This window comes from Mesoplodon densirostris, chromosome 10, assembly GCF_025265405.1.
Source record: "Mesoplodon densirostris isolate mMesDen1 chromosome 10, mMesDen1 primary haplotype, whole genome shotgun sequence".
Taxonomy (NCBI): Eukaryota; Metazoa; Chordata; class Mammalia; order Artiodactyla; family Ziphiidae; genus Mesoplodon; species Mesoplodon densirostris.
Genome location: NC_082670.1, coordinates 5,671,854 through 5,915,650, shown reverse-complemented (window position 1 = coordinate 5,915,650; position 243,797 = coordinate 5,671,854). Strand labels below are relative to the sequence as shown.

Below are 243,797 nucleotides of genomic sequence, written 5' to 3'. Positions count from 1 at the left end.
ATGAGAGATTGTTCACACAAATGAGCTGTTTACCCGATCTAAAAATACAGCTTTGGGGCAGGGGTCGGGCAGTGCAGAGCTGTGTACGTTAATTAGTAGAATGAAAAATGAAGTTAGTGTCTGGTGAATTCAAGGCATGGCTTCACCACCTCACTGTTGTGTGACCTGGCCAAGTAAATTTTCCTTTCTCAGCCTTAGCTGAAATGATACTTGCTGCTGCCCTGGGAGGTTACAAACACGACAATTTAATGAGAGAATATTTTAAGGGCATGACGCTTGATAGCTTCTCAGTTATTGAGCTCTCTTTCTTCCTCTTCCCTCTGATCGTTGTACATTTCTTTGAGCTTCAGTGCACTACTCTGAGCCAAAATTTGGGGACATGAGTTTGCGATGTTCCTGATCCAACACAACCTTTATTCCTACTTCCTTTTAGCTAAAATTTGTTGCACACTAGCATTTTTTGAATGCTGGAAACCAAGCTAAGCATTTTTAGCAGTGATCACAAAGTGGTGGCCCATAGACTGTATCCACCTGAAGTTTTGTCTTTAATATTTGAATTTGAATATGGCACAAACTCTTCTTTGCTGTAACCTTTTCCACCCCACCTTGCCCCTTCAGACATCTGCTTTCTTACCATATTTGCTTGGCTTTCTCCTGTCTCACTGGAGGATGCTGTTCTTTCTCTGTCTTATTTGCTGGCTGCTTCTTCTCTACAAGACCTCTCAGTCAGGGAGTGAGTCATCAGCCCTCTTCTTAGTAGATCTCATCCCAGGCCAAACAAATATCCGTTTGCTTAAGCCTTCAAGATCAGAGACTCGATATGTCAGATGCCCTCTGCCTAATGTAGGGTAAGCCCTTAACAGGCACTCAAAAACTATTTGCTGATTTCCCAACCTGTCCTTGGAGGCATTTAAGTTGACCCTGCTTTTCATGGGTTATCTCATTCAATTCTTACACCATCTTTTACATTATCAGCCTTTTTTTTTTTAAACACAGAAAAACAGACTGAGGCTTAGAATTATTGAGTTTCTTGTCCAAAGTCAAGTGGTTAAGTGACAGAACTCAAATGGTTAAGTGACAGAGCTCAGATACAAACCCAAGTAGTCTGACTGTAATGCATGCACTTTTGACCCTTAGGTTATATTGGTACAAGTATCTTCATTCTTGTGGAATGTGGGTGCCACTGAAATATCTAGAGTTTCAATATTGTTGAGGATGTCTGATTGTTCTGGTGCCAGGTATAACAATTTGTCTAAAATTTGGATTTGTAAACTGACTAGGCTAAGAGCAGATGTACGTATAAGTATATAAGCATGTGTAGTTATTAATGTCCCAGTGATTATACTAATTTGTCCCAATAACAATTTATATACAAGTGTGAATCTATATGAATTCTTTCCACATAACCCTTTATTAGATGGCTTATGATGAGTAATTGAAGAATTGAGTTCAATATGATTTTATCTCCTTTTGTTTAGCCACTTATTTTGGAAGGGAGATTTATTTCATTTGTGTTCTTTCCTTCCGCCTTTTAGCTTTACTGATAACTTTTTAATATAGCTTCTCAAAATGTTACCCTTAGGACATCACCAATCCCGATGCTGAACATTTCAAAGAGAATGAGAAAGTTAATGATATCATGCTACAAAAATTAAAGAGTTTTCATCTTAAAAAGAAAAAGTTAGATAAAGAGGTACTGTATGTATTCTTCATTCTAAAAATTGTGTCATTTTTAGTGAAAAAAGATAAAGAAAAAGGTCATGTAAAAGTATAAAGAGGCTCCTAAAATTTTGGATTTTTTAAAATAATTATTTTGGGGGACAAGATTAGCTTTAATTTGGCCCTCACTAAGGAGATACACTGTTCAACATTTGACTTGTTTTATAACATAAGTATGTATTAGAAAATCTCATTCGTCTACCAAAAAATTGGTATTATTTTTTTCACTTGTGTATGGTACTACTGACTCCTGAAGAAGAGAGTATTTTGACATTTCTATAGTGATTACAAACTTTATCACTTGGAATAATGAATACATTGAAAACAAATTTTATTTCTCAAGTGGGACAAGGGTAAGGGAAGAGGCTCTTGGAATTTCTTCAATCATTCTTTTCTTGGTGTAGTGGTGCAGAGATGGAGAGAGAGAATGAAGAGAGTCAGTTATATAGAGAAAGTGATAACAGGATGTGAAGATGTGTGCTTTTAATCTGAAAGGAATACAGAAGTGACTAATTTATCTGGCTAAAGGAATAAAAACGTATTTAAATCTGGGATTCAATTTCAGTGCTGCATTATCAGGAAATGACTTCTCTGAACTGAGGTGGCTAGAAAATTTGTTGCAGGTATTCTGCGGAATCTCTTTGTCCCTTAGCTAACCTCTAGAGAAAAGGGACTAAGGAATAAACAGACATGCAGAGAAACTGCTGGCCTCCACTTCTTAAACCAGTCTTCAGAAATAAGCCCAGTTGAGGATTCGAGCAGGATGTTACAAAAATACCATTTCAGATATTTATGTTCTCTTGGTAAATTTGTGTCATTCCTGTAATACTGGCAGATGAAATATGATGTGTGTAATTTGATTCAGTGAAGGGAGCTGCAGGGAGGAGGAAGTGGCTGGGGTATTAATGATACAAGGCTGACTGTTAACTGTTAGTAGTTGAAACTGAGTAATAGTTACGTGGGCGTCCATTAAAGTTTTTCCTCTTTTTTGGAAAGTGTTCATAGTAAAAAAAAAAATATTCTGTGCAGCCCTCACTAATATTTGGAGGAGTTAGAATATTGAATGTTACTATTTATTGTTATTACATGGAACAAACAAAGAAGAAATGACTATAAATTGCATCTAGAAAAAGTTGGCTAATTTTTTTTCTTTGAAGAAGAATTTTAATAGCCTGGCTGTAAAAACAATTGAATATTAGGATAAGCTCTCTGGAGATCCCAAGCCCACGCTCAGGTTTAATGATTTACTGGACTCACAGGACTCAGCACATAGTTGTTCTCACAGCTCTGATGTATTATTACCGTGAGAGGATACAGAGCAAAATCAGTAAAGGGAAAAAGCATGTAGGGCAGTCCAGAGGAAACCAGATACAGGCTTCCAAGAGTCCTTTCCCAGTGAGTGACACATGGTGCACTTGCTTTCGCCAGCAGTGACCTGTGCAGCATGCGTGAAATTTTCCCAGGGATGCTTATTGGAGACTGAGTGTCCAGGGTTTTGATTGGAGGCTGGTTGGGTACGTGCCCTCTGCCTGCCACGTACCAAAATTCCAGACCCTCCTGAAGGAAAGGGGTATTCAGCATAAATGTTCTTTGTACAAATAGGTTAGGCACAGTGAGCCTTCATATCAGGAAATGATGGAAACCCTCCCACAATCTAGGTTCCTAGATGCCAGTCAGAGGGCAGTCTGGCAAGCAGGCCTTTCTAAGGACAGCAGTCTCAGGCCTGCTGTGTGAAAACTCTACTACACAAGAGCTTTAAAAACAAGACACCTTTGGAGACCAGGGATTGGACTGTGCGTGGTTTGGTGACTTATTAATGTTATGGAATGTAGTTTTATTTCCTCTCCTTCTCTGAAATAGAAAATGCTTTTTTCCTTAGCTACTGAAACATAAAGACAGAATCACAGCTTTCAGAGAGTTAATTGCTAATGAAAAATCATTTCAACATCAGGTTACTGAGATGAGTTAAACATTCACTGTGGGGCTTCCCTGGTGGCGCAGTGGTTGAGAGTCCACCTGCCGATGCAGGGGACACGGGTTCGTGACCCGGTCCGGGAAGATCCCACATGCCGCGGAGCGGCTGGGCCCGTGAGCCATGGCCACTGAGCCTGCATGTCCGGAGCCTGTGCTACGTAACGGGAGAGGCCACAACAGTGAGAGGCCTGCGTACCGCACAAAAAAAAAAAAAAAAAAAAATCCACCATCCAATGCAGGGGACGTGAGTTCAATCCCTGGTTGGGGAACAAAGATCCTACATGCCGCGGGGCAACTAAGCCTACACGCCACAACTAGAGAGAAGCCCGCGTACCACACGAAGAGCCCGTGTCCCGCAACGAAGGATCCCACGTACCGCAATGAAGATCCTGTGTGCTGCATCTAAGACCTGACACAGCCCCCACGCCAAAAACAAACAAACAAAAAAGATGGATAATGCAGCGTCTGGAATCTGCACACGAACATGGTGAAATCGTTGGACTGGAAGGATTAACACAGTTTGTCCACAAGCAGGGCTGTGTGCATAAGTGCTACATTTGCCACGTGCGCTATTAGACATTTATGATCTTTTACCTACAAGTTGTCTCACAGTGAACGTACCTCCTTTGGTGCACGGCTCAAGGATGCAGCATCTAAGCCAGTGCTTCTTGGAATAAACATTTAGCGACGTTCAATAAGCCATGTTGCAGCCTCTGTGTTAGAGGCCAAAGGTACAACGAAAAACCAGGCAGAGATCACCAAGGACCATGTAATCTAGTGGGGGAGGTAGATAAATGACTCTTTCCTAGACGGGTGCATGGGTCTAACTGTCGGAGTTGCTCTAGAAGCATAGATGAAATGGCCCTGGACTAGGTGAGAAAACCTCAGGGCAGATTTTACAGAAATAACGACACCTGAGCCAGATCTTCATCACTGACTAGGTATTCCCCAGGTAGCTAGAAGAGGAAGCTCTTCCCACACAGCACAGAGGCCTGAGGTATCCTGTGATACTCTCTGAACCACAAGTAAAATCTAAAACCCATGTTCTTCATATGGCAGGAGATGAAGGTGATCGTGAATTGTCTCATGTGCTTTGTGAAGAAGTGCGAACTTTGTCCTGAGAAGCTCTGAAGGCTTTTAAGTGGAGGAATGATGGGGTCCATTATGCATTTTGAGGGAATTCCCTGGCAGTCCAGTGGTTAGGATTCCAAGTTTTCACTGCCGGTGGCCTGGGTTCCATCCCTGGTCAGAGAATTGAGATCCTGCAAGCCACGTGGCAAAAAAAAAAAAATTATGGGACTTCCCTGGTGGCACAATGGTTGAGAATCTGCCTGCCAATGCAGGGGACACGGGTTCGAGCCCTGGTCCGGGAAGATCCCACATGCCGTGGAGCAACTAAGCCCGTGTGCTACAACTACTGAAGCGCGCCTAGAGCCTGTGTACTGCAACAAGAGAAGCCCCGGCTCGCCGCAACTAGAGAAAAGGCTGCACACAGCAATGAAGACCCAATGCAGCCAAAAATAAATACATAAAATAAATATAAAAAATTTAAATGCTGGGGAGCAATTAAGCCCGTGCGCCACAACTACTGAGCCCATGTGCCACAACTACTGAAGCCCACACACCTAGAGCCCGTGCTCCACAAGGAGAAGCCACCGCAATGAGAAGCCCACACACCACAACGAAGAGTAGCCCCCGCTCGCCGCAACTAGGGAAAGCCCGCGTGCAGCAATGAAGACCCAACGCAGCCAAAATAAATTAATTAATTAATTTAAAAAAATTATGCGTCTTGAAAGATCACCCTAATAGTGATATAAAGGGTAGGTTGATGGTGGGTGATGGTAGAATCAAAAGTTCCAGATAAGATACTGCTACAGTGCTCCATGCAAGAAAAACCGAGGCCAGAAACTAAAATAGTGACAGAGGAAATAATGAGGAAGTTATGGATGCACAGTGAATTCAAAGGCAACGTGAAAAGGATCGGTAACTGTTAGCTATGGGAGTGAAGGGGGAGGGGTCTAGGCAGCCTGGCACGGGTCTGGGTGGTCGTCTTGACAGAGGTAGAGAACACAGGAGGGATCGCTAGTTTGCGGGAAAGATAGGATGAGGGTGAGGTTGCTGTGAAACACCTGGGAATATTTAATAAGCAGTTAAATATACGCTGAGAAGGATCCAGTGGTCAGGGAGGTTCTGAAGACAAGGAGGAGAGAAGGGTCATTGATGACCGAGGTCTCAGAGGCAGAAAGAGGGCCTCGGGTCCCCAGAACAGCGTAGGCTCAGACACCCCTCCCTCTGAGACTGGAGGTTAGGAAGGCAGCTCTGAGCTGTGCACGGTGTTGGAGACCCTGGCAGAAAGCTGGGCCCTCTTCCTGCGGGAGGAGGCTGGCGTGGCAGGAGAGACGAGGGTCTGACGTAGCTGCAGCCCCTGCTCTCAGGCAGCAGAGCGTGGGCTCTTGCCACGGCGTACTAGGAGGAGGTGCAGTTTCCTCTCCACCTCACCGTTCCTCTATCTTTACCCACTTTCTTCTCCTCCCACCTTGTTCCGTGTTTTCCTGACTGTGACCCATTGCATCTTCTTGAGGACTTGCTCCACCAATCATTCTTACTCTCTCACACCTTTAATTTACAACTCTTTGTTGAATTCTTACCCTAGCCTTAAAAAATTCCTTCCTGCAACCCTCTTTTCCTCTAAAGCTATCATGTCTTGTCTTAACCAAGTCTTCATTGAATTTGTTACAATATCGCTTCTGTTTTAAGTTTTGGTTTTATGGCCCAGAGTCTTGTGGGATCTTAGCTCCCCGACCAGGGATCCAACTGGCACCCACTGCATTGGAAGGTGAGTCCCAACCACTGGACCGCCAGGGAAGTCCTGTGATTCATAGTGTTTCTGATAAATATTTTTCAATATTGCTGGTCTCAACTTGATGCTCTCATTTTTAAAGGCTGCATGATATTTCATTATATATAATTGAAATAACTTATTGAATTATATTTTGTGGACAGGGTTTCCAGTTCTTACTAATAGTCCAGAAGTCACTGCCTTACTGCTTTGGCCCCAAATTACATGCATTTGCCTTTGCCCGCATGATTTCCTTGTCCTAGAATGCCCTTTCCTGCACCAACTAAACTCTCTTCTCCACCTCCACCACCGAGCTCCTCATATTTGAAACGTGCATCTTTCAAGGCTTAATCGAAATGTCACCTTCATCCTTATCTGAAAGTAATATGTATCTCCTCTATCTATGACCTTCTAAGGGTTCTTAGCACGTTCTTCCCTAAATTATAGCTCGTGGGTGATAGCAGGCTGCAGCACAAAGAGCACTCGATATGGAATCATAAGACTTAGGTTCCAGGGCTTCCCTGGTGGTTCAGTGGTTGAGTCCACCTGCCAATGCAGGGGACACGGGTGTGAGCCCTGGTCCAGGAAGGTCCCACATGCCTTGGAGCAACTGGGCCTGTGCACCACAACAACTGGGCCTGCACTGTAGAGCCCATGCGCCACAACTACTGAGTCTGCGTGCTACAACTACTGAAGCCCGTGTGCCTAGAGCCTGTGCTCTGCAACAGAAGCGACTGCAATGAGAAGCCCGCGCACCGCAACGAAGAGTAGCCCCCACTCGCCGCAACTAGAGAAAGCCCACGCGCAGCAACGAAGACCCAACACAGCCAAAAATAAAATTTAAAAAAAATGACTTAGTTTCCAGGCTCCTCCATGCTAGCTGCTGTGAGAACTGAGTTCATTGTCACAGCATTTTAAGAAGAATTACAAGACTGCGCTTATATCAATGTCAAAATGTCAGTATTTTGTACATTATCTCTACAGTTAAAAGATTGTAACATTTGCCTGTGCAAATATAACTCTTGGGACGTGTGAGTGAGAGGTAAACTGTGAAACTGGACAGGGGTCTTCCCGTATTTCGGAAGCCCAAGCTTGCAACAGCAACTAGAATACACGTTTAAGAAATCCTAGTGAGCCCCCTATGGTGAAAACTCGACAGTTCTGTAGCACAGTTGGGGATTCCTATAGGGCCGAGGTCAAATATGTTACGAGAAGAGAATTTTCAAGATTTCACAGCACAGCTACCCCACTGATGGGTTCCACTTCAGTTTGGACTAGAGGAATTGAACATCCCTAATCGAAGACCTTGGCGCTGGAAGAATAGTGTTTTGGGAAACTCCGTTTTCTCCCTCCTGTGTTCCTCCCTACTCTCACTCCCCGACCACATTCACAACACCTCTGACGCGGGTGCGTGCTGGGTTTTCCCCCACAAGCTATTCTCTGCGACACCAGCTGGCGAGGTCCCACAATTTAACTCAATCCGGACACTACCTGAAGGTAGCATCAGATCCCACAAGACTGCTTCCTTCCACTTCAGATGCCAATGGAAAGTCCTGGTTGTCACCTGTGCCTCTAATAGATCGGCTGTAAATCAGAGGTTCCCATGACCCCTTCCTCCGAGTCCGTTAACTTGCTAGAGCAGCTCACAGAGCTCAGGGAAACACAGACATTTAACAGTTTATTAAAGGATACAGATGAACAGCCAGATAAAGAGAGACATAAGGCGAGGTCTGGGAGGGTCCTGAGGACAGGATCTTCTGTCCCCCTGGAGTTGGGGTGTGTCCCCCTTCCAATACTTGGATTCCGTTCACCAACCTAGAAGCTCCCTGAATTCTGTACTTTGAGAATTTCTACGGAGGCTTCCTGATATCATCATGATTAAGCATTAACTTTATTTCCAGCCTCTCTACCCTCTCTGGAGAATGCAGGGTGGGGATGAAAATTCTAAGCCAGCAGGGAGGTGGAAGGAAAACCAGGAGAGTATGTTGTCCTCCAGCCTCAAGAAACAGGTGTTTAAAAAGGGGGTGGAGGGACTTCCCTGGTGGTCCAGGGGATAAGACTCCGCACTCCCAATTCAGGGGGCCCAGGTTCGATCTCTGGTCGGTGAATTAGATCCCGCATGCACACCGCAACTAAGATCCTGCATGCTGCAACTAAGACCCAATGCAGCCAAAATAAATATTAAAAAAAAAACTTTTAAAAGCGGGGAGAGAGGCTCAGATGAGGACTTTCGGATTCAGCAAGATGAGATATGTTAGTGCAGTGGTGAAAATAACAGTCCAGTGGAATAAGTGGAGAAGAAAATCGAGAGGTGAGATAGGGAAGTTTTACTGTGTCTGAGGCAGAGAAGCGAGGCTGTTGCTGAGGGTACCAGCGGTCACGGGAGAATTTTTTTTGTGTGTGTGTTACTTTTTGGCCGCACCGCGAAGCATGTGGGATCTTAGTTCCCCAACCAGAAATTGAACCCATGCCCCCTGCAGTGGGAGCGCTGAGTCTTAACCACTGGACTGCCAGGGAAGTCCCAGAATTTTGTTTTTTAAGATGGGCAGTATTATAGTATATTTGTATGTGGACGGGAGTGATGAATTGGAGAAGTAGAAATTCATATGAGGTAGAGGAGAGATGGCTGTTTTCAAAATCACACGGTTTTGAGCAGGAGATGAGATCCAAACCACAAATGATGGCCGACCTTTGATAGGCCCATATAAGTTTTTTCTTGGAACAGAAAGTAGGGCAGAGCATGAGTGTACAGTTGGAGGAAAGCAGTGAATGTGATTTTGTCTGTTCTTTTCCGGGAAATACGAGCTGAGCAAGGGTGGGCAGGGGAGTCTGTGAGTTGTGAAGGAAGAGGACCAGGTTGGGGACAGTCTCCCCTCCAACCCCCCCATAGTATTCCTTTTACATAAAGATCACAAAAGAATTTTTTTCTTTCAGAAGTAAAGTACAAAAACCATAACTCTTTTCTTAGCCCTTGCTAGGTGAAAGAACACAGAAGTCTTTGCTGGCATATAATAAACACAACTTTTTTTTTTGCTTGACAGTTTTTCATTTCTTATTAGGTCTACAAATGAAGTTAGATTGCAAATTTGTGGGGAAAGATGTCACTTACAACAAATGCAACAGATATTTTCTGAGTCACCACTGGTGTCAGGCGCTGTTCTATAACATTGACTAAAGGCACAAAGATCCCTGAAGTGTGACAGACAGGAGATGTAATAAACTATATACTGTGTTAGAAGATAAAAAGTGCTATAAAAAGAACAGAGAGAAGAAATTGAGAGTACAAGGGAGGGGCTGGGGATTGTAATATTAAACTGGGAGTGAGGGTGAGCCTCATTGAGGAGGTGACTGTTGAGCAAAGGTTTAAGGACATGAGGAAGTTCCTTAGCTACTGGGTTACCTGGGGGAACGCCCAGAACAAAAACGGGCTTAATAGACACATTTGCTAATGGTGCTGAGGGAAATCTTAAGAAATTAAAGGAAAGGAAAGCTCTGCTCTTACAAATTCCAAGGAAGTAAAATGACAGAAGTGGAGAATCAAGTGAGGGTTTGCCTGAGCTGTAAGAATGAGAATAACCAGGATGTAGTATATTTCTGGAAAGCACAGATCTTCAAGGAGATAAGTGCAGAGGTGAGAGAGAAAAAACATGGAGAGGGGCACCCAGCAAGTGGGAGAGCTCTGGGTGGGCACCCAGAGAACGCTGTGCATTACAGGGAGAATGGGGATCACAGTAGTGCAGAGTTTGTGGGCACCAAGATCAGGGCAAGGATTTTACTTCCCTGGGCTACTGCTTTTGATTTTTGTACTAATGGGACAGTCACACAGGTCTCTCTCTGTTTTCTGTTCGTACGTTTTCATTTTCACATCAGTCCCGTCCTGAGCAGGCACACTTTGTTCCTGTTGCCCCTTTAGTGGCTGGCTGTCTAAAATTCAAGTCCCAAATAAAATCTATTAGTCATCATTTAATAATAAAACTGGAGTGAAAGTCCCAGTTTAAGCCTAAACTGGATTATCCTCATATGTTCAGGCTCTATCTAAACGTTCTGAGAATGGAAGAGACAGGCCTACTAGGAATCTCTTTAACACAAGGAATGAGAATCTTCTCTGCCAGAAACCTGCCCTCTGCAGGGAAAAGAGAGGGAGACAGCCCATGTCCAGTGAAAGAGAGAAGAGGTGATTCTGAGTCTACAGCACGATTCCATGTATGTGTCTCCTACTGCAGTCCACAGAAGATGCTTCCCGGTGCTGGGGGACAGCAGCAAGTTACATAGTAGGACGTGGTTTTCAGAAAAGACCTGTCAGGCATCAGGAGCTCAGAGCAGGTCTGATTTGAAACTCTTGGAAAAGAAAGTGCCTCAAAGTTGGGGAGGGAGAGTCTTCCCACGCCTGTAGAGAACTCAGCCAGGTTCAGCCACATCGAAGTGGTGTGCGCAGTCGTGATGTCTTTTCGCACAAAGTGGCAGCTTTGGTAGCCATGCGCAAGCGTGGAGGCGGCAGCTAAGTGGGAGGAGCCTTCTCAGGGAGCCCCTCCCCTTTTGCCAGGCGCCTTAGGAGCAGCAGCGGTGCCGGCACTGGTGGAGCGGAGCTGAGCTGGTTCAGCCCAGCACTGTCAGGTTTAGCAGACAGACTTAGATGGTGCTGCAGCAGCCACAAGCTGCCTTTCCAGGGGCCCCAGGGCAAGGAGGCCTTGAGCAGAGCCAGTGCGGGAGTAGAGCAGCAGAGGTCCTAGGCCAGTGGGGCACGCAGTCTGGAGTCAGACAGGTTCAAACCTTGCATCTGTCATAGACTAGTTTTAAGCCTTGGGGAAGTTACAGAACTTCCTATGTCTCAGTTTTCTTCCCAGTAAATAATACCCAGCTCATAAGGATTTTCAGAGATTAAATGACAGGAATTGGCAATAGTAAGCACATCATGTGTTAGCTTATTTGTTTCATCATTCGTATGACATCTCACGCTGGTCTAGCGCAACAGTACCTGGAATTCACATTGTTTGATTGCATGACCTACCAGATTACTGGCAGCAACCCGAAGTGCACACTAGATGAGAAGGAAAGTGTCCCGCCATTGCCGCCCCATTATGTGTTTCCTAAATGCTTACTCTATTCCAGGCCCTGTTCTAGGTGACTTATAGCTCTGGAATGTCATGTAAGAAGTTAAGAACTGGGCCTCCCTGGTGGCGCAAGTGGTTGAGAGTCCGCCTGCCGATGCAGGGGATACGGGTTCGTGCCCTGGTCTGGGAGGATCCCATATGCCGCGGAGCGGCTGGGCCCGTGAGCCATGGCCGCTGAGCCTGCGCGTCCGGAGCCTGCGCGTCCGGAGCCTGTGCTCCGCAACGGGGGAGGCCACAACAGTGAGAGGCCCGCATACCGCAAAAAAAAAAAAAAAAAAAGTTAAGAACTGTCACTGTTTAACTGTGGGTGAGGGTGTCTGCAGAGGGGGGACATGAGTTTCCACTGTATATTTTTTATATTTTGGGTTTTTTTTCTTTAACTGTTATATATATTCCAAAACATATGCTTGCTTTTCAGTGCCACACACGGGCAGTTCATGCTGCTTATAAGGCCACTATTTAAAATTACACGAAGACTTTATTGCGCTGGTCACCCGGCGGATCGTCATTCAAATAAAAGTAACCACTAACGACGCTAATTAATTGGAAGGGAGGGATGGAGGGCGGGGCGAGCGGCAAACCGCAGGTCACCAGCCCGAGACTGTAACGGAGGCGGACTCTCGCGGGAATCTCAGAGGCCCTAGCAACCGGCCACGTGACTCCCTGGGCTGTCCACGTGACTCCCGGGGCCGCCCGCGCTTCCCCAGGCTCCGAGCCCAGCAGCCACGTTGGCGGCGTTTCTCGGCCAGGGGAGGGGGCGTGGCGAAGGCCGTGCGTGGTACGTGCCCCACCCCTCCCTGCCCGGAGCCCGGATGAAGAGTAACGCCATTACCGCCGGAGCCGCCGAGAGCCGCTGCGGAGGGGGACCGGACGCCGGAGCGACCGCGCCATGAAGCCCCTCCCCCGCCTGCTGCTGCTTCTCCTGCTGGTGTTACCCGCCACTCTCTTGCTCCGAGGCCGCCCAGGAGGTGAGGCGAGGGGAGTGGGTGGCGGGGCTCGGGCTGGTGGGTGGGAGACGCCGCGACCGCAGGTTTGAAGCTGGAGGCGGCGGCGGCGGCGGCGGCGGCTCCTCCTCCTCCTGGGTCCGGCGTCCGCCTCTCCAGCCTTTCTCCGCGGCCCCCGACCTCCGGCTCGCAGGGCGGCCCCCCGCGCGCCAGAGCCTGCCTGGACCCCGCCTCCTGCACGCGAGCGCTGGACGCTGCCGGCGAGCTTGCTGGGGGGCGGCGGGCGGCTCGGGCTCGCACCTGCAGCCGCGGCCTCGTCCGGAGCGAGGGACGAGGGGCGGCGGGCAGGCTGTGCCCGAGCGCGCGGCGGCCCTTGGCGCTCCAGCGGCCGCCGCTCCACCCCGTCCCCGCCCCTCGGCGCTGGGCTGACGTGTCTTTAGCGTCCACGCCAGGAGTTCTCCATTCATTTGCTGAAAGCCTTGTTTTCTGCTAGCCTGAACTCTGAGCCGTGCTGCTGGTCCTCTCCTCTATTATCAGCACATCCCTCTGTGCTCCCAGGTGTCTTCATTTCCCCAGAACTCCCCATCCTCACCGGCCTGTCCAGGCGGGCTGAAGGATCCCTGGGCATGTCCGGTACTTGAGCCCTCCTTTTGCCCTCCTTTTTTTGTAATTATTTTTCCCGTTTTGTTTTGTGGAAGCATCGCATTGTACTGAAAAAAATGTAGTCTCCTTCGAGCTGTACGTGTTTTATCTAGGTTTATTCCAGCGGTTAACCTGGTGTGAGAATAGGTAGCAGGACGTCAGAAATGTGGAAACTTGGCTTCTTACCCTGGTTTTATCGTGAACTTCCATTTTCTCCTCTGTGGAATTCAGTCTGACTAAATGATTGCTAGAGTTCCTTTTACTCTGTAACTTTAAGCAAGCTGTGTGGCAAAATGAAAGATAGTGACAGGTATCCACGAGTTCTTTTGCAAAGAAAAGTGAACTGACTGGCTTCTATTTAACGGATAGAAAACCAAGTGGGAGAATTAACCAAAACCGTTAATTCATTTGCAGGTTTAAATAGGAATGCTTTTCCTTTAGGAGTTGCTTGCTGGTCGATGTTTTCATTTTCTTTGAGAAAATTTGGCAATCGTACTTGTCTAGAATCTAAAGTATATTTTTTCAGGCTTTCTTTTCTTAGGAAACATCAGTATCTAACTGGGTATCTTTGAACACTTTTTGTGCAGAATGGCCTGTCTTTCAAAAGATGTTTTAATTTTTCCAATGTAAAAGTGTTAGTTTTTTTTAGGCACAAAATTGTTACTGGTTAGCATTAAAACATTGTTTTATAAATGTAGAGTGAAAGCCATTGTATATATTGAGAAGTCTTGAAATTTAACTGAGTACAACTTTATTATGTCAGTTGTAGGTATTCTTAGCGGTTTTACAAAATGATTTGTAAATTATGAATGCACTGTTTAGTCTGTTCAGCAAGCAGTAGAAGCTGATTTTCAGTTCATAAAGTGTGGTTCAGTGTTCTTTAATATTTGGCATAAGTCTTAACGGGCAGTAAGAACTCAAGGATGTGGGAAAGACTTAAAATGCAGTCCCCTTAGTATATACTGTTTCTCCTGGGTATTACAGCATGTGCACGTGCTTCCTTTCCCATATTTTCTTCCCCTCTACTTAACTGCCACATCATCATTCTTTCTGAGACGTGTTGGAAGAGTCACTAGAACTTTGAAATTTCTTTTGAGGGTCTTGCCTGAAATAGATTTAATGTGACATGTACTTTTGCCTATAAAATTATGATGTATAGTTTCTTGGCGTTATAGTTATGCTTACTTTCACTATGATGTTAAGTGTAGGGGAAATAAAAAGTATCTTAAAACATGTTTGAAGTTGTATGCAAAAATAAATGCATGCTTTCTCAGCTCTCAAACTTGAAATTACCAATATAGTTTTTACTAAACCAAATGTGTTTCATGAGAGCTAGTTTTTACTATGGATGTCATACAGATATTTGTTCCTTGGAATTACATGCTCTCGAGTACTAAGAGTTTTGAGCTGTAGTCAACTCTAATAACAGGATTTCTTGCCTAGATATTTAGATTGCTGTTTTCCTTTAGACCTGGATTTTTTGGGTTTGTTTTATGTGGTTAATGATAGATTAAATTCTGGAGTTTCTTACTTTTAAAACAAACTTACTTTCTTTAATATGCTTAACAGAGTTGCTTGAATCTCTTTATTTGGGCTTTAAGGCATCTTTAGTTTTAGCAGTTCATTTTTCCAGCTGCTTTTTAAAATAGCATTTCCCACTAAAATTAATGTGCAGTTGATAAGACTAGCAGTAAGATAAAATCATATGAATATTCTTAGACACGTTGTAATTTGGCATCACTCGAGTGAGCTGGGAGATTGAGTTATTCCGAGGGAAAATTTTCGTTGCCTAAATACCTGAGATTTAGAAACATTGGTATTCCAGGGTAAAGGTTAACTGCTTGTTCTTTATTTTATTGTTAGGCTCATTGGCAGCGGCTCAAGATCTTACAGAAGATGAAGAAACGGTGGAAGATTCTGTAATTGAAGATGAAGATGATGAAGCAGAAGTGGAAGAAGATGAACCCACAGATTTGGTTAGTGCTGTATTTGATTTAATACATATATATAGTGTGCCTATATATATGTATTTACCCGTTATATAGACAAATTTGGTATTAAAATTCTTGCTTTTAGAGGTTTGTTGCTGGGATCAAAGTGGATTGAATTTGGGAGAATGGGGCTAGTCATTGAGGATGATCCGTAAAAATTTTCTGGCACAAGGAGGGAGTTGTGAAACAAAGAACAGTTCAAGGTGATATGAACATGAGTCTATGAGGGTAACATTATAGTAGGACCACTGGACCACTTGTTGGGTTTGGGATACATACTACTTAGCTTTCTGGTCTTGGGCAACTTATTTTTCTGGGTCAATTTCCTCTTTCTTCTTTTTTTCCTTCACTCAATAAGCAAGTATTTATTGAGTTCCTACTATGTGCCAGGCACTGTTTTGGATTCCCCTGGTGAACAAACCAGAGATTCTCTCTGCTCTCATGGAGTTTATGTTCTTGGGACAGTGTGTATGCATTTTGGTGGCAGGGGGTGGGGAGCAGACAATAAACAATATATAAAATATGTTCTGTGGAGATTCCGCTTAGAAGGAGGGCTTAGAGGAGATCTCTTAGAAGCTGTCTAACGCTGAAACTTCTACTACAAAATTATAGTATGACAGTAAGAATATTGGGCTAGGATCAAGATCATTGTGGCATGCTTCTAGCTAATTTTATTTTCTCTCTTAGACTACTGTAATTTATCCTACATAGAATTGGTTTTTAACCACTTTTAAACTCCAAAATCAGTCCTCTGAAATCTTAGCAACAATATTGTCTTTGATGTCAGAAGGTGAAGGCCATCAAGTGTGGACTCTGTCAGATTTTCTACATTCTACTTCTGAATATATTATTCACTCATCTTTTCTACATCTCTCCTTTAACAGTGAGTTGTCTTTACTCTCTTCTAAGGCCGGCCCTACCACCTTCTCCCCATCTGGTCTTGTGAGATCTTGTTTATTATCCTCTTTCTTTCTGTAAATTTAAGCATTGATCCTTCTTGGTGACTTAATTCTGTTAAGCTACAGATGTGCTCACATCCTCCACTTTGTGTTCCTCCACCTGAAGTTGCTACACGTTTTCATTTCTTGTTACCAGCACAGTTCTTGAAAGAGGAAATTGTACCACTTTCTCTTCTGCTCATTTCACATTTGTTCTCTGACAGTGGTTGGTCTGGTCCCATGTAGGTCCTGCTAAGTCACCAGTGACCTAACTGCCAAATTCCTGGCCTGTTTTCCATTCCTCCCCGTTTGACCTCTTTAGCATTTCCTGAGTACCCCTTCCTTGAGTCCCCTGGTTGACCTCTGTGGCACCCCCATCGGTTTTCTCTGTTCAGCGGCTGCTGCCTGGTCTCGGCTACCTTCTCCCCCCCTGCTCACTCCCTTATTGTTGATGACACCCGTGGCTTTAACAACCACCGCCTTACGTTAATGACTTCCAGATCTCGTTTCTAGCCGCCTACGTTACCGAGCTCCATTCCTCTGTTTCCAGCTCTTTGTGGGATAGCACATCTGGATGTTCCATAAGTACCTCACATTTTATGTCCAAAATGGAATTCAGCATTTACCATCCATCTTACTTCCATAAATTAATTCTGTTTTGATAAGGCTCCGGTGCTTCCGGCTTTTACCTTGTTGCTTTCATTTCTTTTTATTAGACAACCTGTTAATCAAATCTTAGGGATGATTTCTCTTGTTTCTCAAGTATATCCTTTTCTCCTTATTTGACAGCTTATGGTTCCTACCTTCCTGTTTCTGGTCTCTTTTCCTGCTTGTGGGTCTCTTTTCCCAAAAGTAGAAATTCACTAAGTCTTAGTAAATGAAGGTATCATTAAAGATAATTAAAATATAACTTATAATACAATTGAACGAATTGTACAACAGTCACTGAAGAAATATTTTGAGCGCCTTAAGCATATGAGGTGGGTGTGGAGAATTTTTAAAATGTAAGACAGGGGCCTCCCTGGTGGCGCAGTGGTTGAGAGTCCGCCTGCCGATGCAGGGGATACGGGTTCGTGCCCCGGTCTGGGAGGATCCCATATGCCGTGGAGCGGCTGGGCCCGTGAGCCGTGGCCGCTGGGCCTGCGCATCCGGAGCCTGTGCTCCGCAACGGGGGAGGCCACAACAGTGAGAGGCCCGCATACCACAAAAAAAATAAATAAATAAAATAAAATGTAAGACAGGCTTTGCTCTTGAGAGGTCTGTATTGGGGGGGGAGAGAGTATTTTCATAAATGAAAAGTTAAATGCCAGTAAACAGTGGTGCCCTTAAGCATCTCGATTTATTAAGGGCCTGGACACTTCAAATATATAAGTATCTGTAATTCTCATTGATGCCTGGAGAAATGCTGCACTGGGGTTTAAAATTTTCAGTTAAAATTTGTTGACATTTTTAAACAATTTTATTGAAATATAATGTACATATCATGATACTTGCTCATTTAAAGTATACAGTTCAATGATTAATAGTAAATGTACAAAGTTGTGCAGGTTTGAGTTTCAGGACATCTCCACCCCAGTATTTCCCTGGTCACATTTTTTTAAAAAAACATTTCTTCCCAGTTTTGTGATGACTTCTTACAGGGCAATTCTTTTTTGCGGTACGCGAGCCTCTCACTGCTGTGGCCTCTTCTGTTGCGGAGCACAGGCTCCGGACGCGCAGGCTCAGTGGCCATGGCTCACGGGCCCAGCCACTCCACGGCATGTGGGATCTTCCCGGACCGGGGCACGAACCCGCGTCCCCTGCATCGGCAGGCGGACTCTCAACCACTGCGCCACCAGGGGAGCCCATGGGGCAATTGTTAATTGGGATGGAAAGACCAATAACCAGGCCCTAGCAGGGCTCGGCAGAATGTGGATGTGGGACAGAGCCAGCTCTTCCCCGCCCCGTGTTGTCCCTGGCTGCTTTTGTGCTGCCCCCACAGCTGCATAGTTGCAGCAGGGACCTCATGGTCCCCAAAGCGGAAGACACTTGCTACCTGCATCCTCAGGCCAGCACCTCCTTTGGAGTCTCCTTCCCTTCGCCCTTTGTGGGGGAGGGGTGGCATGAAAAGTGTGTATGAGACGTCTTCTTTTCCCGGAAGGTTGTATTCCTGGCATTTAAACTAAAGGGAAAAGTAAGTACTACCCATTTTAACTAGAAACTAAATGTCCCTTTGAAAAGCAGTTTTTAAACTTCTTTCAAACTTCACAGAAAATTTACCAACCCACACTCTAGGACCTCGCAGTTCAGCGTGTGATCTAAGTACCAGCTTCATGGGCATTTTCTGGCATGGGCATTTCAGATTCATACAGAATCTCAGGCTTCACCCTATACCTGAGTCATAGCTGCAGAATCCCCAGGGGATCAGCATGCACATTATTCTTTGAGATGCACTGCTCTTGAAGTTTTATTTTCACTGATGAGTTACAATGAAATTCATTGCACTACTAATCCCAACACAGCCTTGGAGAAGCAATGTATATATTGTCCCAGATCTAGTGAAGTCATTATTCTTAAATGATGTTGTTTTTCCCCCATAGTAATCTGCTTTTAACATTTTTCTTAGGCTGAAGATAAAGAGGAAGAAGATGTATCTGGTGAACCTGAAGCTTCACCAAGTGCAGATACAACCATCCTGTTTGTGAAAGGAGAAGGTGAGAGGGGAATGTTGGTTGTAATTCAAATACAGGAATTTTTTAAAGGGCTAGCTCACTTTTTGGGGAAGCATTAATAATGATTAAGGTCTTTATTTTACAAGTATAGTGTAGACACATTTTGGGGAAAAACCCACTTACATGTATGAATACCCATATCTGTAAGGTAGCATTTCTGGCATTTAAACTACAGGGAAGAAATAAATATTGTCCATTTTAACTAGAAATCAAATGTCCCTTTGAAAGATACTGTTTTTAAACTTTTTTCAAACTGCCACAGTAAAATAACATTCATATTTTGAGTGTAAACGTTAGTGAAATATTAAATCTTTACAGTTAGGCCTTGATTGGAGCCTGTGTTGCATTAGAAGAAGATTAGCTAATGGCTTCTATTTATTGAGACTCTGGCCGGCACCGTTTTCAGTATTTTGCATGTATTATTCAATCCTAATAGGAACCCTAAGAGGAGAGTTATTGTTGTTGAACTGAGGCTTAGAGAGGTTACGACTTGAACAGGGCTACTCAGTTAGTAAACAGATTCTGAAGACAGGATTCAGACCCAGATGTGTCCGACCCCAGAACCTGTGCTTACTGGATGAAGCAGCTCTGTAGACCACAGGATAATTATCAAAGACTTATTATTTGAGGTTATTCATTCTCTTGGTCTTCTCAAGCTTTCTGTTTTATTCCCACGTACATTCTGGCTCTGTGCCTACAGAAAGTATGATTTGAGAGGTTTTTGTTGTTGGTGGTGGTTTTTCCCATTTATTTTTGTATCTGCCTCCTTGGGTCACGTTTGTTTGCATTTTGACTAACTGCAAATAAGGATTGCCTGATTGATTTTTTCTTTTTTATGTTTTAATAGATATTACAGTTTTCAGGTGAACCTCTTAGACTTTACCTTTCTGTCATTTTTCTCTCCGTTATCTGCACAGATTGCAGATACTGAGTTGGAGGTGAAGGTGACTTCACCAAGACATGTAGCCCCACTGCAAGATAATCTTACTCCTGAAAGTGTACAACTCCTTCTTAGACATACAACTTGGAAGTGATCTGCTCTGAAAGTGAGGTGCCCAGTTCAGCTCTTCAGTTGGAATGCTACCATGGGGACAAGGGTTTCAGCTTACACACGAGCTCCAAGTTGCTAGTTAGTGGATGGCTGGAGCGCTCTACTGAAAAGGGTTCTGAAACCAAATCCATACATAGCGGGAAAGGGTGCCAGAATCCATTTGTAATGTCTACTTATTTTGTACCCTTTGAATGTTTTTTAATCTTCCTGTCTCTTTTTTTGTTTCTTAGATTTTCCAGCAAATAACATTGTGAAGTTCCTGGTAGGCTTTACAAACAAGGGTACAGAAGATTTTGTCGTTGAATCTCTAGACGCCTCATTCCGTTATCCTCAGGACTACCAGTTTTACATCCAGAATTTCACGGCTCTTTCTCTCAACACTGTAGTGCCGCCCCAGAGGCAGGCAACTTTTGAGTACTCCTTCATTCCCGCAGAGCCCATGGGTGGCCGGCCCTTTGGTCTAGTCATCAATCTGAACTACAAAGATTTGAACGTAAGGCCCTCTAAACCTTCTTCTTCTTCTTCTTTTTTTTTAAGTTAAGAATGGATGAGGACAGTTGACATTGTCTAATGAATATTCTTATATTTATTCATTCAGGTGCCTATTTTGTGGTTGAAAATAGGCAGCAGGGAGGCAAAGATAAATTGTACACCTCTGTCTTCAAGTCTATAATCCAGTGGGGCAGATGGTTGGACAGACAACATCACAGCATGATAAGTGATACATACTAGAGACAAGTAAGTGTAGGGGTAGGAAAGTGAAAGTGACTCCAGCTGGATCTTAGAAGGAAAAGGAACAGTAAGCTGCACAGTGGAATCTGCTACTTCCTCAGATGTTAATATATATTAAGTAATTTTTGTACCTCCTTTTGTTGCTTGCATTTTTCCCATTTTACTGCTTCTGTTGGTAAGTTTTAAGGACTTTCTGTGACTATTCTGTCATTTTATACACTCACAGAGAATGTAACCAAATTATTTTTAGGATGCTAGTAAGGTTTATGGTTTATGAGAACCAAGTAGCCTAATATAAGCTCCGCCGTCTTTCTTAGGGTATGTTACCATATTTCTATAGTGTAGATGTATCCAGTGAATGAATGAGAGAAGCCCGCTAGAACGTTCCTGCTGGGAGCCGACCGCTAGATGCCAACCAACTGTCACGTCCTCCTTCAGATAGAAAGCACATGTAAACCATTCCCTTTTGAAAAAGTTTTCTGAGAAGGAAATGTCATCCTCTCTTGGAAGCTTATTCAACCTTTTCATCACCCCAGTATCAACATATTTACATCTGAGTTAAATTTCTCATGCTGCAGTTAAGTTCTCCTTTTGTGTCTTTTTTTAAAACTACTTAGTGGAAAGTGGGAAAGAGTTTTCATCTTTTCTCTTTTTGGGGGGGGGGGCGGTGCATACTGCACTGCTTGCGGGATCTTAGTTCCCCGACCAGGGGTTGAACCCAGGCCCCTGCACTGAGAGCCCCGAGTCCTAACCACTGGACCACCAGGGAATTCCCCATCCTTATTTTCAAAACAATTTATTAAGCCTCCTCAGCTTCATAGTTTAGTAGCTTGAAGGATTGTGTATTTCATCAAGTTTTCAAGCAGAATTAAACTTAATCCAACAAGCATATATGTAGCTTCAGTTCCATTTTGAATGTTTGTTTCATCTTGGAATTGTCACTAGAGGAATGCTAATTGAAAGATCTTGGAATAAGACTTAAATCGTCACAGTTCAGCAATAAGCAGTGGCTGTTTTGAAAAAGTACTACCTCTATGTTTCACATGAAACACTGAACACAGCTGTGTGTTGTCCCAGTGATTCTCATGTATTTGAAAACTGAAATTGTGTTGAGCTGACAGAATTATTTGGAGACCACCACAGAAAAAGGTTTTGATACTGAAAGTCATTAACCCATTTAATATAAACTGATTTCCAATCCATTGTCAATTTAAAACATGAATTTGACTTTTGTTCAAGTCTCGTTCTTAGAATGATGTTCTCTGGAGCTCCTGCTGTGCGTGTTCATGCTCTTCCTTCCTCCTTTGGAGGGTCACCTACAACAGAAGCCAGGGCTTCTAGCTGAAGAGTGTTCTGTGGGCTCTGTTTCTTTCTGCAAGTTACCGTGTTTTTACTTTACTTCCCTGGTTTCTCACACCTCCCCTCCCCGTCAAAGAAAGTGGGGACAACTTTTGCAAAGTTGGAGGCCTTTTCTATTTTTGAGGAGAAAGTAACATCATAACGTTGAGTCCCTGACATTGAATTGGTGCACTTACGTTCGACTCTGTTGAGTCTTACTGACCTTCTAAGCGATGAGAAAGCGGTATGGTATCGGTAGGGTATCTGTAGGATAACAGTTTTAAGAAATCTTATAAGCTTTCATTCTTTCAACACATTTCCGATTTTTGTGATTTATTTTTTTTAACAGGGCAATGTTTTCCAAGATGCTGTCTTCAATCAAACAGTTACAGTTATTGAGAGAGAAGATGGGCTCGATGGAGAAACGTAAGTGAAAGTCACAGAAGGTAGGGCTGGGAGGCTTGCTTCTGTCACTGTAGTTTTTAATGCTGAAAGATGAGGCGTAGATTGGGTGAAATCCTGACTACTTAAATTCATACTTTAGATGATTCTTACAACTGTTAATACCAAGTTAGGAAAGATAGTTAAAACTAACAAAAAATTGTTTTAGAAAGATAGTTTGCTTTTTGTTCTTCCCATCTTTAAATTGTTTTCCACCCCGTCCTCTTAAGTTGGTCATCAGCCTCATCTAAGCTTCGTGCCTCCAAAATTACTATTGAAAACGTAAACCAGAAGATTTTATCTTGAAAAATGTGTCCTTTGCGAGTGATGAATCATTTTTCACTGTATACTTATATAATTCACTAAAAGTAACTTTTAAATAAAATTGTGCGAAGTCTAATATTTGAGGAAGACAGCACCTAATGCAGCTGTTTTAACTGAGCTTTGACTATAACAAATTATGAAGTAATTCATTGTAGATCATATGCCTTTTTTGGGGGGTGGGGACTGACTGTTGTTAAAGGTAAATTTATAAAACTGTTACCTGGATCTATGTTGGATTTAAAATATTTTGTTCCTTTTCCCCACAAATTATTTGGAAAAATTATATTTTGTTAGAATTATTGTTGTAATTAACTCATACCTCTTAGGAGTTAAAGCACAATTATAGTTTTAATTAGCTGTGGTATTTCTTATGAACTAAAGCCAGTTTATATTTTCTCCTTTTATATCAGAATCTTTATGTATATGTTCCTTGCTGGTCTTGGGCTTTTGGTGGTGGTTGGCCTTCATCAACTCCTAGAATCTAGAAAGGTAAATATAGATAAACAGCTCTTATAGCCATACTTCAAAAGTGGTTACAGTACTGAGTACAGTCGAGTTATTTGTGCCTTCTTGCTCTCACTGTGGGTTTGTAGATTACAGGTTTGTTGTACCTTTTTAAAATAAAGCCTGAATGAAGTGAGAGTAGCACGGACATATATACACTACCGAGCGCAGGGTGGTTGGCTGGTGGGGGGCGTCAGCATAGCCCAGGGAGATGGGCTCTGTGCTTTGCGATGACCTGGAGGGTGGGGGGCCCGGGGAGTTGGGGCTGTGTGTGCATGTGGCTGATTTGCTTTGTTGTGCAGCAGAAACTAGCGCGCTATTGTGAAGTGGTTGCACTCCAGTGAAGACCTATTTTAAAAAAACGATGATAACAATAAAAGTAAATAAGGCCTGAAGAGGAGACCTTGGGTGTATGATTTGGATTTGTTGAGACTCTACTGCCAGTGCAGTTGGTGTCCTTTATCTGCATTCTCCAGGATGATATTTACCTTCTCACTGTTACGTAACTCTATATTCTAGAATTTTTATTCCTAAAACTAAGACATTAAATTTCATTCTTTTGTTTATCATACTCTTTCATGGATATGTATTTTATCTATAAGTAATGCAACTTTTATATATTTGCTTTAATACTCTTGACTATAGGACTTCTGATTAGCAATTAAATGAGTCTTAATTTGAAAAAGAACGAATGAATTTGGCTGTATTGAAGTCAGAATTCTGTTTTGTGTTAGAGTAGTAGAGTGGCAACATTGAAGCACCTGGTGTAACCATGGTTTCCTGTCTCTGAACATGGTAACTAATTCTGCCACTGTATCCTCATGTCCCTCTTCTCCTCTACCCTGCCAAAAAACAAAAAACCAACCCCAAAACAAAATAACCCATACTATTCCTTTCAGTATATAACATGATTTGTGTCAAATACACTGATATGAACTAGACCCTAAACAGTTGCTAGACATTTTGGTTAATCTTTATTTATTAAGCAGTAAGTCAGGCAATCAAATCTATGTAAAATTAGTAGTAAATGTTATTAATAAATCCTTACTTTTTAAAAGAAAAATACTTAGTGCTTGAATGTTAATTTTCATAACTTTCTTTACCTTGTTTTCATAATAGCATTTTTGCTATAAGTTTATGTATTAGGTATAAGCCAGTTTTTCAGTTATCTCTGTATTCAGAGTCCAATTTTTGGACTGTAAAATTAATATTCTGTTTCTTATGTAAATAATTAGGTGGGTTTTTTGTTCGTTTTGTTTTTTTAAAGGATAGGACCAAAGAGTGGAATTGAATTACTTTCTTAACTTTCTAGCAGTTTCGCTGTAAATACTCAAGGAACAAAGTTTGAGGTTGTTAGCTTAAATGGGATTATATGTTTTTGTTTTGTTTTATTTATGCCAGCTGTTTAAGTGTATTTAGCTAATAATGCAGGGATCTGCCTGCATGCAACATTTCAGTAATTATCCCAGCTTTTGTTTAATGTGGAAATAAGTTTATTCTTTAAGATTTGATTCCCAAAATGAAAGAAAATCATTGTAAAAGTATAAGTTCTTACTTGGTCTACCAATTATATAATAACATATGAAGCTTTATAGCAAAGGAAAAGGTCGTTAAAGACTGAAAATAAGTAATTGTGCAGATTTATTCCTTATTCTTTATAATTGGTGTAGACATGATTTTCCCGTCTCGTTAAATAAATATTTGAGGAATATGTTTTAGGATTAGAAGAGAACATGTTTATCTGTTAATATATTTAAGTGGGGAGCTTGATGGGCGGTTCTAAAATTATAGTAAATAATATAATGGAACTCCTTTACAATAATGTTTTTATGTTCTCTTAGCGCAAGAGACCCATACAGAAGGTAGAGACGGGTACCTCGAGTCAGAGTGATGTTGACATGAGCTGGATTCCTCAGGAAACTTTGAATCAGATCAGTAAGTATGCTTACAGACTTGCCTGGGAATCTTTTCTCTTAAATGGAAATTAAGTATCTTAGATTTGGCAAAAAATGCTTGGTCAACACTCATCTTTCCATGGCTTGTACGAATCTAATATGATGAGCAATGAATGCATCACATTTTTACTCTGTGCACTATATTTATGCTTTAATTTAGAAATGCTTCCACATCTGCAGTTTGTATACAAATGTGTGAATTCTCTATATTCCTAACCTTTTTCCTGTCTCTCTTCTTTCCTGTTGCTTCAGTGCAGAGTAGGAGAGGTGAGGCAATTCATCTTTTTAATGGTGTTTGTTGTGGTGTTGGGAGCTGTTGTATAGTTTGTGAATACTTTACAGTAAGTTTATGGAATAAGGGAACAGTTTTCTATCACCATATTTATTAGAAAAACTGCCAACTACCCACTATTTTTGAAGGAATAACCCACAGTACTGCCTGATAGTTTACCTAACGTATATTTCAGTTTTTATTATATATGCAGTTGGTTAAATATTAATCTTTATAGAAGAATATAGATTTTTTTTCTCCAGTTGTAATTGGACTTTTTAACATTTACCATGAAAGCAGTATGGCTTCACTGCTTTTTTTTAAACAACTTAAAATTTTTTATTTATTTATTTTTGGCTGCGTTGGGTCTTCGTTGCTGCGCTCGGGCTTTCTCTCTAGTTGCGGCGAGCGGGGGCTACTCTTCGTTGCGGTGATTGGGCTTCTCATTGCAGTGGCTTCTCTTGTTGTGGAGCACGGGCTCTAGGCACACGGGCTTCAGTAGTTGTGGCACACAGGCTCAGTAGTTGTGCCCCAGGGGCTTAGTTGCTCCGTGGCATGCAGGATCTTCCCGGTCCAGGGCTCAAACCCGTGTCCCCTGCATTGGCAGATGCATTCTTAACCACTGCGCCACCAGGAGATCCTGCCCTCTTTTGCGGGGGGGGGAGTTGAGGGGAAGAAAAAAAGTTCAGAGACAACCTCCTGGCTCCACTAGTCCCATTTTCCATAAATAATTGGTACTTATGTGTTAGTCTAAGTGTTTTCTATACGTGTACCAGCTCATATGTCATTGTGTCCGTGTGTGTTTACACAGATGGCATCATGTGGCACACAGTTCTACAACCTGAGTTCTTGTGCCTTGGATGTCTTTTTTTGATAATTACTTATATATTTACCTTATTCTTTTTAATAACTACATAGTATTCTTTTACAGTTCTTTTATATAAATGTGTCAGGATTAAGCCTATTCTATATTGAAGAATGTTTGTTATTTCCGGTTTTTGCTCTTAAAATTAATACTCTAATGAATATTCTTAATATATAAAATTCCGGGCTAATTTTAAAAATTAAGATGTAATTGACATATAACATTAGTTTTGCATGTACATAATGTACATAATGATTTGATATTTGTATAAAATGTGAAATGATCACATCATCTAACAAATTTAGATCCCCCCCAGTTAACAAATTTCATTTTTCTTGCGATGAGAACTCTTAAGATCTGTTCTCTTAGCAACTTTCAGATATACAATAGTGTTGTTAACTATAATCACCATGTTGTATATTAAATATTTGTGACTTATAACTAGAAGTTTGTACCTTTTGACCCCCTACTCCTATTTTGCCCACTGTCCTACCTGGGATAAATTTTTTAAAATTAATTAATTTATTTATTTTTGGCTGCGTTGGGTCTTCGTTGCTGTGCGTGGGCTTTCTCTAGTTGTGGCGAGCGGGGGCTACTCTTCATCGCGGTGCGTGGGCTTCTCATTGCGGTGGCTTCTCTTGTTGGGGAGCATGGGCTCTAGGCGCATGGGCTTCAGCAGTTGTGGCGCGTGGGTTCAGTAGTTGTGGCTCGCGGGCTCTAGAGCGCAGGCTTAGTAGTTGTGGCCCACGGGCTTAGTTGCTCCGTGGCACGTGGGATCTTCCTGGAACAGGGCTGGAAACCGTGTCCCCTGCACTGGCAGGCGGATTCTTAACCACTGCGCCACCAGGGAAGTCCCTAGTTTAATTTCTTAAAAGTAGAATAGCTAGGTCTAAGATTATGCACATTTTTTTATGGAAAGTGTTCCATTTCCTTCCCGAAAGGTGGTGCCAATTTATGTTCTCAGTAATGTATAATATTGCCTGTTTCTCCTCCTTTCATTAATCATTCTCATGTGTTAAGTATAATAAAATGTTTTAATCTGCCAGTATGTTAGAAAATGGTATCTCATTTTCATTTACAGTTAAGAATGAGGTTTGGCTTCTTTATGCATATTTATTGGCTACTTAGTATTTCTTTTCCTGTGAATTGGCTGTTCAGGTTCTTTCCAGGTTTATAAATTGACTTGTCTTTCTATGTTGAAATGCAAGTGCAGTCTGGTAGGTGCTTTAGTAAGAGCATAGGAGGGGCCTTCTCCAGGTAGGAGAGTAGGGAGATGATTCACAGAAGGGGTTGACATTGCCGATTCTTGAGTTCTGTGAGGGGGAGTCTTTTATGTGCTCTGCTACGGCCTTGACTTTCCTTCTAGCCAAATGGTAGCCATCAGATACTTTAAAGCAGAGAAATAACAAATTCATGTTTTTTTAAAAAAATCATGTGATAGTTTCATGGAGGCTGGCTAACAAGTGGGAGCTAGTGGACCCAGGGATACCAGCTAGGTGATTTCAGCCAAGCATACGAGGAACCATTAGGGCCTAAGCTAAGGCAGTAGTGAATGGGAATAAAAGGGAAGAGAAAGATATTTCAGAAGTGGAGCTGGTTGGGCTTTCAGTGGCTTTTTGGTAGTTGCAGGAAGGGAGGAGTCAGGGTGCTCTGAGTTTGGGCAGCTGGATGGAAGATGGTCCCATTAACAGCAGGGACTCTAGGAGGCGGAGTGTCTGTGCACAAGGAGAGATGGGTGTGCACTGGATGTGCTGGGTGCGAGGAGCCCGTGCAGCCCCAGTGAGCGTGTGGAAGCGTGTTCTGAGTGCAGGCGGGCCAGGGTGCGGAGACACTGGCGCACAGAGCCTAGGCGACAGCTGAGGGTCTCTGCAAGGACAGACTTTCCACACCATCCGGCATTCCGTGCGGTGGGAAATGGAATTGGGTGGAAGTGTAGACCATGGCCTCTACAGTGCAGCAGGATTGCTTGTGTAGACTGGGAGATTGGTTTCATAGTATCTTTCTCCCTGACCTGTTACTCATGAACTTAAAAGCTGAGAATTATTACACTTACAGAGCAAAATTCCAATCATGTATAACTGTATTTTCACTCAGTATTACCCTACAGTGTCGTAACACTATGCTAGGTTCTGAGTGGTGTGTTAAAAAGAAGCTAAGAATATATGTATTACTGTTTTTCAGACTTTACATTTCTGCTTGAGGAAAATAAAGCACATATGTGAAATAGTATGTGATTATGTGCTAGAATGAGTAATGGGGACAACTTAGAAGTTAGGAAAGGGGGATCATATTTAGAGTCAAAGGAAGTCTTGTTGAAGGAGAGACTATCACGTGTCTCAGGTGATGAGTCTCGTTCAGAGTGTAAAGGACGAAGGGTGGTTTGAAACAATTTGAGCCCATTACTAAGAAGTTTTTTCTTGTATGTTTGGCATTTTAGAGTAGGGTGCTTCAACTTCCCTGAGGTCTTTTAACTGTAAGTGACAGGTTAGCTGATTTTAATAGAAAAATTATAGGATCTTTGCTAAATGCTGTTTCATATGTGTACCTAGGAAAACCTTCATCAGAACCTGTAACTATGAAGTCTTCTGTGTAATGTGAGTTTAACTCAGGGATCTGTTAGAAGACTGTGACATGTATCTATCTCATTAAGTAAAAAGAAATACATCTGAAAGTTATTTATATAGTATTTCCCCACAGGTGAGGTAGGAAATTAGATTATGCAGTCCGAGAAAGTGGACAGGGACCAGCGTAACTTTCTAACATCTTGCCTTTCCCTTTTCTAATATGAAAAAAGTTGCAGTGAGTTGCCATTTTACTACAATTTAGTCTTTTTTTAAATGGGCAGGAGAGGCATTTTCGGGTCGGCCCCATTTATTCAACATGAGACATCATGTTTAAGGTTTTCTGTTGTTGTTTTTTAAGTTTTTTAGGGTTTTGGGGGGGTCAGGAGGTGGTCTCCTTTGATGACTGAGAAGCACCATTATACACATTTCGTTGTTCTTTGCTGAAGTGAAATGCCACTTTCTAGGCTGTTGAGGCGTTTGGAGCCATTTTCCCCAAAGCTGGATGACTCCAGGCTGCTCTCTGTCTGTCTCGTTTGTCTGCTGCTTAACTCTGATGTGCTAGACATGTGGGAGGGGAAGGTTTTAGACTCACTGTTAAGGTAAGTTGAATCGGCTGTCTTACTGATGGAGTCAAATTCATGTGTGTTGGACGAACAGGCTTTGCAGGTTCTCCGAGGCTCTTTTTTGTGTATTCCTGTATTTAAAACCCTGCTGCAGGGGGTTGACATTGTTGGGAGTCAGTCATGACCATTTCACATCCATAGTAACAGCTGTGTCCACACAGGTGGCTGTTAGATTCTGAAGCATTTTTTGAAAAAAAAAAGATGATTCAGCTGCTGCTTATATTTAAACATTATTTAGGAGTAGAAGACGCAGTAACTCGTAGTCTAACCTTTCTGAAAATTTCATGAAAGTTGTAGGCTTTCTTTGTCAGGAAAGTGCTTCTGTGTTCAGCTTTAGGCACTGGAGCCCCCGAAACACATCATTACCAACCTACTCAATAAAGCACTGAGGCCAGCTCTCACATGATATTTCAGTCATTAATTCTTAAGCAGTTCTTAAAAAAGAATTTTTAGCTTCTAAATATTCTTTGTAAACATTTACTGTATATTTTTTTAAGCTGGAAAAATAATTGTAATGTGTAACTTACTCCGCAAGGAACTTACGTTCCTAATAGGTTAGGTGCTCCTAGAAAATATGAAAAAGACAATGGTCAGAGAGAAGACAGTCTTTCACTTTAAAGAAACTTCTAGATGACTCCTTAATGGATAGAAGTGGAAGAAACTCACCACCAGTTTATTTTTTGCTTAATAGACCACACTAAGACTCTAACATAAGAGAAAAAAGTAAAAAGATACTGCTTACGTGTGTAGGATGCTTTTAGTATTGATGTACTGTATAATTTCTTTTAACCTGCTGCTCATTTCAGGTAAATTTATGAAATTACCAAAAATTATGCAAACTACATGGTGCTGCATTTATAAATATTAAGTCTTTAATTTGTAACCAATATAAAACTTTTATGCTATTTGTAAAGAGTTTACTTATGCATATATCATGTATAAACATGCTGAGCTGTAGAATTCAGGAAGATTTTGTATGGTAGCTTCAACATTACAGTGATCAAGATTAGATCTTTTCCCACCCTGATTGCAAAAAGATTTAACTGACATATAATGAATGACAGATTAGTTCCAGGTATACAACATAATGATAGATAACTTGTACACATTGGAAAGTGGTCACCACGGTAAGTCATCATCTGTCACCATACAACATTACCAAAGAATTTTGTGTGTGTGTGATGAGAACTTTTAAGATTTACTTAGCAACTTACAAGTATGTAGAGTTTCATTTTGAGTTACCTCTTGAAGGATTATTTTAAAGGTTAGTTAAAAAAACCTACGCTAGGTAAGAGGCATTTATTATTAGATGGTCTTCTTGCATGTGCATCGTTTTCTTAACTTAATGGTAAAGTTGAAGGAAAATGCTTTTGAATTGAACACATACATGATAGCAAGGCAAGTCAGAACTTTCTCTTTTCTTCCAGATAAAGCTTCACCAAGAAGGTTGCCCAGGAAACGGGCACAGAAGAGATCGGTGGGATCTGATGAGTAAATGTTCTTTGTGCAACAGTTCGGTCTTTACTTAACCCGCCCTAATGTTTTTCGGCCTGATGGGAATTAGTGCAGAGAAGCCATATCACCATAGAAGGCAACTACTACTTATGTGTGGACTGAGCAATCAGAGTCTGTGGCGATAACATTGCTGAAAATGCACTGCATTTATTTTTCTAAAGTAACAAATTTGGTTTTTTTAAAACCATTAAAATCTATGTGAGTGTGTGTGTATGTATGTGAGCAGTTGGTCTTACCAGAATCATTGTTGAACTACCTGAAGCATGCCTTTAGAATACTAAATATAATGCTATGGTCTCTTCCTTTTGGACATTTTCTGGCATTTTCCCCCCAAACTCAGCATTTGCCCGGTATGACTGTAGATGTCCTGCCTTGGACTGTTTTTTTTAAAAAAACAATGTTTCTTCTTTAGAATAGCACAAATCCCGCTTGATGGCACAAATTTGCATGTTGTTGCTGTTTTACAACTAGTATTCTAAAGGCAGGAGCAGGCGTAGCTGCTTAAGCAGAACTGTTTTGGTATTTTGCTGCTGTTTACTATAATGCGTACCTTCCGAGACCTTCCCAGACCTTCCCAAGTAAGTTCAAGGAATTTGGGGATCTCTAGCACCAAAATTGTGAAACATGAAAATTCTGGTTTTGATATATAAAACCAACTTCACTCTCTTTTTTTAAAAGAAAAAAGGTACATATGTGGAAACTGAGTGTGTCCACTGTTCTATTTCTGGCCCAAGAGATAGCTCTGGGATGATTTTTAGACCACTCTGTTTTGTTTTTTTAAGAGAGTATGCTTCTCTCCTTAATAGAAGCATCTTGCTTTAGAAAAGTTGCCTTGGTCTACAGACTAAGCAAAATTCCAACTCATCCTAACCTGTTAGAGTTGGATAATTTTTAATGGTTAACCAATTGTTTTTGATCTAATCTTTGGGGTATTTTGGTTGTTGATTTTTTTTTCAAGTTAAATCTGAAGAACTCCAAGATTTTAGGCACTTAAGATATCAGAACCAAAATTAATTGGGCTTCATAAAAATCCCTTAGTTACCCTTGCCCTAGGTAGTAAATTAAGTTTGGCGTTATTGTCAGGTTGGATAAGCAGCAGAGTAAAACAGTACGAACACATCCAAGGCTTTTCCCTCTGTCTTCAAGTTGTATTCTCCCACATACATCTTGTAAGGGAATGGTAAATGAAATTTTAGTAGCTGTTTAATTCCTGATCTGTCTTCATTATAATGAACTGATCCCTCTTTGCTATAATCCCCACCTGCACCCATGCCCACACAAAAAACAACGAAACACAAGTGAAAAACCTTTCCAAGTTGCTTAAGTCCTTAAACATCTGAGCCAAAGACAATGACAATAAAACAAGTTACTGTAGGGCTTACCTGGTGGCGCAGTGGTTGAGAGCCCGCCTGCCGATGCAGGGGACACGGGTTCGTGCCCCGGTCTGGGAAGATCCCACATGCCGCGGAGCGGCTGGTCCCGTGAGCCATGGCCGCTGAGCCTGCGCATCCGGAGCCTGTGCTCCGCAACGGGAGAGGCCACAGCAGTGAGAGGCCCGTGTACCGCAAAAAAAAAAAAAAAAAGTTACTGTAAAGCTGTTAACTGCTTTGCAAGTAGGGCTAAGGTGTCAAATTAACTATATTGGCACTGCTGAGCTATAAAGCTTTCTATACCTGTAATATAAAGTGTTTGAGTTTTTAATTGGGCTGTATGATCAGTAGTTTATTTTGGAAAGCTCTGTGAGCTCTAAGAAACTGCATGGTTTTTATTTGATGTAATATAGGAGACCCTCCACCTTCTCAAGGAATACTGATATATTTCAAAACATTTTTGTGACTGTCCAAATTTGTGAAATTACTAGGGCATAATGAAGTAAGGTGTAATCAAGAAATTTAAATGACCTCTACAGAGCATTTTATTGAATTCCTGGTGATACTTAGGCAATGGCAAAGCCACGCTGAGTTACAAGTGCCAGGCCTCTGACTCCTGAGTAATATGCCTTATATGCACTAGACCTTCCATATCTGAGGTTCAAATTAGCGCACGGAAATTATCTGTCATGTTGTATTTTTTAGCATAGATTGGGAACACTTAAATTCTTGAGTCCTCAGACGCCAGGGGTCTCTCTGTAGTGTCAGTGTTTAACAGAAACTAACTCCATAATGAATGGAATTCAATTCCACACATGGTTTGTTCAAGCACACTTACTTAATAAGTAGCCTGTTTTTTAAATGTCTTTTTAAAATGTAAATATTTGAAGTTTTTATTTGTTTTGATATATTAATTTGCCACACCAACTATGGTTTCAGAATTCATCTTTTGAACAACGTGGTTCCAGAGTCTGTAAAATGAACTGAGAATCTTGTGTATTAAGCCTGTCATTGGGACGTGTGAGAATAATGTGTTCATAAAGCATGGATCTCACCTTGGTTGTGCAGCTGCATCATTCATTTCGTGGTCTTACGTAGTAAGTGACTTGTAAGACTGTTCCTGCCCCCTTGAAGAGGGAAATGGTACCTCCAAGGTAGAAGCCTGAGAATAGAAATCAGAAGGAAAGGATCACTGACTTGACTCTAGTGAAGTTTTTCATTTTAAATAAGCTTCAGAAAATAGTGACTTTGATAGGAGGAAAAGGCAAATTTAGATCTTAAAAAAAAAAAATTAAAAAGCCACTGCCTTACAGGTGTATTTGCAGTTCATGAGCCTGGAATTGTGTTTTGGCTCTGTTGGGAAGAAGCAGACGGTGGTGATGTGATATTGAAGCCTTTCCTTAATGACTGGTGCTATTTTGGAGGTACAGGAGTAGATAAATGCAACAGTATGTGAGGCTCTTACATAGCATTCATCTTTTGTGGTACAATGATATCCGTACCCTTGGTATGAAGGAAAATTTATTTGGCTAGAGCATTTAAATAACATAATGTTTTTTTTTAACCAATGAACTTGGCAGTACACAACATTTCTGCCAGATTTTGATGAATTACACCCTTGCATTTAAAGACATTTCCAGATATACTTGAAGTAATTTACCACAGTTTTGGATGGCATCATTTATAGCTGTAAAATGAATAAATTTGCTCTAATTTTATTAAATAAAATCTTACTTTTCTTTGAACTACTATCTCCAGCTTAGTGAAGAGCAACCTGACACATAAACAAGCCCCTGGTTATCCAAGTGACTGGGATGTAGGCTCTGTTGTCAGGCTGGTCTGTGTTCGTAAGATCATCATCCTTAGGACAGGAGGGAAGACCAAACCTTGGGGACTGACTTGTGACCATCTAAAGAATTCCTTCAGGACTCTTACTCCTTTTTCATTTCCACAAAAGGCTGGACTTTGACAGTAGTGAATTACATAATCTGAAGTTTTAGAGTCTTTTTTCTTATAGATTTTGGAATCATATAGGAATATGATTAGGGTTTGGGTACCATTTAGCTGCTTTTTTTTTTTTAAGGCAGTAGGAAAGGAACTCATTTATTAAACGTCAGCCATGTACTGCGTTCCTTTGGGCCTTTCCATTTATCATCTCATAAACCTTCACAACAACCCACTGAAAGAAGGTGATTCTGTTCATTTTACACACATGGGAAAACCCGAAACCTCCGAGTTTAAGAAGCTTGTGCGAGGTTTTGTGCTGGCTGGATTCAGACCCGTCTTACACTGGATCTTACACATTCTCCTCCCTGCACCAGGCTTAAGATGGAGACTTTATGAAACCAGGCATTCGGGCAGCTTAAACAAACACTTGGTTTTCTAGAATCCAGCAGCTAGCAAGTTGAAATAACCTCATGGTTATTTCAAAATCATGGTTAAAAGCATTTTCTTCAAGGTGGCTTTTCTAGTTTGATTGAATTTTCAGGGACTGAAAGACTCACCTTCGTGTTAGAGGTGAGAGTGATGATCTCCCTGTTCTTGGGCTACACACACACGGAGGGATGGAGCTGGGAAGCGGGTTAGGCATCTGTCGTGTCTTCCTGTTCAGACAGCGGTTTCCCTCAGTAGGGCACAGTGGAGCATTAAAAAGGAAACCTAGCATCACCTGGAGAACACAGGAAGGACAGCCCTTATTTAAGGTTCAGAAATCACAGCCAGAGATGATTCGGCCAGGCCCTTCTGGATCCCCCGCTGTCCCTCACGTAGGTTTCTGTTACAGTACCTGTGAACGATTGATCACCTCCTCCTGTCTCATTGGCCTGTCTGCTGGGCTGTGATCTTTGTGTCTTGCTGGCCTTTTGTCCCTCCGGCTTCTAGTTCACAGCCCTCACGTGGAAACCTAACACAAGGGTTTGAAGAAGAAAATGTGGGCCAGTGTTTACTGGCCGCCTTCCAGAGGACTGTGCAGAAGGAGTCCCGCTGATAACCCAGTATCTACTGTTGGCAGTTCTGTGAGGTTGAACAGAGAGCTGGGGTCGTGTGTGGTGTGCCGGCCTGGGGATTAGGACGGAGTCGGCCCTGGCCAGGAACCAGTGGTGACAGTGAGAAGGCAGCTCATCTCTGGTGTCTCGGTGTGTTTTTTACATTGAGAAATACCTGGAAGTCCCAGTTTGATTCGTACCTTTGCCTAATACAACGTTAAGTGATTTTTCTCCTTAAATCTACTTTACTTAGCAAAAAGAAGTAGGACTGAGGTGTAGAATGGACTCGTGTTGGTCTGCTTGGGTTCAAATCCCAGCTCCCTCTTCTGCATTGGAGGCACTGGGCTTCAGCCTGGGGTGCCTGACCCCCGGGGTTACGAGGTGCCGAGGGCACGGCCTGGCACGTGGGTGAGAGCTGCCACAAACGCCGTGCTGCAGGAACAGCCTGTGAAGCGCGCGCAGGGCAGGTGCGGGTAGTGCTTTCTGGGCTTCGTTGTGGAGTGACGGTTAAACTCTACCGAATAGAAAAGTGAAACAGTATTGGTTTTTAATGAAAGAGTAAACGCCTTAAGATGGACACGTAAGGGGGCCAGCTCTAATGATGGGTCTACTAATGAACAGCATTACGGGGCTGCCCGGGGCGTTAGAGCCTCTGCACACGCAGCTCTCGGAACACTTGGGGAGGCCGCACATGTTGCAGGGATGCCATCGCCCGCCGTTCAAAAAACATTTCTGAAACGCCTCCCAATTTCTTACGGCCTCAGACTGAGCCACCCAAAGAGCATCGGTCTTGACGTTTTTTCAGAAACACATTGGTCCGATCATCCATCCGAGTCACATTTGTCACAATAGGTGCTCAAGCTCTAAGAGCGCATTAGGAAGGAGTGTGAGAGCGTGTTAGAGGGAGCGGAGGCGCCAGGTCGCCGCGCTTCCGCTTCCGCACGCCTTCTCGGTCATCCGCCCCGCCCGCCGTCTCCGGCCCGGATCCTGCACGTGGGCTGCGCCGCGGGGGACGCGCAAGATACCTTCCCGGGTTCTGGTCGCACCACGTAGGATTTGCTTGGTAGTTTCTCTCTCAGGTCGGCCCCTTCGGTGGAAGTCAGGGTACCTGTCAAGTGTACCGGAACGCCCGGCCGCCGGCTCCGGTCTCCCGAGGACGCGCCGCCATCGCCCGCGGGGCGGGGTCCTCGGCGCCCCGGAGAGCGGGCAGCAGGCCTGCGGCCCCTGCGGCGCCGGGCACGTGAGTGTCAGAGGTGCAGCACTTTCCGGTCTTGCGTGACTTTCTCATCCTGTTCACGACCGAGTGGCCGTCTCACAGGTAAAGCACCGCTACGTGTTTTTAAAATGTGCCCCAGCAAGGGCTGGCCTCTGTCCCCACAGAGCGGAAGCGTGACCCGGAGCAGCGGAGGCTGCTGTCCCGAAGCTGCAGGGCGCACGGTGGCGCGAGGGTGGCTCCAGCGGGGGACCTGCCTTCGTCGCATTCCTCCCGGACAGCACACCTGGTGGCGCCTGAAGACTCCTTTCAGGGACCAGCGGTGAGAGGCCATGGCCGCCCCGCCGTGTCTGTGCCTCGAGGGCTTTCCTGCGCCCGCTGCCCGGGGCGCCTCCGTTCCTGGCACCAAGTCCCGTCTCCAGATCCTCGGGAGACTTCTCTCCCGGCCTGGCCTCCGTCCCCTCGTCCTCCCGTGCCCCTGGGCGGCAACCTTCCCGTCCAGAGTCTGGCGTGTTCTCTTGACCCTCTGGCTATTCCGGTTCCGGTCCTCCTGGGCTTCGGGCTTCCCCGTCTTCGTGGGCCTTCAGTCTTCTAACTGCTTTTCAACCCAGCTTCTGCCCCAAAGGCCTCTCCTGGGATCTCCGCTCCCTCCTCGCCAGCCCGTGCGTGTCCGCTCCCCGGCCTTGACCTGTGCGTCTAGTCCCTGGACGCGGCCCTTGGGTTCCCCCTGCCCTTCTAACCGCCTGTGATTCACTTTCACTTCAGTGTCTTACTGTAGCCCCAGCCAACAGGTCACACGTGTTTATTTCCCTCCATAAACCTCTCGGCCTGTCTTGTTGTTCTTCAGTAACATGACTCCTGTTTATCCAACATTCAATCTTACAGAGGCCCACCAGGTACAGTGATTTGCCCTTAAGTAGTTAATACATTCTTACTAATTTACCTCTGCTATGAATTAAATTAGATTTCAGTTCTCTCCATTTCAAAATCTTAACAACTTAAGAACTTTAAAGAAATCCGAATCTATTCAGTATAGGCAAAAATACCTCTGGTTCAAAATACTTCCTTCTTTTTACATTTCCTACTGCACTGCAAGAGGTCTTGTGTGTTTGCTATTTTAATTCTAGCGGGCAGTGTATTTTAATCAGGCTATTTATGACAAAACGTTCTTCTGCAGTGTGGGTTTTATCTGGTAACTGTGAGAAAGTTATCTGGCCACCTTTAGGACTGACTAGTTAATGAAACATGTGAGAAAAGTTCCTGCTCAGTGAGTATCTGGAAATCACAGTTTTTCCAGTTTGGTAAACCCAAGAACGCCCTTTTTTCTTGGTTATTTCCATTGGTCCAAGCTACTGCCTAAACTCGTCTTCAAACGCATCTCTCTTTTTTAAAAAATTAATTTATTTTTGGCTGCATTGGGTCTTCGTTGCTGTGCGTGGGCTTTCTTTTTAGTTGCGGTGAGCGGGGGCTACTCTTCATTGCCGTGCGCGGGCCTCTCACTGCGGTGGCCTCTCTCGTCTTGGAGCACCGGCTCTAGGTGCGCGGGCTCTAGAGCGCAGGCTCAGTAGCTGGGGCGCACGGGCTTAGCTGCTCCACGGCACGTGGGATCTTCCTGAACCAGGGCTCAAACCCGTGTCCCCTGCATTGGCAGGCAGATTCCTAACCACTGCACTACCAGGGAAGCCCCTAAACGCATCTCTTTATTTGCATATCCCTAATTAAAGCTGATCTTGAAAGGATTTGCGTTCAATACAAAATGACTTGTAAAGTGCCAGGGCGTTTTACTGCTAGGTCTTCATCTTTGAGAAGCACAAAGTGCATCTAAAATATTAAGCAAAGAGAGGAAGCTATGATCTTGATCTTAATTTCCCTCTGGAATTTGTAAAAAGCTTTACATATTTTCAACATATAAAATTTAGACATTTCAAGTAACAAGTTTTGTTGTAGAACGAAGAAGATTTAAGATGAGCTTTACATGTGCTGTTTGGCTGTGAGCCCTTTGACTTTTCAAATGATGGTCATAAGACACCTCCCCCTGACACACATACACACACACATGTGTGCACATATTAAGTTTTGGTTCCCAGTAATTAGAGACTGCATACTCTGACGGTTTAAACGTTTTTATCTTTGGTTTAACTTCATCAGTATATCACTGAGTCAGTACTGAAAATTTCCTTCTTTTCATGATTTTGTTGTAAGTGGTAGAGCTGAGTTAATGTATTATTCTTCATAGAACAAGTAACTTTTGATTAGAAGCTGTGCATACTCTGGCGATTTAGTCTTTATAACTCTGTAATATTTTTAGCCTTCTCTGCTGAAAGGAAATGAATCAAATATTAGGGCAGTGAGAACCAGCATTTTAATTTCTTCTCTACAATGCTTGAAACGCTCAGTACTAAGTAAATTTCAGATTAGTCCAAAGTCTGAAAAGAAATACACAAAATGCTAAAGCAGTTTTTGTGGCAGAGTGGTGGATTTCTTTTTCCTTTTCAAAGTGTTTGTAATGTACTTATATTTTAGAATGGAAGAAATAAATATAAGTGTTAAATTTATTTGAGCCTCCTACGATGAGTATAATAATCGTGATGGTTGTGGGCAGCTTGGCTGTAGCCCAGAAAGAAAGTGAGCCCATTCGAAAACTTAGATGTTTCTGTCGCTTTACATACTCAGAGAAAATCAAGACAGATTGGTAGAAAAGCCTCGAAAGCTTTTTCCTTGGATGGCACCCAGGCTTGCTCCTCATCTGTTACGCCTTCACATTAAGAAACCACCTGCATCTCCATCTGGGCCTGTGCCAGCCTGTGCTCGGCACTGCCGGCCCTCCCAGCCCTGGTGCCCACACGGCCCCACCCCCCGCCGTGGCGGTGACTCCCTCTGCCCAGACGCCCCCCTGCATCGTCACCCCCCGCAGGCTTCCCTGGTCAAGGGCGCCTGCCTCCCGACGCCTCGACCACCCTGGGTGTCGGCCTCGTCCCTCACCGCTCCCTGGCCCTTCCGCTGCCCGTCCGTCACCCCCTTTTCGAAGCTTAAGCTTCGTGACAGCAAGAATTTCCAGTTACTGGGTCCCCAAGTCTTGGAATGGTACCTGGCATGTGGTAGGTGTGTAATAGATACGAGTTAACCTCACAGCCCTGCAGTGAAGTAGGTAACACCCCCCTCTTGCAGAGGAGGAAACGGAATGTACGAGTCCAATGACGTACTGAGACGCGGCTGACTGTGAAGTGGCAAAGCTGAGGCTGGAACTCAGGCTGGTCTGTGTCCGGAGCCTTCACACAATCCTGTTGCCTCCCTCGTAATGCGGAGGTTCTCCCGGTGGCCGCCCGGTCCCCATTCACTGAAAACCCTGGAGAAACGAGGTCCACTTGCCGGCCTCACGTGCGCGGTGAGGATTCTAGGGAGGGACCGGAGCTGCAGCTCCACCAGGAGGCATTTACCAAACAGCCAAGGAAACTGGCAGGCGAGTGCCCAGGAGCTGCCGGGAAGGTGGCCCAAGTGAAATCCCGTGGGTGAGTTCCAGAAGAAGGAAGTGAAACAATAGGGGCGTCACAGCCGAGCTTCACACAATCAAGTTGGTTCCCGAATCGTGACCGAACTGTAACCTTAAATAGTTTTCGTTAAACGTATAATCCAAGCTTGGCAGATGATATCAAGTTGAGACAATGAGATAAGCTATCAGAGGTGACTGCTCCAAAAGGAGAGCTGCAAGTCAGGAGGCTAGCTGTGACATTGAGACGTAAAAAAAAAGTTGCTAATTTTCTTATAAGGGAATAGTTTACTATTTGCATCATAACCTTAAATCAGTAGTATTCCTCCTCTGCAAGAATCCTCCAAACGACCGGGAAACATTTTAAAGCAGAACCCTAACTCCCAGGCCCCCTGAAGCCTGTCTGCACGGGTGTGTTCTGCTGCCCTCTGCTGCTCACAGGTGGTACAGCCGTGACGGTTCATTCCCAGGGCCGCCCCAAAGCATCGCCAGAAAGACTTAGGAGTTGTCCTCCCCTAAAGCAAGCCACCTACTCCAGACACTGCAACCCACCGGCCTGGGCATCCTGTGCTCCACCTCCGCCCCAAACCAAACGTGGGACTAAAGTGAAAATAACTGCTTTTGCTAAGACATCAGTGAAGTGACTTGGATTCAGCTGAGTGATCACATCACCTGGAGAGCTGGCCAAACACACACAGCACGTGCTCTCTGGAGCCTTGTCTCCCAAGAGAAACTTGGTCTCAGACAAAGCCACTGCCCGTCTGCTCTGCCTGCATCACGTCCACACACACACACACGTGTTTACTTTGGATGCACTCGTGAAATACTTTCTCTCATTGGACATGAGTATGATGGTTAACAGCCCTTGTTTGAATCCAGGCTCATCCACTTAGCAATCTTACACAAGTCACCTAATTGGTCCCACCTGTTTCTTCTTCTCTAAAATGGGGATAATCGTAACTGAAATTATTAGTTATTAACGTTCGATGAATGTAAAGCCCTCACTATACGCCAAGTGTTTGGTTGGATTTGTTAAAGATACTGCGTGTGAAAAGAAAGCTGGTCCCAGGGCCTGGCCCAGAGTAACCTAGTTTTCACTACTAGGAATGTATTTTTTCCTCATTCCATAAACAATGTTCATTTGTCAGCCAACTGAAAACCATCATTATCAACTTTTTTTCCCCAGAACTGTGAAATTCTGTTTAAAAGGTGTGGTCCTGATATTTTTCCTGTACTTAATAGAGCCTCATATGATATTAGAGCTGGAAAGAATCCACAGAGTCATCTAGGCCAGCTTTCTGGGCATCTGGCCTATCCCATCTCCGGACAGCTCAGCCAGTAGACGGTCCTTGCTGGGGCCCAGATCAGCTTCCCTGGGGTCCGTGTGCTGGTTCTGCTCTCCAGATCATCTTTAAGAAGTCTGCTTTCTCTCCCTTACAACTGTCGCGCGCGCGCGCGTGTGTGTGTGTGTGTGTGTGTAGACCTCTATCACTCCTTCCTTTGTCAAAAATCTTTTATCCAGGCTCAAGTAAAAAGTAATAGTAACTACCTCAACCTCATTTTTTCCTAAGGAAACAGTGCCTTTATTAAAATGATGGGAATTGTCTGCCCAGTTAAATCTTTACCTATTTTATTGAATAATGGAAATTAAAGGGTCCAAAGTGATTGCTTGAGATAAAGGAGGAAAATCATTGCCATTCCTTCTGCCTCCAAACGAATCACTTCAACCAGTATGTCTTGCTCTTAGGCGGCATTCATCAACCTCGCTGCCCGTAAGATGGGGGTGGAGGAGGGGAGGTTTTGCTGAGGGCGCCCTGGCCAGAGCTGCCGATTTCCACTCCGGGCTGGTGCCCCGGACTCTGCATTTTAATGCCCGCCATCGGTGCTCCCACAACGGCACTGCAAAGCAGTCGCCAGGAGAGTCTGGGTCTCGCCGGACGGTCCTGCTGGCTGCAGAGCAGTGAGCCAGCCGGCCCTGCTTGCCCTCGGGAAGCCCTGGACTCGCTTGTGGCAGGACGTCAGCCTGGACCTGAGTGGCCCCCCGTCCCTGTACAGAAGTGGGGCTGCTTCACTGCCCCCCGCCGTTGTCTCCTCTCGTGTTGGATGCCTGAGGCCAACTGAAAGTGGTGGTGGGACACGGCCCTGCCCTGGCCTGGCCCCCAGTGGGTGGGCTCCCCGCGGTCGGGGAGCAGGGGACACACGTAGCGCCCACGTGGTGGCCGTGCCTGCAGTGCCACTGCTGGACCAGCCCCCGCAGCCCCGGCCACGAGGCGCCACCGGGACCCTCGGCGATGGCCCGGGCCCTCCCAAGGCCTGCAGGAGCCAGACCGAAACCTCTGGTGCACGTCTCCGTGCGACCTCTGAACCCAAGCCCGCACCGCCCCCGCTGAGCTGCTCGGTCCGTCTCCGCCCCCAGCCTCACACGCCCGCCCTCTGCCTACACGGGGGCGCGGGTGCCCTGCCCTCACCTGCCCGTCCACACCGAGTCTGGGAGCAGCCTTTAATTTTCATACGGTTTGGAACTTGGAGAGAAGCTGCGAAACACTGCAATGGAATTCCGCACACCCTCCGCCTTCACCCACATCCTCAACTGCTGGCTTTCGCTACAGACACACCTGCACGAGACCCGCACCGTCCCTGACCCCTCCCGGGAACAGGCACGCTCTCTTGACCAGGGGACGAGCCACACTGTGGCAGTGACTGCCAAGCCACAGGCCACGGCCAGCGCTCAGCACCTGGCCCAGCACCGCCCCCGGCCCCTCCTCCTGCTTCGGGAGCCCTTCCGGGTTCACGCGTTCCGTGCACTTGTCACGTGTCCGTGGTCCCCTTGGGGCTGGACGATTCCTCGGCCTTTCGGGACACGGGCGCCTTGAGGGAGTGCGGGCCGGTAGCTCCGCGTGTCCCCGGCCGGGCCTTGTGTGCTGCATCCTCGTGACTGGGCTCAGGTTGCGCCCTTTCGGCAGAAGCCACGCGGCAGGGCACCCGGCCCTTCCTGTCTGTCCCTGGGACGTGGGTGCGCACCGCGGGCAAAGGTGGGGCCCTGCGTACCTTCCCGGCGCCTCCTCCGCAAGGGAAGCTTCCCCACGCCCGGCACCGGGGCTAGGTCGGAGGCCTGGCCCATCACGCCCCGGGCACAGAGGCTCCCAGTCCAGACCTGGCACAGAGCGGGTGCTCCACAAGTGTCCGCTGAGTGAATGGAAGAGTGAGTGAGACTCTCCGGGAGCCGCTCTAGCTACAGAGCAGAGCCTCCAGATCTCTGTGGACGGGCCTGGGTGCGCTTCTGCTTTACGCCTGGAGCATGGCTACGCTTTGGGCTTCGTTTCATGCCGGATTCTCACTCAGAGCATGAAAGTCTGACTAAATCCCAATAAAGATTTCTTCTGGGAGTCGCAGAATAGACTAATTTTAGAACCTGGACCCCAATCCGAGACTTTTCCATTTGTTTCTTCATGGGGGGCGGGGAGGGAGGATGGGGATTCTCTGGGGCTTTTGTCTTGAGAGGCATCTGGACCCCAAAGAGCAGCACGCAGTGTCCTTCCGCCCCGGCCTCCCCGCGCCCCCGACCCCGCACGGAGGCCGCCCAGGAGCTGACCCTCTCCCTTTGTTGTTTCAGACGCAGGAGGGGGGAGGCGCACTGATGTCACCGGCCCTCCCCCAGCACTGCCACCCCTCGCCAAGCGGGCAGGGCGCCGCCACCGAGGCTGCTTGCTGCAGAAAGACGCCGGCCTCCCTCCTGCACCCTCGGCAGGATCTGCGGAGGAGCCACCGCCGGGCTGGCTGCGTGGCGGGGCTCAGCGGCCTCCATGGAGCAGCTGCTGTGCGGTGTCGTCCTCTGCCCGCGGGAGGATGGGCCACCGTCCCCACCAGCGAGGACGCGTGAACCCGGGGACCCACGCCGCCGGGTCCTCCATCTGGCCTGCACTTCCCCATCACGCGGACGGTGACCCGGGCAGGATGCCAGCCCGTGACGTGGTGGCTGGAACACACACCTTAGCGGCTGCCGGTGTCGACTTAGGGGATGTTCAGAGACGAGCCGGGCAGGGAGGGCTTGGTGCCGAGATGAGTGATGCTTCATGTGGGCGCGCGTCCAGGTGACGGGGCCCTTCCCCCAAGCGGAGGCCCGCGTCTGTGTGTTGGGCTCACGACAGGCTCTTATGCTGACGTGAATTGAGTTGAACTGCACTGAATCGAATTGGATGGAAATAAATTCAACTGAAAGCCTACCGACAAGCATCCACCTCTTGCTAAGTGCCAGGCCCCGGGGGTCAGGGATGCACAGGACCGTCCCCCGGGCTGGGAGGGGGCACGAGAGGCGGCGGACTGCCGGGGGAGATGTTCTGAGCTGAGCCTGCAGGTGCAGAGCGGGGGGGACGTGCAGAGACACACTCGCGCAGAGGAAGCGCATCTCAGGGGTGGCCCGTGAACCCCACGTGTGCAATCACCTGGAACATCCCCCAGACCTACGTCAGAGTCTCGGGGAGCTGGCCCAGGAATCTGCATTTTCAAACAAACTACAGGTGGATTCAAAGTTTGAGACTCACTGCGGGGAGGGGGTGACAGGGGGCCAGGCAGTGCTTTTCAGGGGGTGGGTGAGTCGGGGTCATTCCCGAGCCAAGAGACACTTCAGAGCACGTCGGCCCCCCTGAGAGGCTGCTAACTCTCTCCCACCCCACGCCTCCGCCCTGGAGTCTAGGTGTTTGCTTTGCTGATAAGCTCCCAGGTGGGTAAGGCTGCAGCTGGGACACGGGTTTGGAAGATTCCAGCCAGAGCGAAGGAAGCCCCGCGGCTCTTCTCAGGCTCTGGGGAGCAGTCGTGATCTTTGGGGCACTCGGATCTGACCAGAGGCACCTTCCTTCTCTCCACACCCATCCTAGGCTTCAGGCCCAGCAGCGCGGTGCTTAATACAATCACGGAATGCCTGGTGCTCCCAGATCTGAAAGTGAGGCACCCGAGCCACGCTGCCCAGGGTTCCCAGCCGGGCAGGCTGGAGGTCTGAGATCCAGGCGCTGGTGGGTTGGTTCCTCCCGAGGCCTCCCCCTCCTTGGTGCGTAGATGGGCATCTTCTCCCCGTATCCTCACACGGACCGTGCACACACATCCCTGGTGTCTGGGTCCAAACTTCCCCTTCTTATAAGACCAGTCAGATCAGATTAGGGTCACCCTAACTGAATCACCCTTTGAAAGGCCCCTCTCCAAATACGGTCACATTCCGAGGTGCTGGGGGTTGACTCTGGGGGGACACAATTCAGCCCATAACAGGCAGTATTTCCTTAGCTATGACCTTGATAATATACATGGTTAAGGGCTTTGATCGTCTAAGTACCTTCTCTCAAGTTGAAGCTGCCCTTACTTTCCTCGTGGTCCAGTTAGCTCTATCTTCAGATAAACATGTAACATTTGCAGAAACTTTTAGATTTCTAAGCAGCGTTTTGCTGAGCCTCTATCTCTAGTATCAACACAAAATTAAACCCTGGGTCCAGAGCTTCCCAGCCGACGCCAACCTTGCAGTGTGACATAATGCAGAGGGCCTTGCCCAGCAACCCTGGGACTCCAAAGGCAAACCAGGACCCTCATCAGCAAGCGTCCCTCACCCACGCACTGGGCCTCTGGAGTCTCCCGCCTCCCTCGATGGCTCCTCGTGGACCGCAGAGGAGCCCAGGCCCCGCCAGGCCAGCGCTCGGGTGGGGAGCCACCGTCAGAGGGAGGGACGCGGCGCAGGCTTCGCAGCAGCAGTCCCAGCTGCGATGCACCCTCCCCAACTCAGGGTCCCCGCTGCCTTTCAGAAAAGGGAAAGTCTCCAAACGAATAGATGATAGATGACAATTTTGTGTAACATGGAAGCACGCACAGAGGTCACGTCAGGGAGACTATGAATCCTTTCCTCTATAATCGGAAGGAGAAGGAAGGCTTTTCTGTCCCCAGTTCCGTGTGACTACGGCTGCCACCCTCCCGGTCATGGCACCCTTGAAGGGGCCTCCCTCTCCCCACATGTCCCTGGAACAGAAGCTGAGGGTCTACTCGGTGAAGGCCTCCGGTCTCAGGGAGGCCCGGGGACTATTATTTTAGGCGGCTTCTATGTACTTGAGGCTCTGTACGTACTTGATGTTCTGGGAAACGGGCACTAACACCCATTCTGGAGATAAAGACATCAAATCCAGAGAAGCCGAGTCACCGTGGGGCTGGGATTTGAACCCAGGTCTGTCTGGCTCTGAATCCCATCAGCTGTTCCTGTGTCGCCCTCAGGACACCCTAGGCTGGGCAGGTCCAGCCTTCAGCACAGTAGGAAGCTCCGGGGAGCTTTAAAAACCCTCCGCGTGGAGCCCCACCCCGAGAGACCGTTTAATGGGCCTCAGGTGAGGCCCCATCGCCGGATGGAACAGTCCCCAGGTGACCGTAATGAGCCGCCCAGGGAGAAGCCCCGCCTGCCACGCGCAGCACCTGCGAAGGTCGGAGCCACAGCATACGCCCCCTGCCCCCCGCCAGCGGGTGGACTCATTCACTGAGAACTCGCATGTCCACGTGGCCCGGGCAGAAACCCCAGTCCTGACGCTGACCTGCTTGACGGATGAGACCCAAAACTGTGTCCCAGACCACATGGCCCGCAGGGCCTGCCCACCCGGGCTCTGTCCGCATCTGCAAAACGCACACCCCGAGTCGCTGCAACGTGCAGGCGCCGGGCTGAGGTTTGGAGGGGACACAGGATAACTGCCCCACGAGTCCTCCAGTCTAGCTGAGGAGACACAGCTCAGCTAAACAAAAGAAACGGGGAAAACGGACAAATACATTTCACCATATGAAAAGAACCAAGCAAGTGCCTAACTGGGGGTGCCCCATCGGGTGTGTGGGCCCGAGCGACGGGAGGCACAGGGAGGAAGAGACAGGTGTTTGCTATCGAGAGACGGCTGATTGTGAGCCCTGCCTGATCGCACACACGTGTGCACACACACCCAGGCTTCAGCGCAAAGTAGGTTAGTTAACCTTTCTGCAGGGGCAGAGAGAGTGCCCTCTGCAGGCACAGGGAGCGTGGTTTCTTTGCCCCAGGGGTAACCCCATAAAGCTGCTTGGAACCCCCTTTCTTCTCTCTCTCCCCCTCCCCACCCCCCGATGACCTCAGTGATCCCCAGAGCTTCAGCTCCTACACAACTCAAATCCGGCTGCAGCGCTCACCTGTCCCCTGAGCTGCAGACGCCCCACCTGGATGCCTGCTCACTGGACGCCCGCAGTGGGCCCCGCAAACTCCCCCTCCTCCTGGCGACAGCCCCACCCCCAAGTCCTCCTCTGCGGAACTTTCCATCCGGGCAGCTCAGGGACAGCCGACTGGCCCTCTGCTCCAAGACTGGCATGTGAGCCAGAGGTGGGCATGAGGCTCCGGCCAGAACGGGTCACTCCCGGGTCCCTGGTGAGAAGGAGCAGCGGAGTGGCTGCGCTGGGGAACAGGAGGGTGGGCGGCCGGGGAGGCAGAGCGCGGAGAAGGCGGCTCGAGCACCGGCCCTGCGGTGCCTGCACCCGCCCGAGCGCCAGGCGCCCTCCCGGCCTCCCGATGCAGCCACTAACACTGTCCCATGTCTGCATAAGCCGGTCCGAGCTGGCTTCTGTCCTTTTGCCATCAAAGGCTCCTCGAACAAGATGGGCCCACGGCCTCCAGGCCCAGCGACCAGCTCCTGGCCGGCCCCCCGGCTGCCCTGGTGGCAGCGCCGCCCGCGTCACCCAGTCCGCCGCCCCGACCCGCACCCCGGCGCCTCGTCCCCCCGCGGCGCCCGCGCCCCGCTGCACCCCGCCGCCCCCCTCCATCCCCCTCCAACCCCCTCACCTGGTCCCGGACGACTTCAGCCATTTCCTCCCTGGGCCTCCCGGCTCCGCTCCGCCCAGCGCTCCGCCGTGGGATGTTTCTAGAACCAGCTCTGATCCGACAATCGACCTTCATCGACCCCCTCCTGCCGCCAGGACCGAGCTCTCGACCACAGCTCTAATCCCCGGGCTCACGTGCGCTTCTCGCTGTCCCCGCCAGCGCCCCGGCCCGGGCCACTCAACGGCGTCGTCCCCTCCGAGGGCGACTGGCCTGCGCCTCCGCCCCCCAGACCCCGGGTCAGCGGAGTCTGCGCCTCCTTCACCCTGGGTTTCCTACCTGGCTCCGCAGGCCCCGGGCGCCCGCAGGTGACGCCTGAGCGAAGGAAGGAGGGACCCACCCACCACGTGCCTCCCGGGCCCTCCCCGCCCCGCACGCACGCCCCTCCCCGCACGCCCCTCCCCGCACGCCCCTCCCCGCACGCCCCTCCCCGCACGCCCCTCCCCGCACGCCCCGCCTCCAGCCTCCCTCCGGGGCTGGAGATCAGCGTGATATCTTTGGGAAGCTCACCTCCTGGAAGCCAATCCGCCCGCCTTTCTGGCTCCTTTCTTTCTCCCCCAATTAAGCAAAAGCTTAAAAAACCCCAGCGGTATGGGGGGGATGACAAGGTGGAGCACCAAGGACTTGGGGGAGTGAAACTAGTCTGTCGCCTACTGTGATGGCGGATCCACGTCGTGGACGTTTGTCCAAACCCACAGGACGTCCGCCACCGACAATGAGCCCTCGTGCCAACCGCGGACTCCGGGGAACAGGGACAGGGACCGGGACCGTGCAGGCTCATCCGTTGAGTAGACCCGCCCCGCCCCGGCGTGCTGGGGGTGTGAGGATGGGGCCGGTGGGGACAGAGAGTAAAACCTTCCTCTCCGTTTTGCTGTGAACCTAAAACTAGTCTTAAAGGTGGGGGGGGGGGGAAAGACAATACATAACAGGAAAAACTGGCTCGGGTGCAATTCAGTTTCAGTAAAGATGAGGTGCTTCCCTCCTTTCCTGTTCCCGCCACGCCTCCACCCACCTCTGCCCACAGCCCGCTGCCTCTGCTTCCACGCTCCTCTCCCACTGAGGCTGATGGGCCCCTTGTCCCTTCACTCAGGGTCACCATGTGGGCACCTTTAGCCCCACCTTCTCCGGCAGGATCCAAACCCTGGAGAGTCAGCACTTAGCCTCAGGGGGAGCAGGGCTGGGCCCTGGTGCTGGTGAGCGGGGAGGAAAAGCAGGTGGGAATGATCTGGAAGATTCCACGGCAGGACAGCGGGCAGCCCCCGGCCACTGCGACTGTGCAGAGCCCGGGGAGAAATAAGCGCGCGCTTGAGGCTGGGGGACAGCTGCCAGCGACCCGCGGCCAGTCGGCTGACACACAGCCCTGGGTTCTGGGCCCCTGAGGAGGGGTGGGGGGTGCTTAGGCAGGTGTTGCTTTAGGGCAGCGGGACTAGGCAGCAGTGGGGATGCCTCTAGCCATCTCCCGCCGTCGCGGTGGCTGCCGGCTCCCCACGGTCCCCAGGAGACCGCGGCCCCTTGGTCCTAGGGGAGGCCTGGTCGGGACGCGGGGTGTGTATTCGGTCCGCACAGGGGCTGCGGTGAGGCCCCGGGCGCCAGGGTGCACCTGCCCCCCGCCAGGGCCCCCATGCCCGAGGGAGTCGATCTTAAACAGCAAACAAGAAACACCATGGGGGTGGGGAGGAGAGAGAGAGAGGGAAGGAGAAAGGCTCTTCCTGCCTTTCGAACAAGGCCCCCCCCCGCCCCCCGTCTTCGTTTTGATCCAGGTCCCGCAATTGCCGGCCAGCTCTGGCGAAGGACAAGCAGGTATCAAAAGATGGGGGCCCAGAGGTCCAGGAGGGAGGCGCCTGCTCCCAGAACTCAGGGCTGCGGTCGGGCCCATGCAGCACTCACGCGCAGCTTTGCTTCCTGGGCCAGGGCCTGGTCCCGGGGTGCGGTGGGGTCCCTGTGCTGCTACAGGTGGGTGGGTAGCTACACGGGCTGGAGAAGAGGGCAGGCGGGGTGTTGGAAGGAAGGTCCTGGCGCATTTCCTAGATTTCAGAGTTATTCCAGCCCAGACGACGGCCTGGGTGTTCCTCACGGCACAGCTGACGGGCAGGAGCCTGGAACTGCCTGTCATTTCTGGGACAATGGTTTTCGAACTTTCCTGGGCTTCAGAATTCTCTGGGAATTCCCTCCTGAGAAAAATTCCTGAATCAGTAGGTCCGGAATTTTTAACGAGCAACCCAGGAACTCTCTTTTGTGGGTGTGGGTTGTCCACACCGAGGAGCTGAAGGGCCTGCCGTCTTGGAGGTTCGGCCCCGGCAGACGCCTTGTGGAGCAGAGATGAGCCAGCCCTGCAGAGCCCTGCCACCTACAGAATCCTGCCCCTAAGTTCTGGTGTCACTTGCTTTGCAGCAAAGAAGCTAGAACAGTCAGGAATGCACTGAGTAACCTTGGGAACACATGGGCAGCACCCACATCGCATCTGCTTCCACGTCTGAGAAGCAGGTGCTCCCAGTTTTCTGTAACTGCTGTTTCAGTGGACACCACACAGCATCACAGACCCCCATGGCACCCACCTTCCGCTTTAACATTTTTCTGGTGGGCAGTTTCATCCTAACAAGCCCACCCATTAGCCAGCTGACCTGGGCAAGTCATTTCACCCTCGTCTCTGCTCCAAGGCAATAAGGATTTTTTTTCCCTCCCAGTTCACTGGACGTGGGTGAAGATGAGAGACAAAACCCACGGGAAAACAAGTTGCAACGTGCAACGTGCTATATAAACACGTCCGAGAGTGAGGAAGGAGTGGAAGTCGGGCCCAACTAAAACAGCAGTATTCAAAACATAAAAACAGCGTTGAGAGGCAAGATGACTGCTTTCACTTTTTTCTCCATATTTTCCTGCAGCTCCCAAAGTTTCCAAACTTTTACTTAAAAGAGCCGCCCCCGTCCCTGGACGAAGGTGGGCTGGGGAGCTGCTGCAGCCGCGCTGGCCTCCCTGACTCTTGCGGGCGAGGTGGAGGCTGCCAGCAGCCAGGCAGGTGCCTCCCTCCCTCCTTGGGCTGTGGCTTCCTTCCCCGAAAAGCAAAACGGGAAAGGAGTGCCCGCTGGTTTCTTATTTAGGACACTGACTTGGCAGCCGAGAATTGGAGGGGCCTGTTTGGTCATTGTTAAAGAGTAACCTTCAATTTCAAGTTTAAAATAAACCCGGTCCTCTCCCCGGGTCCCAGCCCCCACGGGGAGCTGGTGGTGGAAAGGGGGCCCAGGCGGCCTGGCGGCGGGGCCGTGCGCTGGAGGGCCCTTCTCGCTCCTCGGCCGCTTCAAGGAGCTTTTGGAATCTGGGAGTCGGGCACCAATGCAGAAACTCAAGCAAGATTTCTGGGTGGCTTGTGTTCAGGCTGTGGCTGGAGCAGCGCCTGGTGGGAGGAGACGCCAGAAGGGCCCAGAATCCACACAGTCCAACACCCAGCCTGGGCTTCGCCTCCCTCCCGCTGAGATGGGGACCAGACCCGCCCACCCTCCCATGCAGGTGTCCACTCAGCAGGTCTGGGAGAGTGACTTCCTTGGTGCTGGATGTCCTGAGACCTGTCAGGTCACTGTGCCTGGCCCCTCGTGGCTCCTCTTCCCTTGGACTTGCCTTGATTCCGTATCTTCCTGGTCTAGTCCGTTTGTCTCCCACTGTTACAACCTTCGTTCCACAGGGAAAGGAGTCTTCTGTCTTTTTCCTCACTGTGTTCTCCATGCTGAGGACAGTGCCAGGTGCACAGCAGCGGCCCAGGCTACACCTTGTTGAATAAAGGCACTGTCGGGGTAACTGGATCCTGGGAAAAAACAAGCAAAACACCCCCAAAGCTCCATCCAGTTCAAGGCCTTATCCATGTTTTGACAGCTGCAAAAGTAAAACTGATTTTTAAACATAAACTCCTTTCATTTCCCCGTCTTCTAGTAGGGATGGTAAATCACGAAGGGGGTTTCTAACGGGAGCAAGCCGGAGGGGAAGCAGGGCCTCGGGGGAGATGGCCCTTGGTTCTCTGGGGTCACCTGTGCTTGACTGGGATTCTTTGAAGAGACAACAGAAGAGAAAACCCAAGCCCACGTGTTTACCTGATAAACGCATGACTCTTGGACTTCCCTGGCAGTCCAGCGGTTAAGACGTCGCCTTCCACTGCAGGGGGTGCGGGTTCGATCCCTGGTTGGGGAGCTAAGATCCCACATGCCTTGTGGCCAAAAAATCCAAAACCTAAAACAGAAGCGATATTGTAACAAATTCAATAAAGACTTTAAAAATGGTCCACATCCAAAAAAATCTTAAAAAACAACAAAAAAAGGAAGACCGGCCCCCGACCCCACCGCCCACCATTCTTGATGCTAAGGCTCCTCATGTAACTCGCCATCAGAGCCAAAATATAAACTCTGCCAGAAACGCCCACTCTGCATGTGCCCACAGCCTCCCTCTTCCAGGACAGCTGCCTGGGCAAGCGGATGCCAGCCAGCCCGAGCGTCCTCCCCGTCTGCCCGGGGTCAGCAGCCCAGGGCGGAGGTGGGTGCCTGGGGGTGACGTGGCCTGGGAGGAAGGGCCCGCAGCTCGCTCCCCAGGGGGAGGGGGCCCCGGTTGGCTCACAAGTCCAAGCACGGGAGGTGACAGGGTAGATGAACTTCATCTCCTCTTCCTAAGTAACAGGCTTATTACTCTTCTGATAAATTCCATCTTTCACCTCCTATGTGCTCTTCCAGCGTCACCCAGACCCCCAGGGGTTGCAGCAACACACGCAGACATCGGTGGGCGGAGGGGCATTTCCCTGGGGTCTGCACCCTGCGTCTTCGGCACCCTGTTCCACAGGGGCCGCCCCTTTGCCCTTCACACTGACCATGCGCAGTCCCAGTTCCCTGCCAGGAACGACCCCATCCACGGGGAAGGGGAGGGGCTGTTAAGTGTGGCTCCTGTGAGCTGCTTGTTTGTTACAACCATTCCTGAGTTATTTGGTTGTTTATTAACACCGGTCAGGACCCCTCACTGGACCTCACCAAAGCCAGTCTGTCTCCTGGGGCTGGTGTGTGTACGGGGGGCCCGGAGGCCTTAAGGGCCAGAGCAATCAACTCTTGTCCTGCTGGGCCCTGGCGCTCAGAACTGTAACAGGGTCCACTCGCTGGAAGCATTTTCTGCAGTCAGCTCCCCTGAACCCAGGTTCCTCCAGGGCTGCTTTGAGATCCACTCCCAGCTTAGAGGATTCGGGACTTTGTCCTCTTGCTGCTTTACGATGGCAGATCCCCCAAACACGGGTTCTGACCTGCTGTCCCCCAGCCCTGGGGTCACCATCCTTTCCAGGCCACTCCCCTGTCCAGACCAACTCAGGACTCCCCTGAGTTACAGCAGTTCTCCACCCAGGGACAACTCAATCCCGTGTAACCAGGTTGGAGGAGGAGGGAAGACAAAGTGGATCCCGGGAGCGGCTGGCCAGAAACACAGCCCCTGGCGTCAGCGGTCGTGAGCAAGGACCGAGCTGCTGCTGCCGCGGCCCCGGAAGAGACCACCCTGGGCGAGCCAAGATTAGGGCACGAGGCAGCTTTTGAGAGATGCCACCCGGGCGAAGGCTCTCATGGCTGCCACGGGTGCCAAGCTGGCAGCGAGCAGGCCTGAGGTTCCCCCCGATGGCCACGGACACCAATGACCCGTCCCCAGCAGGCTGCAGCCTGGGGGTGGGACAAGCTGACAGGATCACAGCAAATCAGAGGACGGGCCATGTGACCGGCAACCTGCCGTTTTTAAAATATAACATTTATTGCTTAGATGGTTTGATACAGAACAGCTTTTCTTCTCATTTTGAATTTGGAAGTACTAGACAACTGAATACAGAGAGGAGCGAGAAGTACCAAAACCAAATGTGATTCTCTGTTCCTGTGGCATAAACCAGTTTTGTACATAACACGTAGCAGCAGTTTTTAAGTTCCCTTTAGAAAAATATGAATTCTACACACTTATTATTGTTTCCTGTTTAATGCATGGGCTGAAATCACTAGGATCAACTTCCTTCTGGAGGAAAGAGAGGAACAGAGGGTGGAAAGAACGGTGAAACTTCCTGAAACCGGCGTCCGGCTGTCACGTAGCTTCCCCAGGGCTGGTGGAAAAAACAGCCCTTTGGGTTTTTTGTTTTGTTTTCACAGCCGGGAGTTTCATGTAGTGATTGAATCTCAGCATCGTGTCCATAAATCAAAGAGAAAAACAAAAGAGAGAAACTTGCACCTCAAAAAACTTTTCAGAAGATCCATATATATATATTTTTTTGTAAAAGCCCTGAGAGAAGGAGAAAGAGAATCAAACAAATGTATAGAAACAAATTAGCTGGACATGCAAACTAAGCTATGATTCACCCAGAGTTTAAACAAATCACAAATTTCACAGTTTAATATTGGGGGAGGGGACAGGACATCAAACAAATGATACATCTCTCAGCCTCACTAGTAAAATGTGGCAAGACCTCATCGACTACGAGGGTGCAGACAAGGCTAAATAAAGCTTTCAGTCGACGGCAACCACTGCGGGCGGCGGCCCCGGCTGGGCTGCGGCCTGGTGCCTGCTCCGTCTCGCCCCAGCGCAGAGTTAAGTCGTGGCCGCTCCCCACAACGTTCCGAGTTTTAGTGTGGAGAGCTGCGAAGAAAAACAAAACACAAGCAACCCCAAGTAATAGCAACAACAAAAATAACAACAACAATCGTCATCAGAAATCAAGGGATGAATGAACTGGTTTTAACTAAGCACACCACGCTTGGTAGGAAGTGATACAGGGTGGGGGAATCATTGGTTCTGATTCGTGCTCACGTAGAGTGAAGAAAACCTTTTGAAACTGGTTCACACATCCCTAATACAGTTAAAAGTCATATATACCTCAACCTTTTTCCTTTCACATGCAAAGAGATCACTTTTTCATCATGTCAAGAACACATATAGCTTCCTTTGAGGCCCGGTGGTTGGCTTTTGGCTACCAGGAGTTGGTGAGGAAGTGGAGAGGAAGGGGGTCCCTGCGGTGGACGCAGGTGTAAGGACAGAGGAGCCCTGGGGGCCAGAAAGGGCGAGGGTCCCGGGAGGGGTGGCACGGGAGGCCTGAGGCACTGAGGCTGGGGCGTCCCGGGCGTCTGGCGGGAGGACAGGATGCTGAGCACAGCCCAACTACAGTAGGATCTGTTTCTTTTCACTGCTGGCAGCTACAGTAAGGGGGTCTATTGCCTGCATACGATGCTCACGCAAGAAAATCCCGCCTCTGTGCACCCAGGGGTTCAGGCAATTCAGAAACTAGACACAACATGTTTATCTTCGAGCACCAACCCCAAATCACAGGAAGGTAAACATACACCTATTTTTCCTCTTCAGTCTCGCATGTGCAGTTTTATTACCAGTAGTAGTATTTCATCGCTCCGCGAAGGACAGGGCCACAGGCGGGTGAGGCCCGGGCTGGGCTTGGCAGGAAGACCGCGAGTGACAGGTCCTGCTGCCCGGCTTTCCCGGAAGCCCAGGCGTGCACCTCACCTCCTCTCCCCTCCCCGGCTGCCCCTCGGCCCCGCGGGCGGGCGGGAGGACCACACGGCCCCTGCTGGGTTCTGCAGTCACGGAAGAAAGGCTTGTCTAAGTACAGTAGAAGAGCCACTGCCCGGAGAGCCAAGGACAGCTGCGGGCAGACGCTCACGCGGGGACCTGGGGGCGGCCCAGGTCTCCCAGGACAAATATTGCCCATTTGTTTCTGCTGACTGCAGAGACCAGCAAACTGATGAACTACAAATAATAATAATAATAATAATAATATTATTAATACATATACCGAAAGGGGGGGGAAATCAGATACATGACACCTATGCATGTTTTCCATCAGTTCAGTTGCCAGGGGAACTCTTCTCTGTCTTGAAACTTGAACAGTAATGGCATATCTAACGCTGAGAGAGTGGAAACATGTACGAGGTCGAAGCTAGAATCTTTCCTGGTTTTGGCTTGAACCAAACTGGAAACCTTCATCAACCACATCCTGCAATATATTGAGGACCAAATTACAGCTCCACCATGTAGCAAACAGAAAAAAAAAAAAAAAAGTCTAGTTGAGAAATGAGCATCTTATCCACATTTCCTCTGGGAATTTACATGAAATTCACATCACTTTCTTCCAGTTATTGGCCATGGGTATCCAAGGGCATGTTTTTTTTTTTTTCCTTCTGTTTCCAGCTCACAGAACAAACGTTACTATCACAGAATTGCAAAAACAAGTTAACACACACCAAAACAGAAGGTAACGTTAATGCTTAAAAGAAAAGGTCCTCTCCAAATAATTCATTAAAATATTTGCTTTGTTTTTTAAGAAGTCATTTTGGGAAAACACAACACCCAAGACGACACCAAAGGGCTGGTAAGTAGTTAAGGCACTCGAGTCGCACGTGCTGCATCTCCGCATGGGTCTGTAAGGCTATGGCACTGAGCGAGGCGCCCGCCTCTCTCCCCACCCCCCCTCCCCCTCCCTCCCCCACCCCGAGAGCTGAAGGGCACTGAGGAAACCTCGGGAAATATAGACTCAGGACATTTTGCTCTGCTGGCTTTCGTCTGTGTGCTGGGGGGCAGGACGGGCTGTCATTCCAGGCCCAGGAGCGAGGCGCTGTCGGCAGCGGCCAGGAGGGGGTGGGCGGGCCTCCTGCCGGGCAGCTCCAGCAGGTCCTGCACGAGGGCCGCCGGGCTCTCCCGCTCAGGGTCATCCAGGGACGCCTGCTCCTTGGGGCTGCCCGTGGCAGCGGCCCTGGGAGCACTCCTGCCGGCCTCAGCCTGGCCGGCACCCGCCGTCCGGGCCGCCGCCCTCTCCTCCCTGCGGCTGGCGTCCTTGGGGGCCAGGCTCTCCTTCCGGCTGCGGGTGACGGCCACGTGGTTGCTGGCGAGCAGGGCCGAGTCCGCCTCGCTCTCCGACACGGGGTTGGTGCCGCTGTGGGTGGACTCGCTCTCGCTGTCCTCCTCGCCTCGTTCCTCCTTGTCGCTGTCCTTCCCATGCTGCTTGGGGTGCCGGGCTTTCTGGTGGACCCGCTGGTGGCGAACCAGGCTGTGCTTCAAGGTGAAGGTTCGCTCGCAGGTCTGGCATTTGTACGGCCTCTCTCCTGGGGGATGAAGAGAGATTCACGGCTGTCGGCGAGGCCACCGGCACCCACCTCCCTGCTCCGCACGAGAGCAGGCGAAGGCCCGAGGGGGCGGGCCCGGGCCCGGCCGGGCCTCCCTCCCGTTCACAGGAAACCTAATCTGTCTGAACTGGCAAAACGGGGAGGGAGGAGAGCGGAGGCCCACACAGCCCTGTCTCCTCGTCCTTCAGCCCAGGCTTCGCACATCTGATCCAGGAACCAGAGTCCCAGAAGCGGAACCTCAGGGACAACGAGACCGGCCTGGAAGAACCCAGCAGCGGCGTCCTTCCCAGGGTCGGGCACCATCGCCAGGGACCCTGCAGGGCGGCAGCTCCCAAGTCGAAGCTGCAGATATGCTGTGCTCTGACTCAGAGCAGCTGGGGCTTCCCCTCTCGCCTGCAAACACGGAGCTGAGAGCACCACCTGCCAGTACCCCAAGAATCGCCCTCTGCTGGGAGCCAAGCTCCGGTGCCCTCAAGTCCCAGCACAGGGCCGTGGGTGTGTGTGGGGGCCACGTGTGAACCTTGGCCGCTGGGAGGAGAGGGAAGCTGAAACCAAGACACAGAGGAGCTTTTCTGTTTGGTGGGGGAAGAATCGCGTGTATCTTCTGGCTTCATGAGGACATCCAGGCGGCCTTTCTACCAAAACAACAGGCGCTGCCTTGGGGTTTGCAGCCTCAAGCCCAGAGGCGGTGGGCTCCAGGAGGAGCAAGGACGTGCCCAGGCAGCAGCCAGGTGACCGCCCCACTCGGCCCATCAGCCCCGCTGCTGCAGAGCCAAGAACAGACAAGGTTCTCGCTGCACGGCCGACCTAGCACCTGCTGGCTGACGACGAATCCCGGGTGCCTCCCAACACAGGCCCCGGGCCGCGAGCCCCACGGAGCCCCGCCGCACCGCCTGCTCCGCCGGCCACACCCCCAGCCCCCCCTCCCCGGGCCAAACCCACATTCTTCTAGATGCTTCTACCAGACAGGGCAGCCATCATCCCCATTCTAGAGACAGGACGACGGAGGCTCAGAGGGCTAAGAGGCCGATCAAAACGCGCTGGCAAACACCACTCGGCCGTCCACTGCACCAGCCTGTGCCCTCCGAGTGCTAAGAGCTGGACAAGCCCTTAGAATTCCTAGCTCACCCGGGCTCTCTCCCCGCTCGGCAAGGGCGCCCTGCTGCCCACGGCGGCTGGAGGACGGGAACCTGGCCGGCTCGCCGCCCCCTCGCCCCCGCCCCCCCCCCCGCAGCCTCCGCCAGCAGCCCTCCCTCGGCCCCGCCCCCTCACCTGTGTGTGACCTCATGTGCCGGGTCAGGTCCTGCAGGGACCAGAACCGCTTGCTGCACACACTGCACACCTTCTTCCTCTTGTCCGCCTTGCTGGCCACGCTCCTGGGGGAGTCTGTCTTTGGCTTCTTGTCGTCCTCACTCTTCTCCGAGGGCTTCTTCTCGGCCAGGCCCTCCCCATCCCCGTCCGAGGGGCCCTCGGCCTCCTCGCTCTGCTTCTCCGCGGGGGCTTCGGACACGGCCTCCACCTGGTCGGGGGGCTCGGCGGGCCTCTGCGGCAGCTCGGGGGCCGTGGGCGGTGGCGCTTCCGGCTCCCGGGGGACCGCGCTCCTGTCCCTGGGCTCCTCGCGGCCGTGGGCCTTGCGGTGGCGGTTGAGGGTCCCGAGGAACTTGAAACTCTTGCCGCAGACATGGCAGGTGTGGCGGGCGTGCCTGTGGTCCTGCGCCGCCGGGTCCCCGCCGCCGCCCGCGCCGGCCTCGCCCTCGGCCAGCTTGAAGCCCATCAGCTTGCTGGCGAGGTTGAGGTCCAGGCTCTTGTTGCTGACCGTGTCCTCCTCCGGGCTGTCTGCGTCCTCGTCCCACTCCTCCTCCGCGCGCTCCTCCTCGGGCTCCACGTCCTCCTCGGCGCCCCTCTCCTCCCCGGCCATCGGCGTGGCTGCCGCCGGCTCCGCCTCCTCCGCCGCAGACTCGTCCGGGACCGGGCTGGGCTCGGCTGCTCCTTCCGGAGTCGGCAGCTCACTCTCCCGGGAGGTGAGGTCCAGCACTTCGCCGCCCGCCGATGCCTCAGTGTCCGACTGGCTGTCTGCGGAGCAAGCACGGGGCAGGCTGAGACCCGGGCCACCAGACACGCCCCTTCCGAGGGCTCGCTCGTGACCCACCCCCAGGGGGCCTGTCTCCCAACCCCCGCCAGGACTTCTCTCACCCAAATCCCCCTCACCCCTTATGTCCCTCAAGGGCCAAGACGAATCTGGGGTTAATTTTTAAAAGGCAGAAGGAGCAGCCGCACACAGGCTGGGGTCACAGGGTAGCTGCGCCTGCAGCTCCCGGCCTCCCTTCCCTCCCCTCCCCGCACCATGCCGAGCCAGCCCCCTCCACGGGCACACACACGGATGCTCGGGGCCCCCAGGGGCAGCCAGACAGAGCGACGGCGAGAGAGGACAGCTGGCACATTCCAGAGACTCGCAGCACGAGGGAGGTTGAGGAAGCTGAGCCGTAGAAGTTATTTTCCAGTGCAAAGAGGTTGTGTACACATGCAGCCTACACAGGCCCGCCCCCGCAAACACGGTATCTGGGAGCGCCTCACAGGAAGTGGCCCAAAGCGAGTATTCTGTGTATGTGGTACATACACATGCTCCCGCCTGATGGGTGGTTTCCAGTAGAGGTCCCAGGCAACAGGAGACGCATGCACATCTGTATGCACACCTGCAGGCCCCCCTGGCAGCTGTCAGGACCCCATGTAGGGAGTGGAAACATTTCCTGTCTCTCAAGTGGTTCCTACCTGTCCAGTCTCCACAGCAAAACCAGATGTGGTCAGGCCACCAGTTTCTATCAGCCTTCTTAAGGGCTGGCCTGGTGGTAACAGTATCAACACCAAAGAGATGACGGTATTTATCAAAAGCACCATCTCCTCTCTATTCTGGTTGAACAAAGTCTTAGCCAGTATTTTATTATGTGCTCTGATAGTGAAGCTAAAGCTTGCTGAACCCGACTATTAACTACAGATGCAACGGCCAATGGACTACTGTGGCATCAGGCTGATAAAATTCGTTATTTCATGGCACATATGTGACATGCATCTCCCTCATCACGCCAGGTCTCCGATCACAAGTTCACACATCTAACCTGAAGTCTCACCTGATGAGAGCAGACCACCGCCACACCGACCCAGGCCCGTGGCTCTGAGTCACAGGCTCCACGACTCGCCACCAACGCAGCCCTGGGCTGGGGGCGAAGGAGCTGCACCAGCCCTGCCATGGTTACACTGCCTGGGGCTCTCGGCTCACCTACAGCAGTCTACACGGCTCTCCCACTTTCCTTCTCTTCACTGGTTTTATTCTGACTACTTTTTGGCAACCACTATTTGAGTATCTTAAAAGGTTTCAGAAGGAAACAAGTAATTGTGGGGTGAATATAAAATTTCTGAATGAAATTCTGACAATTTAAATGATTTCTGACAATTATCCAAAAGATGAAAGGTGATGACCCCTGAGACATGCACACCAACATCAAGGCCATATTCCAGGGGAAAAACCAGCTGCTCGTTTTCTTGAATCACGCAAATGGAGAGCACCTATTAAATGGCTTTTGGTATAAACTCCACAATAAAAAAAATACAGAATGCTTGGTTTCCTATTTGTTGGTTCCGTGGGTAGTTACATTAAAAGCAAAAAAAAAAAAGACAAAAAACCCCCCACAAAACGGCGAGGGGAGGGTTGATCTCTGGTTACTCCCTATTTGTCCCAGTATACTCTAGGCTGTTTCACTTAATTATTAATTTTTTTCCACCAAAGAGCATGGATTATTTAAAATTTCAACTGTAGTAGGATATATTTAAGATGATAAACTTTGGGGGGAAAATTCACAGTGAATTCTGAAATTAAACCCAAGTAAAAATACTATGATAATACACTAAGATCAGATCGTTCTGACTCCTGGGCCCTCCCTAAGTGTGGATAATGGAGAGCTCACCCTAAAGGCAATGGGAGGCCAACTCGCTTCCTCTGAGGAGTGGAGAGGGCTTGCTGCGTTCTACCCAACGTCCACTAGGGGGCGTGTTTTAGCAGGGCAGCTGGTGCCCTTCAAGTTCCCAGCAGCACCAAGGGCTCTTCTCAGCAATTCTTGGGAACAACGCACTTAGCCCCCTCTGTCTCGTGAACACCCGCCTTACAGTGCCAGGTCCTATCTTGACCTCGTCCTCCGCAGCTGCTCACCCTTCTGAGTGCAGGTGGCGGAGCTGATGACTTTTGTAAGCAATGCGGCTTTAAAAATGTGTTGATTTGGGGACTTCCCTGGCGGTCCAGTGGTTAGGACTCTGCTCTTCCACTGCAGGGGGCCTGGGTTCGATCCCTGGCCAGGGAACTAAGATCCTGCAAGCTGTGAGGTGCAGCCAAAAAAAGAAAAGAAAAGAAAAGAAAAAGGGAGGAGGGAGGGGGGAGGGGGGAGGTGGAGGGGGGAGGTGGAGGGGAGGTGGAGGGGGAGGGTGGAGGGGAGGGGGAGGGGGAGGGTGGAGGGGGAGGGTGGAGGTGGAGGGTGGAGGGTGGAGGGGAGAGGGTGGAGGTGGAGGGGGGAGGGTGGAGGTGGAGGGGGGAGGGTGGAGGTGGAGGGGGGAGGTGGGAGGTGGAGGGGAGGTGGGGGAGGGGAGGTGGGAGGTGGGAGGTGGGGGAGGGGGAGGGGGAGGGGGAGGGGGAGGGGGAGGGGAGGGGAGGGGAGGGGGAGGGGAGGTGGGAGGTGGAAGAAAAATGTGGGTCCCTGTCAGCCAGTCCCCCATTTGTGATGCTCATCTAAGAAAACTGCTAAGAGGAAGCAGACAGAATCTGAAGGCACTAGTAGATAAGAAGCCCAAAGCTCCTCCGATGCAATGCGCAGTGGCGCAACAGTTAAGTATCTACTGCTTCCTAGAAATTTCGCGTCACCCAACTGAGGTGACAATGTACTGACCTCAACGCCTACCTGGCTGGGCAGGGGCACAGCCTCCACTTTGTCTAGACCAGCACTCCCCGTGGTGCAGTCCATGCCCGTATGTGGCCTTCAGGGACGGCAAGGGGGCCACCACTGAGGGACAGTCTTCAAGTGTCCACGTTGGGGAATTAATTCCCTGGTGGTCCAGTGGTTGGGACTCGGCGGTTTGACTGCTGTGGGCCCGGGTTCAATCCCTGGTTGGGGAAGTGAGATCCCAAAAGCCGTGCGGCGAGGCCAAAAAAAAAAGTCCATGTTTACACTGATTTGAAAAGTCACATGCAGGTGCCCACAGATAGGAAGGCTCCTACAGGCGTCGTCTGAGCAAGAACCAGGAGCATCCCCTGAGGGCAAAGTGGGCCAGGGCACCTCTGCCCACAAGAAAGTGAATCACAGTTTCAGCCTAGCTTTGACCTATCAATATGTCCCTTTCAGCTAAAACTGCCCCATCGGAGCATCTTCAGCATGCCTTTGGGGGAAAATCTAGGGCGCATTTTTGTGAGACCTTATGCGATCGAAAAAGTCAGACCTACGTTGCAAAACATGTGCTGGGATTTTAAGAAAATGCAACCTAGGCATATAAACCTAGAAATCCCTCAAGAACTGCCTTGGTCATTTCCTGCCTTTGTGTTTTTACGGTCTTTCTCCAAAGCCTCACTTTTAACTTCATGGGAAGGAGCCGGAAAGAAACCTTCACTCCATCCATCATGCTCACCTGGTTTAAAAAAGTTCCCGTTGAAAGCACTGAAATCCACCGCCCTGACCCTCCTTCTCCCCATCTTACCTCTCAGCCCTCTTTCTCACCATGGATTGTGACCACACTTAAACCAAACCTTTATTTTTCTCTTTGCTGGTTTCACATTACAACTCTCACTGAACTTTCTTTTTCCAGAGGCTTTGTCCCTTAAAGGAAACCTACACAACCTCCAGGCAGGGTCAGGGCAAGGAGGGCGCTGATGGGACTTGGACAAACAAAACTCATAACTGCAATTTAAAAAGTAAATCCACCCACCATGAAGATGTGGGCTGCACCGAAGCTAAGATGTAAGTTCTGTTCAGCTTTGCGCCTGCAGGAGCCCTGGTTTTGGTGTTCCTTGATCATACAGATCAAGATGCCGAACCCAAAGTATGCATCCAGCACGTGGCTGTTACACTTTAAGACTTGTCTGCCAGCGTGGGAAACCAAGGGCTCCCCGCGGCCACCTCGACTATCAGCTGCTTTCCCTCCTTTGAGACCGTGATGGGCTGTGAGGAGACGGGCTGGGTAGACGTGATGTGGCAGCTGACACTCAAACACTGAGACGGGTCATCCCGGTGAACGTGAGCTCTGCCAGCCTCGCTGCCAGTTTCCTGGGGTTGAACAGCAGACCACCCAGCAACCTCGGGCTCGAGGGCACCCAAGTCACGGCAAGATCCCGCGGGACCTGTACGTTTCTCTTCTGCAAGATCCTGGCAAGTCACGTGGACCTGGATGCTGGAGGGGGGGTGGCAAACTGGCCTATGCTTTTATACCCCGAGAGGGTCTGGGTACGCCACAACCGAGGGCCTGGCCGTTCAAGGGCTTGTTTCACTGGGCTCTGTGGGAGGTGTGGGGCAAGAGCACAGGGCTCTGCACCAGCTCCTCTTCCTGGAGAGGCTGCCCATTCACGGCACCCCTCTCCCCCGTAACTGGGACAAGGACAAGGGGGCCGGGGCTGGGGTTGAAGCCCGACCCTCCAGTCCACACTCACAGACAACACAGCCCCCAACCCACCCAAGTCTGAGGGGGAGAAGCCCGGACACAGTCACAACCCTAGAAAAGCACAGTTGGGGGGAATCTCCTCGGATTCAGAAAAGGGGGAAACATCAAGCTTTCAAGATTTGCCAGCCTGAACCCATACCTGCAATAGTTATTCAGCACTGGCCAACCAGCCCTGTGTCAGAGTAACCTGCAGCAGCCGATTTTCTGTTTTATTTGTTTTGGGGGGTGAGGGACACAAAACCCCAGCAGTTGGAGATAATGGAATATATTGAATAGAGGACACGAGTAAATACAGAAGCTGTAAGGAAAAAAAAGGTGGCAGGAGACGCACGGGGCAGCTGTTAATTGCTCTATAGGGGCCGGAGGAAGTAAGCACATATCAGCACATGAGAAGAATACCCGGATTCGGGTCAAGCAGAGATGTGATTAAAGAAAGGACATGCAGAGTGCTTTTTCAAACAAGACAAAGTTTTTTTTACTGGGAAAAGAGTAATTTAAAAGAAAAACACCCCACCCAGCCCGGCCCCTCCCTGTTGAGGGTGGAGCATCACTAGTTCCTGCAACATCCTGACATCCGAGTGGGCCCATCCCTGCTCTGTAGGATGCGGCAGACGCTGGGGTTTGAGAAAACAACACCCGAGTAGTTTCACATCCCTTTTAGATGTGTTCCTATGCAGAACTGGACTGTGCACCCTCCTGCACAGCCCAGCTCCACAGGGCAAAGGGCAGGAACAGGCATCGGGGGTGGGGGGGTGGGGAACAGATCTTCTCTAGCAGCTCAGAGAAGCAGCCTGGGGGCGCTTCCGTGGCCCCCATACCCGTCCTGCTGCTGGGAGGCCAGCAGGACGCCTCAGGGTCCTGCAGAGGAGGGGAGGCCGCCAGCCGCAGCGCAGAGGCCCGGGCGCGGCACTACCTGTGCTATCACGGGCTCCAACATCGCTCTCTTTTGACTGGGGGAGAAGCCCGTTTCTTCTCAGGGAACAGGCGGTAACTCCGTGTTTGCGCAACTGGTGGCGTTCACAGTTAGATTTGGTGGAAAAGAAGGCACCGCATGTTTGACAGGGGAAGGGTTTCTGACCTGAAGCGGGAAAAAAAATACATGTTTATCTGGCTTTCTACTGCAACGAAAAAGAAAAGTCGCTTTCCATTCATTCTCCTGGGACCGCTGGCATTTGTCCAACCTCCCCCCCACCACCGAACCCCTTTCTTTTAAGAAAATAAACAAAATACATTAAAAAAAACAAAAACAAAAAACACTGAGAACAGCAGCAACTCAAATGATCACCTTCCCTTATCCTGACTGGGATGAAAGATTTGTCTTCAAAATACTAAAAGTTAACAATGAAACCAAGATACATATCTGAAGTAAAACGGTATTACAGTTACAAATCTTACATAATAACTAAAACAACAAAGGTGAGTGAAGGGATCTGAGCACAGCAGGAGAACACCGATGTCCATCACAGAGAGAAGATGCCTGCGACAGTCTCCAGCCTGGCAAGTACCGTGCACGTGGGGAACCGAAGGGGATGGAGGGCAACGCCCGGGCCTCCTGGAGGGATCCTGAACCCTCTGGATGTCTCTGGGGTCCGGCCCTCCCTCCTGGACTGCAAGTGCTGAGTTCTGACTTCCCGGGATGCCTCCTGTCTGACCTCTGCCCAAGGTCACTGTGGTCCTAGCTGGCAAGACAGGGGAGGTCAGCTTGGCGCACGAAGGTTCTCTGTCCCCCTTGCTCTAAGCTCTTGCTGGTGGTGCGAGTCTAATCAAAGCCGCGTGCTCCACTCAGCAGCCCGCGTGTGACGCTGAGTCACTGAGCGGCCCCTAACCCCACCAGCCCCACAAGTGGGCCAGCTGCCTGTCCTTCCACGGCCTTTATCTGCTCTGACTGGCCTCCTCTCCCCTTCTTCCATTTCGATTCCTTTTGCAGGCTCCTCAGCACCCGGTCCGGTGTCTGCATGGAGGGACCAGGGGGCGAAGCCAGGGCAGACCACAAGGACAAAGAGAAGGCAAGAGGAGGGACCAGGGGAGGGAGTGGGAGGGCACCAGGATGGAGAAGGCGTGGTTATCGGCTACTGCATCACTGGAGTCTTCTATTTCCCCCCCACCCAGTGCCACATTCTAAGGTCCCGGTTTCTGATTTTACAGGGAAAAGGTTTCGTGCACCAACAAACAGGACTCATAGAGCTGCAGCCAGCACGGCTGTCTCATAACCCCAGGGCTGCCACGATCACACACACACCTCAAGACATGACAGGCAAGTCAATCAGCGCGGTTCCCTGGAAACACTAAGGGGGGGTGGGGCTGGGCTTCAGCCTTCCATTCAGGTTTAGACGAGCATTAACGGACCCCAGAACCAGCGCAGGCACACAAGTCCAGGCACCCAGGGAATGAGCAGCGTGGGCCTGGAGCCCAGAGTTCTCAGGACAAGAAGGACTGGCACTGCCAGCCGCACAACTCTGGGGCGTCATTCGCACAGAGCACACCACGGGTGACCCCGAATCCCCACACTCCAAGTATGAGCATCAGCAGTAACCAAAGAAAGGGGACATCCACTTCCACCTGAGCCATGGTTCCAGATCACTGGCAGAGGTTTTTAAGAACACAGATGCCTAGAACCATCAAACACCACGGAATTAGAAGCCTGGGAAGGTGGAATCAGACATGCAGAAACCGGGCCCGTGCACCTCTAAGGAGCTCCACTTGGGCCCGAGAGGATGAAGTGGAGAACCCGACTGCTTCACAAAGCTTGTAGGTGTTTTGTGCTAAATTTATAAAAATGCTCACATTAAAAAAAAAAAATCACATTTTGCGTGAAGACTAGTTGTAAACTATTTTAATGTTTTTTTTTTGTGCACCCTTCTCGCTTTTCACTACAAGTTGAACATAATGTTTAATAATTATTCAGGCTGTGTTAAGTAAGAAGAAACTACTTTTCCTTTAACATTTTATTGTCAAAAGGCAACATCACAGCTTCCCTGAGTCAGGCCAGTTTGAAAAACAAGAGAACCAGGCTCGAGAAGAAAACAAGTCAGAAGCTGCGACTATGACCTGTGATCTGGTTCTTGATTTCAAATAAAGCAGTTAGTTTCTTGCTTGTTCCCCTTACATGATTTACTCTGTAATTTTCACACTGGTAAAAGCTTCACTTTTACAGCTGGTTTGAATAGCCAGGCTGATGTCCCATGATGATGAGGAGTCATGCTAAGGTTAAATGTAGAAAAGGATTCAATGACCTGAAAGTAATGTATCCAGTTAGGAAGATTCCCGAAGTGACAACTAACAGCAGTCTTTAAAAGTTCCCATTTCACTGCATAAGTCGCACATTTTACATAGCAGTGTGCCCTCCAGACTGCATGGACAGGGGAAAACAAGAGCGCTTTGACTATTTTATGATCATACAGGTTTCAGAAAAACCTTGCTGGCTCGTAATCTATGTGGAAAGTATCCAGTGATTTTATTCATCTGGTCGCAGCCACAGAAGACTGTCCCGCAGCGGTGTTTCTAAGCGCACCTGTGAGCACGAGGAACCACCCCTGCACCGAAGGCCCATGATGTCCTTCCACCACACCCCGCGGTGCCAGCCCGCAGCGTTCACTCCCACAGGACAGTCAAGAAACGAAGAAAGAAACTCTTGAGGAGACGCCGCCGTCTGCAGGCACCGGGCAGGAAGGAATAAGGGCCGAACGACCAGAGCAAGTCTAACGGCCGCACACCCTCAGACGCCTCTCAGTACCCACCCCGCCCCCGCCCGGGGCACAGGCCTCCCTCTGTCTGTCTGTCTGTCTGTCTTTCAGGATTTGGCAGACGCAGGGCCGGCCAGGTAAACGCTTTCAGAGCTGCCCCTTAAGAAAGCTGGAAGCAGCCAAACACGGCTGGTGTCAGAAACGCTTCCACACTGAGGTGCGTACATCTCACGGGTCTCAGCTCCGCCGCTGGTTGCCTGTGAACAGTGGGTGGGAGAGGTGGGTGGGGAGGGCCCCAGGCTGGCAAAAAAGGGCAGCAAAGCCAACCATGAGAGAGTGAGCAAGGCAGGGGGCCAGGGATGTCAGAGCGGGAGGGCACCTCAACATCACAGGTGCCGACCCGTCCATTCCACGAGGAGGAAGATGAGGAAGGGGCTGAAACGGACCGTTTTCTGGCACTCTCGCCTCTACTTGTGGCCTCAAAAAACACACGGGACGCTCACGAGGGGGAAAGGCAGGAAGAGTGAGCCGTCCTCTCCTAAAGAGGCAGCACTCTTCAGGCCGAGAAGGGGAGGAGCCAGGATGGTCCTCCTCAACGGGATGCCGGGGGCTAGCAGAGGAGGGGACAGAGGAAACTCAGCTGTGTGTGGAGATCACGCCAGGATCTCGCACAGTACGCCAGCAGACGCCAGCTTCCTCCTAAGACGCGATTCCTAGAACCTGAGCCACGCAGAGGAAGGGCTGAAACCACGTGCCCCTTGCCTGAGCAACAGTGAACCCCCGGCTGGACACTTAACACCTGGGCTACTTAATGCTGCCCATTTACGGGGCGGGGTGCACTGGAAACATGTCTGTGAGACGATGTATAGACGCTAGAATTCTTTGCATTCGCTGAGAGGTTGGGAAGGCCAACTCTCAAGATGCACAGTTTGCTTCAATCCAGTTTAAAACTGGACACCACTCAAAAGCTTCTGTCTGGAATGCAGCTAGTGTTTAACACTACCACCCCGGCCCCCCCAGCCTCTTCCCTGTGTAACGAGGTTTTACAGGGTCATTTCAGAGTCCATGTTTAGTTTCTGTTACATGTGAGCCTCAGTCTAATTTCAGCATTACGGAGGGAGCACCTCATAGGAAGCCAAGAGCCGGGCACTTGGAGATCCCACAGCAGAGCCGTCTACCAGGAAAAGCTCAGTATGCAGGAAGGGTGGGCAGGTCACATGATTTCTCAGGCTCCGTCCAGCTCCAGCACTGTACCAGACGTAGCCGAGGGCGTTATAAAATTACTAAATGGAGCTAATGCTGAGATTGTGCTGGAAGCTGAGGCTATGAAAGAGCAAAGGAAGTTAACTGAGCCCCACGGGCACCAGCGTTCGACCAGGTCTAAGCGTGTGGTTAGCACCGTCCCACGGTCACAAAGTCTCTGGTCAACAGCTCGTGGTCCACAGCCGTGTTCCACCTTGTCTCAAAACACTTCCCAATCTTCTGCGTTGGCACGTGTCAGGATACAGGGGGGCAGAAGAGGCCCGCCCCCTCCATCCTCAGACGGAACCTGACCCTGGCTCCCACCCCCAGCGCTACTGTGCGTCCCCCGAATGCCCGCAGGCAAATTACTCAAGCCCCCCTAAACCTCAACTGCGTCATGGCAAGATGGGGACGACGTGGCCCTCGTGGCCCGGGGACCAATACTAGCTCTGGAAGGGTTCTCTATCCGCCCGAATGCGCCCCTCAAGAGAAAAAGCCTGCGACCCCCCGGCAAGGACACAGGATGTGAGGGACGGGGCGGCAGCAGACGCGGCCGTCAGGGGACAGTGACTGTGGGGGGAGAAGCGGCAGAACATGTTCACACCTACACCTGCCCCCGCCCCCCCGCACCCCCGTCTCAGACTAACTCCCATCTCCTGTGCTCCGTTCCGACGCCACCAAACTTTAAACCAACGAGGACGCTTCGGCGTTCAAAAGGAGCTTCTATCAGGCACCTGCAAAGACGCAGCACGGCCCTTGAGAGGAAGTACGGGCGGCTCCGTCCTCTCAGAGACTGCTGGCTGCAGGGCAGAGAACAGGGCGCGGAGAACCCGTGGTGCCCGCCAAGCACAGGGCTCCCGGTGGAGCAGCGGTGGGGAGGCGGGGCTGGCATCACACCCAGACCACCCGCTTGCTCAAAAGCGGTGACGGGAATACTCAGCAGGAGACAAGGGCGGCAAGAGGGACTGCTGTGCGGGGCACCTTCTGTCTGAGAAGCATCTTCTTTCTGAACTGCTTTCTTCCTTAGAACTGTTCCCTTACTTTGTCAGGCTTAAATGATTTCAGACGGAGAGAAAAATGACAGCCTGAAAATGCAGCACAGACTCTACGATTCTGGTTCTCTACGTTCTCTGGCTCTCTAGGAATTCTGGTTCCTGTTAAATGAGTCCTCCGTGGACGGACACTCCTAACTGATGCCTGGGTTTGAGGCCCCACCACGCCGGAAAGAGATGCCGTGCCCACGTGGCAGCCAGCCTCAGACAGACCCTGCAGTGCACCACCCCTCCCCTCCCCTGCCCTGCCCGTCTCCTCTGCACTCGCATTGCCCAGGACAGCTCTGCCATCCCCTCCCGATGTCCCAACTTTTTAGGAGAAACAGCCTTCCACGGAGGATCCACCCTGCGTGAAGCCTTTCCACCTGGATACAGAGCGTGGCTCCCACCCAGCCCCCGCCACCTTCCCCTCTCCACACCGTCATGAGCCTCTACCCTACCTGGGGTTGCCAGAGTTAGCAACTAAAAATACAGGACGGGGCTTCCCTGGTGGTGCAGTGGTTGGGAGTCTGCCTGCCGATGCAGGAGACGCGGGTTTGTGCCCTGGTCCGGGAAGATCCCACATGCCGCGGAGCGGCTGGGCCCGTGAGCCATGGCCACTGAGCCTGCGCATCCGGAGCCTATGCTCCGCAACGGGAGAGGCCCCAACAGTGAGAGGCCCGCGTACCGCAATAAATAAATAAGTAAATAAATAAAAATACAGGACACCCAGTTAAATCTGAATTTCAGATACACAACAAATAAGTTTTTAGTATATCCCAAACAGTGCACGGAAGATATTCATACTAAAAATTATTTGTTGCTTATTTGAAATTCAAAATTTAACTGGCATCCTGTATTTTATCGGGCAAGGCTGTACCATACAATTCTTTATTCTGTTTTAGGTCCTATCAATTAACATTTGGGTGGTGATCTCCAAAAGGTTAAGGATCTCACCCAATCTGTCCTTAGTTCAGAGATGTAAATTTTGAATATGCAGCTTGAATATTCAGTAACTCATAATTAAGATGACCTTAAGATGACACTAAGTTGTAGGGTCAACTGACTACTAAGTCCCTGGTATATAAAATTATTTAAAGTGTATTTCTTATCCCAAACTTCTCTTTAAAAGTCAATGTACGAAAACATTTGAAAAATACTTTGGGGATATCTTTTTGGCAACTTAAGTCTGTTACTTAGAATAATTATATTTGCGTGTTTCTCTCTGCAACAGCCAACGACTTTAGTATAGATACAAAATTCTTTAAATTCTAAAGCTACTCTGTCACTGACGCTCACGATGGACAGGGGAAGAGGTAATCGCCTTAGTGAACTGGAAGGTAACTGCAGAATTTGCACTATTTCCCTTTATGAATACACAGCAGTCAAAAGAACTTCACAGAACGTCTGCAATTTTAAAAGCTGCCTTGAATGCAAATTCTTCTGCCAAAGTCCCGGTTCCCCTAGCTGCCTCCTGTGCATAACCAAGTAGATGATAATGCCTCAACCAAGCAGATAATGCCTCGACCACGTGAGGGATGCGATGGCCCAAGACCATCTCACCTAAAAACACCCTGCCTGACCCTTCCCTTCACCAGCAGCCCTCGGAGGCCCAGCCAACGGAAACAGGCCATTCTGGTTATACGAGCACACAGGGAAAAACTCTTGGCTCCAGCAGGCAAGCCCCTGCTTCTGAGACTGAGGAGGAAGAGAAGCTAGGAATGGGGAGGCGGGAAGAGGGCCCCTCCTTCGACCCCGCCCGTGGCTGCCCCTCAGCCCGGCGGCTGGGCCACAGCCTGCCCGGCCCTCTTACCCGTGTGCGTGAGCATGTGCCTCTGCAGGGAGCTGGCCCAGGGGAAGACCCGGGGGCAGTGGGGGCAGTTGATCTTCTGCAGGCAGCTGGCATAGGAGTTGCGCTTTGCCCTCGGCAACTTGTCCTCCGGGGGGCTGCCCTGCTCCTCATCGCTGGGCCCGCTGTGGTCTGCGGCCACCTCGTCCTGAGCGTCGTCCTCTGCGCTCTGCAGGAACGGACTGAACTTGTTGGTGTCCGTCGTAGCCAGCATCTTCTCGATGCTGGCGAACTCCCCGCTGGAGTCCAGGTCCACCCCGCCGCTGGTGCGCGGCCGGCTCCTCGTCCCCCTTTTCCGGCCCCTCTTCTTTGACACGCCAGCTGGTCCCTGCTCAGGGGGCGAGGCTGCCTCTGGGCTGGGGGCAGCAGGGGGGGAGTCACTGGATCTCTTCCTGCTGGCGACATCGGTGGTGGCTTTGGAGACGGCGCCCCCTACAACGTCTGCAGCTGCAGCGTTACTGCCAGTGCTCGTGGGCCCCGGGTCAGCCACCTTGGTTTTCAGCAAGGTGGGGGCCGAGGACACGGATGAGATGATCTGGGCGATGGAGGCCAGCGGGGGCAGCTCTTCTGTCACGGGGGGCTTTGGCAAAAGCAGGGGGGGCTTGGGGCGCAGCGGCCGCAGCAAGGCTGGGCTGCTTATGAGGGTGGAGTTGCCCAAGAGTGGGGAGCTGTTGACCAGGGCTGAGGAATAGATGGGCACAGCGAGTTGAACGGAGCCCTGCAGGGGCGGAGCCGGGGCTTCCGGAGTGCTGGCGGCAGAGGCCGCCGCTACGGGGGCCACGGGCTTTTCCAGGACCCCGCTGGGGCCCAGGGTCACCGGCAGGCTGGGGCAGGCTGGTGGACAGGGAGAGGCCTGCTCGTTGCTCGCGGGTTCCTGCTCAGGCTTCTTGGCTTCCCCGGGAGCGGCCGCGTCCTCGTCTCCTCTCCTGAAGCTCTTGGGGATGGACAGGTCGATGGGCTCCATGGAGCAGTCGTACGGGGCCGAGGCGGAAGGGTTCAGGAAGGAGGCCGAGTTCTCCTGCTTCACTTGGACCAGGGCCAGGCCCTTCTGGGAGAAGTCCAGGGGCTCGTTGAAGTCCCCCGCGAAGTTGCTGGCGGGCTCCACTTTGACCGCGACGTGCGGGGGCAGCGGCTGGGCGGGGGCCCCGTGACGGAAGCCGTTCTGGGGCTCCAGGAAGGCGGCCAGGGGCTTGCGCTCGCCCAGGGCGGCGCCGCCCTCCTCCACCCTGCCCGGGGCCTCGGTGGGCGCGTCGGCGGGGCCCAGGCCGTCGGCCGCCAGGACGTAGCTCTCGATGTCACGCTCCGGCACGTGCAGGTGCTGCTTGAGGACGTGGTGGATGCAGTTGCGCTTGGCCGAGAAGGCGGCGCTGCACTCCTTGCACTCGAAGGGCTTGCGGGCCTTGGGGCAGCCGCCCAGGCCGCGGCCGCAGTGCGTGCGCATGTGGATGCGGAGGGCGCGGTAGTGCTTGAGGTCCTCGCCGCACAGCCGGCACACCGTGTCTGGGGAGCAGAAGGCGTCCACCATCTCGGCCGCGCTGCTGGTCACGTACTCGATGTTCTTCTCGATGTCCTTGCGTGTGGCCTTGAGGTGCTTCTTGCGCAGGTGCCGCTCGCAGTTGGCCTTGACTGTGAAGGGGTAATGGCAGATCTTGCAGATGTAGGGCCGCTCGCCGCTATGCGTGCGCAGGTGGCGGATGAGCGCGGCCTTGTCGGCGGCGATGTAGTCGCAGATGTTGCACTGATAGGGCGAGATGCCCAGGTGCGAGCGCACGTGTGCGCGCAGCACCCCCGAGAAGGCGAACACCTGGTTGCAGAAGCGGCAGGGGTACAGCACCTTGCGCATGGCCGGCGTCTTCTTGCCGCCGGGGGCCGTCATGATGGCCTTGAGGTCCCCCTCCGTGATCTCCTGCTTGACTTTGGCCTCCACGCTCAGGGGCAGGAGGGCCTCGAGGATGCTGTCCTGCTCCAGCCGCGTCTTCATCTCGGCCTGGCCCGGCAGCTCAAGGCGCGGCTGCTGCAGGAAGAGCTGTGCGGCTGTGTTTGGCTGCGCCCCCGACTGGGACTGCGGCAGGTGGGCGTCGGAGGCCGCCTCCACGGAGCCCCTGAGGAGCTTCAGCGGCGGCGGGGGCAGGCTGGGGCTGATGCAGCCCGGGGAGGCCTGCTGCGCGTTGACGAGGGGTGGAGGCGTGGAGGTGGCCACCACCGTCCGCGGTGTGACCAGGGGCTTTGGCTTCAAAGGGGGCATGTGTTTGAAAATGGCCTGTAGAGGGGCAGCGGGGGCCTTGGACAGAGGCGGAAGACTGATCTGAGGGGGGGCCGAGGCTGCCATCTTCAGGATCTGCTGGATGTCCGCCAGCTCGATGGCCGACTCCCCAGAGATGGGCTTGACCACAATACTGCTGTCAGGTTGGATGATGAAGCCCTTCTGGAAGGGCTGCAGGGACAGATGCTTCATGCTCTCCTTGGTGGCCGGGAGGACGGTAAGAGACCCGCCCAGGGAAGCAGCTTCGAAAGGAGACAGACTCAGCAAGTTGGTGCAGCCAGGGTCCTGAGGTAGCTGACACTTGAGTGCCTGGAGCTGTATTGCTTGGTTGTCATCCGGCAGTGGCTCCTCGGCCAGTGCAGGCCTGGCGTCTTCGATGTGCTGCAGGCCCAGCATGGCCAGGAAGACCTTCTGGTCGGGGGCGTCACCAGGCAGGGCCCTGGCCTGCAGCTGTTCCCGTCCCTGGTCGGCAGATACATGGGTCTGCTTGTGCAGGGTGAGCGAGGAGAGCATGGGGAAGGCCTTGTCGCACGTGTCGCAGACGAAGCGGTGCTGCTCACTGATGCACCTGCGCAGGTTCGTTTCACACCAGGCCTGCATGGAAGCCGGGCGGGCGAAAGCAGGGGAACAGAGAGGAGCATTTAGAAATGATCACCAAGCGGCACAGCTGCCCCGGCACCCGGCCCTTCTCCATGGCACATAGGGTGCCCACCTTCCCCTGCTCGCCAACTCCCGGGCTGAGTAAGGAAACCAGCTAAGCATCTTACGAATTCATCTGCTCGATGAATGATGCCAATCCCCAGGATGTCTCGGCAGAGCAGCCCTGAAGTACGGTTAAGTAATAACGCCACAGAGGTAGCATTAATCCTCTCTTTAAAAATGGGGGCCTTGCAAGCCTAACTGATGGCAACTACCACCATCAGTGAAGAACTGGCTTCCGCTGTGACTGTGGGGGAGGAGGCTGCCTGGGAAGGGGCACCATGGGGGAGGGGGCTACATGAGCGTACACACATGGGTGCGTACACACATGGACATGTGCATATGCACGTGCACACATGGACGTGTGCACATGGTCATGTACACGTGGAATAAGTCACTGAGTCTGGGGCTTCTGTGATGGAAGAATTTCACTGTTGATATCTTCTACCTCAATTTTTTTTAAATTTGGAAAAAAAGTGGGTTCCAAAGTAGTTTTAGCAGGTGTTTTATAAGCAGAGCACAAATACAGCTCAGGCTAACACTGACCCAAAATATTTGAATAGAAGCTACAACACTAGAAATATTTAGCTGTGATGTCAATATTAAAGAAATATTTTAAAAATACAAATTCAATTCACCTAGGGCTGTGTGGGGTAATGAACAATTCACAACTTTAAACCCAAATGCCCCCAAATGGCAAAGTACCAATGAGCTACACTCATACGCCAGTTCACATGAAATTCAGCACACAAAATAAAAGGCCGCCAACCCTCATCAACTCAACAACTCAATGAAATGGGAAGGGCCAAGCTGAATGTCAAGAGAAAGGTACTATTAAACAGAAGAAAACCAAGTGACAGCATTTTAAGGAAAGGAAGCCTCAGGTGAGGAAATTCAGTCCAGCTGTGTGGACTATGGAGGTGGCTGCCACTCATGGGCCAGTCGGAATACCTGAGAAATGCGAGGAAACTTCCTACAGGAGAAGTCGGTGAAGCCTAAGTCGTGGAAGCCGGCAGGGATGGAGGGGTTGTTCTGGATGAAGGGCCTTCCCACTGCGTCCCTGGGAAGCTGCTTGTGGACCAGTGCGTTGTGGCGCAGCAGTCCTCGGTGTGTGCGGAAGGTGACGCAGCAAATGTCACATCTGCGGGAAGAAGACACAGGACGTAAGGAGGCGGCCATGCCGGGGCGTCCACCTGTCCGTTAGCCGTATTGTGTTTTCTGTTGCTTCATTTCAATGGAGCAAAATAAAAAGGATGTGACACAAGAAGCCAGCCACCTCATGGTGAGCAAGAAAAGACTCTCCCTTAAAAAAAAAAAGTATGTCCTACCAGCCTCTGGATACCCAGTCTTTGCAGGCGGCCCAAGTGTGAACAGAGCAGAGAGGTGGGAACCTGAGGCTACTTGCTCTTACCTGCGTTCCACGATGTGGAGGGAACACTTCCCTCCCCCAGCTCCATGGATTCTGATTATCAAAACGTTTAGAAGCCAAAAAGCACAGATTTCACAGCAGCTGGAGCAGTCACGTCAGCATCCCTGATATGTGACTGGGATAAAATGATAATCAAATCCTCCAACTGAATTGGTAGCACGTGACAGCGATTATGTATTCAATTCTGCTATTACTACCATCTATCTAAGAAATAACCAGAGCTCCCGAATGCTGAGCCCACGCTAGGTGCGAGGGCACCCCACAGGGGTAGCGCACAACCCGGCAGGTGGGTGGGCATTCTCGTCTTCATTTTCCAGAGGAAAATACCGAGGCTCGAAAATGTTCAGCAACGTGTGGAGGTCACACAGCCAGGAAGAAGCAAAGACAAAATGTGAGCTCTGTTCATACTCCCACCCTCACCTACCATGAAGCCATCTCCCTATCCTAGAAAGACTCTTACAAATGTGGTCCACGGAAAGATGAAAGACTATCACGCTTCACTTCAGAGATGACTGCATACACCTGACCCGTCCTGGGCCACATGGATGTGTGACAAACACCACTTTCTAACAGTGGCTCCGTTTTCTCCATGTTTCACACCAGTGCCGCCTTCTAGGTCTTCACTGAGAGCCATCTTAAAAACCAACAATCAGGGGCTTCCCTGGTGGTACAGTGGTTGAGAGTCCGCCTGCCGATGCAGGGGACACGGGTTTGTGCCCCGGTCCAGGAAGATCCCACATGCCGCGGAGCGGCTGGGCCCGTGAGCCATGGCCGCTGAGCCTGCGCGTCCAGAGCCTGTGCTCCGCAACGGGAGAGGCCACAACAATGATAGGCCTGCGTACCGCAAAAAACAAACAAACAAACAAAAAAAACCCAACAATCATTAGGACATCACCCACATCCTTTAGACCTGCACTGAATACAGCGGCCATGAAAGCCCTATTTAAATGAATTAAAATGTCCTTAGTCACAGGAGCCCCGTCTCACGGGCTCAGCCGCGTCAGGCAGTGCAGGCCTGGCGCATTCTCAGGATCGCAGGAAATCCCACTGGACAGCGCCTCTTTCCAACTACTTTACACATACACGCCTCTTTCCAACTACTTTACACGTACAAACACATCTGCCCCTCACAAAAGCTCTACGGCAGGTTTATCCCTGTCTCACAGAGAAGGAATCTGGGGCACAGACGGGTACAGCGACCTGACTGCGCTTACACTGCACACACCTTAATGGAAACTTTTTTTGCTTTGAAATTCTTCTCTAGAAATCAAAGAGATAATGGCATCACCCATGAAGCAGCTGGGCTTCACGTGTAGCGCTGAAAGACCAGTGCCAAGTATGTGCAGCCGTGCTCCCTGTGCCGGGCCGTGGCTGGCATAGAGGCGTGCTCCTGTGTCCCCACCTCCTCGACACCCTGCCTCCCCCTGCTGACGCGCCCGCATCTCGCCGCCACCGAGATTCCTGTCATCATTCAATTAAATTTAGCATGCTGGGTTCCCACAAGCCACTCAAAACACAAACCCCTTTTGAGGGACTTCTGGTTAAGCTCACAGACTGTGATAAAGGCTCTGGGCAGGGATGGCCGCAGAGAACCCAGACGCCTATAGGTTTGGAAAGTTCTCATGCCGTGGGCCTGCACAGCGCACCTTCCGTCTCTCCCCGGCCCTGCTTCCCGCAATCCCTTGCACTGTTCAGATTTTCTCTCCCTGCACCTCTTCCTCTTCCCCTCTGTCCTGTCTGGGCCACAAGCAGGTGAAGTTCGGGGAACTGTCTGGAAGCTGGTCTGTGCCTTCCCTGAAAGGTGAGGCTGAGAGGAGGTTAAGAAAGAAAGGACAAGTGCAAAGGCAGCAGGGAGCTGCCACCCAGTGGGCCCTCAGGCATTTCCCACCTGATGTCCGTGACGACTCACTCTTCTCGAGTTAACAACTAGCACTGACGACATATATTTTGTGCAGAATATTTGCAAAGTGTTTATAATTAATTTTTACCAGCATTGGGACATTGCAACAAATACTTAAGCTCAATTCATCCTAGCAACCCAGCCAGTGTGTGATCACCCCATCACAATGGAAGCGGAGGCCTGGTTCTCGCTCGCCCTCAGAAGACAGCAGGGCTCACTCCGCCTGGCAGAGAAAGGGTCGTTCATCAAAGGTGGGTAAAGGGGTGGGGTGGGGGGGCCCCCTCATTAAAAATAAAATCACGCACATTTAATATTTTACTCAACCTAAAACATATTCAGTTGATCCTCATTATCTGCGGAGTCTGTGTTTGTGAATTTGCCTACTTGCCAAAATTTATTTGTAAACCCAAGTCAATACTCGCGGTGTGTTCCTGGACAGGCAACGCAACAGAGAACAGAGCGGGAAGAATCCGAGTTGCCTGACGCACGCGTTCCCTGCTGGGGCTGGACAAGGAGACGCTCTGCCCTCTCGCTTCAGCTCTATGGTCAACAAGTGTCCTTTTCGCTGTCTCTTTAGTGCTGCCACATTTCTAGCATTTTAGTGCTGCTTCTTGATGAGTCTGCTATTTAACATGGTCCCCAAGGGCTTCCCTGGTGGTGCAGTGGTTAAGAATCCGTCTGCCAATGCAGGGGACACGGGTTCGATCCCTGGGTCGGGAAGATCCCACATGCGGCGGAGCATCTAAGCCCGTGCGCCACAACTACTGAGCCTGCGCTCTAGAGCCCGTGAGCCACAACTACTGAAGCCCGCGCGCCTAGAGCCCGTGCTCCACAACAAGAGAAGCCACCGCAGTGAGAAGCCTGCGCACATCGCAACGAAGAGTAGCCCCCACTCCCCACCACTAGAGAAAAGCCCACGCAGCAACGAAGACCCAACGCAGCCAAAAATAAATAAATAAAATAAATAAATTTAAAAAATAAAATAAAATGGTCCCCAAGTGTAATGCTGAAGTGCCACCCAGTGTCACCAAGAGCAAGAAGGCTGTGACGTGCTTTGCGGAGAAAATACGCGTGTTAGGTGAGCTCCGTTCAGGCGTGAGCTAGAGTGCTGTCGGCTGTGAGTTCAATGTTGATGAGTCAACAGTATATACTACATAGAGTGTCTTTAAACAGAAACACACTTAATAAAACAAGGTTATGTATCAATTAGTTCATGAAAATGTGACCAGAGGCTTGCAGGAAACTAACCCTGTGTTTCCTCTAGGAACAATGGTTCAGTGCCCACTGACTCTCTGTCTGTGGGGACTTCACGGAACGTACCTACTGTGTAACAAGACTCCACTGCACATTCAACTCGCCCGTCTTTTCTGGGGGCCAAGGACTTAGGTTTGAGTCTAGCTCCACTGAGTGAAGATCCATGTCGTCATCACTGTGTGACTCACACTCATAACACAGCATCTTTGATTTCTGATTTTAGATGCTTTCAGGTAGAGCAAGAACTTAGATTTTTGCAAACCAAACTAAAGCAGCATCCTAGGTTCTTATGATTGTTTCTTCAACTGTTCACAGCTGTCTTGCCCACCTTAAATTTGACAGCAAAACAAACAAACAAACAACAGCAACAACAAAACCCCATCCAATCTGGGTTATGTGCAAGTATGCCCAACTTAGTTTTCACAGACTGTTCTTTAAAAAAAAAAAAAAAAAAAAACCAATATTTCGCTGGCTTACAGAAAATTTAATTAAATTACAGCAAATAATTACAAGTATTACTGACATAAACAGGTTGGGGAGAAATAATACTGACCGTCGGCAGCCTGCATGCCAACTGCAGAAGGTGAGCAGGTGGGCCTGAGCAGTGGGCTGCACGCTTCTTGAGCTTTTAACCTTGAGCTTCTAACTTTAGAGTTAAAACGTTTTTGAGCCTTTATCCCGTATCGGCTTGCTGTTGGATAAATGTGTGTGTTATGTATCTTTATGTATTCATATGCACACATATATAATCTACCAGGTACATTATAAAATATAAAAATAGAAAATTTTAAAGGATGAGTGAAGAAAAGTCCCATTATTTTGCCTCTGTGCCCCAGGGATCCTTCTGAACACCCTCCTCTTTTGAGACTACAGCATCAGTGCAGAGTCTGCTGGCCATGAGTGTTCCACGTGAGGGCGTCACGCGTGGGTTGTACAAGGGGGTGGAGAGTGTCTCGGAAGGCGGCGATAAGGATTACTGCCTTTCTGTCGTAGCCATGAACTTTCAGTAACGCTGAGTTTGCACCATTTATCTAGACACATCGACCACCTCCTTCATTCTCTTATTCACCTTCAAACCCTTCCCATTGCTGGTATCTGGTACCAAGTTTGCGCTCCATACACACGTGGCAGAATTACCTGGCACCAACCACAGGCTGTGTCCTCCGAGCAAGGCAGGTGTGGAGCAGTGGGGGGAAGGGCGCAGGGACCAGGGAGTCCCAGCTGGGAATGGGGAGTCAGAGTGTGTGACCTTGGACAACTTGTTTCATCTGTATTTCAGCTGCCTGCTGCGTAAAATTTCCCAAACGTGCCTGAGATAAGGATCTCCTCATGACCTTGTTCAAAACCAGATGCCTGGGGCCACTGCAGATGGACTGGAATCAGAATAATGGGAGGAGGAACCCAGGAATCTGTCTGTGTGCAAGCACACCAGGTGCCTCTTACATCCGACAAGTGTGGAAAATAAATTAGTGAGAATCAAGCAAGAGGATCTCGAATTTATGAACAAATAAAGCTACAAGGCTGGGCGAGCTCCCTCCCTTCCTGCTATGAGGCTCCGTTTTCTTTCTCATCTGTATGTGGGGACCTTTAGAGTTACTGTGAATAACAGGTAACCAGATGCTCAGAGAACTGCAAGGTGCTAGACCAAATTTAACCATTATTTTATGGCACTAGGTACAAAAAGAAATCAGGAATAACCCACTTCCTGGCAATTACAGCAAACACAAAAATGCAGAAAAAATGGAATTTTAATTTCCAAAGGATGTATTCTCTCCTTTCGCTCTCGAGAACTCCACAGAACAGCAGAGCTTCTCCACTGCTGCCGTTTAATCTGGAGACTCACTGGGAGAGACGTGTGTTCCTTCTAGTGCTTCCTCGTCGCCCCCGTTCCCTTCTGGAGCCGCAGCCTGCGCGCACACGCACTCAAGAGCTTCCCAATGCCCTGAAACGAGCCCTCCATCCACCACATCACACCTCTGTTTCCACAGGGTTTCAATCAAGGCGCTCCTATTTCACTTCTGAAAGGATATAGACTATCATCTTACAAACAAACTTCTTGAAAAGTGGCAGAGAAAATAAAAATCTGCCTGGAACTCAGAAGCACATCAAGAGGCTGGTTAAAAAGAAGGAAAGAACCCTCATGGGAGAAAACACTGCCCCCCGTCTCACACTTGGACCTCTACCTGCGGACAGACGTTAAATGAAACCGTCGTGGAAAACCGTCACCCAGAGACGTTTAGATTGCCTTTGTCAGGCAGAGACACTCGGTTCCTCCTGAGGTCCAGTGGAGGTCACTGCAAATCTGCAGGTGATGCTGCTGGCTGCTGAGCTGGGGCTATCTGCTAACCTCGCTTCGGTCTGTCACCTTCATTAAGGCCACAGCCATGGATCGGGTGGTCCCCACCACTCTTCCCCTCGACCCCGGTTTGGGGGATCTTTCAACCCTGCCAGGAACTCGTGAACAGCACACTGTAAAATATTTAGACGGAGTGGAACTGTACTTAGAGTCACAGCAGAGTGACTGGAGGATGATTTCATTTTGCAAGTGATCTGACGACGTGCCAGGGGGAAATTTTACGGATCCGAGAGGCTGCTTTCGGATTTTCTGGCAATGGAGATGGCCTTAAGTTGCAAACTGAGGGTAACTTTTCCAAACGGCCTTAAGTTGCAAACTGAGGGTAACTTTTCCAAATGGAAACTAACTTTCGCTGTCAGTAAGATAAATGCATTTAATGGGGGAAAGTGTATCTAGCTGTAGGGTTTAAAGAAGCTAATAAGATTCCACCCACTCTTCTAAGAACAAAACTTTCTTTTTTTCTCTTTAAATCACGTACTCAAATAGATTACCGTAAAGAAAACAAACAGTCATCATTTGAAAAAACTCTAAAGGACATTTTAAGTAAAGGTGAGCTTACTTACGAAATGCAGGGATAAATGCCAATATGGACATCCTGCCTGCCCTTGGCTTACGGAAGGAGGATCACCTACATGTGAGCCCCAAATCGTTCTGCTCACAGAAACAGTGTTTCTGTACCCAAGGCAGTTCACCGGAGCCCACTTCACCCAGAAAACACTTGCATCCCAGCACGTGTTAGCAAGTGCTTCTATGAGAAAGGAAGCATGTTTAGTTCGGAGTGCTGGGAGAGCGTCCTGCTCCCCTAACTGCAGGGTTCCACCTCCCTCAGGGCGGCCCTATTCCCGGGGCAGGGGCTCCAGCACTTCAGTTTACTCGGGGTGGGTGGTAAGGGAAGAGCTGAGGTGTGGGGCCGTGCAGGGGTGGAACTTCTGGAAGCGGAGGGGAAAAGCAGCTGTCTGCAGCTTATCTGCTCTGCCTGCTGTGGCAGAACCTGCAGTGTCACTGAGAGGGCTTGGGGAGGTGTTTAGCAGAGACAGGAGGGGCTGGGCGGGGGGTCCCGGGGAGGGAAATGCCCCCCAGCAGCAGGCGGGGAAGTGAGCCAAGTTTCCACTGCAGCCCCCGGTATACAGAGGAACAGCTGGCAGGACTGGGGGCTGCCAGTGCTGGGGCTGGAGGGAGGCACTGTGAGCCCAGAGCACCTTCACCGTGTGCTTGCTCCTGTCCCTTCTCCTTCAGGAATCAAACAAGCTCACACAGTCTCTCAGCACACGGGCTCTGGCCTTGACGTTGGCCTCACCGGGAAGAGCACACTGCGAACGCGGTCAGAGAAGGCTGACTTCCCTGGGAGTGGCAAACCGCACTGATCTTGAAGCTACCCTGCCAGCCACAGCTCAGGCCAGGGATGGGCCAGGCAGCTCCGGGAGGTCCAGGAAGTACCCTCCTTTGGTTAGCTGGGGCTTTGTCCTTTCAGTTCTCAGAGGGCTTCAGTGCAAATGAATGATGTTCTTGTTGATGCCCAGATCCACGACTAGTCTCAAAAAAACAAACGTCAGGATCTTACAGTCACTGAATCGAGGGCTGACACGTACCTCGGCACACCCAGTGGGGCAGGGCACCACGGAAGCCGTTCTTTACAACACGTGCCCTTCCTTCTTATTTACTTTTTAGAAGACAACTGCAGAATTCTGGGCTGGGGTAGGAATGTGCTATGATACACGTGCTATAATGGCGTGGGCACTGTGCAGGAAGTCGGGGTACAGGAAGAAGCTGTCAACAGAGCAGCTCACAGTAGGGCTGACAGTGACTTAGCAGGACTAACTCTCACAATTAAAGGCATCAGCCATGAAACAAGGAACGTGTAACCACTAACCAGAGTGGGTTTCCCAACTAACCTTCCTGAAGGATCTACAATGGCGGGGAGCTCGCGCGCACACACACACAGAAGACTGAGTCAAACCAAGGTAAATGTGGAGGCAAAATCACCAGCAAAAGCATCTACAGAAATGGAAAACAAGGCCACCAAAAAGCTTAAAAAAATTTTTTTTTAAGCCTTGTGGCTAAGCAATTCTGGGAATAACTCCTCCCAGGGTTTGCTACAGTAATACTGTATCATCTGGTGACCCCTTACTTCCACATTGTTCTATCATGTCTCCCAGTTAAGGGACAGACAGACGACCCCCACTGCCACAAGAAAGGGTTAAAAAAATTTTTTTCACTATGCTAAACATATTTTTGAAAGACTGCTTTGGCAAATTTCAAACATCAGGAAACACATTTCTTTAGAATCTCAGGTTTCCCCAACAATCTAAGGGAAATGATGTGCGGTTCTATAATTTAAAGGTATCGGGACTTTTCAAGCTTCTAATCATCTGGGTTTCTGCACAGCTGGATCACAGCATTTGGGAGGCAGGACTCAAACCAAATGTAAACAGCCGTTCAGTTACCCGGTCTTTACAAAAGCAAAATCAGATAAAAGTGGCTATTTACAACGATAAAGACTAAAGGCCAAACTGCTTTCATGTTCTCTGTCAAGCAAATGGTACCTGGAGAAGCCCCGCAACGTGCTTCCTTCTCTATTTTACTGGAATGGGATTCCCAGAGAGCGACACGAACCCATAATTCTAAGTGTCGCAAGGGTTAAAATATTAAAAACAACACATGTTCTAAATAATAGTATCAGAAGTAAATGTTCATTGATTGTTTGTTACAGTCTGGGGACTGTGGGTGCTCCCTTCATCCTCACACAGCCCCTAAGTCCATTTTCCAGATGGGGAAACTGAGCTGCTGCGCTGTGTGTTCAGAGGATGGTTCCTGCAGGTGTCCCAGCTCCTTCTACAACCCGTGTCACACCCTTAATGCCTGGGCCCTGGACAGTGGCTCAACTGGGAGTCTTCCCAACACTCCCGGAGCAGCAGCAGGCCCGGCCCTGTCATCAGAACCTGGGAAATACCTTGCTGAGAAAGCGGCAGTCACCCTGGTTGCTTCCTTGAGATACTGAATTTCTTGCTCATTACAGTGTTTTATCAAGGGACTGACATTCCTTTTTAAAGGGATTTCAGGCTTCATTTTCTCTGTTCTGTCTATGGAGGCAAGAGGGGTGAGTGCAAACAGCTTCTCTTCAGAGCCCCGCCCGGTTCAGACACTCCTCTCCCCGGGTGCCCACCCTCCCTGCCCTCCCCCCGCTTCCCAGCCGCAGAGCTGACAGCCAACAGCTGCACTAATCTCTCCCAGTTGCTGGGAGCAACGGTGACGGCCTGTGAGAGGGCCCTGGCCAGGGGCAGCCTGCCCTCCCCACGCCCAGGAATCCGCCGGGCTGCACACTGCGTCCCGACGCCCTGCTAGGTCTGTTCGACCGAAGCAACGCAGCGGGAAGCCGGGCAGGTCCAGGGACTGCTCAACGGGCGGCTGGGGTGAGCCCAGAAGCCGGCGGCAGTGCCCACTCCACATGGCTGAGAGGCCCCTGGGCAGGGTGGGGAGGGGCCGCCCGGACAGAGGCCTCCAGCTTCCGGCCAGTCGGGGGGCGGATCTTCTCCTCCCTCAGCCCCCAGCATCGTTTTAAATCTGCCCTCCACCTGGCTGAGCCTCAGACCCCTGGGGCTCTTATACGAGATGCTGAAGAGTATTTTGTTATACCCTCTCCCTATTTTTAGGATGACATTTAACTAACAAGTGTGGGACCAGCGCCATGTCAGTCAGTCTCAGGGTCTCCCTGCAGGTGACGGGAGTGTCGAGGGGGGATGGGGTGCAGGGCAGGCAGTCGAACGTTCCCTGGAACACTTGAGAATCCAGAAGAAGGCGGTCCTGGTGACTCTCCCCACCTCTGGCAGCCCGCCCTCCATGCCTGTGGGCACCTGCCCTCCTCTCCGTGCCGCCCCGTGCCCGCAGAGCCCACTCAGGTCCCCACGTTCCAACTCCCCATGTAGATTTAAGGGCATTACCATAAGATTTTCCTCACAGACAACTAGGATGGGTAACTGGACTGGACTGAGGAGGGCCTGCCCCGGGCAAGGGCCCCAGCATCCAATGTAAAATGCCGTGGGAAGCTTTCCGCCAACCTATCCGGCTCCCTGGCTCCCTCTGCTTGGACAAGAGGCTGCTGGCCTGTCTGGCCCTGAACTGACCCACTTCACTCCATTATAATTGCTCTTACTCTTTTGCTGACAGCCCTCGAGGGGCCCTGTCTCCACTGTCACCGCTTTTTTCTTAAGTCTGGTCAAGGGCCTGGCACACAACAAGCACTCATTCATTTGCCGGATACATTTTAGCTGAACTAATTTAAAAATTATTTATTACCCTATCTCCTTTAATCAAGAAGACACATAAGATTATACAATAACTTTTGCCAAATTTCGCCCCCAGCTGCAGCCACAGTGCCACCGTGACTACCCAGAGGTCCCCCCAGCCCAGCCCAGCCCCCATTAGCCAGAGACTAGTCATTCAGACACAAAATGGGGGAGGCGGGGTCTGAGACAAAGCCCTCCCAGCTACAGGTGGGCTTGTCCTAGGCTCGCACCTACACATGGGCTGCTGGGGGCTTGGAATGTGCCTCTTCCAATTGAAATGGGCTGCGATCATGCCCCACACACCAGATGGCAAAGACTGTATGAGAATGAGAATGTAAGTCACATCACTGATGATTTCTGTACTGACATTATATTTTGGATATATTAGTAGACCAGCAAAGCATGATCAATTTCAGCAAAGCATGATCAATTTCGCTATTTCTTCTTCCTTTTTCAGAATGTGGCTTCTAGAAAACTTAAGGTGGCCCTTGTGGCTCTCCTCCTGTTTGCACTGGTGGGTGCTGACCTGGACTTCCCTCCCAGCTAACTTTACTCAGGGCAGCGGACAGCCTGTTACTCTGTTCTATTCTTATAACCAGGCACGATATTCAACACCCAGCCACCCTCACACAGGGATGTCCTCTCTGCATCCACCTGCTCACTGAACACTCTGTCACCTCCAGTCCCAAGTGCCAGCTCCCAAAAAGCCTCTGCTTCTCCTGTCTGGGGGGCTGTACGGAAGGGCCAAGTCACCGCGGGTCTGGGCACGCCAGGGCGAAAACGAACCCGACAGTCGGAGCCAGAATCACTACAGTGGTCTGTGTCTTCCTTTTGCTCTACGCTTACACTTCGTTAACTTGAAACACAAGGCACTGCAGGAGAAAGGCCTCGGCGTTTACATGAGTTTGGATTTCCAATGCTTTTTATTAAGGAACAACGGGCACCTTGCCAGCTTTGGGGGTGGGCGGTAAGGGCAGGAGAGGGAGAGAAAGAAGCCAACAGCTGTTTCGAGTTATAAACTTTCTGTCTAAACTGGTAGCATCCCACTGTGGTTCTGCTGCCTTTGGGGTTTGCAAATAGAGTTGGTGCCTATTTTAGCTCTGGGTTAACAAGCAGTCTCTCCCACTAGCTACTGTCACAGTTCACTGCCTGGCTGGGCCCTGCCGGCTCATGCCTGTCCCCATGGCATCCTCTGATAGCAGGCCATTATGTGGAGGGCAGAGCAGAGGGGAGAGAAGGGAAATTAACTATGTTCTGTAATTAACTCCTTTGGTTCCCAGACACAAGACCCACCCACACAGCAACAGCCACCAGACAGGGGATGGCATGCTTGCCCCCCATCATGGATGCAAGGCAACCTCTTCTCACGCCACTGCCGGGAGGGGCCGAGCCCTCCACCAGGCTCAGAACTCCTCCGGTCCACCCTCCCCAAACAAAGGATGCTGTTACCAAGTGGGCAAGGGTGGACCTGAGGTTTAACTTCACAGCCTTGGAGTCACGGCAAGTGAATTATGCACCAAATCATGTAAAACAGTGAACCAGTGTCCAAGGCGATTCCCGTCTCCATGTTCTCCAAGTAGCCAGCCCAGCCTGCCCCCAGATTAGGTGCTTGTCCAGAAGGCCCCGCTCCAGGAGCGCCCACGCCCTGGTGCCGGCCAGCACTAAAGAAGGGGACACCTGATCCTCCTCTATCACTGCTATACACTGTGCTGTGCAGGCTCCAGCTGCCCAGAAATCTCTCTTGAGAGTTAAGTGATTTTCCCTGTCGGACAGAATCATCTAGAAGAGGGCAAATGGGTAGTTCCTAAGATGGTATCTGATCACAGAATAAAACACAAAGTGAAAGAAAACCTAGGGAGGAACCCAGAGAGGAGCAGTGTGTGGACTCAGGCACCCCGCCGTGCCAGGTCAGAAGCGCCGACGGGGGTCGGAGGGTCGGGGGTCGCAGCAGCTATTCCTGCCTCTGCCCACGACTCACCACATGAGGTCTGTCTGGTAACTTCACCTCCGCTTGCTCAGGTCCTGCATCTAGAGAACTATTTCAATAGTTACCACCCACCACCAGCCCGCATCCTGGGATGCTGTGGACGTTAATGAAACCATGAAGTCAAGTTCCTGAATCTCTCAGAACGACAGGGCCTACAAAAGGAAGAGCCAAGTGCTTTTTCTTGGTAGACAGGAACAACTGTTAAGAGGCAGGTTTCAGAGTCACAGAATTTCAGGCCTGAAAGAGAACACAAGGACGATCTGGTCCAGCTCTCCTTCGAGGTTCAGATGCAGCTGGTCCAGGCCCCATGTGAGCAGAGGCGGGACAGGGACCCAGGGTCCTGACCACCAGTCCATGCCTGCCCGTCACATCCAGGAGTTTCCCAAGACGGGGCAGTCACCTAAAGACATGTTCTAGCACTTCAATTGCTCAGAGTTTAATCTCTCCATAAATTCTTTTTTCTCTCTAATGGAAAAATGTCAAGCTAATGTGATTAAGGATAATGATTATTTGACACGACTTTATGTTACTGGACAATTAGGCTTTTCCCCAAACACAAACATCTTCAGCTGCCTCAGACCTTTTCACTCCTAGGTCACAACCAAACATGTGCCCCCAAGAAGGAAATGTGGTCCATGTATTGGTGAGTAAGACAAACAGATGTCCAGATTTCTACACTCCCAAGCTGTCTTCTGAAACCCAAAGCTGCAACCACGTATGCACTGGCCTCTGCCTTGGGAACCTTCAGCTGTGCCTCCCAGGACGTGCTACTTTCAAGTCTCACAATACCAGAGGCTCCCCTACAGCACCTTAAAAATGATACAGCAGCAGCTTCAGAGAGAAAGAGGGTACCTGCTCAGCAGGAACAAAGGGCTTTCTGCCTGATAAAAACGGAGGGAAGAAAGTCAGGGAGGAAAGCTGAGCTCCCCCCACCCCAGGCCCAAATTCTGCCGGAGGTCCGCCTGGGACCAATGAGAATCAGAAAAACTATGTGGAGCCTGGACCAGCGGAACCACCACCTTTGCTGCTACTGCGACAGGCTTCATTCGGGTCCCGTGTCCTGCACAACAGAACTCTGTCTTGCCCCCAAATGCTTTCCTAGGTTTCTGTGCTACCAGCCCATTCCAGATGCCCACAAGCACCTGATCTGCCCTCCCCGTCCTTATCACACACACGGGCGCACCTAACGACCATTTGGGCTGCAACACCTTCTGTGAAGAAAACGTGTCTGCTGCCCAAAGCCCGGTGCTAGGAGGCTACCCGTGGGCGGGGGCTCATGGGGATCGCCCAGGGGCCCTGCCAGGAGTGCAGGAAGCACCGTGGCGCTGGTGAATCCTCCTGGGGCTGCAGCCACCTGCTCTGACCCCTCTCAGCCCCACTTCCACCCCCGCAAGCACTCTGATCGGCCTCACTAATGGCCTCACAGCCCAGGCTGGAGTAACAGGAGGTAAGTTGCATCACACATCACAAGGAGGCGCCCCCAGAGCACAAGACTGTCCCAGCCTCTCTCCTACCTTAGCGGGTTATCTGAGTGGGTCTCCATGTGGGTCTCCAGCCCGTACTTGCACACGAACTCCTTGAAACACAGTGGGCAGTGAAACACTTCATCAGCTTTCTTCTCCATGTCACCCGACTGCCTGTCCTCTACCATCTTAGGGGAAAGAAGAAACATTAAGTCACAAGGGAGGGCTCCCACGTGGTTTGTTTCAGAGAAGTCGACACTAAATCCAGAATCTGGGAGGAAAAGGACGCTTCCCTCCTAGGCATTAAGGATGCTACTGACCAACGTTTCATGTAACAAAACCTCACCAAACACCAGCACCCACCCACCCACCCTCAACTCACTCATCCATTCAACAAATATTCACGGAGCACCTAGTACCTGCCAGGCACCAGGAATAAAAGAGTGAGGACAAAAGAGTCCCTAATAATTAGTAGAACCTTCCATTCTAGCTGGAGAAACAAAAAACCCTGGGAACAATGAAACAAGCTCCTCAAATCATCAGTGGGCTCAGCCGGGGGGCTCTTCCTTTCACAAAGGAAGAGCAAACAGATACACTTTTCTACAGAGACCTTATGAAACAGTGCAGGGAAACAGAGATTAGAAGCTTGGGATGGGTGTCCGCCAAGCCCCCAGACTGCAAAAATAAAGGCTGGAGGGATTTCTGCCAAGAGTCCCTGGGGTAGGCACGTCTGTGCTGGGGGCAGAGAGGACCTTTTTAGCAGGCGCTGGGTCTTCCTTCTCTGACTCTGTATCATGACTCAGTTTCCTTTTGGAGGACAGCCGCCTGCGCTTCAGTGGGGACGGAGGGGCTGCAGCTGTAGCGCTGCTGGGGTCCTTCTCATGAATCTTCATATGTCTGGAAAGAACACACACACACACAATGTGATTTAGCAAAAACTGAGTTGGTTTATTTTAAATGTTTTATATTTTCTATTTGGGCACTGGTAGTTAAGTTTTCCTTAGTTAAGAGATACAGGGTATAATTTATACAGTGACTTCTTTTTAAAAACCTTATAATCTCCTTGAACCCCTCGTGAAGCTCTCACAACGAAGTGCTATCCAAAAACGTGGCTCAGTGCCTTGCTGTCTGTTGGAAGATATTCATGAACTTCACTGGCACTAATGAGATAAAAACAAACTATTTGATGATCGGTTCTGCTTATTCAGACAAGCTGTACTATTTTAGGGTATATAATTCTATATAGACAAAAGAAGTCCCAGGTACCACTAGTTCGTAAACCAAGAAACCACTCTGTGGTCCCAGAACCCACCCCCGTCTACCAGTAGAATGTGTTCTCTCTCTTCTGCCTCTTGGAAGCATGTTGGGGGTCAAATTTGAGAGGTGCGGACCGAGCACACGTCTGAAGTGCCTGAGACCTGAAAGCCTGCCCATGTTCTCCAAGGTCTTACATGGATTTGCAGATCATGAAAGTAGCTGGGACAATGGGATAAGTTACATGTTGCAACCCTGACATCTACAGGACTAGGAATACACATACAAGAAAGTATTATATTAGTATGCATATGTCTGTTCCAAAAAGAGAGTTTTATGGGTGACCTGACTTAAGTGACCTTACATTATCAAGTTCTGAAACAAACATTCTAGGAACCAGGTCCCAAGAGCTATAGGGAAAGAAAGAATGGCATTACAAAAAGATAGTCTCAATTTCCTTGCTTTGTGACATAAAAGGTTTACTTTTCCTAATGACAATCATCATCGGCATCGTCATCTCTGACCGGGGTTAAACTGTGCCAGATGTGGGAATGTAGCCACAGCTTTTTATAAATAACCCTCTGATGGGATTATCTTACTGGAGACGTTCTCAGGAATGGGAAAAGACAGCAAGTTTTCATAAACGATCCTGTCAGACTTCTAAAAAGAAGTTCTGCTCAGCTCAAGCTCACATTCTGCTGCACCTTCTGTACAGGAGACAGGCTAGGGATAAAAGGGCTGAGAAGCTCATGAACCACAAGCAGCAGCAATTCAGGCTCTCAGGCCAATGATTCAACGAGACGGCTAGGTAACACCTTGCCCACTCACAACCTCTGCCCCCAGACACCCGTGAGTCCTCCTTCTATGAGTGTGTGGAGCTAAGAGCTAGGATTTCCCTGGTTCTGGCCCTACAGACATACTCTAGAAGATGGAGGGGTCCCCAGGTCAGCCCGTGACCACACTAGCCTCTGCCCGAAGAGCACCAACCCAGTCATCCACCAGTAGGCGAGATGTGGCCTAACCTCTGAGAAATGGGATTCAGGGAAGGAGGCTCAGGCCAGCCCTCTGTTCTCTTAGGGGGAATCAGTGTGGTGAGTCAGAAAGATCTAGTGGGAGAAAATGGAAAAGAATCACAGACAACCATCATGCCCACATCCACATAATTCCTTGCTTAGATTATTAGAGGAGAATGCTTTATTATTAGTTCTTGGTCACCTCAAGCCTTGAGAAAGTTAACGGAGACAAAGAGCCTTGTTCTATGTACCGCCTCTATTTTAAGGCGATTGGGAGTTAAGGAGACCATCATTTAACATCAGTGTTTGGAGAAAAAAAGAAAGGCTGGCAAGTTTCTTTCGACATTTATTGTACGGCCCATTCCAATTTTAGAAATGTAAAAAAAAATTTAGGCATCTAAGAATTGAGGAAGTATGTTAATACTATGGGATGTAAATTAGTACCAAACCCATCCTTTCAAGAAATCACTCAAAATGAATTTTAAAAACGAATATACTGGAGGAGTTGAGGAAGATGGCGTTAGAGTAAGACGCGGAGATCACCTTCCTCCCCACACATACACCAGAAATTCATCTACACGTGGAACAGCTCCTACAGAACACCTACTGAACGCTGGCAGAAGACCTCAGACCTCCCAAAAGGCAAGAAAGTCCCCACGTACCTGGGTAGGGCAAAAGAAAAAAGAAAAAACAGAGACAAAAGCACAGGGACGGGGCCTGCACCAGTGGGAAGGAGCCGTGAAGGAGGAAAGGTTTCCACACACTAGGAGCCCCTTCGCGGGCGGAGACTGCGGGTGGCGGAGGGGGAAGCTTCGAAGCCGCGGAGGAGAGCGCAGCCACAGGGGTGCGGAGGGCAAAGCGGAGAGATAGTCGCACAGAGGATCGGTGCCGACCAGCACTCACCAGCCCGAGAGGCTTGTCTGCTTGCCTGCCGGGGAGGGCGGGGCTGGGAGCTGAGGCTCGAGCTTCGGTCCTAGCGCAGCGAGAGGACTGGGGTTGGCGGTGTGAACACAGCCTGAAGGGGGTTAGTGCGCCACGGCTGGCCGGGAGGGAGTCCGGGAAAAGTCTGGACCTGCCTAAGAGGCAAGAGACGTTTTCTTCCCTCTTTGTTTCCTGGTGCGCGAGGAGAGAGCATTCAGAGCGCTGCTTAAAGGAGCTCCAGAGACGGGCGCGAGCCGTGGCTAAAAGCGCAGACCCCAGAGACGGGCGTGGGACGCTGGGGCTGCTGCTGCCGCCGCCGAGAAGCCTGTGTGCGAGCGCAGGTCACTATCCACACCTCCCCTCCCGGGAGTCTGTGCAGCCCGCCACTGCCGGGGTCCCGGGATCCAGGGACAACTTCCCCCGTAGAACGCACGGGCGCGCCTCGTGCTGGTGCAACGTCACGCCGGCCTCTGCCGCCGCACGCTCGCCCCGCCTCCACACCCCTCCCTTCCCCGGGCCTGAGTGAGCCAGAGCCCCGGAATCAGTGGCTCCTTTAACCCCGTCCTGTCTGAGCGAAGAACAGACGCCCTCCGGCGACCTACACGCAGAGGCGGGGCCAAATCCAAAGCTGAACCCCGGGAGCTGTGCGAACAAAGAAGAGAAAGGGGAATCTCTCCCAGCAGCCTCAGGAGCAGCGGATTAAAGCTCCACAATCAACTTGATGTACCCTGCATCTGTGGAATACCTGAATAGACAACGAATCATCCCAAATGGAGGAGGTGGACTTTGGGAGCCAGTATATTATTTTTCCCCCTTTCCTCTTTCTGTGAGTGTGTATTTGTATGCTTTTGTGTGAGATTTTGTCTGTATAGCTTTGCTTTCACCATTTGTCCTAGGGTTCTGTCCCTCCGTTTTTTTTTTTTTTTTTTGAATACTTAAAAATTTTTTCTTAATAATTATTTTTTATTTTAATAACTTTATTTTATCTTTGTTTTATCTCCTTTCTTTCTCTCTTTCTTTCTTTCTCTTTCTCTTTCTCCTCTCTCTCTCTCTCTCTCTTTCTCTCTCTCTCTCTCTTTCTCTCTTTCTTTCCAACTTCAGGACACTGGTCCACAAGAGACCTCCCAGCTCTATGTAATATCAAACGGAGAAAATCTCCCAGATATCTCCATCTCAACGCCAAAACCCAGCTTCACTCAACGACCAGCAAGTGACAGTGCTGGACACCCTATGCCAAACAACTAGCAAGACAGGAACACAACCCAACCCATTAGCAGAGAGGCTGCCTAAAATCATAATAAGGCCACAGACACCCCAAAACACACCACCAGACCTGGACCTGCCCACCAGAAAGACAAGATCCAGCCTCATCCACCAGAACACAGGCACTAGTCCCCTCCACCAGGAAGCCTACACAACCCACTGAACCAACTTTAGCCACTGGGGACAGACACCAAAAACAACGGGAACTACGAACCTGCAGCCTGCAAAAAGGAGAACCCAAACACAGTAAGATAAGCAAAATGAGAAGACAGAAAAACACACAGCAGATGAAGGAGCAAGGTAAAAACCCAACAGACCTAACAAATGAAGAGGAAATAGGCAGTCTACCTGAAAAAGAATTCAGAATAATGATAGAAAAGATAATCCAAAATCTTGGAAATAGAATAGAGAAAATGCAAGAAACATTTAACAAGGGCCTAGAAAAACTAAAGAGGAAACAAGCAACGATGAACAACACAATAAATGATATTAAAAATACTCTAGAAGGGATCAATAGCAGAATAACTGAGGCAGAAGAACAGATAAGTGACCTGGAAGATAAAATAGTGGAAATAACTGCTGCAGAGCAGAATAAATAAAAAAGAATGAAAAGAACTGAGGACAGCCTCAGAGACCGCTGGGACAACACTAAATGCACCAACATACGAATTATAGGGGTCCCAGAAAAAGAGGAGAAAATGAAAGGGACTGAGAAAATATTTGAAGAGATTATAGTTGAAAACTTCCCTAATATGGGAAATGAAATAGTTAATCAAGCCCAGGAAGCACAGAGAGTCCCATACAGGATAAATCCAAGGAGAAACATGCCAAGACACATATTAATCAAACTATCAAAAATTAAATACAAAGAAAACATATTAAAAGCAGCAAGGGAAAAACAACAAATAACACACAAGGGAATCCCCATAAGGTTAACAGCTGATCTTTCAGCAGAAACTCTGCAAGCCAGAAGGGACTGGCAGGACATATTTAAAGTGATGAAGGTGAAAAACCTACAACCAAGATTACTCTACCCAGCAAGGATCTCATTGAGATTTGATGGAGAAATTAAAACCTTTCCAGACAAGCAAAAGCTGAGAGAGTTCAGCACTACCAAACCACCTTTACAATAAATGCTAAAGGAACTTCTCTAGGCAAGAAACACAAGAGAAGGAAAAGACCTACAATAACAAACCCAAAACAATTAAGAAAATGGGAATAGGAACATACATATAGATAATTACCTTAAATGTAAATGGGTTAAATGCTCCCACCAAAAGACACAGACTGGCTGAATGGATAGAAAAACAAGACCCATATATATGCTGTCTACAAGAGACCCACTTCAGACCTAGGGACACATACTGACTGAAAGTGAGGGGATGGAAAAAGATATTCCATGCAAATGGAAATCAAAAGAAAGCTGGAGTAGCAATTCTCATATCAGACAAAATAGACTTTAAAATAAAGACTATTACAAGAGACAAAGAAGGGCACTACATAATGATCAAGGGATCGATCCAAGAAGAAGATATAACAATTGTAAATATTTATGCACCCAACATAGGAGCACCTCAGTACATAAGGCAAAAACTAACAGCCATAAAAGGGGAAATTGACAGTAACACAATCATAGCAGGGGACTTTAACACCCCACTTTCACCAATGGACAGATCATCCAAAATGAAAATAAATAAGGAAACATAAGCTTTAAATGATACATTAAACAAGATGGACTTGATATTTATAGGACATTCCATCCAAAAACAACAGAATACACATTTTTCTCAAGTGCTCATGGAACATTCTCCAGGATAGATCATATCCTGGGTCACAAATCAAGCCTTGGTAAATTTAAGAAAATTGAAACCGTATCAAGTATCTTTTCCGACCACAACGCTATGAGACTAGATATCAATTACAGGAAAAGATCTGTAAAAAATACAAACACATGGAGGCTACACAATACACTACTTAATAACGAAGTGATCACTGAAGAAATCAAAGAGGAAATCAAAAAATACCTAGAAACAAATGACAATGGGGACACGACGACCCAAAGCCTATGGGATGCAGCAAAAGCAGTTCTAAGAGGGAAGATTATAGCAATACAATCCTACCTTAAGAAACAGGAAACATCTCAAATAAACAACCTAACCTTGCACCTTAAGCAATCAGAGAAAGAAGAACAAAAAAACCCCAAAGTTAGCAGAAGGAAAGAAATCATAAAGATCAGATCAGAAATAAATGAAAAAGAAATGAAGGAAATAATAGCAAAGATCAATAAAACTAAAAGCTGGTTCTTTGAGAAGATAAACAAAATTGATAAACCATTAGCCAGACTCATCAAGAAAAAAAAGGAGAAGACTCAAATCAATAGAATTAGAAATGAAAAAGGAGAAATAACAACCGACACTGCAGAAATACAAACGATCATGAGAGATTACTACAAGCAACTCTATGCCAATAAAATGGACAACCTGGAAAAAATGGACAAATTCTTAGAAATGCACAACCTGCCGAGACTGAACCAGGAAGAAATAGAAAATATGAACACACAATCACAAGCCCTGAAATTGAAACTGTGATTAAAAATCTTCCAACAAACAAAAGCCCAGGACCACATGGCTTCACAGGCGAATTCTATCAAACATTTAGAGAAGAGCTAACACCTATCCTTATCAAACTCTTCCAAAATATAGCAGAGGAAGGAACACTCCCAAACTCATTCTACGAAGCCACCATCACCCTGATACCAAAACCAGACAAAGATGTCACAAAGAAAGAAAACTACAGGCCAATATCACTGATGAACATAGATGCAAAAATGCTCAACAAAATACTAGCAAACAGAATCCAACAGCACATTAAAAGGATCATACACCATGATCAAGTGGGGTTTATTCCAGGAATGCAAGGATTCTTCAATATACGTGAATCAATCAACGTGATACACCATATTGACGAATTGAAGGAGAAAAACCATATGATCATCTCAATAGATGCAGAGGAAGCTTTTGACAAAATTCAACACCCATTTATGATAAAAACCCTGCAGAAAGTAGGCATAGAGGGAAATTTCCTTAACATAATAAAGGCCATATATGACAAACCCACAGCCAACACCGTCTTCAATGGTGAAAAAGTGAAACCATTTCCACTAAGATCAGGAACAAGACAAGGTTGCCCACTCTCACCACTCTTATTCAACATAGCTTTGGAAGTTTTAGCCACAGCAATCAGTGAAGAAAAGGAAATAAAAGGAATCCAAATTGGAAAAGAAGAAGTAAAGCTGTCACTGTTTGCAGATGACATGATGCTATACATAGAGAATCCTAAAGATGCTACCAGAAAACTACTAGAGCTAATCAATGAATTTGGTAAAGTAGCAGGATACAAAATTAATGCACAGAAATCTCTGGCATTCCTATACACTAAGGATGAAAAATCTGAAAGTGAAATTAAGAAAACACTCCCATTTACCACTGCAACAAAAAGAATAAAATATCTAGGAATAAACCTACCTAAGGAGACAAAAGACCTGTATGCAGAAAATTATAGGACACTAATGAAAGAAATTAAAGATGATACAAATAGATGGAGAGATATACCATGTTCTTGGATTGGAAGAATCAACATTGTGAAAATGACTCTACTACCCAAAGCAATCTACAGATTCAATCCCTATCAAACTACCACTGGCATTTTTCACAGAACTAGAACAAAAAATTTCACAATTTGTATGGAAACACAAAAGACCCCGAATAGCCAAAGCAATCTTGAGAATGAAAAGTGGAGCTGGAGGAATCGGGCTTCCTGACTTCAGACTATACTACAAAGCTACAGTAATCAAGACAGTATGGTACTGGCACAAAAACAGAAATATAGATCAATGGAACAGGATAGAAAGCCCAGAGATAAACCCACGCACATATGGTCACCTTATCTTTGATAAAGGAGGCAGGAATGTACAGTGGAGAAAGGACAGCCTCTTCAATAAGTGGTGCTGGGAAAACTGGACAGCTACATGTAAAAGTATGAAATTAGAACACTCCCTAACACCATACACAAAAATAAACTCAAAATGGATTAAAGACCTAAATGTAAGGCCAGACAGTATCAAACTCTTAGAGGAAAACATAGGCAGAACACTCTATGACATAAATCACAGCAAGATCCTTTTTGACCCACCTCCTAGAGAAATGGAAATAAAAACAAAAATTAACAAATGGGACCTAATGAAACTTCAAAGCTTTTGCACAGCAAAGGAAACCATAAACAAGAACAAAAGACAAACCTCAGAATGGGAGAAAATATTTGCAAGTGAAGCAACTGACAAAGGATTAATCTCCAAAATTTACAAGAAGCTCATGCAGCTCAATAACAAAAAAACAAACAACCCACAGCAAAAATGGGAAGAAGACCTAAACAGACATTTCTCCAAAGGTGATATACAGATTGCCAACAAACACATGAAAGAATGCTCAACATCATTAATCATTAGAGAAATGCAAATCAAAACTACAATGAGATATCATCTCACACCGGTCATAATGGCCATCATCAAAAAAACTAGAAACAATAAATGCTGCAGAGGGTGTGGAGAAAAGGGAACACTCTTGCACTGTTGGTGGGAATGTGAATTGATACAGCCACTATGGAGAACAGTATGGCGGTTCCTTAAAAAACTACAAATAGGGCTTCCCTGTTGGCGCAGTGGTTGAGAGTCCGCCTGCCGATGCAGGGGACACGGGTTCGTGTCCCGGTCCGGGAGGATCCCACGTGCCGCGGAGCGGCTGGGCCCGTGAGCCATGGCTGCTGAGCCTGCCCGTCCGGAGCCTGTGCTCCGCAACGAGAGAGGTCACAACAGTAAGAGGCCCGCGTACTGCAAAAAAAAAAAACAAAACTACAAATAGAACTACCATATGACCCAGCAATCCCACTACTGGGCATATACCCAGAGAAAACCATAATTCAAAAAGAGTCATGTACGAAAATGTTCATTGCAGCTCTATTTACGATAGCCAGGACATGGAAGCAACCTAAGTGTCCATCAACAGATGAATGGATAAAGAAGATGTGGCACATATATACAATGGGATATTACTCAGCCATAAAAAGAAACGAAATTGAGTTATTTGTAGTGAGGTGGATGGACCTAGAGTCTGTCATGCAGAGTGAAGTAAGTCAGAAAGAGAAAAACAAATATGGTAACACATATATATGGAATCTAAGAAAAAAAGAAAAAAAAAGGTCATGAAGTACCTAGGGGTAAGACGGGAATAAAGACACAGACCTACTAGAGCATGGACTTGAGGATATGGGGAGGGGGAAGGGTAAGCTGTGACAAAGTGAGAGAGTGGCATGGACATATATACACCACCAAACGTAAAACAGATAGCTAGTGGGAAGCAGCCGCATAGCCCAGGGAGATCAGCTCGGTGGTTTGTGACCACCTAGAGGGGTGGGCTAGGGAGGGTGGGAGGGAGGGAGATGCAAGAGGGAAGAGATATGGGAACATATGTATATGTATAACTGATACACTTTACTATGAAGCAGAAACTAACACACCATTGTAAAGCAATTATGCTCCAATAAAGATGTTAAAAAAAAACCCGAATATCCTTTTCTACAGCCAATAGGCTACTTGTGCAGATAAACATGAGGCTATGTTAACCCATGAGGATACTGGAAATCAGAGACTGACAACTGTAAGCAGTTCACTAGCTCATTTCAAGCTATCAGTACATCTTTCCTATCAATATGACACTAACAGCCACAAGATTGATGCTTTATGATCTAGCTCCTGGGATTTATGACAGAAGCTGTTTTCACAGAGCAGAGGAAGAGGGGAGACTGGAGCAAGCACTCAGTGAGGATCTGCTGGGAACTTCACCCACATTATGATGTCCATTTTGCAGATGAGGCCGTTGAGGTGTGGAGAGGCTGACATGCCAGGGCCTGACAGCTAGGATGGACCCAGGTGTGCCAACTCCAAGGTCTGTGCTGTTCCCCCAAATTGCCTTTAAAGGCCGAGCCTTTGCATCTCTGTTCTAGATCACGGATCACAGGCTGGACACTCAAGGCTATTCCCTGAACCCTGGACATTTCTCCTCTGAGTGACTGTGGCCCACAGTCTTGCAGTTGGTACCAAACTCTAATCTATGTTCAACAGGAGAATGAAGGGCCCACAGGTCAGGCCTGGACGCTCCCACCTCCAGTCTCGTGTCACTGCTAACAGCAGGGGGACGAGACCAGGTCAAGGCCGTCTCTGGGGCTTGGTGGCAAGCATGAGGCTTCTGAACATACCAGCCACTCCGGCTCCCCCACTGAGCCCAGCTGGAGCCTCAGTTCAAAGCTCAAGCAATGCTCCATTCTAGGGTTAAATCGTGCTTTTTGGCAAAGACACGGGGGGTTCCCAGTCTGTCCTTCCACCTATGGGATGGCCAACTTCTGGAGGCTCGTTTAAGAACTTGATTCGGTCAATAATTGAGCTGCCAGGCGCTGGGATCTCCGGGCATTTCTGAATTTGGATGTGATCTGCAGTTAAAGACACTCCCTACCCTGACCCCTTCTCGTCTTCCCTCCAATAGCAGGAGCAGCCACAGAAGTGTCGGTTTCCTCCCCGATGCTCACAGGAAGTGGGGCAAGTCACTATGATGAGCCACTAATGGCCTCTTCCCTGCAGAGTGTGGCCAAAAACAGAGAAGAGGGTGGGCAGGGAGGAGACAATCCAATTTCTCTTTAGAAGACCTGGGTCTGTTTTTCTTTCAGGTTTTATTTCAAGGGCTATTTCACCTAATTTCCATGTACCCTGAGATTCAACAAATTACAAAGAGCCTCAGGACTGGAAGGGAGGTGAGATGCTATCCCACCACCCACGCAGCACAGAATGTCCCTCAGCAGCGTGCACTGGAGACAACGTCACTCAGTTCGGATTGAATGCTTCCAGCAACAAGGGCATCTCCATTTTCAACAAGGCCAGCTGTTAAAACCATCCTCCCCATGTCGAGTCAAAACTTCCATCCTTCCTTTAAACGTCTGTCTGTCCTCAGGGGCGACAGAGAGTCAGTCCACCTTTTCTTCTGCAGGGCAGCCCTTCAGATAGTTCAAGGTGAGGTCTGCGTCTCTCCGAAGTTTCTCTTCCCAAAACTGAACAACTCGGGCTCCTTCAGCCAGCGCCCTCCAGCTCTACGCTCCAGTCTGCTGGTCGCTACTCATCCTGGAATACTCTCCAGTTTGCGAATATCCTTCATGAAATGTTGGATCAGAAGTGAACACCAATTTGGATGTGGTCTGAGTGCAGGGCACACACAGGGCTGGGACGACCACGTCCTGAGGTTGTGTAAACGGAGCTGGGGTTCCCAGGTGTGCGGGTTTGGTTTGGTTTGGTTTTACTCTTTGGCCACACTGCACAGCATGCGGGATCTCAGTTCCCTGACCAGGGATTGAACCCCCTGCAGTGGAAGCTCAGAGTCTTAACCACTGGACCCCAGGCAAGTCCCCCACCTTGTGTGTTTTAACAGCAACGTTACACCCTCAGCTCATGCTCAGACCCCCGTGATTCCTTTATTCAAACTGCTGTCAAGCCCTGCGTCCTCTATCCTGCGCCTAAACAGTGAACAGCTCTTCACTTTCCAGGTGGGCAAGGATGAGAAATATGCCGCATTGCTGTGGCACAGAAAGCTGGCTCTCAGCACTGTGGATGGCACTGAACACTGGTAACAACCTTTCTGCAAAGTGGCTGAGTGACAGGGATCTGAATTTTAAATACACATGCCCTTTATTCCAGTGATTCCACTTCTAGAAATTTGTCTCGAAAACTAATAAATGGACAAAAGTGCGAAGATTTATGCACAGGGGTTGATGTACCATTATACCCACAGATGGATATGCCGCAAAAACCACCACCACAGGATTCTGGACTGGCTGGTCGTAACATTTCACACTGGCCACCCTGCTTTCCCTTGCCCTCCTGTTGGTCATTCTCTACAAAGCAGCCAGAGTGAACTTCTGAAACACGGATCAAATCAGACACTCCTCCATGTAAATGCCTCTGATGGTCCCCGCTGAGATCTGCCTACTTCTTGGGCCTCCTTTCTTGGCACCCTACCCCGATCCAAGGTGCTTTCAGACGTAGTGCTCCCTCCGGGACCCTCAAAGGCATCCAACCAGTCGGACCCTAGGGCTGGTGCACTTGCTGCGCGCCCTCTACCCAGGCTGCTCCGCCCCCAGCCTTCCAGGGCTGGTGCCTGCCGTCACAGAAAGTGCCCCAGCCCACTCAACATAGATGCTCTCCAGCCTTCGACCCAGTTTTACTTTCTTCACAGCACATACCAGTAACTGGAAGTACCGGGTATTTACTCGTGTGACTGTCTCCTCGGCTCAGACTGAAAAGAAGTTTCATTATAATCTTGTCTCTCCTGTTCTGTGCACTTGCCCCTGGTGGTGCACAGTGAGTGGTTAATAAATATCGGTCAAATGGCTGGATGGATGAGTAGGCGAATGAATCAATAACTGCTGAATGGATGGATGGAGGGAGGGAATGGCTGGATGGATGAGTAGGCGAATGAATCAATAACTGCTGAATGGATGGGTGGAGGGAGGGAATGGCTGGATGGATGAGTAGGCGAATGAATCAATAACTGCTCAATGGATGGAGGAAGTGTATGCAGAAAACCTGTTACACCTGCAGCATCACTACCACATATGTCTTCAGGTTCCAAGATAACTTCTCACTCGCCTTACTAGGATTTAATGTGCATAAACTTGATACGAGATGATACAGAAAACAGTGTCACAGTGAAGGGACCTCGATGAGGAACACCCCAAAGATCAACACTTTTTTTCTCTTATTGGAATTCATCTGTATTTATGCGTTCAAAACTACACCTACATCCACAGTAGAGAGAAGTTGATGTAAAATCAAAGTAAACATCTGTTTTCTGCACATAATCCTAGAAATCTCCTTTGGAGGCATGCCACATCGACTGCAGAAATCCTGCCACATTGCGGTCTAAGGAAGGCATTTTATCAGAACTCTTTCAGGAGTCAAGGGAAATTTTCTCCCGTTCCTAACACTGCACCCCCGGCCCCCTCCTGGGAGGTGGGGGGACCCTTCCAGTAATGAATAATGACAAATACTGCAGATGTTTTTAAAACAAGGGGAAAAAAATCTAAATCTAAGTACTTTTTAGGAGTCCACTTTAAATTCTGGGGTGGATGTATATTTTCAGCTCAAAGTTTCTCTCCTGTAAATGTTATTATTTCACTTCTAAAATGTGAAAAGACCCATTTTAGCTAGGGTGAGATGTCTGTAAGAATACTGAATATATCACAGCTAAAACAACTACACCTGTGCAAGAGCTGAATGCCAGTCTAGTAACTCAGAGCAGACAGACCAATGCCTAAAGCACATCCCTCCCTCCTCCCCCAACTTCCTCACTTCCAGTTCCAAATACAAGAATTTTCTACTGACCTTTCTTAGGTGTGATTTGGAAATGGAGGTAAACCCTTAACCATTCAAGCACTGGCTCGCTCTGAGAACGAAGCAGGAATTTAGTAGGTGAAAAAGCAACTTCAGGTGGGAAGATGGTGTAGTAGGTGGAGAGGCCATGTGACGGCAGTGAAGCCTTGGGGTGGTCTCAGAGCATCGAGGCGTTTTAGACGGTGCCACCTAATAACCTAATAACATCTAGTAACCACGGAGACCCCACTAGTTACTTAGGATTCCGCACCTATAAAATGGGGAGAATACTGCCAGTCTTACAGAGCAGTGGTTTGCAAACTGTGGTCCTCCAACCAGAAGCACTGGTGTTTACCCAGGAGCTTGTTACAGACGTAAATTCAGGCCTGGCTGAAGACCTGCAGACTCAGAGACTCTGGGCCAGGGCTCGGTACCCTGGGTTTCACTCCACTGATACCCATGCCTGCTCAAGCGCGACGACCACTGGATCCCAGTTACATTCTTCAACCGTTCGCACTGTTCACAGGTCAGTTAGCTATCGGACTACGATGTTGACATTTCTTGGAGATAAGCATTAAACCTCTCCCAGGTTCACTCTGCAGTTTACCAGGTATAATAAATACGTAACAAAAACGGGGAAATTTAACCTTCTTATCTTGGGGGTAAAACCCCTTGAAAAACTTTCAACAAGTTTAAAGGACCACCTAGTAGAAGGTGTCCCCATGGCAGGTCTCAAACCTTCTTCAAGCTTTCCCGTGTCTAATTTATGAGTGAAGGTCAAAGTTCCGGCAACATCTAGACCCTTCTAGTGTCTGCTCACTTCTCAGCTTGAATTTCCACATAGGTTTTACTGATCTAGGGGCTGCATCCTCTGAGTGAATGGCATCATAACGAAGGTCACTCTCAGTAAACAGGACACAAACCGTACACAAAACCAGCACCCAGCATGGCTCAGGGCCCCGCCGGACTGAAGTCAACAGGTTCGCACAGGTTTTTACAGCCTCTGATTATAGACACCTCCCTGTCCATACCCCTTGCTAGCTTTGCTTTTACAACAAAGCCTTGTGATAACCAAAGAGGGAATAAACGAGATTAAGAGGCATCGGACCTCTACAACCTACTCTTTGGGCCAAAGCAAAGTAAGTCTCCAGAGAGATTTGTGTGCGTTTCCCTAACAGATGCTTAGGGGAGGCGTTTCAGGGTGCGGAGCCGAGAGTGATGCCTGTAAGTCAATCACGCCCTGTGCTGGCAGACGACGGGCTGGGGAGTGAAGACAGAGGTGGACAAGGGGCCGGCGGGGGAGCTCTTCCCCGTGTGGTGGCTCCACCTGTGAGCCCAAAGGCACCTTCTGATGATTCGGGTGCTGCTCAGGTTCAGTCATGCTTATCCAGAAGGCAGGTCACGCTGGCTGTGCCAGGGTGTGGAGGAAGGTTTGATGGTGGTGTAAGCAGCCTTGCAGACTGAAGGGACAGCACCCTCGGGAACATCCAGAAGTCAGGCCTGAGAGAGGCGCAGACCTCAGGGAGGCATCCCCCACTGTCCGCAGGCCGCCTGCGGGAACCCTCTGCCAGGAGCTCCTGGTGGCTGCCCCGGACAAAATGCCTGGAGGCTGCAGCCCACCCCCAGGCCTCGGCTGCCCCGGACAAAATGCCTGGAGGCTGCAGCCCGCCCCAGGCCTCTGCCACGTGGCTGGTGGAGGCTGCCACACAGGAGGTTCCCTCCTCCTGCCCCTGCCTCCACTCAGGGGCGCAGCATGGCACGTCGGCCTGTCTCCACAGCTCCTCTTTCCCTGACTCTAGGGAGGCGCATCCCAAAGCAGACAATCTCTCTCCTCGTGCTGGCTGCAGCCTTGCGCTGCTGCTGCCAGTGCGAGGATGGTTTGAAACTGTGGGAGAAGTTAGGGAATCTTCACGCGAGGCAGGATGTATCGGGGTTCAGGTCCGCGTTCCTCATTAACAAATAAATGCCTCTGCACTCTCCCCCTCCAGAGCTCCCCAGCCCAGAGAGGCTCTCCAGCCCGACTCAGGGCTCCAGCTCTGGCTGGACCTGATTTCCGCTCCCCTGTCTCTGGGTTCCTTCTCCATCTTAGTCTCGTGGGAGACCTTGGTGCAAACGCTTCCTCACTGACGGACAGGGCTGGGGTCACGACGCCTGAAGAACATTTCCCCTCCCGTCCTCGCTCTCCCGGCCGTCCTTCAGGCAGCAGTAAGGCCACCTTTGGCTGCTGCGTTCCTGCCCTACTTTCATGTTGACACTGGGAGCCACTGACTTCAGAACAGAATCGAGGGACACGCTCTCTTGTTATCGACTGTCTACTTAGACAACAGAGGGCCCGTGCTGCTCACTCTCAAGCCCCGGCCTCCTCTCCTGACGTTCAAATCCAGTGCAGGGAGCTTGGCAGTCGGCCCACGTCAATAAGTATCAACTTGTAAAAAAATTTTATTCTAGACCTTGTTCCTAACAGCCATGCCTTTGAATCCGAATACCCTGAACCCTCTTGTACTTTCCCCCCTTTGTCTGCCCTTGTTTTCCTAAAATAATCTTTCATTTGTTATAACACTCTCCATGCATTATTTGGCTGCTTCGCTTATAATACCCACAAAGACACTGAGTACCTATTTCCATGTAAAATTAAAGATTCTGAAAACAAACAAACAAACCAAAGACCCCAGAGGCTGGATGAGCTGACTGCACCCTTATGCACAGAGATCTCTCATTCACATAGAGTTGAACGAGCTGCTGGGCCCATCCTGTGTTAATCCAGAGAACGAGAATGACCGCTTTCCCCCTTGACAGCCCCTAGGTATTTCCGGGCAGCCGTCATGTTGTGCGGACTCTTCCCTTCCCTGGGCTAGACGCCTCCATTTCTTCAACCTTCCCATACAGCCCGGGGGCTGCCCCACACTCAGAGCTGGCCCTGTCCCAAGAGGGACTCGTATCTATGGTCTTGGGTGATGGAGGCCCTCCGCTGGGAGCCATCATCTCTGAGGGGGGCACCTGCTACTGCCCCCCCACAAGAAGGCCCTTTGGTGGCAAACAGCTACAAAGCCAGTCAAGCCAATTCCCAGATCAACGCTTCACGGTAGAATGGAAATGCGCAAGGCACCAGAGCTTTCCGCAGAGCCCAGTTATTCACATCCTTTCTGGGCAAGGAGGAAGAGAGGACTCCCTGGTAATAAGGGGGCGCCACGGCACCGTTTGCTGCCCCCCAGCCTTTTCCAAAAGAGGAACAAGCAGTGCCTGCGCCGGGCCGTTTGAGACGGCTTGCCAGGCACCACAGGGAGAAGGCAGGTGTGGGCGTGGGTGCAGGAGGTCACCACCACTGCGGGGACACCATCCTCTACACCTCAGGGGCCAGCAGAGACAGAGAGAAAATGAACAGGGCTCCAAAGACAAACTTCACCTGCGAAACGAACTAGATCACAGGGCCCCTGTCTGTGACTGCAGTCCCCGCTATCTAAGTGGGATAAAGGCTGGCCGGGGTGACACACAGGACCACATGATGGGCTGTGGGGGAAGGAGCCCAGGAAGGAGGGTCCAAGATGTGCTTGGACCTTGGCTAAACTCTGTGCCATTGCAGACCTCAGTCTTCTCACCTGCAAAACCGGCACAGCCTCCCGAGGGCGCTGTGTTATATAAGCTCAGAGAGTGAGACTGGAGTACAGTCGCGGCATCCCAGTGAACCCATTATGCAACCGCATCTCCGGTTTAAGGAAACACAAACTCTCTCCCCACTGAAGGCCAACAAGCTTTCCATCAACCCAGAGCCCTGAAGGAAGCAGAGAAGAAAGGCCACCAGCACACACACATGCCCCAAGAGAGAGAGTGGGTATCCAGTGCGGTAAATACACGTGCTAAGGTTTTTGTGCTACTTGTTCACCTTTTTTTTTGGGGGGGGGTGCGGGGTGCAGAATTTGCTGCTAACCACCTTCCTTAACAAATCAGAAAAACGTTGACAGTTTCGATGTTTGCTAGCACCAGCTTGTTCAGCCCAAACAGGTTGGACAGGTTGAATATTTAAACAAAGGCGGAAAAATGCAAGGTATAAAAAGCAGGACGTGCTGCGTGGCCTGCAGCCAGCACCCTGCAGGTTTAAGTTTGTGATCTAACCTGGCAGTCAGACTCGCCCTCTCCCGCGTTCCTCCTCACCTTGCTACTTTCACATTATAAAACTAAATGGGACCCACACTCATGATCTGCTCAAAGTTCTCGGGCCATCAGACGAGGGGCGTGTGCAGAGATGAAGAGGGCAGAGGGAAGCTCCCCGGGCTGCATCCCACCCCAGCAAACACACACCATGCCTCCCATGACCTGATTTCCAGCGTGCACAACTGCCAGGCTGCTCAAGTGTGGGCAAGCAAGGATGCTCCAGATTTTGATGCCATTTACCAGTTTTACCTGGTGCAACTGAGCTTTCGAAATAGTTTGACAAGATAGGTCAAAAATACCAAATCACGTGCACCCAACATTTCTTTTGCGTTTGCTTAATCTCCAAAAACAAACTAATAGACAAACACCACCTCTGCCAAAACAGAAGAAAAGCTAAGTTGTAAACCTCAGCATCCAGGTGGCCAAATGGTAAGAAACAATTTAATTAGGAAGCAGATCGTATGTGTGCGGAACAGTGATACAAGGAAAAACGCTTGGCTGGTGTTTACCACCTCCCTGCACTCCGACGGTCCTATGAATAAACTCTCTCCAGCATAAGTGAACTTGAACTGGTCCTTCAGAGGAAAATGCAGAATCAAAAGTGAGACACAGCACAAGGACATTTTTCTTTTTCGTTTTTTTTTTTTAAGGACATTTTTCAATTAGCCTTTCAAAAAAGATAAAATAAAATAAGCTGTGCTGGGGTGTCCCTGGTGGCACAGTGGTTAAGAATCTGTCTGCCAATGCAGGCGACACGGGTTCGAGCCCTGGTCCGGGAAGATCCCACATGCTGTGGAGCAACTAAGCCCATGAGCCACAACTACTGAGCCTGCACTCTAGAGCCTGCGAGCCACAACTACTGAAGCCCGCATGCCTAGAGCCCATGCTCCGCAACAAGAGAAGCCACCGCAATGAGAAGCCCGAGCACCGCAACAAAGAGTAGTCCCTGCTCGCCGCAACTAGAGAAAGCCTGCAAGCAGCAACAAAGACCCAACGCAGCCAAAAAATAAATAATTAAAAAAAAAAAAAAAGCTCTGCTGAAGGGGTTAAAGGGGTATTAGAATAGAGAAAACACAAAGTAGAAGGAAAAATATTTTGGAGGATGTCAGGCTAGCAAACACAAAGCAGGCTGCACAAGAGAGTGTCAACGGAAATGGGTCAACTTCCAGCTTTGCTATTTTCTTACACTTTGTATCTCATGTGAAGAATAAAATTCTGTGACAAATCACTCTGACCTGTTCTTTTTCTCAGAGTGGTAGCTTTCTACTACGTGCAGGTTTCTAAAATGTAAAGTAAGAATTCTGAAAAGGACCACAGACTCTCATCTAATAGTGTCAGTGCAAATCCACACAAAAAATGTAAAAACACAACAGAACAAGCAATCCAAAAAAAACCAGAAGTGTTCAAATAATAATGAGGCTGTGCACAATTCAGAAAAGCTGTATGGCACACAAAACCCCGCTCTCACACCGTCACGAACTTAGGACGCAGCCTGAAATCCTCATGGTCGAAGGGCACAGAGCCTGTTTTCTTGGTTTTGTAAATAGTCGGGCTTACCGGCACAGTGGGTTAAACTTTCCTCAGGGAGAAAAGAAAGGAAGGGAACTACAATTTGTCAAATATCTTATGTAAGCCAGAGGCTTGGGTGTATATCATATAGCATTTAATCCTCCTAACAACAACTTCTGTGAGCTAAACGTCACCCCCATTACCGATGAAGAAACGGAGGCCCTCTTCCCCATTCCGTGGAGCATCCTTTATCAGCCACAGCCAGAGAGGAAGGAAGAGCTCTCAGAGGACCCACAGAGAGTACGCCTTTATTTAAACAACTATTAAGTTAAAATAAATGCATACAAATTTCAATTCCAGCCAATGAGATGTGAAGAAAGGCTAAAAATGTTTAAATACAGTCAAACAAATAAACTCCTTTGGTGAAAAATTAATAATGCTACTGGGGGAAAGCGGTAACTTAGACATTTTGCTGTGATAAATAGATTTACAAATGTTTACTCTCGAGGGGAAAATTCTCAGCCTTTTAATAACGTAGACTCTCGAGAGAGTGAAAAGCATATTATGCGGAATGATCAGGGAATGGGGTATTATCCTTTAACGACTTTCTTTTTTCTGGTTAAAAAGAAAAACGTTTCATCCCTTGTAATAGAAAAGGCTTTCTAAACTGTACCCGAAGTATGTCCGACTATTGCAGTACAGAGTACTAAATATACCGAAAATGCCTTGATACCCAACTGCTATCGTGAAACTACCACACAGTCACCGAACACCCACCAGACGTGAGGGTCACATGCCCAGCACAGTTCATACTGTTGTGCTGACCGTGTACACGACATTAAAATCTCATTCACACAAACCCCTCAACAATCTTTAGAGGGCTGCAATGTTTATCATCTTCTAAGTGGACCTGAATGTGTAAAGACCTCTGAGCGTCCCAGAAAGGTTTTCTCTTCTGATTTGTCTTCCTCCCTAAGGAACAGATACTTAGTTATAGATAAGGAAAGTGTTATTACATGATCATTTTCCCCTTCTTTTTTATAGAAATATTTCCAAGGAAACAAAATTTTCAGTCCTGGGTAGGGTGACCCACAGATTTTTATCCTAAAATAATTTCTTCGCATGTGAGCTGACCCAATCCCTTCCTTCCCTCCAGGGAACATGTCAGGAAGCAGGCAACTGTGATGAAGACTCATTTCAAGTTGGGACTAGCTGAGCCTCTGTGTGCGCACCTCCACTCTTGAGAAGTAGCAGGTACAAAACTAGTGACAGGGTGCCCTCAGAAACTCGATTATTACCACGACTGATTTTCACAAGGCCCTTCCTCCTGCTGGGCTTGGAGGGTAAAGAAGTGACCCTCCCGAAACACTGTCCTACGTCTGCTCCTTCTGTCCTTCAATGCCGGCCACCTGTTCCGATACCCAAGTTCAGCTGTACATGCCAAGGGCTGGCTGTGCCTAAGCATCTGAGAGTAGTGTGCTAAATTCAGAGCCTCCGCGGTCTCAGTCGTCACGGAATAGGTCACATTTCTGTGCAGCGAATGTTTTTTTCCAGCATAATAGGAACACATAAGCCTCTGCTCCTGAAGACTGTCCATTATCCAGCGGCATCCTCAGGGCCTGTGTCTCCTGGACTTAGCAATGGACAAAGGCCCATTGCAGGAGGAAAGCCAAACAAGCAGATGACACTCCAGGGATGTCCCCGCCTCACCTTCTAAACACACAGCTGAAATGATAATACATCCCTGCTCTCCGGAGGATGTGTTATCCTCCAAAGGATATATCTTTCCAAAGAATGGAGAAGTTAGGAAAGCTTGCTTTGGTCAGGGTCTCTCTCCTGTGTGTCCTCAACATGATTCCATGACTCTCTTTACAGATTAAAAGTCTAGAGTTTGTAAGATGAGGAGCAAAGTGGAAATTAATTTCTTATTTTCCAAGGCAAAGTGGAAATTAATTTCCTATTTTCCAAGGCAAAAGAAAAATACCCATTTCAGAGGTCTGATTCTCTCCAAATAAGATCCATTGCAACCCTCTCAAGGATCATCACTTCTTCATAGCTCTGCCGTCCAGCACTTTTTGGAAAGTTTTGCATATTGCAAAGCTCAGTGCCCTTTTTCCTACACTGAGCTCTCCCAGAGGGCGTGCTCTGGCTCAGTTTCCCAAGTTTGTTTTGGAAGACAAGCACCTCTCAATCCAAATTTTCAACATGGGAGCAACTGATAAAGAGTTCTGGGAAGTTAAAAGCTGGAGCCACAGTGATGTTTCCGTGATACATGTTTTGCACTGTGATGGCAGCCTGTTATTCTGCGCAGGAACTAAGCTGTGGTTAGAAAGGTTTGGGATAAAGGATTTTCAAACCTCAAAGACATGAGAGTCCACAGTCAGGGAAGTGTTAACTTGAAAAACTGTACCAGATACGGTAATAAATTGGGATGGTCTCTCCCCCAACCTTCTTCAAAATGAGCTGGAATTTGCATCACTCTAGTGTCCCTAGTTACCAAATATACAATCAGTCTTAAATATCATTTAAATGTATTTACTGGAATTAAATTATAATAAGTTATGGGCTGCATCAGAGCTACGGTGCAACTATCAACATGACAGCACATAACAATTTAATCTGCCCTCTGATTCTGTGAAGTTTATTTTTCTTTTACTAATACGATCATTCTACTGGGTTATGTGTTGATGGTCCTCTCATGAAACTAAGGTAAAGGAAACTCTATAAAAAGGCCAATTAGCCTAATAAACAAAGATAACAAACACACTTATAAAATGACTAGTGGCCAAGGGAGATACAGTGAGTTGCTTTACAAAGTGGGTGACTGCAAAGAGTACCTCATTATCAGCTAGGAATAACCTGAAACTGAAAAGGACATAGTCCTGGGGGGCCATGTTGTGAAACGTATAATGAGGCCCTCTGGGTGCTGAAGCAACAAAAATATGGGGTGGAACCAGCATCTGCCTCCTACATGCGGTGCTCAGAGATAAACCTGGGCAAGGTGAGGCTTATCCAAGGGAATGTGCACACGGAGGTGTGCAGCATGCATGCATGTGCAGATGACCTTCGGAACAGGGTGAGCAGGAGGCCAAGGGAAGGGGCATTAGGGGTCCTCAGACCAGCCTTGTGGAATCTGGCCTTGGAGAATCGGATCTAGAAATCTGCATCACAGGGACTCATGTCACGGCAGGGGTCTTACTGAATCTGCACCCCCGAAGGGGGTGTACTGAAAACCAGAGCCCAGAGCCATGTCACACGAAACTGACACAGGAAAGGAGGCCCAGGGCAGGTTAGAAACAAGGCAGAACAGGCACTCGGGGGTGGGTGCACCGGCCCGGACTTAGCAGGGGCACCAGAGCCCCGACCTGTGAGCTCCTGGCTCTACTCTGCAGACCTTGAGAAGCAGCAGCCGCCGAAGAAAAATGAGAAACAGAACTTTGGTCTTGAGCACCACACACACAGTCCACTGACTTCCTTCCAGGCGTTGGAAGTCAAGCAAGGATGCAGCTAATCACAACTTGGGTTTTCACTCTTCTCTTTTAATCCCTGCACACACATCCCAGGGCAGCTCCAGCCCCTGATTAATGTAACACAAGTATGTGCTCAGGAGAGATCACAGCTCACCGTTCGACTATCAGATTCTGGAACAGATCCACCAGGACAAATAAATCTAACTCTACTCTTTCTGGCACATTTTTGTCAGTGTTTTCACATTTTTATAATTTTTGTTTTCAAAAGTAGATTCACCAACAAGTGAAGGTGGTAATGCCTATGACTGATTACCGAACACCAAATGTTCTTTTAACCCATTGTTTGCAATTGTCTACGGGGAAGACAAAAATAAACGCAGTGTGATAAACTCAAATGTTCTAAATAAATTTTGTGGTATTTAAATTACAGGGTTAGTATAGCAAAAGGCGAAAGAAAAGACAACCTTTCATTTATGTTCTGGCATCATATGCATAGTCAATCGCCATACCTCCCTTCAGTGGCACCACCACCATCACAACACTAGTGACCACTTATTTAAATTTATTTATAAGTAGTGATTAACTAACATTATCCTAAGTGCTTTGCATGTGTTAATTCATGAATCCCCACAATGCTCCCATTGGTACAGATATCCCTGCCTTCTACAGATGAAGTAACCAAGACACAGAGAGGTTAATTAACCTGCTAGGGTCACACAGCTAGGAGTGCGTACCTCTCAAAGATCATCACAAGGGTGCCTTCAGCTCTGAAAATACAAACTCAGGAACACCCCTCACCCAGGACATTTCTCTAGTACATGGTAAGCCTTCACAATGCTTTCACAAACACCGCATTTGAATACAAGTTCTAAGTGAGGTTTTACCATGCCATTTTGGTAAAGTATAGAAAAATCGAGAGATTTCTGAAACGTTCTGCAGAATTAGGACTAGAACTCAGCCCCCAACAATTAGTCCTCTCCTCCAAATCAAGATGACTCACAATAAAATCAGCACAAAATCCAAAATTAGCACAAACATCCCTAAGGCCTGCTTTAAAAAAATACTTATAAACAGTAATTTACAAACAACTCCAATATGCATTGTGTATAAATGAGAAATGCATCTTAGGGTAATATCAAGGGTTGGGCTATAAAAAATTCAATATAATTCACAAACAACACACTGTTAAAAAAATCAATAAAAAGCGATTCCATGCTCATGAAATAGAGTGTACTATGCTAGTAGGATGGCTCAAATAGTTTGACATTGAAAATAATACTCTACAACAACATGAAATTATTCCTAAAGGGGGTAGAGCTTGAAAGAGTGCTTTTTTTCTAATACGCAAAGTGACACGAAAGCTGTATCAATTATTCCTCATGGCCTCTAAGCCTGACAGCCTATGTTCAAACCTCGGCACTGACTTTGATCTTAAGCAAGTTTCCTTATCTGCAAAATGGGATGATAACTGTACAAACCTTACATGTAGAGCACATAAAGATAAATGAAAATCAATGAGGAAACAGAAGACTTAAACAGTGTATAAACCAGCTGGAACTGACAGTACATCGAGAAAACACTCCACCCAACAACAGCAGAATACATGCTCTTCTCAAACAGACGTGGGATGTTCTCCAGGACAGACCATATGCTAGGCCATAAAATCAGCCTCAATAAATTAAAAAAAAATTGAAATCACAGAAAGTATGTTCTCAACTACAATGGAATGAAATTAGACATTAATAATAGAAATAAATTTGAGAAGCTGTAAATATGTGGAAATTGAACATACTCCTAAATAACCAAAGAAGAGATCACAGGGAAATTAGAAAATACTTTGAGATGAATGAAAAAGAAGACACAACGTACAAATATTTATGGGATGTGATGAAAGCAATGCTTAAAGGGACATTGATAGCTGTAAGTGCCTCTACGAAAAAAAGTTCTCGAATAAATAGTCTAATCTTCTACCTTAAAACACCAGAAAGAGAAGAGCAAGCTAAAACCTAAAGCAAGCAGGAGGAAAAAAATCATGTTTAGAGTGGAAAATTAATGAAGTAGAGAACAGAAAAGCAACGGAGGAAAAATCAACAAAATCAAAAGTTCTTTGAAAAGACCAATAAAATCATCAAATGTTCAGCTGGATTGACTAAGGAAAAAAATTGAGAAGGCTCAAATTATTAAAATCAGGAATGAAAGGAGATATTACTATTGACCTTACAGAATAAAGAGGATTGTAAGGGGACACTATGAACAACTGTATGGCAACCAATTAGATAACTTAGACAAAATGGCTAAATTTCTAGAAAAGACATTAACTACTGAAACTGACTCAAGAAGAAACAGAAAATGTGAACAGACCTATCACAAGTAAAGAGACTGAATTAGTAATTTAAAAACTTCTCAGAAAGAAAAGCCCAGATGGCTTCACGGATGAATTCTACCACACATATATCTTATTTTTTCTAATTTATTTATTTATTTATTTATTTTGTGGTACACAGGCCTCTCACTGCTGTGGCCTCTTCCGCTGCGGAGCACAGGCTCCAGACGCGCAGGCCATGGCTCATGGACCCAGCCACTCCGCGGCACGTGGGATCCTCCCGGACCAGGGCAGGAACCCGCGTCCCCTGCATCGGCAGGCGGACCCCCAACCACTGCACCACCAGGGAAGCCCTCTACCACATATTTAATTAAAAAGAATTAATACCAACTCTTCACAAACTCTTCCAAAAAACAGAGGAGGAGAGACTATTTCCAAATTCACTCTCTGAGGCTAATATTACCCTGATATAAAAACCAGCAAAGGACATCACAAGAAAACTACAGACCAATATTTCTTTGCCTATAAATAGAGGCAAAAATCTTTAACAAAACACTAGCAAACCCAATCTATCAACATATGACAAAATGACTATACACTGTGCCCAAGTGGGATTTATCTCAGGAATAAGGTTAATTTAACATCCAAAACAGAATAAAAGACAAAAACAACTTGACCATCTTGATAGATGTAGAAGAAGCCTTTGACAAAATCTAACACCTTTTCATGATAAAAACACCAAGCAAACAAACTAGGAACAGAAAGGAAGTTCTTCAAACTGATAAAGGGCATTTATGAAAAACCTACAACTAATAGCATATTTAATGGGAAAAGACTGAATCTTTCCTCCATAAGATCAGAAATAAGACAAGGATGTCCATTCTTTTCACTTCTATGGAACATCACACTGGAGGGTCTAGCCCGGGCTAGCAGGCAAGAAAAATAAATAAAAGCTTTCAAAGGAAAAAGGAAAACTCTCTCTACTTGCAGATGACATGATCTTAGATATAGAAAATCCTAAGGAATCCACCAAATAACTATTAGAATGAATAAACAAGATCAGAAGGGTTGCAGGAAACAAAACCAATATAAAATTTGAATTGTTATTTTTATACATTAGCAACTGACAGTCAAAAAACAAAATTAGAAAACAATTCCATTTACAATACCACTAAAAAGAATAAAACACTTTGAAAAAAATTTAAAATAAATATAAATATATTTATTTATAAATAAATATAAAACTTGCACTCTTAAAAATGATAAAACATAGGGGAAAGAAGTCTATTAAGACTTAAATAAATGGACAATATCCCATGCTCAAAGATTTAATATTGTTAGATGGCGATGCCCCCAAACTGACCTACACATTTTGCAATCCCTATAATCTTCCCAGCTGCTTTTTTCTGCAGAATTGATAAGCTGACACTAAAATTCACACAGAAATGCAAGCAACCCAGAATAGTCAAAACAATCTAGGAAAAGATCTAAGTTTGAAGAGTCACACCTCCCAATTTCAAAACTTACCAAAAGCTACAGTAATCAATACAGTGTTAGGCCTCAGGATAGACATACCTATCAATGGAACAGAATTGAGAGTACAGAAATAAATCCTTACATTTATGGTTAACTGAAATTTGATAAAGCTGGTAAGATAATTCAATGAGGAAAGAAAAGTTTTTAAATAGTTCAAAAGACTGAACTTGGATTCCTTCCTTATACTATACACAAATATCAACTTAAAAGGAATTGTAGACTTAAATGTGAAAACTAAAATTATGAACGCATGGGGATTTCACTTCACACCTACTAGGGTGGCTGTGATGAAAAAGACAAGTGTTGGCAAGGATGTGTAAAGCTGCAACCGTCACACACTGCTGGTGGGAGGGTAAAATGATGGAGCTGCTCTGGAAAACAGCTTTGCTGTTCCTCAAAATGTTAAAACATGGAGTTACTACACGACTCAGCAATTCCCCTCCTAAGTATCTACCCAAGAGAAGTGGAAACACATGTCCACACAAAACTTGTACAACAATGTTCACAACAGCATTATACAGAATAGCCAAAAAGTGAAAACGACTCAAATGTCTACCAATTGATGAAGAGATGAATAAAATGTGGTATGTCCATACAATGGACTGTTATATGACAATAAAAAATAATAAAATACTGATAGATGCTACAACATAGATGAACCTTGAAAACATTAATGCTAAGTGAAAGAAGCTGGTCACAAAAGACCGCATGCTATATGAAAAGTCCAGAACAGGTGAATCAACAGAGGATAAGTAGATGAGTGTTCTCCTAGGCCTGGAGGGTGGGTAGTAATGAGGAGTGACTGATAATGGGTATGGGGTTTCTTTTTGGGGTAATGAAAATGATCTACAATTGGGTAGGAGAAAGCGGGGAAACCCCCCAGAAGGGAACAGGCTATACCTGTAGGACCGGATTTTGAGGGGTCAAATACACAAGCGACAGAGGACTTTTTTTTTTTTTTTTTTTTGCAGGTGGGATAAAAGGAGAAGGCAAAACAAAACGAATGGCAAACAGAAGGCAAAATGATACTAACAGGCTGATGTGGAGGTAAAAAAGTAAAAAGCTAAAATGTAAAATATGTTAAAAAACGATGACAGTGTTCACTTCCTCCTTTGTACCCAAAAACACTCCTAGGAGGAGATGAGGGGCAAAGGGGATTGGAACTTACATGGAAAAAAAAAAACACTTCATCAAAATTCTTTAAAATAGTGATACCTTTCATAATGTCATACTCTACCCTACTTCTAGGAGTTCCGACTGAGAAATCCATAGGATTCAAATTATTGCAGCATTACTCAGAAATGCAAATAAAAATAATAAATAGCACTGGTTGAGTGCCTGCCATGGGCTAAACTCATTATCTCCAAATCCTCATTAAAAATCTCATTTTGGGCTTCCCTGGTGGCGCAGTGGTTGAGAGTCCGCCTGCTGATGCTGGGGACGCGGGTTCGTGCCCCGGTCCGGGAAGATCCCACATGCCACGGAGCGGCTGGGCCCGTGAGCCATGGCCGCTGAGCCTGCGCGTCTGGAGCCTGTGTTCCACAACGGGAGAGGCCACAACAGTGAGAGGCCCGCGTACCGCCAAAAAAAAAAAAGAAAATCTCATTTTAAAGAGAAGGAAAGTGAGGTACCAAGGTTATGCAACTTGCTCAAGGATGGAAAATTTACAAGTAGCAGAGCTGAGATTTGAAATCAGGAGCCTAATTCCAAAAATCCAGAAATGTACCACTATACCAGCATGTCCCAAGTACACCATCAGTGGATCATAAAATGATTTCAGTTGGAATAAACTGGACCATCTCGTTTGAGTATTTATATATGATAAAATATCAATTTCACAACTATATAAAGTCTTCTTTTGAATAAATATGTAAAAAACAATGTTAGTCAACTCTTTAAAAGAAATCAACATAACGCTTAAAAGGGAATATGGAAAAATAACAACAGCCTGATTTTTTGGGGAAGTGAAATTCTGAGTCCCTTTAAAACGTTTTCCTGGATTTCCAACGTTCCTAAATGTGTGTGTAAAAAAAGAAAGCATTAAAAAAAGTCTGTTCTAACCCTTAAAATTAAGTAATCCTTCTGTAAAGTGCATTTTCCATTGGTTCCTCCCACATTTTAATATACCCACAACTGAGCTCCCTCCCACTTCTGAGGGAGCATCTTTCTCCCTCAGGAAGTAGATTCCTGACATTTATCAGATTTTCTTTCTCATTTTATCCTATCTTATCCTGAAGCTCTAGGACCAGCCCACTTAACTATTTATTCAACTGCTCCAGAAATTTTTCGCCCTGCAGGGTATCTGGTAGGCATATGCAAATAGTTTTAAAAAGGCAAAGGTTACTCTGCTAATCCTCTAGGGTTCCTCTGTGTCTGATAAGCTGCCCACCTCTGGCACCTAAGCAAAGAAACTCCAATTGGCAAAGGGTCACCCTGAAGATTCCCCCATCGGCCAAGGACCTAGCCCAGGTACTTCTGTTTCCTTGAGCAGACACCTCAGACACACTGGAGACTGTACACGGCAGGCAAACAAAACCACCTCTGGCTTTTCCATACAGTGAACAGAACTCTTTGTGCCTTTAGGTAAGATGGATGGAAGGCCACTTTGCTTTCTGTCAACCTCCAGGCTCTAGCCAGCAGGCAGAGGCTGCCCTCACTCACCTGTGCATGTTCCCGTTGGTGGTAAAAGACTGGCCACACACAGCGCACTTGTAAGGCCTCTCCCCAGAGTGCACCAGCATGTGGCGGTCCAGGGAGCTGGCTGAGCTCAGCGACTTCCCACAAATGCTGCATGAATGGTCGGCCCCTCCAGTGTCTGTGTTGTGCTGCAGAAAGCAATGATCGCAGTGGTCACTTAGGAAGACGGGTCAAAACAAGGTGACTATGAAATGCACATTCAGAGCTTTATTTTTAAAAAACTAACACTTCTCAGCAATTTTTTTTCTTTTTCATTTAAAATATCGTCCCGAACATCAAAATCTATTGAGACCATAGGCAAATAAATATTGTGTCCTATCAAACCCAAGTTACTAAATGATGCTACTATGCAGTACCATGTTATGATTTGAATATTGTCAGCCCTTCACTGTTCTAGATTCAATACTTGTCAGGAACCAGCCACAGCAGGCAAGGGAGAAGGATAAATCTTACTGTCAAGAAGAAAAGCCAAAAGAGATCCCAAATCAAGGAAATTCCCTGCTACACGATGTTAAGTTTATAGCAATATATAGAATTAGGGTCTACATCTATAATCTCACTGCACTGTGAGGAGATTTGGTTCACAATGACAAGTCACAGATGATGAAAAGTCTTCTGTTGTATGTGGTTAGTTAATTAGATGTTTGCTAAATTCCAAAAAGATATTCTGTATTGACCTGGGACTCTGTCACAATAACACGGACACACAAAAATTATTTCATAACTGCCCCTCAAAATTAAGAATACTAAATCTAAATTAAACAGCCACAATTCATCCGTTAAGATAAAATCCCATCCCCTCTCTTAACAAAGAAAATACAAAAGCAGCAGCAAACCTGGCGAATGTGCATAGTTAACTGGTGCTGTGTAGTGCAAATCTTCTCACACAGGGGACAGTTATAGGAAGACTTCTCCTCTTTTGTTTCCTGAAAAGAGAATAAAAGGGAGAATCCATCTCAGCTCACAGTGAACTAATGCCTCTCATCTGTGTTATAAACATCTGTGTCTGACGAGCTGTAGCAACAGAGCAGCTGAGAGCATAGGCCCTGGAGCCTGGCTGGGTATGAGCTTGGGAGAGTGGCCGTCCCGTCTGCCCTCAGTTTCCTCATCTGTAAAATGGGGAAAATAATAGCATCTATTGCATCACACGGTGATAAGGATTAAATCAATCAGCACACAGAAGACACCAGAACAGTGCCCCGTACAGGCTAAGTGCTCAATGAATACTAGTGTTCTTGTTAGACACCATTTAGTTAATCATCAGCGATGGCGAAAAATTAAGCATCAGGCCACAGCTGAGCTAGAAAAGGGATGTATTTCTCCTCAATTCTGACCCAGGCTCCAGTCACTAGTTTCTACCTGGTCTTGAGTCCACCAAGACACACAAGAGGGAACGGAGTTCTCACATCAAAAACCCACCCTCCCGAGGGTGGAAGGCCCCAGTACCCACCAGTGTGCCCATCGGACATCAACGGGATCCTTTTATTCGCTGCGAGCACCTGCTTACCACTGCTTATAAATAATAAAAAAGAGTGAGGCAGGGTGCAGTCGCTGGGAGGTGACAGGAGGGAGGGCTGGACCCTTGGGCATCTTTCAATAGACCTCTTTTTATGTGTACTCATTTGAATGCATTTCTGTTCCCTGAAATAATACCGATTATTGAACACTTACTATGTGCTAAACTCTGCACATACAGAATAGTGTTTTTTCACACAACCGTGAGAAACAGCCACTATTATGGATCCCATTTTCGGGATGAGGAAACGGGTACAGAGAGGCAAGTAACCTGCCCCCAAATCAAAGAACTATTTAATCCTGGCAGCAGAGCCAGGATTAAAACTCAGGCCAGCTGCTGCTCCACAGCCCGTGCCCTAAACCGCTAGGCTGTGTAAGTCTGACCCAGAAAGGATTAACCCCAAGGCACAGAAAGGAAACACCCTTGTGGTTGGCTCATGAGAGATGACGAAAATAAAAGTCACCCTGAAGACCATAAAAACAAATGGCACCAGACGGGGTGGAGTGAACGCGTGATGGGGTCTAGTACGCGGCTCCTACAGTGGGTTCCCTTCCCTATTCGGAGACTAACAAGCCTCATTTTAAGCACTATACACCTGCTCCCAGTCTGGGGCCTTGGGTCTGAGAAATAGGTATGCTACACATTTTTTCACTCTCAAATTTTAAAAAATCACAGATATGAATTCTAAGAAAGGTGATTAACCCAGAGACAATTTAAAAAACAAAACACAAAAACCCCTGCACCTTCGCCCAGTCATCATCCACTTCCACTCCTCCCCGAGGCAACGTGTGTGTCTGCGGGGAGGAGGGTGTCAGGCCTTCTCAGCCCCACTCTACGACAGTCAGAAAGGAGCTGGCCAAGAACCACCAGGCAGAAAAACCAAAACCAAAAGTAGTAACAACAAAGAGCTCTCGTATAAAAATGAGGGATGCCTCACAGCTGGGCCCAAACTCGGTCTTTCGGGTATTTTTGTTAAATTATTAGGTTAGTGATAATATATATTAAAAAGTTTTTTTGTGTGTTTTTTTTTAAAAAGAGATTCATCGGTAGGGTGGAAATATATGTTAAAAAGTCAGGCCTCCAAGTAGCCAGCCTCTTGAGGATTTTAAAATTCTTTTTAAAAAAAATCATCCTGCGTTCCCCTGAGGCAGATTTCAGACACGCTGAGTGGCCCCTGGGGCTAATGGGATTGATCCTGGGTTTACGGTTAACTGGAGCCTCACCATTCTCAGAGGCGGGCAGCGGCACGCTGCAGACCATAGCACAGGTCCAGGACATCCACAGGTCCAGGACATCCACGATGGTCTGGGAGAAGGAAGCCTCCAGACTCAGATTTAATTTTTAAAAACAAATCAAACAGAGAAGGGAGCATCGTGATGCTGGAAGAGGACCTGCTGGAGAGTGCTGAATCCAGCGGCTGTAGCCGTGCTGGTGGAAGGAGCACGCTTCCTGAGCTGACAGACAAAATTAGCAGCTAATGTGATAACTAACCACTCCATAATGAAACTATCTGGCACCCTTGTTGGCTTCCGGCTGTGGCTAATCTGCCCTGGAACTCTGCTAGCTGCTGGGCTTCTCCCCAGGCCTCCCTTCTCAGCCCTCCTGTCCGTCCCAGGTAAGGCCGACGCAGTCTGCACTCTCTCTCCCGCACTGCGCTTGGTTTTTTTAATGCACTGTCTTTCCCATCCTACCTCTAGCCCAGACCTCCTTTCAAAAACTCAGCCAGTGCCCTAAGGAACCCCAGAGGACACAGGAAGTGGGTGGGAAATGGCCCAGGCAGCCCTGTGGAGTCAGCTCCACTTACCATGCAGGGATGGAGGTGCCGTGGGGCCCCCTCTACGGCTCTACCTACTGTCTCTGAATCACTGGGAAGGGACCAGAACCTGGACTTGGGCCAGGTCTGCCTGTGTTGGGGTGACGCTGGGCTCTACAGAAGAGCTCGGCACCTGGCGCAGTACCTGGTTGGAGGGAGGAGGGGGGTGTATATTGTGAAATAGGGGGATGAATGGAGGGATGGACAGATAGATGGATGGATGGACAGTCACATGAGAGTAGAAATAAACCTTTTCTTCCCAGAGCTAGCATTCCTTCTCGGCTCAGGCCACAGTCAAACAGGCTGAGAATTTTCTCAGGTACCCATAGGAAGAGAGGCACGCAGAGACAAGGGAAAAAAGAGAGAAAAAGTATCAATGCCCCAACCCTAAAGCATCATTTAACTCTGCCAAGTCTTCAGCCTTGAGAAAGAGGTGGAGAAACGAACACTCCTGTGCTGCTGGAGGGATTTTAGGCAGGGACAGCTTTTCCTGGAGGGCACATCGTATCAAAAGCCGTAATTCATGTTGTACGTCTACAAATTTATAGAAAACCATCACACTATGCTCAGACGATTCTGTGTAGGGACAGTCACTGCGGGATTGTTAATAAAAAAAGAAAATTAACGCCTAGGAGCCCAACAGGCTTACCTGCCTGTCCACCCCCAGTCCCTGGACAAACTCAGAAGACTGCCTTCTCCCGAGGGTTTGGTGGGACCCCATTAGATCAGTGAAGCCAAACGTGGAACGTTCACATCACGTGACGCAGAGTGGAAAGGGGAACGGCTCACCTCACTCCTTGAGCTTCATGCACCGTCGAGCATGCTGCTGCAGGACAGCAACACCTTCCCAAGTGCCCGGTTTGTACATTCATTAAAAGACTCATCTGATTTCCCAAGGGAGGAGACACCGCCTTTCATAACATCCCTGCCCTCCCATGTACTCCTCTCCACCCCTCCTGATCTCTGAAAATTCAAGAGGAATAAATGGCATCTTGAGTGGAATTCTCAGGAGCCCCACTGTGTGCTCTGTCAAGGATGGAAGCTGAAGAGCAGCTCCAGCACAGCCAGGACTCATCACTACCTAATCTGGAGACACTTAAAAAAAAAATCAAGGAGGTGGCATCAGAAACCCAATTAACCAGCCGCATGAACGAGGAAACAAATCATGCCACAGGAGAGGAATAAGTCGAGTTCTCTGCCTTGCCTGTCCCGTGGAGAAAGCTCGCGTTCAAATCAAATCACACGGCAGAGAATAAGGGCGCTCTCACCAATACCGACACCACAGCATGGGAAATTTTCTCTACGAAGGGAAACTGACATAAGCTATGAGAAGTTAGCTCTTGAAAAAGGATTATGGCCTCTGGGTATGTCCACTCAGTTCTGACCACATCCGAGTTTCTGGCTTAGGAAGCTGGGGCTCACGGGGACATCCTTCTCCCAACACTCTCACGGACGCCACAGCCGGGCACACTAACGCTTACCTGGTTCCTTCGGCCAATCCGATTTGGTCCCGGAGGCTTCGTGGGGGACCTGATGCTCTGGGGGCTCCCACCATTCTCGGCAACCTTCCCTACGCTCATTACCGCTGACATCATGGTGTTGATGGAAGACAAATCTGAACCTTCCAAGCCAACGGGCGAACTTGACGTCATTGGGACAAAGGTTTAAGCTTCTAGGAAGCCTCGGCCACAGAACTGAAAGTCAGAAATTGCTGATGTGATCAATGGGAAGTTTAGGCTTCTGTCACAGCCAGGTGGCAGTGGCCATGCCTGCCACCGCTGCAGTGGGGTTAAAACTCCTTCTTCAATTCAAGCTGCCACTCATATGACTCCTATGACTTAAGCGTTCATCTAAACCAAGTGCTGTCATGCCAAACCGATAACCCTGCTTCCTTTCTGAGCATGTGCCACCGACGAAGCTGCCCGAGGCAGGTCTTTCTGCCTTTCCTAAGCTTTCATTAGGCAGAGTGGGAAAGGCTACAACAATTAGGAAGCCTGGGAGCTGCCATCTGGCCGGCACCCACCTAACAGCCTAACTCACTTACTGCTATGTGCATGTTCTAGACCTAACAACTAAGGATGAGAAACCCCGGCTTTCACTTAAACTCCAGGCTGCAATACCGTGATTTTAATGGGGAGCCCGAACTGTTAAGACAGCTGAGAAGCCAACACTATCACCGCATTTCAAATCAGCATAAAAAAGACTGTTTCTTAAAACATGCAAGTACATAATATAGCTGTACCCCAGGAAACGGACAGAAGAAAACCCAGCCCTCACTGCCAATCACCTCCATTCTCTGCCCCAACTGATATACTGTGAGACCTTCCCCTGCTGTAGCAATCGCCCACGTGGAGGAGGAAATGAGGCTGGGTTCACTTCTTTTTTTTTTCTTCTCTGGTATCACTCGCTGACACTGGAAGGGAAGCAAAGGCAAAAAGGTTCATTGAAGAAAAAACAGAAACCATTTGTTTACCCTAATCTCAGACCACTATATTCCCAAGACTACAGGGAACAGTGTGAGAGGCGGCGGCTAAGCCTTCTTTTTCTTCCAAAACCACGTTCTGTGGTTGTTTTTCACCCTTAACTGATGTTCCCTACAGTGCTGTCACCCTCCCTCCCAACAGCCAAAACGATTCTGTGGTATTGTATTTTCTGAAGCTCATATTCATATCCCTACAGCAAACTTTCTACTCCTGTCTCCCACAAGGACTCTCAAGACTCCCACTTGACCATCTCCCGCCTCCCCCTAAAACCGACCAAAGATAAGGCAGTAAAGGAGTCAGAGTCTGAAGGCTAAAGCCTCTAAAGGCTCAGAGTCTAGAAGGGATTAGGTCAGACCTTAAAGCAACTTGGTAATACAAATAGGTTGACTAAAGGGAAAACTACAGCCCAGGTACACATCACACTTTACTTCTCCAGGCCTTTTCTAGTTCTGCTTCTTCCACAGAAGTACTATGGCTATAGCTAGGGCCAGAAGGAAGTCTCCAGGTCCACTGTTTCCCTTATTTTATTGGGGGAGATACTCTCTAGCCACGTATCCTGTTATGCTCCAGTGTGCATTCAACTCTGCAAGTCCACAGCTTGCCTCAGAGATCAAGCTAATTATCTCAGGAGCAAAGTGGATACTTAGGAACAACACCAGAAAGAATGTGATGTCTTGCGGTTCCTCCTCCAACTCTAGGAGAAGCGACCTAGGATGTGACAAACGGTAACACCAGAGCAGCTGCAAACGTGTCCAGCAGCAGAGCAGGAGAGCCTGGGGACATAACTTTATTAAGTGATACTGACATCAGCTGAGAAGTCCCGGGCTAAACCCTCACCCAAGAGCCAAAGAGAACCTCAGGAACAGTGCTTTCCTTGTCAAGAGACAAAATGCGCCTTCCTTTTAGTAGACATTTTGAAGATGTGACTCTAATACTTTTCCAAATGGTAAGTAAGAGGACTAACGACCAAACATACAACTTAAAACCACTGATCCAGCCTCACCCCTCACATCTTTCCCATTAAAAGAGGAAATCTTGGGGCTTCCCTGGTGGCGCAGTGGTTGAAAGTCCGCCTGCCGATGCAGGGGACACGGGTTCGTGCCCCGGTCCGGGAAGATCCCACATGCCGCGGAACGGCTGGGCCCGTGAGCCATGGCCGCTGAGCCTGTGCATCCGGAGCCTGTGCTCCGCAACGGGAGAGGCCACAACAGTGAGAGGCCTGCGTACCGCAAAAAAAAAGAGGAAACCTTGAGCCGGCAAGTCACCTGCCGCAGCTAAGAACTGGTGCAACCAAATAAATAATAAATTAAAAATAAATTAAAATACACAGTAAATTAAAAAAAAAAAGAGGAAACCTTGGTCCAAAATTAAAACAAACAAGAAAACAACAAACAACCCCCCCAAACCCCAAAGCTGTTTTCCTTCCATGAAGTTTCCTCCATATATGGAAGACCATTTAAACTTATTAAAAATTGTGCTTTAAAACTTCCAATTTTGACTGTCTTTGAAAGTTTATTTGGGAGATTCCTCTCTAGGAAAAAACATTCAACACGAGTACACACATACGGAAGTATACACACACCTCATTTTCTTTCTTAAAGGATTTCTGACAAAAGTATCATCAGTTCCCCAGAACTGTTGTCATCAATCAGTATATGATTAGTCCCTCGATTCAAGTAAGGGGACACCTTCTATACCAAAACCATCTCATTCTTTTAAATATATATCCCCCATAGTTTTAATGTACATCAAATTATAAAATAAATGACTAGAAATCTTTATTGTAATTACATTATGTCAGTAAAAATAAAGTTAACCTTTCCACCAATTTATAGTGGGAGTTTAGATGATCTTGCTCTTGTCCTATTACTATACTTAGAGAAGAAAAGTGTGGTAGAGTTTTTCAGACCAGGAATAGATTAGAGAAAACACCTTTTAGATAAATATAAAATTATAAGTTACAGAAAACATATTCTAATTCTTTCACTGAGTAGGGAAAGAAAATGGAGAAAAGGGAAATAGTCAATATGAAAATTAACAAAAAATATATTCATCCAAAAGAGCCAAAGTGCCCGTAAGAATTTTTGTCACAATCATTATAACATCAAAGATACATCCTTGCAAACTACCTAAATGTCCTAAATATAGAAAACCCAGCAATAGTCGCAACAGTTAACCAACCTAAGGGCTGAAAGTTGCAGGGGCTTATATTCCAACTGGAAAAGGAGAAAAGTCATGCAAACTTGCTGTTTCCCATTTTGTCTGGACAGGAAGACATTTGCTAAATTTATTTCCCCTTTGGGATAAAGTGTGAAGTGTGACACTACCCACTGAGGACACCAAGATCACCTACATTCACTTCCTTTTCCTTGTTTAAATGTAAGTAAATAGTAATATTTTTTTAAAAATACAGACTTAAGAAAATGAAACTCCCAGTTACACTGTCTGACAAGAAGAACAGTCACTGGACTCGTCCCTGAAAAGCTGTTTCAGAAGCAACCCAAACCAGCCTCTCAGACCTGTTCTAAGATTTTCCTCCAGTTTGCGCTTGTGTGTTATGCGTGAGCTCTCCTTTAGGGAGGATAGAGCAGGAAGAAGGGAAGGGACCGGGTGTAAAACAATGCAGCCCATTGTTCCCGGTCAGAAAACACAAATCCACCTTAACGTTAAGGTGCGTTTATGCACTAATTTAACCAGAAGCCAGGAGCCAGAATTAGTCAATTCTACCTACCCAACGCCCGTCCGTGGACCACACTAGAGCAGTAATCCAAACTGGCCAACCTAAACCTTCTGATACTCAATCTCAGGGGGTGAAAGACAGGTTTAACAGTTTAAGGCCCATTCACAAAGCACACTTTCTTTGTCAATACTTAAGAGTCCGTATGTTTTCACTCTCTCCTCTGCTCTCTGACACCATCCTACACATCAGCTCTGTCACTGCAAATTAAAAAATAATAATAATAACCATAATAAACAAAATAAAAATAAAAATCACTGGCCCCATTCTAGTACAATCTCCTCCAGCTGCAACCAGAGAGGAGTGGGAACCCAGATGAGGCCCCCAAAGCAGACATGAAAGGAAATTGTCATCTCCATTGACATGGCCACGTGGACTGGCCTGGTGTTCCAGTTTTGAACCCAAAGAGTTCAAATCTGCAGGTGGGAAGGAAGAAGCAGGGAACGGGGGTGCCTGCAGCATTGCTTCCTGTGAGCCAGGCCCTCGGCATGCTTTCCGAGACTTCTCATCCCACACCCCCGGCTCTTAGGTGTGGAATAACTAGCAGTTCACAGTGAGAGTTTCACCTTGGTTTTGTATCAAAACGTCAGGAGGACCCCAAGCAGAGGGTGGACTGCTCGATGGGGACATGGGGAGGGGAGGGAGGACAACATTCAAAGTTACTGTGACTCAAGGAGTGTCCATAAAGTTTAACTGACCTCTTTATCTTCGTCTTATCAAGCTGGCTCTCCTTACTGAGGAGGTGGTGCTGGCTGGGTCCCAAGCGTGGGCAGGGTCACACCTCAAAGCCACCACCTCTGGAACAGATTGGAGCAACCTACAAAAACAAGAAAAGGTGACATGAAGAGGGAGTCCAGACCAGACAGGATCCTGTCTCTGTGCCATTTTCTCCACTTACAACACTGGGAGTCACAAATTAAGGACAACAAGCATTTCCCATCCCCTGCCTGCACTTATAAGCAAGCTTCCAGCAACTAGGTCAATTCCACCCGAGCAAGAGCAACTGGAATCGAGTGTGACGTGGACGGAAGGAACCCCCAAAGCATGCCCCAACAACATTGAGGGTGTCATCACGTGCAAATGGCCGAGACCAATGGCTCCAAATGAAGCTTTGAGCATCTGAATGGCATGCTGACAGCAGATGCTGATGGACTGCCACTTTAAAAAAAGAGAAGAAAAGACCACACTAAGTGCTATCAGAAACAGAAGGAGAAAAGAAGAGAGTTGAAAGTAAAACATATGGAACTAAACAGCCCCTTAAGTAAAGCAGTGACTATTATGCCTTCTCCTGAGTGATGGGGAAAATATCCACAACAGTTCAAACAAGACCAAAGGTGTATCTTTTCCTTTCTGCAGGGAAGATAGAGAAAACTCCTCAAGTTACACATGCCCTTCAAGAGTCTGAGAAAGTCTGCTCTGGGGTGCCAGGGGCCTCAAACCCCTGACCTGGGAGAAAGCTGTGTCTGGCCTTCTGCAAATTTAGAGAGACCTAGAACACAGCATTTCCCAGAACTACACGTCCAGAGAAGATGCAAGAAATGTTTAACGAAAACCTAGAAGAATTAAAGAACAAACACCTAGAAGAATTAAAGAACAAACAAACAGAGATGAACAATACAATAATTGAAATGAAAACTGCATTAGAAGGAATCAATAGCAGAATAACTGAGGCAGAAGAATGGATAAGTGACCTGGAAGACGGAATGGTGGAATTCACTGCCATGGAACAGAATAAAGAAAAAGAATGAAAAGAAATGAAGACATCCTAAGAGACCTCTGGGACAACATTAAATGCAACAACATTCGCATTATACGGGTCCCAGAAAGAGAGGAGAGAGAAAAAGGACCTGAGAAAATATTTGAAGAGATTACAGTCGAAAACTTCCCTAACATGGGAAAGGAAATAGCCACCCAAGTCCAGGAAGCACAGAGAGTCCCAGGCAGGATAAGCCCAAGGAGAAACATGCCAAGACACACAGTAATCAAACTGACATAAATTAAAGACAAAGAAAAATTACTGAAAGAAACAAGGGAAAAACGACAAATCCCATACAAGGGAACTCCCATAAGGTTAAGAGCCGATTTCTCAGCAGAAACTCTACAAGCCAGAAAGGAATGGCACAATATATTTAAAGTGATGAAAGGGAAGAACCTAACACCAAGATTACTCTACCTGTCAAGGATCTCATTCAGATTCGATGGAGAAATCAAAAGCTTTACAAACAAGCAAAAGCTAAGAGAATTCAGCACCATCAAACCAGCTCTACAACAAATGCTAAAGGAACTTCTCTAAGTGGGAAACACAAGAGTAGAAAAGGACCTACAAAACAAAATTAAGAAAATGGTAATAGGAACATACATATCGATAATTACCTTAAATGTAATTACCTTAAATGTAAATGGATTAAATGCTCCAACCAAAAGACAGGCTCACTGAATGGATACAAAAACAAGACCCATCTTCTCTACAAGAGACCCACTTCAGACCTAGGGACACATAAAGACTGAAAGTGAAGGGATGGAAAAAAGATATTCCATGCAAATGCAAATCAAAGGAAAGCTGAAGTAGCAATACTCATATCAGATAAACTAGACTTGAAAATAAAGAATGTTACAAGAGACAAGGAAGGACACTACATAACGATCAAGGGATCAATCCAAGAAGAAGATATAACAATTGTAAATATATATGCACCCAACATAGGAGCACCTCAATACATAAGGCAACTGCTGACAGCTATAAAAGAGGAAATCGACAGTAACACAGTAATAGTGGGGGACTCTAACACCTCACTTACACCAATGGACAGATCATCCAGACAGAAAATTAATAAGGAAACACAAGCTTTAAATGACAAAATAAAACAGATAGATTTAATTGATATTTATAGGACATTGCATCCAAAAACAGCAGATTACACTTTCTTCTTGAGTGCACAGGGAACATTCTCCAGGATAGATCACATCTTGGGTCACAAATCAAGCCTCAGTAAATTTAAGAAAACTGAAATCATATCAAGCATCTTTTCCGACCACAATGCTATGAGATTAGAAATCAATTACAGGGAAAAAAATGTAAAAAACACAAACACATGGAGGCTAAACAATACGTTACTAAATAACCAAGAGATCACTGAAGAAATCAAACAGGAAATCAAAAAATAGCTAGAGACAAATTACAGAGAAAACATGACAATCCCAAACCTATGGGATGCAGCAAAAGCAGTTCTAAGGGGGAAGTTTATAGCAATAGAAGCCTACCTTAAGAAACAAGAAAAATCTCAAATAAAGAATCAAACCTGACACCTAAAGGAACTAGAGAAAGAACAAACAAAACCCAAAGTTAGTAGAAGGAAAGAAATCATAAAGATCAGAGCAGAAATAAATCAACTAGAAACAAAGAAAACAATAGCAAAGATCAATAAAATTAAAAGCTGGTTCTTTGAGAAGATAAACCAAATTGATAAACTTTTAGACAAACTCATCAAGAAAAAGAGGGAGAGGATGTAAATCAATAAAATTAGAAATGAAAAAGGAGAACTTACAATGGACACCACAGAAATACAAAGCATCCTAAGAGACTACTACAAGCAACCCTATTCCAATAAAATGGACAACCTGGAAGAAATGGACAAGTTCTTAGAAAGGTATAACCTTCCAAGGCTGAACCAGGAAGAAACAGAAAATATAAACAGACCAATCAGAAATAATGAAATTGAAACTGTGATTAAAAATCTTCCAACAGGGCTTTCCTGGTGGCGCAGTGGTTAAGAATCTGCCTGCCAATGCAGGGGACATGGGTTCGAGCACTGGTCTGGAAAGATCCCACATGCCGCGGAGCAACTAAGCCTGTGCGCCACAACTACTGAGCCTGTGCTCTAGAGCCCACGAGCCACAACTACTGAAGCCCGCGCGCCTAGAGCCCATGCTCTGCAACAAGAGAAGCCACCGCAATAAGGTCACGCACCCCAATGAAGAGTAGCCCCTGCTCACTGCAACTAGAGAAAGCCCACATGGAGCAACAAAGACCCAACACAGCCAAAAATAAATCAATAAAATAGATAAATTTATATTAAAAAAAATCTTCCAACAAACAAAAGTCCAGGACCAGATGGCTTCACAGGTGAATGCTATCAAACATTTAAAGAAGAGCTAACACCCATGCTTCTCAAACTCTTCCAAAAAATTGCGGAGGAAGGAATACTCCCAAACTCATTCTATGAGGCCAGCATTACCCTGATACCAAAACCAGACAAAGATACTACAAAAAAAGAAAATTACAGGCCAATATCACTGATGAATATAGATGCAAAAATCCTCAACAAAATACTACCAAACAGAATCCAACAACACATTAAAAGGATCATACACCACGATCAAGTGGGATTTTTCCCAGGGATGCAAGGATTCTTCAACATATGCAAATCAATCAATGTGATACACCAGATTAACAAATTGAAGAAAAAAACCCATATGATCATCTCAATAGATGCAGAAAAGGCTTTTGACAAAATTCAACACCCATTTATGATAAAAACTCTCCAGAAAGTGGGCATAGAGGGAACCTACCTCAACATAATAAAGGCCATATACGACAAACCCACAGCAAACATCATTCTCAATGGTGAAAAACTGAAAACATTTCCTCTAACATCAGGAACAAGACAAGGATGTCCACTCTCACCACTATTATTCAACATAGTTTTGGAATTCCTAGCCACAGCAATGAGAGAAGAAAAAGAAATAAAAGGAATCCAAATTGGAAAAGAAGTAAAACTGTCATGTTTGCAGATGACATGATACCATACATAGAGAATCCTAAAGATTCCACCAGAAAACTACTGGAGCTAATCAATGAATTTGGTGAAATTGCAGGATACAAAATTAATGCTCACAAATCTCCTGCATTCCTATACACTAACAACGGAAGATCAGAAAGAGAAATTAAGGAAAGAATCCCATTCACCATTGCAACAAAAAGAATAGAATACCTAGGAATAAACCTACCTAAGGAGGGAAAAGACCTGTACTCAGAAAACTATAAGACACCGATGAAAGAAATCAAAGATGACACAAACAGATGGAGAGATATACCATGTTCTTGGATTGGAAGAATCAATATTGTGAAGGTGACTATACTACCCAAAGCAATCTACAGATTCAATGCAATCCCTATCAAACTACCACTGGCATTTTTTACAGAACCAGAACAAAAAATCTTAAACTTTGTATGGAGACACAAAAGACCCTGAGGAGGGCTCCCCTGGTGGCGCAGTGGTTGAGAGTCTGCCTGCCGATGCAGGGGATACGGGTTCATGCCCCAGTCCGGGAAGATCCCACATGCCGCGGAGCGGTTGGGCCCGTGAGCCATGGCCTGCGCGTCCGGAGCCTGTGCTCCGCAACAAGAGAGGCCACAACAGTGAGAGGCCCGCGTACTGCAAAAAAAATAAGAGACCCCGAAGAGCCAAAGCAGTCTTGAGGGAAAAAAAACGGAGCTGGAGGAATCAGACTCCCTGACTTCAGACTATACTACAAAGCTACAGTAATCAAGACAGTATGATACTGGCACAAAAATAGAAATATAGATCAATGGAACAGGCTAGAAAGCCCAGAGATAAACCCATGGACCTATGGTCAACTAATCTATGATAAAGGAGGCAAGGATATACAATGGAGAAAAGACAGTCTCTTCAATAAGTGGTGCTGGGAAAAACTGGACAGCTACATGTAAAAGAATGAAATTAGAACATTCCCTAACACCATACACAAAAATAAACTCAAAATGGATTAGAGACCTAAATGTAAGACCGGACACTACAAAACTCTTAGGGGAAAACATAGGAAGAACACTTTTTGACATAAATCACAGCAAGATCTTTTTTGATCCACCTCCCAGAGTATTAAAAATAAAAACCCAGTGGGACCTAGTGAAACTTAAAAGCTTTTGCAAAGCAAAGGAAACTACAAACAAGACAAAAGGACAACCCTCAGAATGGGAGAAAATATTTGCAAATGAATCAACAGACAAAGGATTAATCTCCAAAATATATAAACAGCTCATGCAGCTAATACTAAACAAACAAACAACCCAATCAAAAAGTGGGCAGAAGACCTAAACAGACATTTCTCCAAAGACACAGAGATAGCCAAGAAGCACATGAAAAGCACTGCTCAACATCACTAATTATTAGAGAAATGCAAATCAAAACTACAATGAGCTATCACCTCACACCAATGAGAATGGGCATCATAAGAAAATCTACAAACAACAAATGCTGGAGAGGGTGTGGAGAAAAGGAAACCTCTTGCACTGTTGGTGGGAATGCAAATTGATACAGCCACTATAGAGAATGGTATTGAGCTTCCTTAAAAAACTAAAAATAGAACTACCACACGACCCAGCAATCCCACTACTGGGCATATACCCTGAGAAAACCATAATTCAAAAAGAGTCATGTACCACAATGTTCATTGCAGCTCTATTTACAATAGCCAGGTCATGGAAGCAACCTAAGTGTCCATCGACAGATGAATGGATAAAGAAGATGTGGCACATATATACAATGGAATATTACTCAGCCATAAAAGGAAACGAAATTGAGTTATTTGTAGTGAGGTGGATGGACCTAGAGTCTGTCATACAGAGTGCAGTAAGTCAGAAAAAGAAAAACAAATACCATATGCTAACACATATATATGGAATCTAAAAAAAAAAAAAAAAAGGTGCTGAGGAACCTAGGGGCAGGACAGGAATAAAGACGCAGACGTAGAGAATGGACTTGAGGACACAGGGAGGGAGAAGGGGAAGCTGGGACGAAGTGAGAGAGTGGCATGGACATATATACACTACCAAACGTAAAATAGATAGCTAGTGGGAAGCAGCCGCATAGCACAGGGAGATCAGCTTGGTGCTTTGTGTCCACCTAGAGGGGTGGGATAGGGAGGGAGACATAAGAGGGAAGAGATGGGGATACATGTATATGTATAGCTAATTCACTTTCTTATAAAGCAGAAACACACCACTGTAAAGCAATTATACTCCAATAAAGATGTTAAAAAAAAAAAAAGACACATGCACCCCAATGTTCATTGCAGCACTATTTACAATAGCCAGGTCATGGAAGCAACCTAAATGCCCATTGACAGACGAAGGGATAAAGAAGATGTGGTACATATATACAATGGAATATTACTCAGCCATAAAAAGGAACAAAATTGGGTCATTTGTAGAGATGTGGATGGATCTAGAGGCTGTCATCCAGAGTGAAGTCAGAAAGAGAAAAACAAATATCGTATATTAACGCATGTATGTGGAACCTAGAAAAAAAAATGGTACAGATGAACCGGTTTGCAGGGCAGAAATAGAGACACAGATGTAGAGAACAAACGTATGGACACCAAGCGGGGAAAGTGGTGGGGGGGAGGGGTGGTGGTGGTGGGATGAGTTGGGAGATTGGGATTGACATATATACACCGATATGCATAAAACAGATAACTAATAAGAACCTGCTATATAAAAAAATAAATAAAATAAAATTCAAAAATTCAGAACTACACCTCCAGCCCATTCTGTCTCTGAAACAGCCGCCGAAGAGTGCAGAACTGGAGAGAGTAAAGTGACTGCCACACGGACAAAAACTTGTCCCTTTTGGAGTGTCTGCAGAGAAGCTGCCCGATACATCACACGCCCACTTATCACCCTGAATCTTACTTTGTCCACACAGTTACTGAGCACCTAAGGCGGGCAAGCTCCTCCCGGACCGGGTCTGCTGGGGGTGAGAATCTCCACCAGCCCTTCCTATCAGAAGCAGCTCCTCGGTGATTTCTCTCTCCACACCTCACTGCTTCAGTTCTCCTTCCTTTTCTTTGTGTCTTTCGCTTTTGAAAAGTTCTTTGGATTTTGAACAAAGTGTCAGGAAGCAAGGAATAACTCACAGGGACAGCCCCAGAAAGGCCAGAGACACCACCACCCCCTGCCTTTAACTTGGAGGAACCCTTATTACTACCCCAACAATTCCCGATGGTTCTTGAGGGCAAGACCCTCCTTGAGGATCTGATGAAAATTATGGACCCTCCCACAGATAAAAGGACATACTCTACACCCAACATTTTCCTTCAGTATCAAGGGGGTCAGGGGCCCCAGAAACCCATCCGGGATAAGTAGGATAAGAATCCCGGTTTTACTTGATATATAACCCACCTTCCTTGAAACCGCGAATCAAGACCATTTTACTAAAATTCCCATGAGGTTTCAGAAACGCACAAAGAAAACATCCTTTCAGATCATCTCCACCCATCTAAATTTAAAGATGCCTAAGGTGAAATTATATACTGTTTAAAAAAAAAAAGCAAGCAAAGTTTCCCTATATTGTTATTCATTTTTATATTAATGGCAAATATTAGGAAGAAAGTCCAGAGAAGAATAGCTCCATGGTTTTTTCCTAGAAACTGCCAAGATCTCCAAATAAGCAAAGTGAACTATAGTTCTATACATAATGAATAAAAACACAATCAGGGCTTCCCTGGTGGCGCAGTGGTTGAGAGTCCGCCTGCTGATGCAGAGGACGTGGGTTCGTGCCCCGGTCCAAGAAGATCCCACATGCCGCGGAACGGCTAGGCCCGTGAGCCATGGCTGCTGAGCCTGCGCATCCGGAGCCTGTGCTCCGCAACGGGAGAGGCCGCAACAGTGAGAGGCCCGCGTACCGCAAAAAAAAAACAAAAAAAAAAAAAACAAAAAAACCCCCACAATCAGAGAGACAAGTCTCTGGAATTAAAGATTTCCAGAATATAACTAAGACTCTCATTAAAATATGGACCCACTCCCTCCTCTCACTTAAAAAAGATACTTTACAAAGTCCACCAAGTAACCTCCTCAATCCACAAGGGGAACCAAGGAGAGGAGAGAGCCAACCTGACAGACTTGACCCTGAAACTTCCATCCTCTGATCTTGGATGTAAATGATCTGAATATCAAGAATGTCTTGTGATTAAGCTGAGTAACAAGAGTCACTACCCTGTTTGTTTGGGGTTCCACCAGGCCTGAGGGATTCACACAACTCCAGGAGTGGAAAAGTACAGGACGGTTCTTGGAAGAAAATTCAAGATACCCCTTAGCTCTATCACCACCGCCTCAAAAAAGAGAAAAGAGAAGAGAAGAGAAATGGACCCATGAGGAGGGGCTGTACCCTGGAGACAGAACCTCCAGGAAGCTGGAGGGGTGGGTCCCGGGCTCCTGAGGGAGGCTACTGCATTTCTGGATTTGCATTCCCACACAGGCTTTGCCCAGACCTGATGGAAGCAGGATGGCCTGAAGAGGGCAGAGGTCCCTCTGTGAGGATGATGGGGAGGGCAGGCCAGCCCCAGCCCCAGAGGAGATAAGGGACAATGCTATGCAAAGCCAGAAAGAAAAGATTAAGGATCGTGTCTCCAGGTCAATGAGATAGCAAAGAAGAGATGAAAGATAAAAGGGAAGATGGTCTAGAAACAAAGCTCCCCAGCTTGTGAAAACCCCGCAGGGTTCTTGAAGTGAAATCTAAAATCTGTCCTAAGGCCCCCAGGCAAAAGCTTGGATGCCTAGGATGACAGGAGAAGCTCACAAACCAGACGGTGGGGAGCTTTACAACACCGAAGCAGGACAGAGGCGGTGTGGAGCCTACACAGAGGTCCACAAATACTTGGGATGGTTGATCCCCTGATTGAAACAGCCGGTTCGGGCCAACCCAGGACCGGCTAACAGAGTGTGAGTTTAGAGGAGTTCAGCTACTAAAATGTTCTGGGCTACTCGGGGGCTTAACAAGCAGCAAGGACATCTCTCTTAGGATGGGCTGACTGATGCAGGAAGTCTTGGCTAGGCTGGGGATGAAACCCAAGCTGACTAGTGTGCACCATGGCCATGCCTGCAAAGCTCGGGGCAAAACCGTCTCCTCTAACCAGGACGGCCTCGCGTGTGCTCTGAAGGCTGACAGCTGTGACGACGGCCCTGAGTTCCAGGAAGTTGATGTGTTTCTTGGCTGAGAGTTCAGTCTATGCCTTGGGTAGGGCGGCAACCCATGCACGGCCCCCTCCCCCTCGCTAGCACGGGCTTTGCTCAAAGGGAGCCTTGGAGTGTCACGTAGAGCATTCGAGCGGTACAGCGGGGCACCGTGAGCTGCTCCAGCCAGCCCTGGATCCTACCCGCAGGGGGAGCGCGGACGCACCCCTCGGCACCGGCCACGTGCAAGAGAGCAGAGCCGGGAGGTGCGGGGAGGGCAGCAACCCTGGGTCCCACGGCCGTGTGTGTGGCCCCCGGGTGGTCTTCTGGGCTCTGCCTCCACAACACGCCCGCTCTGGACGGAGGACCTGCTGACCCACGTTCACAGCGCTCCGTGCTCTGGCCTCAGTGTTCCTCTGGCCTTCTTGCCCACCGGCCCTCACACTCTCTGCTCAGTTTCTTCCCCCAGAACATACACCTGCACCCCTCCCCTGATCCCGTCCCTCGGGGGCCACTGTTCACGTGAAGCCTCCCGGATTCCCAGCAGTCGAAGGCTCCCTGTTCCAAACTCTACCTCTGCAACACTCGCACTGAAAGCCTAGAACGAAGACCAATGATGAGAGCGGCTAACACCTTCTGAACACTGTCTGCCACAAGCTAAGTGCATCATCTTACTCGACCCCTGTAACAACAACCCTGTGAGGGATAGTCCCACTGCACAGCCCCCAAGACCACAGCGGGAGAGCAAAGTGAATCCAGATTCTAAACTCTGTTCAGTTTCTGTTGGACAACATTTCCAACTCCTAGCGCGGGGCTTGAGAGAACAGACGCACTCCCTCCGTCACATTCTCGGACTTCTAACGATCTCTGAGTCACCTCTGCCCCTCCAGGGCACGGCTTCCCATTTCCGCCTGTTTCTAGGCAGGAAGAAGGTGCTCTCTGCTCCCACCTTCACCTCTGGCAGGAGGAGGACTGGACTCCTGCCCCAGACTAACAAGTTCACTGCACGGAGTCTGCGTCCATGCACGGCCCCCGCTGCGAAAAGGGATGGGGGTCCACACTCCACACGCTGCGGCGCTCCAAGCAGGCAACTGCAAGGAAGCCACCAGGCTCCTGAAATCCCAAACACCCCAATACTGTGGGAGAGGCTGGATCCCACTGATCCACTGACAGGTGCTCGAGCTCAGAAGTGACTTGAGTCCTCCGGGGCCTTCCGCTTCCACACAAATCGATTGCAGACCTGGAGTCCACGCTTTGGGGTCCTCTCCTGGGGTGTGGAGGAGACGCGTGTGTAGGAAGTACTGGTGGGCAGGAGACAGGGAGCACAGATGGTGGAGAGTGAGTCACAGAACTGCACAGATCAAAATTAAGCCAACACCATGCGAAGGTTGGAGTCTTGCCTACAAGAAATGGAGGACAAAAAGGCCTCCGTGCCGGGGAGCCCCACAGGGCCCTGCTCAGCATCAGAAGGAAACCTTACGGTCTCACCTACTCAGTGAGGGGCTAACTGCTACTGACCCTCGCTCCAGCACGGCCACCCCAGAGTCGTCCCGTCCAGGGGCATCACAGACCTTGCTTTAGAAATGCAGTCTCAATAAATGTGAGTCAGTCATGATGCTGTACACCTTAAACCAACACAGTGCTGTACATCAATTATATCTCGATTAAACTGAGAGAAAGAAGAAATGCAGGTTCTCAGGCACCACCCAGAACTGCTGCACCAGAAACTCCCCTGGGGGCGGGCCCTGGAGTCTGTTTGTTGGCTCCCAGGGGATGAGATTCAGCTTTGAGGACCAGTGCTTTACATAGAATTCTGAAAGGAGGGTGACACAAAACCAAGGATCTCCCTGAAAAACGTTCCTTCTATGAGGATTTGGAAGAGGCCACTGGCTTATCATACTCCCAGGAGCAAAAATCAAGGCACTGGAGCAGAGACTCAGACCCCAGTTCTAACTTTAGCTTTATTTACCACAAAGAAGTTAAAAAATAAAAAAATTAAAACAATAAGGGCGGAGGGAGAGGGATAAATCTATGTGGGGCTATTTTAGCTTCCTCAGGAGCGGGCACATGTGGGATGTGAGCTTCAGACAGGGCAGGGCCAACCTGCAGTGCACAGAAAGCAGAACCACTCAGCCTGGGCACCCCCCCACCCCCAGGCAGCTCTGGATCCTCAAAGCCCCCTCTCCAGCATTCACCAAACTTGTCTCACTCACAGAAAAGCTCCTTCCAGGGTGCTGAGGCATGGTCTCCAAAGTTGAGGCCTTTGGCCGGGATGTCCAGTGGCCCTGGACACCCTCACGGTCCCCCCAGGTCCCTTCCCTTCTCTGCTGCTCCTGGCAGTAAGTGTGCTGCGGGGGCGGGAAGGCAACCCCAGAGCTCCCCCAGCCTCGGAACTAGCTCACTGTCTACTGCGGTTTCTCTCTTAATGTGACCCACCGTGGAGGGAGAAAAGTGGAACGGAGACTGTTCCTACAGCCTAGAGCGGCCGCCCCTTCCTGCTCAGGCTTCAGGGGCCTCAGCGGGTACCAGGAATAACACAGGCTGCTGATGCTACCTTTCAAAAGGAACGTCCAGGAACACTCTAATATTCAGTAAAGTGGGGGGGGAGGGGTGCCATAAGGGAGAGGGAAGTCTCTCTTTTAAAAATAAAAACCACTGGGACGTTTTAATTGCTACATTACCTACAACTTCAGCAGGGAGGCGAGTGCCGACCGGGAAGGCAGGGCTCTTGCTCACCAAGCCTATCTACGTGAGTCAGAGTCAATTCACTATTTAAAATAGGAACCGCTGGAGAGGTGGGGAGATTTCCTGGTACATGCTGGACGAAACCGTCCTGCGGTCCCCACTCTCCTTCCTGCATCCCTCTGTGAGGGCTCTTGGCTTCTCTGGAGGCAGGAAACGGGGCCAGGTCCCAATTACATGCTCTCCTGCGAAGAGCTGACTCCACCCCTGCAGCTCTGCCCCCGACCCCTATCTCATCGCCCCACCGGGATCTCATCTCACTGCTGCCAGACTCGGAGCCACGGCTTCTGCAGCGGCCGCATGGCAACCATTTGTTCTCAGTGGCCTCTCTTCAGGGAGGGGCCTGGCGGCCCATGGGCGCAGCCCTGTCCCTCTGCCCAGGTGAGCCAATCTTTTCCCGGCCACCAGGATCTGGTATTTCATCACCTTCTTGCCCAACTTGGCAGAAACCTGTATGGTTCTCTACTCTGCAAGGAAGCTGGTGAGAAAGGGGGTGAGGGAGCCCTCAGGCTGAGCAGAGGGGCAGAGGGCCCAGGGCACCCTCACCTCTCCCCGGGGCAGGGCAGGGCCTTCCCGAAGGCAGGAGATGTCTCACAGGAGCACCCTGCGGGGGATAAGGGTTAGGGGCCCCGCCCCACCTTTAGATCTGCTCTGCTGGCTTATCCGGAAGGGTGGGGAGAGGCCTCCACATCTTACCTTGGCTGAAGAATTTTTAAATGGAAAGGAAAGCTATTGCTACAAGAGAAAACAGGATTTTAGTCAGGGTATGTCACAAGTCTAGTGTTTATCCATTTACGTGTCTTTCAGAGTATCCCTTCTCTAATAACTACGGGGTATCATCTATTGGGGCATAAACTCTGGGCCAGAAAATGTGTTAGGCACGTTACATATATTTACTCCTCCCCCAAATCGGATCAGGTAACGATGAGGTTATCTGCTGGCTATTCCACAGCTCTGCGTGGGCAGAGCCAGGATTCTAGCCCAGATGCCACAAAAAGGAGCATGGAAAAATCATTCAGAGAGGGGCGATTAGCAAACTAGAGGACTGGGAAACCAAGCCGGGGGGAAACAAGAAATGGCGGAAGGAACAGTGGACACCTGCAGGCCTGGCGCGTGCAAGAGAGGGCCCACTCTTCCCCCGTGTCCACCATGACGGGAACGGGGTTTGGGCAGGAGGCACAAAGAAACTGGTCTGGGGCCCCATAATCCTTTACACCAGAGCTGTGAACGACTAGAGCTGCCCACAGAAGGAACGCGGCCCCGTGAGGTAATGAACTTGCTGTCTCTGGAAGTGCTCAAGCAGAGGGCGGATAACCACAACCCGGCCCTGCAGTGGGTGGGAGACCAAGTCCGGTCAGCCTTCTGACGTCCAGAGTCGGGACTTCTAAGAGGACAGCCCCTTTTTCGTCCTACTGTAAGATGCAGAAGGATGCACCGGGAGAATACACCACAGCAGCTCAGCCTAAAGAGCACACGACGTGGAGTCTTCTGTCTTGGACTGGAAACTCAGCTTGCCACCAGTGGAGCGACTTAAGTCTCTGAGTCTCAGTTCCCTCATCTGGAAAATGAAGCTAGTGATACCAGCCCTCCATACTTTACAGCACAGAAATCAATCAAAGGAACATTAACTAAAACACTTTACAAACGGCACGGCACGGCACGCCCAGTATGAGCTACTGATGCCACGCTATCCGCCTCCAGGTTAGCTGGGCCCTCGGCTGGCCCTCCCCCACAACCCCTCCATCCGCCTTCGGCATCCCCTCTTGGAGGGCAGGGCCCAGTTTGCTGATCTTAAAAAAAAATTCTGCTCCAGCCCCCAAGTTTAACAGTGAAATATAAATATAATTTAGCTTATCACAAATGCAATCCCATCGACAATTAGGAGTAAAACAGCTGCTGCCAGCTTGCAGGGCTGTATGGCCAGCAGGAAATAAAACGCCTCCGGCTCCAGGTCACCGCTGAAACAAATCCTGGTCAGCCTCACATGTGCTTAATCAAGGAAGTCTGAACCGCGGGCTCCCACAGGACCCGAGGGCTCTTCCCCACCCTCTCCTGCATCTCTCCCCTCCCGGCTCTAGAACCCGAGCACAGTGCAGCTGACACCCCGCAAGCTGCCCCAGCCTCTCAGCAGCTGGACTATAGCGACTGGGTTTGCTCTGGACACTCCTCTGACGTGGGCCTCAGCGCCTGCAGTCACATTTACAGCTTGGGGAGGAAGCTGGGGTAAAGTTCAGTAGCAGTTTGCAGAGAGTTTGAGGCAATATCCTGCAACTCTTTCACAGGCCCTGAGGTCGTGGGGCTGGTCTCTTCTCTCCAATAGGCTCGGTAAAGGGTCAGGCTGCAGAAACAGGATTCTCTCCTTTTCCCTTGAGGAGGAGCTGGATGCAAGCTGAGCACCCCCAGGACAGGTGGTTACCCCAGCATCTGGGCTGCACATTCCCAGAATTCAGGGCGGGTTCAGCACGACACCCCTTATAAAAGCAAAATGACTCTGTGGAAGATAAAAGTGTGGCTGGAAATGCTTCTAGCTCGGTGGAAGGAGGAGATCACATCTTTCCTCACCCAGCGCATCGGAAAGGCAGTCAGCTGGGGTCAAAATTTCACAGTGGGTGAGCAGACATTACAAACCGTCAGCTGAGAATGACTCTGAGTTTGCTGGGCCCAACGACCACGGGCTCCAAGGGCTGCCCGCTACGCCTCCTAACGGGTGACCCTCTTCCCCTCTATTTTGCCTCTAAGAACATTATTCACCACTCTATCTACGAAGAAAAACAAATACTCTGAGATACAAGACGTTGATAAGTGTTTACCACAAGCCAACCAACCAAAAACACTAGCAAGCAAATGGTGTTTCTTAAAGCAAACTGAGCACAAGCCCAAAGCTGCTACGGGCAGGATGGGGCGCTGGGAGGGAGGGGGCGCGTGCGGCCGAGGTCCCCCTCCCCGAGCTGTAAAGAGCTGCCAGGCAGAGGCACCTGGGGAGGAAGGCGGTAGTGGACCAGCCGGTCCTGGAGGAAGCCTGGGCTCTGTTTCTCCCCAACAGCCAGGAGGGTGTGGGGTGTGCCTCGCTGAACCAAGGGCCGCAGCCCGGCGGGTCTGAAACAAGTACACTGTGCCCAAAGCACGTCTGCTGTCTGCATCTGCCTGAGCTCACGCGGCGGCCCTGACCAGGCCCAGGCTCTTCAAGGTGGGGTCACGTTTTACAAGCCCCACCCTGAGAACGCGATTACCCCTTCGCCAGCCATTAAACTCACCCTAAAGTGACAAAGAACAGGAAGGAAACTCCAAAAGGGGAGATCCGCACCAGTCAGACAGATCCCCTCCCTTAGGCTCTCAGGCCTGAGCGAGAAGCCAGCCAGCGGCGGAGGGAACCTGAGAGGAGAGCACACGCCACGGAGAAATCAAGGAAACAGAGCCGGCCTCCTGCGCGCCCCACTGGCTAGGCCAGCCTGACACTTCCTCCCGGTCCCGAGGGTCACACACCTCCACAGGGAAACCTCTGGGGCACGAAGATCTGGAAACCCAAGCTAATGCCCATTTAACTTAAGCTGACATTACGCTACCAACATTACAGACATTCCTAGTCACACGGACCGCTGTGGTTGAAAAAGACTGGCCTCTACCAATATTTCCGTGGTACACAATTGATCTTGTGCATTTGGGAAACCACGCCGTGCTTCTCCAGGAGAGTTCTCTAAGACGCCTGCAACCATAAAGCTGAGGTTCTCCTGCTCACCCCCTTCACTCGACTTGAATGCCTGCGATAAAGGCCCCCTCGTGTTGTTCAAAAAGAACATCCCTGCTCTTCCCTTTTATCTTCCCTTAACAGTTTGCCATCCAGTGATAGAAGGGGCCTCGCCTCCAACAGTCCCGGCCTTTTATCTCCCGCTGACCTGACCACGCAACAACATGAAGCCAGGGGCTGGGTTTCCTGCAGCTCGCCTAGAGGGGCTGTTTGACTCGTTTAAAATATGACTGGCCTCCAAAACCTTGGAACGATGCCGAGCAACACCCACCCAGCATCCATTTCAGCTCAGGCTTTAAAAGCCTCCAGGTGCAGTGGACCAGCGCCCTCCCAACCCCACCCCCGCGCCTCCGTGTGGTAGAGGCTCACGGCTTCCAAGGAGAGCTCGCTTTCCAGGCTCACGCACATATCTACTTTCTGTCTGCAACAAACCTAAGAGCTCTCTTCATCAAAGTCCAGAAAACCCTAGAAGTTAGTTACGGTAGCTCCAGTTGAAGTCTGAGTTTATACTGCTATTATTAAAGTAATTCGGTAGCATTTAATAACATCCTTAACCACTGGAACGCAGGGAGCACACCACGTGCTTCCCTGCATAATAAGCAAGTGGCCTGGGATACACCGGACCCCTCGTCTGCAGAGTGAGGACAGGCCATGACCTCTGACGTCCTTCCCAGGCCTAACTCTCGTTTGAGACTCAGCTCTGCCGGGATGCCTGGGTGTTCTTAGGCCTGGTCTCTAAAGACCTCCACCTGCCTCATGCTACAGGCGTTCTCGTGGATATCCAGGACCAAACTCCACCTCTTAAGGAATCAAGGCAGATGTGGGGCTGTGTGCCACTTACGGGGTGGGACGACCAGAGGGCGTCGTCCACACACCAGAGCACAGAGGGCCCTGACTCCCCGCGTTCAAGGCCAGGACTTCCATTTTCTTGGCATCACATCAGCACATGTGAAGTTAATAGGTTCCGAGGATGATAAGATCAGATGTTTCAAACAGTCCCCCAGAGTTCCTTTCTGGGGTCTAAGGAATCTTTCCAAAGCCAATTAACGAAAAGAAAAAACTTCCTGGCCTAAACACACGTCCCCTAACCCCTCACAATCTCAGAGGCAAGAGAGAGGGGCGGGAGAGAGGTGATGGAGTGGTGACATACGCAAGGCAGTGGAGAAAACGGGGGCGAATGAGTGACAGAAGCCAGGTTACGCATTAAACCCACAACAATTCCTGTGCCAACACTCCAAAATGGAGCCGGTACTTCTAGGATCTTTTTTTATGAGGCGAGATACCAGAGTAAAAAAGAGTGTGCACAGCCCAGAGCGGCCGCGCTGCCCCCGTGCAACACCGAGCACGCTGCCTCCTGTACGGCCCCTCTCCTGGCGCCACAGGCCCGGGCTGGGTCACTGGCCCATCTGAGAACAGGAGCCAGCTAACCGGTTCAGCCCCACCGGCCAAACGGCAAGCGCTCCACGTCCCCAACTTCCTCCCAGCCACGAAGTCAGGAACAACCTGTACAGACAAAGAAAACAGAAACCTTGCGAAACAACGGCATCTACCGTGCTCCCTGAATATGCCCGAGGAAACTGTTTCAAAGCCCTTTAAGATGCTTCATTACAATTCTGGAAAGAAAACGCAGTCCACTGCACCCAGGCACGCACATGTTCACACAAACCCAATTTCATGCTCTGCCGGCCCCACGACGAAAATGCAGAAGTCAAAATATAACTCGAGAGAGTGGCCCTGGTTACTTAACAGATCGGAATTATAACTGACACTTTTCCAAAACTATATGAGAGGCCAGGGACATCCTGGCAGGTTTCCAATCTGGAAACAGAATTTGCCTAAGGGGGAAAAATATAAAGGTCTAACAGATTATACAATCTGCTACCTAGCCACAGTGAAAATGCTGTTTAGACGGGGGTGTGAGGACAAAAAAACCCTCACCGTCTCTTTATTCCTTGTAGTTAACCCCTAATGCTATGCCTTAGCCAAGGCAAGAATAACCCTCTCAGGGCTTCACCACCAAGAAACTACTAATCGTGGGGATGACTTTTTTTACCCTATCAGCCAAGATTCGTTTAATGGGATCACAGTTTGGAAGACGGATATGCCAAGTAATTCCTAGTTCCGCTGGCCTTAGGTGGAGATTTTGAAAGTACCATGCAGTCGGTGCCAGTCACATATTCTGTACAACCCAAATTTACAGTCAGATGTTATTATTTGCATTCACAACATCAGGCAAATGCTGTTTTAATGATTTTACCTTGAAGAAAGGGAAAACAAAGGGACACATTAATCCATCAAAGTTGCCAGGCCCTAAAACTTTCACAGCTTCTTCTCACTTATCATTTCGACGGCTTCAGCCACCAAACAGCTTTCATTTTAAAAAATGAGTGTCTTTAGTTTCCTGCAGTTTGAGTTCCAGGCCCATCCTTGCTGCTTTCAGTGTGCTAGAGCCAAAGCCTGGGCGAGTGCACAGAAAATGTGCGTTCTCTGCAGGGGTTAAAATGAGTTAAGAGGTTCTATACTATTTTTGTACCCTAGATGTAGGGCAAGATTTGGTATCATTGTGAAGCCCTGAAATGGGATGATGCTCATTCTCAGACATTAGTCTACTTCAAGTTCCAGATGTTAGAACCACCAAGAGCTGGAAGATAGAGCCCCCCGGCCTCAAAGGCTGACACTCAGGCTGGGGAGATAGAGTAGACAGGACACAAAGAGATAAATTCCAATCCAAGGGAAAATGGATTATGAACCACAAACTTGAAAGGCTGCAGGGCTCCCCAGAGGTAAGTCATCAAGCGTGAGGGAAGTGGGGCAAAAGCAAACCTGAGCTTGGAGGAAAGATCCGGCTTTCAGAAGACAGAGCATTCTAGTCAGAAGGAAATGCACGAGGGAAAAGCATGGAGACGCTAGAGGTACATCCGGATGGGACACCGTGGCATGAGAGCACTAGCTCCTAAATGCCTACACTTTCAACCTTCTCCAGCAAAATGAGGACTTACTGAGAGTCTCACAATGCTGAATGCATTCGTTTTTTTAGGTTAAAATGCCCCCTTTTAGGAGGCAATGATTAGTTTCCCTGGTGGTGCAGCAGTTAAGAATCCGCCTGCCAATGCAGGGGACACGGGTTCGAGCCCTGGTCCGGGAAGATCCCACATGTCGCGGAGCAACTAAGCCCACAAGCCGCAACTACTGAGCCTGTGCGCCTAGAGCCCGTACTCCGCAACAAGAGAAGCCTGCGCACCGCAACAGAGTAGCCCCTGCTCGCTACAACTAGAGAAAACCTGCACGCAGCAGCGAAGACCCAATGCAGCCAAAAATTAAATAAATGAATAAATATTTTTTTTTTAAAAAAAGAGGAAATGATAAAGACAGTAGATGGTTGGGACTGTTTTTTAACACCCTTACTTGGCAAAAGAAAAAAATGGCAATCCCCTGTGTAACTGCCAGAGCTTTGCCTTCGGTCTCTGGCCCATGCAAACAAAACCCTTGGGAGCCATCAGACTACACCAGCCCACTGTGCAAAAGGAGGAAGAGTGGAGTGGGGGAAACGGCAAAGATGGGGCTGGCAAAACGATGCTGAGGTCACGGCTCCACCTCAGAGGGGTAAACTTTATCCTGTGGCTGTGGGAACCCACTGAAGCCCCCACCACTCTTTTGGAAGAAAACCTCTGGGATGAAATAATCGTAACCATATTTTCAAAAACTCTTGGCAGCAGTTTAAAAATTTGACGATTAGAGGCACATAACCCAGATAGGAGGTTACTGCAATACAGTCTAAGGGACAGACATGAGGAGCACGGGGTCAGGAGAACATCACCGAGGGACCGACCAGGCTGCCAGGAGTGAGGGCGAAGGTCAGGGAGGCGCTGGGCTTCCTGCGCTGGCAACAGACTGGGCCACAAGGCAGTTAACTTCGATGCAGGAAAAATTCCCAGTACAGGAGAGAACAAAGAGAATACAGCAGGAAGGGACTGGTTACTGAGTAGCAGGATTAAGCAAGGAGTTCTGTTTAAAAGAAATCCAAAGACTGTCCCTAGCCAGAAAGGAGCAGATGGGAAAATGGAGAAGGTTCTGGAGGAGGTGGGAAAGGAGGGCCGGGGGGCTGTCAGGCACAGGAAGATGAAACACTTGCGGTTGGACGGAATACACAATATACGCAGACATATAAATGCACGTATTCACTGTCAAATGGGCTGCTGACGTGGGGGGAAAGTGCTTAAACAGCCTTAACTTACAGGTTACAAGTCCACACAAAACTGTACCAAACACAAAACAAGACAAAACCGAAATCCATCCTGCTCTCCCTTTCAAAGAGCCTAGCCTATAAAACGACCACGTTCGATGCTGGGTAAAACATTTTATTGAATCGATACGGTCTAGAGCGGCGCTGTCCAAAGACGAAAAGAATTTCTGTGCTGTCCAGTCTGGCAGTCTCGAGCCACGAGTGGCCGCTGAGCACCTGACATGAGGCTAATGTGGCTAAGGGACTGAATTTAAAATTTTCATTTCAGTTAAATTTCAATAGCCACATGTGCCTAGCCAGCTGTTGTACTGGACACTGTAGGTCTATGGTATTCTTTTTCTCCAGTAATCTTGAGTTACTAGATGGTGGTCCTTAATTCATTCATTTGCTTCCCACGGTTTTCAAGCCCTAAAGCAGGAGTTAAGATGATCTAGTATAGTTTTAACTGGAAGGCATGGGAGGGCAGTGAGTGAGCTGACCCCAGAAGTAACTTACTTTGCTATGATTCTTTATTCTTCCCCGGGTTTATCCGAGTTTCAATGTATAAAGGGAAATAACCCACGAAACCAACAACAGAGGGACATCTCTTAAGCTAGGCTCGCTTCTTCTAGGTGAGTCATCAGCTCCCTGCCCTGTCTACCCAAAACCTGCTCAGGCCTGGTCCCACCTCACTCATGAAGGTCGATGTGTGAAAACATGGGAAAATGCAAGTTAGACCAAGGTTAGAAAGCAATCTAGTACATTTAGGCATTCTATATTACAACGTGTTCATGGATAAGTCTGGCAGAGGCCACCTGAAATGAGATACACATCATGGGACTACAGTGATCCTTTAAAAATAAAAGTATAATTTAATGTCACTGTAAACTTGATTTTTGTAATTTAAAGTTATTTTTTTTTAAAGATACAAGAAAGAAAGTAATCAAACTGCATCCTTTTTAAGCTGATCAACTGTTCCCTCCTTCCTTCTCTCCCTTCTGGCCTTATCTTTCTTTAGTCACAGCCCAGTGCCCGGCACACAGTAGGTTTTTATATACTTCATCCTATAAATCTGGGCCACCTACTAGGGGTGATATGCTCGGGTTGATAAGCCCTGCTCTACAGACAAGCGCAAAACTCATACACTTGAAACTACGTATAATTTATGTGGTATCACTTCTTTTGGGGGGGGGGAGTCCATAAATTTGATCAGATTTTCAAACCTTCCTTTTTCTTATGAAGATGAGATTAACCATGTAATTCACTTCAAATAGTGTCTGATACATGGCAATAACTCAATAAAAGTTAGTGACATCAATTCCCCCAATAAGCTCCCAATGCCTGCTATAAACAGTTATAATTTTAGGCAGAATTCGTCCTCCAGAGGGGAGGTGGGGAGAGATCATTGTGAGCCCCCCGTCTATGTCACTGGGTTTACATGGTTTTGTTCTGTTCCCATTATTCCAGAAATAACTGATGGAACCAAGTTAGTTTCTTGATGATATTAGGTTAAAACAGTGCATATTATCACGATCTCTAGGCCATAGAAGGCACTGAGGAGGTCTTCTCTAAGATCCACATAATAGGTGTAAATGTGGCCCAAGCACTAGCAATTCCTGGGAATCTCAAAGGAGTCCTAGAATAGAGGGTGGTCTTGTGGAGGATGTTTGTTTTTTAATTAACAAAAGGTAATGGGGGCATTAGTGAGCCTTTTAAATAGGAGCCAAGAATTTAAGCTGATCCCCTCTATGCATTCCTCACTTAAATCGCAATGCATAAGTAAAATACATTGGCTGTAAAAGGGAGGATTACATCAACTGTAAAATTCAAGAGTCACAGCCAGGAGAGTGGGAAGAGTGACTGTGGTGACTGAGGTTAGAAGGTGCTGGGCTAGGGGGCGGCTAGCTTGGTCCTTGTTTTCTCATGTGTCCTTTGAAGGTGAAAACTCACCAATTTTTTCTGGCCTTCAAGCTGTCAGAGGATTAAAAAAAAACTCCGTCTGAAAAAATAAACGAATGAGACCTGCAATTTCCCTTCAAAAGGTGGCCGGGGGGGGGGGGGGGCGGGGAAATGCCCCACCTAAGGCCCTTAAATATTTCCTGATGATTGTTACCTCAATTAGTAACTATCCATCTACTACACGACTGGGCAGGGCAGGGGATGGCGGGAGTCGGAGGAAGGGGAGAAGAGATGTTCCAGGAGCTGACCACCTAGGTGAGAAAAGAAGGAACCGTGAGAAGGTAAGAGAACTTAGTGTTGTGTATGCAGTACTAATTTTAAGTCCAGAAAAACCACTGGCATGTAAGTGGAGGGGTGTCCGAGGTGGAAGAGAGCCTGGAGGAGCTGATACCCAGGGAGGACCACGAGAAGCCCCGGAGCCAGGCCCTGCTTGCCGAAGGTGTGCGGGGCAGCAGAGGGTGTCGGGGCAGCAGGGGGTGTAGGCTGGGCCTGGGGCACCACCAGAGGATGATGTCAGAGTTTTAAGGAAACCTGTTTGAACAAGGTATGGGACCCAGGGGGAGGGAGACCAGACTGAAATGGGAACAAAGGGAATAGAGAGGGAAAGATAAACCTGAATGCCTTTCAAAGAACTGCTGAGACCTGGAGGGAGCTGAGTAGGAAGTGGCTCCTGCCACAGGCTCGGTTTCCTGGGGCACTATTACAGTGATGGGAAGAAGTTTTCCACTGTTAAGGGGGTTGGGCTCAATGACTTTTGTAGACACTTGGCAAGTGAAGAAATGGAGTGGATGAGAAAGGAAGGTCTTGGTACCTTGGTGAGATACTGGGACTCATGAGTGCAGGGGGGAATCGACCCCTCCACCGAGAGGGGAGGCCTGAACTGGCTGAGTGGAAACTCGGAGATGAGAGGGTCCAGTACGGAGCATGAAGAACACCCGTTGTGAGCCACAGACCTAGGAACAAGGGCTGGTAGGAATGAGGTCCCCAGGAAGGGGGAGAATGTGGTGTCCAAACAGATGTGAAAGCACTAGCAACGGAGGGGCATGAAACCCCTCCAAGTCCCAAAGACGCGAGAGTAAAGCGAACACAAGGGGGAGCTGAAGGAAGTTCACAGTTGGATGGTCCTCATCTTGAGCACACAGTAGGCACTCAGTCTGCGGATTAGTAATCTCAAGAAAGTAGGCAGCGGGTCAGATGCTGTGAGTAGGAGGAAGAGAAAAGGGGAACCGATGGCTCCAGGAGCAGAAGACCCCAGGGAGCTGGCGGGAGGGAACGCAGGGGCTGACCGGGGGAGGGCGGGGAGAGGGGTGCTCTTGGCTTAGGTCTTTACAATCACATGACCCCAAGGTGCTGGGGAACAAGAATGGGCCCAGGGGAGGAGCCAGGAGGCCCTGTGGAACCCCCTCTTCCTACTCAGGGTAAGTCTGGCATCCTGTTTCCTACTCTGGATGGCTGGCTGAGGAGAAGGGAGTAAAACCGTGTTATTTCAAATGGTTGCATCTCTTATTCCTACTATTTGAGGCAAGCCTGGTACGTTTCTTTCAACAGATGCCCGATTCACACATGTAGCTGCTTTCCTCAGCAGTAAACAAGTGGATTCTATCTACAAACAGCAAGGACACCAGGTCTGCGAGGGGAGAGAAAACCTTTTCCAAACGCCCAACCCACCCCAAATGGCTTTCACGGTGTTTTTCTCACCAGGCTGAATTTTGCAGCTCTAAACCCATCAGATGCACCTTGATGTGGAATGCAGCCGGGAACCTGCTCAGGACCCAGGAGTTGTTCTTAAGAGGCATTCGGCCCACCCCGGGCATGGGCTGGGGCTTCCCGAGTTCTCAGGGTCAGCTGGTCCCGGCAAATCTGCACGCAGGGCCCGGTGATTCAATTAGTGTGAGTTCAGTTGCTCTTTTTTAGGTCAGTTCTTTCTTCTTTTGTTTAGATCTGACTCAAGATTTACTTCAATTATCTACACCTCTGTTAGAGCACCTAAACAAATTAAACTGTAGAAAGTGATGAAGGCAAAGGAAGGGATGAAGGGAAAGGAAAGGAAGAACCTGGATCTTTAAAAAAAACCACACAAATAGTCTCCTCCCTCCCCCTCCACCATCTCTGTTCTCTTAAATCACTCAAGTAGACAAGCAACTGTTTCTCACAGGAAAACGCTAGACTCCAAGTCTGAATGTGAAAACCCCGTGGTTAAGCCCTGGCTTGCAGAAAACTAAAAATTTCAGCAACCCTGGAATGAAATGTTATGTTCAGAGCTACACGAAGCATCGCAGCTGTTCCCAGCCAACATGAAAACTGAAAGGGGTGATGCTATCTTTACCCTCTACCTACAGGCAAAGCTGGTACCACCCTGGGCCGGGCTGCCCAGGAGCCGGCTCAGTTCTAGGCTGCTGAGCACAAGAGACAAAGAAGGCAAAGGAACACAGGGGCCAGCAGAGCGCACCTAAGCAACAACACACAACAGAGCCACCGGGAAGAAAGAAAATGCAGTTAATCATTAAAAATTTGAAAAGGATGCAAGGAAACGGAACTGCTTGAAAAGCCGTTCTCACTGCCATTTGGAAAATCTGTTTCAATCAGGTCAAAATTCAAAAGGTCAGATCGCATCTAACTTGACCTGAATCTCCCAAGTGGAAGGAGAACCCTTTAATCAATTTTCTTGGAAGAAAAAACACATTTCTCTACTCAAACTCAGAAAGCGTCTTTAGACCACCTCATGGAATCAGGCCCCAGACGCGCATCTCAGAGAGGGCAGGTGATGGAAAATGAACGACTCCAGAAGAATCAGGAGGCACGGGGACGAGAACAGGGCTTCGCTCACAGCTCGAAGCTGACACACAGGCTAACTGGAGGAAACGTTCTCCGGCGTGACTGGCCGCCTCACTCTGAGCACACGCTTCCCGCTAGCAACTGCATGCTGCCCCTGAGAGCCCCAGGCCGCCAGCCGCTCCGGCTCAGAGGACGGGCCGCCGCCCGGCCGTGCAACCCCCAGGCCCGGCCAGGCTGCCGGCAGCCCGCCACACACGTAAACCACCAACGAACGGAGCTGTGGTGAGGGGCTCAGCTCGCAACGTGAACTGCCACCGACACACCACACTTCCTGCTCATGCCGCCAGACCATCTCCATTCAAGAAAAAGTGAAAACGACAGGGTGGCAAACAGCAGGACGGCACAGCAGCCAAGGAGTGGGCTCGGGAGCCACGTCGCCCGGGTTCAAATCCTGCCTCTTCCACTTGCCAGCTGTGGCGGTACCACCCTTAGTTACAGAACCTTTCTCTGCCTTGGTTTCCTCAGCTGCAAGGAGGAGACAACGGTCACACCTACTTCACGCAGCTGCTGTGGGACGACACGGGAGTTATGTGTGCAAAGAGGGACGGAGAGCCCACGTGCGTATCAGCGCTTCAGCGCTGATTCACTAATTATCAGTCCAACAGGCGCTACAGATATTCTCTTTACCCAGGGCCGTGGTTCCCAAACTTCAGCAAGCAGCCCAAGAGCGCGCTGTAACAGATTTCTGGCTCAGAAGGTCTAGGGCGGGGCCTAAGGATGCGTGTTTCTAACAAGTCCCCAGGTGATGCTGAGGCTGCTGGTCTGAGGCTCACACTCCGAGAAGCACCGCACTACGCGCCGGTTAACTCCTGTGTTCTATGCTTCGGGCCTAAGCCTTGCCTGGTTTATTTACCGGCACAGTGAGTCTAGATGAGAGAGAGTAGGAGCGGCAAAGCGGTTTACTGCTCAGAGGACATCCAAGTGTCCTTCCACACTGCCGAGCACCTCTGCACGCGGCGGATCGCATGACAAGTTCCGGCCAATGGGCTGTGGGCAAAGATGACGCACATCACTTCCAGGCTGAAGCTTTTAGAAGCTGATGTGCGGCCTGCTGGCTCTCTCCTTACTGCCGCAACCTGGAAGCATGCGCGGTGGCGGGCAGGGGGCTATGGGACGACAGCAGCCTGGACCCTGGGTCACTGCTGGGAAGGGAGCTGCTGTAGAGAGCTGTTGGCCTGCAGCAGATTTCACATGAAAAGCAATGACATTTTGTGCGTTGAGCCACTCAGATTTTAAAGTTTGTTTGACAGCTTAGCTTAAGTCCACCAAAACACTTCCTGTCACCACTATAAAAAGGGCCTTCGCATCAGTCTTAAGTCCAACCTACGGACACAGGTGTGAGGTATTTTACACCACCATCAGTTAGCGAGGGTTTCTACCCTATTCTCATTCACTTCAGTTCATCAAATAGATGAGTTTTTTTTTTTTTAATCCCCCATTTTGGGTCTGTTTTTCACCAGATATAAAAATTCTTCACTGCAACATGATTATGTAACAGTTGCCTATAATTTAGAAAGCTGAATATGCTAAGAAGTATTGAAAATGTGAAAAATAAATACAATGAAGGACCCGGGTCAAAAGTCCCATGAAAAAAACTGTGCACGCGCACACACACACACACACACACACACACACACACAGAATCCGTTGACTCTAAAAGGCAGGCCAGAAGGAAAGGGTTTCCATTTTATTTACTAAATCATGTGCAAACTGATATCGTACTTTGCCCAAATAGGAGAAGGTGATCTCTTTAAGGTAAGAGCATCACCATCTAACCACCAAACTGCTCCTAAAAGAAAAAATCGTAATTTCTAGTTAACCTAGGAACATTTGCAACTTGACGTGCAGGTAATGAACTGTTCACAGTATATTACATTCCAGATTATGTGGAATAAAACATGATAAAGATTCTCCTGTTATAAAAATTACCACTAACCCCACACACACGGCCCAAACAAAATGTAACCTAGAACAACTCCTCAACTTGAACTAGAAAATTCATGAAATACACAAAATGAAAAGAATTGGGAGAACTTCCCTGGTGGTGCGGTGGTTAAGAATCCGCCTGCCAATGCAGGGGACACAGGTTCAAGCCCTGGTCCGGGAAGATCCCACATGCCACGGAGCAACTGAGCCCATGCGCCACAACTACTGAGCCTGTGCGCCACAATTACTGAGGCTGTGCGTTAGAGCCCACAAGCCACAACTACTGAAGCCTGTGTGCCACAACTACTGAAGCCTGTGTGCCACAACTACTGAAGCCTGCGCACTAGAGCCCACGAGCCACAACTACTGAAGCCCGTGAGCCACAACTACTGAAACCCATGCGCCTAGAGCCCGTGCTCTGCAACAAGAGAAGCCACCACAGTGAGAAGCCTGCACACCGAAACGAAGAGTAGCCCCCGCTGGCCGCAACTAGAGAAAGCCTGTGCGCTGCAACAAAGACCAAATGCCGCCAAAAATAAATAAATTAATGAATGAATTTTTAAAAAAGAATTGGGGAGAGAGAATTTTAAAATATGTAACAGAATCACATAGGTCCTTTGGGTCTATGGAGCAAACAGTACTTCTCAGAAGGGCCCTCTTTGTGAGAAGGACTTCAATTGAGTGGGATCTACAACGTCTCTCAAAGGTGGGGGCCTTTCTTGCTAGAATTCTCCCTAGCCCTTTCTACAGAGGGCAGGAGAACAAACCCCTTGTGAACACACACACACACACAGACACACACACATTTTAAAACGCATCTCCGAAGGAGCTCAGTGGCTCTCTGCTCCCCAGTTAGCACCGGCAGAGCTAAGCTGGAGATGAAGGGCCCTGCTGCCCTGGCCTTCTCAAGTTCCTAGGCCCTTGAGCGCCTCATTCTCTGGGTGTGTCACATTCCACCTCTTGAGGTACTTCCACGTGGCCAAAAAGAGGAAAAAAAAAAAAAAGGTAAACACTCAGGTAATGCATTTGGTCACATATTATAATTCAGCTGTAAAACCAGAGTTAAACTAATTAAAAAGGCCCCGACACTAATTTCTCTTAATATGCTTTATAGTTATTTGGCAACTGCTGGGTTTTACTGGTGAGTAGATTTTTTTTTTTCTTTTCTTTCAGGAGACATGAAAAAGTCATTAAAAAAAAAAAAGAAAACCTGAAAATTTAAACATCTCTATTTTTTAAAAAAATCTCATGCCATACTACCTTGAAGACACTGGTGAGAACAATAAAGTCTCCGTGTATACCCTAACACTGGGTTACTTCTCTACTGTTCATTAAGGAGCTAACCCTGGGGAACCTTCTCTTAGGATAACAGGAATAATGTGCAATCAGATAATAGGTGGATCCATTACTAATCACAGAGCTAAAGAAAGCTGGCAGTGCATCCTGCTAGCACCCTCCTGCAAGGCCCCTGAAAACTCCCTATTGTTCAGCCAGGTAGGGAATGTACACGTTATAGATGGCTCATAATGTATCCACACACCAGAGTCGCTGTGTGTACATCTGCAAGAGAGACATAATAGGAATGTCCACATTTAGAAGATGAAAGCCATAGAAAAAGCAATCTCGTGTGATTTTTGCAGTCTAACTTGCTCAGTTTTTATTTCTTCCGTAATCATGTCCCTAATGAGAGAATCAAGCTATAAGTAAAGTCCTAGGAGTTTATAATCATGATGCTTTTTATGCAGCCAAAAGGCCCTTTCCATTGCTTATACCCGAAGAGGTCTGTGGTGAAACAGACCACCACTGTGGTGGCGACTTCTTTCTACCCACAGTCCACGTGTCCTGGACTCACGCGAGAGCGTCACAGGATGGTTCTCTCCACCCGGCAGCCCCGCGGCCACCGTGTAGGCACAGGACTGCAGGGCACTCACTCCTGCCACCTCCTCCAACTTGCGCCAAGCAGTAAATCTCAGGCCATACAAATGTCACGTCCCCGTGGTGTGCAACTTTTATGCAGACCTAAGGCTACGACCAAAACCAGTCCTTGGCTACATGACTCCCGAGCCGGCACATCCCACGCACTCTGAAGCTAGCTCTCTCTGTGGACTCCTCAGCACAGAGACGGCCCGCGCTGCTGCTCGGGGGCTGGTCTGCAGATCATATGACAGCTGGAATCCCTCGGACACAAGCAGGCATTGTCCACTTTTCCTTGAAATCTCAAAATCCTGGATAAGACCAGCAGTCAAGTAACACTTCAATCCTCCAACAACCTTAAGTCAATTGACCAAATTCTTCTCTTTGGGTCTCAACCTCTCCCTTTACAAATAAAGCGATGATGTCCAATAAAAGCCATTTTCGTCAGCTTTTAAAGCAGACCCACAGCACTTACTTTAAATAAAAGGTTAGGATTACGTGATTGGGGGAAAGCATTTAAACAAACAATGAACATTATGGACGGAGCTGCTAATAACTGCCCCACAGTTTCTGTGGTGCCTTCAGAGTGCTCTGGGGGCATCAGAGCATTAACTGAACGCTCCCTTCCTTCTTCACGGCTGGCCTCCAGACCCACAGATGACTCATTGAGGCTGAGCTCCGGGCAGCCAGCAGCTGCTCAAACCCAGGCCTGGATGCTTCCCTCCCTACTCCTCCAGCCCCACCATCCCAACCTCTCAACAGGTGTCCCTGAGGCCAGCCCACTGGTGGATGCCATAAGCACATCATCTCAACCGAGCCGAGCAAGGAGCTGCAGGTCCTCACAGGCCATGACACAGAAGGAGGCCAAGCCCTTCCACCCTCCACCATGCCCCTTCCCTCCAGCAAGCCCTCTCTGCGTTGTCCACACTCCAAAAAGCCAGCACGAGACCTGCTCCTTGCTTCCTGGGAAGGAGTCGGTTTTATTGCTTTTCCATCTGCTGTGACCGTCTAACATCCAGAGAACTAATTCTTATTTCTCATACGCAATTCATATAGATTTCCCTCCCCTGACAGAGTCACAAACATCTAACCATAAGAGAATGCTTTCCACCTTCAGCATGGCAATCAGGAGGTATATAGTTTCCATGGATACCCAGAAGACCAAATTTCGAAACTAATTACATTTTCAAAAGGAACAATTTCTCTTAGTAAAAAACAAACAAACAAAACCAAAACACAGAACCTATTTGATTCAGGAGTAGGAAAGTCTATACCAACCATTTTATTTGTTAACTATGCATTACAGCTAATCTAAGTGCACAAAAAGCTTAAATTTAATACTATTAGAAGCTAGTATGTATTTAAAATACGTGTATGAGTATGATTATTAAAACTTAGGCCTAGGGCCTCCCTGGTGGCGCAGTGGTTAAGAGTCCGCCTGTCCGATGCAGGGGATACGGGTTCGTGCCCCGGTCTGGGAGGATCCCATATGCCGCGGAGCGGCTGGGCCCGTGAGCCATGGCCGCTGGGCCTGCGCATCCGGAGCCTGTGCTCCGCAACGGGAGAGGCCACAACAGTGAGAGGCCCACATACCGCAAAAAGAAAAAAAAAAAAAAAAAAACTTAGGCCTAGCAATGCTCTATGCTTAAGCAGATAAAATTAAAATTTTACAGCTTGCGGATTTTAGTAGCTTCAGAACTACTAGTATGTATTAGCTACCCTGGGAAGTTTTCAGCTCTGGGATTTCCATGAAAATGTCCGAAAATACTTAATGACGCCAAGGGAGATATTTGGTGTACCACCACAGAGTCCCGCAGGGTCTCCATCAGTAAAATGGAGCTACTGAGAATACAATTAACAAGAAACCTAAAAATATATAATCATCTCTGCCAGGTGAGCACATTTAATTTTTCAAGTTAGGATGAGCCCTCCTGCCAAAGAAGCCACATGGACGCTCCTCCAGGTGACACGTTCAATTCTGGGCACAGACAGGAATTGTGGAAGAATACACACTAAAACAAAGGCAAACTCATAAAAACAGGCCAAGTGATCTCTGAAGTCCCTTCCAGCTCTAAATCCTATGGTTCTTAGAATGAGCCTGTAAGTTGGGATGAGGGGAGAAAAACACTCCTTCCTTCCATTTGTCATTTGATGGCTTAGGATTAAATTTTTTTAGTATTTAAGTTTTCTGAGGCCTCCCTTACACTCAGAACTCCTTTTCTACAGAGACTCCGTCTCCCAGGGTATCTATGACTTCTATGGTACCCACCAGATAAAGGGTCTTCTCTAGCCCCTGATTTAAAAACTCCATGACAGGACTTCCCTGGTGGCACCGTGGTTAAGAATCCGCCTGCCAATGCAGGGGACACGGGTTCGATCTCTGGTCCAGGAAGACCCCACATACCATGGAGCAATGAGCCCATGCGCCACAACTACTGAGCCTGCGCTCTAGAGCCTGTGTGCGGCAACTACCGAGCCTACGAGCCACAACTACTGAAGCCCACGCGCCTAGAGCCCGTGCTCCGCAACAAGGGAAGTCACCGCAATGAGAAGCCCGCGCACCGCAATGAAGAGTAGCCCCCTGCTCGCCACAACTATAGAAAGCCCGTGCGCAGCAACGAAGACCCAATGCAGCCAAAAAAACAAAAAACAAAAAAACCTCCATGACATTCTGTGTATTATTTCAATTAAAAATACGAAAGAACAGGGCCTCCCTGGTGGCGCAAGTGGTTGAGAGTCCGCCTGCCGATGCAGGGGATACGGGTTCGTGCCCCGGTCTGGGAGGATCCCATATGCCGCGGAGCGGCTGAGCCTGCGCGTCCGGAGCCTGTGCTCCGCAACGGGGGAGGCCACAACAGTGAGAGGCCCGCATACCGCAAAAAAAAAAAAAAAAAAAAAAAATACGAAAGAACAATTCACATTAGGAATACAGAGAAACGACCCTCGTACCCTCGTGATGGTATTTGGACACCATTTGAACCTGTTAATGCATCACTTTTTTTTCCTGCAAATCTGGTCAAAATAAATAATATTTTGGTTATGTGTCTGGACCCACTGGAAGTCTGATTCTAATGCTTCACGTTAGCTCATAAAGCAGCTGCACATCACTGAGGAGAGCTGTGGGGGAAGTATCGAGACGTTATAAAACTCCTGGGTGTAAATCACTATAAAGTATCTTTCTAACTTGCCCACCTCCTTAAGCAGAGCATGGTGAATCAACATATGATTAACCTAACCTTTTTGGGCGATGACTCAGGATCACTACAATGAACAACTATTACACAAGGTGCCTTCGGAAACCAGTGTCATAACCCACCCCCTTCAGTTTTGCTCCTATACCACACGGGCCGCAGTCAGCCATGCTTTTTTAACTGAAATTTGTATTCCAGAGACGCACTGAGCGCATGTGGATGTACATGCAGTTGTAAGAACCAACACAGAAGTCCCCTCTGCTCACGCTGTCTGCGTTCTCCTGTCTCGTCCCCGGACACTCCTTCTTGCTGCTCTCAGCGCGTCTCCTTCTGATGGCTCTTCTCCACCCTCAACCACCAACTTTGGCCTCTGATTTCTTGTGGACTGGAAAATGGGAGACGAGGTGGTCAGGGCTGTATCTACAGTGAGGATAAATAGTGCTAAAGTGTGGGCCCAAGGACCATCATGAATCAAGGGTAAGTGTGTCAGCACCGGGTCTTCCTCCACCTGCCCGGCTTCCGAAAGCTTTATTCTGCATTCCCCCTCCGCCACCCCGCTGGTTCTCCCTCCTCCCAGGCTAAAGAGTCTGGACCTCAGAATGCCAAATAAGTGACCTCCACAGAAGTGATATATTACTTTTGAGTCAACTGAATACTAGCTAAGCAACTGCTGTTTCCATAACTGGTAACTGGTCCTCTGGCAGTACCCAGTGTCTTACCCTGAACATTACCAAGCACTGTTAACAGCCTGAAATGAAAACACAGAGCCTAAAAAAATTTTCACTTTTTTTTTTTCCTGGACTCACTGATATTTTTAAGGAAGTTTTAACTTTGGACTATTTGGAACAATTCAATTATATACGTTAAAGGAGTAAAGTTCTAAAAAAGATACGATAAAGAGCATAATGAATGTGTTTCAGAGACTCTTCAGTAAATAAGAAAACTGTCACTTTGTTCTTCTGCTGCATTAGGAACTTCTCAAACAAAGAGGCTTGATGGAGGCAGACAGAAAGGGGCTTATCAGCTTAAGAAACGGGAAGGATGGTACAATTAACTGTCACACGGTCAGATATAATTCACTCTGACGAGGCCAGTGAAAGACAACAAGGCAGTGAAGGCCCCCATCTTGTCTCTTTACATAATACCCAAACACCCCAGAGTGGCAAACCACCTTTTCTTTAAGGGCTATCAATACATGTGGCCTGAGAAGAAAAGCAGTAGCCTTTGGAGGGAGGGGGGAAGGAAGGAAAAGAAAAGAAGAGCAGGAAAAGGAAGAAGTCTCTTATCTGAACCGCAAATGCCTCGCGCAGCTCACTCACTCCAAGCTGAGGTGCTGTATCCTAGGTATTCCTGGGGAAAAAGAAAAAAAAACAAAAAACAACTGCATTTCTTTCTCAGTACAGTCTCCTCTCCGCTCCACAGACCCAGCCCCGCCAAGGGGAAAACGGGTGCGCTCAGCTCTGCGGACTCCGAGCTGATGCTCTGCCCTGGCGAGGCGCAGGTGAAGTGTTGTAAACACATGAGGACAGCTCGGGGAGGATGCGGCGGAGGAAACGTGAAAGCAACTTCTCCACCGGTCACCGACAGTGCAGGCTACGGGGCAGAGCTCACCCTCACAGGGTTAAAAGATGCTCCGAAACAAGCAGTTGAGAACCCCGGGGACCATAAAATGCGAAACGCGTGTGGTGTGAGAGATACTAAGAACAACAAGGGTTCTATTCTAAAACAGATGTACAAAGAGAATTCGGTCTCTCCTCACGTGAGGATACAGTTTCTTGAGTTTTCACAGTGCCAGACAGACTAGGATCAGAAACATGCTTCAAACAGTGTAAAGATGGAAAGAAAAAAAGCCTCCTGCCTCCTCCCTCCAAAAAAGAAAAAAGCAAGCAGCGACACACCAGAAATAGCCCGAGCCTGCTTCTAAGCACGGGGCTCTGTGCATCAGAAGAGGCTCCCCTGCAGTGTGTGTTATAGTGAGCTCCAGCATGACTATATATGGTATGTTTACGGAGGGATTAGACACAAACACCACGCAGAACTTACGTCAGACCAGAACTGGCTTTTAAAGAGCTCAGTTTCTCCGAGTTGACGGCCACAAGGCATCCCTAAGTCCGAGCAAACTGCAGATGCTTTACAAAGCAACATCTCATGACTTAGGGGCACTCGGAGCGCAGGGACTCCCCCTCGCTGCCCTCCACACCCCCATCCCGACCTCGCCTCCTCCTCTCCCCACCGCCCACCTCCCCCCCATGCAGGCCGTCCACCCTGCAGTCCCACAGAGGCATAAATGCACACTCAAGAATGTCTCTGTTGAATGGGGCCTATGTTACATGACTAAGGGCACAGACATGGATTTCTCCAGAAACAGCTGGCAAGGCTGAGGCCTCTTGCACAGGCTCCTCATTGCCACAAAGTATTTTCATCACATCAAATGTCCTGCCAGAGAGAGGGAGAGCCAGACACTGAAGTGGGGAGGGGGCGGGGGAGCAGGGGATAATGTGAAGATGTTTGAAAGTCCTGGGAGAGGACCAGGGGAATAGAGGAGGTCAGAGGGAGAGAGCGGGAGGGCCAGAGGGAGAGGGAGGGGGAGGGCCAGAGGAGAGGGCCAGAGAGAGAGAGGGACAGAGAGAGAGGGACAGAGAGAGAGGGAGGGAGAGGGACAGAGAGAGAGGGAGGGAGAGGGCCAGAGAGAGAGGGAGGGAGAGGGCCAGAGGAGAGGGCCAGAGAGAGGGAGAGGGCCAGAGGAGAGGGACAGAGAGAGAGGGAGGGAGAGGGCCAGAGGAGAGGGCCAGAGAGAGGGAGAGGGCCAGAGGAGAGGGACAGAGAGAGAGGGAGGGAGAGGGCCAGAGGAGAGGGCCAGAGAGAAGGAGAGGGCCAGAGAGAGAGGGCCAGAGAGAGAGGGAGGGAGAGGGCCAGAGGAGAGGGCCAGAGAGAGAGAGAGGGAGAGGGCCAGAGGAGAGGGACAGAGAGAGAGGGAGGGAGAGGGCCAGAGGAGAGGGCCAGAGAGAGAGGGAGGGAGAGGGCCAGAGGAGAGGGACAGAGAGAGAGGGAGGGAGAGGGCCAGAGGAGAGGGCCAGAGAGAGAGGGCCAGAGAGAGAGGGAGGGCCAGAGAGAGAGAGAGGGAGAGGGCCAGAGAGAGAGGGACAGAGGGAGAGGGAGGGAGAGGAGGAGAGGAGGAGAAGGGGGAGGCTTCATCACTGCTTTAACAGTCTTGCCCAACCTGTTCTGCGGTGTGCTCTGTTAACTCCTTTCTGGCAAATGGATGCGCACAGCAGCCCTTTCTTTCTTCTTCTTTCCCCCACAGCCAGGCTGCAACTGAAGGCAGACTTGCAGAGAAAAGTCCCAAAGAAAAAGGCTAAACCCATTCCTGACTGGACTCAAGCCCATAATTTGTATCCTGCAGCAGGAGACCTTCCCTGCCAGCTCCCAGGGCGTCTTCTCCACCAACTTCCCAGCCCTCTCCATCTCCTAACTCTCCTCCTCCCCTCGGAAATATGGAAATCGAGGTTGGGTCCTGAACACAGCTAAGTGGAGGTGAGGGTGAGGGAGGCCCGGTTTTTACCCTCCGGAACAAAGCACTACGGGAGAAGGAAGCAAAAGATGGTTTTTCTTCTTGCTGTTTTCTGCTTGCTATTAGGCATTTACGGGGTTAACAGACAGCCTGCAGACCAGAAATTTACCTGCTTAGCAACAGAAGCATCAACTAAGCCACACTGGTTGTTTTGACACAGAAAAAGCAGTTTCTACCTGGTGAAAATACCTGGTGATGTTTCAGTTGCCATTTTAAGCAACACACATATTAATCACATGAGAAGGGCGGTCAAGAAACCACGGTTAAAGGGAGAAAAAGTCCAAAGAGAGTTTACCCAGCTTAAAGGGGGAGATCAAAACCAGCATGAAAACGCTGGACCGAGTAAGGAAAACATGCTCTACAAGTTAACAGCAGACTCCAAGGTAGAAAACTGCTCTTGAAAACCCTGAAACTGGGGCTCACTTGCCCCCTAACTTGTTTGCAGCTGCTTAGTCTTTACATGGACCTTAAGGACTCTTCAGGTAGTGGGAGACAATACTCACAAAAAGACAGATTTCCCCCTTCTGAATGGTGAGATGAAAAGGAAAGCATGAATCTCACAAACGATTACACTTTCTTCCTTAAACATACCTGTACGTCTCAAAATGCAAGTGCAACCCGGGGCCTCCATATCTTCTTTTAAAGACGAGTGAATACAGTCCTTGAAACCTAAATGTCTACTTTAAAATTCAACTACAGAGAGCTTCTTCATTTTCAGCAAACGGCTGTTTCATTTTTGGAAGCTCCAGGATGCCAGGGTTTGTAGAGCTGGTTGCTGTAGGATGTTTACTGCTGTTTTAACAGAAATGTGTCTCCTTAGCCATAGCAAGGCCTAAAAGCAATTAGGACTAACGATTTGGTCCAGTTGTTGAATATGTAAAGCACAGTAGAAAAATATGTTAATATATTCTTTGACCTAAAATGCAATTAAATAAAACGTAAAGGAGGAATAATGCCAATGCATGCACACATGACACATAAATAATTACAAGGCCAAAGAATGAGAGAAACAAAACAGAAGTGAAATTCTGAATACTACTGGTATCATCTGGGGATGGAACCCCGATTCAAGAAACAATGATAAACAGTCATTTCTAATGATAATATTCAAATATTCTAGAAAACCACATTGTACTTGTAACGGCTTCCCTTAAGATCTAAACTGAAGAAGATACTGGATGACAAAGAGATTTTGTGTAAAGCTTAGGAGATGTAATGATCTAGGAAAAAACCCAACTTTCTAACTTCGACCCAGTTTAAAATAAAATTTCAAAGGCACATGGTTCTACGATATTGTAAAAAAAAAAGAGAGAGAGAGAGAAGGCACGTATGCAAAAACCAAGCCACAAAACTAATCTCTTCCTTTAATAAAGTAAAATACTTGCACTTATTCAGAACCTCTATACTAACAGTTGGAGCAAATTAAGCCTTATTTCTGAAACTTATATTTGAAAAATGTAAGCTGGGTCAAAGAAACTAGTGTGGACAAAATGGTGGTATTTAAAGCAAAAATCTGGCCTATGCAGAAGCAAAGAAGAAAAAAAAAAAAAAGGAAAAGGGGAAAAAAAGGCCGCAGTGATGTACTCTGGTCGCAGGCAGAGTGGGCTGCAAGGCCAGTTGTATCTAACAGTTGTGCACGGGACGACAAATGGTGCATTCATAAGCTGCGAGGGCAGAGGCTGTTCAGAGGCTGTAAAGTCTGCACTCGAAATGATGAGCATCCGACTCTCCTGTTTCACAGTCAAGGAGTGCAAAAAAAGATGGATTCAGTTAGAGGCACAGGCTGTCCCTTCAGCTGTGGCAAAATGGTGAGCAAGAGGGTCTAGATAAAGAGGCCCAAGTACCATTTACCCTCTTCTAACAAGAGCTGGGCCCGATGATAACTGAGTAAACACCTCTACAGAAGATAACACGGCAAGAGCGGTGGGGGGTGGCGGAGGCCTGGCAGAAACCAGAACTTAAGGACATCTTCTCCAGCCCTTTCTAAAGAAATTATTCAGCATCCCTAAATCCACAGCCTCCGACCAAGGGATTAAACGTCAGTAGCTTTATTACCTGTGTGTGACCTTACCTCTCCGTGGCCTTAACAAAAGAAACATCTGGTCCCAGTTATTCGGCATCCCTGATAATTCTGTCAAAGCGCCAATTTCTTAAAAAATTAATTAGTGGCATTTACACCTGCCAGTGCAGATGGCCTATCAGGGGTCTAGCACAGGTACCACACTATCTTGCTGAACAGGAAACTCAGGGTTGCAACAGACAAGCATCGGAGAATTTCAAGGTTTGTGTCATTTCCTAACTCTATTTTAAAAAGAAACAAAAATCCCAGTGGCTCAAGTGTATTCATTTGTCTCATCAGACATAAATGTACAAGTAACCTGTTTATAAATACAATTTTGAAAGCTGATTATTAGGGGTGTTCATTAAAATCGCCCTGGAAGCTTTTTCGAACGGACAAGGCCCAGCCTCACAACAGACCTACTGAACCTGAATCCCCTGGTCTGAAGAATCACTGGATGCTGCAGCCCAGCAAAGAGTGATCACCCAAGAAGGCACACCAAAAACGAGACAAGTCACAGGGCACAGGGCTCACCGGAAGTGCTCTAGGTACTGAGCTGCTCCTGGGGACGGACGAGGGCCCCGGGTGGGTGAACCAGCCTTATGATGGCACAGGGGTGCAGGCAGGGACCACCCGCACGCCCCGGTGCTAGCTCCGGGTAGGCCTGCGGGGACACAGGGCACACTGGGCAGGGCCCTGGTGGCAGGCGGCCTTCAGGCCCCAGGAGCAAAAGGCCCAGTGCTCCCACAGGCCCTGCCGTCCCCCGACCGGGTCGGGGGCGGGGTGGGGGGGCCTGAAGCGCAGAACGTGGAGCCGGCGCCCGGCGCAATGGGCTCATCGCTACGACGACCACGTGGACCACGGAAGGGCCTGGGGACAGAGGCCCGCGGTCTGCCGCCGCCGCCGCCGCCACTGCTGGGGGTGGGGGCCGGATTTAAAACCTGAGGCCACGGTGGCTTGTTTGGTTCCATGGTGCCCCTCGGCCTCCATCCGCAGAACGCGGGTCACATGGGAAAGAGGCAACAGCCGCCCAACACTGCGGAAGAGGACAGAAAGGACCCGGCGCCGCGCTGCCCCGGGCGTCCGGTCACACAGAAGCTGTCCCTGTCCTTCCTCCTCCACTCGTGCCTTCCCCCAGCCGGGCTGCATCCCCTCCTCGTCCTCCTCTTCATCCCCGGCCGCCTCCGCCTCCTCCTCCAAAAGGCTCTGCGGACACATTTTCAGCCACACGTTGTTCTCATTAAAACGGCCATCAGGTAAGCCAAACCTTTTAACGTGGACTCCTTCTGGGCAACAACTACAAGATGCGAGTGGGCACGCTCACGCCCATGCAAAACTTCGGGAAACTTAAGTGGTCACAGGCTAAATGGCCTCAAGCGAACACCAGGGGGGAAAAAAAAGAGGGAACACTTCACTCGAGGCGCACATGTGTTCAAATCTCTACCTAAGAGGAACCCATTTCTAAAAAACGAATTCAACTACTAGACGGTCTCTTCGAAGGCCTCCGGCCGCCCACGAGTTTGCCGCCCGTCCGCCGCGGCCTCAGGAGAGCGCGTCAAGGTCTTCGTGGAAACGACGCCGGCGCGGCCCACGGGAGGACGGCCGAGCCCCGCCCCCGTCCCGCCCCCGCCGGTCGGCCGGCCAATCGGCGCCCGCCACCCTGACTGACGGCCCCGCCGCCCGCTCAAGGGGCGGCCCCGAGCGGGCGCCGAGGTGGGCGGACGGCGCGGAGGCCCGGGCTGGACCGGCGCCCCACGACCCCGCCGTCCGGCCGTCGACTGCCCGCTTCCCACTGGCCGCCGCGGCGGGACGGGCACGGGCGAGTCCCGGGACGACGGCCGCCGCGCGCTCTGCTGTGCGAACGCACCAGCTTAGACGGTCCCAGTGCACGGAGGCTCCGCGGCCCGAGGAGGGCCGGCTGCCTGGCGGCCTGGCCGCCTTCCGCCGCGTCCTCCCAGGCCCCTCCCCGGCCCGGCCGCCAGGAGCCCAGAACCGAAATCCATACAGACAGCCTCGATTCGGTCGGTGCCTCCCTCCGGGAAGGAGACACGACCCTCGGGCGCGCTCCGCAGCCCCACCCTCCGTGTCTGCCACGGATGCCTAGGGGGCAGGCTGCAATGAAGGGCAGAAGAGGGTAGTTCTTACTGTCTCTGTAGTTTTTAAAACGTGTAGATACTTTTCACTGAAAAGAAGCACAAGTCACATTCCTATTTTCGGGAAGAAGACAGGCGAAAGTTTTAGAATATTACATGATTTCCGAGACGAGAACGTTTACTCTATATTTGGCGATATTTCATCTAGCAGACTTCACTGTGCTAACTCCGGAAATGAAATTAGTGCTCAGAGGGCAATCCCAAACAATCTCTGAGAAAGGAAAAAAAAGGAAATCCCTGTCATATCAGATCGTCAGAATTATCACGATATATGTTATAGTACTTCTTTGCTGGGACCTTGAGAACCTTTCATCCTAGAAAGCAGTCCTGAAAAAAATTTTCTTAAGGAAAGGAAAGAATAAACTTATAAAATCACTTGTCTGCCATTCAGAGGAAGCATCTGAAGAAAATCTCTTTTAACCCCAGGACAGAGAAAGGCCAGACCAAGTGGCATTGTCTTAGGCCCACAAAACCGAAGAGAGGATATTGAAAGTGTGAAACTTGACCCTAAATTCTCAATAATTAAAAAAAATTCAACATCCATGTGACCTTGGACTCTCTCATTTTCATCTGTCTCTTGCAGTACACTCTCTTTGCTAGCCATTCAGCACACTGCAAGCCCTGATAAAAGTAGTTAATGTTTACTGAAACCTGGGCATGAACTGTACTAAACCTGATAGGAGTGAAAAGGCAAAGTTCTGTTAACAGCATCCATGCACAATTTAAAAAAAAATTCTTTAATTAAAAAAGGGGGTGGAGGACGAGGAAAAGGGAATCTTTTTTTTTTCTTTCTAATTTGAACTTAAAAATCTCTCACTGATGAATACATCAATTATACATCCCCCAAAGAGGCTTTTTATCTTCGTTGTTATCTTTCTGGAAAATTTTCAACACAAATATAGTTCGATCGTTTAAGATTTTTCTTAATTTATAGACCTTAAGACTGAAACCAATCTGTTTATATCTCTTGTTCTCTGACTTTTTGGAAGGCCCAGGTACTTGATCAGTAACCAGTTTTAATGATACTACTCTCAAACTTTATTCATTTGAATAGCTGCTTACAAGTTACAGCTAAAGAACTGTAGTTCATGCAAAAATAACATTTCAATGGATATCATCTAAAATATTTTTTCTTCCCTTGACTTTTTACTTTTTCAAATGTAAAAACAGTTAATTTCAGTCTGATCAGACCTTTAAGTCTAACATTTCTTATACCATTACCTTCACTCTAAGTATATTGTTGTGTATCAGAACTTACTGATATTTTTAACTTACTGATAATCTATCTTTTCCTCCCATTTCCACACTATCCCTTTTTCTCCCATTACCTCAGTTAAAATAATATTTCAACTTACACACATACACACACACAGACTGTATCCTGAACAGGATGCTCTCAGGTGTTTAAAGCCAACTTTCTCTCTCCCCATCCCCCCTTGCTTAAAGGGCAGCAATAGAACCAGTCACCTTGGAAACAAACATCACCCAGTGTTTGCAGAACAAACAATGGTACCTTTTCAGCCAGTACCAGGCAGGCAGGCCAAGGGGCAGCCTAGCAATTCTGGGCCATACAGGAGTGTTAACATATTGCATTCATTCAGTGCACGAAAAAGTAGTTCAGTACTGAAAATGAAGCATTTGAACCTCTCAAACGTGTGAACCTTTGGCTAGAAACCACAGTCAAAGCCAGGGAGGTTGAAAAGTCCAGTAAGGCTACCCATAGTCAGAAGAAGATCTTTTCATTATTTTTGGAATTGTTTTTACATACCTCATGAATAAGGTAAATTACACTCTCGTCACTGAGAATTACCTTCTCTGGCAACGAGGAAGAAGTTGCTTAAGATCTTAAAAAAAAAAAAAAGCATGTTTTATCTAACTACTCCTACAAAACCATCATGTCATTTTTAAAAATGTGCTACTAAATATTGGTTCCTAAAACATGTATATTGCCTGGCACATAAACCCTCGTGAATTTCTAGTACTGACAAAGAAATCTGACTTTAAGCTAGAAAATTAATGATCAATTTTTTAAACAGTGCCAAACATACATGAATCTATAAGGGCCCTAGATAATAACACACCACTTTTTGACCTTGGATAACAACAGTTACTAAACTGTCATTTATTAAAGACTTACAAGGGCTAATCATGTGGGGTAGCTCAAGTGTGAGAGGAGATTCTGTTGTTATCGTTTTGAAAAAGCTCAACTGGAGAGTTAATTTAAAAGAACACACACAAGTGTTCTTCAGATCCTTCGGAATGAAATTTTTAAATGTTAAATGTAATTAACAATTTCCTCCTTATTCTGGGTGTGTGCCGAAGTTTTCCTTCCACCAATTAAAAGAGAAGGCTGGGCCCAACTGAATTATTTGGACAGGAGTTTGATGTCAGTTAAATACCACAGTAACTGGCATTTTCTGTCACCTCCAGACTGAGGGACAAATGCCTAATTAACATGGACCAACATGCAGCTCAAACTGGAAAAGTGCCTGTCCTTTTTCTTCTCTTTTTTCTCAGATTTAGGTCTTTAACATCCTTGAGTTAAAGTGCGCAATGCTATCTGACTGAGGTGTAAAAGTCTAATTAACTAATAATGCTTTTTCTGCAGTAAATCAGTTAACATTATTAATCTTCCTGACTGGGCCTGAGGGAGGGAGGGAGCCTTTTGAAAGGGAGCTGAACGATTAGACTGGATGCCCTTGAAAATGAAAAGGAACCCTGATAATCCTAAAAAACGACTGAGAAATACTTTAAAATACCACCGCTGGGCGCTGGGCGTAGCACCAGGCCATCCTCTGAAAACTGGAGCTGCGGCTCCAGGGCAGGGAGAGGAAGAGGAGGAGTCTTCTCCCGTCCTTTCCTTCCAGGACCACAGAGATCAGAACTGGAGCCTTGCACTCCCTTCTCGGATACTGCACCTTTCCAAATCATTGGTTTTTTTAGTAGACCAAACAAAAAGCACTACCTCGAGTAGCTTGGGTACACTGAGTCCTACACTTTGGCCGGTTCAGGCTAGTTTCAATTTATCAGGAAAACAACTAACTTAGCATTTGGCTGCTTAGCTTTAGCTGCCTTCGTTTTACTGCCTATTCAATACTCCAAAAATGTGCACGCGTGTCATACTCATGTTAGCAAACCATAAATGTATCGCATGCATGCCAGCCTCTGAAGAGGAAAAGCCAACAGCCAGACAACAACTTCCGAACCATAGCCTGGTCTGTACCGAAACAATGGCAGTGACTGCCGTCCACCTGTCCACCCTCTGCTCTGGATTCCCCCTCCCTGCACCCCATTCCAGAAGGCGGCTCCTTCCCCCGAGGCCCAGGGGACAGGGGAGGCAGTCTCTCAGCAACCCCCTGTTCCGGCCGCCTCCCAGGCCTTCTCTGGAAAGCCAGGGACAGGAAGAGTCAGCACTGAGCTTTGGGGAAGGATTCCCAGTGCCAAGCCACTCCCGCCCCCAGATCCAGAGGCGCAGGGAGACCCAGGGCGATGACCCCAGCCACACGCAGCTTCACAGAGGCAGAGTTAGGAAGAAAAAGAAGGAGACCCAGGTGCCGGGTGGCTTTATCTTCTCCCCTCCTCAGTATTTCTATTAAGTTTCTGTTTCACAGTCCCCTCTCCTACAGAGTATGTGAAGTGATGCACACCTTTCAATGAAATTCTGTGGGAAACACAAGAGATCTGATGAACAATGTGCTTTTTACAAGCCACCTGATAATAAAGCACCCTTGAAAGCATCAAGGTTCAGAACTCAATCCATTTTGAACTAACATATTTATGCTTTAATAGATTTAAACATCTTTAGAGAGTTAGTCGTTACTTTGTGCACCATTATGCCTAAAAATCATCTTTTCTCCTGTTCAAAAAGGAAGGTAAGTTCAGAGAAAACTTTACTTACGTATTCCTTAGTATGTACTCATGACCCCCGCCTCAAATAACATCTCTTACAAAAAGCTTGGTTATTTACTATTATCTCCATGTTGCCTAGTCACTGGGACCAGGCACCAAAGGGGGAAAACCCCAGCTGATTAAAAAATTCTTCAAGATAAACTAAACTAAAATCCTTAAGGAAGAATTTATAACTCACTTCTATTTTTTTCAAAAAGACAATTACTAACTTCCATAAAACGAAAGCAAGAGAAGGCGCTGATAGACTCCCCTTTCAAATCAAACCTCTCTTAGAATCAGAGTTGTGAAACTGCTTTGGAATTCTTGAAATGATGTTTGGAGGGTTTGTGCCCCGGGAAACCTTTGTGAGGTCATCATCCATCAAAAGTGACCATCATGCTGGTTGAGCGCTGGTCCCCCTGTACGGATGGCCACAGCCCTGGAACTGAGGTCAGCTGACTGTAATCACACTCTCACCAGGTCCACTTCATGGAAGTAATTCTTCCTCATCAGGCCCAGCTGATATGGGCTTACTGTGCACCCTGTTTGGCTAAGAAACCGTTGAAGATTTTCTAGAGCAACTTGGGAAGGCTATAGAAGCTTGAAATAAAGGTACCATTCAACATTTTTTGAAAATACACAGACACCACATAAAACTTGAGCAGAATACCTGCTCCCAGCCCTGACTCCTTAAAAAAGGTGAACCCTGGGATGATTGTCCTTCATCAGATAATACAGAGACATCAGAAATGAGGCGGCTTCTTCTGCCACCCATATCTTGGGGCACTAAGCAGTGCAAGAACTTTTTTCTCACAGCCCAAGACTAGTGTTATATGAGGCATCACTGTTGAATAACAATTACTGAGAGAAAAAAACAGGACTATAGGAGAATGAAGATAAGGTTTTTTGAGTAAGGTCACACTCCACTGGCAGGTCTTTTGGCTGCTGCCTTGCCATAAAGAAGCTTTTAGGATGCTTAGAATTTCTCTAGTTTTATGGTACTTTTCCTTTATATAAAAAGACAATAGCTTCTAGCCTCACAAAGATTTTTCTGTTTGCTTTCACTGATTAAAAAGAAAGAAAATGCAGCCTGGGGGTATCATTATGTCACCTCCCAAGAATATGATAAAAGAGATACTTCCCATTTTACAGATGGAAAAACCCGAGGCACAAGGTGTAACATCTTTCCATTAACCGTAATCAGGGTTGGGCTTGGGTTTGGGACCTTAGTCTCCTAGCTGACAAATCCAGCCCTCTCTGTAGCAGATCATATGAAATTCTTGAAAAGGACCAAGGGAGACAGATCATCAGGTGTGTTGAAATGTTCCTGACTCAGTTCGCTTCTCCAACAACATTCCTTCCTCTGAAATGATGAGGCAAGTGAGGTGGGGTGGGCCCCTCTGGAAACATCAGCAGTGAGCAGTTGGCAACAAACTGCACCTTCCTAACTTGTCATTTAATGGCCCTCGGACCCTCCGCCTACACAGCTGTCCCCGGAGTTAGAGAATCCCACCTGCCCTTCAGAAGGGGTCTGATTGTTGTCTTCCTCACATTAGACCTTTGAGTGATTCACAGGCAGGCTCTATCTTCCTGAGGGCAGGGGCCTCCTAGGGGCTATTTCAGAGGCTCCGCTTATTCACAGGCCCATCAGGCATCGACAAGTCTCATAAATCATACACATATATGTACTATTATTGGGCAAGTATATGAAGATGCTGTTGTAATTAATACAGAAAAATTCCACTAAAAGTGTTATTTTTAAGAACTTTTTGTTAGAGCTTCCCAACAGAGTCTAAAAATATACCTAAAATTATGTTTGCCCCAGAAACATTTTTTTACATTAAAAGAGGTCCTTATATTAGAAAAGACTGGGAATAACTGCACTAAAACGTCCAAATGACATGACACTGATTGAAGCAAAACATCCAATTAAAAATAAAACTACAGGTACGTAACATATCCCATCAGCCGTTAACATTCACCCCGGTGTCCTATACAAGATGGAAAACACCTCCTTCTCAAGAGAACTTGACCTTTTAGAAGGACTCTTTGAACTGCTCAATTTGCTTTTCACCAGTGATTCTTGTTTGTCTGGAGCAAAAGGATGGCAGATCACAGGCTAATCAAAAAATAAATACGTTTTGTCAGTTCAGCATTTTCCTCTTTAGAATAAATCAATTTCCAATTACCTATTCATAATTTACAGTAAAAATTTTAACCTTAGATTGGCTTCATTTAACATAGGACCAGCAAGTGCCCAGGGAGTGCAAAATAATTAAAACATTAACCTCTGACCCCCCCTCCTCAAATTATGCCACATCAAAATAAAGTGATTTTCATGGCAAAGAACATTTGAATATAACAGAAAATACTTATCCCATTAAATTTTTAATAGGTATGGTATAATTTAAAGGCATGTACAAAAATGGGCTTTTTATTGTCTACAAATGTAAAAAATCTCAGTTTTTGTAATAAGCGTATGTATCCAGAGGAAGCAGATAGACAACAAGGTGATTTATAACTCATGAAAGTAAGTAATTTTACTTTCTTATGTGCTTTACTAGCTTTCTCTTCCTTTAGAATTTTTCTATGGTGAATATGAGTTAAATGTGCAAAAAAAAAAAAGCTAATGGGAAAAACCTTTCTTAATACTTAGGGTTGTCGACATAATCCGCTTACTAACATCCTTGGCAAAAGAATAATGGTGGCTCCACCATACAAACGTTCAGAAACCCCCCACCCCACCAAATACAAAACACCAGGCATCTGGGCTTGGCAGGGTTGCTGACACTGAAGAGAACTGACCACGTAAGACGGAGGTTCCTGCAGCCCTGCCCCTCCATCTCTCCGGGCCTGATGTTCCTCACCTGTAAACTAAGGGGTGGAAGAAGACAATCTGGACAAGGACTCCGAGGCCCCTTCCAGTACAATGTTCTCACTGGAAACCAAGAAGACGAACATACAGCTTCATCAAAATCTTGCTAGTCGGGCTTCGCTGGTGGCGCAGTGGTTAAGAATCCGCCTGCCAATTCAGGGGACACGGGTTCGAGCCCTGGTCCGGGAAGATCCTACATGCTGTGGAGCCACTAAGCCCGTGCGCCACAACTACTGAGCCTGCGCTCTAGAGCCCACACGCCACAACTACTGAGCTCATGTGCCACAACTACTGAAGCCTGTGCACCTAGAGCCTGTGCTCTGCAACAAGAGAAGCCACCACAAGGAGAAGCCTGTGCACCGCAGCGAAGAGTAGCCCCTGCCTGCCGCAACTAGAGAAAGCCTGCACGCAGCAACGAAGACCCAACGCAGCCAAAAAAAAAAAAAAAAAAAACCCTTGCTAGTCGTGACACCACTTGCCCAGAGTAGCTTTAAACTGATTTCACCAACTTGACCAGCTTCAAACGCTTCATAGACAGCACAGCCAAGAGAGCAATGCTGGATGAATAAAAAAACACTTTTAAAATGTTTCGGTGGCCAGCACATTTTCGGTGGGGCTAATCGGTATGGCAACCCTGCCCCAAAGGAAGGCAAACATAGACAAGAGGCTTGAAACCACCAAGGCAATGCCACTCATCGAATGCTGGTGCGGTGCCAGACACTGGTAAGTATTTATAGTGTTTTATATCATGTCCTCCAATCCCATGACATAGATCTGATTACTCCTGAAATTTGACGTGTGTGAAAAAGGTCTGCTGAGGGCTTCCCTGGTGGCGCAGTGGATAAGAATCCGCCTGCCAATGCAGGGGACACGGGTTCGAGCCCTGGTCCGGGAAGATCCCACGTGCCGCGGAGCAACTAAGCCCGTGCACCACAACTACTGAGCCTGCGCTCTAGAGCCCGCAAGCCACAACTACTGAGCCCGTGTGCCACAACTACTGAAGCCCGCGCACCCTACAGCCTGTGCTCTGCAACAAGAGAAGCCACCACAATGAGAAGCCCGCGCACCGCAACGAAGAGTAGCCCCCCGCTTGCCGCGACTAGAGAAAGCCCGTGCGCAGCTACCAAGACCCAACGCAGCCAAAAATAAAATAAAATAAAAAAATTTTAAAAAAAGGTCTGCTGCAAAAACAAGAGATCTGAGGTGTGAGGTATTTGTGCCTGTGTGCCAAGTCACCCAACTGCTCTGTTGGAGGTGCCTTCACTAGGATGGGGCAAAATGACCCGCTCACTCCAGTCATTCCTTTATTCAATACTGACTGAGTGCCCAGGCTGGGCCAGGCACTGGGCTAGGTGCCTGGGATCCTGCGTGAACAGAGGGGAAAGGAACAAAAAGCCCTCATGGAGCTTACACTCCGGTAAGAGGAAAACAGATCGTAATGCCTAGATCAGAGTGGGTGCCTGATAAACATTAGCTCCTCCCCGCCATCTTTAGAAATGGGAAAAGCATTAGAACACAAATCCAACAGAAGCCATCAGCTCTAAGCCAGCCCCAAGCTAGAAAAGTTTTACTTAATCAACAAATATACCAGCCTGGGCTCAAAGTCCTTATACTGGAGTGGCCTCGGGCAAGTTATTTAAACTCTCTAAGCCTCAGCTTCCCCATCTGTAAGATGGAGATAACAGCAACCTCAGAAGGTCGATGCAAAGGTGAAATGCCACAAAGTACAAAAAGTGGAGGGCACAGTGCCTCCTGTACCTTAAGGGTACCAGGTACGATTAGGAGCATCTTCCAAACCTGCGAACTGTGGACAACGACACTTGTTTGCTTGGTGGGCTTGTTGTGAGGACTATGAAAATAAGGCACGGAAAGCATTTACAAAGACCACGTGTGATGGTACGCATTTGCTTCTTTAAAATGCCAGTGACACCAATGAATGGGGAGGTGGTCACAATGGCGTCGCCAGGCTAGAGCTCAAGAGAAAAGAGCTGGGGTGGGGATGGGGGCACACCGGGGGTAAGGGGGCGGGGTTAGGAGCCTCAGAAGGGCGTTTTGCTTCTAGCACAGGTGCTGAGTATGTCCCAGACCTCCCCTTGCCCAATTAGGGCAGGCGAGGGCAACTTTTGGGCTGTGGCAGTTACCACAGCGGAAAGCCAAAGACTTGGAAAACTGGATGCGAGGGAAGGGTCGGCAGTCTGGGCTCAGGCCCCACCCTCGGCTGTAACACCTGGACCAGGGCACGTACTCACTCTCATCTCAGGACACACACGTGCCACGAAAGCCTTTCCACCCTGGTTTCAGTAAGCCAGGGTTAACGTATAAACCAATATGCCGACACTATAAACGTGATCCAGGATTCCAGTGGACAAGTCAAGTCCCCAAAAGAGATAAGCCAGAACATAGAGGTCTGAACCCAAAGAAGTCTATGGCTGTAAAGAAAGAAAGTCCCTCTCCTGTGTGTGTATAGCACTCAGTGGGCTCTGGGCGATTCAGCGATCTGAGTGCTCCTTGGTTCACCCTGTACCAGCTGATGGGGATGCGCCCTCTGCCTCGGGCCAGAAATCAGCAGTGAAGGAACCCTAGCAGCCCCGCGAGGTACAACCGTGGCCTCACTGCCCCTCCCGAGGACATTTCCAAAGCCTCATCAGTCCACCTGGCTTCTCTGCTCAAAACCTCTCAGGAACAGAGGACAGCTCCAATTCGGCCCCACCCCCACCCCACCCCAGGGAGCCCTGCAACGCCAGCACCTTCCAGTATGCGGTCCTCAACCCCAAACCACACCTCCAAGCCCAGCCTGCCCCTTCCCGCTGGGACCGCAGCCTTCCCATGGGTGCACGGCTCGGGGGCCACACTGCACTGCATCCTTTCACGATGGAAACTCCCAAAGGCAAGAACCACCATGCTCCCCCGTGCCTAAACCTAGTATCCTGAACGTAGAGGCACTCAAGTAATGTGTGATGCTCAAATCCGCGCCGACTATTAAAGAATCAAGACGAATGAAATCAAGCTTCAGAGCTGCTGGGCTGGGAACTCTCCAGGTACCACGGTGTCATGAGGTCCCATGTAACCAAAGAACGTCCTTCAGACTGTGGATATGGCCTAAAGCTTCCTGGTAGTCTGACACTGGCTGCGTGATCTCAGAAAAAGGGAATTTCTCTAAGCCTCAGTCTCCTGTCTTTAAAAAGAGGAGGAGGATACCTATGCCCCATCCATGGGGTAACACATTCAAGCACTCCGCACAAGGCCTGGGCCTGAGTGGGGCTTTCCTTCCCCAGTGAGTCCACCCTGGCTGGTCACAGACAGAAGGAACCCACTCAGCACTTTGAGACACTCCCCCTCCCCCCTGACTCCCAGCCTGACCCCTCAAAACCCCACCCCAGCTCATAGCATCCCACCTCCTCCCGCACGATTCCAGCTCCAGTGAGAGAACTCGGTAAGAAACAAAACGAAACGAGAGGTTGCCAACAGTTCATAAAATCGTAACACATAAACATCAGTTTTAGGTGATGAAATTATTAACTTTAAGGTATGCGTTCCATCCAACCTGCCCACTCTGCAGGGACCTTCCCACATTTTTCACAGCCCTCTCAGCAAGGTCCCTCGGTCCCTGAGTACAGGCCTTGAAATGTATAAAGTCACACATATTAAAAATGGATCTGTCCTCCCCAGAGGAAAAGGCAGTGTGTGCCTCCACCATAATTAATAAACCACGAGCGTCTCTGGGGCCTGCTATCTGCCTTCACCACCCGCATCTCTGTGGGCACAGAGCGCCTTTCCTGGCCGACCTCACCCGTAGGAGGAGGTGGAATCCCAGCAGTGGACTGGGAACACGGGAGGGCAGATAGAGCATTACCTGGGCAAGGGCAGATGCTACCCAGGTGAGCAGAACAGGCACAAATCCACTCCACTCAAGGCAGCTTCGTCTTTGTGAGCAGATTCTTCTCCTACCCGCGGCTTCCAGAAGCCTCCATCCACAGGCTCGTCAAGACTGCACACTAGCTCACCCTCCCACCCCGCATTCGCTCCCCGGCTGACAAACTGAATAAGTAGCTCCCCCGACTCCCAGCATCCATCCTCAATATTTTCGAGGGGACAGAAATGAGTCTGTCTCTAATTCCCTAGCTGATGAGCTTAAGTAAGTACCAAGGAGTAAAACACAACCAAGGAAGTCATAAACATTGTTGAACTGAATTCTATCTGCTGAAGATAAAGGTCCCACCTCTCAGTGATCATCGAACACCAACACCACGTCAGACGGCAGCCCACATGTCCTGGGCTGAAAAAATCTCTTGGAAAAAAACGGGAAGAAATATTCGGTTCCATATGGCATCAACGTCCAAGTTCATTCTGCTGGACAAGTCTCCTCCGTGGCCTGATTTTTCTAAAGGTTTAGCAGCATTCTCTCCAGGGCAGAGATGCTCACGCCACGGTCCGGCTTCAAAGCACTTCCTGGCTCACAACTGCCTCCACAACTGGCCATCTACACTGCCAGAGACACATCTCAACACCCCTTCCACCCTAACTCGGCACAGCACCCCAACCGTACTCTCTTGGTCTCACCCCACTGCTTACCCATCCTGTCCCCAAAGAAGCCTTGTGTTACCATCCCCCAGGGCCTGTACTTAGACTGCTCTTCACCTACAAGTTCATTTTCCCTTTCCTACACGCTCCTCCACGTGGCCAGCCCTTCACATCTGAGAACATCATCACTACCTCTTTTCCCGACGGCTTCCCACTGCCAGGTCCTCAGCGTGTCCTGGTGTCTCTGCCGGTTGTGAGGCGCTGGTGAGTTTCAGGGCTGGACCACGTCTTACAGCATCCTTGCCTCCCTGGAGCCCAGTGACTGGGGGAGGTATCGAGAAGCATTCCAATGCAGGAAAGCTGATGGGATTCCAGTCACGAGAAAGAAAAAGCCGGGGATGCTGGTCTCCAACCCAGACTTCTTTCACTACTCTTCTGCTGGACCCATCAAACTGCCACAGGCAAAATAACAACGGTACAAATAACGGTAGTAGGAGATGGTAGCACACAAGGCTGAAATTTTCTATTTGTAACTAAATTTCAAAACAATCCTCCTCCACAGACCCACCGGAAACAGGAAACAGACCATCAGGCGCTCGGCGCAATTCAAGACCTGCTGGTTCCACAACTTGCTCGGGGGCTCCCACAAAAGGGTAGGAAGAGTGCACAACTGGACACCCTCACCCCAGAAACGTTCCACGGGAGACAGGGCATCCCCCGTCACTGTCCTCCAGTCCATGTAGCTCCTACTGCTTAAAAAGCAAAGCAAACAAACAAAACACCTCCTAGAGACTATCTCCCCTGAATATGGACAAATTCAAACATTAGGTTAGTAATTAGATCAATTCAATTGTTGCCCCTACGTCCCTGGTAACACAGACCACTGGGCCTCTTAGATGGCTGATCCTGACCCCCAGTACTAACTCTGAGGCAAAATCTTGATTTTATATATTAAATAAAATGATAATAGCCTATTATAACAGCAAACAAGTGACCTGTTTTCGAGGCATTGGCCCTCCAGAAACCCAAGGCAACCCTCACCCCCAGATGCTCAGAGCTTACAGCGTCCTGGCTTTTCCCAAAGTGGCCAACACACCATCCTTACTTTGAAACGGAGCTCAAGCACTTTTAGTGAGGTTAACAGTGGGTGTCTGCAAGAAAGAAGTTAAGGGGCAGGTGTGCGCCCCACCACCCACCACACAGAAGACGAGCAGAGGCCCCGAGTGCCGGCCCAACCTCTCCGCTCCCTGGAGCCTCTCATGGGAACTTAGGGAAAACTGTCCCCCAGCAGGATGTTCAGGGCCTCCCCCCACTCTCTGCAGGGTCTCCCGGGGCCCCGGGTGCTCTGGGGCAGCCACTCCCGCTGGCTGATTTGTCAGCCAACTGCACCTCCCCTCCCGCTTGATCTTCCACAGAATTGATGGTCTAACTCGCTTTGTCAAATACCAGCTAGAAGGAACTGTTTCACGGGTTAAGTTTTAATCTACTTCCAGAAGCCAGCGGCCCCGTCGCACACGTGCCCCTGTCTTTCCCCTTGCTGTGTGCCGCAGGGCTCTGCACACATCAGGTTCTCAGGGATATTTATTTGGTGACTATGTCATGTCATTGTGAAAGGAAGTTGAGCAGTGGCCACCAGCACAGGCTCTGGGGCCGGGCTGCACTGCTTGATGCCTACTAGCTGGCTGCCTCACTGGGTCTCAGTTTCCTCCTCTGAATAACGGGGATAATAATCACTGTACCTACATCACAGGGGCAAAGAGCTGTTGTGAGGAATGAATGAGATGACCCACGTCAAGAACTCAGGACAAGGACATAACTGGTACGTGCTCGATAACCTTAGTTCACATTACTGCTTCCTCCACCACTCTCGTGCTGACAGTTCTTCCAGATGAAAAGCCTAGCAACCTTCAGAGGGTGAAACGGGGCGATAACTTGAGATTTTTGACTTAAGAGTCATATATGGATGAAGTCTAACACGGGTAGAAAAGAAACTGAAAAGACAACATCTGGTTTATCTGATATAAAGCGAATACAGGTGGGCTTTGACTAGTGATGCTTTTCATCAAGGGCAGTCTGTAATTCAAAGGTCTGCTGATCGTATTTAATTGCACTCTCCGTAGAGTCATTTATCATATGAATAACCAGGTCATAGTTTCTGCGGTTTGCGGCTGGATTTCTGTGTCTTCCCTTTTCTGCAGATACAGGTGGAGCAGGAGCAACCTGACTTCCCAGAGACAAGCCGACCAAAGGAGCCCTCCCTGAATTCCATCTGCCATAGAGATAAAACAGTGAAATAAAGCTGCCAGGCCATTTTGGCTGCGTTCTCTAAGTGTAATCATTTGACCATCCCCGAGCCCTTCAAGAACCAACACCAGGGATTGAATACACAACCGTTTAAAGAAAAAAATTACCCAAAAGATAGCGTGAGTTCTCACCACTATCTAGCAGTTAGGGGTGGGTTATCTGCAAGTGAGCTTATATAACATACACCTTTGTCACCAGAAACTGACTACTGAACATACTACCCACACCAATTCTGGACACTCACTACAAGGCCATCCCTAGTAAGCTATTTTTTGCAACAAACGTTATTAGCTCTCCAAGTCCACGCTTCTGCTTGGGTCACGGTGAGGTGAGGGACTGCGTTGTGTGCATTGTACCTTAAGGTTTAAATTTTCCAAAAAGATGCGTAAACCCAGTTTCTTGAGTTCCCTTCCCACCATCCCCTCACCGAGCTGTTTCAGCTAGAAAGAAGCGGAGGGGCAAGGTCCCTGTTGAGCTTTTTTCCCCTCATCAGCTCATCTTATCAAATGTAGGGCTGGAATACAGCGTGCCATCTGTTACAAATGGGATGTGAGGCTGAGGTGATGCAGGAACATCCGTGCTTTTTCTACAAAAGATGTTAAATCATACTCTCCCCAAGGTGGGCAGCGCTCTCTGGGGGCCAGTGGTCGGGTTACCTGGGTCAGGATTGATCCCATATAAAAAGAGAAGCATCTGGGGAGCAGGCTGGGGCTCACCTGAAGTTTTGATGAGTCATTTGTATGACATCAGAGAAAAGCTCTACCTAAATCCGGGAGCACCGCTAATGCTTTCTTGCAAGATGATTTAAGGAAGGTGTCCCAGCTCACAAGGACAAGCGAGGCAGGACCTCTCCAGCCCCCTCCACGAAGCAGGAATTCCAGGACAGGAGGAAGTAAGGAGGGTGCCACTCCCCAGTGGACTCTCTGGGGATCAGATTGCACAAGGCAGCCGGCCTGCGCTCCAGCTCCAAGTTTTTACCAACTCAGCGGAAAACACGCCACTTTCTAGCTCATTCCACAAAGATTTTGTTTGCCTTGAGAAAAAAAAAAAAGTTAATTAACGCAGTAAAAAACCCAAGGACTGCCTTGGGGCGATGGGGAGCAGGTCGGCCATCACCAGAGATGTTCAAACATAGGCTGGACCGTGGCTCGGTGGAGACCATCCCCGTGGAAGGATGAAATCTCTCCCTTTGGCACCCAAAGGAGATACACAACACATTTTGTTTACTGAAGGAACTTTGTTTTCACACAGATTACTGGTCAAGCAAAACACTGCTGTCGTTCTAAGACATTCAGAGCATCAGTGAGCACTGAGAAACTAAGAAATAAGTTGGAAAATCAGGTCAGGAGAGGAGTTCTGACCCTCTTAAGCAGAAGGCGGGGGCAATTTTGAGAGTCCTACCTCGGTTCTTACCCCCAGCCACAGGCTCACAAGTCAAAGAGATAAAGCATCACTAAAACAAACAGAAACTTAAATACGCTTAAGGTTTTAGTTGTATGCCTCATCTGAAAACCATTCAGAAGCTCAGGCCATGGAGGAGAACTCTTCCATGTTCCTTTTGCCCTCAGGAAATTTAAAGGAGAGAAAGAAAGAAAGAAAGAGGAGGGGCGGGGAGGGGAGAAGGAAGCCATAAGCAAGAACCTAACTTCTGTTTCTCACTTTTATAGAAGTCCTTTCCATGTATTATCCATGCCCGGAATAGTAGGTTTTGACCAATGAAAGCAGTACAAGTAGAGAAAATGCTGATAAAATTCACAAACATAACTTCTTTGAAGGGGAGGGAACGTACCTGGTTCATAAACCTTGCTTTATCCCGTGATCTGATCTCAGAGAAAGGCACCCGCCAGCCACCAGCCACGGAAGCCTGAGACCTGGAAATCATCGGGCCCATCCTCCATCCCATTCCCCAGCCAGCCTCAGATCCTTCCTCCGGCCACCATCTCTGTCAAAGCCACCCAGGCTCGCCACCTCCACTGCCACCCACCCTGAGCCACCGCTGCTTTTCAAAAGTTGTGCAAAACCAACCTTCTCCACGATCTTGCAAACAGAAGGTAAAACAGTCACCTCCTTCTACTCTAGTTTACTCTCCACTCTGGGCAGGAGTGATCTTTAAAAATGCAAATCTCATCATGCCAGTCCTTGGCCTAACACCCTGCAAGGCTTCCCAGAGTTCTCAAGGGAAAACTCCAAATACCTGTGAGCTACAAGGAGCCCATCCACCTCGCCATGCATGTCACCCGCCCGGGTCTGTTCTTCCTCCACACTGCTCCCCTCCAACCTCAGGGCCTCAGCACCAGCTGCTTGTGCTCCAACTCTCCTTCTCTTCACGTTGTAGCTCAGGGGCCACTATGGGGGGATGCCCCCCCTCCACCTGCCTCCCAGCATCCTCCTCCCCTCCCCCACAGTGCATGTCACATGCTCTTGTCACACTTAACACCCAGCACAGATGGAAACGACTTAGTGGTCCTGTGTCTCTTTCCATGTCTGGGAAGCTAGCAACTGTCCCTCTTTCTCAAACTAGTACCCTTGGTGTTTATCACTGCCATCCCATCGTTGAAATTCAAATTTGTTGAATAAATAAAAATCTATAAATAAAGATCTATAAGTGGTTTAAAAAAAAAAAACCCACTATGAGGTTTTCAAACTTGGGGGTGGAAAAGTGCCTGTTTTCCAAAAGGAGAGCGAATCTGATACTGAATCCAATTGGATACAGTATTTTAGAAAAAGGAGGTTGTAAAGCTTTACTAAGCTCTCAAACAACAAATGGTTTTCAGAAACATTATTTTCATGATCTAAAAACAAACTTAATTTAGAGACGTGCAAGTTGAGCCTCCTTTAAATTATACTTGGTTTAAATTTTTAAGTAGGACAGTTTGATCCAATATAAGTTTAACTTACCAAGTCGTGAAAACCTGTTTGAGATGCTAACTAACCTATTTCATATAACTATCCCTCAAAACAATGAAAAGCCCTAAAGTGGAAGAGAAAATGGCTTTTTTAAAAAATTGGTTTTTCACATCAGAGAGGAACATATACAAGCCTCCTTAGAAATAAGATGAAGTTGGAATATTATATTTGAATGTATCTGCCAAATCTGAGCCTAAACTCTAGTTATCAGGTAAGCGCATCAAGGAATATTTAAAGGTAGCAATAATGTACTTTTAATCAACTAGGATTTTATCTCCTATAAAGGATACCAAGACCTTCCAATTTAAAAAGAAAAAAAATGGTAATTCCTTATTCGAAAAGGAAACCTATCCACATAGTTACAAACATAAAGGTATAAAAGGATCCAAAAGCAAAACGCCTCTCTCACCCCATCCTTATGTTATCTCCCCTATTTCTGAAGACATAGGTACCTCTTTTAGAAGAAAGTTAAGAAAAGATTTTGAGATGATTTTGTGTATTCAGGGTTTTTTGGGGTTTTTTTTAAACTATGAAGTCTCAGCATAAAGGAACCTCCCCTAAAACAGTGAAAATGATTCTTTCTGTAAATACGATCTATAATCAACTTCCAGCATGTACATACATATGTTGCGCGCACACACACAAATAAAGCAAGATCTGTACCCTGTAGGTTTCTGGTTTGCACTTTATTTTAAATCCAAGGAGTTACAGAAAAAAAGAAAAGTTAAATTATACACGGACCAACACTCCTATTAACTCATACCACTAATGAAACCAAAATCTAACTAAGCAGAGAAAGTGGGCCCACACATTGGAGCTCAGAAATGATTTTGGTCTTTGATCTGTGTGCCCATCTCTCCTATTTAATATAAACTTGAAACCAAGAGCCATGAAAAGTGGTTATAATTAGTAAGGGCCCCAGTGTGACAGCTTTTAGTGCAATCGGGCATTAACAACTTTTTTTTCCCTCTTTAATTTTGAGTAAATTAAGCTGAGCAAACTTTTATTTTAAAATTTCTGGAACTCACAATGCTTTCCCACCAGTGTGCACTTAGCATCCAATTTCTGCAGGATGGGTCTGCTGGAAAACGATAGTTTACTTCTGTTTCCTTCGCTTAATTTGTACTGATATTTAGGACTTGGCTTCCAAATTATATGTGCTATTCTCCAAAAATAACCTGCACCTCTTCAGAAAAAACTCTGGGCTTTTTATATTCGAAATGGATCCAACAATAATTATTGAATAAGCATCCACTATGCAACCCTTGAGCTAGGTACAGAAGATGGAAAAATATGATTTGAAGTTGCTGCCTATTCTCCAGGTGGGGAAAACATGCCAACAGGTAAATTACAACAGACAGACCGGCCAGATGGGGTGAGGGTTATTCTGGATGGAGGACCTGATTCTCCCTGCAAGAGGCGGTATTTGAGATGGGTCTTGAAAGAAGAGTTGAGAAATGCTGTGTGCAAGGAGAAAGGGATGGGGACAAAACAGAATGAACACTCCATGGAAAAGCAGAAGCAGGACGAACTCCTTCAGTGTGGCAGTGGCCTGCAGGGAGAGTAAGAAGGGCTAAAACTAGGAAGACAGTCTGGGAGCTGCCGGTGGAGGTCCTCGTGTGCCAAGTTGAGGAGTTTGGATTTCTTCCTGCGGACAACAGGGGGCCATGAGATGTTTTTCAGCAGCAGGCAAACCCCATGTGCAGCTATAGTGTTCAAGCCGAGTGGAGGGCAGACTGGAGGAGGGAGACAAAGGGGGCAGGAAATTGACTTGGGAGGTGCTTGTGACATGATGAGGGCCTGGGTCAGGACAGTGGGGCAGGCAACACCAGAGTCAGACTGGACCAGGGTTTCGAGGAGGGTCTGGTGACTGCTGGCAGCTGAGAGAGAGACCAGAGTCAGGGACTGGCCTGGGAGGCTGGGTGGATGGTGAGTTTCAGCTCACCTTCTAGAAGTGGGGGAGAGACTTTTCTTCCTGCAACTTCCCTCCAACACACCTGCAGGTGATGCCCAGCCTGGCAGAAGTTGTAAATGGAGAGGGGGAGCAGGGACCGCCCAGTTTACAGGTTGGAGGAGAGGGCAGCAAAGAACCAGAAGCACAGCTCTTACTACACCAGGCGTGGGCTGGCAAAGCCAGCTTCCAAACAGGTCACTGACACGATCAGCCCGGAGGGATGTGAACGGGACCCTGACAGTCTGTCCTCGGGTTAGGATGTAAAGAAAGCTGCCTGTAAGCGTTAAACATTTCTCTTAGGTAAGTGGGAGCCCAGACCGTTCTGGAATCATCCCCCTCTCTTCCTGCCTTTTCTTCTTGCCCCAAAGCTTCCTCCTGGCCTCCTGCCTGTAAGATGGGGGGTGGGGTGGACCAGGACAAGGGTCAGGCAAGTGGCACCTGTGGCTAAAAGATGGCTCCTGCCACTATCCTAGACATGTCTGGTCCAAGGAAATGCAGTTTAATGTTTGTATACCGCATTTTATTTTTCTTTCAATCAACCACCTTTCCATGCATCTGAGGTCCGCAAGTCCCCAAAACATAAAATCACCACCGTCTCTTCCCTTGATCCCTTCCCAACCTTCCCTGGTAAAGCAGCAGCCTGCCAGCCACCTGCTCAAGAGGACATATACGGACAGAAGACCGGGCTCCTATAAAAAGGGTGGAGAGGGCTTCCCTGGTGGCGCTGTGGTTAAGAATCCACCTGCCAATGCAGGACACACGGGTTCGAGCCCTGGGCCAGGAAGATCCCACATGCCGCAGAACAACGAAGCCCGTGTGCCACAACTACTGAGCCTGTGCTCTAGAGCCCATGAGCCACAACTACTGAGCCTGCGTGCCACAACTACTGAAGTCCGCACACCTAGAGCCCGTACTCCGCAACAAGAGAAGCCACCACCGTGAGAAGCCTGTGCTCTGCAACGAAGAATAGCCCCCACTCGCCACAACTAGAGAAAGCCTGCGTGCAGCAACAAAGACCCAACGCAGCCAAATAAATAAATAAATAAATAAATAAATAATTTTTTAAAAAAGGTGGAGAGTTATGTAAGAATTTTGCAAAAACTTAAGAAAACAAAATAAGGGAGACTACAAGGGCAAAAAACATTAACTGTCAAGCAAGTAAGGGCTAATTCAAACACTGAGCAAAAAAATAGGGGGGTATGGGGGTACCCTCCACATAACTTCAAACACGAGGGAGAAGTGGCAGATGACAGCGCCGGAGCTAGTTACCTAAACACGTGAAGAAGCGCCACCTACCAGAGCAGCTCCCCAGCGCCAGTGTATCTGGTTTGTTTCAGAAGCAGACGAGTTCTGGAACTTACATTTACTACAGCGTTTTTAAATATATGCAACGCCGCTTAACTGCTTTCCCCAACCCCCAATCTTCTGGGAAGACTTGAACTTGCCAACCACAGCACCTTACAGGCCTGTAAGGAGAGCTTACTCGCTCTACGAAATTCCAGATCCCCAAATATGCCACGTGCAGTACAGTGAGAACGCCAGGCTGCGTGCACACGTGACACAGGCCTTGACTCCTGTACCTTTAGAGCAGGCTTTCTTACCCTCCACCTACTGACATTCGGGACTGGATAATCCTTTAGCTGTGGGGCCTTCAGGTGCATTGTGGGATGGGCAGCAGCACCCCTGGCCTCGACCCACTAGAGGCCAGTCGCACCCCCACCCCCCCAGCAAGGCAATCAAAAGTGTCTCCAGACTTTGCCAGATGCCCCCAGGGCGGGGAACCACCAAGCTGAGAACTACTGCTTTAAAGGGGGCATCCAAAGCTTACCACCTGCCTTTCCCTTAAAATCCATCCCTAAGTGAACTCCATGAAGAAGAATTTGCTGGCCTGTTTGTCTCCAGGCGCTCGAAGCAAACATAAACTCTGCCTGAGTACTGGAGCTGTGCACAATTCTGGAAAGGAAATCCAGAGTGGATACCCACAAAGCTTCCTGAGCTTAAAATACACCACTTTCCTCCATATATAGATTTTGACTTTCTGGAACATTTATTTTATCCTTACAATGATCCCATGAGGTAGAAAACCTACTGAAAAAAAATGCCTATAAAACCTACTGAAAAGAATGCCTATAATCACATTCCTCAAGAGAAATGCTGGCAAAGGCTAAAAAGTTTCTTTTCCAATTGCCTTACATCTTCACGTTCAACCACAGCATTATTGTGAAAGGATCTGGTCTCATTTAAAAAGCACACACACAGATCAACAGGCCCTGTATATTTAATGCTCTGTCTTCTGAGGCCAAGCTGACTTGAAAAAGCAGGTGTTGTTTGGACTGAGGCTGGGGCTGGGCGTTCTGGGTCCTGGGCCTGATTTATTACCAGCCACCGGGTGGAAGTTGGCACAGCTGGAAAATGGGTTAATACACCCACCCAGCCCTCACCATGCTGCTCTGAGGATCAGATTCGAATCTTTGTTCAAGGCCTTCACAAAAGCAGGGTGCAGTTAACTTTGTCCAGAGTCTGCCCCAATGAAAAATGAAATTTCACAAGTAGTGAAACCACTAAAAGCCTCCAACATTCTTAAAGCCATCTTACCCCGCAGTCTCTGAAAGAGGGGGTGGAGAGATGAGATACCAAGCTAGGCAGGGGAAAAACAAATAGAGCCATTTAAAAGCTTTATCTAATTACCCCCACTGAGACTTTTTCTCTGCAGTCTGGCTGGCTGACAAAGAATGTGGTGGGGCTTTTGACTGGGCTTTCTCCACCCTATCGGGACCACCCGCCCTCCCCGAGTCTGAAAGGCCCGCAGGAGTAGCCCGTACCCAGACGCTGGGACTTTACAGAGGCTTTCAAGTTCTATTAGCACGGCTTGCTTGAATCACACTGAACAAACAGTCTCCACCCTCTCCCACTTCTTTTGTCTAAAGCACCTATTCACTGGCAGCCACCTTTATTGATGGGCAGACTGGCTCACCTGTGCCCGAAGTACCATCAGAAACAAGATGCACCAGTAGCTGGAAGGGAGAGCTCCCTGCGCCCTCCTCCCAGGCTCCCCCCCCCGCCCCCCCCCATCTCCACCAACCAACGCCAGCTACACTAGGACAGGGACACCCAGGGAAGGTGATGAGGGAAACAGAGACCAGCACAGTGGTGACCCTGTCCCAGAGGACAAGCTAACAGAAAAGGAAAAAGTCTGTCACCCTCGCGCCTCGTCTTCCTCACTCCCACCTCGGTCATCATGAAAACAACGCAGATGGTTTTCCTCTCTGTATTCTGCCTTCCATGGGAGCAGGGGAAATTAAAAAGAAGTGATGCATTTCAGAAAGCACATCGTATGCCTGCCTCTGCGTTTCAGATGGTACACCTTTTACCTCTGATTTATGGGGAGGCCCCCAAGGGCGTGGAAATCACAGGCTGACCCCTGCTTTTTGAAGACAGCCATAGCTATTTCTACTCAAAAACCACTTTCTAAGTCTAAAAGAGAGAGAGAAAACTCACTTACCCTGCCTCCTTCCCCCACACCCCAAAAAACCCCATCTAATTTCTTAATTATATTTGGCTATAAAAAACATTACTCAACTTTGCCTGTTCAGTAGGTCAGATGTACACAAGTAATCTTGAGGAAGGGAAACTTCTGAGTTAGAGTGAGCTTGCCCTTCAACCAAGAGAGGATGGTTAGCAACCATGGCTTCGGTTAGATTGCAACCCTTTTATCTCGCTGAAAAACCCCAAGATGCTTAAAGTGTTGCTTTCCAACACTTGGTTCCAAAGATACTCTACGCCTAATGTCATTATTTTCAAAAAGGTATCACGAAGTGTTCTGAAATAAACTGAGATGGGGAGGTGGAGTGCGAAGGAGGAGCCCTATCAAAACTTAATCTAATCTCAGTGAAGGGGGAAGAAGACCATTGTCCTGTGATCAGGGGACTATATTACCTCCGTTCTATTGATATTCTATTGCATTTCTATCTTTTGGATATGAACCTGCTTAATGAAGAGCAAAAGAAGACATCACTTCATGGATTAGGTAGGTTTTCCAAAACGAACTAGACAATCTGTTATTAATAAATGAAATAAGGTGGTGCCACACGCCATTTCCCTGGGAGGATTTAACCCGAACACACAGGTAGCAAGGGAAGAAGTCCACCCAGACAAGCTGCCATCTGACACCAGAGCTGGTCAGAGAGCATGAACTTCAATTAAAAGACACTTACAAAAGAGAGGCTATTTAAATGTGATAACAAAAACAAAACAAAATTAACATCCTACTTTCCTAGGTCAAAGGACATGGAGAACTCAGAAATTAATTAAATCTAGTTAAATAATGTAAAACAGGGAAGGACTCCCTTTCAAAAATGCTTTGGTTAATTTTAGCATCCTTCTGTTTAGCTGCTTAGCAACCCTTATCCTATGACCTTTTAAGCACCACCTACTTTTCAAAAGGATAATGAATAGAAACATCAAAAGGATTCACTTCTGACTACTTCTAGCGAGCACGTTTAATTAATTTCTGTAGGAGTTAAAATTTATATTAATTATGCCATACAAAACCCTAGAAGGGTAGAATTTTTTCTTAGTTTCATTAACCAGGAAATTTCCTTCACTGAAGATAATACATGATGTTAACAACTGAGCATAACACAGCTAGCAAAAACTTCCAAACTGATCTTAGCAAGTGGACCAGCACAGCAGTTCAAAACTGAGTAAAAATGCAAGCCACATAATGGCAACTACGTAGGGCCCGGCATACAGCAGGGAACCAACCAATCAATAACTGTGGATGGCATGCCGACTAAACGAGGTAGGTTTATTTTCCTCCTTCTAAAATAAAAGCCCCTTCCATCAAAAGGTCATTTGTTAGATGATGCAGATAGTTAGGAATGGATGCCCCACCTGTGCCAGCTGAGTCAGACCCATCTTCCCCATCACACAACAAACACTTGTCTGCCATAAGGGCTGAGGCTCTGAATTTCTGATGAGAAAAAAAGTGGTATCTAGAAAAACGCAGAGAATGATATGCCATAGCACAGTACACGTCAGCAGCATTTCTTAAGAGTATCACATAACCAGCAAATCCTCTTTAAAAACAAAACATCCTAAAATGCAACCTGTTTAGCAGTATTTTTAAGAGTTATAAAATAGTGCAAGTTCATTAACAACCTAAAATGGACCACAAGGTAAACAAATAACCAAATCAAAGGGCTCTCCCTTTCTTTTGTAAAAGTGGGGGGGAGCGGGAAGGAAGGTGTTTTTTCACACATTTAAAACTTGATAAAAGCCATTCAAATGTTTAATTCATCAGTGTAACCAAAGCTCAAAACACATCAAAGCAAGATCCATCAGCGGTACCCAGAAGCTCCCTGCAAAGGGTAGTGGCTCACCTTTACATAAATTGATTGAAGAATAATTTGAACCCATTCCTTCAAAAGTTCTGTGTGACTCTTGAAGGAAGAACTAAACGTTTAAAAAAAGAAAGCGAGAGAAAAAAAGAAGTTTCAGCCAAGACTTCAGCCTCTAACTTAAGACTTCCGGGTTACATTATGTCTTAGACCCATACCTGCCTACTCGAAAAGGCACCAGACCTAGAGGATGCTTTTAAGGGCCATGGGGAGAAGAAAAACAAAAACAAAACCAAAACCCCCAAAACAAAACAAAAACCATTCTTTTCTTTGCAGTTCCCTTTTCTCCACTTTCCACATCAATTAAATTTATTTCAGAATACACTCACGCGCATGCACACACCACTGCCTATCTAAAAGAAAACGACCTCAAAAATATGGGATGCACGTGAATAACTCAGCCTTTGCACAAATCACCTCAAGCCTCCTCTTCAAGACAGAAATACCTCGCTATTTCCAGCATCCCTATCCAACGGGCAAACTTTATTTCCACTGGCTTTTAAACCTAAACGCTAAAACAAGCACGGGGTGAATTTTTCTTCTGGTGAAAACCATCGGACAGGTTTTTCAGCATATCCCAAACCGATATTTTTTATTCACCTTCCTATCTCTCTCCACCACCACCATCCCCAAAAAAGAAGCCGAAAAAACTCCAAAGTGCCCCGAATGTGTCCTGCTGCTGGCTCTGAAGCCGTGTAGAATTTCGTAATGGAATGTGAACTGCTCGTCCGGATCTGGGCTCACGTTCTATCTTCTAACCAGTAAGGAGCGAGGGAGGGCAAATCTGCTGAGCAAGGAGAAATACTTTCCTGCTCCTTTATAACCCATCGCGGATGCACCGCGGACGAAGAACGCGAGCTGCACGCGGCGCCTGTCAACCCGCCCGCCCGCCGGCCGGTCCCCGCGCCCCTCCTCTGCCCTCCCCCCCCCACCCCGCCGGAAAAGCAAAGTGACCCCACCGAGAAGTGGGCTCGGCCGCCGCGCCCCTCACTCACGCGCCTCCCGGGCCCCGCGGGCGGCGGGGAGCGAGTCCCCACATCCTCGACGCGACCCTCGGCCCCGTCCAGAAAACACGCCGCTTCCAGGGAGGGGGCTGGCGACTGGAAGGACCTCCCCTGCTCCTTAGCAACCATTAAGGTCGCAGTTTCCTAAGAGACCGCGAGCGGGGAGGGGGCGCGGGGGACCGGGCCGAGGCGGGGGGCTGGGGGCTCACTGGGTCTTCAGCCCCTCGACGCCGCCCCCCCCCACCGCCCCTGCTCGGCTCTGCGGGCCGGGACGGGAGGAGACAGAGAAGACCCACAACTCGCAAAAAAAATTGGTCCAGCGGGCAGCGGACAAAAGTTTCCGAGCGCGCTCCACAGCTGGGCGGCGAAGCGGGCCCCGGCGGCCAGCCCCGCCTCGGATGCTCCCGGCCTCCTTCCTGTGCTCGTGACGGCGCCGGGCGCCGAGGTCCCCACCCCCCCGCCCCCGCGATGCAGGCTCCGCTCCACACCGATGGCTCCCACGAAAACACGTACACCGCCAACGGAAGGGCAAGGGAACAATACGCGCGGACGCGATCCCCCCCCCTGCCCAGTCACGCGGGGGCGGTGGTCGGCGTGACCACCAGCCACGAGCCGAGAACTGCGAGGGCGCTGGGCTGCCCGCGGCCCCCTCCCGGCCGGCGCCGTCCGCCCGGGAGGATCAAAGTCCGCAGAGCAGGGCGCGGCGGATGCTCCCACCGCGCGGCCCCGGCGGGCACCCCCGAGCCAGCACCCCAGGCGGGCACCCCGAGCGGGCACCCCCGGATACCTTGCGGCGGCGGGCGGGCGCCGTCATCTCCGTGCTCCTCGGCCCGAGAGGGACTCGAAAGTATGTAGGAGAAAAGTTTCCCCTCCCACATGGGGGGGAGGATGTCGGGGGAGAGAGGGCGGAAGATGGAGAGCAGCGCTGGTAAGATGTTTCTGGCCGGCGGTGCGCGCACCATCCGAGTCCCGGCGGTGCTGGTTAAAAATAAATTCCGCGGCGGGTGCGGCGGCGCGGGTCGGGCCGGATTCCTGCGCTCGGACGGCTAATATGGATGCGCATCAGGTCCTGGCGGCGGGGCGCTGCAGCGGCCGCGGCGGCTCGCGCTGGGAGCTGGTTGGCAGAGCCGGCAGCTCGGGAAGGGGAAAAGGAGCGGAGGAAGGGGAGGAGGAGGAGGAGGAGGAGGAGGAGGAGGGGGAAGAGGAGGAGGAGCGGCCCGGCGCGCAGCCGGAGGGGAGAGGGCTGCCCAGCTCATCCCAGGCCGGCCCCACCGCCCCGAGCGCACGTAGCGCGGCGTGGGGCGCTCGGGTCCTCGGCTCCGGGAAACGCTGAGTTTAAAAAGTACAACGCGCTCTGCAGACTTCACCCTCCCCATCCCCAAAAGTTCTTTAAAAGGTCGCTCCCGCTCAGCCCCAGACATCTCGCTGCCACCCAAGGACCGCGAGCCGGAACCTCGGGCGCGTACTTACGGCCGGGCAGGGCGCTTGGCTCCCAGGCATGATGCAGTGGGGACCGGTGGGCTTCGGGGAGAGAACGAGGAGAGATGCAAACTTGTTCCGGAAAAGGAATCAAAATGGCGTTTCTGGATGTGCAAAGTTCATCAACTCCGCAGTCACTTCCCCTCCTCCTCTTCTCCCACAGGGAGGGAGGTGGGCGAGGAGCAGGCGACCCCGGAGCCCCAGCCGTCGTCCCGGCCCCCGCCTCGGCCCCCCGCCCCGCTTCCTCGCCCGCACGCTCGGAGACTCGCTCTCCCCCTCTCACCCTGATAAGTAGACACATCACGTGTTGCTCCTGCGACTCTCCTGGGGACGTGTTACTGAGCGGCGGCGGCGGCGGCGCTCGGGCTGGGGTGGGGGGGGACCGCGGTACCCGCCGGTCCCCACCGCAGCCCCCGGCCCGATTTTAGCGGGGTGACCGCAGTTTCCATCCCGGGATGGATGGAGGTGCAGTCCCCCACCCCACCCCCACCGCAGCCCCAGGTTTGCCCCACGCCCTCCGCAGGCGCCCCGGGCCGGGGGAGGGCCGGGCAGCCCCGGGTGAAGTGTCCTGGCGGCCGCAGCTGAGCGCCGTCCGACCAGCACAGCGATCGCCGGCCGGCCACCCTCTTGGACCACCGCGCCCCCTCCCCTCCGGCCCCTCACTGCGGGCGACTCCCAGCCCCTGGCTTTCCATCACTTCGCTCAGTGGTTTGTTTCACTATTTTAACGGAGGACAGGGAAAGGCAGCGATGCCTGGGAAGCGCGAGAGGGGCGCCTCGGAGGCCGGGAGGGGGTGCCATGGGGGGCGGGGGTGCCTGGCCCGGCGCCGCCCCTCTTGCTCTCAGAGGCAGACGGGAGGGTGAACCCCACCCGTGCGGTTCCCTCTCCACGCGGTCCTCGCTCTGCATCCAGGTGGGACAAGCCGACGATGGGGCGGGAGATTAAGGAACTGGCGCTTCACCCCGCCCCCAACTTCGGGCTGTTTCTCTCCCAGGGCCGGTCCTTCTCGCTCTGGGGCTGCCGCCCCGGGAGCGTATTCTCCATCCAACAAATTCAACGCTGACTTGGCTTTTGTCACCTTCCCTTCCCCACACTCCACAGCTGATGCTGAAGCGGGGGCTGCCTTGCCCCCAACGGGCCGCCACTGTGTCCCCACCCCGCGATGGCACGGCTGATGCTGTGTCATCCACGTCGCCCTCCGAGGCATCAGGGAAGCCACATGCAATATCTCTTTCTCTCAGAGGGCTCCTGTTTCAACTCTGAAAAGCAGGGGCCCTCCTCCGAGCCGCGCTCCGTCTCCACGGCTCCAAACACCAGCTTCGCCCAGGCTGCGGCGGCCCAAGTTATCACGGAGCCCAGAGAAACCAGGCCTGGGCTTTGCTTCCTCCATAAGGCAGCTGACATGTTTCCAACTGTTAATACTTTTCCTACCGAGCTTCTGAAAGGGGCCTGTTGTCAGCCTTTGGAAACATCTTCAGACAGATAAGGGTGATTGTGGTTGCAGAAAACAAACACCACCCGCTCCCCAAATTCTAAAGATGGGGGGCCTCTTGTCTAGTTGCAGAGAATGCTACTGCAGAATCATGCGTTTGAGGCTTGTTAAGCAAGATGATGTTATACATACAGAAAGCTGGCCACTATATACTGGCTGTGACCTTTGACCCTCTTCCACGCCAGCTCCTCTGAATACCCTTGCACACCATACAAAGTTGTAAGCCCAATCACGGGCCTTTAATTTGAGGCCTTTAGTGGAACTCTGGTGTCAGGGCTGCAGATAGAAGTGTCTACTTAGGGATGGACTAAATGGATGGGTCCTGGCCAACACAGAACTCTCTAGAATCAAGCAAAAGCAGCTGGACCATTACCTATGACTTGAGATAATCAGCCACCCAAGAGGGAACTGATTCAGCTGGCTGTTTCTCTGACGTCCAGAGTCATCAAAATTAAGTTTTCAGAACCTGTTATGTTTCCCAGGGTCTACTGTTTACTGAGGAAAACTCAACCCAGGGAAACGTTAGCAGTTGCATTTTTCTAAGCCTCCCCTCCACCCCAACCCCATGTCCCCATTCAGGAGTTACCTTTCCTGGTCTCCCCATTGAGGGGTAGGTTTTGAGTAGTTACCATATCAAAGTTGGAATTTTGCTTGTAATTTAGCTTATTCTGTAAAATACATGCAAACCTGCAAAGCTACATGATTTTTCCTGACCTTGATAATGTCACCTAGGTAATACTGGCAACCTCTTAAGTTGAAAAAACAGTCTAAAAGTAACTTTTGAAAGTTGAATTCTAATGATACTGAGCTCTGTGTTCATCTTTTCTAGCTAATTCATAAACTTGGCAGCCAAACGAGCCCTCCAAAGGTCTGTTTGTTCATATTACATATAAATATCATTGACCCAACAAATAGCTATTGAACATCTAATAGGTAAAAGAGAGTCATGCTGTTAAAACCATGATGAGTTGCCACTGCACACCCACTAGGATGGCTGTAATAAAAAAGACAGATAATAACAAGTGTTGTCAGGGAAGTGGAGAGATGGAACTCTCACACACTGCTGGTGAAAATGTAAAATGCTACAGCCACTTTAAAAAACAGCTTGACAGTTCCTCAAAATGTTAAGCATAGAGTTACCATCTGACCTAGTCACTCCACTCCTAGGTACATAACACAACACATGAAAACATACATCCACACAAGAACTTGTATAAGAATGTTCATAGCAGCGTTATCCATAACAGCTAAAAAGTAGAAACAACCCAAATAGCCATCAACTGATGAGTGGATAAACAAAATGTGGTACATCCATACACGGAATATTATTCAGCCATAATATGAAAGAAGTACCTACTACAACACGGATCAATTTTGAAAACACACTAAATGAAATAAGCCAGACCCAAAAGGACATATATTGTTCTGATTCTGTTTATATGAAACGTCCAGAATAGGCAAAGCTTCGGAGACAGGAAGTAGATTAATAGTTACCTAGGGCTGAAGGTTTGGGGGGAAATAGGGATTGACTGCTAATGTGTGTGACATTTCTTTTGGGGGTGATAAAAATGTTTTAAAATTGATTGTGATAATGGTTGAACAACTCTGAATATACTAAAACCATTGAACTGTAAGCTTTAAATGGGTGAATTGCATTCTTTGTAAGTTATACCTCAACAAAGCTGATATATATATATATATTCCATATATATATATGGAATTGTGATATATATATATATATATATATATATATATATATATATATATATATAGGTTCTGTAGTGGAGAAGTGATACAAAAATGCATAACTTATAATCCATGCCTTAAAAGAGTTTATAGGCTAATCTCTGCATCCATAAGAAGTAATCATGAAATGCAAGCCAACATTTAATAAGAACCATTAAATAGGTACAAAATTCAGAGGTTCCAAGAAAAGAGAGCACTTCAAATAAGAGTCATTGGGGAAAATTTCACAGAAGAGAAAGCGATGGTGCTGAGCCATGAAGAATGGCTAGAAATTTCACATATGGAGATGGGGATTAGAGATAGTAGATGCAAAGGCACAGTGGCAGCAAGTTATGAGCCCTGTTCAGAGACCAGTAAGGATTCCAGTGTGTATGGATGATAACCCATACAGCAATAGCAGGTGATGAGAGTGAACGTCAACAGGCTGAGGCTATCCCACAGAGAACTCTGAACACCATCCATGGAAAACCTCAGGGACGAGGGCCTGAACTAGGGTGGAGCAGGGAAGGGATAGAGAATAGCTGATCGGGAGCCACTTCAGAGGAAGAACTGATAGAAAAGCAGCTGGTGGGCCGGGAATGGGGGGGTGAAGAAGTGAGGGCCAAGATGATGCCTGGGTCCCAGCCAGATGGAGAGAACGAACGACTCATGAGAAAGTCGGAGGTAGGAGCCCATTGGAGGTGGAAGGTGACAGAGCAGGTGACATTGAGCTGGAAGCAGAAATAATAGAAACCCCAGAGCTACGCCGTGGAAGAGAGTCGAGGAGAAAAAGGATGTGGATGTTGGAGAAGGCCCCTAGGATGAGGTGACACAATCCGCTGAATCTCATGAGATGTGTAGGTGTCCCAACCCCACCCAAAGGAGCGGGCAGGGCGCTCCAGACAGAGGGAGCGGTAAGTAGCGAGCACAAGGGCAGAGAGGTGTAAAACAAGGTCAGTTTCTGGAACTGCAAATACCTGACTCTGTGGCTGGACCAGAGGGAGGAAGGGACGCAGCCAGAGATGGAGCTGGAGAAATCGCCCGTGGGCCAGACGGCCGAGAGCTCCAGGCACACCGTGGAGCTGACCCGTGCTTTATCCGACGCCGAGCCCCTGAAAGGGCTTAAGGAAGAGGTAGACAGAGCCTCCCTCGTGGGACCATGGAGAAGGGTCTGGGAGACTTGGGATCGGAAGGCTAGTTAGGAGTTAATAGAAGAGCCCACCTAAGAAATAATAAGGACCCATGGGCTTACCTGGTGGCACAGTGGTTGAGAGTCCGCCTGCCGATGCAGGGGACACGGGTTCCTGCCCCGGTCCGGGAAGATCCCACATGCCGCGGAGCGGCTGGGCCCGTGAGCCATGGCCGCTGAGCCTGCGCGTCCGGAGCCTGTGCTCCGCGGCGGGAGAGGCCACAACAGTGAGAGGCCCACACACCGCAAAAAAAAAAAAAAAAAAAAAAAAAAAAAGAAGGACCCTGTCAGCCGCTGGCTATAGAGGTGGAGAAGAATGGATTGGTTTGAGACATAATTAGGACACAGATGCAATAGGATTTGACCAATTTGATATGGGAGAGAGAGAAAAAAAAATCCCTCTGGAGCACTGACCATGGGGCATGGCCTCAAAAGAAGGGAAACCACTCCAACATCGGCAGAATGATACAAGACAAAGCAGGGGTTAAAGTAAAAAGAGGGGGACAGACAGAGGGACTAGAGGTGAGAGGTGGTAAAGAAGATGAAATCCCCTGGGCTTGGTCCCAACTGCTTTGGAGCGAGAAGAGACTTGAAGAAGACAGCTTCCCTGGCCTTGGTTTGGGACCTGGGTTGGGGAGTGGGTCCATGCATCATGGCGGGGTGGGGGGAGTAGGGGGTGGTGTGTGGAAGACGAGAGGAGGCTGGACCCAGGGAAAAGGCCTGGGGAGATATCTGGGGGCCAGAGAGGATGTGAAGTAAAAGGCTAGAGGCTAACCCCAGGGAAATGCCTGCCATGAGGTGGATGCAGAGGAGGGGTGACAAGTGCTCTCGGTCTCTTTCCTCCAAAGGAGCAGAACGGCTGGGGTGGGGAGTGCTGCCATTAAAAAAAAAAAAAAGGCTGTCAATGGTGTTAAATCACAGAGACGTCAAAGCAAGTAGCTGAAAAGGGGGTGAGATCTGAGAAAGTAAATTGATTTGAGAGAGGAAGGCAAAGGCCAGAAAGCAAGGGTTAAGGAGTGACTGGCAGAAGAGGAAGTGAAGGCCTGAAGGCCTGAAGGCTGAGAAGTTAGGTGATAAGAGGAGGGGTGAGAAAGGAAAGTAACAACGGCAATATGATAGCAGCTAGTACGTACTGAACACCTACTATGTGCCAGGCGCTGCTCTGAGGGCCCCCTGTGAATCATCTTGCTTAACCCCCCTCCAACCTGGCAGGTGCCTTATCACCCCCATCCTACAACTGTCCCAAGGTCCCCAGGCCGGGATGGCTGGGACCTGGCAGAGCTGAGCTACACCCCGAGACCCACACTTTCCTTGCTGTCATCACCCCTGCTGCTGTTAGTCAATCGAGAATGAAATAGTTTGCTAACAAAAAATGCCTACTTGATTGTCTTGACTAATCTGAATAAAACACTCTTGACTGGAGTTTGGCAGAAGGACCAATGTTGTCTGTGCCGTCTTAACAAGGATTTAATTGGAAAGATAAGCAAATGGCCAGCTTTCAGTATTGCTAATTTGGTTTATAACCATCCCTCCCACACATAAACCTCGGGTACAAACCCCTTTCTGTTCTCCATAGACATTTATGTCAACAGGAAAGGAATGTACATCCAGAGAGAGAGAGAGAGAATACAGATCTATGAAACAGAACACAGCTTTTGAAGGAAGGTGTGTGTGCGTGTGTGTGTCTGCCTGCCTGTCTGTCTGTCTATAGCAGAGGAGAAATGGTAGGGAGATCAGCCTTGGGGAAAAAGAGGGATAATTAATATCCTGTGACAGGAGGGAAGGGGAAAAGATAGTAGAAACTTTACTACTGCTTCAGGTTGTGGCAGTTGCCATGCGATGGCTTTGACTACGGACAGCAGCAGGGCCGCAGAGCAAGGGCAGGGCGCTAAGGCCTGAAGCAAGAAGTCAGGAACTGGTGGTAGAAAAGTTCAGCTCTGCGTTCGCTTCAATGCCACAGAGCCACGGAGGGGACAAAACATATGGTAGGGATTACTGACAGCGGGAAGTTGAAATGAGTAAAATCCATCAAAAGGGGGATGACACCAGAAAGGGCCTGAGGCTGTGAGAATGGGGAGTGGCCAAGGGCCCTGAGGAAGAACGGCAGTTTCAGTGACCAGGAGGGTAAGGCAGGGGGTGAGAGGAAGAAGGGGGTCTGAGGGTGGGACATGGAGAGGGAGACCTCGGGGGAGACAGAGAAGCACATGACTCTTGTGAGCTGGAGGGAAATCCTACTCGTGGGGCTGAGGAAACGATGCAGGAAGGACAGGACACGAGTCCTTGACAAAGAGGGTCCTCCATTCACGGAGGGACCGAGAATGAGGACAGGAAGGAGGCTGAGAGGAAAACTGTGAAGTCGGTCCCTTCGGCTCTCGGGCAGGAGGACCTGCAGATGGCGGGGATGCAGATGAGAAGAGGCGGGCGGTGACAGGTGACACCCACATCAGAGGAGGTAGCGCGGGCTAAGCTGCGTCCCCTCAAATGCATATGCTTAAGTCCTAGCCCCCAGTCCCTCAGAGTATAACTGTAGGTGGAGGTATGGCCTTGACAGAGGTCATTAGGTGAAATGAAGTAATTGGGATGGTCCCTAATCCAGTAGGACTGGTGTCCTTCTAAGAAGAGGAGATCAAGACATACACACACACCAGAGGGACGACCAGGTGGGGACACAGGGAGAAGGTGGCATCTTCCAGCCCAGGAGAGAGACCTCAGAAGGCACCAACCCCACCAGCACCTCGATCTCGGCCTTCCAGCCTCCTCAACTGTGAGAAAATATGTTGCTGCTGTTCCAGCCCCCCAGCCTGTGTGGCTTAGTTACAGCAGCCCGAGCTGGCTGATACAGGAAGGAGGGACCCAAAGACGACGGGGGGCCTGGCGTGGAAGGAGAGCAGAATGCCCTCCAGAGACTCCACAGCCTCCCCGTGAACTGGGAGAACCAGTCTTCTTGAGGAAAGGCTTTGGGAGGAAGTGACATCTCTAGGGACAAATGAAGCTTCCATCGGGGTGCAGAAGTAGGGAATGTGCCGTGGAGAAGCCCAGGAATTTGAGTTTCTTAGGACAAGGGGTGCACAGTCTCAGTGGATGGGGCGGCTTGAAAGTCGGGGCCTGTCTTGGCTAATGACTCCTCTATCCCAGCCCTCAGCCCCAGGGCTGGCACAGCGCAGGTTCTCGATGAAGACGTTGGCACAGTATGCAGAGGTGGAATAGACATGAAGGAGGGGTGGAAATGGGCTGGAAACAGTGGGGAACGTAGGGGAAATTCCAATTGTGGGAGGAAGGTCTGCCTAGGATGGGCAAGGCGAGCAGAAGGCTTGAGAGGCAGTGGTGAGATGTCATTTCAAACGTCCAAATCCCGTTAGTTACGTAGCCAATTAGATGCTCCCTCTCAGACAAGCCGTGCAGCATCACCGGGATGGGCTACCTTCATACAACTTCTGTTACCCTCAATACATTATGACTTTAGCTACCCAGATACCTCGGGGAATGCATTGTTTCTGGTGTTTTTCCTTTTAAAGGGTAAACGTTCGGAGCAGAATCGTTTTCTAAAATGTATTACGCACTGCCTCACTTTTTCTCCCTTTTCTGAAAAGTCAGAAAGTTAATATCTGCACAAAATGATATTATAAACTTCAAATATTTTATTGGATTGTCAAATAAAGATAACTTTTTATAAGCAAGATTTATACTAGGCCACAAGATGGTCGCATCTTCAAGAAACTATTCATCTGAATAGGTAGGTACTAGATATTTCCTAGCATGCCCTAGGCCTCCGCAGTAGATCCCAGTTGGAGTTCTTTGTCTGCTTTTAGTTGTTTTTCCTCCCTCACTACCTGGTTGTGTCTTGTCACTTCTTTCTGAACTTAGTGTGCCTGCCAGTAGCAACCTCCTCTTCCCTTTCTAATAGATGGTTTCTAATCTATGTGGTTAGGAAACTGGATAACCAAGATTGTGAGAAATGTGTCAAAAATAAGTGTAAGGGGCTTCCCTGGTGGCGCAGTGGTTGAGAGTCCGCCTGCCGATGCAGGGGACACAGGTTCGTGCCCCGGTCCGGGAAGATCCCACATGCCGTGGAGCGGCTGGGCCCGTGAGCCACGGCCGCTGAGCCTGCGCGTCCGGAGCCTGTGCTCCGCAACGGGAGAGGCCGCGACAGTGAGAGGCCCGCGTACCACAAAAAAAAAAGAAAAAAAAAAAAAAAAAAAAAAAGTAAGTGTAAGGACCAGCATCTCCTTTTACTGCCCAGAAGCCAAAAGTTGCTGATGTCCTGATTCTCAGTTGGGTTTTAGATTGATGCATGTTTAGCATACTTCTAAACTATTAAAGTTGTTTCAAAGATATGAGAATATCAGGGAAGGTTAAATAACTCTTCTAAGTCAACCTTTCCTTCATGATGTAAGTTTATTGCTTATGGAATTTTTTTTTTTTTTTTTTTTTTGCACTACGTGGGCCTCTCACTGCTGTGGCCTCTCCCGCTGTGGAGCACAGGCTCCGGATGCGCAGGCTCAGCGGCCATGGCTCACGGGCCCAGCCGCTCCGCGGCATATGGGATCCTCCCGGACCGGGGCACGAACCCGTATCCCCTGCATAGGCAGGCGGATTCTCAACCACTGCGCCACCAGGGAAGCCCTGCTTATGGAATTTTTAAATGATTTAACTTCACCCCTCCACAGAAAGGGCCGGTCATCCCTCCTGCCTTCAGACAACGTGGCAGGTACTAGAAAAAAAAAAAAAACTGCTCTATTCTCACAGGATGCAGATTCTTTCTTTCCCTAAAAGATGTACTCAGAGTTCAACAGTTGTTTCTTTGCCGGATAGCGCTCTTTTGTCACGTACCAGAGTACAAATAAATGAAAGAAATACTTCCTCAATAAGTAGTAAGTATCTGTACCTTTGTGGGTTCAATTGAGGGTCGACAGAGGCAAAGTAAAATTCCTGCAGTTTCAGTTAAGTCTACCCTCAAACGGTACTTGTCAGTCGAGCTTACTGACAGTGCGGTAGTATTTCCAGTAACTCAGGCCACTGGTCCTCCTGCTCACAGACTAAGTCCACATGTTCCCAGGCCAAAGGATCAGAACAGAGTTTTTAACTGTAAAAAGTGCTCAAGAAGCTGCAGCAAATTACACAACTAGATAGCCATGAAAGATGCTGACAATTGCAAACACTGAAAACAATGTGTCTATCCTAATAGACAGAAGACTCTCTTTCTTTCCCTCAGGAAGAAATAAAGTCATATCTAGTGCTTGGGTGTCATTCCACAGTGACTAGGGCGTGGGGATGATTCTACCCACTGCCTCTAACTCCTACAAGGCAATGGACTTAGCAATTTCAGGCACTTTTTCATATGCTCACCTCAGCTAAGTAATGGAGTCCATGCTCAAAAAATAAGATATTTCAGAGTGTGTGGGCTGACTACGTTACTTCTTCATGTTACTAAAGAAACCTGACATTCATTACTCATTCATTCAACCAGTGATTGGCTGCACTGATGATGTTCCAGGCTCTGAGTACAATAAAGCACACAAGTTCCCTGCCCCAGTGGGTCTTTACAGGCTAAAGGGTTGTTATGTTTTAATGTCCCTATCTTTAACGTCTCTATCAGAGTCAAGGATCTGAAGCAATCATCTACAGAATGTGAAAGGCAATATAGGTAATTCAACTTTTAAAATGTGAGCTCTCTCCACGTCAGATCCATTCCTCTTCCCCACGATTTATCTTTACACTATAGTTGTATGAGTTCTTCATGTTTCCTGTGCCTTATAGCCATTCCATTGTGTATCAGATCATGCTTTATTCCTAAACTGAAACCAAAGTTTCAGGCTTCAACTACTTTCTTTTTTCTCCAATTTCTCAGAAATTGGACTTTACAAAGCAAAACAAGGACTGCAAATATACTTGGAAGTGGCCCATTACAGTGTAAGGAGCATGGACTGGGCTGTGAGACAGCCCTGGGTACCACCCCGGCACCGTCACTTACCAGCTGTCACTAGTACAGGTGTCCAACTCTGGAGAACTTCAGTTCCTTCAACTATGAAACGGATGTAATAATGAGGAGCAAAAGAGATGATATGCATGAAGCATTCAGAAAGGCATCTGGCCCATATTATGTATGCAGTAAACTGTGGCTCTTATTGTATATTTTAAAATTTGATGCTTAATATTTACATGCTGCAGCAAACATGTACCTCTTAATCCAATAAAACTGTTAAGGTTACATCAAGTTCCCTATGTAATCTTTTATTAAAAAAAAAAAAACAACAGAATAGTCCACATCAAGTTGATTACTTCTTGACTGCTACATGATAATCATCCATGTATCAATATGAGTATGTTTATATAGCTGGATTTACATATGTGAGCATGTATATACATAAAAGTACTTATAAAGCTGTTTAATGTTACTGAAATTATATTATGATGACAACAGGTAAGACAAAATTGTTATAACCGAAATACTGAGTTAGAAACGTTCTGCAGTCATTAAAACAATGGCTTATTTTATAGAAATAGATAGACCTCAGTGATGTGACACTCTGATTGGCCAAGTTGGTCCTATTATTTCAGATGAATTTGGGATAAGAGCTGATTTTCCCATGATTCCTTCAGTAGAGAACCCAAGGCACACAGAGAGTACATAATATGCCCGACTTAAACAGCTAGTGAGTGGAGCAAGGTTTGGAATCCACGTCCTCTGAGTCTATAGCCCAAGTTCTTTCTATTGCACTCTATAGGAGGACAGGAAAATTTATGTCCTGATCAGGCTGTAAGTCTAGAGTTGCACAGAGAAACAAACTTTCAGTTTTGGGGAAAAATAAAATAGGAGGGAGATGAGATAAGTACATGTAGATATTAAGCATGCAATACAGCTAGAATACACATAATGTACATATGTTCCATCCTATGCCATAGTGCCAATGCAATGCTAGATTGGTCAATGGAATCAAACAGGAAACCTAGAAGTATTTGCTATATGATAAAGGTGGCACTTCAAATCAGCAAGGGGAAAAGGATAGATGAGTCAACAGAACTGGAACAACTGAAAGGGAAAAAAAATCACACCAAATACCAACTTCACACTAACTGTACACCAAAGGCTAAAACCTATTCCAAATAGATTAAAGAATTGAATGTAAAATGTAAAAGGATAGAAGAATCAGAAGAAAAATATGTAAATATTTACCTGGTCTCTGGCCGGGCGGGGGTCGGGGGGTGGGGGCAGGTTTGAAGGGTTTTTAGGGCAAAGGAAGAAACCGTAAAGGAAAAGATGCACATTTCCATTTGCATAACAATTTTAGATTTAAATACATTTTTTAAAATCTATAGGCTAAATTGAAAGGAAAATGACAAACTAGGAAAAAAGCATATTTACAGGCAGAGTTGGTAATGAGCCTCAGTATAACAGTATAACAAAAGCTACACTTTAGTAGGTGTATAAGATGTGTTAGCTTTGCACACAATATCTCATCATAATCCTACAAGGGAATACAGTTAGTTCCACTTTTAAAATAGAGAAGTGGAGACAGTGAGTGGCTAAGAAGTAACACAGCCCTGGTCTCAGAGCTAATAAGCATCAGAACAGAGACATGAATGCAGACCTCTTTCTGAGTTTCATGCTTTTCCTCTTAATTTTTATGCTCTCCCGACTCTTACAAGTCAATATAAAAAGAGCACCTCAACTGCAAAATGGACAAAGGATATGAAAAAGCAATTCACAAAAGCACACATATAAATACTTAATAAACACATTTTAATGCCCAGCATCTGTAGTAATGAAAGAAATGCAAATCAAAGCTTGCAGTTAAGATTTTTTTCCCCTATCATATTGGCAAAAAATATTTTAAAATTTCAACATCTAATTTGGGCAAAGCTGAGGAAAATAGATATACACTGTTGTGGCAATGATAGTGTTTCAATGATCTTGAACAGAAATTTGAAAATTTACATCTTTGAAAATGTGTACTTCTTTCAGCCGGCCACTCCACTTCCAAAAAAAAAAAAAAAAGAATTCTAGAAGCTTTCTTAAAGAGATATATACAAAGTTATTTGTATAAAGATGGTTGTTATTAGATCACTTGCCATCATGAAAAACTGGAAACAAGTTAAATGTCTACTAATAGGGCTTTAGTACATAAATGGCAGAAGATTCATACGATAGAATAACAGGCTACCATTAGCAATCATGAAGTGTAAGTTTACTTAAGGTTGGAAAATGTTCAAAATACAGTAAGTGAAAAAATTATAAAGCGGTATGTGTTATTTTTAATTTTTGTTTTTGTGGTTGTCCACATTTTTCAAATTTTCCAGGATGAATATACATTACTTTTACATCAGGAAAACAATTATTATTAAAACACCAATAAACCTGAACCAGAAGAATATCTAGTTTAAGATTACAAAGTTTAAATATGATTTCTACTTAAAACTTGTTATGTTCCAAGTTTTGGTATATATGGGAATTCAAAGTAGGAATCAAAGATAAAAAGGTTCCTGTGGAACCCCAACCAGATATAAAAGCAAGGTACAGATTTCTATATATGAAGAAACTGGTGGTTAGGCCACTAAAGGGTAGATGCCCTCCCCGACCCCACCCCATCCCCAAGGAGGTTAACTGCTCTTCAGTATTCAAATCCATAAGAGGACTCATAAATACCTCATACAGAGACAGGTATTTTTACAGGAAATAATAACCTGTATGTTCAAGATAGGACTGACCCTTAATTTCTATCTTTCCTCTTAGGTAATATTAATATTGTAATTTGTATATAAAGTTGTTCAAATTGTATGAATCTTCCAAGATGACCAGTATGTGTATATATATATATATATATATATATATATATATATATATATATATATATATTTAAAATATTTTCTTGGCTGCACCATGCAACATGTGGGATCTTAGTTCCCTGACCAGGGATCGAACGTGTGCCCCTTGCATTGGAGGCATGGAGGCTTAACCACTGGACATCACGGTGGTCCCCAAGATAACTGACTTTTAATTTAAAAACACTTAAACAGTAAGAACTGAAATATACTTCTCCAACATATAAAGAGTATCCATTTCAAACCAGAGCCAACTAATATACTTCACAGGGAAATTATACTTCATACTGAGAAGCTAGAGGAACTTCTTTAAAAATAAGAACAAAAATCTCCAGGACAGAAAAAAATTATTTAGTATTGTTTAGCAAGTTTTTCTGGCCAATGCAATAAGACATGAAACAGATTAAGAGATTTAAATACTGGAAAGAAAAAGTTCACATTATCATTAATTGTAGGTATCACTGTGTAAATAGAAAACCCAAAGAAATAAATGGAAAACTATATTCAAGAGAAATCTAATCAAAGTAGCTATCATTATTGAAATCCTATATGATCAACACTGCAGTGCTATATTCGCAGAGTCAGGCATCTAGTAAGTAGTACAGCTGGGATTCAAACCAAGTCTGATCCATTCCAAACACTCCAACGACTGTGTTCTCTTCAATATGTAATTACTTTGCTCTGTAAGTGAATAGCTATAACGTATGCAAGTACACACAAACACACACACACACACTTCCTATATGGAAGCAATAACCATCAAAAAGTACAATTAAAAAAAATCCATTCACAAATCAACAAATTCAACAAAGTTTGTGTGTAATCAATAAAAGCAAAAAAAAAATCCACCTAGACATAGATATAACAAAAAGTAAAGAGAGATGAAGCAAGATTTAGATAGGAAGGCTAAAATTTTATTTTTAAAATGTATATTCTAAACTAATTTATATGTTAACTGCAATTCTGATCAAAACCCCAACTGGATAAAACATTTTATACAAAGAAACATAACAAAACAGTTCCCATGTGAGCCTAAAAGAAACAAACAGATGAGAATAGTAAAGAAAATTTTGCTACACAACTACAGGAAGAAGGCGTATTAGATATTTAAACAATTATCAGTCTATAATTAAAGCATGGGGACTGTGCAAGAAAAAACGAATGAACAGAACAGAGTAGATAAACTAGGAATAGATCTGTCTGATACACTTATTAAAAGTCAGTTTATGATACAGGAAGCACCAGTAATCACCAGAGAAGGACAGAATTACTCAGTAACTCATAATTGTTGGAACACTTGGTTAGCAAATATGGGGGAAAATATCAAGGTAAATTCTTACCTCAAACCATACACCCAAATAAATTCCTTGTGGGTTAACTAGTTAAATAGGGATGTAGTTTTAAAACCGAAAAATAAAATAAGAGCAAAATTGGTCACACTCCCAGAGAGAAAAAAATGTATCATACCACTGGAGGGGGAAGAAGTTTTAAAACTCGAATGCAAATAAGGAATAGACAAATATAAAATCAGAAATAAAAGGGACATTAAAAAAAAAAGACCATAGAGAACTTGACCACATAGAAATGTGAACCTTCGCTATGTCAAATTAAAAAAGCAAAAAGCAAACCAGGAAAAACATCATTTGTTTTTTACAAAAGAAATATAAATTAAGGTAAGTAGTTAAACTTTTTTTTTTTCTATTAAATTAGAGGGGGGGGAAATGCCCAAAGTCCACCAGGATATAATGAAATGAGTAGATGTTTCACATGCTGAATTGCTAATGGCATCAGCAAACTGGGCAAAACCTTTTGGAAAGCTTTATTTACACACTTTATGTACATATTATCACAATCATGTTTTTTCTTTAAGTAAGTAAAAAAGACTGGAAAGAAATGTACCAAAATGATAAAGAAATAATGTTAGAGTGATGGGAATGCGTTATATTTTTTCTGTCCCAAATTTTATGTAATTGCCTTACTTTATTATTGTACTAATTTAATTAGACTTATTCTTACTCATATGAACTTTATGTGTTATCTCCTCATATTACAGAATCTCAAAGCATTTTATAAAACCAGAAATCTGGGATCGGAGCCACAATTTTCAAAATCATCTAAAAACCAATCATTCCACTGGAAACATAAACCTGCAATAAACAGGTCTTGTATTTTTTCCATTTACCCTGGAAAACTAATGCTTTTGTGGTAGGTGAGCGTCTTTTTCAAAAGCTGTGGGAGGAGCAGGATATCTCTGTAAAACTAAAAAATGTGTCCGTGGTGAGTTTGCCTTCCAGTGAAAGCACACCCCCCAGCAAACTGATCAAAGTAAGTGCCTCTGCTCCTGCCCACGTGCTTGGAAGAAAGATCTTCAAGGAATCCCAACCCACCCCAAGCTGTTACAACCTCCTTCCTCCAGGATGGAGCTCAGAGCGGCCCAGATCACGTGTCTCTTATCTGCAGTTGCCCAAAGAGCCGCAGGGCTTAGCTAGAGCAGACCAGAGCAAGGGCTCAGATCTAGACCCCAGGCAACGGGGAAGGGGAAGGGGCCTTCTCCTAGAGTCTGTTCTCTCGCACAGAAACACAGCAGGGGGGTTCAGCTCTGCACGCCACCAAACACCAATACTAAAACCACCACTGTCCCAAACCACCATGGGACACCACCCCACACCCATTAGGAGACCTAGTACCAAAAACCTGGAAAACAACAACAGTCAGCAAGGGTGTGGAGAAGATGGAACCCTTGTGCACTGCTGGTGGGAATGCAAAATAGAAGAGCCTCTATGGAAAAACAGTATGGCAGTTCCTCAAAAAATTAAAAATAGAATTACCCCTATGATCCAGCAATTCCACTTCTGCATCTATACCCTAAAGAATTGAAACCAGAATCTCAAACATATTTGGACACCCATTATTCACAATAGCCAACAAGTGGAAGCAACCCAAGTGTTCACAGATGAAGAATGGATAAACAAAATGTGGTCTATATGTACAATGTCATTCAGCCTTAAAAAGGGATGAAGTACTGACACAGGCTACAGCATAGGCGAACCTTGAAAACATGATGCTGAGTGAAATAAGCCAGTCACAAAAGGACAAATACCGGATGACTCTACTTATATCATGTCCCTACAGTGACAAATCCATAGAGGCACACAAATGCTAAAGGCACCAGTCACCTTCAGTGAATCTTTTATTCGAAGATGCAGATTGCTCCTGGGAACATCCCCCGGGACACAGCACACACCTGTGGCTGGGGAAACGGGACGTACACGAGCCAGACCCAGGACAGGTGACAGAGGGTGGGGTCACACTCGCTTCTTAGGCCTTGCAGTACTCGAATCAAAGCGGCACATGGGAAACCACAGGAAACCGAGTGCTGGCACCATAAAACTGCAGAGCAATTTCCTTATCGCCATCTCCGCAACTCAGAATTTTTTTACAAAAGGCGTTTACAAAGGGCAAAGTTCTCAACCCACGGGACTCCCGGGGTTGGGCTCCCTGGGTGCTGGCAGAGTCCATCCGTGTCTCGCAGAGCAAGCCTTCCGGAGGGGCTCCCGGTGGGGCTGCAGGGGATGCCACCACATCATAAATCAGAGGCTGAAACAAGGCTGGCCGAGAGCTCTGGTCTGAGGACTTGCTTCAGCCATCCGAGTGCCAGGTTTGGGGATTATTTTGAGAACTTCATTTACCCATAGTCAGACTTGTCAATTTGTAACTTGCCTAATTTAAGTCACCTGTCCCCAAGCCGGGGTCCCATTCAGCTCCTCCTGCCTTGTTCTCTGGACAAAGCTCCAAGCACACTTTTCTTTTTAAAACCTGGTCCAATGGCTCTGTCTTCAGTCTTCTAAAGATTCTTTGGCCACCTACTGGATTTTTTCAGCGTGAGGGCTGGGCAGAAAAAGAGCAACTCACGGCCCTTGTTCAAAGGAAAGCGAGAACAGTCGCAGACTGGAGGCTAGTCAGACTTTACCGTTAAGTACCCAGGGGGATTTGCAAGAGAATAGCTCAGACACAGCCCATACTGCCCTCCTTTCAAGGAGAAAGCCAATTATTCCTCTTACCTAAAGAGTTGAGCAGGAGTGTGGTACCTAAAAGCTCCTATGACATCGTTATCCTGGGCACAGGAGGGAAAAATCGAAAGTGACAAATTCAAGTCCCTTGGCTGATTTTGTTCTAAGTTACCAGGAGGAAAAAGGTTTAAATGGCTTGTCAGTTTTTTCACATATAAAAAAAGGATATCAGCTACTTTCACTTTCTCACGAACAGCATCTTGTCTTCTAAATGAGTCCGGTGTAAGGCATTTAGGGTAAAGCAGCGTCGTTTGATTAACAGAGAAAGATGTTGAAAGAAAAACACACCCCTCCTTTTTTTAAACACAAGCATTCTGTCAGATGTGGCCCTTGAGATCAGAGAGCAAAGTTAGAAAAAAACCCAAGTGACGACTCATTCAGGAAGAGCACACTGAAAATGAAAGATTCATTGATGAGTTTCTAGCTCTCAGACCGTGTCGCAGAGGAGAAGCAGGTTCAAGGTGGAGGCTGAGAAAGGCTGGGCTGTGTGGGAAGCAGTGGGGTCACTGGGCTGTGCTGGGAACTGCTGAGTTGTTCCAGCAAACTTGGTCACGGGTATGTAGAACACGGTCCCCAAATGACAATTTCTCAAAGCTGCATGGGGGCTGCAGAGGTGCTGGTAGTTAGGGACCGCTCCCCAGGTGCTAATCTTGGCAGGTGGTAGTACCTCCGAGAAGGAGGCCTGGAGAGCTGGTTTCAAATGCATTCAGTCCCCGTGGGGAGGATCTCAGGGCCTGGAGGGTCTGGTCTATGCATGTGCACACATAACTCACAATCCTCATGCATGTGAGGAGACTGGGGTCAGAGAGTGACTGGCTGAAGGTCCAAAGCTACATGAAACCGGGACTGGCATTCAGGCCCCATCCCCCGCACCGGCTCCCAGAGCTGAGTATTCTCACTTCTTGAAATCTGAAAGCCCTCCCGGGTGCTCACAGCAGCCAGAAGGCACTTGATAAGGCCACGTGGCCGTGCAGGCACCACCAGCAGCTGCTGCATCATCGGGAGGTAGGGCCCGGATGCAGATTGCCCAGCGGCCTGATGGCAGCCTGTCCAGTGGTAGAAGACATCGGGGAAGGAGGAGAAAGCACCTCAGAGGTCACAGGCGGGAGTGCAAACACATGCAGATCCTCCCCAGCCTCCCTCTGCTTCCCCTCTGGCTCCAGCCTCTCAAAGTTCTCCTCGTGACTCAAGCTGCTGGAAGCATGGCTTGTCCTTGCCTCTGTTCTCTTCCCTTCCATTTCCCCAGCAGCTGAGGATACCCACCATCCCCCACCCGCCAGACAGGCTCTCCTTAGCTTTACTGCTTTAATGCTGGTTGTAGTGAGCTTCAGAGCTACAAAAGCTTGCACTGGAAACAGGTCTGGATCATGAAGCTGGAAACAAACCATAGTTAATGGGTCCCGAGAGCCTTGACTCCATCTTGAGCCACGGGGTTTGCCTGCAGGATCGCATCTAACGTTTGCCACCACCCCGGAGGCAGACGCCTGCCCCCATTTTGCAGAAGGGGCGGCTAGCAGGGCTTGAATCTCCCAAGGTCTCAGTGAGCCTGTCTCATCCCCACAGAGTCCCCGCTTTATCACTGCTGGTCCCGAAATCGCACCGCTGGGGTCCCTCTGACTGGCTTGGCTCTACTTGAAATAAGGATTCGGACTCTCTTTAAAGGGGCTGAGGTTAAAACAGACCAACAAATCAAAGTCGATGTGTTCAGACAACTCTGAACTGCCCCGATCTGCTGAAGGCCACTCGTCCTGTCTGCGTGCCTTGCCTTGAGGATGGGAAGTAACAGGACTACGAAATGCCAGGTGTTGCCAGGGAGAAGCTGGCAAACCGCCTTCCAAGATGCCAGCTGAAAACACCCTCAGCTGTAAAGACCCAACCGGAATGGCTCTTCCTTCTTTCCCCAAAGGCAAACCAGGACATCGAGAAAGCTGGGGAAGGGTCCTGATTTCTTTCTCTTTCCTTCCTTCCTTCCTTTCTTTCTTCTTTCTCCCCTTCCTTCCTTCCTTCCTTTTTCTTTTTTTAGATTTTTTATTTTTGGGCCGCACTGTGCAGCATGTGGGATCTTAGTTCCCCGACCAGGGATCGAACCCGCACTCCCTGCGTTGGAAGTGCGGAGTGTTTAACCACTGGACCTCCAGGGAAGTCCCATGGGCCCTGATTTAAACCACGGTGGAAAGTGTTACCAGCGGGTTGGAGGACCACTGCTCTGAGCACAGAGGTACTGTTTTCCTGCTGCACCACGAGTGCACCACAGCCCCATCAAGATAACGGGACAAAGGTTAAGGACGGCTGATCAGCTGGGCAAGAGGTGCGGGCTGAGACGTTTGAGGCTTGGCAACGCTGGGAGAAGCAGCCCCGGGAAAGAGAGGAATGAATGTGAGAAGCCCTCGCGCAGCGAGAGGGCTGAGCCGGCCAGCTAGCTGGAGCAAGTCGTCTTTCAAGAGAAGAAACCACCCAGAGGAAACTGGTCAAAACGCATGTTTTGAACTCAGACAGATGATCAACGTTGTTTCCCACGCACAGCCTGCCGCGACCCGCTACCTCTGCGGGCTTCGTCGGCTGCATGGACAATGGGTGTTTCAAATTATAGAGCGACATGAGCGGAGGTAAAATGCAACTCAAAAATCTGGCCAGCAGAGGCCCTGATTCCATCCTGAAATGAAGACTATTTGTGGGTGTGTATGCATGTGTGCTCTCCATTTAGAAGAGACTTATTTCCAGCTCTTATTTAGAAGAGACTTATTTCCACATCTGAAAGATTCCAGAATCGTGCACAGGTTTTTAGACTGCTTTCCAGAGAGGCTGATACACCAGGCAGTCACTATGCTGGGCCCTGACCGCAGGTCACAGGCCTTTCTGGCAGTTGATGGAGAAGGTTCTCTGGGAGGGTAGAAGGGGGAGGGGGGTGGTACCTCACATAGCTCAGAGGAAGCTCCTCTGGGACCAGAAATACCTACCATGGCGGCTGCCACGAAAACCCAAGTGGCCGAAACTGGCTTTGAATCCAAAGGTGCCCCTTAGGTTCGGCCCAGCACACCTACCAGGGTCTGAATTAAACTATTTACAGGCCCAGAAAGGTCACCTCTAGGAGACACTTAAGCAATAATCTGTCCTGGCAAAGAAAGAAGTGATTTGAAATCTTAACTGGCTGTGCAGAAAGAGGGTACAAGGAAACAGGCCTTGCCGTGGTTACTGTACTGGTGTCTAGTACCCTCTGGGTGGGCTCGGCCGGTTCAACAGGTTCCACACTGTCTGAAACTCCTTCGTAGATAATGTCAGCCCGACGCACCTGGATGCTACCACAGCGGAAGATTCCCAACCTGGATGTGAAGGTTTCCTCACCACCACTCTCCGCATCTGTGCAAGAACGTGATACACAAGACGCGCTGCAAGAGTGTGGCAAGGCCAGGCCCTTCCTCCAATGTGGATGTGGGGAGAGAGGGAGGGCGAACATACTGTCTCCTTAAAAGAGAAAGACCACCTAAAGCAAAGGTGCTACAGAAATGCACAAAGCCTGGTGCTATCCCTTACCAACTGAGAACGCAGACAAATGATCTAACCTCCCTGAGCTTCAGCGTGTGCACCATAAAGACATATGAGGACCTGTACCATACAAGACTGCGATAAAGTGAAGTAACACACAAGCACTCAGCGCAGGGCCTTGCCCACAGCGAAGAGTGATATTCATTCCCTCAGAGGTTCACTTTCTACCAATTCCAGAGTTGCAGTATACACTGACCTCCGGTATGCTGCAAATCCTTAACGGTTCTGATTGCTCGACACACTTTTATTAAAAATCAGTTCCATGAGGGTAGAGACCTTGTTTATTAATTGCCATAATCCCAGTGCTAACTAAATTTCTGTGGTAGGAACACGCTGATAAAGCGGAGATGCCACCACTATTTGGAACAATTCTGTGTATTTACTTGCAGGTTTGCGTCCAGGCAGTGAGGTATACGCCTCTTTGTGTACCACTATCAGCGCCTGGTATCAAAAGTCTATGGTAGGGACTTCCCTGGCAGTCCAGTGGTTAAGACTTTGCGCTCCCAACGCAGGAGGCGTGGGTTTGATCCCTGGTTGGGAAACTAATATCCCACATGCTGCATGGCATGGTAAAAAAAACAAACAAACAAAAAAAACGTCTATGGTAAGAATACTCCTAATACAGGAGTTCTCAAACTTTTTGGTCTTAAAATTATGGATGATCCCAAAGAGCTTTTGTCTGCGTAGGTTTACAGCTGTCAGTATTTTCCATATTAGAAATTAAAACCGAGGATAAAGTCAATTTATTATCTAAAATAATGATAAACCCATCATATCAGTATAAATACCATACTTTTATGAAAAATAACTGTTCCAAAAAAAATTTTTTAGAAGAATAAAAAGCTTTAGAAGAATACATAGCTTTACATTTTTGCAAATCTCTTTTAATGCCTGGATTTAGAAGGTGCTGGGGTTCTCTGCACTCTGTTTTTTGTTTTGGGTTTTTTTTAAATATTTATTTATTTATTTATTTGGTTGCACTGGGTCTTAGTCGCGGCAGGCAGGCTCCTTAGTTGCAGCATGCGAACTCTTAGTTGCGGCATGTGTGTGGGATCTAGTTCCTTGACCAGGGATTGAACCCAGGTCCCCTGAACTGGGAGTGTGGAGTCTTAACCACTGCACCACCAGGGAAGTCCCTCTGCGGTCTGTTGTGATATCACACATCACGTATCCTCTAAGTCCAGAGAGAAAAAGAGTGAAAAAAGTCAACCTTATTATTGTTATAAAAATAGTTTTGACCTCATGGACCCATGGAGAGGACATCAGGGATTCCTAAGGTCCCAAACTAGACTTTGAGACCCACTGTTTTACCAGTGACGGCAAGAAAACACCCTATTTGTTGCTACTATTAAGGGTGGTTTTATTTGACAAACATCTGAATTTCAAATTTCAAAACTAAACCCAATTTTTCATCATTTGCCTCTGTGTATATGCCCTCATTCAGCTGGAATCTGCCAGATACTCTACTTAACATAATGACAAGGATATATATCTGAGTGTGTGTGTGTAAAACATAACTTCCCAGGTAGGGGTGCTGAAAACCCGACCTCTCCCAAACTGACCTCTTTATCCTTCCCCCAGACCTGCTCCTCAGTGGTGAGGAACTATAATTTTTTCAATGAAGCATATTTTTCCTCTCCCCAAAGTCAAGTCCTGCAGGCCCAGGCCTGTACTGGCTCTCAGATCGCAGCTCACACCGAGAAAGCCCCCTTCCCTTCCGTTTCTCCGAGTCCCTTTTTCCCAGGCACATCCTAAAAACCATGCTTCCCCCTCAGAGTCTTCTTTAGAAGAATAGTCGAAAATTTTTCTTGTCCCATCCAGCTTAAACCACACTGCTGCTTGGTAGGTTTAGAAACTTCACAAGTGGATTTCTCTGTTACATGGAACCAGCCTGTATTAATTTTCATTGTATCATTGAAATAAATTAGAGAATAGAATTTCATCAGTTTATGGTCATTTATAAAACTGTTTCTATTAAATTAGATGTTGGCTTTGTGCCACCTGTATACAGAGAGGCAGAGGCTAAGACACAGCATTACAAAGCAGATGATTTGATCAATGACAGGGCATCTCACCACTTTGCATCAAATTCTCTTTGTGAAGACCCACAGAAGGAAGGTCTTGGTGCCAAGGAAAAAATCGTGTTTCTCCTGCACAACTGGTTTGTTTTCATATCACAAGGGCCTTATGAGTCTTATTATTAATCATTTCCCCTATTTGCTTTGTGCTAAGCAGACCAAAGCCAGCTCTGAGGCCCACATCTAGCAAATGATCTGGATTTCGTGACATTATTTTGTGTATCAACCTCACCCCAGCCTTTAGCTTACATTTCTACTTTAGCCTTGATTCATTTCCTTGTTTATTCACTCATTCATTCATTCATTTATATTTTCTTTTTGTTTTTAAATTATTTTTCCCCTCTCTTTTTAATTTTTCCCTCATTTATTTTAAATACTGCTGTACTATGCATATTTCTATGATCCCTTTTTGGAATGAAGTGGGGTATATATGAATAAGTAAACTGGGTAAAACTTGAACCTACTTCAAACCAAGCTTCTCCAGTGAGCCCTCGAAGAGACTGGGCCAAAATCCGTCGCAGGCATTTGTTTTCTATGATCCCTATTGTCAACTACATTTCTGGGTACACGTGAGTGGTTACTTAACATTACACACTTCCAACCACCACATACGTAACCCACTTTGAGGTTGTTAGTTTGCAGAGGCTCTCCTCAGATTAGAGGGGAGGAAGGTCAACCCTGGGTAAGTTACATATATTATCTTTACTCTCCACAAATACCTATGAAAAGCAACTGCCAGGTGAGAAAACTAAGATGCACAAAGGTCCCATAATCTGCCCAAGGTGACACAGATGGTCAATGGTGACACCAGATTATGAAACCAGGCCTGTGGTACTCAAAAGCTCTCGGGGGGGCCTCCCTGGTGGCGCAGTGGTTGAGAGTCCGCCTGCCGATGCAGGGGACGCGGGTTCGTGCCCCGGTCCGGGAAGATCCCACATGCCGCGGAGCGGCTGGGCCCGTGAGCCATGGCCGCTGGGCCTGCGCGTCCGGAGCCTGTGCTCCGCAGCGGGAGAGGCCACAACAGTGAGGGGCCCGCGTACTGCAAAAACAAAAAAAAAAAAAAGAAAGAAAAAAAAGCTCTCGGGGGTGGGTTCATCCGGTGAAAATTCAGGGAGCCGTCCCTTTATACTACGTGTACTTTTCTGTGAGCACGGTACACTTCAACACAATGTTCAAAAGACAGGAAACAGGCCGTGGGCTCTTCTGTATCTCAGTGTGAAGTCAGTGTGACAATGACAATGTGACAAAATTCGTATGGCGTAGGGCAGGAGACCAAGCAAGGAGTCACAGCGTGGGCCCTGATGTTACTGCCTTAACTGGCCCACGCTCGTGGGATTATTTTTAATGAAGGAAACAGTAACTTAATGAACAGATTCTTTCTTAGGTCTCCTCCACTCACATGCCCATTCTCCAAGGACACTGGGTCAGAGGGTACAACCCACATCTGTGTGTCTGAGGCCTCGATAATAAGGTCGGGGGCCTAGAAGATTAAAACGTGATAAAGACGTTCACAATGCGATGTACCTCTTCCTTTTATTACCTTTTTGTTAGGTTTTCTTCCTCTCCGTTGAAAACCTGTATAAGCAAATGGAACATCCATAAGGAGATTTTCCACTTTGCTGGATGTGAAGCTCTCCAGCAGGCCTGGTAATAGGTCAGAAGAGTTTCTCTCATCATCCACCGTTGTACATTTAGAAACATAATAATTTTATCACTAGCCTAAATAACATATAATAAGGAAGGTAAATCTGCCTTTAAAAACAAAGCCCTACCGGGACTTCCCCGGTGGCACAGTGGTTAAGCATCCGCCTGCCAACGCGGGTTCGACCCCTGGTCTGCGAAGATCCCACAAGCTGCGGAACAACTAAGCCTGCAAGCCACAACTACTGAGCCCGCATGCCGCAACTACTGAAGCCCGCACGCTCTAGGGCCCGCGTGCTGCAACTACTCTGGCCACATGCTCAACTACTGAGCCCGCGTGCCGCAAATACTGAGCCCGTGTGCTCAGAAAGCCCTACCACATGAAACATTTTGAAGTTGAAATTCTGAAATTCTTAGGGCTTATTCATGACATGATTCAGCTTGATGAGGGCAGTGCCGCCATAAAATCAGATCAAAGAGGTGGAAGGAAGGTACTATGCTGGGTGCTGGTAACTGTGTTCTAGACTTGCCACTAACCAGTTACCTGGAACAAGTCTCTTAATGTGCAGGTTTTTCCTTCCCTTTTCAGTAAGATGGAGAAATTGAGCTGGATGATTTCTAAGGTTTCTTCATGACCAAACACTACAATTCTGAAGTGGCTCAAAAATAATCATATTGAATTCCCTCTCACTCTCTCTCTCTTTTTTTATTAATTGCATAAAATTGCTTTACAATGTGGTGTTAGTTTCTTCTGTACAATGAAGTGAATCAGCTATATGTATACCCTCTTGGACCTCCCTCCCACCTCCCCCATCCCACCCATCTAGGCCATAACAGAGCACGGAGCTGAGCTCCCTGTGCTATACAGCAGGTTCCCACTAGCTATCTACTTTACACATGGTAGTGTATTTATGTCAAACCTAATCTCCCAATTCGTCCCACCCTCCCTTTCCCCCTGTGTCCACATGTCCGTTCTCTATGACTACATCTCTATTCCTGCCCTACAAATAGATTCACCTGCATATGGCACAATACCAGACACCAAACATCCTCTCATGAAAATTAAGGAGGCTGCTTAGAGCACAGAAGGCCAACCTGCCTCTGCGCAGTGGTAAGCAAATGGTGTACTTATGGGCAAAGCTAGGATGTTCCTTCAAAAACCAGTTCTGGAGGACTTCCGTCATGGCACAGTGGTTAAGAATCTGCTTGCCAATGCAGGGGACATGGGTTCGATCCTGGTCTGGGAAGATCCCACATGCCAGAGAGGAACTAAGGCCATGCGCCACAACTACTGAGCCCATGCGCCTAGAGCCCATGCTTGGCAACAAGAGAAGCCACCACAATGAGAAGCCTGTGCACCACAACAAAGAGTAGCCCCCGCTCGTCTCAACTAGAGAAAGCCCACGCACAGCAACGAAGACTCAACTCAGCCATAAATTAAAACAAACAAGCAAACAAAAAAAACAAAAAAAACCCAAAACAGTTCTGGGCCTCCTCCAGTCCCTAGACATCCGTCAATCTTGTTATTGGCCATGAACCTGGCCATCGTCATATCAGCTCTGAAGGATTCTTACCTGGCGGGCCAGGCAGGGGCAACAGAACCAGGGGGCAAAGTGGGGAGGCCAAGTAAGTGATGAATGATGTCATAAGCCATTGAGAAGATCTCTTTAAACCTCAGAGGGATCTTAGTGACTGGACTGTCTGGGTCACTATCAGATGGATAGTAATTCTCCTCTAGAAAACAGAAAATCCTATTTGATTGCATAGTCAAAAGCAGAACATAGAGTGGCTCAAAGCCAGGTTCTGGAGAGAGGCAGGCATTGTCTTCCTATCACAACCTGGACGCTGTATGACCACGGGTGAGCTTCTTTGTGTCTCTAAGTGTGTTCAGTCAATGATCGACAGAAGCCGATGAACAGGGTTCTTGTGAGGGATAAATGAAAAATTACCTGTAAACATGCAGCACACAGCCTGGCACAGGTTAACAATGCACAGAAGCCCCTCTATTCCACCCCACCATCCTTTCATCTATCCTCGGGCACCTGCTAAGAAGTTACAGGTTTGTCTGATACACTCTCATTTCCTGTATAAGCCCTCCTTTTGAGGAATCCCTACCTAAGCCACAGGGATTCTAAATGCTCCTAAGGCCTTGCTAAAGGAATGAACAATTTATAAGGCACAGGACACAATACCAAGGCACAATTCAGATCCAAATAGACCCTTTAGGTCCATTTCTGCTAGTGTCCAGCTTATTTTGTAATTAACAAAGGGCAGGATTTTGCTTTGAGGATCCACAAAGAAAATGACAGTTCCGCATCAGATGTTTGACTCTGGGCAAGTTATTTAACCTCTCTGCGCCTCCGTTTCCTCTTCTGTAAAATGGGGCTAATAATAGTGGTCTACTCATAGGTTTAAACGTAAAGGGCCTGACGCATGGCACCTAAGAGGTGTCAGCGATCCTATATTAAACCTCTCTGAAATTGTCCATTAAATGGTAGGTGATCGATGAAAATCTGAGCCTACCACACCATCAGCATTGTTACTAGGTCCCTGCCTGTGAGTACCGCCAGGGAATCATTTAAAATATGCAAATCCCTGCCTCCTCTTCCCCACCCCACCCGCCGCTTGTCTTCTTCCTTTGGTCTAGATCGGGTCCAGGAACCTGCATTTTCAATGAACCCCCTGAGTCCCAGCAGATAATCACTGAAGCAACAGACACTGCCTGGAACACGCTAGAGAAACTGGATCAGATGTTGGGTGATTCCCCTCTCCCTCCAAGAAACGGGTTTATGGTTTGGGTAAAAACCATTAACAACACATTGGTTTTCTCGTTGGTTTCACTTTGAGTTTCTGCCTTCTGCGACACAAAATGAAATCATACAGAGCTTGGGGCTTCACCTCCCACGTGGGGCAGAACTGCCACGTGACCAGAGGGGTGAGAACGGAAACCAGAGGCAGACAAGTTGAGGGAAACCTACACACAGAGAGAGAGAGACATATACGTATGTATACTCTTTTCCCTTTCCTTTCTTCTTTCAAAAATGATAATTCCTCAGAGATGTGTGTGACACGTGTGACAAATGAACGGCAAAGGAACAATGTGAGTTTTCACCCAGAGGACTGTCACTTACAGTGGATGCAAGTCAAGGTGTGAAGCTGTGACTCCAATCTCAAAGGGTGGGGCATCTTTAGGACAGAATTTCGGGGAAAGGAAGAGCATTGGAAATGAAATGCACGATCTCAAGCGCATGATCAAGTATGGAGCTAGAATGAGTTCATAAATTGAAAAGAAATAACGAACTGAAAGCAGCCTGATATGCAAGATAAAATGAACCAGGCTGCCAAAACTCTCGCATGGGTTTCCACAACAGATGTCAATAGGATACAACCGTTTAAAATTACGCAAAATGGGAACATGTTCAATCCCATGAAACCAAGTGTGATGGGCAATCACCCAGATGGAAGTGTCCACATTTCTTGTCTGCTCCAAGAAGTATCTTATGCAACACGAGCACTTAATAATTCTTCATCAAAGATAACCATAATCAGCTCACAAAACATACTAAAGAAAAATACAATAATACTGTACACCCCCCCAAAATTTTTTTAAATACCATTTACAATAGCATCAAAATGGTTAAGTTTCCCAGGAATATTATTACACATATTTCTGTATGGTATATGTATATGTAGCAATGTATTTTTTATATATTATATGTGGTTTTATACAGAACATTATAAAACTTTCTTGGGACAGTGAAAATGATATAAATAAGCATGAAGAAATCAGTGTTCATGTATAATACTTATATAGCATGTACTGACTATGTGCCAGACAGTATTTTAAGCACCCTCTACATATTATATGCAACACATTTAGTCATTTAATCCTCTCAATTATCCTGTAAGGTAGGTACTATTACGATCCCTATTTTACAAATAAGGAAACTGAGGCTCATGGAGCTTCTGCAGGGCCACGTGGCCAGTGAAGAGTGGGGTCGGGATCTGAACACAGGAAGTTGGGCGCCATTTTTTTTTTTTTTTTTTTTTTTGGTTTGTTATTTTGGGCACCATTCTTTAAAGACTACACCCCGCCTTTCGATGGGGTGAACTCGCTGTTGTAAACATGTCAGGCCTACAAATTCAGTGCAGTCCTAATAATAACTCCAACAGGTTCTGTTAGGGAATTTGTTCTGTTTCTAAAATTTATATAGAAGGGCAAAAAGCCAAGAACACCAAGACATGCTTAATGGAAGCACATGCCCTCCCAGCATCAGGACTCACTGTGAGGCTGTGATAATTAAGGGATCGACAAAGAGACCAGTGGAATCGAGTAGAGAGCACAGAAACAGACATAGCACAAATGGCCACGTGGTTGACGACACCGGTGCTAAGTATTCCAGGTTATGTGGATACATAAATAAATAGACAAATGGTGCCTAAATAGACAAAAAATGAAAATAGTCTCCTACCTTAGAACATTCACAAAAAGCAGTTTCAGATAAATAAAATACAATAAAATTACATGTGAAAGGCACAGCTCTAAAGAATACAGGAGAACAGCTTCATGAACCTGGGAGAGGGAAGAATTTCTTAAACAAGATAGAAGGGACTTCTCTGGTGGCATAGTGGTCAGGAGTCTGCCTGCCAACGCAGGGGACACGGGTTCGAGCCCTGGTCCGGGAGGATCCCACATGCCGCGGAGCAACTAAACCCGTGCGCCACTACTACTGAGCCCGCGCTCTACAGCCCATGAGCCACAACTACTGAGCCCGTGTGCCACAACTACGGAAGCCCACGTGCCTAGAGCCCATGCTCCCCAACAAGAGAAGCCACCGCAATGAGAAGCCCGCGCACCGCAACGAAGAGTAGCCCCCGCTCACCGCAACTAGAGAAAGCCTGCGTGCAGCAACAAAGACCCAACGCAGCCAAAAAGAAAGAGAGAAAGGAAGGAAGGAAGGAAGGAAGAAAGAAAGAAAGAAAGAAAAGTATTGACCATAAAGGAAAAAATAGATAAATCTAATAATATTAAGAGTTTGTGAGCATCCAAAGGCATCGTAAATGGAATAATAAGACAAGTCAAAGTGAAAGACGTTATTTGCAACACGTATAATCAACTAGAGACTCATTCCAAAATATATAAAGGAAGCCTACAAATTAGTAAGAAAAAGATAATCCATAGAAAAATGGGAAAGCACTTAAGAAAAAGGAGTATCAAAATGGCCAATAAGCCTTATTATTAATCGGGGAAAAGCAAATTAAAACCACAATACGATACCATTTCATATTCATCAGACCGGCAGAAATGACAAAGTCTAATAATACCAAGTTCTGGTGAAGATGTGGAGCAGTAAGACCTCCCAATCGTTGTTAGAAGGAGCACAAACTGAACCAAGCACTTCGGAAAATAGGCTGGAATTACAGTAAAGTTAAAAATACAAATACCCTGCGAACCAACAATCCACCGCCCACGCCACACCACATGCACCGTAGAAAAACTTCTGCACAACTGTACTAGAAGCCATATATATATATAAATGTTCTTGACAGCTTTTGTCATAGGAGCCAAAAGCTGGAAACAGTTCAAATGGCCATCAACAGGACAGGAACCCCAAACAATGACAATGACTGAACCACAGGTCCAGGCATCAGCGTGGCTAAGTCTTGTGATTATATCGTTGATGAAAACAAACAAGTAAAATGTAATATACACCAAACACTTGCAAAACTAAATGATGTCATTTAAGGATACCTACACAGCTGTAAACTTCCTATGGACGGAAGAGGGAGGTGGTTTTAAAGCGGAGAACATTCTAAGGCCATGTTCTATTGCTGAATCTGGAGGGGGTTACACGCATGTCCACTTGCTAATTAAAACATATATATATATTTTTAATACTCTTCTGCATATATGCTATATATCAAAATTTCTGACTATCCTCTTAAGAAGGTGCAATACCGCCTATGTCCTGATTAGGAAAGAGGCCTGCTTTTTAAAAAGAAAAGCACATCACAAGCAAACTTTCAAATGTAAAAAATTCAAAGACGTATTCCAAAAGATAGTCCATCAAAGACAGAAAGAATGTTCAATTACAAGGAACCCTAAGTAAAAGTAATAACAGCTCACCAAAGTCTGATTATACCACAATTTTTATAGAAGTCAAAAGATGAAGCCTGATAATTAACGTGGATGTTGGATTCTATGACACATTGGAGGAATTACCATCAAAATAATTAGAAAAGAGGTAACAAATGCAGAGTAAATACCTGATGATGGTTTAGTCACATTTCAAAGGCAAGCTATAAAATTTAAATATGCAAAACTAATACTTTTAATGATTCTTTTATAGTTCTTCATCTTATGCCTTAAAAATAAAATTCAGAGCCTTTACCCATACCTAAGACTTTCCACTCTGACTGAAACTAAGTACAGAACTCTACAGAAAGTACCAATTATTTCCCTGAAGGTCTAAACTCACACTCTAACAGCAAATAGATTTCTGCTCAGCTGAAGTTTTCTGAAAATGGTCTGCATTTGTTTTTACCAGGAGGCCACTTAAATCTTACCCACTTGTTTAGCTGCAAGGATTGAAACAAAATGTTTGCTTGCAAAACAAACACTGGTTTTAAAATTCTCCACTTGGGCTGCTGGGTAAAACACTTGTTTACTGAAACAAATGTTTTATTTGGAAAACGCCTGCCAGTGTGGACACTTTCCAAGAAATACACCAGGATGTGCTAGGATGGTGATGTCACACCCTTGATAGAAGCTGGCATTTTAGGGTAACTGCACATAGTTTACTTTCAGAGAATAGAACAACAATGGGAAAACCAATCTGTTTTTTAAAAAAATCCAAGGCCTAAAATGCTTTTACTGGGTCATTAAATAGGCCAGTTCAGTCCCCCCAAAGCTAATCTCTTTCTACAATCAAATTAGTTTTATAAATGACATAATAAGTATTATCATCATCATCATCATCATTATTATTTTAGAGCTAAGCCTCTTCCTTTAGATTCATTCTATGCCTTCTGGCTCCCCTATGTGACATGGCATGAAAAACCATTTCCATCTCTTAATAAGATACGCTAGAACCCTGAAATGCCATTATTAACCACAAAATAGGATTGAGCATAGCCAAGTCTAACTTGAAAACCATCCAAGGAGATTTACTTTCTTAAGTACGGAAAGAAAACATCCCAAAAGATATTCTTGGGACCTTGTGGTTAGTTTCATATGGAGGCTCCAGTAAACACATTACATTTGACCAAATAAGATTCCACCCCCACCCCCACCCCCGGCCCAGAAAGCTTAGGAATTTTCATCAGTATTTTCCTGCTAAGGTTAGGCACTAAGAAATAAAATAGATCATTTTTGTAGTCCATAATAATGGACTTTAAAAAAGTACATCCCAGGGCTTCCCAGGTGGTGCAGTGGTTGAGAGTCCGCCTGCCGATGCAGGGAACACGGGTTCATGCCCCGGTCCGGGAAGATCCCACATGCCGCGGAGCGGCTGGGCCCATGAGCCATGGCCGCTGAGCCTGCGCGTCCGGAGCCTGTGCTCCACAACGGGAGAGGCCACAACAGTGAGAGGCCCGCGTACCGCAAAAAAAAAAAAAAAACAAACAACAAAAACAAAGTACATCCCAAACTTTCAAAAGTACATCCCCCATCTTTAAAAAACACTTTCCATATATCCTAGCATATGTATATTTTAATTTATAAACTGTATACTACTCTTAGGCATTATGAAACACATAGAAGAATGCCCAATGCAAAGGACTTAATAGACATTTCTCTAAAGAAAACATACTACTGACCAATAAGCACATGAAAAGATGCTCAGTATCTATTAGTCATCAGGGAAATGGAAATCAAAGCCACAAGATACCACTTCAGATCCACTGGGGTGGCTATAATAAAAAAATGGAAAATAACAAGGGCTGGGAAAGATGTGGAGAAATTGGAACCTTCGTATATTGCTATTGGGAATATAAATTGGTACAGCCACTGGGGAGAATAGTTTGGCAGTTCTTCAAAATGTTAAACATGGAGCTGCCACATGACCCAGCAATTCCAGTGTTAGGCAAATATTCAACATATACCCAAAAGAACTGAACACAGGGATTTCCACTGACACTTTTATACCCATGTTCACAGCAGCATTATTCAAAATAGCCAGTGTGGAAACAACCCAAATGTCCATCAACTAATGAACAGATAAACAAAATGTACTATATACAGACAATATAATAGGATATTATCAGCCATAAAAAGAAATGAAGTACTAACACATGACATAGCATAGATGAGCTCTGAAAATATTATGTAAAAAAATAAGCCGGACCCCAAAGGACATACATTGTATGATTCCACTCATAAGAAATATCTAGAACAGGCATACGAGACAAAGTAGATTAGAGAGTCAAGATGGACGTGGGGAGTCATTGCTTAATGGGTGCAGGTTTCTGTTTGGGGTGATGACAAATTTTGGAACTAGACAGTGGTGATGGTTACACAACACTGTGAATGTAATTAATGCCACTGACTTGTACACTTAAAAATGATCACGATAGCAAATCTTATATCTTTTTTTTTTTTTTGCTGTATGTGGGCCTCTCACTGTTGTGGCCTCTCCCGTTGCGGAGCACAGGCTCCGGACGCGCAGGCTCAGCGGCCATGGTTCACGGGCCCAGCCACTCCACGGCACGTGGGATCCTCCCAGACCGGGGCACGAACCCGCGTCCCCTGCATCAGCAGGCGGACTCTCAACCACTGCGCCACCAGGGAAGCCCTTTGTTAAATCTTTTTTACCACAATTTTAACAAACTAAAAAAAAAAAAAAAAAAAAAAGGACAAGCTAAAAATACAATTGAGGTTCTAATATTTTCTTCTCAAATTCCAGTGGGTGACCTGGCATGCTCCAGGGCTGGGTAGAGGCAGAGCTTCCAAAGCCAAAGCAAGAATGAGTGAATTGAATGTGGGATGGAGGGAATATTGGGGAGAGAATATACGAGAAAGCCTACAGCTCAAAAAGAATTGTATTTTTAATTCCAAAGGAAAGAGGACCTCATTCTGTAGCCTTTGCATAGAACTAAATGCAACCCCCCTGGGAGTTCTCGCCATCCCTCACTCCACACACTTGCATGTCTGAGTCACTGCAAAAACACCAGGAAAACCCTCTTCACTTCTCCTGCAAAGCATCCATTCGAATCTAGCCCACTCGGTGTGAGGGCTGAGGTTCTGCCTTACAAAGCAGACTGTGCTTTTGCCATTGTTTTACCGTCTCAGGTAAGACCCAAGTCCAACATAAAATACTCCTTTTTAAAGCTGTTTTCAAAGTCATTTTCATCCCTTTCCCCCCCTTGGGCTCAAGAGGATCAATTATGGGGAAAAGTGACAGGAAACAATAAAAAGATTAACAGCTCAACATCAAGAAGCAACTCTACTGCCTGTGCTGGACGTGTCAAATATGAGGCTGGCCCAGAACCAAGGTAATCAAAAAGAAAACACACACGAGTCTGAGGCCTCGGCTGACATTTCAGGAGGCTGAAGGTCCTGTTCAACACAGAAATGACAAAGCGAAGGTCACGGTGATGGAGCAAGATGGTTCTGTGCTAACACACAGCACAGAAATGTCCTACACTCAGCATCACACGGTTTCACCGTAAGATGGGCACCTGTCGATTGCTGGATTGTTTACTTTAAAAGCTTGACTATTTTTCTAGTAAAATATAAGAACTCAGCTTTAAAAGAAAACTCAAAATTGAGATATGTTAGACTCCCAGGACCATCTGAACTTTCATTTTTCTGTAGATTAACGACGGAGCAACATGAATTAACTGCTGCTTTCCTTTGGCAAATCAGCTGAAGCTCGTGGCTTCAAGGACAAACATGTTCTAAACCTGCAATACAAAACTGTTGATTAATATCCTTCAAATCTCTCGAGTGACTGTACCTTATAAAAAATAACTCCGTGACTCTCAAAGTAATCCTTTAGACAGAGCTCTCCTCTGAAATCTGTATTTCAATACCATCAGAGTGCAAAGTATTCAAAAATCTACATAAAGACTGCTTCTAGGACCTCCCTGGTGGCGCAGTGGTTAAGAATCTGCCTGCATTGGCAGGGGACACAGGTTCGACCTCTGGTCCAGGAAGATCCCACATGCCGCGGAGCAACTCTGCCCGTGCGCCACAACTACCGAGCCTGCGCTGTAGAGCCCGCGAGCCACAACTACTAAAGCTCACGGGCCTGGAGCCCGTGCTCCACAACAAGAGAAGCCACCGCAATGAGAAGCCCGCGCACCGCAACGAAGAGTAGCCCCCGCTCGCCGCAGCTAGAGAAAAGCCTGCACGCAGCAACGAAAACCCAATGCAGCCAAAAATAAATAAATACTTAAAAAAAAAAAAGACTGCTTCTAAACAGAATTCAATAAATTATATTGGTGTCATGCGTGGGTGCAGGATTGTGAATATGTAGGTATCCATACAAAAGAAACTATCTTCCAAGTTCTTCGTGAAATTGTAATTGCCTCTGCCTGTTATTGCTACTGTAGGAAAAGCTTCCACTGGTAATTCAGTCCTACTATGAAATCTTGGCTTTGAAAAGATGAGTCCTCCAAACGCAGAGAAACATATGAGGATTCTTGTTTAAAAGCGTTCCGTTTTAGGTCCAATGCTGATATTGTTTCAAAACTCTTTTCTCAAGGCCCTCTAGCATGCTATATGAAAAAAAAGTTGCCAAGCTGGTTTTTAACACATCTTCACAGGACTGATAAGCAAAAGTTTACTAAAGCAGTTTGGAATAAGATAAACTCAGAGCCATTCTGTAAGTTTTCTCAAATTCAGCAGCACTTTTTAAATGGAGGGTTGTTAAACAAGCCATAAAGTCCCAAAGCTGTGAGAGAGAAATAAAGCATCTCTCCTTTGGTAAAACACGAACCCACAGCTTCTTTGGAACTGCAGCTGACATCCTGTTGGACTGAACAGCTTGAAACCTGTTTTGTGGGTATTATGAATGAGTGCAAACAGTAAGGGGTTGTGAAAATAAATTTTCTAATGGGGGAAAAAAAGTGAACAGCAATAATGTCTCCAATCTTTCTTGTGAATCTTACCTATTTAACCTTAAAAATCATTCTATTTACCATGCGATCATTGACACGCTCATAAATTTAGAGGTTCTTGCTCATTTAGAAGTTTTTTGGCTGTTAATACCCATAGTTTCATAAATAATAATAAGATACATGTCACTAGGAAAACTAGGACAACAGCAGTAAATACTACCTACCTCTCAGTGTGCATCAAGAGAATGCAAAACATGTACAAAACTCTATACACGCCACAGAATACACAAAACAAACTCTGGAGACGCTAGAAACTTGTGTAAATTAGATCCTGTAAATTCTCATTTGAGCTCTTTCATTTTACACTCAGAGCTTCAAGAAGACTTTAAAATCTGTGTATCAAGATGCTAACAATAATGGAAAAGACTATGAAAAAAATATATACATATATGTGTAACTGAGTCACTTTGCTATACAGAAGAAATTAATGCAACATTGTACATCAACTATATTTCAGTAACATTTTTAAAAATTAAAAGAAATGATGGGAGCCCAATTTCTGGCTTCTTAAAGAAATCTCAAGCACAAAATTGCCTTTTTCCCCCTGTACTCTAACTTCACAAATAGCTGCTGAAAAGGATGTTCTCAGACAAGCCCATCCCACAGACGGGGCCATCCATCTACCTGCCATCTCTCACCCCTCACATGAGTGCTCCAAGGGTCTGCATTTTATACCATCCTCTCTCACTCACAGTTTCTTGAGTACCTTGGGTTTCATTTTCTGATATTTTTAGAATATCCCTTATATTCTAGATGAAGTTCAAGGTCTAGATTCCATTGCATAACAACGTGAATGTACTTAACAGCACTGAACTGCACACTTAAAATTGCTGAAGATGGTCCATTTTATGTTATATGTACTTTACCACAACTTTAAAAAAACAACAACCCTGATTCCATCATTTTCTACTGTTGTTTGGTAGGAGTAAAGTAAAAGGTCCACGAGAAAAAAAACCCACCATTGGCTTCTGCAGGGAGAGGACGCTGCCCCCCCAACCTCCACCATCAATTTTTTTTTTTGCGGTACGCAGGCCTCTCACTGTTGTGGCCTCTCCCGTTGTGGAGCACAGGCTCCGGACGCGGCGGCTCAGCGGCCATGGCTCACGGGCCCAGCCGCTCCGCGGCACGTGGGATCTTCCCAGACCGGGGCACGAACCCGCGCCCCCTGCATCGGCAGGCGGACTCTCAACCACTGCGCCACCAGGGGAGTCCTCCACCATCAATTTTAATCATTAGTGTCTGCCTGCTAGTCCACCAGACATGTAACAATACGGACATGAGAATTTGTCTCTTTATAGCTTATAAACAGGAAAGGAAAAAAAAGAGCAAATGACAACTTGCAGCCGGATAATCAGCATCTGGTTAACTGAAAGTGACAAAATGTTTGCTGCTGCTCAAAAGGACAGACACTTGTTTTCTGTGACAATAAAGCAATGAGATACACAGATAGACAAGTATTCCTTGAAAAAGGTGTGAACGGTCATCATCTTTTAGAAATCCAACCCTGAATTTCTGACTATCCATTCTCTCTAAACTGGACTGGTTCTCTCTAAACTCTAGGCTGCTGTTTAGAGCCTACAGCGTGCCTTGCCTCACCTCTGACTACTCAGCTCCCTGGAAGAGGATCAGCCAAAGAGTCTCTTCCCGAGAATACCGCTAAATCCCATGCCCGGGGTCTGCGTACCCAAAGGTACAGGAAGTGGTCTGCCCAGGGCCCGGTTTATTGCATCATCTCGACATACTTTGATGGACAGAGTGTGAGTCAGCGCCGAACATAGCGCTTCAACCCCAAACCTCCTTCCTACCTAGCAGGGCAGAGTTCTTCTGACACATCCATCCAGGCTTGCAAACCCGTGTTAAATTTGTAAAGCAGCAGGTCCTCTGGATATAAAAACAACTTCCAGCATTGCCTATCCATAGCTATCCATCAGATACAAAAGCACAAGAACAGGTTGAAACCAACACGTGAAAAGGAAGAACTCTTGCTCTCCTGGGGAGAGACGGGAGGCTCCCGGGAGGTCTCAGGTTGTAGAACAAACTGACGGAGGCACTGGTTCCCCAAGAGGAATCTGTGTCAGAATGGCCTGTAACACTTATATGACACACAGCCTGCCAGCCCAGGAGATTCTGATTCAGTGCCTATGGGGTGGTACCCCTTAATCTGTTGAGCCGGGTTTGGGAGCTACTGAGTAAAGTACTTGGGTTACCACAATGCTGACTCAGTAGATTGGCTCTAACTAAAGCCTCAGGAATGACTACCTTCTTGTGCTTTACAAGGAAGGAGGAGAATCTTTTTTTTTTTTTTTTTTTTTTTTTTTTTTTGCTGCACGGCTTGAGGGATCTTAGTTCCCCCACCAGGGATCGAACTTGTACCCCCTGTAGTGGAAGCACAGAGTCCTGACCACTGGACCACCAGGGAATTCCTAGGAGAATTTTGGAATGTATACATATGTATATAGGTATATATATAAATTCTAATCATGAATGTACCCTAAAATTCGTCCTTTGCCACCAAGTTCAAATTTAGGACCAATAATCACTTCTATGTAGATGACTCTCATCTCTACTTTCAGCCAAGACCCATCCATCTTCCCTAAATCACCTAAACCCAGCTGCCAATCACGGCTTCCAATTCCACTTCTGAAATCAACCCTTCAATTTACCTTAAACACTGGCTTTCCGTTCCAATTTCTGTTGATAGTACCACCTGCCAAGGCATCTAGATTTAAATCCTCAGTCATCTTGGATGCTTCAGGTCCACATCCAAACACTATAAAGTACTGTCAATTTTCCGTTTATAACAACTCACGGGGCTTCCCTGGTGGTGCCGTGGTAAGAATCCGCCTGCCAACGCAGGGGACACGGGTTCGAGCCCTGGTCTGAGAAGATCCCACATGCCTCAGAGCAACTAAGCCCTGGCGCCACAACTACTGAGCCTGTGCTCCAGAGCCCGTGAGCCACAACTACTGAGCCCGCGCGTCACAACTACTGAAGCCCGCGCACCTAGAGCCGGTGCTCCGCAACAAGAGAAGCCACTGCAATGAGAAGCCCAGGCACCGCAATGAAGAGTAGCCCCCGCTCGTCGCAACTAGAGAAAAGCCCACGCACAGCAACGAAGACCCCATGCAGCCAAAAATAAATAAATAAGATAAATAAATGTTTAAAAGAAAAGAAATAACTCTCCAAGCATCGCCTTCCAACCAAGTCCCACTGATACAACCCTTGTCCAGGCCCTTGGGTCCCAGTGGCAATAGCCGCTCATGGTCCCTGACCTCCCACTCCAACCGAACTCACAAGATTAACCTTCCCCAAATCCAACAGTGACCGTGTATTTTCCTCGCTCAAAATCCTGTCACAATTCCCCGTTACCTGCTGATGAAGTCCTAACACCAAAAGTGGCCCAGGCATTCAAGGTCCCTAACTGGTCTGTCCCTAAACCTATCATTCAAATGACAAATTTCATACTTGATCCATCTCCAGTAGCAAAGCTGATCCATTCAAATTCCCCAAATGTTCCCTGCAACTTCCTGCCTCGTGGCTTATCTTCCTTCTACCACTAGGAACGTCTTTCTTTCTTTAGCTATTAAAATCATTTACACCCTGTACGGCCTAAGTTCAAGTTCTACCAACTCCCTCGGGAGCACTTCCTGATGGCTGCCACCTCACAGCTACCCAGGACACGCCCAGCACTGCCACATCTGCGCCTTTGCTAGGTAAGGGTCTGCCCTCTCCCTTTTACCTTCCCTTTCACCCCCTGCCCTCTGCACCTCCCTGGAAGCTCCTGAGCACTTAGCAACTGACTTTTCATTGAGAGCCCATTGTACACTAGCTGTCTGGCGACATCTCCCTAAAAAAGAGCAAACCCTCATTCTTACACAGAAGCAATACAGGTTCACTGCTAATATTTCAGAGAATAAATAGAAGGAAAAGAATGTTTTTAATCTCTCATTCTACTTCTCAACTCATTTTACCTTTCATCTATGAATCCATCATCTCTTCTTATGCATACAGGCACATATTTTTTCCTGGTGTTTTAATTTAACTCCTAAACTGTTAAACTTCTTATATTTATCATCTAGCTGTAACCACCCCCAACTAAAACATATTGGACTTCAGTCTTTTTAGGAACATGAACATGCCTCTCTCCACTGTGTAATCTCTACAGTGCTTAAATTAACACGGTTCTAGACAAAATAGGTGGCTAAAATGTTTAAAGCACATGTTCACTGAAACAAATATTTTGGGGGTAGCAGTGAGTAAACAGTTACAAATGCATTGTCCAAAATAATCTATGTGAAAACCTGCTACACATAGGCGATTTCTTGAAAAGTGCCCCCCAAATTATGTAATACATGTTTTAAATATACAAGAACACACAATATTAAGGGCTCTATTGTTAATCCTTTCTTAACAGATATTTATTCCTTAATTTAACTTGCTTTATAGATCTGATTTATAACTAAAATGAAGATCACCCTATATAGAAATGTTTCATGAATGCAGAAGAAATTGAGGCGTGGGGAGAAGGGATGTGAGGAGAAAGGAAGTCTGCCACTTCATTTTCTACTTAAATTTGCAATTCATTTCTATAGCAACAATGCTGGTTTGAACCAAGATGTGACGGCCTCATTATCTCACACAGAAGGAAATCATGCTCCCTAACAGGGTGACCAAATCTAAGATCATGAACGTCTTCATTTTCTTTCAAGTTTCCAGAAAAGTTCTGCATAACTCTGCCATTTTCATTCAAATGCAAGACTATCCAGCGTATGGAATTGGTCCGTTTCCAGCTTCAGCTGTTGTACAGTTCAGGAAAACACCATAAGTGAAAATAAAGACTTTTGCCAGTTGAACTGAAGATCCTCTATCTAGAAAGTAATAGAAAAAGTCCAGTCTGCTACCCCAAAGCAGATCAAGCACTATTATTCTTACTCCCATTTTACTGAGAAAACACAGCAAAGTTAAAAAATAAAATAAGAATAGACTAGGGATGGTTAGATCTCCACAAAAGTTTTCATCACAAAATAACCTCCTCTTTTATATATAAATGTAGACTATGATTCAATTTACCGAAATTCAACTGACCAGTTTTTGCTTCCTATGAATATAGACTCTTTAATGCAAAATGCATCTCAATTTAGTTTTCTTTATCTAGGGTTGCTTTGGAAACAGAAATTTACATTAACTGCTAAGTCAGCTAGCTTTTCTTCGGCTAACTCTTAGGATCTCTCTAGAGGATAACACAACCCTCCTGGCTTCTTGAGTAAAACTCCAGCAGTTTCTTCGGAGCCTGAAGCTTCATGGCTTTCTGGGCCTTGGTTCCACAGCCCTAGCCTGCACTCTGTAACTGAGGTCTCCTGGACCAAACCAGCAGAAGGAAAAATGTGACAACTCTCTGGAAGGGTGCTCCAGAAGGGTTTGGGCTGCAGTGCTTCGCAATCTCACTGTTTACTGTTATTTCTTCCTTGACTCTGCTTGTGTCACCAGCATCCAAACCCAAAGCCCATCACTTTAAAATCTGGACCCTCACTCTCCTAATCACATGCTTGGGGTGTGAGGTGCCACTGGGCTCCGGAGGGAACTAACTGGACTGCTCTCATTTCTCCTGCTTTGAGGAGGGTTGAGTTTGGGGGCTTTTGCGCTGATTTTTTTCTTCTCCTTTTAATACAGGCCTTTCCATGTTTGTTTCTCAGGCCTTCCTCAAATGCAAAACTGTCCCTGTCCCTGTCCCCTGCTTCTTCCGACTCGAAGATACCAACTTCAAAGGGAGCGTTTGTTAATAACTCTGGTAAACTTATGGCAGCCCGGGCCTGCATTTGGGAGACTCGAACTCTAACGCAAAGATGTTGAATTTATGTTCTCTGAGACGGTAGAAAAACAAACAAACAAACAAACACGAAGCAGGGCAAAAACCCACCTCCTCTCCAGCTTTCCTTTCACGTCTTGGTTCAGTGACAAGAAAAGTTACTCCGTTCCCTAGTGCAACTGCCGCCTCTTCACCGTCACGCTCACCTAGAACATTCACTGCATCCTCGCATCCAAGCCAAGCTCGGTTACTGAGGCAACTAAGTTTTTCTTCCCAAAGGGTCACAGGGAAACACATCCCTCGGGATCCCCTGGTAACCGTCCACCGATAACGCTGGGGAACCACAACGGCAAAAGATTCGCTTTCCAAGGCTCGCGCGGGCCGCCGCTGCCGGCATGGGGGCGGGGGAGGAGGTGCGTGCGGGTGCGCAGCGTCCAGTTACATTCCTGACCCACTTTCGCATCCCCTCCCTCCCCCTCCTCTTCCTCCTCCTCCCGGGCAGGCCGCGAGGGCACCAGCGCCCCGGAGAGCCACCCGCGAGCTCTCCCTAGGCCGCCGCGGGCGGGGTGCGCGCGGCGTCGGGCTCCGCGGGGGACCGGGAGGGAGGGGGAGAAGAGAGGGAGGGAGGGAGCCCGCCGCCACCCCCACCCCACCCCCACCCCGGCTTCCCCTGCGCGGCCCCTCCCCCGTCACATGGGCTCGCGAGCACCTGTTGGCGACCTCAGCCCCTAGCGGAGCCCCTCCCGCCTGCCTGGCGAAAACCCCCGCGGGAGGCGATGGGAACACTGCCCGGTTCTCGCTCTGCAAACCCCGCTTCGCCCGGGGAGGGCGCGGGGATCGGGGGGCGACCCCTACCCAGCTGCTCAGCTTTGCAAACTGCGAAAGCGCCCTGGTCGCGCGGCGATCGGCTGGAGGGGATCCTACCCGCCCCCCCCACCGCCCGCTTCCCCCTCCCTCGGACGGAGCGGGGAGGTGGGGTGCGCCCGCCCCCAACCCGACTCCGCTGGAAACCTGGGCTCCTGGCGGGCGCCGGGCGGGGATGCTGCCGAGTCCGGGCCGGGGCGGCGGGGGCGAGGGCAGGTGGCGGGTGGCGACGGGTGGGGTGTGTGTTTCGAGTCGCCGACTCCAGGAAGGGGGCGGGAAGCTGCCGTCTCAGCTGCAACTTCTGAGCGTGCAAAGCAACTCAGCAACTTTGCCTGCGCCGCGCCCCTCCCCCGCGCCGCCGGCCGGGCCGGGGGCTGCGCTGCGCCTGGGGCCCCGGCGACGGGCCCGGCGGGGAGCAGATCTGGGTGCAGGCGAGCGGGCCGGGGCCCGGGCCCGGGCCCGGGCTGCAGAAGTGGCCCGGCCGCCCCGGGGGTAAGAATGGGGAGCGCCGCCAGGTCCCGGCGCCGCGCACGCCCCCCGCCGCCCCCACCGGGCCCGTCGCGCCCGCCGCCGGACTGTGCGCCGGGAAGGGGGCGGAGGATGGCGGCGGAGCCATGGAAACTGCCGGGTGGATAAATAAGGAGAGGGCCGCGCGGGGCCGTCCCGAGCTGCCAGCATCTCGGCGGCGGATGCGGCGCCCCGGGAAGCGCGGCCGAGCTCGCACAAGTGTCCCTCCCGCCCGGAGGGAGGCCAGCGGTGGAGACCGGCCCCCGGAGGGGAGAGGGCTGCGAGGTGGAGGGCAAGGCGAGGGTGAAGGTGACCCGGGCCTCCCGGGGTCAACGGCTGTTTGTTCCGGTCCCGAAGGACGGTGCGAGGCCCCTGCCGGTCCTGCCAGCCCGGAGGCCCGGGGAAAGCCCCAACTTCGCGTCCAGAAAGATGGACTCGCCCGGCTCAGGCATTCGGAGGGGCTGAACTTGGGCATCAGGGGAAGATGGAGTGCGTGGGCCAGCCTGGGGTGGGACACCCGGGGCCTGAAGCCCTGCTCGCACCCCGTCCGGAGGCGGATTGGCAAGATGGGGAAGGATGGAAACGGGCTGACTTGTGTCGGGCCCTTGCGCTCCTGCACGGGGAGCCTGCAGCAACCGGCCCGGCGCCGCCCCCTTTCTCTGGAAGCTGATTTACGAATCCTCCAACCTCCCCCCAAACTCAACAAACTTCATCTGACTCACTGTGGAGTTACTGATGCTTTACGCCCAAACCTATTGCTTGGGAAGTGCTAGGGATTTTAATCGTGGGTTAGGAAATTGAGTCACTTCAGGGTGTGGGGCTCTTTTTTTAAAAATTTATTTATTTAGCTGTGCCGGGTCTTAGTTGCGGCATGTGGGATTTGTTCCCTGACCAGGGATGCAACCCGGGTCCCCTGCATTGGGAGCACGGAGTCTTAGCCACTGGACCGCCGGGGAAGCCCCATGGTGTGGGGCTCTTGAGAGGCAAAGGGGTGGCTTCTGGTGAAAGTCAGCTACCTGTCACCCCGCGGGATGATTTAATTACATGACTTCTTAATTTAAAGAACTTTACAAGCTCATTGAGGGCAGCTGGACAGTTAGATTCTGATGTGAACCTGGAAGTTACTTTTTAACTGAACAAGGTCTATTTTGCACCGAAAACGAGTGAGCAGTACACTGGTCCCTTGGTATCAGGGGTATTGGCTCCAGGAACCCCTGCCAATACCAAAATCCAGGGATCCTCAAGACTCATGTAAAATGGTGTGATATTTGCATATAACGGATGCACATCCTCCCCTGTACTTCAGATCACCTCTGGATTACTTATAATACCTAATGTAATATAATTATAAATAAAATAAGTGTTCTGTAGATAGTTGTTGGCCTTCAGCAAATTCAAATTTTGCTTTTTGGAACTTCCTGGAATTTTTTTTGCAAGTATTTTCTATTCGAGGTTGGTTGACTCCAAAGGTTACAGGGAGGGCCAATTATCTTTTTTTTTAACTTCAAAATTTTGAGTTCTTTTACTTCTTAATGGGAAAAAAATAACCTTTTACTGTCTTCCTCTGGAATAATTGTAAAAGCTCTAGGCTAAAGCATAGCTTCCAGAGTGTTCCAGAGAACACTAGATCCTCAGTATGTCCATAGGTGATGTTTGAAAAAAGGTTCAACATTTCATCTATTCCAAGATGGACATATTTTCAAATTTTGACATCTCTAATGTTCTATTTGGTAGCATCACTGAGTCCTAGTTTAACTGGAACTGTTTTTTTAGTGGGACATGAAATTAGGAAGTTTGAGAAATGCTGAGTTTAACAACTATATTTGTTATGCAACCAAGAAATGCAACACATAGCTTTATAGCAAGGCCTTTCCGAGTCTTCCATGTGCTAAGGTGTTTGTGAATCACCAAGAAGAGGTTATGCAGACTTTCCTAAATGTATCTGTCCGGTCACTGGTTTTGTGAGCATCACTGCAGAGGACTCATTTTCCTTTCAGGAAATGATGCTCTAGGGGTTTGTCCCAGATTGGAACACAGTGAAGGGAAATGTTCACATTTCAAAACTGTGCCTGCGGATCATCTGGAATCTTTAAATGCTAAACTAAACTTAGTGACATAACAAAAAAGAAAGAGCCCATTTAAGGAAATCATAGGCAGAACTGTTCCCATTCAGCTGTAGTAGAAACTGAATCAGGAGCATCTTTTCATCTAATTCAGGGGACATTTAGTTCATCAGAAAATTCATGTAGCTGATACATACAGTTGCTGTTACACTACCTCCTGCAAAATTTTGATTTGTGGAAGTTAATAAAGATGCCTTATTTAAATTAGACTGGCACTAAGCTACTAACCAATTACTCCAAAAAATTCCCCTAAAATATCATGACTGAAAAACTAAAAAGTGGTGATGGGTACCTAGAGGTGTAATTTTAATTTTTAAAAAAAGAAGAAGAAGGAAAGAAAGGCATATAAAAATTTCCAAAGAGAGGAAATTTAACATAGGAAAGAAAAAAAATGCCTATCGTTCATCCCTTAACAAAGGTTAGAGGCAAGGTTGGACTTTCATCAGTGAATAAAATATTCTACTTGGAATGTTTCAAATACAAATAATAACACTGAATATTTTTCAGTATGTAATATAAAAGTAACATTTTCATATACTAACGCATTCGCCATACAATAATCCTGCAAGGTAGGTGGAGCAGTCACTTACCCTCAGATTGCAAACCCAAACATTCATTTATGTAACAAGTGTCTATCAAGTTCCTATCAGGTTCTAGACACTAGGCTTTGATTATAGAAAGATGAATGTGAGAAATTCCCACTCTGTGGAAGTTTACGTCTGGTAGAAGAGATGAATAAGTAAAATAAATAATTGTAATACAGTATAGCATTGAGGCTTGGAAACTAGGTTAATGACTTACCCAAGGAAACTAAGGTCAGCATTTGAGTGGTTTTATGATTTCATGCTCTCTCCTGTAATAGACATGCTCTCATCCTTGCAAACAACATCATGAAGTTAGAGTATTCAAAATGAATTAAACATAAAATCAAATATGTTCAACCTTAAGACCCAGAAAGAAATGTAGGGATTACGTAGGCTGACCCACTCATTCCACAGACTGAGAAACTGAGACAGAGAAGAAAATGGATTTGCTCAAAGTTGTATAGTTATGTGATGACCGAATTAAGACTACAATCAAGGTTTTCTGACTCCCAGGTCTTTGCACTATAAGGTGCTGCTCTCCAGTAAGAGGTGGCAAGACAGGTCTTAGTAGAGCCTGTCTACACCGTTGAACACAGTGCGTGGGCCCATCTCAATAAAGGCCCAGGGCGACTGATTGTTGAATCTGTGATAAAATACCCCATGGCTAAGCACTTATTTAAAGAAATATTTCTCAGAGGAACTGCAAGGGGATTTCAGCTATGTGAGTTCCTTTAAAAACAGCCACGATCCTTAAAAGTTGAAGATGTATTTGATAAAAAGTAAATATGGGACATTTGGGGAAATTTGAACACTGGCTGACTACGTATTAGAGAATCTCAAGGGATTATTGTCACTGGTTTAACCATGAGTGGATTTGTGATTGTGCTATTTCAAAAAAAGGAGTTCTCGTGTCTTAGGTGTGTATTGTGAAATACTTGCACTGAAATTATATGATGTCTGGGATTAAAATAATCCAGTTTTTTGGGGGTAGGGGCGGAGAGTAAATGAAAACTCTAAATCCATATGCTGAAACTAGGAAGTATATATGTGAGAGTTTATATTACTGTTATCTCCACTTGTGTGTCTCTTCAAAATTTTCCAAAATAAATAGATTTTTTGGTCTCTACAAAAGAAAAATTAGTTAGTCCTCCTCCCCCAACCTCCACCCCCAAGAAAAAAATCTCCTCCTAATGTTGAAATACCTTCTTGTTGTAAGTTTCACAGTTATTTTTCCTAACAATTGAGTCAAGGTTAGGGAGAAACATGATCAGTAATTTTAATTGCTGACATTTGCATAGGCTAGCACCTTACAGTTTACAGATGAGTTACATCTACACAGATCTTCCCTCACATTCATGATTAGTTTAGGCCTGAAGTTGAAAGGCAAAGGATCTCAACTCTGTTCTCCTCAGAACAATGCCTGAAGCCCTGTCTGAAAATGAAATTTTCTTAACAATTGTAAACGGTAGTAAAAATTCGAAGGGTTTCCAGGAACACTGAAGCCAGGCACATGCTTGAGCTGCTTCTGCCTTGCAAGAAGACTCTTTTCCTTTTCATTTTAGGTACACAGAAGGGGATGTGCTCCGATGTATTTCAGCCAGTTAACGTTCTTCCCAGGGAATATTAAGTCAATCCCAAAACCACATCACCATGGAATCTATAGTATTATGAAGGGCCTCTCTGTGGCTAAGAGTGTGTTACTGTTTTTATTATAAGATTTATAGAGCTGGTTTATAATACTCTATTCTTAATTGTATGGGTAATATATTTAAAACATATGTGGTAACTGCAGTTTTGGTTCTATTTTGAGCGGCTTTGGGTTCTTTCCCCGTTCTATTAGACAACACAACAAATGTGGTTAATTAAAGGGGGTGGACACCATGGAGGTTATAAGCAAGATCACTATCATTCAATAAATATTTTATTGGCAATACTTCTTGTTTTGTAGAGAGCTGAAAAACTGTAACATGGGTGGGATTTCCAAGCACATCGAAATGAAACTAATTTCAGGGTGAGACAAACTTCATGTGTTCAGATGTTTAGGGGAAAGTAGTTTCATCTCATCTTGCTTAAATTCCAAAAACACTCTAAGGAGGTACTGAGCATCCCGTCCTGCTCTTGGCTCTAAGTCAATGGTTACAAGTTGGTGGCTGAATATGCCCTCGGGGATACTGAATTATTGCAAGGGATGCTTTATGTGCGTTAGATGTTTTCCATAGACTGAATAAGAAAATGATTGGCATAGAAAAGTACTCTGTCCAAATGTACGTGCTTGTCATTAATCAACTACAAATTTATTTTAAAAGCTTTTCTAAACTGACAGTATCACTTCGTTCTTATGTATCTTTTAAATGAATGAGTAATAAAAGTACAACTACTATCTTATATTTGGAAGGGGGCTAAAAAGGAGAACCAGCTCTCTAGGTGAGAGGCTCTTTGTCAGTTTGATAAAGCAAATTCTCCCTCTAGCCTTTCTCTGTGTAACACATAATACTTTTTTGTTGTTGTTTAATTATATAGTATATGACACAAGAGAGGAAAAGGCACCCAGGATGATTCAATGCACTCATCCAATTTGTTTTATCATTTGGTATCAGAACAGGAAGTTCTAGGCATACCTTCTTTGCCACTTTTGTGTGTGTGTGTGTGTGTGTGTGGTACGCGGGCCTCTCACTGTTGTGGCCTCTCCCGTTGCGGAGCACAGGCTCCAGACACGCAGGCTCAGCAGCCATGGCTCACGGGCCCAGCCGCTCCACGGCATGTGGGATCTTCCCAGACCGGGGCACGAACCCACGTCCCCTGCATCGGCAGGCGGACCTTCAACCACTGCGCCACCAGGGAAGCCCAACTTTCTTTGCCACTTTTTTATACTTACCTAATAAACTCACTTTTGTGTCCAAAGCCAAGAAAAGTTTTCACAATCTGTGCACACCACCAGACCTGAATTACCTAGGATATAGTTCTCTGCAGGAAATTTTTACAGTAACGGAAACTGCACATTGAGTGGTTCTTGTCAGAAATACAAATGTTGCTCAGAGTGTCTTGGAAGGCTCTTAATACAGAGTAAATTTTTATGTTCCACATTTCTCTACTTGCTTTTTATCACTTTCCCTCCCTTTGTTTCTTCCTTGGACTTTATTATAGCAAGCAAGCAGATGGCATCGTTGCTGCGTGGGGTTCCAGGGTGAAGGATGATACACTGAGCTCCCAAATCATAATTGGAGGTGGGATTAGTTGGAAGAGTCTTATTTATTAACAAATCCTCCTCATTTCATTTATTCTCCCATAATTATTTGCCACTTACTAAGCCCTTACTCTGCACCTGGCCTGTTAGGCTAATCTTCACAACAACCCTACCCAGCGAATACTCTTATTCTTTCATTTTGAAGATGAGGAATTTGACACTTAAAGAGGTTACTTTATTTAAGTGACGGAATTAAGATTTAAACCTAGGTCTGTGACTCCAAACCCTTAACCAGCACAGACTACTCACTTCCCTCCTCAGAGGAGTTTAAACTCTTGTGGGGCCTCCTTACCAGCTCTTGGGTCTAAAGCCTTAAGCACCTGCCTCTTCTTATCTTTAGAAAGGCAAGAATTGCTGTAAACTGAACCAAAATAACGACAGCTGTTTCCTTGGACCATCCATCATTAGTCACTTCTTCCTTCATCCCTTCCCTAAGAGTAGGTTAGTAAGTGGCTTAACTGTTACCAAGATCATCTCCACATTCTATGCACAGATGGCACTGGGCTAGTTATGACTTAACCTAATTATTCTGGCCTTTCTAACTTTTCACTTCGAGAAACAGTCATTAAAAAGGGGGGAGATTTTGAAAGACTTATTTAGGTCTTACTACCTTAAAGGAGAAGGAAATTATTTTCGAGGCAAATGAGTCCTCGATTTCCTGCAGGAGGGGAGATTATTTATTATTTGTCTAAGTAGAAGTTAATTAAGAGGATTTGCGCACAAAAGCTATTAAGTCAGTAATGGCCTGTGGAAGCTGAATGGTCCCACTTTTCGACACATATGATGGCTAAAAAAAAAATGGGCCATCTTCTTGGTTGTAATTCATCCCTAGCCTCTCTTGTGTGTCTGGACATGGAACTCAACTCTTCTCAGGACCTCAGGTCGTTTTACCATTGGCTGAGGACTGTATCTGATTGTCTTTTTCAGTGTACCTCTTATTTTGAGATAGATGGAGATGAAGCCTTTCTAAACACCCCTACTTTATTTTTTTTTCTTTCATTTATTTATTTATTTATTGGTTTTTTTTGCGG

At 47.6% G+C, this 243,797-nt stretch overlaps 2 protein-coding genes across 3 annotated transcripts; one reads left to right on the top strand and one right to left on the bottom strand.

Moving 5' to 3' along the window:
• Window positions 1–12,431: 12,431 nt before the first annotated feature.
• SSR1 (signal sequence receptor subunit 1) lies at window positions 12,432–33,476 on the top strand. The gene is made up of 8 exons (XM_060111641.1): window positions 12,432–12,611; window positions 15,093–15,205; window positions 18,764–18,851; window positions 20,151–20,413; window positions 22,340–22,416; window positions 23,166–23,244; window positions 25,101–25,194; window positions 30,965–33,476. The coding sequence occupies exons 1-8, from the start codon at window positions 12,533–12,535 to the stop codon at window positions 31,030–31,032; spliced, it is 861 nt and encodes a 286-aa protein (XP_059967624.1). The 5' UTR covers window positions 12,432–12,532; the 3' UTR covers window positions 31,033–33,476.
• Window positions 33,477–56,439: 22,963 nt separating this feature from the next.
• On the bottom strand, window positions 56,440–193,611 carry RREB1 (ras responsive element binding protein 1). Of its 2 annotated transcripts, XM_060109289.1 has the most exons (13): window positions 193,268–193,611; window positions 128,040–128,158; window positions 124,409–124,534; window positions 123,603–123,815; window positions 119,629–119,718; window positions 118,757–118,920; window positions 89,944–90,088; window positions 89,243–89,379; window positions 75,471–75,660; window positions 71,522–74,414; window positions 64,666–64,830; window positions 58,338–59,138; window positions 56,440–57,044 (listed from the first exon to the last, which is right to left on the bottom strand). In XM_060109289.1, the coding sequence occupies exons 4-13, from the start codon at window positions 123,771–123,773 to the stop codon at window positions 56,533–56,535; spliced, it is 5,268 nt and encodes a 1,755-aa protein (XP_059965272.1). In that variant the 5' UTR covers window positions 123,774–123,815; window positions 124,409–124,534; window positions 128,040–128,158; window positions 193,268–193,611; the 3' UTR covers window positions 56,440–56,532. The 2 variants fall into 2 exon arrangements, with proteins under 2 accessions (XP_059965272.1, XP_059965274.1); XM_060109291.1 differs by lacking the exon at window positions 64,666–64,830.
• Window positions 193,612–243,797: the final 50,186 nt, after the last annotated feature.

Bases quoted from the DNA above. Each gene is read 5' to 3' on its own strand.
- RREB1 (XM_060109289.1), bottom strand. From the start codon at position 123,773: ATGACGTCAAGTTCGCCCGTTGGCTTGGAAGGTTCAGATTTGTCTTCC. The intron at 89,380-89,943 runs GTCCTCTCTGCC...CTTTCCCCTAAG, and splicing joins ACCCAGCGCCTGCTAAAAAG to ATGGTAGAGGACAGGCAGTC. The intron at 64,831-71,521 runs GTAAGAGGGCCG...TTCCCGCTTCAG, and splicing joins GCACATGCTCACGCACACGG to GTCAGAAACCCTTCCCCTGT.
- SSR1 (XM_060111641.1), top strand. From the start codon at position 12,533: ATGAAGCCCCTCCCCCGCCTGCTGCTGCTTCTCCTGCTGGTGTTACCC. The intron at 18,852-20,150 runs GTGAGAGGGGAA...TTTGTTTCTTAG, and splicing joins CCTGTTTGTGAAAGGAGAAG to ATTTTCCAGCAAATAACATT. The intron at 22,417-23,165 runs GTAAGTGAAAGT...CTTTTATATCAG, and splicing joins GATGGGCTCGATGGAGAAAC to AATCTTTATGTATATGTTCC.